Source organism: Tamandua tetradactyla, chromosome 26, assembly GCF_023851605.1.
Source record: "Tamandua tetradactyla isolate mTamTet1 chromosome 26, mTamTet1.pri, whole genome shotgun sequence".
Lineage (NCBI taxonomy): Eukaryota > Metazoa > Chordata > Mammalia > Pilosa > Myrmecophagidae > Tamandua > Tamandua tetradactyla.
In genome coordinates, this window is record NC_135352.1 from 18,948,086 (window position 1) to 19,236,443 (window position 288,358).

Consider the following 288,358-nt stretch of genomic DNA (forward strand, 5'->3'; position numbering starts at 1 on the left):
AAAAAATCACACATCATTGTAAAACTTCAGAACACTAAAAACAAAGAAAAATTCTTCTACTAAAGTGGAAGGAAACTATCTCAATAAAATAGCATTTGGATAAGGAGGTGATTTCTCATTGGCAACACTGGAAGCAAGAAGACAGTGAAATAATATTTTCAGTAGACTATGAGAAAATATTTGTTCATTGCATTGTAATCCACACAAAATATCTTTCAAAATGAGCAGTGAAATGAAAATATTGTAAGACTACCAAGAAAACTGATAGTTTGCCACCAGTCATTGGGAGAGTGATTCTCAAATGAAAGAAATCATGAAGCTAAAAATGTAGACATAAATCCAAATGTATTAAAAAATCACAGTAAACATAAATAAGCTAAAAAGGCAAGAAAAGACAAAATAGATTTATAAAATCTAGCTATATACTGTTATAAGAAGAAAATCTAAAACTTAAGTATATAAAGAAGCTACAAATAAAATGATGAAAGAAAAATGTTTCTGAAAATGTTAACACAACAAAGCTGGATAATGGTACAGTGCTATTAATTAAAGCTGTATAGCTATATTAAAAATAGACAAAATAAATTTTAAGATAGAAAACATTACTGAGATTAAGAGGGTTGATACATAATAATAAACACCTTAATCCATCAGGAAAATTTAACAGTTCTAAATTTATATGCATCTGATAAAATGGTCTCAAGCATATAAAGCAAAATTTGAGAGACCTAGAAGGAGAAATAAATATATCCACCATCCTAACAGGAAAATTTAACATATGTCTTTCATAACTGATAGATCAAACAGACAAAATAGTAAGTTTATGGAGATTTTTGTCACCAAGAAATTAAAAAATTCATATTTTTTTCAAGGAAGCTCAGAACATCTGTGAAAATGTTTTGCTTTTTTTTTTAAACAGACTTTTTACCGACATTAAATGAAGTCTCAACAAATTTCAAAGGACTGATACCATACAGATCAGGTTCTCTAGCGACAAAGTTCAGATAAAAGTATATAATGGAGCTAAAAGTACAATGTGTTTTAGCACACAAAGGGAGAAACAACCATATCTCCTTGGGACTAGGTATTGTCAATAAATAGCAGTTCTCTCCACAGAGAAACGCAGACGTGTTCCACACAAGTGGGTAGGCAGGATTACAAAGGAGTGAAAGGAAATGGCATGTCCAAAATGAAGGGAGTTTTTCACTTAAGTTGTGGTAGAATGTGTGTGTGTTTGTGTGTGTGTGCGTGTGCATGCTTGCTGAAAGGTAAGATGTGCTCATAGATAGCCTGGAAATGAGCAAGTTCTATACCATGTTGAGGAACATAGATTATAAAATAAGCAACAGGGAATCAACAAAGACTTTTAAGCAGGTGAATGACAAAACATCCCAATTTCATTCCAAAAGGAAAATCTGAAAACGTTGTGGAATGTTCATTGCCTGGAGAATAGACTAGAGAGAGTGAGGCCCAGCTGGAGAGAACAAGGAAATTGGCTGGCTCCTTAATAAGGAAGACTCTCCATTTGGAGAGCCATGAACAGATCTTGACTCCTAGAATCCCTCCTTCTTGCAAATCAGTTTCTGATAAGATTCTTCGCTTGTCCTTGCTGTACTCACCAGTCATCTTTAATTAGATTTTACCCACTCCCTATTCTACTTCAATGTAAGCATGTCTACACTACTTACTTTCATTAGCCCATAGTACAACCTCCACAGAACAATCAAGGCAAAATTATGATAGTTTATAAACTGTACTGAAAGATTAAGGATAACAAGATTAAAATAACTACAAAGACATTTAGTTACCAGCTGAGATTTACAGATAACCAACAATCAGTTTCCGTAGCTATGATTTGCATTTCAGAATTCAGACATCTTGGCCTATCTTCATTGAGATTCCATGTGGGATGCCTCTCCATCAAGTAAGCAGCTTTCTCCAAAGCTAGACCAGCTCAGGGAGACAGAGCTGTCAAATTCCCAGAAACAGATGACTTTTTTGACTGTTGGAAGTCTGATAAAACTGTCAGAAATAAAGGAACTCAGCTAACAAAATTATCTAACATGGTTCTGGACTCCAGATAATCTCAATACAGCAGAAAATAAAAATTTATCATTATTATCTGAATAATCTGTGGTTCCCTTTTCCCCAACTGAGCATTTTAGGTACGGTTTATCTGTGGCTACCATCAGATCTAGCTTCCAGAGACCGTCTTTCTTCCATTTTTCAGGAAGCCTGTAAGCATTTCTAGGAACCTCTAAATAATCTCTCCATCCAGCATCCAGCCCAACCTTGGTGCCCCAGTCTCTTAACCAACTTACTCTGAGATGGCTTCCTTGGGACTACAAAGGGCAATGTATAAAGTCCTTTCCAGCGATTCCAACCCTACTGCTAACCCTCCAGCCATAATTGCGACATTGCCAGGATCACTGCAAAAAATACCTATAAACTTCCTGGGATAAGACTATAGAACATTTGACAAAAATTCAGATTTGAGCAGATGAGGACCTGATGTAACGTTTTAACAAAAGAAGTGGGGGGAGGGAAACATAGAATTATAAAGTATGATGGGGTAACTGATCACTTGGAAGAGAAAGATGCTGAAAAGGCTTGAGTGAATGGATTACATGCTTGAGTGAATAGTGAAAACATTAGCCAAAATAGAAAACATTTGGAGAGGAGGAAATTTGAAAGGAAAAGAAGAATGCTCTCATTTTTTTTAGATTGAGGTGGCTCTAAAACGTCCAGATAAAGATCTCCAATAAATTGTTAAAAAATTGGGAGAGAGGAATGAGGCTCAAATAACAGGTGAGTATGGAAAACTGGGCATCATCACTTTGCAAGTAAAAGTAGAATCTGCATCAGTAATAAGATTGTAGATAGCTACATAATAGTACACATTAGTAAATAGGTACCTAATAATAGATAAGACCATCTAGGAAATATGTGTGTAGAAATGAACTAGAAACAGCCCAAGGACAAAATTCCAGGCACCAAAAACTTTAAAGAGTAAGCACACATAAAGGAACTATTAAAAGATTTTGAAAGCATAAGAGTAAATGTTGAGTTTCTTTATTGCATTCATATTGAAATTTTATAAAGCCAATTTTTTTCTTTTTCTTTTTTTGGCATGGGCAGGCTGCCAAAAAAATTGACTGTTGAGTGACCCTTGTACTGCCTAAAAGCCCATTTTTTTGGTAAAAGTTCAGAAATGTGTATAGCAAAGAGCTATAGGAATATATATACTAATAACACAGTGAATCACAGGTCTTATCAGGTAATTAGATATTGGACTATTTAAATCAAAGAGGATCGAATATAGTTAAGCCAATGTTCCTTTGGGTTGGGAATATGATGTTTATTTGATTTATTTTTCTGTTTATAAAGTCGTTCTTTCTCTTTCAATTACACTTTACACTACTGCTAACTTCCCCAAGTTTCAGTTGAAATTCTCTTCTTGTAATCTTTCTTCATCCATAATCCATTCTATTTATCAATAAAACAGATGGAAAATGAAATTTCAGTCTCTGGGATTTTCAGTGTATAGTGCATGTAGTAAAACACTAATGTAGAATTTTACAACTTGGAATGAGCACAGAGTTTACAAATAAGGTGAACAGTACATCTCACCAAGCATCAGAACACAAAGACAAAGAATGCAGAAAGTTACACAGTATGTACACAGATTATTTTTTTCAATTATGAAAGTTTATGAAGGTCAAAATAAAGTATACTTTAGCTATTTAATAATTTGAGATGGCATACTATCATATGAATATAAAAGTTTTAGTATGTTTTGAATTAAATATTTCCGAGTTTCTGAAATCCATTCAGATACGTTCAAATACAAAAAAGACATTTAAAAAAATGTTACAGGTTGCAAAGTTAAACACTTTAAAACAGTTGTTATTATTTATTCAATTATGATTATTTTAGGAAAAAATGAAACAAATATATATTAACAATATCTTAGTACTTACAAAATGAAAGCCTGTTTGTATTGTAATTGAACTCAGAAGCACATAAAAGACCCTCAATTGCATTGCCACATGCCAAAAACATACTGTTTCACCCAATCTAGCTGTATCTTTCTCATTGTATTACTACTAAATGCTCATAATTTCTTCCAGGAAATGTAAACCAAGTACCCCTTAAACTGTTGTAATAATGAGGACCTATATCATTATGACACAGGGCTTTGCATGAATCCACTCTTTGAACCATGAATCAAGCATGAACTTTAAGAAACAGTGAAAAGAAATAAAATATCGAAAGTTCAACTGCCTCTGCTGCCTAGAACGATCAATTTATCAAACCATTGATTTTAAAAGTGGATTTGAAGGCATTAAGCAAAATGCTGGTTAAGATGAGCTTATTTGTTTTAACTTTTCCTAAAATAATGCGGCTATTCCAACAAAAATAAATGACATTAGGAGTGCAGATTGAGAAATGAAAAGAATAAAAGGCAAATCTGTGAACAATAAAAAAAATAATAAGTAATTTAAGACAGTATCTAAGAAGAAGTATAAGTTCTGATAGCATTAAGTGCTAAATATCAGTCTCTTACTCTAGGAATGCAGTGGGTTCAATTTGTGACTAACAGGTTCACTAGTTATGCAACTGTTATGTGCAATGGAAGTCATGCCCACAGCGTGATAACTGGATACACACGGCATGGTAATTCACACTTCCTAAACTTTGTAGCCCTAACAAATTAAAGAAAACGCAGAGACAGTTTTAAGAGATGTCAAATATTAAGCATGCCTACATACCCACTGATACATGAAGAAAATAATTGAGTCTCTGTGAAAGGCTTTAATAATTTTGTAGGCATGCATTTATTTATAACCGCTCATTCCTTCAGAAAGTATTTAAGAATATGGGAGAAAACATGATGCCAGGATTTAGGCTATGGCACATGTATATTTGTTAGAGATGAGTCCCAAATATGCTCCCAAGCATTTTAGCAAAATAAAGTCAAAGGGGTCAATAAAATTGGTTTTGTGAGGAAAAAGATTCATAAAGTTAAATATCAACCAGTTGCTTAGGAGAAACACAATTATTCCTGGCTCTGAGATTGGAAGGAACTTCTCTCTCACGTCTCAGAATATAATTCAATAAATCTTTGGGTCAGCAATTTCTTTCCTTGAATTCATTACCTTCTTATTCTGCATTAGCTTTTTGAAACTCTCAAATACTCTGAGTAGATATAGACTTGTGGAATCACACTGATAGCAATAATTTCCTATTCCTGGCATTGATTTATTATATCATGTCTGAAAAACACTCTTGCTCATGACAGCTGAATTGGTTATTTTATCCAAGAAAGAATCAAAGGCTCTTTTATCTTAGGTAGATAATACATATTTTTCCAGTAATTCTAAAGAAATATGGGTGCTTAAAAACAAATATGAAAATAAGTTAGATAATCATAATGTATGGGTTAGTCATTGAAGCATTCCATGCCTGCAGGAAAGATGAATATAGTAGACTCTTGGCTCTCATAGATTCAAGGTTTGCATTTTTTAACTGTTTAGGAGTAACCCAGAATGTTCATGGCTTATAGGCATTAAAAATTCAACTAAGATGTTTGTAAGCTTGGCCCACACCTCCCAGGACCCAAAGCTTAAAACACTTTTATTATGTTCTCTTCTCCAAGTCACTTAAGCAGTTATTCTAGTGAAATTATTATTTTTTTTATTTTTGAGTAAAAGTCTCCAAAAGAATGGCAGCATCTAGTTCTGATGATGAAAAGAAAGCGATCTAAGAAAATGATGATTCTTAGGCAGAAAACATGTGTTATCAAAAAAATTAAATACCTTCCAGTTAAACCCATAAACGTTGGGACCTGCAATGTTAAGAGTTGCATGTTTTTATTTATGATTCCGAGAATATAAAAATTTGTAAAAAATCATAATAAAAATCACATCAAAGCCAGATTTATGTTGCAATCACTCCTTTAATTTCATAATTTTCAAAGACTGCATTGTAAACTTTAGTTTTATTACAGATTAAGTCTTTCGGTACATATTTCCAGATTTCTGCTATAGCATAAAACCTAAGTACGTAACAATTTTAATGTTAGTATAATCATACAGACTTATTTTTATATTTTAAGACTGAAACTATATGTCCATCAAGTTGAAATGTCAAATCCATGTTAGAGATTAAGTCCTAATTTACTGTCTTAACAATATCAAAATTATTCACAGTAACTTGAGAGGCAGGATAAGGAGAAAGACTAGCTCAGTTAGACAAATATATATAACCTAATAGAGTTTAAAAGATTGTTTCAAGGCTATGAAACTTGTTCCAGTGGCCTAAATTCACGATTTATTCTACCACTTTTGGTTAGCTTTTATTCATAAATATTAACCAACAGTAATCTGATCCGAAGTAAATGAATGACTATCTTAGTAAAAAATTCATAATGCAGAAAAAGTAAATACTATGTCTATAGCTTAAATACAACCGCTTTTGTTTGAAATTACAATATTAGAGAGATTCAGACAGAAACCCCTACCATAAACAGAAAACTCTACCATCAGACATTCTACAATAAGTAAGGAAGTAACCTTGAATTTTGACCTATATATAAGAGGACATAAATTTGAGCTCTTATTTCATTATTTATTAATCTTGTGACCCTGGACATTTTACTTGACTTTCTGTACCTCCATTTTGGTATCCATAAAATATGAATATAACTTCAGCAGATATACCTGAAGCCATGTTCCAATGAGGAAACAGTAAGTCAAACAAAAGAAGCACACTAACTTTATTTATCAAACTCAAAAGTAATTCTCTTGGAGCAGGGCAACAAAAACGTCACTCTGAAAAAAAGGTATTCAGAGATAGAGACTATCAGGCCTAGAAAACATTTAGAAATCAGTACTGCAGTTCTAAGCAGTAACACAGGGCTGGCTGCAGGGAGCAAGGGAGAACTGGACTGGGCAGGGCCTCCAACCCCTCTTAGATCAGAGCTGCTCCCCTTTTATAATTATTAGTTATTGGGGCTGTTTGCAAAATTTTATTTGAGCAAATTCTTCAAACTGCGGCTAAAAATGGTTGCAACAAAACCCTCTAATCAATTCTCACCTTGCAACACTACCACCACCCAAGAGAACTAAGGCAAAGAAGGATCAAGGAACATGCTCAACTGTGCTCAATGGTTGTTGGCAAAGTCAGAGTTTGAACAATGTTCTCTAAATTCAACTCCAACCAGATCACTCACAGCACACATGTTAACTCCCTGAAGGATACAGGCTATTAGATTTGGAGGGAGAGACTTTTGGGTGCCCTGACTCAACTGCTTCTAAATTCCATTTGGGTATGGGGTGGCTGTTCAATTAACATCTCAGGCTAAACCTTCACGCTGTGTTTCACTGACAGACACTGCCACAGAATTTACAGCCTTCTGCCCAGAAGGCTGATTTTAAAGATTTTGATATCAACTTGACTAACCCACTCTAGATAATCTATTCAATATCAAGAATGCAGTATAAATGTTCAAAAATCTGATGGGGGGTTACAACATTTTCTAAAGACAATTTACAGAATTATTGTATAGGAACATCAAAAAACCTCAAAAGGCACTTGGTGCAATTTGTAATATTTAGGAGACAAGGTTCTGATAATTCTCTTGGCAGGACATGCATCCTTAAATCTGTTCATTCCATGGCTGCTGTAGCATCTCTAGTCAGTTTCATGGTAGTATATTAAAACCTACATTTGTAGAAAATGAAGTGGCTCAAATTGAGTTTCCAAGAGTTTTAGAAGCTAAGGATTTTACGACAAATCAAGCACAATTCTCAATAATTAAACTTATAAACTCTAACTTTAAAATGTAAAAATCTACTTATTTATATAATTAGCGATTTGAACCCAGAAACTCAAAAATATCACTGATTTGAACAAAAGTAGATGGTAATGTTCCTTAATAATCTAAAGCCATAAACTATGCCCAATTGTATTTTAGCTGAAATTCCAATACAGCATTGAGAAACAACTCACTAAATATTATATAAAAAGAATGACCCAAAAGCCACATGCTGATTTATAATCTTACAGCATTAAGCCATCTTGTGTAGTTATGATTTGAGTCCATAAATCTTTAAATAATCTTTTTTTTTTTACTGGACCTTCAGAATTTGATGTATTCTCAATTGGTAAAGTCTAGAGATCAGCAAAGCTGTAACAGGTAGCACAGAGGGCGAAATATATGCTTTGTAAATGACAGCAGACCACTGAAGATTTCTAAAGCTTTTCACTCAACTTCCCTCACAGATACTATTCTTAATTCTTTCCACTCAGATCAAATATGCTCTCTCATCTATCCTAACTGTATAAAGGAAGAATCTTTCACTACTGTTACTTGCTGCTTGTTGCAAACTCAATTAAACAAGTAGGCTGTCAATACTTTTTTTTAAATCAAGGGTAATTGTTACTACATCTTTGACTTGTCTCTGCCATCAAAAGAAAACTGGAAGGAGAGAAGATGGAGAGAAGTCATAATTCCTTTGGATGGGAAGGAAGTCAAATAATTCAGTATTCACAAATATGTTTCCTTATTCTAAGCCAAGAAATGAATATATAAAGAAGGGTGCTAAAAATATGACATTTGTTAAAGAGTACTATTTTTCACTACGGAATGACTAACAAAAAAATTCCACCTACTTACACTCTTCATAAAGCCTCCTACACTGCAGCAAACCTGACTTTCCTGCGTTGAACGTCTAGTTGATGAAACAAAAAAATAAATAAATAAACCTATTTAGAAATCGTCTAAGCATCAAGTCTCTCAATTGACTGAAATTGTAGACGAATGTATTATGAGGCTCGAAGACCTCAGCATTTTTTATTCAATCACTTGTTTAAACACCTATGGTGTTTTGTTTCTCTTTTGTTTTGTTTTGGAGGGGGGCGAATTACCATTTATTGCCCATACAAAATTTTCTTTATGACCTAATTGCCTTGTTCAGGGAAGCTTTTCCTCACCTACCTAGGGCAAATTTAAAACTCTTGGTAGATGAAATGTTATTTAAATTAAGTAGATAAAATTGACACAACAGTGACTGGACTACATTAATTAACTCTTACAAATACTGTTAAATTTATTCAAGTTTTTTGTTTCAGGATTAAATATGTAGCTCATAAATTTTATATCTTACACAATGACAATTAAGAAGATATTCCAGAAGTATATTTCTTATGTTTTGCAAATAGTGGGAAAATTCCATTTTTAACTTCTAGCCAGTCATCCCATTGAAAGGAACAGCCCTGACCAAAAAATTGGGGTTGCATATCACTGAAAACATTGTATATTAAACTTGATGTGTTTTCTGTTTTGATCTCAAAGCAACTTACAATTATCCACACATATATTCATAACATCTCAAAGCATAATTTCTTTTTTAAAGCATAAATTGACTGCCAAAGTAACAGAATATTTCAAAATCTGAGTAAAATGACCAAAGTAACATGCATTTCTTAAGTCACACCATTTATTCTGCCCAATGTCTCTTATAAATAAACATTACACTAAGCAAATTTACAATTGTCAGCTCTAAAACATTAGTTCCAGTTCCAGTGCATAAGATCAGTTGTTTGAAAGAGGGCAATACAGAGCTAAATAAAAACTAAAATTCTTATTTTTGATATCAGCTCCAAAAAAGAACACAGTACTCTCTAATTCAGGAATATCCCAGGGTAGAAGGTACTTTCTTTAATAGCAATATTCATTAACACCCACACTTCCAAAGCAGCAACCCACATTTTGGGTTGTTTGATACTGGATATTTTAAAAAAACAAACACAGGGGCAAAACCCAGAGTAAAGTTTACACATTCATTAGCGAAAGAAACAGACATCAAAGAGAACAGAACAGATCAAAAGTCTCTGGATGATAAGTGTCTTCCTTTTCAAAACTGATCTATTTCAGCAGGAATATGTGTCCAGAATAGAGATGAAGCATGTTTGCCTTCATTAGCAAGTTTTACACACATAACTATATTTACTTCTCCGCCAATATATTTTAATATGCATATTGCATTTAGTTTTATGATAATCACAGCAATGGCTTAACATTTAATTACTGAGGTTCATCATTAGTTTAAAAACTTGCAGAAGACAACACTATTTACTGTAGAGCATATAAAAATCAATATTCACATACCTAGCACAGTAAAAAAAAAACATGTTTGTTAAAATCTCATAAAGCTGGAATAATTTGCCACAAACAAGACCAAAGAATTACCACAAGCTCTTTCTCAAAACCTAAAGTAAGCAGCATCACCTGATAAAGACACTGATCGCCTAAAAGTTAAATAGCATTCTTCTAATATTATGCATATTTTTTAATTTACTGAATTCTTGTGATTTTTTTTCACTTCATGTATTTAAAAGCCTCATGAAAACTAAAGTTTACAGTGTTGTGCCTCAATGTAAGCACAGTGGGATGATAGGAAGAAAACTTGACTTGGAAATAATGCCAAAAATAAGCTCCATGAGCTTTTTTCTCTTCTTCCCCCACTGGGGATGGGGGAGGGGGGGGGGTGTTTCAGAAAGAAGGCACCAGAGAATAACTTTAAAGAACCAGAATTGACTAGAAAACCCAAACAAATGGATTCTGCTGGTAAGAGGAAATCCAGTCAAGTGATTTCACATGCAGTACATCCATCTCTAAAAAGCAGAAATATTCCAAAATGTTAAGTATTTCAAATCATCAGTATTCCAGAAGTGTTGCCAAAACTGGCAAATACAAATGTCTTACCCAAACTGGAGCATCTCAAACATTTTGCAATAAGGTTTGACTAACATTTCCTCTATTGCCAGTTTTGACTCCTGTGTGAGTCCTTCATTTCTTCCCAATTATTGCCAACACACCCCTCACAGTTCTCTACCCTTTTCTGCCCATCCACAAAGTCTAGCCCACTCTGGCTGTGTGTGTAGTGGTTCTCTGAAATTAAACCGGGATCCTCTACTAAAAGTAAACTAGACAAGTTTCCATCACCCATTTGTGGAGTCTTCTGTTGACCTAACAGGTGAGTGGTGCCAGGGTTCATACAAAGATAGGGATAGGTTTGTAGGAAATTGATGGCACATCAACCGAATCATTTTTCCCTTCCATTTCGCAAAAGCTTTCCTTTGTGCATACCCTAGATACAGTTGACAGCGAAGTAAAACGTGAGTACTCCTCCTCACGGGGGAGGGGGAGAACACGTCACAAATGTAGTCCATGAGCTCTCAGTTGTATCTCAAATAAAACCTACCCCTTCTCCCAAGAGACTGGGTGCTTGGAAAAGGCAACAAGAAATGCTTTCAAACACAGAGGCAATTGGTCCTGCCTTAGGATAGGACAGATATAACAGGAGACTTCAGGTCCAGGCTGAGGTCCATTGACTGTGACCTTGGCCAATACACAGAAACTTCCTAATCGCCACCTTGAACTGGAGCATCAAATCTGCCTTCTCCCTACTTCGCTTCCTCCAACAAACCAAAGTCGGAGATGAAGTGTGCACGGTTTTCTAACCATCCTCCCTCCCACCCCACCTGCCTCCATCCACAGGAGGCAAAGCAGGTCCGTCCCACAAGGAGTCACTTGTCTATCCTTTCTCCTCCCAGGTAGTTTGGAGCGCCAGGAGAACTGGGGTTCCACCCAAGTAGAACCGGGGCAGAGGGCGGGCTGCAAAGGATTTTGCCCTTGACAGGGGCTTTCTCCAGCCCGCTCAGCTTGTCTGGTAAACCCATTTCCCTGATATTTCAGGGCAAACCTGTCCTAGTGAAGTTTCCCCAGCGGGTGGGGGTGTCCGAAAGGTCCTCACCCGAAGAAAGGGTCCATCTTGAGACTCTACTTGAGTCTCTGGTAAAATAATAATAATAATAATAATAACAATAACCCTCTGAAGGAAGTTCGAGTGTAGAAGACGCCTAGGGAGAAGGAAGAGAATAAAAAGAGAGGATGCTCCCAGCATCGCCCCCTTTCCCGCTTTTTCGTTTACAGAGAGCGGGACATTTGAATTATTTTTGTGGCTTGTTGATTTTTTTTTTTCTTTTTTTTGTAACGGGAACTGGAAGCCGCGGTGCCCACAGGCAAAAATCTCAAGCCTGGGCGCTCCGACCCGGCCACCCCCGGCGCCGAGTGGGTGCGGGCAGGGGAAGGCGCCGCGCGGCCCCCGCGAGCGCGGCGGGGGCGGCGGGGGTTGCGCGCGGGTCCGCGCGCCGCACGCGGTGGCGAGGGCGGAAGAGGGGTCCCGGAGCCTCCCCAGTCACCGCCTCCCGCGCTCCCCCAGCCCAGAGCGGCTCCCCAGCAGCGTGTGCCCGGGGGAGAAGCCACGTCCGCGGCGCGGGCGCCCCGGGTGAACACCCTCACTCAGCCCCCTTCACACGCGCGGCCGGGCACCCCCGGCAGGCCACGAGTTCGCGCCCCGCGCCAGTGCACCTGTGGTGAAATCGTGTCAGGGGTCGTGAGGGGAGGGGAGGGGAGGGGGGCTCGTGAAGTTCCGGCTGGAAAGGCGCCTCCTCGGCAGAAGCGTTGGTCCCCGGCGGCTCCGAGCGGAAGGAGGCTGCCCGCGGGCGCCGGGCGGGGGAAGAAGCCGGTTCCGAGCCGGAGGGAGGCGGGCAAAGTGACCGCGGAGCTCCCGCAACTTTGCTGGGAAACCCCGGGCGACCGGCGGGCGGGGACGGTGCCGGGGCCGCCTCTTCCCCCCCCCACCCCCACCCCCGGGCCATATTAACCGGCTCTCGGCGCCGGGTATTGTACCCAAAGTGCTGAGGTAACGGATGAGGAGGAGGAGGAGGAGCAGGCAGGGCGGGGAGCCGTGCCCGGGAGTGCAAAGGCGGGCTCCGGAAAGCCGCCCTCCGCGTCCTCGGCCCTGCGCCGGGGCGCGCTGCACCCCCAAATGCCCACCGCCGTCTCCCCCGGGCCACCAACTATTCTAGCGGCGGGAGGAAGAGGCAACGGGAAGGAAAAAAAAAAAAGGGAGAGGAGAGCGAGCGAGGGACCAAAACGCCGAGAAAGGAAAAGAACGACGCCCGGAGAGGATCACGTACCTTGAGCTCCTCAATGTCCAGGTTTGTAGCTCTGTCCATGGAGCGAAACTAAAGGAAGTGGAGAGGAACCGAGCAAGTTGTCCCCGAAACCAGTCTAGTCTTTTAGTTTCCAGCCTAAACTCAGCTTTATCCTCCTCCAAGCCCTGGCAGCTTCTCTCAGTCTCATTCTCCGTGATCACGCCGCCTCCACCGGTTAAAAATAATATAAATAAATAAATAATAATTAGAATTCACTTTGTTTTACTTCCCACAAAGATTTAGTGACAGGTTCTCTTTACCGCGGTGCAACACAAGCTCAGTCGAATCGAGTAGGGGGTTAAAAAAAGAAAGAAAGAAAAAAAACACTCTATTTAAGATGATTTCTTCTTCTGCAATAAGCTTAGAAACCAGCGAATTGCTGCATCCCAAGAAAAAAAGCTGCTTCCCTGGACAGCATCATGCGGCAAATTTCAAGCAAATGTGTTCAAACTGAAGAGAAGAGTGTGTGATAAAAGCCTTTCTCCGTCAGGCTTACTCCGGTAGCTAATTTAGCACACTGTTGAGTCCCAGGCGTTAGCAATGATCAATTTCTCTGGGAAGATAACCAAATCCCCGAAGTCCAGCATAGACTTAAAAAATGTCTTGCAGCCACGAGGTATTCTCTCAGTGGGGAAAAGAAGATAATAAAGTCTGAAGGGAATGTTCTGCTTTGAAGGTTATGCTAAAAGAGTTGAGAGAATAGGAGGTGGGGATCCTACAAAGGCGAGAAGGGGGGAGGGCGGGGAAGAGAGAGAGGGAGAGAAAAATTTTCCTCCAGCTTTGCTGTTTTACTGGCCTTCACCACCAGGTGACTGACTTCACTTCTCTCTTCCCACTGCCAGCACTAAAGGGATTTCTCTCATCTGTCAAAAAGCAACATTTCCTCTCCAGACAGATACTATCCCTGGGTCTTAAAGACGGCTCTCTGCCCAGAATCCACTAGGTGACATGCATTTTAATTCATTTCATAAGGTCTCTCATTTCGTTCGTATGGATCTGGGAGGAACATGCTTATCTGCATCATGTATTCACTTTAGATCTCTGCTGTTTCCGTTTCATTTTTTCTTAACTTAAGAAAGACTTTTAAAGAAAGTGACAAATGGAAATAATAAAGGAAATTTCTTGCAATGATATCTCTTACCATAAAGCAAACGTTTACTGGAAAACTGATCCTTAAACAGACCTTGACAGGTCAGTGGATTTCATTTGGATTTCACTTGTAGGGTGTATGTAGATTTGGGGAAAGTGCTTCATTTTCATTTAAATGTCTTGCATGACTTTTGAAGGAATTTAAGCAGTTTTATATTTTATTATGGAGCATAAACTACTGAGACATAAAGATGTTTTCTGATTCAGAATAAAAAGCTGTGTAACTAATTACTTTTATTTTTAAAAGACATCCATTTATTTGTTTGTTTTAGTATTTAGATGTGCACAGTCTGGTCTCCTGGCCGCCCTCTGTAACTTCATATTTGACCTTCTCACTCATGATGCTTCAGCCACTAGCTCTTCCTGCACTTAAAACCCCTGCTCTTGTCCCTCTACCAGGACAGCACTCTCTTGTCTTTGCATGTTTAACTACTTCGGATGCTTCAGATGACAGCTTAACTGTGACCTCCCCAGAGAAGATTTTTCTCTGGCGAATACCTAAGATATTCTCCTCCCCTTTTGAGAGGCCTCTCTCAAAAGCAGTCATCTCAATGTATCATTATTTAGTGTAAGTAGTGGTTATCTGTTTGCTTGTCTGACTCTTCCTGTAGACTGTAAGCTTTTGAGGGCAACTTCCATACTTTTCTTATTCACCAATATATACTGGGAGCCTAGCACATAAAAAGCACACAAATATGCGTGGAACAGGTAAATGTACCTGAAAAGAAAACTTCCCAGTTATTATTCTAGTGTTTAAAACCCTCCGTGACTGACTCCCCACCTTTCATACACCAGACCCCCATACACCAGTGCCATCCTGCCCCTCTCCTCCATCCTAGCTAAACCTATAAAGCTCAGCTTCAGCTTTAACATTAAGCATGCAGAGTTCTTTACCTTATGTCTGTTCTATTCCATACAATTGTCAAAGATCTTTTTTCTTTTAAACTATGAAAGCTTAACATAAAGTAACCAATAGTCAATAATCAGTGGGGCTGTAGAAGTTGGGCATAAACAAACACTAAATTCTCAAAGTAAATTTGATGTTTTCATTTTATATCATTATTTTATCAGACTATAGGCTGGAAATATGCTAATAAAACTGAAGGTTGAGAGTAGGTGAATTTACTCAAGATTTATACTAAAAAGAACAAAAAATAAAATTTATAACTCTAAAGAGAGCTTCTTTTCTAGAAAGTAGCAATAATTTAGCATGACTAATGAAACATAATTACATATGTTTTCTAAGTCAAGCCTTTCTGTATTAATCTCTTTTTTTTTGCATGGGCAGGTACCAGGAACTGAACCTGGGTCTCCAGCATGGCAGGAGAGAATTCTACCACAGAGCCACCGTTGCCCACCAGGTATATATTTTTATATTAAACAATCAGTGTTGAACTTAATTAAAATAATTTATGCCTCCCTTCAAACTAGATCTTGCTTCTAATCCAATTTTTCATCCAAGAAAAAGAAAAGAGAAATAGGAAAAGTACCTCAGGTGACAAGATAAAGCAAAAGATGAAAAGAAAAAGGTTGGCCCTCTTAAAGACAAAAAGAAACCAGAATGTAGAATTAAAAGTACAAAAAATAAAAATTAGGAACATCACTCCCATTTCTTTCCTTGTAGATTTAATGCAGAAAATATTGGCAAATGTATATTTGTAGGTAAAAATTATATTCAATTATTTAGCTACAAGTGATTTTAAAAGTATCTCAGTCATGAACATACATATGCTTCATATAATATAGAGTAGAGTGGTCTATAAAAAAATAACAGATGATCTTCCTTTGAGAATGTAAAGAGATGGTGGCTAATACTATCTTAGAAGCATCCTCCAAAATGTTATTTATAGCAGTTCAGAGCCAAGAGCACTGATAATATCATTGGAAGTTACAAAAACAAACCCACCCCAAAATATCAAACTTCCTGTTGAGTATAAAAAATAGAAACATAATAAATCTACAAAAAAGTAGCCTGATCAAAATACAAATTAAGGCTAGCAACAATTCATTGCAGTTGTCTTAGATTCCCAGCTGCTATGACAAATAATACCACACAGTTGGTTGGCTTCAGAACAGGAATTTATTGCATCAAAGTTTTAGATATTAGAAGCATTACTTTCTCTAGGGACTTGTGACATGCTGATCGGCTGACAATCCTTGGGTTCCTTGGCTTTCCCATTATGTGGTGTTGTCTTCTCCTTTCTCTTCCAGGTTCCATTGACTTCTAGGTTCTGGCTCCTTGCCATGGCCTTCGGTAATAGGATGTACCCTGATTCAGTTGAGTAATTTTGGACATGTTGTCTTAACCAAAAACAACATCTCCAAAATGTTCTATTACGATGGGTTCATACCCACAGAAATGTGGATTAAGATCAAGAACATGATTTTTTTCTGGGGTACGTAACTTAATCTACCATAGCAATTAATGGTGTAAACAAATAATAATTAAAACAAAAAAAGAAGCATGTCAGCACATATGTCAAAGAAGATCACATTCAATTATACAAGCACAAATAAATGGGAAAGAAATGCTGTCAAACATCTTCTGTCAAAAGCTAATGTTGATCCTCAATGCATCTTCCCATCAAAAATAATTAGCTATTTATTTACCCAGTAACTTTTAAAGGTCAGAAACAGTGAACCTTAAAACTATAACATATACCCAATAAAGTACAATGCCAAAGAAATTTTTATATTGCAACCTTCAACCTCAGACAATCTTTTTATTAAAATAAAGGAAAATTTTTGGTCATTGATATTGTTTGTATAAGTTGGTTCATTTATATTGGATATCAACTCAATCTTTAATCAAGTGAATGTCTATAAACAAGCCTAGTATAGAATTTTTAAACTAACATTTTGGTAGGAGAGTGCATTTTCTGGAAATATTTTTTAATTCAACAGAATCTAAGATTATTATGCTCTTCCCTATACACACAGAAGTGATAAACCAGCAACATTTAAAAACCTTTAGGAACTGTCAATCTTTCAAGGGTTCTACAAACATCACCCTTATAAGAAATAAGGCTATATGAGGAACTGGGCCACAAGAGGAGGACAGAGATGGATAAAATTGTAACTGAGTCTAAAGGAAGAGTCTAAATAGCCAGGAAGAACAGAAAGAAGCATTGGCCTTGGATTGGAGTACTTCTGGAGAAAAAAAAAAATGTTAGGAATTACTCAGTGTGATTAAATTCTGAAACAAGATCTCATCTTCAATTAACTTCCAGTTTGGAAACTTTCCTATCCTGAGAATGACAAAGAATAATACCATGAAATAGAAATATATCATTTTTCTGGTCTGTTCATTGGCGTTTGATTGTTATTTGAAGCTTGTTTTTAGGAAATTAACTAATATGAAATTCTTTCTTTTTTCCCCCACACCTACACGAAATAAAATAAATATATAAAGATTAAAAATGAATGAAATTATATTTAATAAACCAATCTCTCATAATGTATTTTAAGTATTGGCTTAGATATTAAATTGGATTCTGATGAATATGTTATACCTAAATAATAATAATGAACTTCAGATTGAGTTCCTTCTCAATCTTTTATTATTTTTGAGAGTGGGTAGAGGGTGGTGGGGTCCAAAGAACCTTCCAGTATTAAATTTTGCTAGCATCTATTGGCAATCAGTTCCCTATCATCATTAATGTGGATTACTGTCATGGATACTGAGTAACTTGAACAACTTTCTATAAGAAGAGAATTTTGTTTTTTTAGTCATTGTTAAAGACTCTTATTTTATATGAAGCTTTTCTAAGCACTCCAAAATCATAGAATAAAAATTCAACAAAAGGCTCAATACTGTGTCATTTAAAACTGTCATTTACTTGCCAAAAAATTAAAAGACAGTGGAAGGCAAAGTGGTGGCTTATGGAACTGTGTTTTAGTTGAAATCATTTATCGTCCATGACATACTCTGTTTACATCCAGTGGTCACACAGTGCTTAATCAGCCATGGCAACATTGCTTCCATGCAAGATGGTACCACCTGAGTTTATTTCATACTCTACCCATTTGTGGTTATTGAAAGGAAGACTAATGCCATATACCGGCATGACAAGCAGTTTCCTAAAAAGCCCAGGAATATATCTATCTTTATCCTAATTAAAACTAAGATTTCTTGTGTATTGATAATAACTTTTAGGTAGGAAGATGTTCCTTCCCAATGTAGGATCTTATAGTTTCTTTCCTAATTATTATTATTGAACTTTTCCTGCTCTGAATGCCATCAGCTCTATTGTCCTATGCTTTAAGATTTGCTTGTTTTCTGACACTCCTCAGAATGTATCTGTAATAAAAAAGATTGTAGACCCTCTGACTTTTCAAAGGGAATGTATCATGGAAAGTATATTCAGAGGGATGAAATTTCTTAAAAATATAATTGAATATGTGAATTTCTTTGATTTAGACAAGTTATCTGTGATTAAGTATTTTCATTTTAATTTGTAAAGCACATATGGATAAAGTACATGTTTATAAAATTCTGAACATTAGTAACAGAAACATCTTTATAGATATTTCTTTTAATAATCCATTTTAGAAGGAACCTCAGTATATAATAAACTGTAGATCATGTTATAAAATCACCTTCATAATTCTTTGTTTTTATACTGTTCTTTCTCACCTGGAAATATTGTAAACCTAATTTTCTGCCTATTTTTTTCTCATCAGAAAGCCAAATAGGAATTTTCTTTATTTTCATTAAAAACTAATTTCACGAAAATTCATTTTTCAAATATATTTTGTAAATATTTGTGTTCTGATTACTTATGAGACTGGGGAATTAAAATTTTCTTTATTTCTGCCTCTGTTAAACAGAGGACCTGAATCACAAATAGCAGCCACCTAATCCATTTTTATATGCAGGTCACCTTATCTGCTATGTATAATATAAAATCTTGACTAAAAAATAAAATGTCCATGTTTCTAGGATATAAAAGAATCACTTGATTTTTCTTTTTTGAAGAAAAAAAGAAAATGGCTTATTAACGTTATTCAACTTATTTAGACTTCTTTATTTTTAAGTTATAAGGTAAATTTTGACTTAAAATAGTGATATGCAGAATGTTAGCCCCTACGTGGGACATGACTTCCAGGAATGAGCCTGGCGTGGCATCGTGTGCTCCACAATGCCTCCTTGACCAAAAGGGAGAAGAGAAATGAAAGTTTTAGCAGCTAAGACATTTCAAATAGAGTCGAGAGGCTATTCTGGAGGTTCCTCTTATACAAGCTTCAGCTAGATATTGCTAATCGCCATGTTATGCCAAGCCCCAACCAATGGTATTCCTAAAAATCCTAAAGTATACCCAGGGATCTATCTGAGGCTCTATAAATGCTTCCTTCATAAAGTATATTTTTCAGAAACTTAAAACTTTCAGATTGTTCCTATGCCAGATAAACCCTGAAACCCAGAGATACCAGTCTCTCCAAGAACATCAACTAGTTGCATCCCCCTACCCCATAATGTTGATACCCCTTGTCAACATGAAGAAGTTAGAATGGTCATTGCCCAAATATCCCTGAAGATTGGGAGAGGGGTCAAATGAGAGGGAGGAGTTGTAATAGAGATAGGATTTAACAAATGATTGTGAGTACTGAATTATTATATTGATATTTCTTGTTAGTCTCCAGTATACTAGAACAGCTAGAAGGAAATACCTGAAAATGTGGAACTGTAACCCATCCCATACTTTAAAATTTGTTCGATAACAATTTGTTAAAATGTACTTTGAAATTTATCACTTTTCTGCATGTATGTTATATTTCATGATAAAAATGTTTTTAAAGTGAATGTTGGGCAGGCAATGGTGGCACAGTGGCAGAGTTCTCGCCTGCCGTGCCAGAGACCCAGGTTCAATTCCCAGTGCCTGCCAATGTGGAGAAAAAAAAAAATAGAATGTTAAGACCACTAATTGAACTGAATCCTATAACTATATAATTTAAGTTGACCAATAATAATTATTAAATGTCAATATACTTGAAACCATATAGATTTAAGAAGCAGTGAGGCCCTGAGTGTGTAGATTTTACAATACAATCAATACCAGATAATGCAAATGAAATGCAAAAATATATTCTACATAAACATAAAAGATATCTGGTGCTATAATCCAATTCTGTTTATGGTCAGAGCTTCACAAAAACTCCTGTTTGCATCAACCTCTGTCTTAGGATTTTAGGTATAAGAAAATGTGTTTATATATTTTTTACTTCCTCAAAACTTTTAATGTATGAAGCGATGGAAAGATAACTAAACAGGAAATCGGGAGAAATGGATTATAGCCTTACTCCTCTACTTGTTAATTTGGGATTTTATGACTAGTTGCTATGGTTAATTTCATACGTCAATTGGGGTAAGTTTTGGTGTCCATAATTTGGTCAAGCAAGCACTGGCCTAATTGTTACTGCAGAGGTACTTCATAGATGGTGTCATGGTCAGGTTCATGGGTCAACTTGGCCAGGTTGTGGCACCTGTTTGTCTGGTTGGGCAAGTGCTGGCCTGTTTGTTGCAATGAGGACATTTCATAGAATTAAATTATGATCATGTCGCTGCATCCGCAGCTGATTCCATTTGTAATCAGCCAAAGGGGAGTGTCTTCTGCAATGAGTGATGCTTAATCTAATCATGGGAAGCCTTTTAAGGAGGATTCAGAAGAGACAGGTCTGCCTGCTTCGGCTGGTGAGCCTCTTCTGTGGAGTTCATCTAGATCCTCCATCGGAATCGTTGGCTTCACAGCCTGCCCTACAGATTTTGGACTCTTCGTTCTTGCTGTCACGTGAGACACTTTTATAAATTTTACATTTGCGAATGTTCCCTCGATTCTGTTTCTCCAGAGAACCCTAACTAATACAGATGGGTTTGCAGTTGATTACATCTAAAGGTTGTTGCATCCACAATCCACAAAGGAGATGCCTCTCAGCCATGAACGAGTCTCTCATCCACTCTGTAGGAGGTCTTAACAGCTACAACTGAGGATTTAAAAAGTCAGAAGGAAGAATTTCTGCCTCTTCTTCAGCCAGCCAACTTCTCCTGGAGAATTCAACTTCACCTTAATCAGAGTTTGCAGTTTGCAGCCTGCCCTTTGGAATTTGGATTTACCAGCCCCTACTGGGGGTCTTATGAGCCAATTCCTGCAATAAATATCAGAAAGACAGATAATATATACATATATATATATGTATACATATACATATACATATACATATACATATACATATACATATACATATACATATACATATACAAGAAATAGATATCCGGTCAGGTCTGTTTCCCAGGAGAACCCTAATGAACTAGGCTTTTAACTTCTTCAGGCCTCAAGACTCTATAAAATAATGGGATTCTATTACAGGAGCTGTAACTAATTCACATCATACTGTTTTTAAGAGATTGAGTAAGGAAAATAACACATATAATGAGCATAAGCATAAAACCTGGCAAGCTATAGGTACTCAATAGATGTTAGTACATTTTACTTTGAAGTCTCTTCCAGTTTGAAACGTTCTGTGAGATACTTTCATTTTCTTCCAGGTGTTCACTAAGTGAAATAGTGAATAACTATTAAGAGTCACCACCTTTAGTGACAGGATTACTAGTGACTTTTATTTTCTAGATTTCCTACAACTTGCATATATTAAATAAGGGATGAAAAAATAATTGATTGAACACGAAAAACCATAAAGAAAAGATGCAAACCTGAAGAAGATATTTGTAGGACATAGAGCTAACAAATAATAACAATATATAGTGTCATAGACAGAAAAATGGAGAGATAGGTTACACAGATTACATAGAGAAACTAGATAGATAAGAAAAAGGCAAACAAAAGGAAAATAAATGGTTAAAAGATTTAAACAGGCATTTCATAGAAGAAGCTAACCAAAGAGTCACTAAAAGTATAATTATTCTCCTTAGTCCTCAGGAAAATTCAAATTAAATCCAGAATAGATATGAGTTGATTGCCAAAAATATTTAAATCTGACAACAGCAAGTGTTGGGAATAATATGGAACAACTGGAACTTTTAAATATACTCATGAGACCATAAATTGGTATAACCATATTGGAAAAATTTGCATTTTCTAATCAATTTGAACATATGCAAACCCTATAAGCCGGCAAAATCACTTATATTCCTGGATCAGCCAATGTAAATAATCCAAGTTATAGTAAACAACACCCAAATTTCAGTGGCTTAATACAACAAAGGTTTTTTTATCTTGCTCTCACATTGCATACTGATATGTGTCAATGTAGAGAGTTTTGCTCTACACAGTTACTCAATCTAGTGACTCTGCTGAATTCTTTCCATCCTCCCCTCAATTGCCTTCAACCAATCAGGATATGAGGGAAGAGAATCAGTAAGTAATAGTAGGTTTTGTGGGATTCCTCTGGAAGATGTATATATCCTATCCTTCAATATTCTGTTACCTAAACTCTGTCACATGATCTGACCTAACTATAGGGCCTGGGTTATGTGATACTGTTTTGTGGAAAGAAGGGAGAAAAGAACATGGATACTGATGAGAGCTAGCAATCTCTGTCACAGTTACTCCTCTTGGTCATGAACTATCTCTGTGTTCCATTCTTACCACACATAGAATACATCAACTTCTACTCAAGGAAGATTGACCCATCCAAAGACATCTTCAAGATGGATATGGTCAATCTTCTCTAGATGTGATTTCTCAAAATCAGCCACCTGTGAATTTAAAAGGCAAGCACATTTCCCCTAAACCTCCATGTACAAACATGCAACAAGGACAAGACAACCACAAAAAATACTTCTGGGCAGGCCATGGTGGCTCAGCAGGCAGAGTTCTCGCCTGCCATGCCAGAGACCCAGGTTCGAATCCTGGTGCCTGCTCATGCCAAAAAAAAAAAAATCCCTTCTGTTTATAAAGGAGAAGAAAAGGAGAAACCCAACATCCATTGGCCAATAGTAGTTATTGAATCAAGGACAGACATTAGATAGACCCCTTACCCTGGTCTAGGGAGAGGTCCTTATTAACCAGACCCTCATATTACTGGGAGGAATTCCCTGGTCCAGTGCTGTCCTATCCCTACACTCTAGAAGATTATTCTGTGTTCATCATCCTCTGGCCACATATGAAATGGGCATTGGGGGCCAGGGTCTGGGGAGTTTTGCCCTCCTTGGAGGCTACAACAATTGTGCAAGCCACTTCCTGCTGGCCTTTGGAAACCCACAAGTCTTTTACAGTTGAAACATCAGTATCAAAACTAGTTTCTTTGGCAATGAAATTCCCTCAAAACATTTGTAGGCTTATGATGTATTTGCTTCTATTCAATTTCAGGTGTCAATGACTACACCGAAATTATTTTCCTAGATAATATTCTCAGGTATACTTTACTTCCTTTCAATCCCACCTCTGTAATATTAATTGTTAACTACATGATGATACAGGGATAAGAGATGTGGGTGGAAAACTACCTTTAAACTGATGTTTTGCCACAAGCTTGAGGGCTTTATTAAACTGAAAGATTAAACTAGACATTTGTCATATGAAGCTTTTACCTCTTAATTTATGGAATCTAAAAGCAGTTGAACTTTCTACCCCTTGGTACCCAAACTTCTGGAGTGTCACCATTCCCTTTCCTGTTTGCTCATATCTCTTTCTTGTAATAACTTGCCAAAGGCAACTATTTGCAGCCAACACACAGTACAAACATTCTGTTTTCCTACTTTTTCTTCTTGAACTGAAAGCACAGTAGATGAATGATCTGCTTCCAAGTTATCACTAACAACAGTCTTACCAGATTTTTTTCCCATGACATAACATGGCTCTCCAGCCCTTTAGCTCCCTTGCCATGTTTTACCTGACTGCTAAGCTAATGCCAGAGATTTCAATATGGTAGCACATTGGTACTGACAGTTCTCATTTCTGTATTAGTTAGGTTAATTTGTTTGGGTAATGTTAGCTGTATCATATAACTCCCAAATCTCTGTACCTTAACATAAAACAAAGGTTGGTTTACTTGATGTTTGTTTCCCTCATTTATGTGTTCATGTCACAGTCTGATGTGAGTTGCTATGGGGGTAGGAAGAAAGCATATACATGCTCTATAGTCATTTAGGACAAACATTTCTTATATCTAGTCTATAAGAATCCATATTCTTCCATCCTTTAGCAACTTGGATTCCTCCACTATATCCTCTACATCCGGTTAGGAGATAAGAAAAAAGGACGAGCATGGACAAATTCAAAGGCAATTTCTGGGAATAAGCCAACAATTGGTATGCATCACTTTTGTCCCTGAAGAAAGTCACATGACCTCATCTAAATGCAAATAAACCTGGGAAATGCAGGATTGGGTATGGCTAGAAAGGAAAATAACATACATATGGGTGAGCACTTGCATTCTGTAGCACAACACCCCAGAGGAACTTTTGCACATTTGTTTATTGAAGAAAAAAACCCAAATGCACATTAACAGTATGTGCCAATTTGAAACTATTATGTACCCCAGTTTTAATCCTGACCCAATCTTGTTGGTCCAGACATATTGTTTAGGATAGGAAACTTTGATTGGATTGTTTCCATGAAGATGTGGCCACACCCAATTGTGGATATAGCCTTTTGATTAGCTGGAGATGTGACGCCACCTATTTAAGGTGAGTCTTGATTAGTTTTACTAATCAGTTACTAGAGTCTTTTAAAGGGGAAAACACTTTGGAGAAACCTCAGATAGATATTTGGAGATGCTTGGAGTGCTGACAGAGAAAGCAGATGCCTAAACATGAGCTGAGCCCAACAGAAGTTGCCGTGTGCCTTCCCATGAGATGCTAAGCAAATCAGAACCTGGAGATGGCCAAAGGAAGCCAACAGATGGAATCCCACCCCACAGAAGCCAAGTGAAGAATGCCTACAGGAAACAGAGGCTGAAAGCAAGAGAGCCCAGGAGCGAGGGACTAGTAGATGACAGTCACGTGCCTTCCCAGCTGACTGAGGAGTTCCAGATGGCATCAGCCATACTTGAATGAAGGTAAAACTTGTCAGTGCCTTAATTTGGACATTTTCAAAGCCTTAGAGCTGTAAACTTCTAACGTAAATAAATTCCCTTTATAAAAGCCACACTCTTTTTGGTATATTGTATTCTGACAGCTTTAGCAAACCAAAATACAGTAGACTAGACACACATTCTTGCACACATACATACATACATACAGAGCATACGATTCCGTATACTTAAGTTTAAAAATATGTAAAACTAAGTAAAATATTAATATAGTTAATATTTAACTATACAAATGTAAAAATTCAAAGATTTGGGAGATTCTATTTCTGGCACATTTATTCACTCCTGTGCTTATCACACTACATCATTCCATCCATCCATCAGTGTATTCATTTACAAATACTCTTTGGGCACCTCCTATATCTCGGGCCCTGTGTTCTTTATTGCACATGACCTAGTAAAAAGTCCTGCAACCATTAAGAAGAGCCAGCCCTTTGCCAAAATAAAAGCCTCTAATGAGAACATGTCCTCATAGTTAAATAACCCATTCGTTTAGAAATAGAATGATCATGACATGCAAAACAAATTGTTCCAGGCATTCATTTCCAGACAACTGTGTGTTCCAACAAATATTGGAGGAGTGTTCATAGTAAAGCACAAACAGAAAAATTACACCTTTGACTTTTACACATACCATCTTATGAAATTACAGTATTTTAAAACTGGGGGATACAATAGAGATAATATACAGACACCCCCATTTATAGAAAAAGAAACAGATGTACACAAATAAAGTTGGCTAATACAGTGCCAGAGCCAAGACTGTCCAGTGATAGAATAAAAGATATGGGGAGCTATCTCAAAAGATACCAAAGCATTTATAATAGCCACAAAAGCAAGAAAAAGAAATTATAGAATTAATAAGTTTGCTAAATACAATTATTTTATATAATCATGTATAGATCTTTTCAACAAACAGGAAATATACTTATATCCTCTATAGCTAAAGCAATACTCTTTTCATCTTCCTTTTTCCCTATTTGAAAATATAACTTTTGTTCAGAACATTCCTTATTTACTTTTCTTTTTGCATGGGCAGGCACTAGGAATAGAACCTGGGTCTCTGGCATGGCAAGCGAGAATTCTGCTGCTGAGCCACCTCGCACTGCCCCTTACTTACATTTTTTTTTGGCGGGGTGGGGGGGCGGTGCACATCCGGGAATCGAACCCCAGTCTCCTGCATGAATGGAGGGCATTCTAACCACTGAACTACCTTGTTTACTTTTAATTGCTATTATTTTCTTGCCCAACTATAGTTTAACATTTTTTATTATTTTACTTTTATTTTATTATTATTTTATAAAGAATAGAATTTATTATAAAAGTTTAGAACTGCTAATAGTTCATCATTGATAGATTTTCTATTCAATTTTTAAGGAAGTATGGTATTACTTTCCCCCATTTTGGAATAAATGGTGCTACCAAAAATTGCAGCACACCATTTTCAGCTATACTGGAATTAATATGCTCCTCTTCTAAACTCCTGAATCATTTTATTTGTATTCCTCTCTCTTCCAAGATTTCAAAATTTTAAACAGGTCCCTATGTTACTTGTTTAGCATAGTCCTCTGCATAGAGTAAGAGTTCTCAAATTATTTGTAGAGTAAGTGAATTTTTACATAAGCATCTCTCTCTCTTTCTCTGTTTCTCTCTCTGTCTCTTATGCTGACACACACTATCACAAGCTCTGCTTAGTGTCTGAAGACTGATTTAAAATCTCTCTATTTTCCTGTGTAAATATAGATGAAGTTGGAATTATCTTTTCGTGACAATTATGAGAAAACTCAGTTCTCCTTATATTATTCAAAAATTTATTAATGTGATATTTTGGGAGAAATTTTTATAAATTATATGTAACAGTTTAAAAGTAAACATTGTTATAAATTGGTCAAATGAAACTGAATTTTACGGAGTTAATATAGAAAGGTCAGATTGTAAAATTTACATGGTTTTTCATACTCCACTCTAAGCTTGGTGGGAGGAATGGGGGAAGTTGTCCCAAGAATGTCAGACTACCCTATCCTCAGTTTGTAAAATAAGGATGTTACTTATCTGATAAGGCTATGTTTTTTTTTTTTTTTTTTTTAGAAATAAATGGGATAATCCAGGTAAAATTATTAACAAGGTACTAGCGCATAGTAGATAAGTATACGTTATTATCACTGTCAGTATTGTTATGACAATAGCAATAAAATGATAATTTTAGCACTAGGGGTAACTAGTTTTGGTAGTATTAGTAGTAAAAGGTGGTTAAGAACATAGGTGTATTGAGAGAAAAAAGGAGGATGCAAGGCTTATAAATATGAAGGCTTTGCTTTCCTGGCCATCCCATCTGGGGACTAAAATGAGGATCTTAATATCAGTTGTGGCACAGTATTTCTCTGCTTCTGTTTTCTGCATATACTTTGCCTAAATCTTTTCTCGCATTGTTCCCCAGTGCCTCTGGGAGTACCATGGAGATGTCTGTTCTGTACAGATGCACTCCCTGATCATCATGTGGGATCTGCCATTTTCTCCTCTGTAGCATCCTGGAGAGTTTGTTGTGCCAGGATCAGGAGCTCTGGCTCTAGTGCCTCTGACAGAATCACCACTGAGCCTCCCCCAAAGTGCAACTACTGTTCCCACTCCCTGCCAATGCCAAGACTGCTCCTGCCAAAGCCTCCTAATGTCTGTACTGAGGCTGCAATGCCCACACTCAGGAGTGCTTATGTTTGCATCAAGGACACAGCCCAAAGTCACAGAGGAATAGAATGGGAACAGAGTTTGGTTCCTAATTTGGTCTAGCTTCCAACAAATATTTGGATTCCCGAAGTGCCTATTGAATGACTCTTATGCGTGAAGCATTTTTGTTGGCTCTATTTTACTACATCATGCCATAGTGGTGTGGTTTCTGTACTTCATAATTACCTACAGCCTGATGACTTAGATGGTTTTAAAAATGCATAGAATGTGACGATCCTCTCCATTCTCAAAGACAGTAATGATATAGTTATGTGTTGCTGTAGAGTAATTGCAAAGGAGAACAATTTTAGGAAAGACAATATTAAGAAATAAAGAGAATTTTTGAAAAGAGAGAAACTATAAAGGAGATAAAGGTGTGCAGTTTTAAATTTTCATTTATTGGTTTTCTTCAAGAAAAATAAATAAAATAACTCTATAAGTAGTTCTCTTGCCCAATGTGTATTATTTTAATAATAAAAAGGCAAATAAGACTCAGTCAAGGAAAGAATAGCTTCATTATTTCACAGATCTCCCCTTGGTCCCACTATTGTATTATGGGTCTCAGTGGTCCTTTTCAGTCCAATTTAAACAGTGAGCCCTTGACCATTGCTTCAATAATTGAAATTTGCTTAATGAGTTTTACTAAGCATTTATGCATTCTTGGCCAACAACAACACTTATAGTTCAATACCCTGCTTTTTAACTCCATCTACAAATTAATTTACCTCTACAACCACTGTTACCTCCTTTCTTCCCACGGCAGAGACCCAGTGTTCCCTTGCCATCTAGGGCTAATTAGTCCCTCCACCTGTATTCTGGTTCCTTTCCCTTTTTGGTGGTAATGCAAATTTATTGAGATATATTCACATACCATACAATCATCCAAAATGTACAATCAATGGTTCACAATATATCAAACAGTTGTGCATTCATCACTACAATCAATTTTGAACATTTTCATTGCTCAAAAAAATACATATAAGAATAAAAATGAAAAGGAAAAGGAACCCCCAAAATACCCCATGTCCCTTATCTTCCCTATTATTTGTTTATTGTCCTTATTTTTTTACTCATCTGTCCATACACTGGTTAAAGGGAGTGTCAGCCACAAACACACACTCATACTGTAAAAGATCTATAGTTATACAACCATTTTCAAGAATCAAGGCTACTGGAATAGAGTTCAACAGTTTCAGGTATTTCCTTCTAGCTACTACAATACAGTAAAGACTAGAAGCGATGTCTATATAAATGCCTAATAATAACTTCCAGAACAACTTCTCAACTCTATTTGAAATTTCTCAACCATAGATACTTAATTTTGTTTCATTTCTCTTTCCTCTTTTGTTCAAGAAGGCTTTCTTAATCCCACATTGCCAGGGCCAGGCTCATCCCAGGAGTCATGTCCCATGTTGCCAGGGAGATTTATACCCTGGGGAGTCATGTCCCATATAGGGAGGAGGGCAATGAGTTTACCTGCTGAGTTGACTTTGAGGGAGAGACCACATCTGAGCAACAAAAGAGCTTCTCTCTGAGTGATTCTTCGGCATAATTATAAATAGGCTTAGCTTCTCCTTTGCAGGAATAAGTTTCATAAGGGCCACTCCCAAGACCGAGGGCTGGGCCTATTAAGTAGTCCCCAATGCTTGCAAGAATATTAAGAATTCCCCAGGTGGGAAAATTTAATAATTCAACATTTTCCCCAGCCCCTCAAGGGGGCTTTGCAAGTGTTTTTTTGTTCTTTGCCCAAATTACTCTGGGGTGTATCAGGGCATCACACTAACCTGTACAAACCAAGATCTCACTCCCTATACAAGGTCCTTTTCCTTTCTTAAGAAAATAATTCTCTTATTCTCTTTTCCCATATTTTCAAACTCTTTCTCCATTGTTCATGTGAAGATGTTAAATCTTTGGTCTTTTGAACATATAGAAATTTCAAAATCCTACAATTTACCTATTTCTCTTCCAGGCAAGTTCTTAAAAATAATTTTATAAACTTACTGCCTCCACTTGCTCAGTTCCCATTCAGTATTCAATCCCTTACAATCAAGTCTTTGCTCTCCTAAGAGCAAAGACCATAAATCCTAAAATGACTACCAAATTCCTTGCTACTTAACATTTCTACAAACTTTAAATAATTTTAGCCCCATCATTAGTTGAATATCTCTCTTGCCCTGGCTTCCATAGCATTTCATTTGCCTTTTCAGTTTGCATAATACTTTTCATTACTTTGTAGATTCTCCTCTTCTATCCTTCCCTTAAAAGTTTTCTACCCCAGTCACTATCAGAGTTCTTTGTCTAAAATGCAAATTTAATGCATCTCTTTGTTTTAAATTTTGAATTTGCCTCTCATTTCCTACAAGACTTAATTTTTTAGCTTCATGTTCTACTCTGTGAAACCAATACTCCATTCTTCATGCAGTTTCTCAGTGTGCCACACTTTTTATGCCTCAGAACTTGTGCACATGAAGTTTCCTCTGCCTTAGTTTTGCCTGAGATAGGCCTAGCACATTTACTTTTGATCAACAACTATTTATTAAGCAAACGATATGTTAGAAAATTCTCTAAACTCCAGGGATGCAATGAGGACTAACATGCATTCCATCTTTCATACCAACTGTATCACAGCCATAGCAAGAGACATTATTTTTCCGACATCATATCTGAACTTATTAACCATATCCTCAAATTTTTTATGGGTTCCCATTATATTCCATTTCCAATACCTTTCATGAGGCTGTCATACATCATATAATCCCCCCTGCCTTTTCTGCTTTTACAGGCTCTCACTGCCCACCTGCCTCTAATACATGTAAAATAAAAGTCTAGAAATACCCTTTCTTCGCTTTGAGTCTACCAGTTGAATAGCTCCTTAAAACATATCCTTTCTTCAGTCTTCCTGTATTAAATAATAAGAACTCAATGATATTGCCATGAAGCAAAGAATACATAGGACTTTTATGATTGAACTTTCCAAACCACAAAATCAACTATTTATTACTCAATATCTTTGATCCCCAAATCATAGGCACACATACCTTTCAACAAAAGTGTCTTCTTGTTCTCTCTGTTATTTGTGTATGCCTCTGCAGTCTTTGTCAGTATTGCCTGCTGTTTTGAAATTCTCTGCTTCTTTGACATATCAGTGTTACTTTCTTCTGGTTTTCCTTTTACCTTTTCTGACTCGCCTCTCACTCTCCTTCACCAACCTTTTGATTCTTGTTTTCAGTATTCTTCCTTGGCTCATCTAGTTCCTCTTACTCTCTTCAGCTCTCAAAATCTCATCCGAAGCAAAACTTCAATTATCACCTAAGTAGTAATGAACCCTAGATTTACATCTGCACCTCAGCTCTTTCTCTTGTGCTTCAGATTTATACACTTATTTCATATCAACCCCTGACTGTATCACAGTAACTTAGATTCAACATATAAATAAATAAATCTATTCCTTTATTCTCTAAATTTATTTTCTTGCATTACTAACCTCAACTTAGCAATATTGTAATCATTTCATATCTGCTTCTCTTGCATGCTCCACCCCCCAATCAATTGCCAACACATCTGATTTTTCCTGTGAATATTTCTGCAAATTTTATCCTTGAACCATTTCCACTGCCATGGCTCTGGTTCAGAAAAGCATCATTTCTTGCCTCAACCCCTCCAGCTCACTTTCCATTCTACTACCAGTGTCATATTTCTCACTTTCTGTTCTATTTAGTGCAGGATCTGTGTTATTCATCATTATTTCTCCTAGTACAGTGTCTGGGGCCTAGAATTAGCACAGTATAAAGGCCTGGTCATTCATTCATGAGAGGAAAATGTAATGAACCCCTACTATTGCTCCATGTACTATTCTGGATGTTCTGGTACATCAGTAAACAAAAACTTAGAAAGATACCACCTTCCTGAAGCTTATATTCTAGCAGGGGCCAATAGGCAATAAATAAAGAAAATAAGTAAATTGCTAGCATGTTAGAAAATGATGTGATGCAGAAAAAAAGAAAAAGATCAGATTAAAGGGAAGGAGAGCCAGAAGGAAATACCTGAAAATGTTGTAATCCAGTAGCCCTGATCCTTGATAGTGATTGTATAACTAGATAGCTTCCATTGTGTGTCCATGTGATTGTAAAAACCTTGGCACTGGGTGGGCAATGGTGGCTCAGTGACAGAATTCTCATCTGCCATGCCGGAGACCTGGGTTCGATTCCCAGAGCCTGCCCGTGCCAAAAAAAAAAAAAAAACAACAACAAAAGCCCTGGGACTGTCACCCTCTTTATCTAATGTTTGGGTGAATGAGTAATACAATAAAGACATGCATGAAAAAAAATTTTTTAAAGAAAATAAAGGGAATGAGGAAAATCAGGGGAGGGCAAGTGGGAAATTAAATAAGGTGCTCAAGGCATTCCTTACTGAGATGACATTTAATAAAAACTTGAAGAATGTGAGAGAAGTACATGTAAATACATCAGGGAGAAAGCCCCAGGCAAAAGGAGCAACCAGTACAAAGGTCCTAAGATGAGAATATCCCCAGTTTGTGCAAAAAACACTAAGGAAGACATGGCTAGAGGGAAGTTATAGGTGGAACAGAAGTAACAGGTAAGATCAGAGAGCTGCTAGGCCTTGAGGGTCATCATGAGGACTTTGGCTTTTATTCTGTATGAAATTGCTGAAGGAAAAGTGAAAAAGCTTCTTAACAAAGAAGCAAAGCCTGGAGTTCTAAAGTTATAAGGAAAGGCAAATGAAGACTTCATAAGCGATCAGCTAGCTAGGTGTGTCTGGTAAAATATCCTCATTTAAAAGTATTGTTATGTATTTTTTGTTGTCTTCTTCAGATATGCCGTTTACATTTGAATCAATCAAATAAAATCAGAAACCTTTCTGACTACACAAGTATGAAGGATGGCCATGGGTATGTTTCTGAAATTGAAGCACACTAAGCACAGTTGTTTAAGCCTTCTTACACAAAAAGGGACTTGAAAATGTTCCCAAGTCTGTAAAGCAAAAGGAGCAGCAGAAACTCTCACCTCTTTAAGAAGCAGTAAGTCCAGCAGAAAACACTTTTAGAACTGCTTATTTAAATCACGTGTGAATGGAGACAGTTAATCCTTAAAAATGAAGTAACCATCAATGATCAATTAGTAACAACTGGAGCTTCATTTTCAAACCCACTTTTGAAGAATGATTTTGCTAGGAGAACCTGGAGCTCTATTTTTTACTACCCTGGTTTAAAAGAATTTTGATATTTCTTTGCAGGTGGAGGGAGTGATGTTTTCTTCTACAACCTCTTTTACAGGCCAGAAGAAGCAGTGATCTGGTACACTAAGAAAACATCCTTTTTGGAGATAGCAGTTTCATTTTCTCCACTGCCGTTGCAAGGCATCGTGAGACTTCCTTTGCTGTAAGTGGACATCTAACAAACTGGCTGCAGGACCACCTCAAAATCTATAGAGAGAGGGGAATCCAGAAAGACCCAGCTGAGATCTGCTTTAAGAGAATGCTGAAGCCATAAACTGGTAGGAACATTTAAATGACACTTTTTATGAATTGCTGACAGCTGATTTGGGCTAGCATGAGCGCAAGAAACTCCCAAGGCCTTCAGTAGTAGGAGGGCCCTCAAACTTTTGAGAATTTTGAGGTCCTCTACCAAGTTCTCAGGGTGAAGATCCAAGAAAATTCCCTTGCCCTTCCTGGCTCTGGCAGGGAAATGCGAAGGCTAATCATGGTGAAATCTAGGGTTTTCTCCATAAAAAAGATCTAGGAGAAAAGACTTTATGTTGAAGCCTTATCCCCACTGGGTTCCTCCCACTCCAGCCCTCTTCTGTAGCCCTAAAAGAGCATAAAATACTACACCACTGGGAAGACACTTGTCAGAGCTCAGAGACCCAGGACCACTAAAAGAATGTGATTTAATTGTAAGATTATAGAATACTTCCCCTCCTCACACCTTACCACCACACTAACAAGTCTCCAGTATAAAAACAGTGGGTTGAAGCTGAAAGAACTAAGACACAAACTTTCTCTGAGGAGGAATACTTAAAAGACCCCCAACTCAAAAACGGAAGATGAAAACTGGGACACCAGAGAAATTTGAAATCTCTGGCTTCTAAGACTACATAAAGTATTAAACGTGGGCCAACTCCTTTACAGATTTAACTTAAATCCTCACACTAAAGGCTTACTACCCTCAGTTCCTATTACTCATACAGCTTATTCACTTATCAAAAAAAAAAATCATTTTCTTTCTGCATGAAGAAATTTTACATTTCTTGTAACACAGATTTACTGGTTACATATTCTCTCAGCTTTTGTATGTCCGAGGAAATCTTTATACAACCTTCATTTTGGAATGACATTACCTTGGGTTATAGAATTCTAGTTTGAGAGTATTCTATTATTACTCTGTATTTTAGCTGAAAGTATAGGCTCTCTGTGCTGGAGAAGTCACAATACATGCACAACTGGCCATCTCCCAACCCTCACCTACCCCCTCCCCATTCCCACCCCACCTCCTCGTCTAGTATGTGCCCATGTTTCAGTCTGGGAGATGTTAGGTCCATTGAGAAGGCCTGATCAGACCTTGAGCCCTGAACTGGGAACAAGCAGCCTATCAAGACAGGAAATCTCAGTGGCGGGGTCCCCTATACCTGGGTCTTATAAATACCCCACCCTTGGCAGCACCAATTTTTCTCTCTGATGCAAAGTAGAGTGTAGGGAGCTGCAATCCGCAGACACTGACCTTAGCGGTTTGAACTCCCTGAAGGACTGGCACAGGCCATCTCATTTACTGTTCTGTGGGTAATGAAGCAGAAATTTGCTGGAAGTTTCTGAGCCTGTGTTCCCACAATGTATCATATAGAAACTTGCTCCACAGCCATCAGACCCAAACTAGGAGAAATATCACTGTGTTTATGTTTTCCTTTGAATACTTTAATATAGTTATGTTATCCATATAAAGATTCATTTCTGCTCACTTATCTATCTCATTTATGGGTATCTTTCTTTTGCCATATTTTTCTCCAGATTTTAAGTTGTTGAATGCCTGAATTTTTCATCTTCCTTTGAGTCTTTGTTCTGGAAGGGAGTTAAGTTATCTTTGGTTAGCTAAATCTTTTCAAGACTTACTCTTTAAATTTGTTAGGACTGTTCTAGAACGACGTTTACTCTAGGAACAGTTTAGCCCTACTACTAAGGCACAGCCCCTCTGGATTCTCTACTGGATGCCCCAAGTGATAAAAAAAAAAAAAAAAAAAAAATTCTCCCTCTATTCTGGTGGCTGGGACATGAACAATTTTCAACCTTGTGAGAGCTCCAGAAAACATTCAACTCACTAGACAGCTCTTTGGCTTTGCACAGTCTCACCTTATACGTGTCTGTCTTACAGTGTTCGGCTTGGGATCTAAGGAGCCCTAGGCAAATTTCTGTAACTCTTTACCTGTGTAGTTCCTTCCTCTTTGGAACTCTACACTCAACTTCGGCTTCCTCCCTGAACTCTGATCCCTTGTCTCTTCAACTCACCAAGAACATAATGTTTGTGATCTCCTACCCATCCTCATCCTCTTCTCTTCCCCACAGTTCTGTTCTAAATGTGTCTCCAGGCAGAAAGTCAGGGAAATCATAGGGCCCACCTACCTCATTTATTTCCATTCTCTCAGGGATTAGAGTTCTGTACTGCCTACTATCCAATGTCTGGAGATTGTTGTGCCATATATTTTGTCCCGTTTATGCTGTAATGGCCAAAGACAAAGACAGAAGTCAAAGCAACAAGAATTTTTAGAAGCAATTATAACACTCTTAAACATAACAAATAATTTATGGTTTTCAGTAATTTTAAGGGAGAAAAGTAATTCTGTGAGTATTAGGAAAAACATAAGGGAAAGTGGTATGACTTTTATAATAGAAAGCATATGAAAAACAAATCCCAGATAATGGTTGATTTCTCAAGAGTTCTCTATTGCTAATATTCTTTAAAAACAAATTTTGGTTAACTTTATACACCATTAATTTTTTAACATTTTATTATTGTGAAATATAACAAATACAAAAAAGCAGTAAATTTCAAAGTGCATTTTAACAAGTAGTTATGGAATACATTTCTGTGTATACTGTAGTTTAAAGTTCCAGTTCCAGGTGTTTCCTTCCAGCTGCTCCAAGACACTTAATATCATCAATTTTTATGTTAAATGATATTTCAGTTCTAAATATATATTTCCTTAGAATAAACCAACTGCCCATGTAAAAAAATTATCCCTGAAAGAAAACAATAAGTAATGATCTGTAACAAGATTTTCAGTTGCAAACAGTAGAAGCTGACTGTTGCTGATCAAGAGAAAAAGATTACTGGGGGTCATAGACGAGAGACCTAGAGAACCAGGTTATAAGGCTAAATTACCAAAATAATAATGCTGAAAAACTGTTACTGGCATGGCTATTAAGAAGCCCTAGGTATTGCAGTTTGTATTTTTGCCAGAAACACAACTCTACTGCAGTTGCTCCTGGTCTTAATAGGCGCTCACTCCTATACCATGACCCAAACCTAACATCTACTGCCCAAGCCACATATTCCTGCCATCATCCTCCCCACAATAATGAATTCTGCACTGAGCATCCTTCCTCAAGCTGCTTACTTCCAAACGAGATTTTTGTTGGTTGACACACGTGAGTGGTGAAGACAGGACTGCTTGTCTGGGCCTGATTTGCAAAGGAAATTGGGAAGCAAGTTTTCTGGCTTCTACCATGAGACAATGAGACTCGTAAGGGAGAAAATTTTCCAAATAGGCACGGTTATATTCAAAATTGGTAGGCAGCCAGAAAACGTGAAGTCAAAAGACTTTTACAATGTTTCAAAATATAGACAAGTGCCAGACATTATAAAACATTATGCTACCACTTAAAGGAAATGTAATACTCAATGTCCCTTCTTAAGTTTGCACAATGAAATAAATGAAGAATTATTTGTGTTTATACAAACCTCAGAGAGATTTCTGTCTACATAAAACTATCCTTAGATAGTCTTAACCAGCATAATGTATTTAAATAAAATTACAGCAGAGTAGATACTCTGAAACATTGCACCCATTTACCAAAATGCTAAAAACTACGAAATAATCCTTTGCCCAAGTTTCTAGCCCAAACTTTTCATTGTGTTTAAGTCTTATATGCATTGAAGCTATTACTTGCATAAAAGATTTTAAGAATCAATAAAGAACATAGTGAGAACAAATTATACTATCTACCTCATAAAAATAAGGGATACATTCTTAGTCACACAATCTAAAGTGCTATTTCTGTTTCTTAAATAGAAGCATATTGGTCTCAAAAATCCCATGCAGCTTTGAAAGGGGGTTACTTTAAAATCAGGGATTATCTTCTGGTTTGGGAGAATCTGTTTCAAAAATATAAAGCATCATAGATTGGTATGAAACGTAAGGTTAATTAAGCTATTTTTGTGTAAGTTGCTAACTGGATATAGAGCCTGAAACTTGAATAATAATACTGATATTTTCATGATGTCCTCATATAAATAACATCTAATAATCCCTCAGATCATTGCAATTTGTCACAATGCAACATATATTTTCTGATGAAAACATAACAGGAAACAAGGCATAAAGTGAGGACTTGGATGCATTCTAAATCAGTTGTTTCTTTAAAATATACATATGTTTAATGTGATATAAATTTTAATTTTCTATTTGCCTATCCCAACCATAGCTCCATAACCCAATGTTAGACTGTTTCTAACTTCATAAACCTAATTGGTGTGTATGTCAAGGTTAATAAAGATTTTCTGATACAAACTAGCCTGTTTTCCTCTAATCTATAAAATCATTCAAGTTTTTGGGGTCACAGAAGTGTTAGTTCTACCAAGCAGCATTCACAGTGCAGTTTATAACATACCTAAATCGACACTCCTCAAAACCTCCAAAAACGAGAACTTCTGTAATGAACTAGCTTGATATGTGGGCTGTAGGAAAAAATGGTTATGGAAATAAACCATAAAAAAAAGGAAAATAGGGTTTTCAGTTCTTGAAATAGTTGTTAAAATATTAACAAAGGGGCCTGTATTATGGTGTGCCAAATTCTCTAAGTACATTAAACAGTCTCTGGAAATAAATTAAGTGCTTTGGGAAGCCTTTGCACACAAGAGTCCTATTTGTTGCCAGGAGACATCGATATAGGATGGCTTGCCCAAACAAAAGTGCTAAGGGACACATTGATTTTTGCCATTAACCACTAACTTTACATTACAGCATTTCTCTAGAGCAGGTTTCCAATTTGCCATGTTGACAGTTTTTTCATGTGTTATATTTTGCCTGTTTCAGTAATAAATAATTTGGCTAAGACTTCAGAAAGTTCAGTGAAAGCCCTGTCGTGAACCAGAAAGACTTGAGATTGAAATGTAAGACAAAATGCTAAAGGACCTAGTTAATCATTCAAGAGATAAAAAAGTTGGAGGCAACTTTAAAACACTTCTAAAATATCAGAGGGTTGTAATGTATAGGTGATATTCTACATGAAAATAGAAATTAACCATTTTCTATCTCAATTGAGGATAGAAAAAGAAAAGAAAAAAATCTATCTTGACAGAAACATGAGAAGCTTGGTTTAAAAATAAGGGAAAATTTCCTTTAAATTTAATTTAAAAATTTGTTGTTTTCTTTTCATTACAAAAGCAACAGGTAGTCTATGTAGAGTTTTAAAAGTGCAAAAATTAAAATGAAGGACTGAAAATTGCTCATAATCCTATTACCCAAAGATAACTACTGATATATGCTGAAATGTATCCTTTCAGATATATTTATGTGTATATATGTAATACATTACTAATATTTTGGACATGATTTTTACATTGAATATATTTTCAAATCAGCAAAAATTGTTCTACAGAATGATTTTTAATTTAATCATTATATCTCAGGGAAGTGCCAACATTTATTTGTCACAAATCTCATATTTTGACTATTTAACATTTATCTGTTATAGTTAATATTATGAAAAATAATCTGGCAAAGTAATCTGTGTGTATATATTTAATTTTACCTTGGTATAAAGTCACAGAATATACAAGTTCAAGTGGTATAAACGTTTGGTATCTGTTGCAAAATTACCCTCCAGAATGATTGTTTCAATATAGCTCCTAACAGCAACTGTATGAGAACTGCTGGTCTACATAGGATTGTATTTTTTTCAACTTTTTGTTTTACTTTGTGTTATTTTCATTATTGATTTATTTCTCTTTCATGAACAATCTGCCTATTTGCCCATTTGGCTACATTGGTCTGAATCTTAGGATTTTGCAATTGTTTAAAACATCTAGTGTTTCCCAATTAAACATTTATCTTTTATATATTTATAGGTCATTTTTTATAAAAATATCTTTTATAGCTGCTTTCTATTTTCTAGTGATCTAAAAATTTTTCTACACCCATATTGTAATTGATATTCAACTATATATTTTTTAGGTAATTTTTTTTTTATGTTTGATTATCATTGTGTTGGGTGGCCTGAGTAACAATTCTAACTTATCCAAATACTTAATCAAATATATCCAATAATTGAATAACCCATATTTTTTTCTTCTCATCTTATGTGTAACTCCAGAATATCTCCTAAATACTTCCATGAACACAGCTCTTTTTTCTGAAAGTTTTATTTGTTCTATTCATTTGTCTCTTTTGTCAGTGCTACACTATTTAATGACTTGGTTTTGGATTAATTTTAATATCTAGTTGTTCAAGTGAGCCCCCTTTCCCTGTTATTTGTATTTTTCCAGAGTTATTTTCCTTGTATGTTCTTCAAGTGAACTATATATTTTTTTAAAAAAACAAAGTTCCTTTAGATTCTCATTGTATTGAACTAGGACTATGAATGTTTTAGTTGGCTAATGCTGCCAGAATGCAATATACTAGAAATGGAATGCCTATTATAAAGGGTATTTATTAAAGTACAAGTTTATACTTCTAAGGTGTAAAAAATGGCTTAACACATACAGATAAAGACACCTTGATTCTAAAGAAAGGCTAATGTCTGTTACATGGGAAGCCATGCAACTGGTGTCTGCTGGTCCTTGTTCCCGGTTCCATTGCCTTTAGCTTCTGATTCCAACAGCTTCCTCTCTAATCCTCTGTGCATCCTGACTTCTCCAAGACAAATATACTTCAGTTATGGCTTGTTAATATCTCGTGGGAAGGCACATGGCAATGTCTTCTGGGCTCCACATCTCCTGATGTCCATATCTAGGCATCTTCTCTCTCTGTTGGCACTCCACGTATCTTCAGTTGTCTGTGCGTCTATGTCGGCTCTGTTCCTATCTAGCCTCTGTTGGCTCTCTCAGCTCTTGGTGTCTCCTGGGACTTCTTCATTTCCAAACATCTATGTCTGCATCTGCCTCTGAGCTTTCCTCCAAAATGTTTCCTCTTTTGAAGGTCTCCAGTAAACTAATCAAGACCCACATGAATTGGAGGAGTCCCATCTCCATCTAATCAAAAGGCCACACCCACAACTGGGTGTGCCACATCTCCATGAAAGAAATTCAATCAAAAAGTCATGCTCAAGCTCTAAGTAAAAACCTAAAATTGTGTAGTTGTAACCCATGTCAAACTCTGAAATATGTTCTGCAGCTAATTGTGGTGCTGTGCTTTAAAATTTATAGCTTTTTTGTATATATGTTATTTTTCACAGAAAAAAAGAAAGAAAAAAGTTGATTGTGATGATAAAAAAATATTTAAGCCCTCTAGCCTCCTATATTCTGGAGCAGTTAGAAGGAAAAATCTGAGAGGATCATATGGTAGCCTATGACAAACTCTGGGATCTGTCCTATAACTACTTGTTGAAGAGTGCCTTGAAAACTATTGCTTTTTTATTTCTTTGCTTTATATATATGTTATACTATACAATAAAAAAAAGTTTTGAAAAATAGATTCTGAAAAGCTAGAATATACTTTTGGAGGGGGAGGGATATGTTCTCAGGCCTACTGCTGTACTTTAAGGCTGTCTTTATAAATGCTCAAAATATGCAAAAAGCCACCAGCACCTTGAAATATGCATTAATTTTCCTAAAACATTTACCTATCAATTATATTTTTATATTATTAAGCTAGTCCTTCTGTAGGATGATCCTGGTATATTAAACAAATGCTGCAACTTTGGTAGGTGAACTGGTTTTGGATTCATTCATTCTCCAAATATCTGTATACTAAGTGCCTTTGAGAGTTGACACTCTTTCAAATAACGAATCAGTCTATTAATTAACTCAGGTGCTCTTTCCTCCCTTCCAGTGTAGTGAGTCCCCAGAGTCAGTTGGCTGGGGCTATCACCTTGAGCAAATTTCTTACATTCTCTGTACCTCAGTTTTCTCCCTGAAAATTAGGGTTAATAATTGCACATACCTTATAGAATTAAATGAGTTGATAAATGCAAAGCACTTAGAATTAAAAAAAAAAAAATGTCATGCTCACAATTGAGTGGGTCAATCTTCATAGAAACAATCCAATCAAAGTTTTCCACTCTAAAGAATAGTCTGGCCCCACAAGATTGGATCAAGATTAAAACGCAGCTTTTCTGGGGAACATAACAGTTTCAAAGTAGCACAATGAATTAACCTGGAGTTTAGTGCATACTGCATCATATTTTCTCACACCATACATACAATAATGACAGTTACAATTTTAAAGGGTAACTGAAAAAAGAAGAAAATCTAAAGCTAAGTATTTCCTGGCCTCTGGACCAAAGCTCAGCTGCTTTTAATCAAAGGTAACCAAAATGCTCCACTTGAGATGAGGCCCTGAAGCCAGGAGCATAAATAAATTTTAAAAAGACAAAAAAGTGGAAGCCTTCTTGGTAATTTCTTATAGCTATGATTTTATAGAAAACTTTAGACTTAGGGAAGTTGGAACACAAAGACATGACCTACTGACCAGCAATGAACCAATCCGGCTGAGAGTTTGGTGACTAGAAATTTAATACACCCAGAGACACAAAACAGTGATTATATGATGTGATATGACCCTGAACTGAGATTTAGTGGGAGCAGGAAGCAGGTGAAGCACAAATAAAATTAAAAACAGCTATGTAGATAAGGGAGAAGGAGAATAGGAAATTAAAACTCAAAATAAGCCCAGAAATCAAAATTCCAAAGCATATTAATAATTAAAAGCTAATAAAGATAGATAACAGAATTTAAAAATCAGAACACAAAATAATTTCAACTGAAAATAATTCTATTGATCAGTGTGACAAAGATTTTAAAATAAGTAGGTACCTAAGGTATATACTGATATTATGTAACAAAAATAAAAATAAAAACTAAAATCCTTTGAAAATCAGCATGTAAAGAATAAACATACAAGATGGGTATTAAAAAATTATTAGAAATCTTGAAAATAAATAACATAGTCATTGAACTAGTACTACATAGGAATAAGCTCTAGACCAGAACCAACTAAAGAGAGAAGGAAAGTGGCAATGATATATGCAACCAGAAAACAATTCAAAGAAAGTAAAAATAAGAAAAATGCAGTTAAGATATATTCATACTGGTCAACTGACATTGCAGCAAAAGACCCTCCTGAGTGCTGTTCCCCCAGAGAATCTTGAGCAACTAGCAGAAATAGGCAGAACCATCTTCCTCAAAACTTCAGAAAACAGTTAAAAGGGGCGGGTCACTGTGGCTCAGCAAGCAGAGTTCCTGCCTGCCATGCCGGAGACCTGGTGCCTGCCCATGAAAAAAAAAAAAGAAAAGAAAAGAAAACAGTTAAAGGATTGCAGTAACTGAGCTAGTTATGAATCAAGAAATCACATCCTTAAAAGTAGTAGAAGGAGCTCATGACATACTTTCTGGCCTTTGCTCATTCCTTCCCTGAGGCAGTGTGGAGCCAGTCTGGCTCCTATCATCAGTCCCTAGCCCTGCTCTGATGGGAGCAGAGTAACCCCTATGTGAGTACTGAGAAGCTTAGTTGGCACAAATCAACTGGATGGCAGCCTGAAAGTGTGAACTAGTAAACTCATCTTAGTGTATACCCTTCCACAACTTTCCCTATAGACAGAAGTAGCTTGTAGACAACTAAAGCAGTGTAAGAAACAATTAAATCCAAGTAGCCAGAGGGAAAGAGTTATGTACTTTAATTCATTTAGTAGAGCACCCAGAAGGGGGAGAAAGTCTATTTTATAGACAGTACAGAGTAACTCCAAATTCCTGCATATAGGGGAACCTAAAGCAATGAGCAATTAGAACTCCAGGATGAGATTTAGAATCAGAAAAGACAGAGAGCCCTGCACTTCACATTCACTTCAGGCTGATCTTCTTGATAGGAAGGCTAAACTCTGAAGGAAAGCATCAGCCAATGCAGAACTGATTTGCAAAGACTCTGAAAGGTTTTGTTTGCATTGGTTTCTTTGTTTTTGGTAACCCACGGCACTCAAGGAAGTCTCTGTCATATCACTATCTGGATACAAACTTAAGGAACAAATAGCTCAGGGACTCAATCCCAGAGCTAACATTTTAAAATATTAAGATGTGAAGTGTATAACAAAACATTTAAAGACAAACAAAGAAACATAGAGTGATAGCCCAGGCAAAGGAACAGGATTAAAATCCAGAAACCATCAATGAAGAAGGCCAGACATTAAACATAGTGGACAAAGAATTAAAAAGAAAATGATCATATCATGTCAAATATGCTCAAGGAGATAAAGGAATACACAGAGAAAGAACTAAAGGATTTCAGGAAAACAATGAATGAACCATATAATAATCTCAATAAAAAGAGCCTAAGGGACCTGAGGGACACTATAAAGCATACCAATATATGCAGTATTGATGTCCAAAAAGAAGAAAAACAAGACAAAAGGGGAAAAGGGAATATTCAAAGAAATAATGGCAGAAAACCTCCTGAAATTAATGAAAGTCATGAATATGCACTTGCAAGAAGCTCAGTGTGGTGCCTTGAGGCTGTACCCCAGAAAAACATGTTCTTAAATTTAATTCATTTGTGTAGGTGTAAACCCATTGTAAGTAGAAGCTGTTGATGAAGCTACTTCAGTTAAAATGTGACCCACTTCATTGAAGATGGAATTTAATCCTATTACAGGAGTCTTTTATAAATGTAATGAATACAGAAAGAGAGAGGGAGATGGAGAGGGAGAGGGAGGAAGAGAGAGGGAGAGAGAGAATGCCATGGAAGCAAGAAACTGAAATCAATGAAACCTGGAAGAGAAGGGAAAGAATAGCAGATGCTACCATGTGCCTTGCCATGAGATAGAGGGGCCAGGGATTGCTGGAAGTCAACCTTTGGGAAGAAAGCATTGCCTTGATTTGAACATTTTCTTGGCCTCAAAACTGTAAGCTAATAAATTCCTATTGTTCAAGTCAAATCATTTAGTGGTACTTGTTTTCAGCGGTGTAGGAATCTAAAGTGGACATTGGTACCAGGAGTGGGATGGTAGCACTCTTTCTGAACAATGGGGTGGAAGGCCCACCCTGTCCAAGTACCACCGCATGTTCACCCTTTCCACACACATGGGTGCGCCCACTCTTTTGGCCCAAGATATCTTTGGTCTAGACCTCAGCTTCCATGGTTCTACCTTTGAAGTGATTTTTCCTTCACTCTGTCTCTTTTAGTCAAGACTGGCAGTGACATCATTCAAACAAATTTCACAAAAACCTTGTCATTTTGCATATAGTACATAGGGGTCCAAACCATCAGACAGTATGAATTTCAACATATCCTTCCTGGATAACTGGATTTTCAATCATAACTTGCACTGAAATGGCTCACTAGGTTCATGTTCAGTTAAACCCTCCCATGGAGTAATATTTTCTGGGGACTTGCTTTCCAGAAATTCAGGATTTTCCAAACCTTCAATTTCTGGTTTCTTTGTCCCCAGGAGTTCAGTCCTCAGTTTATTCCTTTCCTCTCACACTTTTCTAGAAGCCACAAGGAGAAACCTGGCTGTACTTTCCATACTTAGCTTGGAAATCTCCTCAGTTAAATATCCAAACTCATCACTTTCAAATTATACTTCCATCCAACATCAGAACTCAATTTCACCAAGTTCTCTACCACTTTAAAAGAAGGATCATCTTTCTCCCACTTTCCAACACATTCATCATTTCTGTCTAAGGCCTCATCAGAAGTAGGTTTAGCATCCATATTTCTACCAGCAGCCTCTTCAAAGAAATCTAAGCCTTTTCTATGAAGCACCCCACAATTCTTCCAGCCTCTATTCATTACCCAATTCCAAAACCATTTCCACATTTTTGGTACTTGCATTAGCAATACCTCACTTTACTGGTACCAAAATCTGTTTAGTTCCTCAGGCTGCTTAAAACACATAACATGAAATGATTTTGCTTGAATAATGGGAATTTATTAGCTTACCATTTTGAGGCTGAGAAAATGTCTAAATCAAGGCAACATCAAAGTGATGCTTTCTTCCCAAAGATGGGCTGCCCATGATCTTTCACCCAACAGTAATAGAATACACATTATTTCCTAATAAACATATTGTCATTCTTCAGGATACACCATATGTTAGATCACAAAACAAGTCTAAATAAATTCAAAAATATTGAAATCATACAATATATCTTTTCCAGCCACAATGGAATGAAGAGGGAGAACAAGAAAATTCACAAATATGTGGAAAATAACAAACTCCTCAACAACCAACAGGTCAAAGAAGAAATCACAAGAAAAACTAGGAAATAAATTGAGACAATTAAAATATAAATAAGACATACCAAAACTTATGGATGCAAGAGAGGCAGGGCTGAGAGAGATATTTATAACTTTAAATTAAAGCTTTCATTAAAAAGAATAAAGATCTCAAATCAGAGACCTAACCTTACAACTGGAGGATCTAGAAAAAGAAGAATAAACTAAATTCAAAGGAAATAACAAAGTTTAGAGTGGAGATAAATGAAATAGAGGATTAAAAAAAAAGAATAGAGACAATCAATGAGACTGAAAGTTGGTTCTTTGTAAAGATTAATAAATAGACAAATCTTTAGCAACATTGACAAATTTTAAAAGGGAAAAGAAACAACTAAAATAAAAAATGAAAGGAGGGGTCTTATTAGTGAACCCACAGAAAAATAGGATTATAAGAGGACACTATGACCAACTGTACAACAATAGTTGATGCCCTAGATGAAATAGGCAAATTCCTAGAAGCACACACATGACCTACAATGACTCCAGAAGAAACAGAAGATTTCTACAGACTAATAACTAGTAAAGAGATGGAATCAATAACCAAAACCCTCCCAACAAAGAAAAACCCAGGACCAGATGACTTCACTGGTGAATTTTATCAGACATTCCAAGAAGAATTAACATCAGCTCTGCCTACACTCAGTTGATGCATAAAAATAATTTGACAAAGACTAACCCTCCATCGTTGTTTAAAAGTCCAGAAAATTAGAAGGTTTAGAAGGAAACTTCCTCAATATGGTAAAGGGTATTCTTGAAGAACTCATTGCTACTATTGTATGTAATGATGAAAGACTGAAAGCTTTCCCCCTGAGTTCAGGAACAAGACATGATTCAACATCATCTTCCATCAGAGAAATGCAAATCAAAACCACAATGAGATACAATTTCACACCTACTGGAATGGCTACCACTAAAGAAACCAAAAATGGCAAGTGTTGGAGTGCAAGTGGAGGAATGAGAACACATTCATTGTTGGTGGAAATTTAAAATGGTCCAACTTCTGAAGAACACAGTTTGTCAGTTCCCCAGAAAGTTAAACAGAAATTCTATAAGACCAGACAATCCCATTTCTAGGTATATACTTCAAACAACTTGAAGCAGTGTCTTGATCAGATATTTGAACACAGATATTCATAATGGTGTTATTCACCATGCCAAAAAAATGGAAGCAGCCAAAGTGCCATCAACAGATAAATGAATAACCAAATCATACAATACATATATATATATATGTATACACACACACACACACACACACAATGAAATATTATTCAGCAGTGAAAAGGAATGAACTTCTGATATATGCAATAATATGAATAAACATCATGCTGAGTTAAGTCAAACACAAAAAGACAAATATTGTATAAACTAATTGCTATGAAATATCTAGATTAAGCAAATTCATAGAATCATAACTGGAATATAGGCTATTGGGCTGGTGTGAGGTTAGGGAATGGGGAGTTAATGTTTAATTGGTACAGAATTTCTGTTGGCATAATGAAAAATTTTGGAAATGGTTTGTAGTGATGGTACAGTGTTTTTATTGTGATTAACACCACTGAGTTGTGTATTTTTTGTGATGAAAAAATGGGACTTTTGCATTGTATATATGTTACTAGAAGAAATTTTTTCAAAAAATTCCTACTCTGCACAATACAAACAAGGAACCTAATGGAAACTATGGACTATAGTTAATAGTACAAATATAAAGATACTCTTTTGTCAGTTCTAGCAAAAAAAACTCACAAATGCAAAATGTTAATAATGGGGTGGGTAGAATAATATGGGAATTCTAATTTCTGTGTGATTTTTCTTAAACCTATAAGTTCTCTAAAAAAATTATAAAGAAAGATACATGGATAAAAGATAAAGTCTCCAATATATGTTCAGTTTCACAATGAGAGGCAAACAGGAATGGCAGAAAAGCTATACTTGAAAAGGTCATAGCTGAGAATTTGCTGGAATTTTAAAAATTATGACCTCTCAGATCAAATGCTTCCTCAAGTAACAGAGTGGCATATAAAAGTAAAGGCGGGAATAGGCACAATATTGCAAAATTGAAAATCATCCAAGATTAAAAAATCTTAAATTTTTCTAGAGGAAAAAGACAAATTATATATTCATATAAATTAGCCTGAAATGACTTCTCAACAGCAATGATAAAAACTAGAAAACAATAGAGCAACATCTTCAAAGTGCAAAAGGGAGAGAACCCAATGTTACATTCATCTAAATTTTGCCAAAGCTAGGGCAAAATAAAAACATGTCAAATATACAAAGACTAAGTAAAAGAGTTTACAGCCAAGAAGCCTCACTCAAATATTTATTTAATAATGTAAGCCCAGAGAGATGATATGAGACTGAAATATTATCAATAAGTGATCTACTGATAAATTATGTTGGAAAATTTAATTAACAGATGATAGTAAAACCAACATTAGACTTTTTAAATGATAAAACTAAAACTCTAGGCAAAATACATATAAAGATTTTAAATAGGAGGTGAAATTATCCTAAGTCCTTGTTATGTTCAGGAGGAGCTAGAAACACTGATTTATTACAGGTTGTACAAATAATTTGTACAGCTGACTTTTTTGAAAATAGAAACTATTACAGGAAAAGAAATGCAATCTATAATTTCAATTTCAACAGAAGAGGGAAATAATGAAACACAAGGAAGGAAGGTGAACAAAAGTAAGGGAAAAAATTGATAAGCAGAAAATAGAATATAAAGTGGAAGAAATAAATACAATTATATTGATACTCACAAAAAGGTAATTTAATTATTCTCACCTATTAAAAGCCTAAAATGACCAAATTGTATGAGAAAAATAAATCCAGTTTGTAATATTTTGCTTTCAGGAAGCCACCCTAAACGAAACCACTTAGGAGGTTAGATATAATTGAATGGAAAAGTAGTTCTACTATTTTTTATTTGAATCAAAAGAAATATAATAAAGAAATATAAGGTAAAAGTAGAAATATAGTGAGTAACAACATAGGAGTAGAGTGATATGATGGCTATGGGTATGACTACTTTAGATTGAGGAGTCAGAAAAGACTCACTGGAAAAGGAAAGGTGAGGTGATATTTAAGCTGTGACCCAGACAGTGAAAAGGGATCAGACATCTAACAGCCTGGGTGTTGATCATTCCAGGCAGAAGGGACAGATAATGCAGAGGTTTCAAAGAGGCAATGCGATCGGCATGTTGGAAGAGCCAATGGAAGGCAATGTGACAGAATCCGTGGGGAAAGAAGTATGGCTCATGATGAGGTCACAAGTAAACCGTGGACAGATCATTCTGGCCTTTGTAGGACATGGTAGAAAGTGTGGCTTTAAGTGGTGCAAGGGTAGTTTAGTGGTAGAATTCTGCCTGTCATGCAGGAGACCCGGGTTCGATTCTAGGCCCATGCACTTCCAAAGAAACAAGCAAAAGCAAACAAACAAACAAGCAGAAAAAAAAAATCAACAAATGGTGCTGCAATAACAGAATACTCATATGGAAAAAAGAATGAAATGTGACCCCACCATACAACATACAAAAGAAGAAAAATTATAGTGTGGCTTTAGTCCAAGGATCACAGAAGCCATTGGTGAATTTTAAGCTAGAAGGTGACATAATCTAATTTGTATTTTCCTAAAATATCACTGTATTATGGGGATGCATGCACAACTATATGATGATACTATGAGCCAGTGATTGTATACTTCAGATGGTATGTATGATATGTGAATATATGTCGATAAAACCATATTAAAAACAGACCATTCTAGCTGATATTTGGAAAATGATTTGGAAAATGAAGAGTTGAGGCAGAACAAATATTTAGGGAGTTAGTAATCTAGAAGAGATGGGATAATGGCTACATTTTCTCCTTCATTCCCCTAATGTCCACATTCACTTATGTTCTGATCTAGGCCCTCAGTTTTCTATTCTCTCCCCATATTATCTGTTTTAATTTCCTCTATGCTAAAACAAATACCCTACAGTGACTTGGCTTAGTAACAGGAATTTATTGACTCGGTGTCTAGATGGCTTGCTTCCTCCTGGGGGTTGGTACCTTCTGGCTATCTAGCATTCTTTGGGTGCCTTGATTTTTCTGTCATATGGCAATGTCCTCTTTCTCCTCCAGCTGCTCCCCATGGCTTCTCCCTCCTTCTGACTTTGACTCTGCTTACAAAGGACTCTAGTAATTTGGATTAAAGTCCAACCTGATTTAGTTGGTTTCACCTTAACTGAAATAACATCTTGAAAAGTTACTATTTACAATGGGTCCACACCCCCTAGAATGTGAACCAAGATCAAGAACATGCCCATTTGGGGGTGCACCATACTACTCATTTCCATAATTTAAATTACCAGCTTTGTTTGGATGAGTCCTGCATATTTATCTATAACCTTATCCTTTCCCAAGACAATTCCTTATTATCAACTCTTATTAGATATTTCCAACTAGATAATCTTTGAACATCTCAAACTCTAAAGCCCAGCTCAATAACTTCACCCAAACTAACCAGCATCCGCATCACTTGCCCTTTATTTGTTCCTCATATCCAATCAGGTTATTATCCCTACGTCATCTACATCTACAATGTTTCTTTCACTATCTGTTCCTCTACATTTCCATGACTACCACTTATTTAGACCCTTATTTCATTTCTGCGGTGGGCAGAAATTAGGACCCCATAATCTCTTTGTCCTGATATTGTATCTGTTACATTATGTGGCAAAATAAACTTTGCAAATAAGGTTTATTTTAGGTTGATAATCATCTGATCACAAAACAAGATTACCCTGGATTATCTGAGTGGGCCTGATATAATCATGTGGGCCAAAGCAGGAGAGGAAAACAGAGTCAAAAAGATGCAGAAGAAAAAGAAGCAGGAGAGCTTTGAATCTGAAGAAGAACTTGACCCATTGTTGCTGACTTTGAAAATGAAGAGGGCCATGAACCAGAACACGTAGCCTCTGAACCATCTGCAAGGAACCAAGGACCTCAATCCTATAACCAAAAGGACCTGCATTCTGCCAACAACCTGAATGACCCTGGAAACAAATATTCCCCCAGAGCCTGAAGACTGCCTCCAAGAAATGCCACTCTGCTCACACCTTGATTTTGATCTGTGGAACCCAGAGCAAAGGAATCAGCAGAGTCTATAGGAGTTCTGTCCTACCGAAACGTAAGATAAGAAATCCAAATTGCTTTAAACTGCTAAATTTGTGGCAATTTATTATATTAGTAATTTATTGTATTAGTAATTTATTAGTAATACAACCTCCCAACTATTTTCCTAATATGCACTTTCTTTTGCCTTCAAGCCTGTTTCCTTCACCATTCAAGATTTTAAAAAGAGGGATATCTTAAAATATCACAACCCTGCTAAAAATTTTCATTATTTTTAATGCCTAGAAAATTAATTCTCTTTTCTTAGCCACAATCAAATCTATCTGCAGCATGTTAGCAACCAACCACTCTTCTGCCTGCATCCAAAACTAGAGACCTCATTGTCTATCTTTGACTCAAGCCATCGTGCTATTTGGAAGTCTCCCTCTAATATTATTACTGAAAATATATTTAGGAATTCTTCAAGACCTAGAGAAAGTGCCAGATTCTTAATCAATCTTTATTTCTAATATTAGTCACCGAGGCAATATCTCCTTTGCTGATAATTTACATATGGCTTTCCCCTTCCTTTTCCCTTATCTCCGCGTATGCTGTACTTATTTAATTCCAACCTCCTTCTCCACCCACCCTATGATTATAATGTGAGCTTCTCCAGGGTAGAGAGTTCTATTTTGCTCATTTATTTCCTACATAACGCCCCACAATGAACTTTAAACACAGTAGCTGCATAATATAAGAAGTTGCGGAATTGCATGCACCACCCAGATACTTCTTGGTAGACGTGCCATTCCTACACTCTACTACAATGAACACAATTTATGATTGAAGGAAGTAAATTAGGTAGATGTCATCTCTAGGAGTGGGTTTGCAAAATGTAGTGGGTGTCCCAAAACGAGGTACGGAATGATGAACTAGCCCCTTGGTAAGATACACCAAAATGTGGTGGTGGTGGTGTGTGTGTGTGTGTGTGTGTGTGTGTAAGAGAGAGATGGAGAAAGATGGTGGAAAAGATAAAAATGTGCTTTTCCCATGTTCTCTGGGACTTATCTCAGATATCTCGACGATATAAAAATTACTTCCAAAATATGTGAATGAATTGCAAGTGAAAGAATATGAAAACAGCAGAAGTAGCTCCAAATGTAACAGCTTTACAGAATGCAGTTGGTGGCATGGAAAGTGTGGCAAAGCCCTTGTGCTCATTCCCCTCTTGCTTCATACTGTTTGATTCAGTCCGTTGCAGCTGTTTTCATGGGTTGTGTTTTAATCACTTCTTCGGCAAATCAGCCTGGTTCTGTGTAGAGCTGTGCAGATGTTAGGGACCAAAAGCAAGCAGCCGATGACACAGCAGGACCTGTATATATAATTTCAGAATAGCTCTGTGAAAGCAAAATAAACAATTAAATACTTATCATTTCACTGGAGATCAGCTAAACAAATAGTGACAAATCCATTAAATAGAAAACTATGTATCATGAATAAGAAAAGCCAGGGCTCTGTGTCTGATAGAAACACTTTCTAAAATAAAACGATAAGTGGAAAAACAGGGTAAAGAACATTATATTTCATAGTATACATACTTTGTGAAAAAATATTTTATATATGTTACTGTATATCAAATATTTTGAAGGCTTCAAAATAAACTCTTAATAATGACTACCCCTGTAGAATGGAAATTTGGCTTGGGGACAGTGAAAGTCTTTCACAGTCTACTCTTCCATACTGCTTTTTTAAATGATGAATATGCATTATTTTATTTTTACAAAAAGCTTAGTCACTTTACAGCTTTGCTTTATTATACTTGCCCTTCAATTTTCATTTTGTTCATTTATCCTGTATTTGACTAATTTGCCTGTCAAAAATTCCCACGTGAATTCCGTGGCAGTAAGGATGAAAACAAATTACTTAAACATAATCTTAATTCACCTATAAGTTGCCTATAATGGAAATAAAAGGTGTTACACATGTTAATACTTTACATTTAAGACTAAAATCTTTTAGACAGAAATCTTTATAATTTCCTTAAATAGGTCCTCTGTAAGCCATATGAAAGTGTTTTGACAGACAATTTTCTATTCACATTTAAAATCTACTCCAGTTTTGGAGTAAAAAAATTAACAGTTTTTCTCTGAAATTGCAGGAAATGTCACTAAAAAGTTCACCTCACATTTTCTTCTTGAATAAATTGAAAGAGTAATACTTTTTACAAACAAGACTCCAATTTTGAAGCTGGAATTATGGGTTTTTTCTATAGAATTAATAGACCAAAATGATCTTTGTTAAGAAGAGTCCCTCTGTATTTATAAATGCATGTCTTTGTTATTAAAAGTCATTTCCTAAAAAAAGTCAATGGATAGTTACAGATAGTTACTCCAAAATTTTATTTGAATCCATTGGTAGATTTCTGAGGTTGCTATTTGGTAAAAAATTCCTTTTTCATTATGGAAACAAATGTGTACAGTTTATTGGACACTGGACTAAGTGTTGGGCATTTAGAAGTAAACAACACAGAATTTTAGTAGGACAGGAGATAAATGATTAATTAAGGTACTAACTATTTCATGGTGATTGTGATAAGTGCTCTGAACAAAGAAGTACAGAGAGGTGGGTTAGAAATTAACAGGGAAATAAGACCCAATCTTGAAGATTAAGGAAAACTTCCCTGGGAAAGTGATGTTTTAGCTGAGCACTGCAAGACAAGAAGGAATTAAGAAGTGGACAAACCATTCCAGGTAAATGGAACATCCAGTCTGAATCCATTAACACAGATCAAGTAGGCCACTACTTGATTCTTAAAAACTTTGTGAAAATAAGAATGGCTGGATAAAAAAGTGTGTGCGCAGAAAGGGGTTAGAGGCTTAGGGATTACAGAATAATCAAGATGAGGCAAGCAGAGATCCAATCATATAAGAATCCTGCTGTAAAGTTTCCTATCTGTTGAAATAAGAGCAATAAATGTTTATTAAGCACCTAGTATGTGTCCCAGGGTGTTTTCTCTTATTTAATGTTTTTGTTAGAGAAGTTATAGGCTTACAGAAAAATTATGCATAAGGTACAGAGTTCTCATATACCACCCTATCCATAGTGTTGTTTTTTTTCATATGCTGTGTGATGAGGGTCACATTTCAGTCTTTTTCCATTGAATGTCCTGTTATTGCAGCATCATTTGTTGAATTTTTGTTTGTTTGTTTTTGGGAAGTGCATGGGCTGGGAATCAAACCCAGGTCTCCCACATGGCAGGCAAGAATTCTACCACTGAACTACCATTGCACCCCCCCTTCCATAGTGTTTTAAGCATTTACTATACTTTAAATTTCACAACAATCCTAGAAAGTAAATCCTGATAACATCCTAACTTCATAGCTAAACAAACAGAGGTACACAGAAAGGTAGGTGACTTACCCACGGTTATACAGCTAAGACATGAGCAAGCTAAGGTGATACAGGTGGTATTGTTTTAATACCTTTGCTCCTAACCCTTATGTTGAGCACTGAAAAACTGATGAAGGTTTTTGAACAGGACATGGCTATTCCCATTTACCCACTTTGTCAATTAGTATTCTTCCAAGAAGCTGATCCAACAGGATAATATGTATATGTACATGTACATGTACTATATATAAGTATATGAAGTATATGCCTGTATCTATACATATGGGGGGGAGAGAGAAATAAAAGTAATTTGGCGAGTCAGAATTACATCAGGTTTGTTAGAAACCAGAAATTCTAGGAGGAGTAACATTGAAGTCCTAAGTCTATAGGGAAGGTGGTCAGGGAGGAGTGGAAGATGTAGTTTTGAGACAGATATTCCTTCTGCTTCTTGAAACCCTCAGTTCTCTTTTCTGAGACCTCCACATTATTGGACGAGGTTGACCCACATTGTTGAGGGTAATCTGTTTTACTTAAAGTCAACTGATTTTAGATGTTAAAATTCCTACTATGAAATACTTCTATAGTAACAAGTAGGCCAGGGTTTGAGCTAACAACTAGACAACAAAACCTAGCTAAGTTAACACAAAAATTACCCACCACACCCAGCCTTGCACAGAGGTTTATGGAACCCTGTCAGTGAACATTTGTTGAATAAATGTGAGGTACACAGCATTATAATATATGCAATATACTACCTTTTCACCCATATTTACACATTCTTCTATCAGTACCAACCCTTCAAGAACCAACACAAATACCAGAATTGAAGGAACTTAATAAAGATACAATGTTGACATAGGGACAAACTATGATGAAGGAACCTTAATTAATGTGGTGGGGTTTGTTTTGTTTTTTGGGTGCATGGTCCAGGAATTGAATCTGGATCTCCAGCATGGAGGGCAAGCATTCTTACCACTGAACCACTCATACACCCACTGTGGTGTTTTGATAAGCATAAACTGGTATTGAATACGAAAAACTAATAATCATGATGATCATAAGAATAAACATTTTATAGTACCTCACAGTTTACTGAATTCTGTAATTCAATTGGATCTTCACCATATTTAGGTGATGTAGGCAGGGCAGGGATAAAACCCACTTGACAGCTAAGAGAACTGAAGCTCGAGAAGGATGAAACACCTTTGCTGAAACCACACATACCAATGATGAAGCTGGATTTCAAATACAAGTTTCCCTATACTGCTGGATGCCTGCTTTTATACAATGTTGTCTAAATACGAGGAAAAGCCTGTGGAGGACTATAAAAGGAAAATATTATCAAACATTTATACATTTTCCCGTAAACTAAGAGAAATTAAGAAGTAATAGCCATGTTACAATATTTAATTTCTCTTCTTGCAAAAAATCTGCTTAAAATGTCCTACTCACTATGGTTGTGGCTCTCTACTGCAATCTTGCCTTACTTTTTTTCCTTTAAAAATGCACTTTTTTATTGTGGTAAAATAACAAAAACATCATTTTTTTTCTTTTTTTGTGAAAAATAAGATATGTACAAAAAAGCTATAAAATTTCAAAACAATTAGTTGTAGAACAGATTTCAGAGTTTGGTATGGGTTACAAGTCCACAATTTTAGGTTTTTACTTCTAAGCTGCTCTAATACTGAAGACTACAACAAATATCAATATACTGATTCAGCAATCATACTCGTTTATTAAACCCTACTTTCTCTGTATAACTCCACCATTACCCTTGATCTTTCTCCCACTCTTTAGGGGTATTTGGGCTATGCCTAGTCTAGCTTTTTCATGTTGGAAGGGGCTATCAATAATATGGGATGGGGGATAGAACTAGCTGATGTTTTAGAGAGGCTGGGACCTCTGCATTTTAGGACTTATCTGGTCCAGGGACCTATCTGGAGGTTGTAGGTTTCTGGAAAGTTACCCTAGTGCATGGAACCTTTTAGAATCTTATATATTGTCCTAGGTGTTCTTTAGGATTGGCAGGAATGGTTTTGGTTTGGCAAGTTGTGATAGGTAATAATGTCTAACTGAAGTTTGCATGTGAGTGACTTCCAGAGCAGCATCTTGACTCTATTTGAATTCTCTCAGCCACTGGTACCTTATTTGTTACACTTCTTTTCCCCCTTTTGTTTTTTATATTTCCCTAACATATGCATCATTAGAAACTTATTAGGGTTTAACAGGAAAGCATGCTATTCTTTAAAGTTGACAGCCAAATAAATTGAGTTGGCAAAACTACTGCCACTGCTTTTTTAAATTTTATTTTCAGTATAGAAGTTATTAATTATTTGAGAGTATTAAGAGAGACTGTGTAGCTATCCAAATGCCTTTTTTATACCATGACTCATATTATAAAAGAAAAGGAGAGTCAGTCTTGAATTGTGACTTTGGGGCCAACATGCTAATAAAAGACAGGAAGTCGGTTGCTGCTAGATTAGGCCAATGTCACTGTCAAGAAATTACTTTGTGTGTTGAGTGTGTGAGCAAGAGACTTATTTTCCACCCGACTTTCTGGGGTAGAGAGTACCCACAATGACACCTCTGATGTGGGCTTGACAAATCCTAATTTTGGTTCCAAGTTCTGATATCTCCGGGTTATGACCCTTTGGAAGAAAATCAATTAAAGGATAAACATTTGTCTCTTTTGAATTATTGTTCATTCTGGCCCATCTTCTTTTCCTTCATTAGTCCTAGGCATAAAGCCAGCATGAGATTTATTTCTCACTCTTGGCCTCCTTTTTCCGGATTGTCTTTGTGTTATTTATGGACAGTAAAAATAATGCCTGAACAAATGCTGACTTCCACTTAATCCCTTACTCACCTGGGATAACTGATGATCAAGTTATCTGACAGCTTCGGCACACATTTCAAATTAAATTATGACAACTTATCTTCAATAATACCAATTTTTTGGAAATAATTCTTTGGAGTCATTTTACTTACCAAATACTTTTTAAAAAATAATTAGCATACTAGTTCTGTTTTATTCATAAGGATTTGAAATATTTTCTTGACACGTATTTCCAGAAGTGCTTGTTCTAATTGCTAGTATTCCAGTGCACTCAGTAAAAACCACACAAAGATAAAGAAATTTAGCAAGCACATAAGTTTGAAAAACTTTACATACCATATCCTTTTTTGAGGTTTATAACAAATACTATCATTTACTTTAATTTTATTTTTTAAATTAACTCAGGGTAAAAATTGACTTTTATGATGCACATTTCTATGAATTTTAACTAATGTATAGATTCATGTAAGTACCACCACAATAAATCAGGACACAGAACAGTTTCATCGCAACCCCCAAAACACATTGATCCATTTAAACTTCACAATCCTATGAAGTAAGTCCTGACATCCTCATTTTATAACTTCATAAATAGAGGTGTGCAGAGAAGGTTAGGTCACTTTCTCAAGGCAACACAGCTAAGAAGTAACCAAGTTAGGATTTGAACTAAGTGGTTTCGCTAATCCCTGTGCTTAAAAGCATACCCTTTACCCTCTACCCTAAACTCTGGCAATGACTGATCTGTTTCTTGTCACTACAATTTTGTATTTTTGAAAATATGGTTTAAATGGAATCATACAAGTATGCAAAATCTTTGAAGACTGGCTTTTTCATTCACCATAAAACCTTTGAAATTAGTCCAAGTTTTTGCATGTTATAAATAATTTGCTCTTTTTCTTGCTGAGTAGTAGTCCATTGCATGGGTGTATTACAATTTATCTGCTCACACATTGAGTGACATTTGAGTTGTTTCTAGGTTTGAAGATCATGTACAAAGCTGCCATAAACATTTATGAACAGACTTTTGTGTGAACATAAGTGTTCATTTCTCTGAGATAAATATCTAGGAGTTGGATTGCTGTGTGACAGAGTTAGTAAATGTTTAACCTTATAAGAAACTCAAAATGTTTTCCAGAGTAGCTGCATCACGTTGCATCTCCACCAGCAATGCATGAATTGAATGTTCCAGTTCCTCCACAGCCTTATCAGCTTTTGGTGTTGTCAGTCATTTTTATTTTAGCCATTCTAATAGATATGTAGTGAAATCTCATCATGGTTTTAATTTCCATCTGCCTAACATCTAATGATGTTGAACATCTTTTTCTATGCTTGTTTACCTTCCATTTATCCTCTCTGGTGAAATGACTGCTCAAGCCTTTGTCCATTAAACAAAATTAGATTACTTTAATACTTTTGAGCATTGAAACATCTTTATATATTCTGGATATAAATCCTTTGTTGTATACGTGAATCACAATATTTCTTCCCAGACTTTAGCATCTGCTTTTGTAGAGCAAAAGTATTTAATTTTGATGCCATCCAATTTATCAATATTTTATGTTTTGGATTGTGATTTGATGGCACGTTTAAGAACTTAAGAGATGTCTGAGATCTGACCTCAGGTCATGGAAATTTTCTCCCCCTCTATTCCTCTAAAAGTTGTATAGGTTTACATTTAGAACTATGATCCATTTTGAAATAATTTATTATATTGTAATAAGATGTGGGAAATGTGTCAAGGGTCATTTTTCTTTTTTTGCTTGCACATGTCCAATTGCTCTAGCATCATTTGATGAAAACATATTCTTTCTTCATTGAATTACCTTTACAAAGTCGTCAAAACTCAATTGGCCATGTTTGTGTGGGTTTATTGCTTGAATCTCCATTCTATTTCATTTTTCTATGTGTCAATCCCTTTGACAATACCTGAGTATTGATTATTTTATAACAAGTCTCAAAATCCATTAGTGTGATTGCTTCGACTTTATTCTCCTTTTTCAAAATTGTTTTGGCCATTCCTTTGCTTTTCCATGTACATTATGTAATAAGTTTAACCACATCTACAAAAAGTTATGTGGGAATTTTTATTGGAATTTCTATTAAAATATAGATCTATTTGGGGAAAATTGACAACTGTTCTATTTGGAGTCTTCTAATTCCTGACCAGATGATATCTCACCACTGATTAAAGTCTTTTTTGTTTCTTTTGTTCAGCAGTGTATTTGAGGTTTTAACATATGGATCATGTGCATGTTTTATTACATATATACCTAAAGATGTCATTTGGGGCAGTTTTTACAACTGGCATTGTTTCTCAAATTTGGTTTTCCAGTTGTTCACTACTATTACATAGAAATGCAATTGATTCAGTGTGTTTGTCTTGTATCCTTAGTAAACTCACTCATCAATTCTTGTAGTTTTTTTTTTCTTTCTATTTTTAGCAGAGTCCTTGGGATTTTCTGCATAGGAAATCATGTCATATGTGAATAAAGCAGTTATATTTCTTCCATTTCTGTCTGTATTTCTTTTCATTTTCCTTGCCTTATTGAGCTGGCTAGTACTTTTAATAATATGTTGAAAAGAATCATGTGAATTGACATCATTTCCTTGTTCCTAATATTAGCAGGAAATAAATCATTCTTTCACCATTAAATATGATGCTAGCTATGGGGTTTTTTGTTGATAACCTTTGTCAGGTTGAGAAAATGCCCTTCTATTTCTAGGATACTTAGAGTTTTTGACATAAATGAGTAATGAACTTGATCAAAATTCTTTTGTTATCAATTGATTTGATCATGTGTCTTTTTCCTCTTTACACCGTTAGAATTATGGATTACATTTTTAATTTTCAAATATTGAACCAGCATTGCATTCCCATAATAAATGTAACGTGGTTATGGTATACTAATAATTTTTATATGTTGAATTTGATTTGCTAAGATTTTGTTGAGGATTTCTGCATGTATGTTTAAGAGGGATATTGATCTTTAGTTAACTTGTTATAAGGGTAATGCTGGGCTTATAAAAAAATAAACTGTGTTCTCTCCTCTTCTATGTCCTGGAATAGTGTAGACAGAATGGGTATGATTTCTCTTTTAAATATTGGACGATTTTACCAGTGAGATCTTCTGGGCTGGAAGATTTCTTTTGGTGAAGTTATTTAGAGCTGTTAATAAACTTCTTTAATAGTAATAGGATTATTCAAGTTACTTTTTTTTGTCCTAGGTAAGTTTGGAGAATCAGTGGGTTTTGAGGAATTGCCCCATTTCATCCAAGTTGTCGAATTTGTATGTGTATTTGTAATATTCCCTTTTATTAAATATTAAATATTTCATTTAATTAAGTACCAAACATTTATTAATATTAAAACGATAGTATCCTTTTAATGTTGCATGATCTATAGTGATATTCCCTCTTTCATTTTGCTATTGGGATTTTATGTCTTCTTTTTTCTGTGTCAGCCATATCAGAGGTTTACCAATATTATTGATATTTTTTATTCATTTATTTTTTCTATTCAGTCTTTTTCTAGTTTTAATTGATTTTTGCACTTACTTTTTATCATTCATTTTGTTCAGCCACATCTGAATGTTTCCTTTTTTCTTTAATTACTTGCAGAGAAGATACAGATAATTGAGTAGAGACCTTTATTTCAATAAAAGCAATTAATGAAATAGCACAGATTTATATTATATACAAATTTTGTAGTGCTGTATTTTAATTTTCATTCAAAATATTGTCAAATTTTCCTTGAGATATCCTTTTTGGTCATATATTAATTGGTAGTGTGTATTTAATTGCCAAGTATTGGGATACTTCTATGATATCCTTCTATTGTTTATTTTATTGAATCCATTATGGAAAGAGAATATATGTTTTCAATTTTTAATTTTTTTATGTCCCAGGATATGGTATATCTTCTTGAATGCTCCAGTGTACTTGTAAAAAAAATTGTAATTCTGCTGTTTAGGGGTAGAATGTTCTATAATTGACAAATAGATGTAGTTGTTTGCTTGTTTTTCTTTGTATGCTGTATGGTGGGGTTCATATTTCATTGTTCTTCCATTTGAGTATTTATTGCAGAACCTTTTGCTGAATATTTGTTCGTTTGTTTGTTTTTTTGTTTGTTTTTTTGCTTGTTTGTTTGGGAAGTGCATGGGCTGGGAATCAAACCCAGGCCTTCTGCCTGGCAGGCATAAGAACCCTCTCAGGCTTGACTTTCTCCACACTGTAGAATGAAGGCAAAGGAAATTAGTTCTTTGGGGAAGAAATGAGAGCTCTTTGTTTTAGGACCACATTCTCTACCTGGAGATAGTACTGAGCTAGGACTCTGGAAGTTTGGGCGGGGGGTGGGGTGGGAGGGACAATAGTAAGCTTCTCTGAATGACATCCTAACTCATAGAGCTGCGTGCTCAGCATCAAGAGTGGGGAGCACTAATATGAGGTCCTCTAAGCTTGCGTTTCCTAGTATGAAATTACTGCTTCTTGAACTGGGTCTTGGGCAGTCATAGTCTTAGTATTATCAGCATGCCACACACAGGGTGGAGCCTCCATTCAATGAGTTGGGGTTGGCAGAAGTAGCCTTCACCTCTCAGCCATACTTGTCTGAGCCTCTGCAACACATAGCTGGGGGCAGATGAAAAATGCTGATGTCCTGCTCCTCTCTGGGACAAAGCTCTCCAACTGACATCTGGAAGGAGAGGGAATCATGTCCTTTTTTTTTGCAGCATTCTGGAGTAAAGTCTCTACTTGCTGAACTGGGACAGTCAAGGACGGAGTAGTCATGGCTCAAATACCATAGACTCTTATCTTTCATAACCAATTTTCATAGATTTACTTGAGTAGATTTTTTTTCATTTGCTTTTGCCCTTAAGTCCATGTTCAGTTTCTTTAAATGGTTGTGTATTTTTTTAAAAATAATTTTCACCAGTTTCACTGGAAAGTGGGTAAGCAGTGAAACTGGTGTCATACTGTTATGCTGGAGGTTAATTTCCTTAGGCCATTTATATTTAATGTAATTATTGATAGGTAAGGATTTCAGTCTTTATCATTTCATTGTTTGTTCTATGTTTTTTCCTTTTTATTCATCTTTCTCGCTTTTTACCCTCTTAAAATTTATCTATTGTGTTTTTACTATATTTCTTTGTATATCAGTTTTACTAATTGCTATAGGGATTACAATATACATACTGAAATTATCATGGTCTTTTATAAATGAATAATTTACCACTTCATATAGCATGTTGAAGTCTTATCACAAATAGATCCCTTTGCCTTCCTCCTCATTCCTAGGGGACCTTTTCGTGGTCTTCAAATCTAAAGTGGAGGTTCTCCTGGAATACTTTCTGTCCATACCAAAGTCCAGTTTTGGACTTTTTCAGATGCCATGTGTCCACACTAATAGACACTATTTGAGAAAAACAGTAAACTCACAGGTATTTCAGTGATACTTCCAATTCCGGTTTTCTTCCATAAGCTACCTGCTGTTATTTATTTTCTAAGGGTCCTCAGATAGATGCTTCGTGTATTCTGCCCAGGTTTTTTATGTATATTCAGTGAGGGAGACAGGGTAGAGTGAGTTTTCTCCTCCTTACCCAGAGCCAAGCACTCCCCCACATCAGCATTTGATAATTTCTGACATATCCTGCAAGTAACATGCTTAACTTTTTAAACCCATATTTCCTCAAAACATATTAATCTTCACCTATTGTTCACCTGATATTTACTAACATCTTGCAGAACCATTATCCCTCTTAAATACATTTTCAAAAACACTGTTCTGGAATAATACCATCAATTTTATAAAAGTCCTAAACTATACACATTATTTTTATCTAACTGCTGGAAAAATCAATACATGGAGATCAAGTAACATAATCAACATTTTAAAATTAAGTCTGTATTAAGCAAAATGTCTGACTTCATATAGAAGTTATATTTAAGCACCCCAATCATACATATAGATTGGGCTATGATACACTTAATATTGTCCTAATATTCTAACACTCCAAGTGTTTTTAGAGGACCGAATCACTTGATTTAGTCATCTATGATTCTACAGACTTAATGCACAATTTCTAGCTGACTCAACTTCTATGTATACAGGTGACAGACTCTGGGCAAAAATCTAATGAAATAAAGTAGAGTTACAGGAGCCTTCCTTGTGAGTGGATCTACTCAAGCTCTGTCCTGCAAACATACAAGCAGTGAATGCTCTATTTCAACATCTGTACCAAGCATAGGGACAGGTGGAAAGGACTTATTTTAGTTCCCTTTTATGAAGATACACATACAAAAGTAGAGAAATAGACATATTACAGAACAACTTATTTCCACTTAGGCTCCATGAATTATTAAATCACTTCTCTTGATATAGACATTTAAAATATTCCTTGCCTTGCTTTGACAAACCCTACAGATACCTGCACTATTGATTCTTTCCTCAGTGACCTCCCCAGAAGAATCTCAATTTGACTTAGATCAATTTGTGGTTATTAGTAATCAATCTAGGAAAGATGACTTTAAGCACTGCTTTATGTTGTATCATTTCAAAATAAAGCATGAAACAAAATTCCTCTTCTCGGCAACTAAGCATCTGTTAATAACAGATGGGCTCTCCAAGACACAGTGTAAGAGGCAATAGTAAATAGCAAGTAAGTGGTTTGGCAGGCCTTGGTCATTCTTCAGATATGGTGAATTTCAGAGCACTTTACTATAAAAGTATAAAAAAGAATTCTACTTTTGTTTTATTCTTGTGGTTTTTCTTTAGTTTTTGTTTGTGTTTTTGTGTCTTTAGGAAATACTAATTTCTCAATTTACCTGTCCCTCTTCTTTGAATTGTAACTATGTAAAACATACTTATTTGTAAATGTCTGTATTTATGTGTATGTGTAGTGTGTGTAAGAGAAAGAAAGAAGGCCCATTGTGCTGCAAAAACACTTTATTTAAAAATGTTCATATCAAGGTGGCATTTACTGATATTGTAAGAGAACTGGTTACATAGAAATGTTTCCTTGTTGGAAATAATATCTAAACATAGAGGTAAGCAAAGAAGAAGACGAGGACATGGCATGATATGACGAAGTACATCATACTCCATCAAATACTGCAGTATGATTGGGAAATATTCTCTGTGTGGTGACATACCTGTCTTCAGAGTTAGGCACAGCCATATTCAAATCTAGCCAGGCACTGACTTATCAGAGTTTTAGTTTTATTATGTTTAGTGAAGATAACAATACTTCCCTTACAAGTTTATTAGGATGTTAGAGATAATAAATGTGCAGAATTTGATAGGGTTAATAATTCATTAATATGGGGGAGGCCACGTTCTTGGAAAAGTGCCTGAGACAGAGTAGGCTCTAGGTAGTTAACTTTAAGCCCCTTTAGTATTATTCTTCAGCACGTGTTTAAACTGGAATTATTAATTATAAAAATGTTTACTCTTCAAGGGGGATTTAAAATTTTATCGTGGGTTTGTTATAATTCCATAGATCTTCTTTATCAATAATTCCTTAACAAAAATCTATCATTTACACTAGGCCCCTTTAACATTTTTCCCTATATTGACTTTTGTCAATTGTTTTTGAAAGGAAATTGAAATATTGGTTGTGATATTTTGCCAAATATTTCATTTTATCTCAATGAAATAATCCACGTGGGGCACATATTTCTCTTTAACAAGGATTCTAACCAATCAGTTATACTGAGATAGAACATATTTTGTTCTATCGCTTTAAGCTGTCAATAAATTCACAAAAAGTATTTTGAATTGAAGATTAGAAGTCTTTAGAGTCTGGAATAAAACTACATTCTATTGTGAATGATTGAAATTATGATTTTCCAGGCTTCAACATTATAGTAAGACAGTAGAATCAGATATTTTATTGAATAATTCTCAAAGGAAAGTCTGAATTCCTGTTATCTGCCCTCAAGGATTATAAATGAAGAGGATCTTATATTATATTCAAGTGGAACAATTACCCTAAATCTGTAATGAAGGAAACTGTGTGGAACTTTTTTTAATCAAAATTGCCTATTCATTCAATCAGGCAGAGAGTTACTTAATCCCAGCTATGTACCATGTACTATATTGGGGCTTAGGAGATAAAATAATGTACAATACATATCATCTGCTTTTAAGGAGTTTATAATTTAGCTTAGATGATAATGTGAATAAGTACTCTGGTGAATATCTTGTCTGGGAGGAGAGTTGGGGGTAGGGTTGGTGTGCATGGTCTCTGAGGTGCTTTAAGATTCTAACATGGTCCCTGTGGTGTGGGGCTACCAAACCATTTCAGTCCCAACCATTCGGAATCCCTGCCATGGTGAGTCATTGTTATGGACAGGATATTCGAATTACTGAGTTTGTTAGTGTTTTAGTTTGCTAAAGCTGCTGGAAGGCAATGCACCAGATATGGATGGCTCCTATAGAGGGGATTTATTTAGTTACAAATTTGCATTTCTTCAGAGGAAAGGCAGCTAGCTTTCTTCTGGATTTCCCTGTCACATGGGAAAGTACAGGGTGATGTCTGCTGGACTTCTCTCCTGCCTTCTGCATTCAAACGGCTTTCACTAGGGCATGTCCTTTCTGCATCTCCAAACTTCTGGGTCTAAGCTCCTTCACTCTCTTTTCTGACTCTTCCTTTTAAGTTTCCAGCTAGTTAAAGCAAATGTCACTCATTGTAGAAGGCACTCCCCTTAGTAGACCACAGATGTAATCAGACATAGATGAATTTCACATGCTGATGATTTAAGTCCATAGCAACAGAACAATGTGTGTCATCACCTGGCCAAGTTCACACCTGAACCTAACTAGTACAGTTAGTATTAAAAAAAATGAGTTGAAAACAAGAATGACAAAACTAGCTAGAATTCAAAGCAGGACGTAGTATTTGCCATTAGACAGTATCAAGACATGATTAAGGAATTTGAGTCAAGCATCATTTTGCAAATTAAGTCATCAAAGTTAAGGCATTAAACATGGCCTTTAAACATCACTCTAAAGCTTACATATCTTTGTCAGCTCCTGTTTACTGTTGCATTATTTTGCTTACTGGTTTCTCATACTTGCTTCCAATGAGTTATAATTAACTAAACACTCTCAGCTATAGTAATCTTCTGTTTAGAGATCCAGTCATTGACCATGAATTTACCATTTTCCCATCTGAATTAGAAGATCATCCAGCTTATCTGCTAGCACATTTCAGATTTATGCCTTGCCTTTATGTGGGAGGCAACTTTTTAAGGATAGGCAATAGTTTGGAAAGTCAAGAAGATTCAGAGAAGGATTCACGTTGAAGGATGATTTTTACACTTCAATGAATAGAGAGAATAAAATATACCATGTATAGGAAATAGTATGAGAAGTGAATAAATAAATAATCTTAAGAGATGAAGGGATATTCAGGATTTGATGAAGATTTGATGGAGAATACACTAAGAAGAATAATAGTAGGGAAAAAGTCTGGAAGGAAAATTTACTCATACTTTTAGTAGGATTAATATGAGTTAATTTAGTAGGAAATGGAGAGCCATTTAGCACTGCAGAATTAAAGATTAAATCTATGCTTTAGGAAGATTATTATGGAAGCAAGTCATAGTCAATTGAGATGGATACACATAATATATTATGAAGAGATGAGCATTTCAAAGACAATCCAAGAAGCAGTAAGCAAATCCAAGCTAGAGGAGCTAGCCATTAACAAAGAAAACATATCAGGGAAGACAGAATCCCGAGATAAAGGTGAAAGAATTTTGGATACGGAAATGTACTACTTATTGAGAAATGACTAGGAGTAATCAGGAAAAGAAAACAAAACAGAACAAAAGCACACAACTATTCAACTATTTCTCAAGGAGCTTGTGGCCTGAGTAGAAGGATGATGTTATAAATCAAAATTTCAAAACCAAGAGAACATATTAGTTTGGGAAAAATAGAATGAGTTCACTTTTATATCTGTTAAGATTAAGATACTGGTAAAATTTCAGCTACATATAGATATAAACTGATAGCTGTAAATGCTAGATAAGAATTTCAGAGATAAGTTTTAAAAGGTGAGACCTTGGGAGCAAACAAGATTGTGAACAGTAGAAAAGAGGAGATGATGATGAATGTAGCAAAAAAAACATTAGGCACGATGAAAACATGATATAGTGTTGAAAAAGTAAGGAAAGCAAGCAAAATAGAGAAAAACAAGTGGGGAGGGGAAATAGGTTGATGTCAGGGAAACAAGGAAAGCTGACAAAGGAAGGTGGAGGTGGTCACTAAGTGAAGAAATGAAGGAGGAGGAGAATTTGGAAAGGTGGAGTAGGATGGCTGGTTATGTAGTCATTAAAGTTGTGGGGTAAAAATTTAAATCACAACAGGTAGAGAAGCAACAAGGAAATGTAGGGAGCAAGTGTAGACTTCTTTATCAGATTGTGTGAAATGGAGGAGAGATGGAGAATGGCAACTTGAGGGGAAAATGTTTTAAGACAGAAAAGATCTAAAGGGGGTTGCAGAAAGAGGTTGGCAATGCATGTGGAAATTGAAAGGTATGACAGAAATTAGTTTTGGAAGGACAATTCATAAAACAAGGTAATAAGAAAACATAAGGGGATGGAGATATATATCTATAGGAGAGGTCCATTCAAAAAAAGAATTTCAAAACAATGAAAGGAGTATAATTTAAAGAGAATTTGAATAGAAGATGTGTAAAGTAAAAAGGGTTCAGAAAAAATATTGCCATTTTCTCAAAGAAATAGAAGTGATAACTTCTATTGAGAGTGAGAGGATAGATAACTTGAAATAGAGCTTAAAATTGTAAGACACATTTGTTAGAAAAAAAAAAGCTTGATTGGAAGGATTGTCAGTCAATAAGGGGTATATTTTTAAAATGCATCAGAATATAAAAGGCTACTATCTCAAATCTGTTAGCTGTATTTATAAACCATGAATCTGTAGTGGATGTTCCCAGATGTTTTTAAACTACAGCAGCAAAGTTCATCAGTTTAGGGTGAGGAAGAATGAGCCCAAGTGATAAAGATTATCCAGGGCTATGGATGCCAGGGCTGCACAAAGAAATTCAGGGAACTCAAGAATTCTATGATCCTGATAAACACATTGTTGGAGTGATAACCACACTAGGTAGGAAAGCAAAAAATTCCAGAAAAAGACATGACAGTCTTTGGTAACGGGGAAAAATGAAGGTTTTAAAAGTTATGGTGATGGTCGAAAATTCAGTTGGAATGATTGTGAGAATGAGTTTAAAGAGGATAGGTTCTGGTTAGAAACGGGATCTTCAGATTCCTGGGCATGCACCCAGGAAAAAGGATGTGATGGTATTAAATGATAGTGGAGAGAAGAGGTGACTCACTTCATCTTTTGCTGGCTGCATCCACTTCTGCATAATCACTGGAGTGACCAAAGACATGGTTCTATGCTACACATGTACATATTTACCCTAGATAATATCCCTGCCAAGGCTTCCCATATTATTTATTTTCTCATAACACTCAAAGTTGTTTATCTAGCTCTTTCATCACTTCTTAACTCCATATTTACATATTCAACAGCACATATGATATCTCCAGTTGAATTTCATTCCAAACTCAAACTTCTTAATCCTAAGATTACCCCAGGCTTTCCCACATTAGTAAACTGCACAACCATCACCAAGATACGTAACCCAAGACTCTAGAAAACAATTCTTGATACTACTTTCCACACCCATCACCATGTTTAATTTATCAGCAAGTCCTGTTGATTACTTTTAGTACATATATTGAAACTGAGCACACTTTCACCTCCACTCATTCCATTCATTCTTTTTTTTAATTTTTAACTTTTTTATTGTATAGTAGAGCATATATACAAAGCAAAGATATAAAAAAGCAATAGTTTTCAAAGCACTCTTCAACAAGTAGTTACAGGACAGACCCCAAAATTTGTCATGGGCTACAATGCTATCCTCTCAGATTCTTCCTTCTAGCTCCTCCAGAATATAGGAGGCTAGAGGGCTTAAATAATTTTTTTTATCGTCGCAATCAACCTTTTCCTTCTTTTTTTTGTGAAAAATAAGATATATACAAAAAAGCCATAAATTTCAAAGCACAGCACCACAATTAGTTGTTGAACGTATTTCAGACTTTGACATGGGTTACAGTTCCACAGTTTTAGGTTTTTACTTCTACCTGCTCTAAAATACTGGAGACTAAAACAAATATCAACGTAATGATTCAGCATTCAGTTTCATCTGTTAAGCTCTATCTTCTCTGTATAACTCCACCATCACCTTTGATCTTTCCATCCCTCTCTTTAGGGGTATTTGGACTATAGCCATTCTACATTTCTCATGTTGGAAGGGTCTGTCATTAATATGGGGTAGGGAGATGGAATTATCTGATGTTCTCGAGAGGCTTGGCTAGGTTTCAGGACTTACCTGGACCAGGGACCCATCTAGAGGTTGTAGATTTCTGGAAAGTTACTCTAGTGCATGGAACCCTTGTGGAATCTTATATATTGCCCTAGGTGTTCTTTAGTATTGGATGGAATGGTCCTGGTTGGGGGTTGGCAAGTTATGAGAGGTAGCAAGGTCTAACTGAAGCTTGCTGAAGAGCAACCTCCAGAGTTGCTTCTCAACTCTATTTGAGCTCTCTCAGCCACTGTTACTTTATCAATTACACTTCTTTCCCCCTTTTTGGTCAGGATGGAATTGTTGATCCCAATCCCAGGGCTGGATTCATCCCTGGGAGTCATCTCCCACGTCACCAGGTAGACATTCACCCCTGGAGGTCTTGTCAAATGTAAGGGGGAGGGCAATGATTTCACTTGCAGAGTTCAGCTTAGAGAGAGTGAGGCCACATTTGAGCAACAAAAGATGTCCTCCAGAAGTTACTCTTAGACATGCCTATAGACAGTCTAAGCTTCTCTGCTACCTACAGAAGCTTCACAAGAGTAAGCCTCGTGATTGAGGGCATGGCCTATTGATTTCAGTATCCCTAAAGTTTGACACAGTATCAGGGGATTCCCTGATGGTAAGGTTTAATAGTTCCATATTCTTTCTCTCATTGCTCAGGGCTTTGCCAATAACTTTTGATTATCTGCTTAATATACTCGAGGATGTATCCAGGCATCACTATAATCTATACAGGATTAAAGGACCTCTTCCTTATTCTGTGCTCCCTGCAATTGCTCAAATGAGCTATGTAGATAGGTTGAATTCGATTATGCACTATGTAAAATTTCAGTTCTAGACCCAATAAACCTTCCTTCCATTGGTCTCAAAGAGTATGTGTGGTTCTAAAATTTGGACTGTCTTCCTTCCCCCTATGTTCTGAATGATTTCAACCCCAGCTGGTTCAGCTTCATTCTTATTTCTACATATCAGGTTATATATATGTATATATATATATATATATATATAACAGCCTCTCAAAATCCAGAAATAATCACCTCTCCAGACTTAATGTCTGCTCTAAAAGCTTACAATCTTGGCTCTTGTTTTCTTATAAGCATTTTCTAAAGGTAAGCATACCATTCTCATTCTTTTTTTCTGGCTTATTTTGTCTCACCAAATGTCCCACAAGTTCATTCACATTGTTGCATACCTCCTGACTTTCTTCCTTTTGGTAGCAGCACAAACTTCATTCATAAGTATACACTATTGTTTGCCAATCTACTTCTCCGTCAGTGCACCCTTCAGCCACATGCATTAATTGGGCATCATGTAAAGTCCACAGTCCATCAACATTCTCAATTTTAGATAATTTCATTATTCTCAGGAGAAAGAAAACTAATAAACACTTCCTCGCCAAATAGGTAATCTAAACCTCCTCTTAACTCTTGTACCTCCCCCCATTATTTACCCCTGCTGTTGCTGTGGTAATGCTGATGGTTTTCTTTTGAACATAACTAACAGCATGCAGTAGCAGTTTTCCCCTATACCCTGGACACTCTTTGTACAAGAATCATATCTTTGAAGTAATTCTTACAAGAACGAATTTATGTTTCTAATGTTAATCAGTGGGACATGTGGGTCTACACAACCCCTTTTCAATCTTGTTCACCTTCGATATGGCAATATGGTCAAAACTTATAGACTGTATGCTGGGTCATAGGGCAAGTCGATATTTACTTTCCTAAGTACCTTCCAAGCAATCTTCCATAGTTACTGCACCATTATACATTCCCACCAACAGTGCATAAGTGTCCCACTTTCTCCACATCCTCTCCAACATTTATAGTTTCCTGTTTATTTAATCACAGCCATTCTTATACGTGTGAGTTGGTATCTCAGTGATATCAACTTTGCTATGCATTTTGCTTATAGCCAATGAAAATGAGCATCTCTTCATGTGCTTTTGAGCCATCTGTATTTGCTCTTCAGGAAAATGTCTATTCATATCTTTAGCCCATTTTATAGTCAGGTTGTTTGTACCTTTGTTGTTAAGTTGTATGATTTATTTGCATATACAGGAAATCAAACCATTGTCTGATACGTGATTTCCAAATATTTTCTTCCATTGAGTTTGCTGCCTATTCACGTTTTTGACAAAGTCTTTTGAGGTGCAGAAACATTTGATTTTGAAGAGTTTCCATTTATGTATTTTTTCTTTTGTTGCTTCTGTTTTGGGTGTAAAGTTTAGGAAACTACCTCCTATTACTAGGTCTTGAATATGTTTCCCTATGTTTTCTTCTAGAAGCTTTATGGTGCTAGTTCTTATATTTAGGTGTTTGATCCATTTTGAACTAATTTTTGCATAGGGTGTAAGATAGAGGTCCTCGTTCATTCTTTTGACTATTGATATCCAGTTCTTCCATGCCCAATTATCGAAAAGACTATTTTGTCTAGTTCAGAGGATTTGGTGGCCTTTTCAAAAATCGGTTGATCATAGAATTGGTGGTCTGTTTCTGCACTTTAGATTCTATTCCATTGGTCACTATTTCTGTCTTTGTGCCAGTACCATGCTGTTTTGACCACTGTGGCTTTATAATAGGTTTTAAAGTCAGAGAGTGTTAATCCTCCCACTTTGTTCTTTTTTTTTAGGATGCTTTTAGCTATTCAGGGTCTCTTTTCCTTCCAGATGAATTTGGTAGTTTGCTTTTCCGATCTTCAAAGTAGGTTGTTGGGATTTTGGAATTTTGATTGCTACTGTGTTGAATCTGTAGATCAATTTGGGGAGAATTGACATCTTAACTATATTTAGCCTTCCTATCCATGAGCAGGGAATGTCTTCCCACCTATTTAGATCTCCTTTGATTTCTTTTAGCAATGTTATGTAGTTTTCTGTGCACAAGTGCTTTACATCCCTAGTTAAGTTCAATCCTAAGTACTTGATTCTTTTAGTTGCTATTTTAAATGGAATTTTTTCCTTGACTGACTCCTCAGCTAGGTCATTACTTGTGTATAGAAATGTTACTGATTTTTGCCCATTAATTTTATATCCCACCACCTTGCTGAATTTGTTTATTAGCTCAAGTAACTTTGCTGTTGATTTCTCAGTATTATATCATCTGTAAATAATGAGAATTTTAATTCTTCCTTTCCAATTTGGATACATTTTATATTTTTGTCCTGCCTGATTGCTCTAGCTAGAACTTCTAGCACAATGTTGAATAACAGTTTTGACAATGGGCATCCTTGCCTTTTTCCTGATCTTAGGGGAAAACCTTTCAGTCTCTGTCCATTGAGTACGATGCTGACTATTGGTTTTTCATATATTCCCTTTATCATATTGAGGTAGTTACCTTTGTTTCCTATATTTTGGAGTGTTTTTATCAGAAAAAGGATGCTGAATTTTGTTGAATGATTTTTTAGCATCAATTGAGATGACCATGATTTTCCCCTTTCATTTTGTTAATGTGCTGTATTACATTAATTGATTTTCTTATATTGAACCATCCTTGCATTCCTGGTATAAACTGAGTTGATCATGGTGTATAATTCTTTTAATGTATTGTTGGATTCAATTTGCTAATTTTATTTATTTATTTATTATTTTATTTTTATTATGATCATTCCATTCTACATATATAATCAGCAATTCATAATATCATCACATAGTTGCATATTCATCATCATGATCATTTCTTAGAACATTTGCATCAATTCAGAAAAAGAAATAAAAAGAAAAACAGAAAAAAATTCATACATACCTACCCCTTACCTGTCCCTTTCATTGATCACTAGCATTTCAATCTAAATTTATTTTAACATTTGTTTCCCCTATTATTTATTTTTATTCCATTTGTTTTACTCATCTGTTGATAAGGTAGCTTAAAGGAGCATCAGACACAAGGTTTTCACAATCACACAATCACATTGTGCAAGCTATATCATTATACAATCATCTGCAAGAAACATGGCTACTGGAACACAGCTCTACATTTTCAGGCAGTTCCCTCCAGCCTCTCCATTACATCTTGACTAACAAGGTGATATCTATTTAATACGTAAGAATAACCTCCAGGATAACTTCTTGACTCTGTTTGGAATTTCTCAGCCATTGACACTTTATTTTGTCTCATTTCTCTCTTCTCCTTTTTGGTTGAGAAGTTTTTCTCAATCCCTTGATGCTGAGTCTCAGCTCATTTTAGGATTTCTGTCCTACATTGCTAGGAAGGTCCACACCCCTGGGAGTCATGTCCCATGTAGACAGGGGGAGGGCTGTGAGTTTGCTTGTTGTGTTGGCTGGAGAGAGAGGTCACATCTGAGTAACAAAAGAGGTTCTCTTAGGGGTGACTCTTAGGCCTAATTTTAAGTAGGCTTGAACAACCCCACTATCCTTTGTGGGGTTGTTTCATATGAACAAACCCCAAGATTGGGGGCTCAGACTATTGCTTCAGTTTTCCCCACTGGTTGTGAGACTATCAAGAATTCTCCACTTGGGGAACGTGAATTTTCCCCCTTTCTCACCATTCCCCTAAAGGGACTTTGCAAATACTTTTTTATTCACTGTTCTAATCATTCTGGGATTTATCAGGGCATCACTCTGGACAAACCAACAAAATCTCATGCCCTACTCCAGGTTCCATGTACTTATGGTGTTCAGTTAAACTGCCTACATAAATTATATTAGGAAATGCACTAGTCAAAATATAAATTTTGTACCAAATAAACATTTCTTGCTTTAGTCTCATACATAAGTTAAAGTTTTAAAATATTAATTACTATCTATTTTCAACACCCTCCAGTAATGACATTCTAAGTTTTCCCTCATGCAAAAACATTTTTTTTTATTTGTACATTTAGTCACTATCATTATACACTCTGGGCATTATATTTAGGAATTATAGATTATATCTAGGAATTCCTAGATTATTCCTAGATTATCCTGAGATAGTCTTTATCCTCTATCTTTCTTTCTGATTTCATTTGTGCCCCCAGCCCTCCTCCCTCTAACATTCTCACATTCAGCTTCATTCAGTGTTTTAACATAATTGTATTACAGTTAGGTAATATTGTGTTATCTATTTATGAGTTTTTGCATTTAGTCCTGTTGCACAATCTGTATCCTTTCAGCTCCAATTACCCAGTATCTTACCCTATTTCTATCTCCTGATGGTCTCTGTTACCAATGAAATTCTCCAAGGTTATTCACTAATGTCAGTTCATATCAGTGAGATTATACATATTTGTCCTTTTGTTTCTGGCTAATGTCACTCAGTATAATATCCTTAAGGTCCATCCATGTTGTTACATACTTCATAACTTTATTCTGTCTTACAGCTGCATAATATTCCATCATATGTGTATACCATGGTTCGTTTAGACACTCATCTGTTGATGGACATTTTGTCTGTTTCCATCTCTTGGAAATTGTAAATAGTGCTTCTATAAACATTGGTGTGCCCATGTGCATTTGTGTCTTTGCCCTCATGTCCTCTGAGTAGATACCTAACAATGGTATTTCTGGGTCATATGTCAATTCTATATTTAGCTTCCTGAGGAACTGCCAACCTGCCTTCCACAGTGGTTGTACCATTTGACATTCCCATCAACAATGGATAAGTGTGTCTCTTTCTCCACATCCTCTCCAGTACTTGTCATTTTCTGTTTTATTGATAATGGCCATTCTGGTGGGTGTGAGATGATATCTCATTGTGGTTTTGATTTGCATTTCCCTAATAGCCAGGGAAGATGAGCCTCTTTTCATGTGCCTTTTGGCCGTTTGCATTTCCTCTTCTGAGAAGTGTCTGTTCAAGTCTTTTGCCCATCTTGTAATTTGGTTGTCTGTCTTTTGTTGTTGAGTTGAACAATCTCTTTATATATTCTGGATCTTAGACCTTTATCTGATATATCGTGTCCAAATATTTTATCTGATTGTGTAGACTGTCTTTTTACTTTCTTGATGAAGTTTTTTGATGCACAAAAGTGTTTAATTTTGAGAAGTTCACATTTCTTTCTTTCTTTCTTTCTTTCTTTCTTTCTTTCTTCAATGCTCATGTTTTGGGTGTAAGGTCTAGGAAACTGCCTCCTATTATAAGATTTATAAGATATCTCCCTACATTTTCTTCTAACAGTTTTATGGTCTTAGAGCTAATGTTTAGATCTTTGATCCATTTTGAGTTAATTTTTGTATAGGGTCTGAGATATGGATCCTCTTTCATTCTTTTGCATATGGATATACAGTTCTCTAGGCACCATTTATTGAAGAGTCTGCTCTGTCCCAGGTGAGTTGGCTTGAAGGTCTTATCAAAGATCAATTGTCCACAGATGAGAGGGTCTATATCTGAACACTCTATTCTGTTCCGTTGGTCAGTATATCTATCTTTAAGCCAGTACCATATTGTTTTGACCACTGTAGCTTCATAATATGCCTTAAAGTCAGGTAGCGTGAGACATCCAATTTCATTTTTTTTCCTCAGGATACTTTTAGCTATTTGGGGCACCCTGCCCTTCCAAACAAATTTGGTTATTGGTTTTTCTAGTTCTGAGAAGTAAGTTTTTGGGATTTTAATTGGTATTGCATTGAATCTGTAAATCAATTTAGGTGGAACTGACATCTTAACTATTCTTAGTTCTCTAATCTATGAACACTGTATGCCCTTCCATTTATTTAGGTCTTCTGTGATTTCTTTTAACAATTTCATGTAGTTTTCTTTGTATAGGTCTTTTGTCTCTTTAGTTAAATTATTCCAAAATATTTTATTCTTTTGGTTGCGATTGTAAATAGAATTTTTTTCTTGATTTCCCCCTCATATTCTTCATTACTAGTGTATAGAAAAACTACAGATTTTTGAGTGTTGATCTTGTAGGCTTCCACTTTGCTGTACTCATTTATTAGCTCTAGCAGTTTTGCTGTGGATTTTTCAGGTTTTCGACATATAGTATCATATCATCTGCAAATAGTGAGAGTTTTACTTCTTCCTCTCCAATTCTGATGCCTTGTATTTCTTTTTCTTGTCTAATTGCTCAGGCTAGAACTTCCAATACAATGTTGAATAAAAGTGGTAATAGTGGACATCCTTGTTTTGTTCCTGATCTTAGGGGGAAAGTTTTCAGTTTTTCCCCATTGAGGATGATGTTAGCTGTGGGTTTTTCATATATTCCCTTTATCATGTTGAGAAGTTCCCTTCTATTCCTATCCTTTAAAGTGTTTTCAACAGGAAAGGATGTTGAAATTTGTAAAATGCCTTTCTGCATCAATCAAGATGATCATGTGCTTTTTCTGCTTTGATTTATTGATATGGTATATTACATTAATTGATTTTCTTATGTTGAACCATCCTTGCATACCTGGTCATGGTTTATAATTCTTTTAATGTGCTGCTGGATTCGATTTGCTAGAATTTTGTTGAGATTTTTGCATCTATATTCACTAGAAAGATTGGTCTGCAGTTTTCTTTTTTTGTAATATTTTTGTCTGGCTTTGGTATGAAGGTGACGTTGGCTTCGTAGAATGAGTTAGGTAGCTTTTCCTCATCTTCAATTTTTTGAAGAGTTTGAGCAGGATTGGTACTAATTCTTTCTTAAATGTTTGGTAGAATTCACATGTGAAGCCATCTGGTCCCGGACTTTTCTTTTGGTGGAGCTACTTAGTGACTGATTCAATTTCTTTACTTGTGATTGGTTTGTTGAGGTCATCTATTTCTTCTTGAGTCAATGTTGGTTGTTCATGCCTTTCTAAAAGTTGTCCATTTCATCTACATTGTTGATTTTATTAGCATAAACTTGTTCATAGTGTCCTCTCATTACTTCCTTTATTTCTGTGGGATCAGTGGATATGTCTCCTCTTCCATTTCTGATTTTATTTATTTGCATCCTCTCTTTTCTTTTTGTCAACCTCACTAAGGGTCCATCAATCTTATTGATTTTCTCATAGAACCAACTTCTGGTTTTGTTGATTTTCTCAATTGTTTTCATGTTCTCAATTTCATTTATTTCTGCTCTAATCTTCATTCTTTCTTTCTTTTTGCTTGCTTTAGGGTTAGTTTGCTGTTCTTTCTCTAGTTCTTCCAAGTGGACTGTTAATTCCTCAATTTTTCCCCTTCTTTTTCGATATAGGCATGAAGGGCAATAAATTTCCCTCTTAGTATTGCCTTTGCTGAATCCCATAAATTTTGATACATTGTGTTTTCATTTTCATTTGCCTCAAGATATTTACTGATTTCTCTTATTATTTCTTCCTTGACCCACTGGTTGTTTAAGAGTGTGTTATTGTGCCTCCACATATTTGTGAATCCTGGCACTCTGCTTATTATTGACTTCCAACTTCATACCTTTATGATCTGAGAAAGTGTTTTGTATGATTTCAATCTTTTTATATTTGTTGAGACTTGCTTGGTGACCCAGCATATGGTTTTTCCTTGAGAACAATCCATGAGCACTTGAGAAAAAGGTGTATCCTGCTGTTGTGGGGTGTAATGTTCTATAAATGTCTGTTAAATCTAGCTCATTTACTGTATTATTCAAATTCTCTGTTTCTTTATTAATCCTCTGTCTAGATGTTCTGTCCATTGATGACAGTGGGGGATTTAAGTCTCAACTATTATGGTAGATGTATCTATTTCTCTTTTCAGTGTTTTCAGTGTTTGCCTCATGTATTTTGGAGCATTCTGGCTCGGTGCATAAATATTTATGATTGTTATGTCTTCTTGTTGAATTGTTCCTTTTATAAATACATGGTGTCCTTCCTTGTCTCTTTTAACTGTTTTACATTTGATGTCTAATTTGTGGATATTAGTATAGCTGCTCCTGCTCTTTTCTGATTGTTATTTGCATGAAATATCTTTTCCCAAGCTTTCACTTTCAACCTATATTATCCCTGGGTCTAAGATGTGTTTCCTGTAGACAGCATATAGATGGGTCCTGTTTTTTAATCCATTCTGCCAGTCTATGTCTTTTGATTGGGGAGTTTAATCCATTAACATTTAGTGTTATTACTGTATGGGTAGTACTTTCTCCTACCATTTTGCCTTTTGGATTTTATATGTCATATTTAATTTTCCTTCTTTTTGCCTTTACTCATAGTCTTCATTTCTACACTCTTCTCCACACCTTTCTCTCCTGTCTTTTCAACCTGCCTCTAGTGCTCCCTTTAGTATTTCTTGCAGAGCTGATCTCTTGGTCACAAATTCTCTCAGTGATTGTTTTGTCTGAAAATGTTTTAATTTCTCCCTCATTTTTGAAGGACAACTTTGCTGGATATAGAATTCTTGGTTGGCAGTTTTTCTCTTTTATAATTTAAATATATTATCCCAGTGTCTTCTGCAAGCATCCATGGTTTCTGCTGAGAAATCTATGCATAGTCTTATTGGGCTTCCCTTGTATGTAATGGATTGCTTTCTCTTGCTGCTTTCAAGATTCTCTCTTTCTCTTTGACATCTGACATTCTGATTAGTAAGTGTCTTGGAGTACATCTATTTGGCTCTATTCTGTTTGGGGTATGCTGCACTTCTTGGATCTGTAATTTTAAGTCTTTCATAAGAGTTGGGAAATTTTCAGTGATAATTTCCTCCATTAGTTTTTCTCCTCCTTTTCCCTTCTCTTCTCCTTCTGGGACACCCACAACACATATATTCACGTGCTTCATGTTGTCATTCAATTCCCTGTGTCCCTGCTCCTTTTTTTCCATTCTGTTCCCTATAGTTTCTTTTGCTTGTTGAATTTCAGATGTTCCATTCTCCAGTTCACTAATCCTATCTTCTGCCTCTTGAAATTTGGCATTGTAGGTTTCCATTGTTTTTTTTTTCATCTCTTCTTCTGTGCCTTTCATTCCCATAAGTTCTGTGATTTGTTTTTACAGACTTTCAATTTCTTCTTTTTGTTCATTCATTGCCTTCTTTATATCCTCCCTCAATTCATTGACTTGATTTTTGATGAGGTTTTCCATGTCTGTTCAAACATTCTGAATTAATTGTTTCAACTCCTGTATCTCATTTGAATTGTTGGTTTTTTCCTTTGACTGGGCCATATCTTCAATTTTCGTAGTGTGATTCATTATTTTTTGCTGGCGTCTAGGCATTTAATTACCTTAATTAGTTTATTCTGGAGATTGTTTTCACTTATTTTACCTAGGATTTTCTTGCTGAATGACTTCCCACTTCCTCTTTTTAGCCTTTAAGTTACCCTTACTGGTACTCTTCGATTCTGTGCCCACCTCCAGACCTACCTTTCCTGTCTTTTTTTTTTTTTTTTTTTTTTGCAGCTGGTAGAACTCCCTTTCATATTTCCTGTAGGGCTGGTCTCTTATTGACATATTCTCTAAACTTTTTGTGAAAATTTTAATCTCTCCCACATTTTTAAAGAACAGTTTGGTTGGGTACAGAATTCTTGGCTGGAAGTCTTTCTTTTTCAGGATCTTAAATATATTATTCCACTGTCTTCTTGCCCCCATAGTGCCTCAACTCAGTCTTATGTGGTTTCCTTTGTATAGTACATTCTTTTTCTCTTGCCATTTACAGGATTTTATGATTCTCTTCAATATTTGACAGACTTATTAGTATGTGCTCAAGAAAGGCCTATTTGGGTTTATTCTATTTAGAGTTCATTGGGCTTCTTTGATTTGCATATTTATGTCTTTTGTAAAGGTTGGGAAGTTTTCCCCCATTATATCCTCAACTAATCTTCTTAGTCCTTTACTCTTCTCTTCTCCTTCTGGAATACTGATAATTCTTATATTTGTGCAGTTTGTTTTATCCATTATTTTCCTGAAATCCAATTCAAATTTTCCCATCATTTTTGTCATTTGCTCTTTTGTGTGTTTGAAATCAGTTGTCCTGTTCTTTAGTTCACTTATTCCTTCTTCTGCCTGTTAAAATCTTCTGTTGTGTGTCTCTAGTATATTTTTTATTTGGTCTACAGTATCTTTAATCTCTGTGATATCTGCTATTTTTCTGTTTATTCTTCAAATTCCTCTTTATGCTTTTCTAGTTTCTTCTTGATCTCCTTTATGTCCTTAGCCATCCCACTGATTTTATTTAGTAGAGTTACATAGACTTTTTTGCTTAGTTGTTCTAAAGTCTGTGTGTCATCCAGTGTTTTAATTTGGTCATTCAACTGGGTTATATCTGTCTGTATCTTTATATGGTTAGCGATCTTCTGTTGTCTTTGTGGCATGTAAATATCTTCATGGGGTTACTTTCTAAGTTGATTTCCTTCAGTAGTTTAAAGCTTGGTATTTGCGGGATAAGTGTCAAGCAGAATGCCAGGCATGGGGAGGGGCATAACTAGTGTGGTGATGGGTTGTGGCACAGATATATGCACGGTTCAGAGATGCTATGCTGGTGGCTGTGAGCGAGGGGTGTGGTTCATGGGGTAATAGAGGTGTGGTGCAGGGGCTGTGGGGGTAAGGTACAGCTGAGGCAGACCTTGGAGCACAGGAGCAGGGTATGGAATGGGGGACACAAAGGTAGGCCATGGCAGGAGGTGGATGGGGCTGCTGAACGGGTATTCTGGGGCTGGTACTTGAGCAGGATATGGGTGGGCACATGGAGTGTGTGGACCATGGGTATTAGGGTGAGGGTTACAGGGTACAGAAGTCGCAGCACAAGGAGGACAGTCAGGGGTATGTCCTTGTGCAGGGGGAGGGGTCCAGGGGTCCGGGACCTAGATGCGTGAGTGTGCAGGGGTGGGGCATAGGTCACGGATGTTGCAGGATGTGGGTCAGTGGTGGGTGATGTTGGGTGGGTGGGGCCCTGGCATGGGTGCACAGGAGCGGGGGGTGGGATAGGGGTGCATGTGTCTTCAGGGCAGGGGCTATGTGACACACATCCACAGGAGAGCACTGGCCTGGTATGGGAGAAGGGCATTTATGCCACGGATTGGGGCAAGGGTGTGCATGTGTGTGGAACAGGGGATTGAGGTACAGGGGTCAAGAGTTCAGTGCACAGATACATGGGTGCCTGCAGAGAGGATGTGGCTGTGCTCAGGCATGGGTCTAGGGAGTACGGCCTTAATGTGCATGGGTCTGAGGACAGGGCCCTGATGTGCAAGCATGCAGAGCTAAGAGGCAGGGGGCAGGATTGTGCCTGCATGGGTTGGAGGTGGGTGTGGCCCGGATGTGCAGTTCACCGCTTGCCCAGCCCTTGCTAGAAGCTGAGGGGATGTGGCATGGGTGGGTGCATGCACGGGTCCGGCGTGATGTACTAGTGTGCAGAGCTCATGGGGGCCTAGGTGGGTTTGGGGGACTGTATGGGCTAGTGCGGATGTGGCCTGGGTATGAAGGTGGGTGCCTGCAACCTGGATGCACAGGTCACCACCTGCAGGGGCTGGGAGGGGGTAGGTGGGGGGCCGTCAAGGACTGGACTCCCATGTGTGGGTTCCAGGAGGGGCGAGACTGTGAGCCGGCCCGGAGAGGTTTGTCGGGCTGGGACAGGCTTGCACCCATGCACAGGATGGTAGTGTGGGGTAGGAATGTGCAGCGAGGGGGTTTGGGGTGGCTGTGCTTGGAGCACGGTTGGGGGGGTGATGGCATTCAGGTGCATCGGGTGTTGGGGGAGTCATAGGACATGGGGCGGGGACGGAGTGAGGGAGGGTAGCGCGTTCAAGGAACGCAGATTGGCTTACTTCCTAGTCCCTGTCTCCCTGTCCTGCACTCCTGAGGGCTTTGGACTCCATTTGGAAAGGGGTGTTTTAGGCTGTTTGTACTAGCTGGATGGTCTCTGGTTCTCCGCATCTCAGCTTATCTGCTGTTTCAAACAACTCCTCCCACTGAGGGGTAGAAGACACTCCCAGGTCACTTACACCCTGGAATCACTCTCTCAGTCATTCTCCTGTGACCTCTCTAGCTGTTCTTTGGAGCAAGGGTGAACTCAACATATCCTATTCCACCATCTTCCTGGAATTGTTCCCTATTTCCATTTAAGGTAATAACTGAGAAGGAAAGATTTATTGCTGCCATTTAGCTATTTGTTTTTATGTATGCCTGACAAGTTTTTTTTCTTCCACAATTATTCCATTACTCCCATTTTTTTTTTAATATTTAGTTGCTTTTCTGTTATGTACCATCTTGATTCACTTCTTTCATTTACTCTATATTTGTCAGTTATTCTCTTAGTGGTTACCTTTGTAATTACATTTAAATTCTTAAAGTAATAACAACTTATTTTGACCAGTGCTAACCTTGTTGCAGTAGTATACACTCCACCCCATCTCCATCCTTCCCCCTTTATGTTGTTATTGTCTCTGATTATATCTTCATACATTGTATGCTCATTAACATAGATGGTATTTATTGTCTTACACATTTGAGTGTTAAGTCATATGAAGGGATAAAAGCAGTAACAAACCAAAGGTACAATAATACAGGATTTTATATTTCCCTATGTCATTACCTTTACCAATGTTCTTTATTTCTTACAAGCTTTGAGTTACTGTCTACGCCCTTTTATTTCAGCCTGAAGAATTCCCTTTAGCATTTCATGTAGGGCAGTTCTTCTGGTAATGAACACTTTCAGCTTTTGTTTACCTATAAATGTCTTAACACCTTCTTAACCTTTTGAAGGGTAATTTTGCAGGATATAGAATTCTTGGTTGACAGTGTTTTTTTTTTTTCTTTTAAGGGCTTATATATGTTATCCTACTGCCTTCTGATTTCAATGGTTTCTCATGAGAAATCTGCTGTTAATCTTATTGGGCATCTACTGTATATGACAATTTGCTTCCTTTTTGCTATATTCAAGATCCTTATTTTGCATCTCAACTATTGCATCAAGAGAGAACATACCATTTTCTTCCTAAATATCTTCTTCTAACAATGCAGCATGTGCACAAGCCTTATCCTTCAATAGTCTGTTATTCATCTTTGATCCATTCATTTACATTACTTTTGGAACTCTATAATATCTTGGTGTAAAGATTACTTACTTAGCGCAATGGCTCTCCACCTGGAAGGCACTCAATAAACATCTTAATACTAATGCTGACTACTCATTTTATAATGGTCACATTTATCTGTCCCCATCTTACCTCTGACTTCTCTACTGTTTTTTGAAAGGTAAGGATCTACAATTATTAATTAAATATATGTATTTTAGCTTCCTACCTGCTAAAACAAATACCATACAATGAATTGGCTTAAACATTGAGATATATTGACTCATGGTTTGGAGGCTAGGAGAAGTCCAAAATCAAGGCCTGCAAGGTCATCCTTTACCCCAGAAGACTATTGCTTTCCAGGGTTGGCTGCCAGTGATGCTCGATCCTTAGCTTTTCTGTCATATGGCAATGTGCAGTGTTGTATCTTATCCTTTCCCTTCCAGGCTCCGTTAACTTCCAGCTTCTGTCTATTCCTTGTGGCTGCCCTCTCCATTTGACTTCCCTCTCACTGTGTTTATGAAGCACTGCAGTAATTCAGATCAAATCCCATATTAATTTAGTTGGGCCACACCTTAACTGAAGTACATCTTGAAGAGATCTAATTTACAATGGGCCCATGACCCCCAGAGTGCAGACCAAAACCAAGACTTCATCTAAACTGGGGTACACAATTTAATCCACCACAGTATGGCATAAAGAAGCATGCATGGCATTTTTATTATTCACTCACTACTTCTTGAAAAATGCTTGAAGCCTAATCACCATTAGGCAATTTGAACATTCATTTTAGACTTACAATTAGTGGTGTGGCCATTATTATTCTATATATTTAAAGTAGGAAGAAAGGGGGGAAATTACAAGAGTTAGATGTAATCTTTTATAAGAAGAGAATTTTGTAGGATTGGGGAAAGCTTTGTCTCTCTACATTGGATGGTTTGGCCTTTTTCCTAAGCAACATCTGCTGCTTTTGAGGGCTCATGTAGAACAGAAGGCTCATAAATAAAGTGGTTGGATTGGAACCCTAAGTATTTAATTCAGTCAAAGGGACAAACAGTAGGAAATTTGATTTCATATTATTTGCTTTAGAAATTTATCTTTAAATCAACTTTTTCTTCTGAGGTTTTTCTTTTATGGAGGACATATTTTTACTTGCAATTGAAAAAATTGCCTCCATGCTCATATATAACATAGTGCTGAGAATAGCCTTGGGGGAATGTGAAATTAAATCAACTTATAACATGGTTACAATTCTCCAAATTATCTATTATTAAAATTTATGATCCTTATAATCTTCTTTGTATGCTTCATAGCAGGTAATACTTAACCTAAGAAATTCACAAGTATGTGCATCATTTAAACTTAAGCTATCTACCACGTAACTTTTGCTGTAATTGCAATCAAGTCACCAATGCAAGGTGAATGGCACATAGTACTGAGGATATCTCACAACATGCCATGATGTAGTCCAAATCGTGAAATCTTTTTAGAATTGAAAAAGTTGGTAATGACAATGATCTTGACATATCACACCATTTGTTTTGCTGAATATGTTCTGGCAATGTCCATGGGCCTGTTTTTTGCTAAAATGAAAGTGCAGGGTTATTATCTTGTCCAACGTCCATTGATCATCAGTATCTGAAGGGTGTTGTGTGTTTTGCTGGCCATTTTCACTAATAGCATGGTGGAAATTATGGTCAGTGGAATTAATTCCATCTCATTTGATAATTTTTACTCACTTTTCTTCACATGTGTAACAACTCAAAAACCATTTTCTTAATATAAAACGAAATTATTTTATACTTGGTTTTATCAGAAAGCCATGTGATGGGTGTTCAGGAACTCTTAATGCTAATGTTTCCCAACTAGAAAAATCCAAAATGGGTTAAATCTGCAAAGAGTGATAGTAACTGAGGATGTTTCTTAAGAAGGCACACACATGCCATGGTCAGAGAAACCTTAAATGAAACCCAAGAGTTTCCTCAGAAATATTCCGTGAAAAGAGATGACCGCATTTTTCCACCTAAACCATGCAAGTTGGCAAATGATTTAAAAACAGAGTCCTGAAGACTGTATCCTTTGAAAAGTAGGGATAATTTAGGTCTCAAAGAAATATTTCAACTCAGACCTAAACATTAAACTAAACAGTGTTCACATCCAAATTGAGAAACAACTTAACCCATAGGTAGAAAACATGCTCAACTGTGAATCAAGTAATATGGCTCTAGTGTTTATTCTGACCCTTCCTACTAACTGAAAATAGGGAAATAACTCAGTTTGGTAAAATATGCGAGCTCATTTTCAACAACATTTGTGGAGCACAGACAGTGAGGTAGTTATTCAAAGAGGCGAAAGAAATTGTCTAGAAAGTCCTTCCAACTCTAGCAGACTATACTTCCAAATAACTGCAGGTTAGTAAGTAAATATTAAATAATTTTATTTTTTCAACATTTGTGACGAAGTGGTTTTATTCATTTGCTCACTGGGACTTGGACCTCCTCAAAAGCAAAACAATCTGGTTCTTAAATTTTATATCACTTGAAATTTTAAAGACTTCATGTCTTTTATTTAAAAACATCGAAAGTATTGAATGTGGTCTGTTTTATTCCATACACTCTCTATTCCTTCCTCTGCTCCCCCACAATGCTTGCCCTGTACCAACACCTGTGATGGTGAAGCAGAGAAGAAAGAGAGATTTTGCCTTGTGAGAGGACCTATGGTGACCTTGTTATCTTCTCTTTTAACTCATGTTCATGGGCTTGGTGAGGAAGGGGTCAGTATTCAATGGGCCTAGCTGTCCAGTGACTCAATCCCAATCAGCTCTCCAAATACTGAGTGTCCTTTAAAAAAGACTCATCTACATTTTATAGCTAAGCCTTACTGGACAGTGCCGTGCTTCATTCTTTTGAGGCACCAGTGGTTTTGCTATCCCATGGCATTCCCAGGTAAGAGCCCAACCCCCAGTTCCATCACATTGGGGCCTGTGGTCACATGCAGACCTTTCTTCCACCTGTCTCAAAGGCTGGGAGCTCAAGGGGTGGCCCTTGTCCCTTCTCTGACTCAATATCCTATTAGGTTATCTCTTTACATTTATAGTATCTTAGCAACAGGGCAAACTAGCAGCCTTGGGTGATGCAGATTTCCAGCCAGGGAGGAAAATGCTAGCCTATCCTTCTTGGAGATATCACCAAACTTAGAATGATTCTTTTGGAGCCATACTCCCTTGGATTTAGGGTAGAAAATCAAGTATGTCCCTTCTTACCCCTCCAAGAAGAAAGGAGAGGAAATGCACTTTCCTTTTAAACTCTGTACTTCCTCCTGGCTCCCTGTTCTCCTCTTTTCCTCCAAATAATAAAGAGCTGCATTCCACTATTCTGCTATTCCAGAATAGCCTATTCCATTTCTGATGGGCAATCAGAGTATTGTGGCCACAAAGGGACCCGCTTTTAACTCAGTCCAAGAGAACTCGTTGACTTGGCTTTAAAAAAAGAAACCCTCTATTTGCACTGTTCAATAAAGCCTGGGGAAACCAAAGAATTCAAGCAGTACCTTCTGTTACGTTACAGTTCCTTGAAAATTTTCACTGAGTTAGTCATACTTTAATAGCTACACTTACCTTAAATAAGGGAGACATCCGTTTGTATTATTGGTATTTTACTGACAATAATATTAATAAAATTGTCTACATCACAGGCAATTAAAATTAAAGCCAAAAAGTAAAATTTGTCTTCAAATAATCTTAACTTTTATAAAATAGATTATTGACTTCAAATTTACATCATATCCTTGAATTTAAGAAGTCAAACTTAAAACATGTGATTATGTCTTTGGGAATTTCAAGGAACATCATTTAAGAATTATCTGAATGATTGCTGAATCATTAAATTGATATCATTTTTAGTCTCCAGTATTTTAGAGCAGCTAGAAGTAAAAACGTAAAATTGTGGAATCATAACCCATGTCAAACTCTGAAATATGTTCTACAACTAATGTGGTGCTATACTTTTAAATTTATCACTTTTTTTGTATATATGTTATTTTTCACAAAAAAAAAGAAAGAAAAAAAAGTTGATTGTGTGATAAAAAAATACTTAAGCCTTCTAGCCCCTATATTCTGGAACAGTTAGAAGGAAAAATATGAGAGGATCATATGGTAGCCCATGACAAACTCTGGGTTCTGTCCTGTAACTGCTTGTTGAAGAGTGCTTTGAAAACTATTGATTTTTTCTTTCTTTGCTTTGTATATATGTTATACTATACAATAAGAAAGTTAAAAAAAATTATCTGAAGTTATAGAGATTGCTGAATATCAAATATTTTCTATCAAAGCAGGAAACTAATGTTATCAACATGTTTCAAAGTTATTATTTTCTTTTTTAATTTGAAAGTACATAGAAGACATGGCATCTAAATAATTTCTCTAGTTTCTGCATTATTTAACTCTATTTGTTTATTTAATAGCTAATATTGAATGTATTCCTTTTCCATTTATTACAAAGGATATGTGGTTGTTAAAATTGTAGATTATTGTTTTTAAAAAGTTATTCTTTACCAAGCAAGAATAACTAGTTTATCAAATTTTAACTGTTCTGATAACAAAGTTAAAGAAAACAACACCAAATTATATTTTAAAAATCACTTCTTGTACATTTCAAAATGTTTTCCTCAGCAGGTAATAGTGGAAAGTGAAGCAAAGTTTTCATGCTCTAAACTCCAGTGCAGAACTAGGTAACCACTTAAAGTTTTACATGCACATATACATACATTCATAATTCTGTTACTGTAACATTTGAAATATGAGTGGTGATGTTATTTATAAACTGTTAAATTATTTATAAACTGTTTAAAGAGAACAGTATCTTCAAAAATAAAATGCCTTAAATAAACACGTTATTTCTTATATGCATCTACCCATTACAAATCTGGAGTTTGAGGCGGAAAACATTTCATACACCAGGAAAATTCTGTTCATCTGCAGGAGAAAGGGCAGAAAATTCAGATGCCACAATATTGAGGCTTCTAGAGTCACAAATCTCTTTTTGACACTTGAGGGAAATAACAGAAGCAGAACTTTTTGAGTGCTTAGCCCTGTACTTGCCAAACTCACTAGTAAAGATACCATGCAAGATAAACAAAAGCTAGCCACAATACGTAAGTAATTTAACAGCTTATCATTTAGATGAGACAACTGTAAGAACAAAATTTTTTATAATCTGAGTGTGGTTGGAAATTTTATTAATTTGAACATGAATACCATCATCTCTAGATTGTAAAAATTATGATTTCATTATACATTTTAAAAATAAATTTGTTAACAGATAACACAAATATTTCATTGTACTTTGTCAGAAGATAACACTACTAATAATAATATAAATCTTCATTTTATACAAGAACTCTTGGGAAACAGAATTGTCAGTATATGCTCTGTATACCTAAAGACTGGGATTGTATGATCAATTGCAATATTTTTCAAAATGATCAGGGAACATGTGGGAATATCTAAGGAGTGCATGATAAACATTTACAATAGAATAAATAATTTATTGAGTAAACAGAATGAGTGAGCAAATAAATAAGTGAAGATTCTGGTATGTTGAACATTAACTCTGCCTTTAGAAAGAAAATCAGTTATGGGACTTTGTGTTCATATGTCTCTCTAGGTTTACTTTTTGCCAAACATGTTTTTATTCCATTTCATCACCTATTTTATTCAGACTTCACTTCAAATGTCTTGTGGCCAATTCAAATGGTGAAAAAACATATGCACTGATAAATTTTCAAGGAATGTATTTCAGACCCTGAACACAGTTTCAAAGCAAGAGTTTTAAAATATTTTCAACAATGGCAATATGAATTTCCACTTTTAGATGGCAAATGAATATACACTGAAGTCTCCTTTCTCAGCTCACAACCCAAGAAATAATTGAAAAGATGCATTTAAAAAGAGTAGCTACATAGTTAAATTTCTGAGGACCAAAAATTATAAGGCATACCCACAAAACCAAAAGCAGAAGGGAACAAATTAAAGGGAAAAATAACAGCTCAGAATACAAGCAGGAGCCCAGAAAGTACAGCCAACAAAGACTGAAGTAACTCCATTGAGGACCAAGAAACCATGAATAAATGGGTAATGAGGCCTTGGAAGACAGTCTGGCAGTTTCTTACAAAGCTAAACATAGTCTTAACATATGAACCAGCAATCACACTGCTAGGTATTTACCCAAATGAACTGAAAACTTATGTCCATGAAAAACTTGTATACAAATGTTTACAGCAGTCTCATTCATAGGTGCCAAAACTTGGAAGCAATTAAGATGCCCTCCTAGGTAAGTGAACAAACCAACTGGTAATCCATACAATGGAATATGATTCAGCAATAAAAAGAAATGAGCTATCATACTACAAAAAGACATGGAAGAGACTTAAATGCACATTGCTAAGTGAAAGGAGTCAATCTAAAAAGGCTAAATATTGTATGATTCCAAGTGTATGGTGTGCTAATTTGAAACTGTTGGGTACCCCAGAAAAGCTGTGTTCTTTTTAATCCTAATCCAATTGTATGTGGGGAACCTACTGTTTGGATGAGACCTTTTGATTAGGTTTTTTCCGTGGAGGTGCGCCCTACCCAAAAATGGGTAGGACCTTTTGATTATGTTATTTCCATGGAGATATGCCCCCTCCCCCATGCAAGGTGGGGCTTAATTAGTTTACTGATGTCCTTATAAGAGCCAACACAGAGAGCAGAGAGATGAATCCAGACACAGACAATTGGAAATGCCACACCAAGAGATGAAATCCATAATTTGCTCCAGAGAGACTAAATGAGGACCCACAGATGTTAAGAGAGAAAGCCACAGGAATCAGAAGCTGAAAGAAATGAACCGGGAGCAAAGACTAGCAGATGCCAGCCATGTGACTTCCCAATTGACAAAGATGTTTCAGATGCTAGCAACCTTTCTTCAAAGTCAAGATATCTTTCTCTGGATGCCTTAATTTGGACTTTTTCATGGTCTTAGAACTGTTAAGTTGTAACCTATAAATCCCCATTCTAAAAGCCGATCCATAACAGTTTCATACCAGCACATCATATATTGCATTCCAGCAGCATTAGCAAACCAAAGCATACAACACTCTGTAAAAGGCAAAACTATAGAGACAGTAAAAAGATCAGTCGTTGCCAAGGGTTCAGGGACAGAGGAGAGGGATGAATGGGTGGAGCACTGCAGATTTGGGGGTGGGAGGACAGTAATACTATGGTATACGGTACTGTAATGGTAGATAATTGGAATTATGCATTTGTCAAAATCCATAGAACCATATAACAAAAGTGAACTCTAATGTACACTACTGACTTTATTAATAATAATGTACTGATATTGGTTTATTGATTATAACAAATGCAATACACTAACACAAGATATTAAAAAAAGATAGAAAACAGTGTGTAGTAGGTGTGGTAGAGGGAAAAAAAGAGGGGGATACAAAGAATTCTCTGTAATTTCAGGTCAATTTATCTGTAAATCAAAAACTGCTTTAAGACATGAAATATTTTTTTAAAGACAATAAATGGCAAGAAACACAGGGCTATGTCTCATGACTTCAGCAAGAACAACTTGGTCGTTCTAACCCTTCTCATCACCACTTTCTCAGCCAGCACAAGCAGCCACTGCATGGCTCTTTGTTTTGCTAAAGTGCTCTTACCTCAGAATGTAGAAAAGTGTCCCAGAAAATCTCTTGAGTGAATGGAAAAAGTAAAGCATCCTTAAATCAGAAAAAGAAAAGCATTTGAGCTTTCTGGTCATGTGAATTCCAGCCAAACAAATTTGTTTGTTACAGTTTATTTACTTATTTATTTGTATAGGGCACATTAGAGAAGTCCACACCTCTGACAAACTTTTCTACATCAAATTAACACAAAGCCAGGGGAACTTCTAGGGAAGATGGCTGGATAGGGAGCTTCAGGAATCAGATCTTCCACAAAAACAGCTATTAAACAGACAAGAACTGTCTGCAAAGACTGTTCTGGGACTCCAGAAGCCAGAAGAACACTGTGCAGTATCTAGGGAATAGTGAGTGGAAGAGGCTGATGAACTACTGTAAAGGACAGTGAAGAGTTCTCTCCAGATGGGGGCTGCTGGCACCCATCCCCTACTCTCCAGTGGGCCACCTTGGTTCCTGGCTAGCTCACTTGGGACAGAAAAGGACATAAAATTTCTCTTCCCCAAGAACAGGCTTGGACTTGGCAAACAATGATGACAATTTTTATTTAGTGAATTCAAATTACTGGCTCCCGGCTCTGAGCTAGTGTTTCAACTCCCCCTACCCCCCACAATGCTGCCCCAGACAGGGTAGGAGGCAGTGAAGATTTAAAGATCCTATATATATAGGGGGCAGGGCAATATGGCAGCATAGTGAGGTATGGAATTTAGTTAGTCCTCCAGGACAGCTAATAAATAGCCAAGAACTGTCTGGAATAGCTTCTTGCCAGAGTTCAGTGACCAGGCACACATCATACATCAGTTTGGAATGGGTGGAATGGCTGAGATCCCATACAGAACTTTAAGTCTCCCAAGCTGTGGAGGCTGGTGCCCCTCCCCTACTGGCATGGCAGGCTGTCTTGGAGTTGGTTCCCTGAGGGATAAAGAAGCCCTCTCTACTAGGAGCAAGGAAGGTAGCTCAGTGAAGCCCCAACTGCAGAATTGATTAACAAATTCAGACTGCTGAATACAAGCTCCAAGCACAGATAAATGTGAAGCAAAATGTGAAAGGAACTTGGAGATTTCACTCCAGCAGAGAGGGGGCAGGGCTGATGGAGGACAAAAACAGAGGTTGTTTTGAGTTGGATGAGTCAAAATACACAAAAACTGGCCCAGAGAGTTGGGTACCAACTCCCGACCATTGATTGGCATACCTGGGGGACTGGGATCAGCTCTGAAAAGGATTTTTTTCTCTCTCTCTTTTTTCTTTTACTTCCTAACAACCCATGAGATAGAATTGTTGGAATTCTCAAGTTTCAGCATTGCTTCAGGCAAGGGTGAAATTAACATATGTCTGACAGAAAAAGTTGTTAGATGAAGGAGCCATTTCCCTAAAGGGCATATCTTTAAGTAGTTTCTACTGGGGCAAGGGAAGGTAGCTCAGCCAAGCTCCAATTATGATTTTAGTCCAGGTAGAGAGGAGGTGGGACTGATAGTCAAAAGCTAACATGAAATAAAATAAAAGGAATAAAAATGGAGGATAGCCAAGCTCAGGGAACTGGGAAGGGGGGCACATAGAGTTAGGTACCAACTCTGGCTATTGACTGGCAAAACTCGGGGGCTGGGAAAAGGCTCTGACAAGGGATTTCTTTTTATTGTATTAAAAAAAAAACTATTCTAAGTAGCTCATTAGAGAAAGCCTTAGACATTTTGAGTTGTCAGCAGGACCCAGATAAGGGTAGGTCTGAGAGACTAAGTAATGAGTCAGAATTCTCTAAAGGGTACATCTTTCCCAGGAAAAGGGGATTGGGCCCAGCTCAAGGCAAACACCTTCCTTCAGGGAATTCAGGCCCCAGGGGCTGGAAAACAGAAGCAGCCTAAGCCTACCTTCTACACAATACCTGTTTCAAACATGTTGCTGGCAAGGAGTGTCTGCTGAGAATTAAAGGCACCACCTCACTTTACACCAGTGGAGATCAAAGCTGCATAGGAAAGTCTGACAACCTGTTGGGTCTCACCCTCAGGGAAACTTGATACTGATTACACCATTCTCCTGAGACCTGGGCCTATCTGGTCAGGGAAGATCTGATTGGCATCGATCGTATCTGGGGGGAGATCCTCCTCAAAAAAAAAAAAAAAAGCATACATATAGGCAGGCCAAGAACCAGAAAAACAAAAGCTGAAAAATTCTGATCAGTTAAACAGAAGCTATGCTAGAGGTCTAATTGAATTGACTGCAAAAGAACAGATAGAGAAAAAGCCAACCAACAAGAAAACCTTAGGAAAAAGAATGAAAACAACCTACAAAATGAACTAATCAAGGAAATCAGAAGCCTAGACACTTGCAAAAAATTACAAATCATGCTAGGAAAAATGAAGATATGGCCCAATCAAAGGAACAAACTAGGACTTCAGATGACATGCAGAAGTTGAAACAATTAATTAAAGATGTTCAAACAGACAGGCCAAATCTAATTAAAAATCAAAGCAAGGTGGGCCATGGTGGCTCAGTGGCAGAGTTCTCACCTGTCATACTGGAGACCTAGGTTCGATTACCAGTGCCTGGCCATGCAGAAAACAAACAAACAAACAAAAACACAAATCAAAGCAATAAGTTGAAGGGAGATATACAAAGGAGATGAAGGATGTATAGAAAACATTTGGCAACCATAAAGAAGAACTTGAAAGTTTGAAAAAACAAATGGAAGAACTTATGGAATGAAAGGCACAATAGAAAAAAACACAATGGAGACCAACAACAGAAGATTTGAAGAGGCAGAAGAAAGGATTAATGAACTAGAGGACAGGATATCTGAAATCTTACACACAAAAGAAAAGATAAGGAAAAGAATGGAAAAATATGAGCACAGTCTCAGGGAACTGAATGATAACATGAAGCACATGAATAAATATGTTATGGGTGTCCCAGAAGGAGAAAAGAAAGGATGGAGGGGCCAGAAGATTAATGGAGGAAATAATCACTGAAAATTTCACATCTCTCATGAAAGATAAAATTACAGATCCAAGAAGCACAACATATTCCAAACAGAATAGTTCTGAATAGACCTACTGCAAAACACTAATCAGACTGTCAATTGTCAAAGACAGAGAGAATTCCAAAAGCAACAAGAGAAAAGTGATCCATCACATACACGGAAAACTTGATAAGACTATGTGTGGATTTCTTAGCAGAAACCAGAGAGGTGAAAAGGGAGTGATATGATATATTTAAGATTCCGAAAGAGAAAAATTGTCAACCAAGAATTCTATACCCAGAAAAAAATTGTCCTGCAAAAATGAGGGAGAGTATAAAATATTTTCAGAGAAACAAACACTGAGAGAATTTATGAACAATAGATCTGCTCTATGTACAAGAAATACTAAAGGGAACATAACAGGAAAATAGCAAAAGACAAGAAAAAGAGGTTTGGAGAAGAGTGTAAAAATGAAGACTATCAGGAAGGTAAAAAGAGAGCGAGATAAAAAAATAAAATACCCCATATAAAATTCAAAAGACAAAATATTAGATGAAAGTACATTCATCTTTCATCTAATATTTTGTAATGTTTACATTCACAGTAAACATTAAATGTTAATGGAATAAACACCCAAATCAAAAGACACAGACTGGTAGAATGGATTACAAAACAGGACCCACTCATATGCTATCTACAAGAGACACATTTTAGACCTAAGGACAAAAATAGGTTGAAAGAGAAACACTGGAAAAAACTATTTCATGCAAATAACACCATAAAAGAGCAGGGGTAGCTGTACTAATATCAGACAAATTAGATTTCAAATGTAAAAGAATTAAAAGAGACTTGGAAGGACACAATGTATTAACAAAAGGGACAATTCATCAAGAAGACATAACAATCATAAATATGTATGCAGTGAGCCAGAGTGTCCCAAAATACATGAGGCACACTCTGACAACACTGAAGGGAGGAGTAGACACTTCCACAATTGTAGTTGGAGGCTTCAATACAACTCTCTCATCACTGAATAGAATATCTAGACAGAGGATCAATAAGGAAACAAAGCTCTTGAATAATACAATAAATGAACTAGACTGAACAGACATTTATAGAACATTACACGTCATAACAGCAGGATTCACATTTTTTCTCATGCTCATGGATCATTCTCCAGGATAGATCACATGCTGTGTCACAAAGCAAGGCTCAATAAATTTTAGAAGATGGAAATTAACCAAAACACTTTCTTAGATCATAATGGAATGGAATTGGAAATCCGTAACAGGCAGAAGACCAGAAAATTCACAAATATATGCAGACTACAGACACATTCTTAAATAATTAGTGGGACAGGGGAAAAATTACAGGAGAAATCAGTAAATATCTTGAGACAATGAAAACAGAATGTATCAAAACTTATGAGATGCAGCAAAGATGGTACAGAGAGAGAAATTTATTGCCATAAGTACTTATATGGAAAAAGAAGAAAGAGGAAAATTGAAGAATTAAGTGTTCACATGGAGGAACTGGAGAAAGAACAGCAAATTAAACCCAAGGCAAACAGGAGGAATGAAATAACAAAGATTAGAGCAGAAATAAATGAAGTTGAGAAAATGAAAACAATAGAAAGAATCAGCAGAACCAGAAGCTGGTTCTTTGAGAAAAACAATAAAATTGATGGACCTTTAGTTAGGCTGTCAAGAAAAAAAAAAGAAAGAGAGGATACAAATGAATAAAATCAGAAATGGAAGAGGGCACAAAACTACTGACCCCTCAGAAAGAAAGATAGTGACAGTATACTAAGAGCAACTATATGCCAAAAAAAACTAGACAACATAGAACAAATAGATAACTTCATAGTAAGCCATGAACAACAAAAGAAATATAAAACCTCAACAAATCTATCACATGCAGAGATTGAATCAGTCATCAAAAACCTCCCCAAAATGAAAAATCCAGCACCAGATGGCTTCACAAGTGAATTCTATCAAACATTCAAGAAAGAATTAGTACCAATCCTGTTCAAATGCTTCAAAAAACTGAAGAGAAGGGAAAACTACCTAACCCATTCTATGAAGCCAACATCACCCTAATACCTAAGCCAGACAAAGATATTACAAGAAAAAAAATTATAGAGCAAGCTCTTTAATGAATATAGACACGAAAATCAACAAAATACTTGCAAATTGAATCCAGAAGCATATTAAAAGAATTATACACCATGACCAAGTGGAATTTATTCCATGTATGCAAGGCTGGTTCAACACAAGAAAATCTATTAATGTAATATACCACATAAATAAATCAAAGCAGAAAAACACATGATCATCTCGATTGATGCAAAAAAGACACTTCACAAAATTCAACATTCTTTCTTGATGAAAACACTTCAACAGAAAGGAATTGAAGGGAACTTCCTCAACATAATAATGGGAATATATGATAAACCCAAAGCTAACATCATACTCAACGAGGAAATACTGAAATCTTTCCACTGAAATCAGGAACAAGACAAGGATGCCCACTGTCACCACTGTTATTCGACAGTGTGCTGGAAGTTTTAGCCAGAGCAAATTAGGTAAGAAAGGAAATAAAAGGAAAAAAGGAAAGGAAAAAAAAATCCAAATTGGAAAGGAAGAAGTAAAACTCTCACTATTTGCAGATGACGTGATACTTTATGTAGAAAATCTCAAAAAAAAACCATACAGTAAAGCTACTAGAGCAAATAAAGGAGTACAGCAAAGTGGCAGGATTCAAGACCAACACTCAAAAATCACTGGCATTTCTATACACTAGTAATGAACAGTCTGAGGAGGAAATCAAGAAAAAAGTTACATTCATGATAATCAAAAGAATTAAATATTTAAGAATAAATTTAACCAAGGCCACAAAAGACACGCAGAAAGTTTCTATACACAGAAAACTACAAGAAATTGCTGAAACAAATCAGAGACCTAATAAATGGAAGGATATACCATGCTCATGGATTGGAAGTCTAAATACAGTTAAGACATCAATTCTACCCAAACTGACTTATAAAGTCCATTAAATACCAACTAAAATTCCAAAAACTTACTTTGCAGAAATAGAAAAACCAATAACCAAATTTATTTGGTAGGGCAGCATGTCCTGAATAGCTGAAAATACCTTCAGAAAGAGGAATTACATTGGAGATCTCACATTACCTGATTTAAAATCGTACTAAAAAGCTACAGTGGTCAAAAGAGCATGGTACTGGCATAAAGATATTTATTCTGATCAATATAATCAAATTGAGTGTTCAGAAATAAACCCTCTCATCTATGGACAATTGGTCTTTGATAAGGAAGTCAAGCCAACTCAACTGGGACAGAGCAGTCTCTTCAATAAATAGTGTTTAGAGAACTAGATATTCATATTCAAAAGAATGACAAAGAACCGTATCTCACACTTATATAAAAATTAACTCAAAATGGATGAAAGACTTAAACATTAGAGCTAAGACCATTAAAAGTTTGGGAAGAATATGTAGGGAAATATCTTAAAAGATCTTATGATAGGAGGTGGTTTCCTGTACCTTACACTTAAAGCATGAGCAATGAGAGAAGAAATAGATAGATTGGATCTCCTAAAAATTAAACACTTGTATGCATCAGAGTACTTTGTCAAAAAAAAAAAAATTAAAAGGCAGCCTACTCAATGGGAGACAGTATTTGGAAACCACATTTAAGATAAGGTTTAATATCTAGCATATATAAAGAGATCCAACAACTCAACAACAAAAAGACAACCCAATTTTTAAAAATGGGCAAAATTGGACAGACACTTTTCAGAAGAGGAAATACAAATGGCTCAGAAATATATGAAAAGATGTTCAAGCAATTGGCTATTAGGGAAATACAAATCAAAACCACAATGAGATATTATTTCACACCTACTAGAATGTCCATTATAAAAAAAAACAGAAAATTACAAATTCTAGAGAGGATGTGGAGAAGGAGGCACCCATTAACTGTTGATGGGAATGTAGAATGCTGCAATTGCTCTGGAAGGCAGTTTGGCAGTTCATCAGGAAGCTAAGTATAGAATCGCCATATGATCCAGCAATCCAATGACTAGCTGTATATTAGAAGGAAGGCAGGGAGATAAATAGACATTTGCAGACTGATGCTTATAGCAGCATTATCCATGATTGCCAAGAGAGGGAAGCAGCTCAAATGTCCATCAATGCTTGAGTGGATCAACAAACTGTGATATATACATACAATGGAATATTATGCAGTGGTGAAACATAAAAAAGTCATGAAACATGCAACAATGTGGATAAATCTTGATATATGTTGAATGTAATTATCTAGAAACTAAAGAACAAGTACTATATGGTTGAACTAATATTAATGAGTTAACTTTGAGAGTTAAGGTTGAGAACACAGGTTTTCAGAAGTAGAGGGTAGAGATTGGGCATTTGATGCCGAAGGAGTTCAGATGTTAAACAGGATTGATTGTAAAGATACAGAAGTGGATAGTAAAATACAGTTGAATGGTAGCACAATATTGTAGGCATACTGAACACAGATGAGTGTGAGTATGGTTGAAAGAGGAAGGCTAGTGGCATAGTGAATGACTCCAGAAGGAAAAATAAAAGATAAAGATGGACTGTATAACTTAGCAAAATCTGGAGTGGTTGTTGATGGTGACAAAATGTACAAAGATAAGAATGCTCTCACATGAAGTAGAATAAATGAATGTCAACATTACAAGGTGCATGGGTAGTTCAGTAGTAGAATGCTTGCCCCTTCCATGTGGGAGACCTGGGTTTGATTCCCAGACCATGCATTCCCCCCCCAAGAAAAAAATTACAAGGTGCTGAAAATGGGATGGTGTGTAAAAAAAATAAAATCAAAGCAAGCTAGAGACTATAGTTAACAGTAACACTGTAATATGCTGCCAATAAATATAAGAAAGTCAATTTACCCAAGCTAAATGTCAATAGGATGGGGATATAAGGGATGGGTATGGTTTCTTGGTGTTGGTGTTTCTCCTTTTATTTTGCTTGTTAGTATTTTTTAATTTTATATCTTCAATTTTCTTTTTCGTCCTCTTTCCCTTTCTTTGCAGAAGAAATGGAAATGTTCTCATATAGATTATGGTGGTGAATGCATAACTAAATGATTATCCCAGGAACTGCTGATTGTTTACCTAGGGTAGATTATATAGCATGTGAACAAAACTTCCAAAAATAAACAGAAAGTTACAGTTGCTGGAGAAAATGTGGAGAGTGATATACTGTTCCCTATTCACTATTGGTACAGAAGTAGAATGGTGCAGCCTATCTGGAGGGCAGTATGGTGGTTCCACAGGAGGCTAAGTATATGATTGCTGTATGATCCAGCAACCCCATTATTAGGTATATTGCTGGAGGAACTGAAAGCAGGGACATGAATTGACATTAACACTCTGGTGTTTATGGTGGCAGTATTCATAATTTACAATGGATGGAGATGGCTTAATGGTACATCAACTGATGAACTGAAGGGCAAACTGTGGTCTATAGATACAGTGGAATATTGAGCAGCTGCAAGATGGAGTGGAGTTATGGAGTATGCAACTAGGAGAAAGGAACTTGAGGACAATATGTTCAGTTAATTAAGCCAGAAACAAAAAGACAAACATTATAATGCCACATTAATATGGACTAACTACAATGTACAAACTCTAAGATTTGACCCTGAAAGCACAGGTTATCAAGGGAAGGGTTATTGTAAAGGTTCCTAGATTGTAAGCTCTTACAGCAGTCATATCTATTCCTGGGTTTTAATGGTTATTTCTAAATTCTGAGATGCTGAGCTCTTTGTGTGTAACCTGGTAGGTCTCTGGAACTTTGAGTTTCTGTGTGACACCTGAGAATCAAAGCTAGAGCTCTGCAGCTCTGAAAGTCACCCAATACAAGAACTATTTAAAAAGCTGAAAAAGTGATCAGACTTCAATTAGAAATATAAATGAATCCGATCTGGTTAAGGACTCTGGTAAATCAAACTAAAGGTTAAAGGATGATACTGACCATGTTTTAAAACTTCAATTTCTGTGTGAGACCAAAGGAAGAGATGTTTATTTGGTGAAAAAGTTATATTTTCTATAGGACTATCTAATTAAACTTGTATGGTCATTTTTACTCAAACACCATAAATCCAGGGAAACTTGAAGACGGAGTGAGATCTTGTTGGTTTGTACAGGTTAGAGTGATGCCCTGATACATCCCAGTATAATTTAGGCAAAGAATAAAAGTGTATTTCTGAAGCCCCCTTGAGGACTGGGGGAAAATGTGGAAATATTGGACTTTCCCATTTGGCAAATTCCAGATATTTTAACAAGCATTGGGTACTACCAATTTAATAGGCCAAGCCCTCCTTCTTGGGGCTTGCCCTTCTTACAGAGGAGAATCTAAGCCTACTTATGATTATGCCTAAGAGTCACCACCACAGAGCCTCTTTTGTTGCTCAGATATGGCCCCTCTCTTGAAGCCAGCTTGGCAGAAAAACACATTGCCTTGCCTACTATGTGAGACATGACTCTTAGGGGTGGCAATGTGGGATATAACTCCTGGGGATTAGCCTGGCTGTGGTATCATAAGATTGAGAAAGATTTCTTGATCAAAAGGGGGAAGAGAAATGAAACAAAATAAAGTTTCAGTGGCTGAGAGATTTCAAATTGAGTTGAGAGGTCATTCTGGAGGTTATTCTTGTGCATTATATAAATATCCCTTTTTAGTTTTTAGTGGATTAGAATTGCTAGGATGAAATGTCCAAAACTGTTGAACTGTAATCCAGTAGCCTTGATTCTTGAAGACAATTGTACAACTATATAGCTTTTAGAGTGTGACCATGTGATTGTTAATGCCTTGTGGCTGACACTCCCTTTAACCAGTATATGGACAGATGAGTAAAAATATAAGGACAAAAATTAAATGAATAACAGGGAGGATAAGGGATATGGGGTGTTTTGGATGTTCTTTTTCATTTTTATTTTTATCTTATATGTATTTTTGAACTAATGGAAATGTTAAAAATTGATTGTAATGATTATTGCACAACTATATGATGATACTGTAAACCACTGATTGAACACTTTGGATAATTATAGGGTATATGAAAATATATCAATAAAATTGCATTAATAAAAGATCCTATATATGGAAAGTGTAAAAAACACAACAAAGCTACTAGAGCTAATAAACAAATTCAGCAAGTAGCGACATACAAGATCACATAAAAATGAATATTTAGAGATAAGAATGAAGTCAACAGGTTGGATTTAGAGTAATTCAGAACATAGGGGAAAAGAAGATAGTGTCTATATTTTAGAACTACACATACTCTTTGAGACCAGTGGAAGAAAGGTTTATTTGGTCTGGAACTGAAATTTTCTGTAGTTCATGATCTAATTCAACCTATCTCTATAGCTCATTTGAACAACTGAAACACAGGGAGCACAGAATAAGAGGTCTTTAATCCTGTATAGATTATTGTAATGCCTAGATATATCCTCGAGTATATTAAACAGATAATCAAAAAGCATTGGCAAAGTTCGCTGAGGGATAGGAGAAAAATATGGGAGCATTAAACCTTACCATCAGGGAATCCCCTGATACTATGTCAAACTTTAGGGACACCCAAATCAATAGGTCATGCCCTCGATCATGAGGCTTACTCTTGTGAAGCTTATGTAGATAGCAGAGAAGCTTGGACTACCTATAGGCATTCCTAAGAGTTACTTCTGGAGGACCTCTGTTGTTGTTCAGTTGTGGCCTCAGTCTCTCTAAGCCCAACTCTGCAAGTGAAATCATTGCCTTCCCCTTGCATGGGACATGACATCCGGGGTGAAAGTGTCCCTGGCAACGTGGGGGATAACTCCCAGGGATGAATGCAGCCCTGGCACTGTGCAATCAACAATTCCATCCTGACCAAAAGGGGGAAGAGAAGTGTAATTAATAAAGCATCAGTGGCTGAGAGAGTTCAAATAGAGTCAAGAAGCTACTCTGGATGTTGCTCTTACGCAAGCATCAGGTAGACCTTGCTACCTATCATAACCTGCCAACCCCCAACCAGGACCATTCCAGACAATTCTAAAGAATGCTTAGGGCAATATAGAAGATTCCACAAGGGCTCCAGGTACTAGAGTAACTTTCCAGAAACCTACAACCTCCAGATAGGTTCCTGCTCCAGATAAGTCCTGAAGCCCAGCCTAGCCTGTCCAGAACATCAGATAATTCCATCTCCCTACCCCATATTAGTGACAGAACCTTCCAATATGAAAAAGTTAGAATTGCCATAGCCCAAACACCCCTATAGAGAAGATAGGACTTAACAAATGAATATGAATGCTGAATCATTGAATTGATATCTCTTTCAGTCTCCAATATTTTAGAGCAGCTAGAAGTAAAAACCTAAAATTGTAAAATTGTAACCCACGTCAAACTCTGAAATATGTTCTACAACTAATTGAGGTGCTGTACTTTGAAATTTATCGCTTTTTTGTATATATGTTATTTTTCACAAAAAAGAAGGAAAAAAGGTTGATTGTGATGATAAAAAAAATATTAAAGACCTCTAGCCTCCTATATTCTGGAGAAGCTAGAAGGAAAAATCTGAGAGGATCATATGGTAGCCCATAACAAACTCAGATCTGTCCTGTAACCACTTGTTGAAGAATGCTTTGAAAACTATTGCTTTTTTATTTCTTTGCTTTGTATATAGTTATACTATACAATAAAAAAACTTAAAAGAAAAAATTAGTTGTGTTTTTATACACTAATTTTTAGCAACCTAAGGAGGAAATCAAGAAAAGATCCATTTACAATAGCAACTAAAAGAATCAAATAACTAAGAATGATTAAATCAAGGAGGTACAGACAGAAAATTACAAAATATTGCTAAAAGAAATCAAAGAAGGCCAAAATAAATGGAAGAGTGTTCTGTGTTCATGGATTGGAAGACTAAATATAATTAAGATGTCAATTCAACCCAAATTGATTTACAGATTCAGCACAGTTCCAATCAAAATTCCAACAGCCTACTTTACAGAAATGGAAAAGCCAATTATTAAATTTATTTGGATGGTTAAAGGACCCTAAATAGCCAAAAACATCTTGATAAAAAGCGAGGTTGGAGGACTCACATATCCTAACTGTAAAGGATATTATAAAGCTATAGTGGTCAAAACAGCATGGTACTGGCATAAAGATAGACATACTGACTAGTGGAATTGAATTTAAAGTTCAGAAGTAGACACAATAATTGCCAATTGATTTTTGAGAAGGCTGACAAAACCAGTCAACTGGGACAGAACAGTCTTTTTAACAAATTGTGCTGGGAGAATTGGATATCTATATCTACAAGAATGAAAGAGGACCTCTATCTCATACTTGTTACAAAAATTAACTCAAAATGGATCAGAGATGTAAATTTAGAGCAAGAACCACAAAATTCTTAGAAGAAAATGTAGAAGTGGGATGAGGTGGTTTCTGAGATTTTATACCTAAAGCACAAGCAATGAAAAAGAAATAGATAAATGGAACTTCCTAAAAATATAATACTTTTGAGCTTCAAAGGACTTTGTGAAGGAAGTGAAAAGGCAACCTACTCAATGGGAGAAAATATTTGGAAACCACATATCTGATAAGGGCTTAATATCTAGAATATTTAAAGAAGTCCTAGAACTGAATAATAAAAAGATAAGGCAGTTTGGCATTCCTCAAAAAGCTGAATATAGAATTGCCATATGACCCGGCAATACCATTGCTAGGTATCTACCTCAAAGAACATGAGGGCAAGGACACAAACGGACATTTGCACACCAGTGTTTATAGCAGCATTATTTACAATTGTGAAGGGATGGAAACAGCCAAAATGTCCATCAACAGACGAGTGGCTAAAAAAACTGTGGTATATACATATGATGGAATATTATGCAGCTATAAGACAGAATAAAGTTATGAAGTATGTAACAACATGGATGGACCTTGAGGACATTATGCTGAGTGAGATTAGCCAAAAACAAAAGGACAAATACTGTATAGTCTCACTGATATGAACTGACATTAGTGAATAAACTTGGAATATTTCGTTAGTAACAGAGAACATCAGGAGATAGAAATAGGGTAAGATATTGGGTAATTGGAGCTGAAGGGATACAGATGTGCAACAGGACCAAATATAAAAACTCAGAAATGGACAGCACAATACTACGTAACTGTAATGCAATTATGTTAAAACAATGAATGAAGCTGAATGTGAGAATTATAGAGGGAGGAGGGCTGGGGGGCATAAATGAAATCAGAAAGAAAGATAGAAGATTTAGATTGAGAAAAAAAAAGACAAACAACCCAATGAAAAATTGGTGAAAGACTTGAATAGACATTTTTCCAAAGAGGAAATTCAAATGGCTAAAAAAGCACCTAAAAAGATACTCAATATCATTAGCAATTAGGAAAATGCAAGTCAAAATCACAGTGAGATATCATTTCATACTTATTAGAATATTCACTATTTTAAAAAAATAGAAAGCTACAAGTGTTGGAAAGGATATGGAGAAATAGGAACACTCACTCACTGTTGGTGAGAATGTAAAATTGTGTAGCTGCTGGGAAAGACAGTTTGGCAGTTTCTCAGAAAGTTAAGTACAGAATTCACTTATGATCCAGCAAGTCCACTACCACGTATATACCAGAAGTATTTAAAGCAGGGACTTGAATAGATATTTGCACATCGAAGTTCATGGCAGCATTATCCACAATTGCCAAAAGATGACAGTGTCCATCTACTAATGAATGGATAAACAAAATGAGGTATGCATATACAATGGAATATTATTCAGCCATAAAAAGAAATGAAGTCCTGATGTGACAACTTGGATGAACCTTGAGGACATTATGTTGAATGAAATAAGCCAAACACAGAGGGTAAATATTGTATGATCTCACTGTTATGGGCTAATTATAATAAGCAAACTCAAAGAGATAGAATCTAGAATAATAGGCTACATAGAGGTAGATTGGAATTAGAGAGTGTAGAGTTGATGCTTAACTTCTACAGAGTTTCTGTTTAGTTTCATGGTAAAGGTATGGAAATGGATGGGGGTGATGGCAGCACACGGTGAATATAATCAATAGCACTGAACTATAGTGGTTAATGTAGTTGGAAGGGAAAATTTAGGATGTCTATATTACTAGAATAAAAATTGGAAGATTAAACACAGGACTGTACAACACAGTGAACCCTATGGTAGATGATGGACAGGAGTTAATAGCACGAGTATAAGAATATTCTTTTATGAATACAAATTAGTATTTTATAAATACTAATACAAGGTGTTAATTATAGGGTAATATGTGGGAAAAATATACCTAATGTAAAGTATCGTTGATAGATAATAGTGTGATTTTAATAATCTTTCATCAATGGTAATAAATGTAATATTGTTTAAAAATAGTATAATTATTTTTAAACTTTTTAATTGTACAGTATAACATATATACAAAGCAAAGAAATAAAAAAGCAACAGCACTCTTCAACAGGTAGTTATAAGACAGATCACAGATCTTGTCATGGGCTACCATATGATCCTCTGATTTTTCCTTCTAACTGCTCCAGAATATGGGAGGCCAGAGGCTTAAATATTTCTTTATCACCACAATCGACTTTCTTTCTTGTGAAAAATAACATATATATGAAAAAAATTTCAAAGCACAGCACACAATTAGTTGTAGAACACATTTCAGAGTTTGACATGGGTTATAATTTCACAATTTTAGGTTTTTACTTCTAGCTGCTCTAAGATACTAGAGACTAAAAGAGATATCAATTTAATGATTCAGCAATCATATTCATTTGTTAAATCCTGTCTTCTCTGTATAACTCCAACATCACCTTTGATTTTTCCATCCCTCTCTTTAGGGATATTTGGGCTATGGCTATTCTAGCTTTTTCGTGTTGGGAGTGTCTGTTACTAATGTGGGGTAGGGAGATGGAACTATCTGATGTTCTGGAGAGCTGGGCTAGGTTTCAGGACTTATCTGGTCCAAGGACCCATCTGGAGGTTGTAGATTTCTGGAAAGTTACTCTAGTGCATGGAACAATTGTGGAATCTTATATATTGCCCTAGGTGTTCTTTATGATTTGCTGGAATGGTTTTGGTTGGGGTTGTCAAGTTATGATAGGTACCAATGTCTAAGTGAAGCATGCTAAGAGTGACCTCCAGTCTAGCCTCTTGACTCTATCTGAACTCTCTCAGCCACTGATATCTTATTTGTTATACTTATTTGCCCCCTTTTGGCCAGGACAGCATTGTTGATCCCATAGTGACAGGGCCAGGCTCACCCCTGGGAGTCATCTCCCACGCCTTCAGGGAGACTTTCATCCCTGGATGTCATGTCCCATGTAGGAGGAAGGGTGATGATTTCACTTGCACAGTTTAGCTTAGAGAGAGAGAGGCCACCTCTGAACCACAAAAGAGGTCCTCCAGAAGTAACTCTTAGGCATACCTATAGGTAGGCTAAGCTTCTCCACTATCTACATAAGCTTCACAAAAGTAAGCCTCAAGATAAAGGGTATGGCCTATTGTTTTGAGTGTCCCTAACGTTTGACACAGTATCAGGGGATTTCCTGATGGTAAAGTTTAATAGTTCCATATTTTTTCTCCCATCCCTCAACATACTTTGCCAATACTTTTTGATTATCTGCTTAATATACTCTAGGATGGATCCAGGCAAAAAATAGTATAGTTATTTTTTTGAATGTTATCATCAATTGTAACAAATGTTCCACACCAAAACAAGGTGATGGGGCTGCGGTCGTCTATGGGAATCCTGTATTTTATGCATGATTGTTTTGTAAACCCACAACTTCTCTAACAAAAAAAAAATTATCATGGGCTTGCCAGCAGCTGCCCCCACCCCAACAATGTGAAAGCTGCTTATAGAGCCTCTTCCCTGTCACCTGCACCGAGGTGTCGAGTCTGATCGCACTGGTGATATCGCCTCGAATATACCTTTGCTTTTTGCCAAACTATGTTCAATCCCAAGATCTGTTATGGAAAGCATCACAACATCTGCTTGTATATCTTCCATAATGTTATAAGAATTATTAGCAATATAAAGAAATAAACTCTTAACAAAAGTGTTCTCACAGTGGTAAGAGTGGAAACCCTGGATTGAGACACCCAAGGGGCTCCACCGTACACTAGTTCTGCAACTTGGGCAAGACATGTGACTACCTTCTCCTCAGTCTTGTCATCTATGAAATGGAAAAAATAATCATGCTTACCATACAGGTTTGGATGAGGATGATATGAGCTACTACAGATAATGCTTTAAAAACAGTCTGTCACTTAATGTTTAATAAATGTAGCTATTATTGGTTAAAATGAATTACAATGAAAACAGAAAAAAACTTGCTAAGTAGTATTTCATCCACCCTACTCTGAGACTTAGAACAGACTCCTCTCCTTTCTTTTTTATTTTTCCTGTTTTCACTAATCTAGGCTGACTCCCTCAAAACTTAAGTTTATCTCCCATACGAGGAGCTGTCCAGCAGGACCACTAACCCAGTGAGGAACGCATCTGACTTCTAACTTCCATTACTTCTTTTCTAAAATAGGACTAGAAATATTATTTCCTGAAAATAAACAACTGGACCAGATAGTATTTTAAAGTCCCATTCATCTATACATTATTGGATGGTAGAAATGAGAAGGGAAAACAGCATCATAGAAATAAATTGAGAGAAAATCCTGTAAGTGGTATTTTCTTCCATGGGTTGCATGACCCATGTCTCCCATTTTTCCTTGTTGCTCCCAATTTCCAGAGCCCTTCAAAACAGATTGGCAATCGCACCAGGGGACTCATTCAAAAATAAGGGTAAATTGAATTATATAAATTGAGAGTATCCGTACAATTGCCTGAGGACGTATAAACAGTTTTTCTTTGCTGCTTCATTATTGGTTATTTTGTAGTTCTGCCTTAAATTCTTGCAGTGTTAAAAGAGCACAGTATCAGTATCACAGCTCATAGGAATTTTGTGAAAATTAATGAAATTATATAATTGTTTTAAAAAAATAGTAGTTGAAGGTCTTGGGAGAAAGGCAGTCAGCAAAACATTAAATCTGACATTCTAGGAAATGGAGAGTAAAGTCCCCTAAACCCTTCTTTTTTTCCCACATTCTTCACTGTTTGCGGGGGGGGGGGGTGTTACAGGAATTTAGGAATGCTTCTAAATTTTTCCTATAAAAATATTTGGGGCAGTTTTGTCTCAATTGTAGAATGAAAGTACAGTTGAAAATTATTGCAGAAATTCTGTGCAGTGGTCATTTTTGTAAATGAAAGAATCTTATAAGAACTGACAACTTGATGTGCAAAAGTACTTTAGGTCATTTAGTTTATCCACTAACAGCATGTAACTCTGATGCTACATTCTATTTCCAGGTCATTTACCCAGAATATTTGAATGGTTTTCTGGAATAAATATTTTCCAGCTCATCCTCATAGATTCCTATCTCCCAGCATATTTTGCTTCCCTATAGTTTAAACAAGATAACTATTTTCCCTCATTTAATCCTTTCGAGGCTCTTCTGAAGAGTTTCTTTTTGAGGATGGCACCACTCTGATATTTACAGACTATGCTTTATAAATATAAATTCAGTTTCCAGTGTTCTCAAATCACCTTAAATCTTAAGTGTTTTCTGAGAAAACAAATGCTATTCTGTGTCTGATGAGGAAAAATAAACAAAGCTTTTAAAGGCCTCTGATTTAGGCCTTTCCCCTCTCCTTCATATTATCAAGGTAGTTAGAATTAAACGAGGTGACTTTTATTTATTGTTCATTGTGAACTCTGTAGGATTTAATTGAAAATAATAGGGTTGACGCTGATAGCTGATATGAATAATGCAATCTTGGGTGCAGTCCCAAACAATAAGTAAATGAGCCCAGGAAATACTAACACTTATTTAAGTTAAAATACCTCTTGTAACTCTAAAAGCTCTTTTCACGAACTATTTGATGATCTCAACTTCACCTCATAATAACCTGAAAGCATTGGCTCTTTCTATGTCCAAAAGTGAGATTTCTACAACCACCAAACAACTGACTGTTTAAGAAGGAAAATATTTTTCCCCTGGGTAAAATCTAAGTAAAAATTCAATTTTCTAGAAATTTATTCACCATTTATTTGGATATGTACTTATCATTTTGACATTACTTTAACTCACTTCTAAAACAATGGTGATTGATTTTTATCATAAAATAATGCATATTTATGATTGGAATTTCTAAAAATACAAAAACCCATGGAAAAAAGTTTTTAAAATCACCTAAAATTCCAAATTAACATAATGTGTTTTCTGCTTGGATGTTTTAGTTTGTTAATGCTGCTGGTAATGGAATATACCAGAAATATGCTGGCTTTTATAAAGGGAATTTATTAAGTTACAAGTTTACAGTTCTAAGGCCATAAAAATGTCTAAACTAAGGCATCCAAGAAAGATACCTTGACTCAAGAAAGGGCTGATGACGTTCTGGGTTTTTCTGTCAGCTAGGAAGTCAGATGGCAATGTCTGCTAGCTTTCTCAGCTTCTAGTTTCAAATGGCTTCTCCAGGGGCATTTCCTTTCTGCATCTCCAAATGTCTCTGTCTGTGTCAGCTCTGAAGCTTTTTCCAACATAGTTCCCTCTTATAAGCTCTAGTGGGTGACCCACCTTCAGTGGTGGAGACGTCTCTCCATGAGACCACCTAATCAAAAGGTCCTACCCATAATCTGGTGGATCACATCTCCATGGGAACAACTTAATCAAAAAGATTCCACCTAACAATATTGAATGACAATTAAAGAACATGGATCTTCTCGGATACACAACAGTTTCAATCCAGCACACCTTATAATTCAAGACTTAAAAAAAATTGTTTCTATTTATATTTTTTCTGAAGTCTAGTGAGCCCTTCCAATCTAATTAAAGAAATTGTTCTTCCTTTATATTTATGATCATTTCTTTTCTGTTTATTCTGTTGTATTTTTCAGACACGTGAACTCTATAGGTGTTGGATCTAGATCTCTACCTCTCATATCGTTTTTCACTTTTTTAAAGCTATTCTTTTCATCTCATACAGTGTCATCATTGTATCTATATTGCTGATTTGATTTCTTTTATTAGGAGTGAAAATATATTCATAAAATAAAGTTGAAAAAAATACTTTTTCAGACATGCAAGAGATGAAAGTATTCCTTGCCAGAAGACTTCACTAAAAGAAATGCTAAAGGTGGTCCTTGAGGCAGAAGGAAAATGATAGATAAAAATGTGGATCTAGACAGAGTACTGTAAATAGTACAATTTCTTTGAAATGATACAAGAATATTCTTATTCCAAAAGTACTAGAAAACTGAGAAAAGTGTTATTTGAGAATTGACAAATTTTTGTGGGTTAGAAGCCTATGGAATGATACTAATTATCAAATCCAAAGAACATCATATCCTTCCATCCAGTACAGGTGAATAGAAGGCGTGTCAGTAGAATTCAGTTAATTCTGGATCAAAAGGAACTGAGGTTGAGAGTGGCAGTGGACCAAGTTGGTGGGTAAATTAATGAAAGGACTATAAGCTGCTATGATCAGAACTTTTGGATCCACATGACACTACAACTTTCTATCCTCTCTCCTAATTCACTTAATCTCAAATCTCAGACGTGCAATTTTCTTTTTCAGCAAGTCGCAGAAAAGGTGATTCTTTGAGATGCTCAGCCCAATTGTTATAAGCTATCAGTACACAATGGGCAACATTTTTTTAGCAAACCAAGAGACTCACAAATCAGTAGTAGTATAGCACAACACTGAATAGTGACTTGCTATTCTATGAAGTGGTATTTGGAAAATTGGGTTTAAGTGAATTCAGTAAATTTATATTTGATGATGTTCAGTGAGCACTGTTTCCCCTTCCTCTCTCTACCCTTAAATGTCAGCTTTCCTCACTATCCCATTCTAAGTCTGATACTTCACTCTAGGCCAGAATCCTAAACAGATACCCTAGGGCAGAGTTTGGCCCCAAAACAGCTTTACCAAATCAGCCTAGTGATTTAAAAAATTGAATGTGCTTGCTTTAGGAAGGGTATGCATAGTAAGTATCCAATTTGCCATAGTAACTATCACTCATTTTCTTGCATTGGACCGTTGCACATTTTTAAATTATTTGCCTGGGTTTTAAAGATGTTTTGGGTTGGTCATCCTCATCTCTTCTAATACAAACACATCTCATCTTTATGGATGACTGACCCTCAACATTACATCTCCTCTTATAATCTCTCTCCTGAACCAGCTGTCTATCTCTAGCTGCCATTGGATATTCCACATAAAACTCCCTATGTCCAACACTAGTTCCTCTTTCTCTCTCTCTCTTTCAAATAAATCCCCATGCTGTATACTCAAGGAATGTCACCAGTCTACTCAGTCTGCAGCCTTAGCACCACCATTATTTACTCCTAAACTCCCCATTGATGACTGCTTTAGTTTCCCAGGCTGCTAAAAGCAGATGCCATGAATGGGGTTGGATTAACAATGGGAATTTATCAGCTTACTGTTTTGAGACTGAGAAAAAGGTCCAAATCAAGGCATCAACAAGGCGATGCTTTTTTCCTGAAGACTGGCTGCCAGTGATCCTTGACTCTTCTGCCACATGACAAGGCACATGGTGGCATCTGCTGGTCTCTCCCTTTTCTTCTGGGTTTTGTTGCTTTCAGCTTCTTGCTTCCGTAGCTTTCTCTCTCTTTGTCTGAATTTCATTCTTTTATAAAGGACTCCAGTAAGAGGATTAAGACCCATTCAGATTGAGGTAAGTCACACCTTAACTGAAGCAGCCTCACCAATAGGTCCAATTTACAATGGATTCACACCTACAGGAATGGAATAACTTTAAGAGCACGCTTTTCTGAAGTACATACAGTTTCACACCATCACAATGACCACATATTTAATCAACTTAATCTCATAGATTTCTCTCTATCTGACTTCCTATCTTCATTGCTAATCCTTTCAGTTCAAGTCACCATAATATCTCAACCAGATTCCTGCAGTTGTCTGAAATTGATTTCCCTTCCTTTGGGGCTCTTCCCTAACCTACATCCAGTGTACACTTTTAAAATGCAAAATATGATTGCAGTACTCTTTGACTTTCAACCCCCTAAATGGTACCAAACTATTCTCAAAATAAAATGCAAACATTTAATTTTGTTACAAAAATGTCACTCAAGGTCTGCCATCTACTGAGCTGTGCTTAATTCATGATATTTTCTCACAATTACAAAGTAGCTTTAGAAATAGGTAGTTGTGATAAATGACTAGTTTCCCCTCTAAATCCATTCTGCCCTTCCTCTATAGAATCAAGTTTTATCTGGGTGCAAGGTCAGTCTGCTTGAGACTGCACATTCGAGTCTTCCTTGCAGCTAAGTCCATCCACGTGGCCATTTTTTACCAGTAGGAGATGAATGGAAGGATTTATGAAACTTCTGCCTTATTTCCGTAAAAGAAATTAATTTGCCACAATCTTCATTTCTCCCTTTCTTCCCTTAGACTAGAAAGTAGCCAAGGAATTAAATCAGATGAGAAGACAAACTTGGAAACAATAAGATGGAAGAACTTGGATCACCTGGGAGCAGGGTTGCTTTCTCACCTTAAACCACCATAAAAAACTAGACCATTATATGTCAGATAAATTAATATTTATCTGTTTAGACTACTGTCTTTTGGGGTTTTTTTTGTTGTTGTTCTTTTACTAGCTTAGCCTGCAGCACAGTAGCTGAAGAGAAAAGGCTCTTGCCCTTCCAGTATTCAAACTATATTAAGAAGAAATTGCAAATGCAGTTGCAAAGAAAGGAAAATGCATAAATAGTTTTGTTATGACCACTGTAGCACATCTGTACGAATTCCAGTTAGCTAAGAGATCCATGCAATCGCTCATTTCTGACCCTGTGCACACATGATTTCTTCTACCTAGAACACATTTCTAGGATTATTCTCCAATAAAACAAACATACAAACAAAAACCTTACTAATCTTTCAGGGTTTGCATAAATGTCACTCCATACAGGAAGTTTTTTTTCTGAGTTCCCTACCATGACCAAATGTGGGAACCCCTACTATTGTTTCTCAAATGCATGGATCCCCCTGCTTTATATTTCAAGGAAGATGTTTGGTTGCCTGTAACCCCACTAGACCTGTGCTCCATGAAGGCAGGATCAGTATCTATTATAGGTGATGCTATATGCCCAAAGCCTAGTCCAATGTTTGGTATATCGCAAGCTCTCAAAAAAATGCTTGTTGAATCTTTTTTTTTTTTTTTCACATGGGCAGGCACCGGGAATCGAACCTGGGTCCTCTGGCATGGCAGGCAAGCATTCTTGCCTGTTGAGCCACTGTGGTGCACCCTGTTTGTTGAATCTTAATGAACCCACTACTGTAACCACACATGCCAAGATGGTAACTTAACCAAGACCCAAGGCGCTGCCTTCATGCCCCCCTCACAGTCATAACTTCCCTACTCTCCATAGATACAGCCATCTTGAATTCTCTCACCACACATAAGCTCTGCTTGTGTTTCAACTTTAATAATTGAATCATTCAGTACATAAGATTATTGAATGAAGAAAGGAAGGGAAGAAAGGAAGAATTATCAATAATGATTTGAGTTTTTGAGTGAAAAGGAAATGTTATGATTATCTTCTAACTTTAAATAGTGCCTTACACTATTATAAAGTAGATAAATATAATAACACAAATAAGAAACAGGAGAAAGGTGAAGGAAAGAAAAACAGAGGGAGAGGGAGGGAAGGGGGAAAGGAAGGAAGGAAGGAAAGAAGGAGGGAAGGAAGGAAGGAAGGAAGGAAGGTGGGTAGTATGGAAGAAAGGAAAGAGAGGAAGGAGAGAGAGGGAAAAAAAGGGAAGAAAATTAAAAACTCCAAAAAATGATAGCTAAATGTCATAAATCTGGATAATCAAAGTTAGGAATTCACTTTTACATTGTATAGTTCATATGATGTTACTCTGCTCAATTATCTACTTTCATAATATATATTTTTTTAATAACTGGCTTCTGGATGATATTAAGAAAAATAAAGGAAAACAAAAATCTAGTTTTTGAGTTTTTAATTATAGTTTTAACAAATTGAATTAACCAGTCCTAAAAATTAAGTTCCCAGACCATGCATCCAGAAAGAAAAAGAAAAAAATTAAGGCATGCCAGTGTTCTCTCTTATAAAACTCTTTTAGTTACGCATGTTTTCTCAAATGATCATTTTCCACCATTGAAATCCAGTATTTGACATTCATAAACTGAGTAAATCTCAATTATTGTAAACTATATTCAACTTGTATGCAGCTCTATAAACTTTTTCCTTTTTCTCAACTTATTTGTCAGCATAAGAAGTGAATTGCACAGAGTGATTCCCTCACTTTTATCTCCCTCACTTTTATTTATTTAGAAATAGATTTCTTTTACCCCCTCAGTTCTTTTACTGACAAACTTAAGTAATATGGTCCACAGCCCTTCACTATTGAGATGTTTACATACCATTCCAGTTTCCCATTAGGATTATCATAGACATTATCTAAATGTTATCATCTTCATTGAACTATAAAAGATATCCATATTCCTTGAAATATGAAGAGAAAAAAAGATCTGGAAAACATTCCATTTTATGGATGGAATTTCTCTTCTGCCATCCTCATTAGCTCAGTGGGCAACCTTCAGTTGTTTATGTCTATCTATTGCTCAAGAATGGATATTATCTATTAACTCTGTATATTTCCTTGCCCGTGTTGTTTGACTTTAAAAGAATATAAATAGATTTGAAAATAGATTTTTTTCATAAATGATTGATTGGACATTTGAATTTTATATTATGCTATTTTCCTTCCATCTTTAAAATTTTGGATATGTACATGTAAAACACATATATTTTATATATATAAGTGCATAATATGTATAGTCATATACAGAGAGATAAAGATGTAGATGTGGTAGATATATATATATATATATGTCTAGATATAGATAAATATATTCTCATTTAGGTTCATTTTTAAGCCATTTCTAAACAGAATAAATGGACAAATCTGAATATTGAGGCATTAATATTTGGGAAATGATGGAATTTAAAATCCATATTGGTAACCTTAATTTTAAAGTATCAAAACTACTTTCATAAAAAATAATATATCTTGATGAACTGAACAGATTCAATATTATATTATACAACAATATTATATAGATGTGATTCACAGGAATGACAGGCATATTGAGAGACCATTTAATATGTCCTTGACCTTACTACACTTAACATCTGAAAATATATTAGCATAGAACTCATGATTTAAAAATTCTTATAGAGAAAATTATATAGACTTCCACTTATTATTTTATAATATAAGAAAATATAGTCCAATTCCCATTATCTGTTTAAGAGCAATCAAATCATTCCCTAGCCTTATCTTCTCCAGAAGAAGTCATCCCAATTTCCTTCTTCCTTTTACATTAGTAAAATTTTAATCACTTTTTGGCTCCTAAATGCAAAGCAATAAAAGTATAACCTCTGAGAAAATTAGAGTGGAAAAGATAAGAACTTAATCCAAACTCTATATGGATGAAATCCAAACCATAGCGAGCTTTTAATGATCCTTATTCATTGTGAAATTCAAGATGTAATAAAAAAGGTTACTTCATTGTATCTAAATTCAATATTACCATTTTACTATACCCGTTTTCATGCTGGTTCTCTTAATTGCAGAGCTGACTTATTCACTATAGTCTTTTGCTGCCCATTCTATGACTTCTAGGTTTTTTTGTTATATTTACACATTGTCAGATTTGCCCAGAATTACATTTATTTATTGTCTTTTTCCTTCTGAATTTTATAGTTCTGCATTTACTTGAATTTCCTTACTGACTATTTAGTACATTTTACTATGATTGGAAAAGTCTGATCAGGCCTTTAACTATGTTTGCATGGGCTTATTCTCTCCATGGGTAACTCATATTCTAACCATCTGTCAACTCACTGATAACTCGTTGCTATAAAAATGGCCAACTTAAACCACAAAGTTTAACGGATCAACACAGAAGCATCTCCCAGACCCAGTTACAATAAAGAGCCCAACAAAACTTAGTGAAAGCTGACAACGTTGGAAGACAATGTAAGACCAAGTTCCCACTTGTCAAATCCAGGAGTCAAACTCAGGATGCCTTGTTGCTATCCTTTCAAGGATTAATTTCAAGGCAGAAATTTTTTTCTGTAATTGTTCTATTTATTAATTCCACCAATACCCAGGAATATATCCTAAATAAAAATAAAATATCAAATTGGACTATCACTACTGGCTACAGCTTATGTATGAGTGCAATCCATGGACAGAATTTTCATGAATGTGCCACTAAGGACAGTGCTGTGAAAATGAGCAATAGAGGTGACATCTATAGACTCCTATTTCAAGCCTACTTAACAACTTATGGGCAAAATTCTAATCAGGACTTTCCCCACTGAACCCCAGGAAGACAAAATCAATCACAGCACAGAGCCATTAATAATCAATCAGAGGAAATAGATTTCATCTCCTAGAGACAGGTGGATAAATTTGATTTAGCAGGCATGCACAACAGATGCGAGATGTAGCTATAGAAAAACATAAGTATTTGTTGAATGACTATAATTTTTAAATAATTTTTGGAAGACATAGAAGCAGGCAATTTTGTTCTAGAGCAAAAATCCTTTACAAAAGCTTTATGATTATATATCTAAAGAGCCAAGATAATGTATCTAAAGGCCCATAAACATCTCAAATTTTATGCACCATTTTACATGAATGCACATACTTCTATTATGCTGAAGGGATAATCTATGGTTTTCTCATATTCTAAAAGTCATCTATGACCCACAAATGGCTAAAATGCACTATTCTAGAGCATTAGTTAAGCAAATACTTTACAGTGCTAACATACCATCTTAGGAACTACATGTGTAAAACTAATCATTTTCAACATAGTATAGGCTGATTATTAAAAGAACAGTGGTTCTGGTTGTAGTTTACAGACTCTCTCTCTCTCTCTCTCTCTCTCTCTCTCTCTATATATATATATATATATATATATATATATATATATATATATATATTTTTTTTTTTTTTTTTGCATGGGCAGGCACCAGAAATCGAATCTGGGTCTCCAGCATGGCAGGCGACAAACTCTGCCTGCTGAGACACTGTGGTGTGCCCCAAACCATATATTTTCAGAAATGATCAACATGGTAAGCCAATGGGACAATTGGGGCTCTCAGAAAGCTTGACATTTGCTTTCATGAAACATACACTGAAAACAATGCCTGTCTTGATAGTTCTTCTATCCCCAGAGCTTAACACACTGAAGGAAACAATACAGTTCAACTAAGCTGCACTGAATTAGTGATTGAATAAGGAATGAGTGCACGTTGATCAAGTCCTAATGTCATGGACTTAAAGAATGAATAGCTTTTTTATACAAGGTTAAAAGTGAGGAATTAGTTTTAAAATTAAATTTCTTAAAAGTGAATAAATATGGGGCAGACCACGGTAGTTGAGTAGCAGAGTTCTCACCCGCCATGCCCGAGACCCGGGTTGGATTCCCAGTGTCTGCCCATGTGGAAAAAAAAAAAAAAGAAAGAAGAAGTGAATAAATATGATATTTGTAAGCACAGGTAAAAATGCAAACAAGGGCTACAGTGACCAACTAGGAAACCAAAACTGAATTAACTTGTGTATAGCCATATAACATTTACACAAAGATATTTTAATACCAGGTAAAAAAACTCATGCTGTACAACAAAGATGCACACACCTCTCTAAAAAGAATACAAATTATATCATTTTACATAATGAATGACATCAACAAGTTAAAAAATATGTAGAAAATATGTGAAAAATGTTTAGGAGTTTAGATAGTGAATTTGGGTGATACATTTTTCAGTATTCTGTAAATTTTATAATGAGCTATTCTGTCTTCTTAAATAAGAAGATGAAATACAAGTGCCATTGATATGCCAAGGCCTTCCAAATTTATACTTCCAATTCAGACCCTTCTCCACACCTCCAGACACATATGCATCTGTTTAATCAGCATCTCCATTTGAATTTGTCTAATAAGCATCTCAAAATTCCTATTGCAAAAACTGAACTCTCCAAACATGCGTTACTCAACAACTTTATCTCAGGTAACAGCAATCCCTATGTCTGGTTACTCATTCGAAATCTTAGATTCATCCTCATCTCTCTCCCTCCATATCCAGTCTATCAGTGAAACCTGATCGTTTAACCTCGGAAAGAGATCCAAGCCTCAACTCTCACCTTTCACTGCTGTTTTCTTCTACAGGTATCTCTTTTGTCCATTTGCCCCATAGAGTCCATTCTCAGCAAAGCCACCTGAAAGATTCCTTTAAAGCATAATTCAGATCATGTTGTGTCTCTCCTTGAAACTCTATGGTGGTCCCCAAGACCTTCACATTGACTACGAAACCTTGCGTGATCGGCCCTCCCCACCATCATCTCCTATGGCTATGCCTCCTTATTAGGCTGTTTAGCTATTTTGGCCTCCTTGCTCTTTCCAGAATATGCTCTGAACTTTCTCTCAGGGCTTTTTTTTTTTTCTCTCAGGGTTTTCCACTATCTATTTCCTCTACCTAGAGGACTCTTACCGCAGGTGGCTGCTTAATTCATTTGGTCTTCTCCTTCAAGTTTTTCCGCGATATCATCTCAATGATACCACCCTAATTAACACCATCTACTCTTCTAATCACCCACAACTCCTCACCTACACTGCTGGCCTCCCTTACCCTAATAATTTTTTCTTATATCTAAAGTAATTAATTTCTAACATACCCAATAATTTAGATATTTATTATGTCTATTTTGTATCTGTCCTCGCTCCTCCCACCCCTAAATATAAGAACTGAGAGACCTTTTTCTGATTTGTTTATTGTTGTATCCCAAATTACTAGCACAGTGCCTGGGCCGTAGTTGGTGCTCAATAAATAATGATGAATGAAATCAAGCTTTTATTAAAAAGTCAAGACATGAATGGGTAGAAAATGGGAGGAAAAAATTCCTTTGTTCTACTACATTATTGGAAGTAGGAAGAAAAGGAAGGTAGGCAAGGCTAGTAAATTATTTAATGAAGGAAAAGGTAGGAAAGGATGAGATCAAAGGAGATTTGCCTCCCTTGCAAAATGACTGAATTATAGCTGCCTCTCCTAGCAGTGTCAACCTTTCAAACAGAACACACGACTATTTTCATTCCTCTCTCCATCTGTGACTTAGACATTGACATTTTTCTGATTATCAATGTTAGAGTCATAATAAATTACAGTAACATGACTATGTTGCGATAACCTCATTAACTTATTAATGTGGATGTGGATAAAGAAAATACTGCCAACCCTTGGGCTCAATACTCCCTTTCATTAATAGCATATGTATCAGATAGTTTATACGTCTCACACTTCACAGAAGCACAGATTCTCAGAGTTGGAACAAATGTTAGAAACCATCTAATCCAATTCCCCATGCTATTCTTAAATCCCTTCAATTCACTGTTTCTGGAAGCAGCCTATTCTGTTTTCAGGTATTTGTACTCTCTCTCTGTTGTTGAGACAATCCCTTGGCCATCCTTGTAGCTTAAAACAGGGGCCCTTATTCTGTCCTTGAGGAATTGCAAAGAAAGTATCTTCTGTGTTAACAGAGAGCAGCTCTTCTTGCATTTGAAGACAGCTCCCATTTCAGTTTTAAGTCTCTTTATATTTCCAGAGCGGTTTCTTCTGAATTTATGTAATTCAAAGACTCATCAGCTTTGTGAAAGACCACCTCTACAAGATTAATTTTTCAAAGTCCTTCCAAATTGCGACACACAAAACTTGACATACCACCTCAAGTATTGCTGAGCAGTGCACAACTTAGCAATGAGAACACCACCTCTCTTATTCTACATATTTTACTTCTTTTAATATATGCCAAAATTGCATTAGTAATGACAACATTTAGTCATTGAAGATAGTCTTCAGTAAAATACTTTAAAAGATATAACCATGAGAGGTATCCAAAATTTCAATACTATAACATGTTAAAGTAGATAAGAATGCTGTAGCTCTAAAAGGATATGATATGTAAGAAAAATAATCCAGGTTTCCATCAGATTCAGAGGTTTTTAGAATTAGACGGATGAATTAACATACAAAGAAACATAAAAGCCAATCCAATTACCAACTAGAATGGAAGCTGCCAGCTTTGAGAATAATGAAAAAATTAGATAATTTTTATCACTGGTAACTTCAGGCCCTGGGCTGCAAACACTTCATATCGTTATGGAATTATTGGTATAAAAACTACAAGCAGGATCTGTGTGTAGGTATCCATTATATTCACCAATATGAATCCAGCTAGTGTCCTGGCCCAAATTTCTGGTCTATGTGCTTTATCTGGTACGCTGAGAAGGTAACCCTCTGTATTGGTTTGAAGCTGTTATGTACCCCAGAAAAGGTCATGTTTCTTTAATACATTCCTGTGGGATGAAAGACAGAAAAAGCTGAGAGAGCTCAGAGAGACACACCCAGAGAAGGTTGTAGTGAGCTTAGAGAAACAGTTTCTGGAGGATGGAAGAGAAAAGCCCAGAGATGCTAAGAGAGGACCCACTAGAAGCTCAGAGAAGAGGCCACTGGAACCAAAAGCTGAAAGCAATGAAGCCTGGGAGCAAAGGACCAGCAGATGCCAGCCATGTGCCTTGCTATCTACAGAGGAACCCTGGATGCCAGCGGCCTTTCTTCAGAGAAGATATTGTCCTGTTGATGCCTTAACTGGGACATTTTTATGGTCTTAGAACTTCAAATTTTTAGTTAATAAATTCCCATTGTAAAAGCCGATCTGTTACTGATGCATTGCATTCTGGCAGCTCTAGCAAACTGAAACAGATTTGATGGTTCTTTAATTTTGTTGAGAAGGATTGCCCTGGTTGTCTGCGGTTCTAGGTTTTACACCCAACAGAAATCCCTGATCATATGTAATTTTGGTTAATTGAGAATCAAACTGTCATGTTAATATTTAATACCTAGGAATCTGTGCATATTTGATGATTTATGTATTTGAGAAAATTGGCCTAATAGAAGGGTAGCCTTGTAATTTCAATGTAATATATATAATTGAGTTATTAATCTATCCTTGTGATTTTTAAGAAGAAATCTTATACCTAGAATTAAAACAATTAAGCAAACTTTGGTTTTCATATGTTTAAAAGTTAATTGATTAGTTTTATAAGAATTATGTAAATGCTTAGGAAAATTTATCAGTCAAGGTAAAAAAAAAAAAAAAGTAAAGTATTTAACTTACAAATTCAGTTGTAAATGGGACCCAGCATAATTCAAAAGTTGCTGAAGTGCTCAGTAAAATTATAGGACTTATAAATAGAATAATAAAACTTGTAAGAAAGTCATATCTGAATATCTGCTATATGCCAGGTATGTACACATTATGCCTTTTAAGTGTATAGTCAAAATGGTAGTGCATTTCTGTAGTCAACTTATCTGTTCTCCACATGTGTATTGATAGATCCTTTTTCCCATCTCAGGCATTCGCAGTTAATATTTTGTACCTGAATATAAGTGTAAGCCTATTAAATTTTCCTTTAAATTAAATCCAGTTTAACTTTCTTTAACATACAACACACACACATGGCATACACATGTACACCCATAAAACTACTGGGTCTTTGCTGATTTTTATGAGTAACTTCTTCACTTGACGTTGGACCCCATGTCCTGTTTCCTATTCAAGTTCTTTGCCCTACAATTATGTTTTCCCTCTCTTGTAGCATTGATATCTTTCCTACTAGTGGATCATTCCACCAGCATACAAGCAAACATGTTGAAATATTTTTAGGATAAAAACATCTTTAGTCATATAACCCACTTCAGCAAGCACCCCATTTTTCTACTCTTCTTTTTAGTAAGACTTATTGGGAAAAAAAAAAACTCTACGTTGTCTATCTCCACATCCTCAATATCTTTTTTCTCACAAATCTACACAGATTAGGCTTTTCTTCCCACAACTCCAGGTTGAAGTTTGCCAATGACCATCAGGTTGCCACACTGAAGGATTACTTACGTGATCGTGTCTGGACATAATGTTATTAGGCTAGGCATTTGCGGTATAAGTAAAAGGAAGCCCTCTTCTGATTGCTTATAAAGAGAGACGGATGAAAATTGGAGAGAAGAGAAAGTGCAAAATAGTTGATTTAACAACGAGGAGGACTGAATGAACCAGGGAAATATAGGTAAGCCTGCTGAGACATGGCTTAGAGTCCATTTGAGGTTGGTTACCATTTTTATAAAGTTACTTTCTTCATTTCTTTGTTCTTTTTCAGATGCTTCGTTTACAACTGGTGTAATAGTTTACTACAGGACTCCAAGAGGTGTCAGGGGAAAAGATCTTCTGTTAAAATTGCAGAGTACCGAGCTGAGAAATAGACTTAACTCAGTCTGAATCAGCCTCAATTACATCTTTGTTCCTAATATAATGCATTCTGCAATCAAATGGTGCATTGGTAAATTCCAAAATTTGTGAGTTACTGATGGCCCAAATAAAGTGCCTAGGACCTATTCATACAAGATAGTGTGCATGAATACTTCAACTTCATGACCTTAAAATTTATGCCTCTGAGGCCATACCCAGAAGGAAAAAGTGATGCTGCCAGAAGATTTTATATAATTCTTATTCACTAACCTAGAGTTTCTCTCCACAAATCTGTGTTCCCTAATGAGATGGTTTTTGAGACAAGGTGCTTGCACTTCTTTCAATCCTGGATAGAATCCTGGATAGTTATTCTGATTTCTCAGCCATATGACTTGACTATAATACATTATAATTCTAAATACTTTAGATAAGTAAAATCTGGTTGAATTAGGATAGCATTGCCCATGTATAGTTTTCCCATTAATCAATAATTCTTTGATATACATCAATGTAATGTTCATGAAAATGTGTCTAAATTATAAAATTTCTATTTCTCCTTCACGTACACAAACAAAACGCACAGTCTCACCACCAATTATCTTTCTTATAGGAACATCACTTTTATAATCAGAAAAGAAATTATGGCATTTCTACTTTGAAAAAGAAAAACATATAAAATATTCCTTGTTTTTATTTTATTTGGTGTGGTAAGATTTCCAAGATTTTATACAATTATCGAAATTCTACCCATCATTTGAGGTTCATATCAAGATCAATCTCATCCACAAACCCTTCCATAATTCTTTTTTTGTGCAATTTTATTGAGCTATATTTACATATCATATAGTCATCCAAAGTATACAATCAATGGTTCACAGTCTCATCATATAGTTGTACATCCATCACCACAATCAATTTTGGGGATGGGGAGGTTGGGATGGGACTCGAACCAGGTCTCCTGCATGGAAGGTGAGCAGTCTACCACTGAACCACCCATACATCCCTCACAATGAATTCTTGAACATTTTCATTACTCCAAAAACAATAAAAATAAGAATAGAAATGAAAGTGAAAAAGAACATTCAAAATTTCCCATACCCCTTATCCCCCTATTATTTATTTTTTGTCTTTATTGTCATAAAATAAATGACATCTGTCCATGCACTGGATAAAGGAGTATCAGCCACAAGGTTTTCACCATCACATAGTCACACTAAAAAAAGCTATATAGTTATACAATCATTTTCCAGAATCAAGGCTACTAGATTACAGTTCAACAGTTTCAGGCATTTCCCTGTAGTTACTCCAATACTCCAAAAACTGAAAAGGGGGATCTACATAATGCATAAGAATAACCTCTAAAATGACCTCTCAACACTATTTGAAATCTCTCAGCCACCAAAACTTTATTTTGTTTCATTTCCCCTTTTGGTAAAGAATTCTTTCTCAACTCCATGATGGAAGCGCCAGGCTCCTCTCTGAAAGTCCTGTCCCACACTGCTAGGGAGATTTACACCTCTGGAAATTATGTCTCATGTAGTGGGGAGGGCAGTGGCTTCACCTGCTGAGTTGACTTAGAGAAAGAAACCACATGTGAGCAACAAAAGAGGTTCTCTGGGGGTGACTCTGAGGCATAATTATAAGCAGCTTCTCCTCTGCAGGAATGAGTTTCATAATGGATAGCCCCAAGATCAAGGGCTTGGCCAATTAAATTGGCAGTACTCACTGCTTACAAAAGTATCAGGTCATCCCCAGGTGGGGAAGTTTAATGTTTCCACATTTTTTCTCAGTCCTTCAAGAGGACTTTGCAAATACTTTATCCCTGATTAATTCTCACCTTCACTAATCTTTGAAGTCTCTGACCTTCCATATCATCACCATCACAATTATCACCACCATCTAATTAAAATTAACATTTAAAATGGCACCGTAAAGCGTCTAATCATTCAAAGGTACATAATAATAATAATCACAACAAAAATGATTTTAAATATTTACACTGCCAAAAGTTGTTAATTTTTTTCATACTTCTAAATGTGGTCTGATTCCAAATAAAATTTAAATTTCTATGAAAGAAGATTTCATTTTACATTTATTTTTAATGGATTATCACATTTTGACAATGCACTGTTTGCCTATACCAAACCTGAAATGATAACTCTGTCCAAGTCAGTTCACACATGGCTTGTTCTTTACAAATTGGAATTGGTGCGTATGCTTTAAAAAAACAATTATATATATTATATAGGAGCAATAAATACAATAGCTTTATATATACACATACATGTAATTGTATATGTCAAGGAAAATATATGATTGTATAAAATAGAGACACTAGAATCATCTTTTACTAAAGGTGTAATTATTTTAATTTTATTTCTTGACAGTTATATAGGAAACCTAGCAAAAATTCATGAAACTGATGTTCTAAGTTTAGCCTGCTGCAAATAATGTAAATCTAGACTATACTTCTTTATTTCCTGGGCAGTGACTTATCTGTTCATGTGTACTTGGTAAACTTTAAATGGCATTGCTCAGGCAATTAAGGCTAATTAGATCCTACCAAACAGTTAAATACAGTGATGGTTTCTTAAACCGCAGAATTTAGAGTTGGAAAGGTTTAGAGGTCATCTGTTTGAACCTTTCACACAATGACAGATCCTGTCTTCAAAATCTAAACACTTCAACATGGATTTTTAGCTTGAACTTATTTTTCTTTAATTTAAAATGTATGTTTAATTCTTCCATCTTCTCACAGCATATATAAAGCTAAAAAATAATTAACTGCCGTATATAAAAATAGCTCCTTTATATCTGTAGTAATGCAATTAGTATGACTTCTTCAAAGATCCATTTTTCCCATTGAAGAAAAAATAGTATAAAGAAGGCCTCTCTCTTTAGTATTTTTTTATTTAGGCTAAAAGAACTTGCTTTAAAAAAATAGAAAGAACTGTGGTTGATTCCCTTCATTTCCTCAAGTGATGACTGTTTTTGTTTTCGTTTTATGACTGTCCCAAGACTAGACCCAGAAATATTTTCCTCAACTCTTCCCTATTTATCAAACTACTCAGTTTATGCAACAACAAGATGTTCAAACCCATCTGAAGTATGTTTCTTGGTACAGATACTAAAAACATACTGAAAGGGTGATGACAGCTCTTTGTTGCTCTCATAATCAGACGTTCCCTCAACTAACTTATAAGAAATATTTTCTTAAATCAAGTTTAAACTAAGGACAAAGATTTTCCTTGCTTTTTGGTGTTTTTGCTGTGTTTGTTTCTAAACTCCATCCTTCATTCTAAGCCCATTCACAGATTAAATTTTCCGGCAATTGCTGGCCACTGAACACACTGGCTCTTATCCAGGGTCAAGTTATCTCATCATTTCTCAGACAGATACAGATATAGTGTCTTCTGTTCCATAGTTGTGTCTTCTTGAAACCAATATCTTGATTTTTTTTCTTCCTCAGACAGTTCTACCAACAGTGCTCTCAACCTGGATTTGTGACTATTTCTACTTCATTTTAAGAATCATAGAAGTCACACTCTAATGAATGAATTATGAAGTTAGTTTTAAAAATTAAGTTATATCTAAATTTAACTATTACAGGTATTTTACTTCTGTTCACACCTTATAAATAGAAGGACAATATTTCTTATATTTTAGGGGGTGTGAGAGTTAAATAGCAAGCAGATCAAGCAAGCCATTTCTTTAAACAAGAAATTCCAGGTCTTTGGGGAACCTAAAACATGGAGTGTAGTACGCCTATCAAATATGCATCTGTTATTTATTAATGGGGACCTTTGAAGGTCGAAAAGAAAACTGAATATCTTAAAATCCTTATCATTGTCTACAGCAGATATCCTTCTCTCATCCGTTCCCCTCTACACACATCCACAAACACATCCACCCACCTTCCTCCCTAAATTAGGAAAATAATCTCATCATCATAGCTTCTGAATCTGTATCCCACCCAAAGGCTAAGCCGTTGGCTTTCTATAAACATCACCCCAACTCCCATTACCTCTGATGAACCCTCTTGGGCCATTCAAATTGGCCATTTCCCCAATCTCCTGACCGCTCTTTCCTCACATGCATTGTAGAACTTGTTTATAGCCGAGAGAAATTTTTTTTACAGTTTTGAAGAATTTATTTCATTTTTATCCACCTCACCAATAAGTCATACGTCAATTCCATTTATTTCCATCCCAGATACTCAAGCTACCAAGAGTCCTGTTTGGTAAAGAAATTCTCTTTCCTCATCGTTTACTCAGCCTCTCAAAGAGGAGGTCAAACTGATAGAAGTACCAGTTTCTCCCTTTTATTTTTATTATCATACCATTGGAAATAAATTTCCCTACAGGTCTGAATGGTTTGAGATAAAACATCTCTGCATCTTTCCTCCATATTGAACAACTGATTTTAATTTTAAAAAACTGTAAATGTTGAAATTTTTTCTAAATCTAGTTGAAACCATTTTTAATTAAAAATACTTAAAGCTCAAAAGAACTAGTTATCTCATTTTCAAAATGTTTGGGTTGGAAATAATGATCATAATTATTAGTAAACTGTGCTTCTAATATATAAATGATTGCAATGCCGAGCTTTGTTCTTAATGCTATATCCTCCACATTCTCCATGTGACCTCAGTTCCAAATGAAATGTTTCATTATTTAAACATATCCTAAAGTATCCAACCTTGCTTTATTTCCCAAATTTTCATGATTACATTAAATAGCTTAAAAGTATGCTTCAGGTATCATACAAAGTTATTTTTTTCTTTGTACCTGTATAAGGAATGCTTAACCTTAGATAATTTTAATATGATTTTAAGCCTGAGATTTCATTATTTGTGAGCCTAAGCCTTCATATATGGTATGTAGTTAATTTTGCTCAGATACTAGAGTTATATATATGTGATCATATAATTTATTGTGCAAACTGTAAATACTTTTGTGAATGAGAGAATTCACTGTTAATAATTATGTAAAGACAGCTGGAGTAAACCAGACTTGTCCTGGGCAAACCAAAATGTCTAGTTACTTGGTCTGGAATAGGTCCTTTTTCTTAGAAGTGCTGTATCTCTTTGAATTAAATTGTGGAGACTTCTAGTGTGACCTATCCTGCTAGAAAGTAGAGCAAATGAATATTTCAAGAAATAAATTTTCTTGCTTCTCTCCCACATAATATGACTTAAATGCAAATATTGTATTGACTGGCATAATAGATGCATATGCTCTTGCAGTACTTTACTAAGAAAATATTTACTTAGGATTTCTAAGGACACTATTTGCAATTAAAATCATAGAGCAAATACATTATTACTTACTAGAAGGGCTTGCAAATAAGTGGAAATTTACTGTATGGCATTAATATTTTAGCAGATCCTACCCAGCTAAGCAATAGAGGCCATTCAAATAGGCAATGAGGGCATTTTTGCAAAACACATTTTTGAGGACAAAGTTGTCTTTAAAAAAAAATTGTTTCCAGTAAAGTATTAGTTTTAAAAGTTGCACCTTAGCAGGGCCATTTGCTATGTAATTATTCTGGAAAGAGGAATTTTTAAAATACTTATTTACATATACTTGCTAACCTCGTAAATAATGTGAGAGTAGGGAGTTAATGGTAAGATATAAATAAGCAGAGTGTGAAAAAGAATTAACAAGTATTACATGTCCATTTAATATTCCAGAGTTATGGAATTAGAAATCTGATCAAGACAGAGTTGATGTTAAAGAGGGATGTTTCTTCACCACTTCTGAAGTTTCCTCCATGGACAGAGAGATTCATGAGTGTAGTTCTTGGCCTCTCTCTGTCATTTTATATTACTCAATCCCAAGTATAATAGTCAACTCAATTTTGTCGGTAAGTTCTCCCCAACATAGAAAAGCTCTACCACATCAGTAATACCTGGGATCATTGGGGAAATTGTATAAAAATGGGATTCATAGTTTGAAAGTCTCTTGGTTCTACACCAAGTTAAAGCCTCCAACAAGTCTCAACCAATAATTAAGTTAATATGCTGATACCACTCCTTCTACCCCTGTGTTTCATTCTCAAGTCGTTACCTGACAAAGGCGGTGGATTCTTTGCCCAATACACTCAATGACCAATTCCTGAGACACCAGGGTTTCAAAGAGAGAAAGATTTTATTGCTAGGCATGAAGCAGGAGAGCAGATGGCCTATCAAACCAAAATCTGTCTCTCCAAACTGCAGTCTTTCTGATAGTTTTATAGTTGCACTCTTAGCTTTATGATATATCCCTAATGTATGATACTTTCAAAGGACAGATTCACAGGCTAAACAAACCATACACCACATTTGCCTACTTTTAAAGATGAGACAAAGTCAGTGAATATGTTTCAGGGTACTTTACAGTCATTCAAAATAGGACTGCAAAATTTGATCACCCAAGGAAGAACTGAAAGTTTCCTTAAGAACTTTTGTTGCTATCTCCACAGGCATAAACAGAAAAGTTCCTTAAATATTTTGCCATAAAAGGTCTTTTCTCTTCACATAAACTTTTCAACATATTTTGTCTCCTAAAAATGTCACTGCCAACATATATATATATATATATATATATATATATATATCCTAAACTATTTATGTGTGTGTATGTATACATATACATATATATATATATATATATATACACATACGTATAAAATAATTTCCTAGGAAATTAAGAAAATGTTCTAAACCAGCATCACTTTGTTCCTTAAATGCTTCTAGATTGTTTTCATTTCTATCAGTTGGTGGATGTCTGTGAAAATTACACAGTGCATGAAGAAAAGAGAGTAATTTGGCTGAAATAAATTGCATTTTGAAGTCAAGTAAATATTTGCTTGAATAAATAACTATTTGGGTTACCCAGGCTACTGTTTTATTCTCCATATGGTGAAACTCCATAAGGCAATGACTGTAATTAGCTCAAATATTATTGCTATGGGAATAAATGAGAGTAAATAAAAACATTATACATGGATGTGATTTTAAAAAATAATCCTGGGTTAAGTTCACCCCTGCTCCAAGTAACAGCTTAGAGAAGGGACGGAAAGGCAACTGAGATGATGATTCTAGGGTGTAAGTGAACTGTGAGGGTCCTCTACACCACATAGGGAGGCCCTGACTAGAAAAGCTGAAGAACTGAGATGCAGAGAATGGGAGACCATCCAGCTGGTACAGAAAGCCTAACATGCCTCTTTTCAAATGGAATCCTGGAGCACTTAGGAGTGCACAGACAGGGAGACCAGGACTAGGAACACTCTACCTCTGTGTTCCCCACACTGCAGCCTGCTCCTGGGCTCCAAGGTCTGCCTGAGCTATACCCAATATCCATGGCCCCTGCACCATACTTCTACAACACCGCAACCTACACCCCATGCTCAAAGGCACCAGCATAGTGCCCCAAGCCTGTACCTATCCCTGCACTGCAACGCATCACCATACTGTTGTGCCCTGCATTGCATCCCGTATCCTGCTCTACATCCATCCCACAAATGGAAAGCTTTAGACTACTGAAGGATATTAACTTGTAAAGTAAACTAATCAAAATATTTACATGCCATGAAGACAACAGAAGATCTCTAAGCACATCAAGATGCAGACAGATATAGCCCAGTCTAATGACCAAATTAAAACACCTTAGGAGACACAGACTTTGGAACAACTAATCAAAGATGTTCACATGATTCAATAAAATAAATGGGATGGCTAATGACATAAAAAAGATCAAGAAGACACTAGAAGAGCACAAAGAAGAATTTGAAAGAATAAATAAAAAATAGTAGATGTCACAGAGATTAAATATGCTGTAGATGTAATAAAAGTTACACTACAGACACACAACAGCAGATTTGAAGAGGTAGAAGAAAGAATAAGTGGACTAGAGGACAGGAAAAATGATTCTGAACTCTCAAAACAGTAAATGGCAAAAAAGATGGAAAAATTTGAATTGGATCTCAGGGAAATGATAGACAAAACAAAGCAAACAAATATAGGAATCATTGGTGTCCCAGAAGGGGAAGAGAAGCATAAAAGTCTAGGAAGAATAGTTGAAGATATAAGACATCTTCCACCTTTATAAAGGACAACCCTTATAAAGGACATAGACACACAAATCAAAGAAGTCCAGTGAATTCCAAATACAATAAATCCAAATAGTCCTTCCCCAAGACACATAATAATCAGTCTGTCAAATGTTGAAGAGAAGCAGAAAATCTGAAAGTGGCAAGAGAAAAACAATCCACTTCATACAAGGGAAAGCACATAAGACTGAGTTCAGACTACTCAACTGGCACTATGGAGGCAAGAAGGCAGTGGTATGATATATTTAAGATCCTGAAAGAGAAAGTCTTCCAGTCAAAAATTCTATATCCAGCCAAATTCTCCTTCAAAACTGAGGGAGACAAAGAAATCCTGAGAGAATATGTCAACAAGAGACTGGTCCTACAAGAAATACTAAAGGGAGTTCTGCCAGCTGAAAAAAAAGACAGGAGAGAGGGAGGTCTGGAGGAGGGCACAAACTTGAAGAATACCAGTAAGGGTAACTTAAAGGATAAAAAGAAATAGAGAGAAAAGAATATGTAGATCTGGCAAACAAAATCCGAACGATAAGATGGTGAATTCAAGAAACACCTTTTCAATAATAACTTTGAATGTTAATGGACTAGACTAAACTTACCAATTAAAAGATACAGATTGGCAGAATGGATTAAAAAATATAATCCAGACACATGCCGCTTACAAGAGACTTATCTTAGACAGAAGGATACAAATAGATTGAAAGTGAAAGAATGGAAAAAGATATTCCACACAAGTTGTAACCAAAAGAAAGCAGGGGTAGCTATACTAATATCAGACAAAGTAAACTTTAAATGTAAAGACATCATAAGAGACAATGAAGGACACTATATAATAATAAAAGGGACAATTAACCAAAAAGAAATAACAATAATAAATATGTATGCTCCCAATCAAGGGGCTCCAAAGTATATGAAACAGACATTGGCAAAACTGAGGGGAGCAATAGACATTTCAACAATAATAGTGGAAGACTTCAATATACCACCCTCCTCTATAGATAGAACAAACAGAGGATCAACAAGGAAATACAGAAGTTAAACTACTTGATAAATGAATTAGACCTGACAGACATATATAGGTCATTAAGCCCCAAAACACAAGGATACACATTTTTCTCTACTGCTCATGGATCATTCTCCAGGATAGATTATATGCTGGGGCACAAACAGTCCTTATAAATTTAAAAACATTGAAATTATTCAAAGCACCTTCACTGATCACAAGGAATGAAACTGGCTATCAATAACCAGCAAAGAATGAGAATATTCACAAATATATGGAGATTAAATAACATTCTCTTAAACAATCAATGGGTCAAAGAGGAAATTGCTAGAGAAATCAGTAGCAATCTGGAGACGAATGAAAATGAGAATAGAACACATCAGAAATTATGGGATACAGCAAAGGCTGTGCTGAGAGGGAAATTTATTGCCCTAAAAGCCTATATTTAAAAAAAAGAAAGAGCAAAAATGAAGGACTTAACTATTCACTTGGAGGAACCTGAGAAAGAACAGCGACTAAACCCAAAGCACACAGAAGAAGAGAAATAATAAAGATTAAAGCAGAGATAAATGAATGGGAGAACAAAAGAACAATAGAAAGAACCAACCAAAAGTTTGTTCTTTGAGAAAATCATAAAATCTATGGGCCACTAGCAAGACTGACAAAGAAAAAAAGAGAGAGGATGCAAATAAACAAAATCAGAATGAGAGAGGGGTCGTTATCATAGACCCTAAAGAGAGAAAAGAAATCATAAGATGATACTATGAACAACTATATGCCAACAAACAAGACAACTTAGATGAAATGGACAAATTTCTGGAAGCACACAAACTACACTGACTCAGGAAGAAATAGATCTCAAGAAACCAATCACAAGTAAAGAGATTCAATCAGTCATCAAAAATCTTCCAACAAAGGAAAGCCTAGGACCAGATGGCTACACAGGAGAATTTTATCAAACATTCCAAAAAGAACTAACACCAATCCTGCTCAATGTTTTCACAAAAAAATTGAGGAAAAAGGAAAACTGCCTAACTCATTTTATGAAGCTAACATCACTTTAATACCAAAACTGGGTAAAGATGCTGTAAGGAAAACTACAGGCCAATCTCCCTAATGAACATAGATGCCAAAATTCTCAGCAAAATACTAGCAAATTGAATCCAACAACATTAAAAGAATTAAATACCATGACCAAGTGGGGTTTATACCAAGAATGCAAGGATGATCCAACATAAGAAAATCAATTAATGTAATACTACACATTAACAAATTGAAAGGGAAAAAAATCACACGATTATCTTGATTGATGCGGAAAAAGCATTTGACAAAATTTGACATCAGTTTCTGATAAAAACAATTCAAAATATAGGAATCAAAGGTAACTTCCTCAATATGATAAAGGGCATATATGAAAAACCCATAGCCAAAACTGTACTATATAGAGAGAGATTAAAAGCTTTTCCCCTAAGATCAGGAATAAGACAAGTATGCCCTCTGTCACCACTATTATTCAACATTATACTAAAAATTCTAGCTAAAGCAATCAGGAAGGACAAAGAAATAAAAGGCGTCCAAATTAGAAAGGGAGAAGTAAAACTTTCATCATGCAGATGACATGATACTATACTTGAAAAATCCTGAGAAATCTACAGCAAAGTTTCTTGAGCTAATAAATTCAGCAAGGTGGTGGGACCAAAATTAAGGTTCAAAATTCAATAACATTTCTATACACAAGCAATGACCTAACTGAGAAGTCAGTTAAGGAAAAAGCTTCCATTCAAAACAGCAACTAAAAGAATCAAGTACCTAGGAATGAACTTAACTACAGACATAAAGGTCTTGTATACAGAAAACTACATAACATTGCCAGCAGAAATCAAAGAAGATCTAAATAGGTGGAAAAGCATTTCCTACTCATGGATAGATAGGTTAAAGATAGTTAAGATGTCAATTCTACCCAACTTGATCTACACATTCAATGCAGTATCAATCAAAATCCCAACAACCTACTTTGAAGACTTGGAATAGCTAGTTACCAAATTCATCTGGAAAGGAAAGAGACCCTGAATAGCTAAAAGCATCCTAAAAAAGAAGAATGAAGTGGGAGGATTAACACTTCCTGATTTTAAAACTTATAAAACACAGTGGTCAAAACAGCTTGGTACTGGCACAAAGATAGAAGTACTGACCAATGGAATCTAATTGAGAGTCCAGAAATAGACCACCAAATCTATAGTCAACTGATTTTTTACAAGACCCCCAAATCCACTGAACTGGGACAAAACAGCCTTTTCAATAAATGGGCATGGGAGAACTGGATATCAGTAGCCAAAAGAATGAAAGAGGACCTTTACCTCACATCCTATACAAAAATTAACTCAAAATGGGTCAAACACCTAAATATAAGAACTAGTACCACAAAGCTTCTAGAAGAAAATGTAGGGAAACATCTTCAAGACCTAGTAATGGGAGATAGCTTCTTAAACTTTACACCCAAAGCACAAGCAACAAAAGGAAAAATAGATAAATGGGAATCCTCAAAATGACATGCTTTTGCACCTCAAAAGATTTTGTCAAAAAGGTGAAGAGGCAGCCAAGTCAATGGGAGAAAATATTTGGAAACCACACATCAGACAAAGGTTTAATATCCTGTATATATAAAGAAATCATACAACTCAACAACAAAAGAACAAATAACCCAATTATAAAATGGGCTAAAGATATGAATAGGTGTTTTTCTGAAGAGCAAATACAGATGGCTCAAAAGCACATTTTCAATAGCTATAAGGGAAATGCAGATCAAGACTATAAAGAGATGCCACCTCACATCTATAAGAACAATCGCTATTAAACAAAATGGAAATTACAAATGTTGGAGAGGATGTGGAGAAATTGGGACACTGATCCACTGCTGGTGGGAATGTATATGGTGCAGCCACTATGGAAGACAGTTTGGTCATTCCTTAGGAAACTAAATATCAAGTAGCCCAGTGACCAAGCAATTGCACCTCTCAGTATAGACCCAGAAGAGCTGAAAGCAGTGACACAGACATTTGCACACTGATATTCATAGCAGCATTATTCACAATTGCCAAAAGATGGAAACTATCCAAATGCCCTTCAGCAGATGAGTGGATTAACACAATGTAGTATATACACATGATGGAATATTATTCGTCTTGCAGCAGTAAGACAAAATGACATCCTGAAGCACATGACAAGATGGATGAGCCTTGAGGACATAATGCTGAGTGAAATAAGCCAGACACAAAAGGATAGATACTATATGATTCCACTTTTGTGACCATGGTAAAGGAGATAGCGTATCGTGATGCAAAACAGAACACCAGAGTTGAAAAGGACTTCAGAGATTATCTAAATCCTTTATTATTCAAAGAAGGAGACTGATGAGCTGAGTGGTTAAATGGCAGGACAAAGAGCTGGAAGGGTGAAATTATACTTTAAGGCAGCAGCCAGAAGTTGTCTGAAGAGATTTTCATTGCTACTTGAATGAAATCACTTTCTTTTAAGTCCAAAAAATAAATAAATAAAATAATAATAATAATAATCCTGGTTAAATGATTATAGATAAGAAGTTTTAAAGAAAGATTTTCATTTCATTCACTTGTTTTTCTTATTTAAAACAACAAAAATATGATCAACAAACATGTTTTCTCTTCTTTTTGTAAAATTTTGTAAAAAGTGCATCATTGTAGAGCTGACAGAAAAGGAATCATTTTTTTAAATTTTGAGTATACGGCATTTATATTTTATATTTTGGGAATGGATTTTACTGAGGATAATAGAATTTGATACTAGAATAGTAATACCGGAGAGGGCATTAAAATCACCTCATTTATCTCTCACTTTAATTTGGTGTAGCTAATACTGCAAAACTTGGTGTTTCCTTCAGGTAACACATCTAAGTCAGAAGAAATTCTGGAGAAAGTTTCAGGTCATCTTTCCCCCACATTATGCTACATTACTTTATACATAGGTTTTCTATCCTTGCATTTCTCTTGTCACTTTAATAAACTTTAACTTGCATATCACAGTATAAAGGAAACTGAAACACAATATAAGTTAATTCAACTGTGTGGGGAGGCATACTTATCATAAATCAAGCTTTAATAACTGACTTAATATATCCAAATCTAAGCCTAAGTGGGGTACTATGTCATTTAACTGAATGCTGTCATGTTTTAGAATTTTCTTCTGTTCTCTAAGAAATGATAGAACACAGTAATTTTACCCCCAAGCCTGTCAATGCATCTAAAATCTGATTTGAAGACTTTAAAATAACAAATGAATTGAATTGTGAGTAGGTTTGAAATAATTTTCTTCTATTTGATTCCTCAGAATGTGCCTAGCAACCTATATGTAGCACAATAGCAAAGTAAATTCTGCTCAAACTAGTATCTTAGTTTGATCTTTCCATGTGCTTATATTATTTTCATCTATTTAGAGGATTTTAGATATTTCTGCCTGTTGAAGTGCACACAAGAATGATTTCAATAAAGTTTGTATAGCTCTATTTATATAAAGTTAGGTATTATCTATCCAAAAGTTTAATAAAATGGTCTTTCCTTCTTTAACAGGATACCTTATGCACACAGGATGTGGCACTAAATAAATAACTAAGTAAATAAATGCCTAACATAATTAGAAAATTAATGTAATTTTTCCTTTGAGCCTGAATAAAAAACTTTCCTTTAAATGACATATCACATACATGATCCAAAGCAGCACATGTAACATATCAAATTTTCTAATCATTATACTATCTAATCTCTTCCTGATTTCTTCTTGATCTCATAATAGGAAGGATAATGTTAGCTTTTCATGGGTAGCATTTCAAAAACCATCAAGTAGCCTCCAACTCTTCAGAACTCTTTAAAATACTGTTTCACTAGTGCTATCACCATATAGCACTGACTCACCTTTTATTGTTTCACTTATTAATTCATTTAACAACTATTTCTTGTATGGCTAAAAGATAAACTGATGCACTGAGTCATAAGCTCTTCCCTTTTAACAGTTATCATTAATCTAGGAAGGAAGAAAAATAAACTACTGTTTTACTAGTAACAGCAACAAACTGTAATTCTACCTAATGAGTTCATGTGCAATTCATATCAATGGGAAAAAATAAAGCTCCCTACTTCTTCATTCCACGTACAGGGTCATGGGTGGAATAAAGAAAGAAAAACCTGAAATATCAGAGCCTTAGCGTTGCTAACAAGGAAAATATGGAATGGTTGGCCTTTTATTTTAGTAGCAGACATTAATAATTTTAAGGCAAAGCAGAGTAAACTACAGCCAAGTAAGTGACAGAGATGAAAATTGCTTTGTATGAAAATGAGAGTAGAGCGGTGTCTTTGTTTCCAGGCTGCTGTGATAAACAGTAGATTTATTTAGACTAGGATAATTTATTTGCTCACAGTCCTGAAGCTAGGAGAAGTCCACAATCGAGTCATCAGCATGGTGGTCCTTTCTACCAAAAGAGAGGCTGACTGCTGGTAATCCTTGGGTTCCTTGGCCTTCCCATTTCATGACAACGCACATGGCAAAATACTCTCCTTTACCTGAGTTCCACTGACACGCAGCTTCTGGCTCCTTCCCATGGCACTTTTTTATAAGGCTTCCATTAATAAGATTAGGATCTATCCTGATTCAATTTGTCACACCTTAACTAAAAATAACCCTCTTCAGAAGTTCCTATTCACAAGGGGAACACAGCACAGGAATATATTAAGAACATTGTTTCCTAATATACATAACTCAGTCTGTCACAGGGAGTTTCATTTCAAACATTGGCAGAATAGGTGGTTCAGACCAATCTTTCTATAGAGTTAAACTACAGCAGCACAACAAACTATAAAAACTTGCATTTTAACAAATCAGGCAGGAGAAAAGACAATCCAAAGAAGTGAATCAGCATTTAGGGATGCTTTTCCTGCAGAAGTTTCCATCGTATCCAGAGCATGTGCTAAAAGACTGAGACACTAACCATAAATGTCAAGGATCATGGAAATATAAGGAGAAAAAACCAGACTTGGGCACCACTAATAAGGAGGAGGTTTTGATAAACCCAAGTTATAAATGTGAAGGAAGGCTCATCTGGAAATATACTAAACAAAGAGTGAAATCCAGTTTTGCATCGCCTGAATTTCTAATTGAATTAAGATTATTTGGGACTCAAATGTCACTGGAATAACAGCCAACCAGAAGAAATCATCCAGAGCCTCAAATTCTCTCTATTTTTTTTCTATCCTACATCTAATAATCAAATATTACAAGGCACATGAGAATATAAGATTATGCTAATGAAAATCCAAGCTGACAACAGGATATATAAAAACACAATCACAAAGGATCTAGGAAAAAGAGAATCACACAGACTTTAAATGACTTTGCTTAATATGCTCAAAGAATACAAATATAAGATTGAGATTTTTTTGGCAGAGTATTTAACGTGATAAAAGGAATCCAAGAGTAAGTTACAAACTGAAAATTATAAAAACTGAAGTTAAAAACTCATAGATGGTTTTAATAGAATACTAGATTTAACTGAAGAATTTTTAAACTGGAAGATTGATAAGATTAAAATGTCCAAAGTGAAGCACAGACAACAGAAATGATGCAACATACAAGAAGTGTTAAAAAGCCATATGGGATATGGTGAAAATGCCTAATGTGTACAACCGGAGACCCAGAATGAGAAAGATAAATAGTGGGATGGAAACATTATTTGAAGACAGTGGCTGAGAATGTTCCAAATCTGATAAAAGTCATTATATTATAATTTCAAGAATTACTGCTAATCTGAACTAGGAAAAACATACATACAAGAAAACACACTTATATTGTATTAGTTTTCAAGGGCTGCCATTAACAACTTACCACAAACCTGATGTCTTAAAATAGCAGAAATTCATTCTCTCACAGCTTTGGACCCTAGATGTTTGAATTCAAAGTGTGAGGTATTACAAAAGTAACACAATTCTAAATTTTGATGTGTAAAATGTTATGGTTTTAAAATATATAAAGCAAAAACTGACAGAACAAAAAGATTAAATAGTCAAATCAAACAGTAAACAAGGAAGAATTTTAAGATATCCATGTCTGTAACTGATATAAGAAGCAAAGGGAAAAACAGGAAATTTGAATAACACAATTAACAAAAATAACCTCACTGACATAGAGCACTGCTGCAACAATTGCAGTATGTATATATATATATATTTTTCACTTGAATTTAAAACATTTATAAGAATTGGTTATTGCCTGGTCCATTAAGTCTCAACAAATTTAAAGAATGGAAACATCCAGAGTATATACTTTTGCCACAGATGAATTAACCTAAAAATCAATACAAAAGGTAATATTAAATCATCAGCCATTTAGGCATTAAACAGTTTACTTATAAAGAACACATGTCAAAGGAGAAATTATAATGAAAATTATAAAACATTTGTGTTCAATGAGAATGCAAACATGGCATAGCAAACATTTTTGTGTACAGCTAAAAATTATACATAGAAGAAAATTTATAGCTTTAAAATAAATATATGATTACAGAAAACAGGTTAAAATCTATTCTGTAAGTTTAAAGAAGTTTAAAAAGCAGCAAATTAAAACAAGAAAGCAGAAAAGAGGGAAAAACAGATGTAAATCAGAAATGAATGTAAAGGAAAATAAATATAAAATAGAGAGGATAAACCCATCAAAAGTTGACTTTTTTAACAAGCTACTGAACTGAAAATTTTTAGTAAGACTTATCAAGAAAAAAGTTGAGGAGGCGACATCAGACTTCTGGTTTTCCAGTCCAACACATAAAAAGCTTAAGAGTCATCACTCCCATCCCCACAACAAGAAAAAAAAGCCAGAAAACTGAAAATCAATAACTCTTCTTATATTCATCACAGAAGTGAGAACACAGGAAGTCACCACCCAAAAACTCAGAGAGTCAAATAAGAGAATTATAGCTTATCTGAAAGAGAAAGCACCACTGGACCCAGCAAAGGTAAAAATAGTTAAAGAATACTTCACACAATTGCTGGAGATGAATTGGACTAGCTTGAGATATAGAAATTTCCTTAGGTTTCCAGCTCTTGGGTGGCTCTCCTACTTCATGAGTTTTACCGCCAGGACCCCCACAGTTTCCTACTCTGAAGATCAGAGAAATAATTCCCTTGAGCTTCCAACAAAGGAAGCGGAAAAGTAACCTTTTCAAATACACCCAGAGTATTCTATTCTCCTTAACAATGCTTACCCTCCTCAAGGGTGCACAAACTGAGTCTTACCAGAACTTCGAGCCTTTGATGTGGGGGAAGAGAAATGCCCAACTCCAGCTCCCTCTCGCCATCCTCTCACCTACTGAGTGAAACAGAAAACTTGAGAATCACTTGTAAATGTCATAACCCAAGGATATAGGCTCACTAAAACACTGAAAAAGTAGTATCAGTCAGTATCAGGAAAGAAAATATAGCATTACTTCAGGTACTACAGATATTTTTAAAATTATATGAGAACATTTTGAACAGCCAAGCATGGCTATGATTTTGAAAATTTTTGATGAAGTGGCAAATTTTATTAAAAACATAATTTACCAAAATTAACACAAGATGAAATTAAAACTCTGAATGGTCCAAATAAAGCAAATGAATCCATAATTGTAAAATGTCCCAGACCCAGATGGCTTAATCAGTGAATTTTTACAAATGCTTTTGAAAGATGTATAACACAATTTACAACAAATTCTTACAGAGAAAAGAAAGAGAAGCCACTTCACACCTTGTTTCATGAGGCCAGTATCGCATTGATACCAAAAACTGAAAAAGAACATTGCAAAGAAAGAAAATTACATACTAATTTCCTTCCAGAACATTGATTTTGAAACCCTTAACAAAAGATTAGTTTAAAATACCCAATAATACATAAAAGAAAGGATTATATATCATATTCAAGTTGGGTTTACTTCTGTAAAGCAAAGTTTAGTACACATTTCTAAAACAATCCTTTTTAATTGCTAAACTAACAAACCAGAAGAATGGAAAATCATATTATCATCCTGATAGCAAAAGAAGCTTTTGACTACTTAATGTTCATTCATGAGAAACACTCTTAGCAAATTAGGAATAGAAGGGAACTTCCTTATCCTGGCAAAAAACACCAAATGCAAATACGAAATATTGAAAGCTTTCCTTCTGTAGTGGAGAATGAAACCAGGCTTCCCACTTTCATCATTTCTATTGAATATTATGCTGAGATCTTAATGATTCAGTAAAGCAAGGAAAAGTATTACAGTTTATACTGATTAGAAAGCAAGAAATAAAGCTGGCACTATTCACAGACAGCACTATTTATACATAGAAAAGCCGAAAACATCTACTAGTGAATTTAGCAATGTCACAGGACATCAAGTTACTATATAAAATCAATACAATATTCTTATGCCAGCAACAAATTAAGTGAAAATTTAGAAATATACCAAAAATTTTAAATAGCCAAGAATAAATCCAGTAAAATATGTGATAGATTCTACAATGAGAACCACAAAACATCACTGAGAAATAAAGATCTGATAAATAGAGGAACTCATACATCATGGGTTGGATGACTCAAGGTTGTAAATACATCAATTCTCACCAAACTTATCTATATATTTGATGCAATTGCAAACTGTATTAGTTAGGGTTCTCTGGAGAAACAGAATCAACAGGGAACACTCACAAATATAAAATTTATAAAAAGTGTCTCATGCGACCACAGGAATGCAGAGTCCAAAATCCGCAGGGCAGGCTGTGAAGCCATGGATTCTGATGGAGGGTCTGGACGAACTCCACAGGAGAGGCTCACCAGCCAAAACAGGAAGAGCCTGTCTCTTCTGAATCCTACTTAAAAGGTTTCCAGTGATTAGATTAACCATCACTCATTGCAGAGGGCACTCCCCCTTTGGCTGATTACAAATGGAATCAGCTATGGATGCAGCTGATATGATCATGATCTAATTCTATGAAATGTCCTCATTGCAACAGACAGGCCAGCACTTGCCCAACCAGACAAACAGGTACCACAACTTGGTCAAGCTGACACATGAACCTGACCATGACACAAACAAAATCTAAATAGAATTGTTCCAAGAAGTTTTTACACTTATTTGTATAGAAATGCAAAGGCTAAGCACAATCAAGGGAATGAAGAAGAAAAGAAGTAAAGGCCTTACCCACCAGTTATCATGATCTATTATGAAGTTTTTTAAAGTTAAGACAGTGGCAGTATTGCTTTAAAACAGATATACTGATCAATGGAAGAGAATAAAGTGCTCAGAAACATATCCACACAAATATGGTGACCCAACAAAAGTGTCTCTGCAGTACATTCGGGAAAGGATTGTCTTTTTGGTATACGATTTTAGGTATTTGTAGCACCTTACCTCACAGAGTATGCAAGAATCTTTTAAGATGTATTTGCAGGTCTGCACATGAAATGTAGCATGACATATCTTTTATGGAAAGCACATTTGTGCTTAGAGAAGGCAAAGATTTCTTATACAGGACAAAAATGGCAATAACTAAAAGAAAAAAATGATAAATTAGACTATCTTACTTTAAGAGCTTCTCAACTAAAAGAAATTATCTGATTTAAAAATAAAACATATCCAAAATATCTGAAGAGCTTTTACAAGTAAATAAGAAAAGACAGACAACACAATGAAAAATCAGCAAACCACGTGAACAGATATTTGGCAAAGGAAGATATAAAAAAGTGCAATAAACAAATGACATGTTGCTCAACTTCATTAGTCATAAGAGACATGCAAAGTAAAACTGAAATTAGATACTACCACCTACCCAACAAAATGACTAAAACAAAATTCTGACAATGCCAAATGAACAGCCTCAGAAAACCTCATGCCATCGGTGAGAGTAAATTAGCACAGATCTTCAGCAGATGAACCCATTATAAGAGTAAAAGTAATGCACACCTGTATTCACCAAAGATATGTACTTGAATAGTCTTAGCATCACTGTTTGCAACAGGAAAAAACCTGGAACCTACCCAAATGACTATCAGTAGTTTTATAGATAAATGAATTCTAGTATAATCACACAATTGAATACTATGCATTGATGAGAATAAACAATCTACTGCTACTTTCAACAACACTGATGTATTCTATAGACTCAGACAAAAGAGTATGACCAGAAGAGTCCATTTACACAAAGAACAAAAACAGAAAAAATTAATCCATGCTGTTAGAAGTCAAGATAGTGGTTACCCCTGGAGGAAACATGTGAAGGAATGATGGAGTTCTGGTTATATTCTGTTCCTTTGTCTGTGTACTGGTTACTTGGTTGTGTTTCATAAGAACAAATTCAGCAAGTTGTAGAGATATGATTCGTATACTTTTCTATGTACATTTTACTTCAGTAATTTTTTAAAAGAATGTCATGGATAAAGATAAAGTATTTGCAACATATATAACTCTCAAAGTGGTAATGTTTAGAATACATAAAGAATATCTATAATTCAATGATAAAAACATAGATATACTGATAAAGGAAGGGTGAGAGATAAAAACAGGCACTTCACAGAAAAGGATCTACAAATCACTGACAAATATATGAAGAGGTACTCAAACTTATTAGTCACCAGGGATATGCAAATTAAAACCCCAAAGAGATACTACAACACACCCATCAGAATAAATAGATTGAGAGACATAGAAAAGTAGGAAATGTTGGAATAAATGCAGAGCAACTGGAATTCTCATAGTTTGATGGTGGAAGTAAACTTGTACAGCCACTTTGGAAAACTGTTTGCCATTAGTTAGTAAATATGAATCTACATGCATCATAGGCCCAGGAATCCCACTTGTGAATGTATACTTAACTGAAATGCATGCACATGTGCACCAAAAGACATGAAAATGGAAATATACCATTATTCTTAATAGCTCCAAAGCAGTAACTGCCAAATGTACATTAACTGTATAATGGATGAATTGTATTCAGAAATCCAAAAACATGGGATAATCTCATCAAAACTTGTTACTACAAAGGAACAAACCACAATAGAATACATAGTGATGATTTCGCTTATAATTTACACAACAGTGTATATTTTTTAAAAAAAAGCAGGCAAACCTGCTGCAGCATTAAGTCAACACAGCAGTTACCTCAGGGAAGGAAGAAGGATTAGGGATTTGAGGAAGGGCAGAGTATTATTCTATTTCTATTATTCTATTTATATTCTATTTTTTGATCAAGGTTAAGGTCACACAAGTGTGTTTATTTTATGATAATTCATACATAATTCACCTGTGAACTTTCCCACATGGGTCTCCACAAAACATGAAAAAATGAGGGGAAGTGCTTATAGGATTCAGCCTCAAGGTGTGGGGCCTGATTAAAAAGAAGGAGGAAGAGACCAGAGAAGGAAAAGTTATGAAAGGCAAAAAATCTATGCAAAAGTAAATTCCATTTAGCAGAAACTGTCAAAGAAATTTACCATTCAGTTTAAAGTAGATGAGGATCACTTATTCATAAGTTGGCTATACAATTTACAGAATTGCTTTGGGAGCATCGTTTTGCGAAAATCAAGGACAGGATAACCTCACTCGTCTGCCTCCGGCTTAGGGTAGAGGAAGTCCAGCTACGAGAAATGAGCATTTACGAGGAAGAGAATCCAGCATTAATAGGAAGCCAGAATAAAATGGGACCAGAAAAAAGCATAATGCCAATAAGACTCCTCAGAGTTACTGAAAGAATGCTGTTTCCAACTAACTGTGTGAGAAGGAATCAAAACATTTTCATTTAAGTGCAAAAGGAAAAATTATCTTTTTTAAGACTAGGACCTAAGGGCAACCAGGTGCCTAAAAACTGGGTTACATTTAGTCACATACAGAGGAAAATTTTCTAGTAATTTAAAATATATATTTTGAAGTGACAAGTGAGTAGTAGAGATAAGTAAGAAGGGGTGAGAAAGCTAGAGTAAACGTCATTAAATATTCAGACTTGGGTGACTAGAATGTCATATTGAATACGTACAGACAATGAATAAAGAAAAATAATCAGAACGTAGAATGCCATAAGGAAAAGGCCAAATTCAAATAGCCATAAAGAAGTCCTGAATATCTGAGAAAAAAAATTATAAATTTTTCAGGTGAAATGGAGAGTGACAAATGAAGAAACATAGGTATATCATATGCTTCCAAATCCTTGTGAAATATTTTACAATAATTATTAAATATTGTTTAGAGAACTTACATATTGTACTAACAATTTCTTCAGGGGATATATAAATAATGGTAGTTAATTTTGATATACTTATGTTTTAACATGGGCTATGGCTCTGTACATGATTTTTTTTTTAACTTTTTTATTGTATAGTATAACATATATACAAAACAAAGAAATTTAAATAAAAGGTTTTCAAAACACTCTTCAAAAAGTGGTTACAAGATAGATCCCAGAGTTTGCCATGGGCTACTATACGATCCTCTCATATTTTTCCTTCTAGCTGCTCCAGAATATAGGAGGCTAGAGGGCTTAAATACTTTTTTATCATCACAATCGACTTTTTTTGTGAACAATAATGTATGTACAGAAAAGCTATAAATTTCCAAGCACAGCACCACAACTACTTGTAGAACATATTTCAGACTCTGACAATTTTAGGTTTTTACTTTTAGCTGCTCTAAAATACTGGAGACTAAAAAAGATATCAATTTAATAATTCAGCATTCTTATTCATTTGTTAAGTCTTATCTTCTATGTATAATTTCACCATCACCTTTGATCTTTCCATACCTCTCACTGGGGTTGTTTGGGCTATGGCAATTCTAAATTTTTGATATTGGAAGGGTCTATCATATGGGGTAGGAAGATGGAACTATCTGATGTTCTGGAGAGACTGGGATAGATTGTCAGGACTTCTCTGGACTAGGGACCCATCTGGAGGTTGTAGGTTTCTGGAAAGATTCTCTAGTGCCTGGAACCCTTGTGGAATCTTCTATATTGCCCTAGATGTTCTTTAGGATTGGCTGGAATGGTACTGGTTGGGGGTTGGCAGGCTATGATAGGTAGCAAGGTCTCCCTGAAGTGTGTGTAAGAGCAACCTCCAGAGTAGCCTCTAGACTATTTGAACTCTCTCTGCCACTGATACTTTATTAATTACACTTCTTTTCCTCCATTTGGTCAGTTTGGAATTGTTGATCCCAAGGTGCCAGGTCTGGATTCATCCCTGGGAGTCATCTCCCACGTTCCCAGAGAGACTTTCATCCCTGGAGGTCATGTCTCACGTAGGGGGAGGGCAATGATTTCACTTGCAGAGTTGGGCTTAAAGAGACTTAGGCTACATCTGAGCAACAACAGAGGTCCTCCAGAAGTAACTCTTAGGCCTCCCTATAGGTAGACCAAGCTTCTCTGCTACCTACATAAGCTTCGCAGGAATAAGCCTTGTATCGAGGGCATAGCCTATTGATTTGGGTGTCCCTAAAGTTTGACATAGTATCAGGGGATTCCCTGGTGGTAAGGCTTGATAGTTCCATAGACTTTCTCCCCTCCCTCAGGGGACTTTGCCAATACTTTTTAATTATCTGGTTAATATACTCTAGGATGCATGACAATGATCTATACAGGATTAAAGGACCTCTTTCTCATTCTGTGCATTTCAGTTGTTCAAATGAGCTATACAAATAGATTGAATTAGATTATACACTACAGAAAATTTCAGTTTCAGATCAAATAAACCTTTCTTCCATTGGTCTCAAAGAGTATGTGTGTTTCTAAAATACAGACACTGTCTTCCTTACCCTATGTTCTAAATTACGTCAACCCCAACATGTTCGGCTTCATTCTTATCTCTAAATATCAGGTTATATATATAAAACAGCCTCTCATAATCCAGAAATAATAATCACCACTCCAGACTTAATGTGTCTCTCTAAAAGCTTACAATTTAGGCCCCTGTTTTCTTCTGTACATAATTTTTTAAAAGCTGAGGCTAGGTTTATGTTACTTATGTGTCAAACTGTTTCAAAATAAAGGGTTATGTTTTAAAAAATAAGAATAAATTGATTTTAAAGTTCATTATAATTAAAAGAAAGTGTTAGAACTGCACTAAATCAGTGTTTCTCAAACAGCATGCCATGGAAACCTATGGTTCCCAGAAAGCTCTCCTTGAAGCCCATAAGAGACAAAGAGACTCCCAATCCCAAATCTAACCAAAGACACAGTTTCTTTTAAATCAACTTTAAAAATTAGGTTTTAACATAAAACATAAGTTGGAAAAAATGTTAGAAGAATGACATTTTCAATATTTTAAGAAAATAATTACAATTTTCCCATAAGTGTGAAAATTAAATAATGTAGATTTCTCTTTGTGTAAAGGAGTTAGTGCTTCATTCACTTTATGAGTTATTTCCTTTTTAATTCGGGGATATTCAGGTCATCGAAGGCCTAGATTTACTGACTCCAGAGGGAATCCTAATAAAGAACTTGATGTACTTATGAAAGCATAGTTACAATAAATAACTATTTTTACATCCCTAAATGTAAATTTCTAAATAGCGTGGATTTTTAATCACATATAGAATGTAAAAAAAATCATTCGGTCTAACCTGTAAGTGTGATTATGGAGTTATTATGCACTAGATGCTTTGGGAACATATGTGAATGGTACTCAGCAAAGGTTTAACATCTTTCTGGAGAGAATACCATCAGAAAGGAAGACCACGATTTATCTAAGTACAGGAATATTATAAGGAAAGATGTTGCATGCAATGAATAGTAAGGGCAAACACAAAGTGGTATTTAATAGGAGCAACCAACATTTTGATTTTATAAAAGCATAACCTGAAAGGAATAACTGGGAAGAGAATTTGTTAGGAGCCATGTGGTGGAAGACATTCTATGCTATGCTTAGGGGCTTGGTCTTGATACCCAAAGGTTATATGAAATGAAGTGGCAGGTTCTGATTTTGCATCTTAAATAGAGTGTTCTATCTCCATTTTTAATGATTGGTTTGAGGGTAAAGACTGGAGTCAGATGGTCAACTAGGAAGCTATTGCATTACTGGAAGTGAAATAATACAAAAATCTAACTAGGTTAGTAGAGATAGGGATAAAAAGGACAATATGGAGTAATGATATATTTAGAAAGTTAAAATAAATAGAACGTAATTATCTGGATGTGAGGTGTGGTGGGAGAGGAACTTGGGATAACGCTCGAATTTCTACTGACTGGACTGATTATGGCATCTTTGAGCCTCAGTTTCTTGATCTGTGGGATTACATAATAATGTAGACACACCAAAGAATTAAATGAGACCTCATAGGTGCAAGGTTCTCCAAAGCAAAAACACTCAAACAGAGCTTCTTTCGTCCTATTTATTCTGGAGCAGCAATAGTCAGGCAGGCTGGGCCTGGAAACTGGCTTCAGCTGGATGGGGAAAGGAGGTCTGCTTCTATAGGATGATTGGCGGGAAGTAGGAAAAGGATGGCAATAGGTTTCCTTTGTCTAATTTGGCCGCGGGAAGTTGGCAGTTTTTTACTGGTTGACTTTGGAAGCAGGGCGCCAAATTGGGAGTTGGCAGCTTCTCGTTGGCGAGGTTTAAAATTTAAACACTGCGGTAGTCACGCAGGGTTGCAACTGCTGTCGGGTGAATGTTAGGTAAGGGGAGTTTATCTCAAGATTACAGCTGCCTGGGGGCTCTAACTGGTGGAGGGCAGATGTTGGATAAGGGCAGTTATAGCAGGAATGCAGCTGCCAGAGGGGGATGCAAAGACACATGCGACTGCCGCGTGGGCTGGGGCAGATTTGGTTTTGCAAGGGGCCCTCTGGAAGTTAGGAGTGGGAAATTTCTTGGATTATTTGCTAGGGGTCGGTCGCATTATGAGGGTAGGGCTTCTGCCTAACAATGGACAAATCCCATGGGCACATCCTGAGACATGCATAAGGTACAGTTTCCTTTCCTCTTTCAGTAGAGATATATGTAAAGGGACATTGACTCTTTTCATCTCTGATTTATGGAGTAAGGAAAGTGAGTACAAGGCTACTGCTGATTAGAGAAAGTACACAAAATGTATTGAATTTAATGAAAATGTCTCATTAACAAGTTGATACAAATACAGTCATTATCATTTCAAGTTTTTGTAAAAAAAATTTAATTTGGGAAGCATTCTTTTTAAATGCTAAAATATGCAGTTTTATGCTTGTGAGGGAAAAAGGAATTGAGCCAAATCACTTTCCAATGAGCCTACACAAGAATTCCCAAATGCATGCATAATGCATTTTGTTATATTCATGTACTTTGTTACCACTATGGTAAATGTGTTAGCATTTAACTGACAATTAGTTCATAAAATTTTTAACAGCTTTGTTCTGAGACTATTGTATTATATAGAAAAATAATATTTAAACATGCAATTTAGGGTGTAACTACATCTTGAAGAAATAAAATAATGAGATTATTGAGAGCTTGCAAGAAACAGAATCCTTTAAAACAAGGACATTATTTTAGCAATAACACAGCAATAACATGTCATTACTGAAGAAATATGAATGTTTATGTTACAATTTTTATTCATTTTATATATTAATGATATTTTGAATGTGTTTTGAAATCACATTGCATGTTGATGATGTGGTTATATTTTCCTATGATAAACTCTTGCAGTTTATACATAAATGTTCTTTTGGATGTCTCTAGTGTGAATTTATTATTGAGTAATAAACATATAGTGCTATAAAAATAAAAGATTAAATCTCATGCTTTAAAAATAAGCACTATTCTAACTTCCACTTATTTTACTCCATATAAAAAGGCCTGAATTTTGTCTTCATTTGTTGAAGATCTAAAGTTTCAATACACTTTAGCTTGCTCTCTGAAGGTTTTATTTTCTGTTGAAAAGGAGTTCCCAACCTCATAGAATTACATGTTTTCTGTTTATTTTATCCTTAAATTTTGGCCTGTAAGTAGAGAGGAGCACATTATAAACATTTATCTTTGCATCACCATAGAGCCTATATTACCTTCATGTGGCGAAGAATAAAAAACTGTTGAATGTAACCCAATCTGGACATGTCTCACTGAGAACCACTCAAAGGACTGTTTTGTTTTGTTTTCTTTTTTAAAAAAAAGGAAAACAGAAGTCCAATAAAAAAATAAGTATAGTATTTCAAAATAAAGGTTAATTAAAGTTTTCTTGATGTAAAAAATAACTTTGGTAACATTTAAAAGTCTTAGGATGATGAGCATAGACCTCTAAATTCTCTCATTTATTATTCTAAAACCCAAAAACATGATGCGTTTGAATTGGAGCCCAGGGTGTTGTACCCTCATGTGCCTTACATTTAGAGGAATTTCTGCTAGAAATAAATTGCAAATACTAATAAAAATTTGGTAGCTCACAGAGTTGAAGTCAGATGTACAACCCCATTTTATGCAAAGCTGATAAAAGTCCCTGAGGCATAATTATAGGAGATTCTGACCCAGATTAGTTTCAGGGACAGACTGAAGGTGATGGAGATGATGGTGCAGACATCCTTCTAGATTGCCTTTAGCCACAGCATCTCATCAAAATTCAAAAACAGGGTGGGTCGCGGTGGCTCAGCAGGCAAGAATGCTTCTCTGCCATGCCAGAGGACCCGGGTTTGATTCCCGGTGCCTGCTCATGTTAAAAAAAAAAAAAAATTCAAAAACAACCTTCTTGATGCTTAAGGTTTTATACATGTGCAGAAGCAGGAAACCAGTTTGGTGACAGTCTTCCCAAGGAACTGGAAAGACAATCACAGGTATCAGTGCTAGGAAAGAGTGCAGAGAAAGCCACATTTTATACTTGGAGTGTAGATCAGGTTCCTGTTGGGAAACAATTCTCCATGGATTTCTCACATTCCTGTACAGTCAGGGCCTTTCCAGCAAAGGACACGTTTAAATGGCAAACAACACTGGATGTTAGAGATAGTGTTTTCCTTCTCGAGAAACAAAGAGATGTGCTTCCCTGAGCTGCTCCAGAGAAACAAGATAAACCCTGTTTCCTTCCCTTCCAAGGGACATTTCTACCATATATAGACAGTGCTATAAACAGCCAACCTATCAGAATATGCCCATCTGTATCCCCACCACTGTTCCCACCTCCCTTTGTTTCCATCCTATAAGTCTCAGTTAGTTTTCTTAAAATCCAGCTGCCTTGGTACTGGATTCTGTTTGCATGGGGCAGTGAGCCCACTGTTGGGGAACACCAGTGCCCAGGGATGGCTCAAGGGGTCAGGGCCCAATGGAGCAGTGTCTGCACATGCTTGTCTGTGACCATTTGGCTACCTGTAAGACAAATTCATGAAAGAATTTTAATAATGGGAGAGGCAGGAATTCTAACAAGCAACAGGTTTTGGCCTGGATCTGCTTTTTATTTATAGGGCTCCTGGCTATTGCATCTATGGTTTCATTAGGAAAAATGTTTCAATGGAGGGAATAAAAATGCAAGACAAACAGAACAGTGCATGCATTCATGCAAAATTCTATAAAAAATGGACTTTGTGAGCAAGATATCATAAATCTGAGATGATATGACAAAAATTTGAAATAAAAAGATGACTAAAAGCCAAATAATTAAAAGAAAGATCTGCCAGGTAAAGGTAGAATGAAGGAAACGCACGGGGAGAATAAACATTGGTGAAAATTATAAAGGAAAGTGGATTATTACAGGTAAGATATTTTTCACAGAATGCAGAGGGAATGATAAAAAGGGGAAAAAAAGAGACAGGATGAGAAATAAGAAAACAGACAATAGCTATTTGACACATGGTAGTAGGTATTCTTTAGAAAGGTATAGAAACAATTGGAATAGAAGCAAAAATGATATTGTGTTAGTTAGATTCAGTTTTCAACTTGGCCAGGTGAGCATACCTAATCTTTTTGCTGCGGACATAAGCCAATGGTATGTGAACCTCATCTGTTGCTAATTACATCTGCAGTCGGCTAGGAGGCGTGTCTGCTGCAATGAGTGACGTTTGACTTAATTGGCTGGTGCTTAAATGAGAGATTGCAACGTAGCACAGCTAAGCAGCTCAGCATTCCTCATCTCAGCACTTGCAGCTCAGCCCAGGCCTTTGGAGATGCAGAAAGAAGTCACCCCGGGGAAAGTTGTTGGAACCCAGGGGCCTGGAGAGAAGACCAGCAGAGACCATCCTGTGCCTTCCACATAAGAAAGAACCTCAGTGGAAAGTTAGCTGCCTTTCCTCTGAAGAACCAACAAAATAAATCCCCTTTTATTAAAAGCCAAACCGTCTCTGGTGTGTTGCATTCCGGCAGCTAGCAAACTAAAGCAGATATAATAGATAAAGTCCTGATTTTACAGGTCAAAAGGAATCACTAAAAAGGACTAAAGGGGGTAGGAGAGCGAGGGGGCCATCCACGCTGGTACAGACAAATAAGGCTGTACATTATTTAATACAAATTTGAAAACAATACTGAAACTGACTAAATGTTGGTCTGCTCTTATTATTACTGTGCACCACAATTCTAAATGTTGTCAGTGAGAAAACACTTCTCTGAAAAAATCTTTTGCACAGACTCAGCCTCAAGCATTTGTTTCCAGAATGAGGGTACAAAGTTTCAAAATACAAGGCGCTCATTTAGGACACACTTTTGTCTCCAACCCCTCTCCCTCTGGTATTATATATCCTTATTTATCTGACATAAATAATGATAGCACAGTGATTGTAAAGGCAAAAGAGACAGAAATTGAATTCCTTCAATTCTATAGTTTTATGGGATCTATTGGAGAGTTCTTTGTTCTATTCTTTCTTTTTTGTTTTTTGGCGTGTAGTCTTAAAATTTAAAATTGCAAAATAGTGCCAATATAAGGTACAATCATTTTTTTGGTTTGGTAATTACACATTTTAGTTCAGACATTACATATTTTACAGAATTTGAAAATATTTGGTAATACACACTGAAGACTTGATGGTTTTTTGCTGTGGGCTCAATTTCCTTCTTCTCCACAGCTGCCCCTCTCCATAACTTTTGTTAAAAAAACAAATTGCAAATCAAATAAAAAAATAAAACAAAAATTAAAAATCACTGATTGACCAAGCAATGGCTACTAATATGCAAGAAAAATTCCTCCCTCTTTCAAAAAATCATCCTTGACGCAGCTGAACTTCGGTTGACCCCCTCTGAAAAACCATAATCCCCATGTTAGAATATTCCTTTGGCATCTGTTCATGCCTGTATTTTTGAGGTTAATACTAATGTTGATTGATTTTCCTTTCACAATATTTAAAATTGAAATTTCTTCTTTATTAATTATAAATTGTTCACTTTAAAACTAAAGAAAAAAATCAGTAAAATAAAATGTTACATCAGCTATACCATTTGCTAATTGCTTAAACAGTGCCTTTTTTCAGACATTTTTGTTTTATGAAAATTCACACGTAAATCTGCTACCAAGTAATCAAAGTTTAAACTATCAGAAATAAAAACTATTGAATAAATAGTTGGGTTTTGCTTTTGTTTTTGCCTTTTTGCTCCTGTAGTAATGGAGGTTTGTGATATTACTGTATAATGAGCAAGTAGCTTTTACTTACTCTGAACATATTTCATGGAAAAATTAGAAGTTGGGTACATGTACCAACATGAAGTAACACTAACCAGACCCAGTGGAGCTCAACAAAAAATATCTTTTAAAAGCAACAAAGGAGACAATTGAAGCAATGTAAGTGTATGGCCAGATCTACTTGTAGCACAATGTCTTCAACATTGCATATAGTTAACAAAAATTCTTAAGAAAGGCAATCTAGCATATGTATACTAGAAATGACACAGATTTAGACTGTAACTGAGAAATTAGGATTTAAGAGATGATTTTGATTACTCAAACATTATACAGACATTCCATTTCCTTTCTGATATATTGGAGTAGCTAGAGGGAAATACCAGACATCTCTAAATTGTAAGCCAGCTGCCTTGATCTCTGATAATGATTGTATAGACTTTTCTTCTGCCTGTGTGTCAGTTTGAAAAGATTATGGACCTAGAAAAGCCATGTTTTAATCCTGATCCATCTTGTGGAGGCAGCCATTTCTTTTAATGCTTATTCAGCACTTTAGGTTGGAAACTTGATTAGATTGTCTTTGTAGAGATGTGACACACCCAATTGTGGGTATTAACCTTTGCTTAGAGGGACATGTGACTCCACCCATTCCAGGTGGGTCTTGATTAGTTTATTGGAATCCTTTAAAAGAGGAAACATTTTTGGAGAGAGAGACAGAGCTGTGAGAACCAGGAGAGCTCATGCAGTCAGAGACTTTTGGAGATAAAGAAGAAAAACGCCCTGGGGGAGCTTCATGAAACAAGAAGCCTGGAGAGAAAGCTAGCAGACACTACCATGTTCACCACATGCCTTTTCCAGTTGAGAGAGAAACCCTGAACTTCATCGAACCTTCTTGAGTGAAGGTAACCTCTTGTTGGTGCCTTAATTTGGACATTTTTATAGACTTGCTTTAAATGAGATATTTTCACGGCCTTAGAACTGTGAACTTGCAACTTAATAAATTCCTGCTTTTAAAAGCTGTTCCATTTCTGGTATATCGCATTCCAGCAGCTAGCAAACTAGACACCCTGTGATTGTTAAACCCTTGTGACTAACCTTCATTTGTACCCAGTTATCTGGTTTTTCAAATTTAAAGTCTAGTGATCACTTAAGACAGCCCCTAATGTTTATTAATGAAGGGTCTTGGGTGAGCCCAGGACTAATTCACCCCAAGTCCAAAGTAATCTTGATAACTGAGACTGGATCTAACCAAAATGGGCTCCCCTCCCCCTGACATGTGCAGTAGCTTAGACTTGAACCTACAAGTCACCTATACCTCATTAGAATACTAAAAATTATGGCCATCATCATATTCAGACTGCCATTTTCTTATGTATGATCTGTGACTAAGCATGTAATCAATCTACGCATGCTTAATAATTAGATCACCTCTAATTATATCACCTGGGCCCACTGTCAATCTTTTAATTCTGTAAAACTATCAGAATTACTGTAGTTTGGGGAGGCAGATTTTGGGGTGATTCAATATCAATAGGATTTAAAAAAAATAATAATGAAGAAAATTTTCCTTAACTATTTTTATATCTGTTGCTCTATATACAAAAACTTCAAAATTAAAATTAGTAAGTATTCTTCAAACAACTAGGATAAGACAGATTGATAAAACTGACCTATCCTGTGTGTTGAATATAAATATTTAAAGAAGATAAGTTTTGACAAAGTCATTGACAAATTTGCAGAAGTCTCAAAAACAGAAATTGCAGTGCTAGTATTACTACTGCAGCAGACTAAAATGTGGGTATAAATTGCCCCTTTTTTACAAAAATGCAGTAATGTAATTTAAAAATATTTATCCTTACTTTCTCCTTTTTTGTCCTACAATATCCATTTTATTTTTTCACTTTGTAATTGCTGTTTTAAATCGACAGGCTATGAGAAAATTTTTACCATCTACAAACATATTATTTATGTCTCATTTCACCATTATTACTAAAAATAATTTTAACACATAGAAGAAGGATATGTTGCCATCTATTACTACATGTAAAATTACCCCAAAATATAGCTGCTTAAAAACAACAAACATTTCTCATCTCACAAGTTCTGGGGATCAGGAATCCAGGTACAGCTTGTTTGGATGTTCTGGTTCAGGATCTTTCATGAGGTTGCAGTGAAGCTATTGGCCAGAGCTTGCAAGTTCTCATGATGTCATGGGGCCTGGGGAATCTGCTGCCAAGCTCACTCCATGGCTATGTGCTGGGAGCTTCAGCTTCTCACCACGTGGACCTTTTTATAGGGCTGCTCACAGCAAGGCTTTCCCCAGAGCAGGTGATCTATGACAAAGCGACCAAAACAGAAGTCACAGATATTTGTTGTGTCATTTTTTAAACACCCAATGTTAGTAACATAACATCATTCTGTTGGTCCCAAGTATCAACCTTGGGAAGATATGGGAGGAGACTCTGCATGGGTGTGATACAAAGAGGCAGGGATCACTGGAGGTTATTTTAGAGGCTGCCAACCACAAGGCAGGTGTTAACAAACTATCTGCTCAGGGTATCAAATATGGTAGGTATGCTGCTGATTCCTATTGTCTGGAATGAATAATATAATTCTTGTTTTTTCTTCACTACCTATTCCACAATATATTTGTCTTTAGGCAGCATATCAGCCAGCTAGTGTATTTTTGCAAAGTGCCTCAAATCTATTTCTAAAAGACGTGAGATTTTGGTTAATTTGCTTGTGTGAGATTGTTATAATTTTCCATACCTTAAGCATAGCAAAATTAGAAAGTGACCAAGAAGGTCCACTGATCTAGATGGACTTCTCTCTTCTTTCTCATTATGTATAAGCAAACCTCTTTCTTCCTGCTAATCAAGATTATACTGTAACCCTCTTTATTATTCATTCAGTTGGTACATGAGGAGCATGAAACGGCATAGGGATCCAGCATCTAATTCACTGCATCAATTTTGTGCAGTGTGGTGAAATATTCCCTTCTCAGTAATAAGGACCTGTAAACCAGAACAGTGTGGGGTTTTAAGGAGAGGAAACAATGATTTCTTATAAAGTGAGAGATGCCATTCTCATTTATATCCCTCATAATTTGGTTTAGAACATATATATCCTCCTGTAGGACAGCTCCTCAACCTCACAAGATGTAGACTCATAGCTAGTGCCATAACTGAGTTGTCCAATACCCAGTCCACAACTCTCTGATTCTAGATGGTGAAGTATATACATTAAGATTAGCAAATATCATGGAATCAGCACTTGGTTGTGCATCCTTGGTATAAAATTTCATTCCCCTCATATAAAATTTATTCTGGTTCTTTGATCAACATCAATGTTAACTAGCACATTATAACAATGAGTAACATTCTCAGAGAGTCCACAGAGGATATTTCTAGCAGAAGTAAATCCAAGAAGGCAAATTCTAATCCAGGTAGATAGCTACGCCAGGAAGGACAAATGTGTCTCCTCCATGATAGAAGACTCTAGTGTAATCAACCTGCCACCAGGATGCTGGCTGACCCCCATAGTGTATTCTATTTCAGGGACACATCCTTGGTTTCTGCTATCGGACATTTAGGGACTCAGCACTGAGAGCAGACAGATGGGTTCATAGAGGTGAACCCATGTATAACCTCTATCCCTGTCCTCATGACCACTCTGTTTGTAAGCCCAGTGATCAGACACTTGAGTGGCTGGAGAAGTAAACTTAGTGATAACCATAGGGTGGTTTACCTCTTCTACTTGATCATTGAGGATTCTTTCCATAAATGGGGACTTTTCCCATTCATTCCCATGTAACACAAACATAATCACTCCTAGGCACATCATGAGAGGTTCATCCATACATCCCTTCACCAAACCTCTTTGTTAATAATCTTCTAATACTATATCATCCCAGTCTTTATTATTATTAGCAATTACACATGAATCAGTGGAGATCTGTGCCTCAAACTACCTCTTTTCTGATGTTCCAGATTAGAAGAGTTCTCTTTCCTAATGTCTTTTAAAATATCACTGCCCTCTACTATTTGTACATTTAATTAAGTTCAGAGACAACTTGATTATGAATTCAATCTTATTCAAATTTGTCTCAATGTAATGTAGGCCAGAAGCTAAGAAAATTGAAAAAATAATGACTGAAATGTTTAGCACTGGTTTCATTAAGAGCATTGTTAGGCCCAGGAAAATGGGGGAAATGTAAACTTTTGAAAGAGGAAAGGAATAAAATATTTATGACTTAAAGGGAGGGAGAAGGGGAACAGAAACACAGGGTGTCCTGTGGGATGTTGTGCCAATTTGAAACTATTGCGCACCCCAGAAAAGCCATGTTATTTAATCATCATTCAATATTGTTGGGTGGGATCTTTTGGATTAAGTTGTTCCATGGAGATGTGACCCACCCAAATGTCACTTTTTGACTTTTGATTAGGTGGTTTCCACAGAGTTGTGTCTCCACCCATTCAAGGTGGGTTGCTTACTACTGTCCTTTCAGAAGGAAGCATGTTGGGTAATGCTTCAGAGTTGACACAGATAGGAGATGTTTGCAGATGCAGAAAGAAAACTCTCCCAGGGAAGCCATTTTGAAATGAGAAGCCAGGAGAGAAAGCTAGCAGATGTCCTATATGCCTTTCTAGCTGACAGAGAAACCCCAAACATCATCAGCCCTTTCTTGAATCAAGGTATCTTTCTCTGAATTCCTTAGTTTGGACATTTTGATGACCTTAAAACTGTAAACTTGAAACTTAATAAAATCTTGTTTTTTTAAAAAACCATTCCATTTCTGGTATATTGCATTCTGGCAGCATTTAACAAATTAATGTCTTCACCATGTAAGGAATATCTACATGAAGCATCTTGAAAGTCTGAAAAGGGGTGGTGCACACTCAAAGCACTAGAATTAGCAGGGCAAGCCCTAGTTTTCTACTATTTTGTCCTCAGGGCATGAAGATTATCACCTAAATTCCTAAAAGCTGCTTGAATTATATTCAAAGTTATGGGGTGGCTTGTTGACTTTGTGTGAGCCACGGGTTGATGGCATATAGTTTAAAGAAGTGTGATAGGCCCGACCACCCACCACACTTTCAAAAGGTGGCTGAAGAAAAAACTTCAGTGTAACCCACTGAATAATAAAGAGAGCTACTAACTGGTAACAGTCAGTAGGAAAAAAAAAAAAAAAAAAAAATCTCCCAAACTCTCTAAAGTAAATACAGATGCAACCTATGGCTCAAAACAAAACCTGCTTTTTGCAGAAGTTATAATTAGTCTTCAATTTAGATACACATGCACAAAATGAATATGTGCCTCACACTGAAAAAATTATTCCCATGAATCAAATAGAAGTTAGGAATACTGACCCCAATTTCCATTACCATTTTTCTTAGGTTATTGAGGAAAAGTCAGCACAATATTATACATCCATTTCTTAATTCTCTCTATAATACAGCCTAGACTAAAGATTGATTTTCCCTGATCTGCCAATTTTCCTTCAATATATGAGAATAATTCTAGAAATATGGTGAAAGAGTAAAAAAGTATTCTAAAAGTATAACACCTCCAGAGTTAACTTTAAATAACTTCTTGGTTATCAGTAACTGATAGTCTTGATTTTCTAGTCTTGACTGATAGCGTGCCTTTTTCTTTTCCCTGGATTCTCAGTAACTGTGTGTTTAAAACTATTTTGTGATCCCCCCCTTCTTCTTTTCAGACCATTTTTTCTCATTACATGATCATTTCCTTTAAAAATGCACTGCATGCAAACATTACACTAAGATAATAACAATAGCTACAGGTTGATAAATGTTTTGATAAAATCAAATTTCAGTTTGATTTCATGGTTCCCCTATAAAAGATACACTAAATTTTCAAGGTTAAACCATCAATTAATTCTAGTTACAAAACATGAACTCACTAGCTACTTGTTCTTAGGGAATTTGGGCAAAGAGAAAAAGATTGTTACCTCTAACATCAGTTGACATAAATGTCCAGAAGACAGACAGCAGACTGCCTGCTCTCTTGAGCATAATTGCTCAAAAGTATTTGTCAACTAAACAAATTCTTTCATTAGTGAAATCACCCAGGTCCTGCTGAAAGTGAGTAACCACCCCTTGCCTGGAAACCTTTTAGAGTCTTAATCATTTGACAAATATGTTGAGACCTGGCAAATATCTTGAGAGCTACTTCCCAGCACCCCTTACTGAGTCCAAAAACGTAACTGATGTCAGGCCTCAGCATAATCTGAGTAGGAAAACACTAGCTATGTTCCATGATAAAATACTCATATAATGGAGGAAACAAAGGACTTGATTATATATAACAGCAGAAACTTTGGGAATTTGTGTGAGACGGTTTTGGATGGAATGGGTGTAAATGAAGGATGATTTATTGAAATAGCTCAGTGTTCAACATTCTGGCAACAATACCTGAAAGACAGCCTTATGGGTTGTTGATATGGCTTTGTGAAATAGCAAATGAGGTAAAAAATTAGAGAACTACTTTGTCAGGGTACTAAAAAAAAGGTCAAAATTCTCAGAGAAGAGGTGTTGTTGAATAGATTTATTTTGTGAGATTGGAGGACTCTATCCCTTCCCTGTCTGTGTTCCATGGGACTGCCTTGTGATCACTTAAGCAACAAAGGCTATAGTGGTGAAACAGGCACTTACATATTTGAGAAGTTTGGTGATGGTAGCCTTCTGTAGTTGCCAATAGGACATACTACCATGACACTGGTCTCCCTAATATCACTGGGAGGATGGCATTCCAGAGTGGCAGAACCAAGGGAAACCTAAAAGTCAAAGACATATATTTATATCATTTTTGTCCTGAAATAATTGTGGAGTTACAGAAAACTTGCAAAAAAAAAGAAAGAAAGAAAAGAGATTTGTTTTAATTTCCGAGGCTGCTTAAGCAAATATGATGAAATGGTTTACCTTAAACAATGGGAATCTATTTGCTCTTAATTTTAAGGCCAGGAAAATGTCCAAATCAAGGAATCATCAAAGCAATGCTTTCTCCCCAAAGACTGTGGCATTCCAGGGATGGCTGCTTGTTCCTTTGGTTCCTCTGTCATGTAACAAGGCACATAGTAGCATTTCCTGGTCTCCTTCTCTTTTTGGGTTCTGTTTCAGCTTGTTGATTCCTATGGCCTTCTCTCTCTGTCTGAATTTCATTCTTTTATAAAAGATTCCAGTAAGAACATTAAGACACATCTTACTGAATCAGCCTCATCAAAAGGTCCTACTTACAATGGGTTCATATCCACAGGAATAGGTGAAATTTAAGAACATGTTTTTCTAGGGGACAAACAGTTTCAAACCATGGCAAGATCTTTCCAACAAATGGTCTTGGAACAACTGTACATCCACATGCAAAAGAATGAATAGAGAACCCCTGTCTCACACTATAACAAAAATTAATTCAAAATGGACTTTTGATCTGAATGTAAGAGCTAAAATAATACAACTTTTAGAAGAAAACCCAGGAATAAATCTTCATGACCTTGGATTAGGCAGTAGTTTCTTAGATATAACATATGAAGTACAAGTGGGAGAAGAAAAAATATGTAAATGGACACCATCAAAATTAACAATGTCTGTGTTTCAAAAGACACCACAGATGAGTGAAAATACAACCTACAGAATGAGAGCAAATATTTGCAAATCATATATCAAATATGGAAATTGAGTCTAGAATATATAAGGAAATCTTACAACTCAACAATAAAAAAAAGCAAACCACCTATCTTAAAAATGAACAAAGGATTTGATAGATATTTCTCCAAAGAGGGCCAGTAAATATCAGTATCATTTATGATTAGAAAAATGTAAATCAAACGCACAGTAAGATTCTACTTTACATGCACAAAGACGATTAAGAAACACATGACAGGCAATAATAGTTGGGGAGATAATGGAGAAACTGGAACCTTCATACATTGCTGGTGGGATTATAAAATGGTGCAGGCACTTTAAGAAAAAGTTAGGTAGTTCTTCAATATGCTAAACATAGTATACAGTATGAAATGAAATTTTATTTGTGGACCTGTATACTGAAAGAAGGGAAATTATATTTTCACAAAAGCCTATACATGGAGGCTCACCGCAGCACTATTCATAATGCCAAAAATATAAACAACTCAAATGCCCATCAAATGATAAAAAGATAAACAAAATGTGATATATTCACACAATGTAATATTATTCAGTCATAAAAAGAAATAAAGCACTGATACATGTTAAAATATTGATGAGCCTTGTAAACATCTTACAAAATTAAAGAAGCCAGTCACTAAAAGTCACATATTGCATGAATTAACTTATGTGAAATGTACAGAATAGGAAAATTCATAGAGGTAAAAAGCCAATTAATGCTTACCAGAAAGTGCGTGATGGAAGGGGAGAGAATAGGGAGTATTTGTTCATGGATACGGGATCTCTTTTGGGGTGATGAAAATGTTCTGAAATTAAATATTGGTGATGGTTTCATAACTCTGAACTGTATACTCTAAAAGGGTGGATTTTATGGTATATGCAAATTGTATCTGAACAAAGCTGTCATTAAAAAATAAAAATGACACAGGATCTAATAGAAAATATGAAAACCCCTTTAACTGTCAAAGAAATTACAAGTAGTACCCAGAATTCACATATACCCTTCATTCAGCTTCCCTTATGTTTACAAATTACATAACCTTAGTACATTTACCAAAACCAGGAAAACATTGGTACAACACTATTGACTGATTCAAATTCTATCAGCCTGATTAAAATATCATCAGATTTGCCACTAATGTTCTTTTCTGTTCCAGGATCTAATAAGGCTGTGTGAAATATATCTAGAACCCAGGGCATAACGTAGGGCTTCTCTTCAATTCTTTAAAATATTTTCCACTCAGAGATTATGGATTATGAGATACTTTGAGATCATAAAGAATGCTGAGCCAGGAAATAAGGAAAGAAGGAAGGGGGGAGGAAGGGAAGGAGGGAGGGACATATCCACTCTGATGTATCTTTATCTATCATCTTTATAGCCCTGGAATTTTAGATGTGGCTGGGAGTTCCTGTGCATAGGATTCAGCTTTCCTCTATGCCAGTGTAAGACTGAAATCTTGGCACTATTCTCCAAAGCTTTCAAAGAAGAAAGGACAATCCCTACTTCTTGCAGCATGCACAAGGGGAAATCTCCTTAATTTCCAAGCTTCTCCTTTTTTGCTGCTGTAGTGCCTACAGTCATTTCCATCCTAATTTCTTCAGTGAGTTGAGGTTATAAAAGATAAGTTCTTTTAGCCCTGCAAAATACCCAAGGCAATGAATATGCGAAGGAACTAGTTTCTTACTGAGAGAAGGGAAATGAAGCAGAGGAAACACAAATCATACTAATAGATATAAAATTTATCCTATTCCGCAGACAAATAAATAGGCAATTCAAATAGAAGTAAACGCTGATTGAAAAATTACAAAATGTCATGGAAGGGCAATGCGAGATGGCTCAGTGGCAGATTCTCACCTGCCATGCCAAAGGCCCGTGTTCGATTCCTGGTGCCTGCCCATACACACACACACACACACACACACACACACACAAATTGTCATGGAAGAGGTGTCTGTTTAGCTCATATTTTAGTTCATCAGGGGAATTTCATGGAGGAATTAAGGGGCAAACTGAAACCAGGGAGATGAGGAGTTAGCTAGAGAAAGGGAGTGCAGTGGAATGATAGTGTGTAAAGTTGGCTAAGAAGACATGCAAATCATGTTTGAAACACTTGGACTAATTTGGTGAGTCTACTGATCATGCAGAAAGGTGGAGGAACTTGACTGATGAGTCAGGAAGTTATACATAAGCCAGATTAATGCAGATGCTTATAAGTCATGGCAAAGCATTTGAATTTTATTCTGTGAGCAACCAAAAGTCATTAAAATGTTTTAAGCCTACAAAAGACAAAATCAAAAATTTGTTCTAAAAAGACCATTTTAGATCCAATGTAAGTGATGGGTGGTGGAAGGTAGTTGTGGTGGCTAGTGAGCCATGCTAAAAGCAGGAAGTGCCCATTATGAGGCTCTTACAATAGTTCTCGGGAGTGATGACTTTGAGAAGGGGTAGAGGGAATGGAGAACATATTTCAAATTAAGCAGATGGTACAATCTACTAGATGTGACAATGTCATATATCATGGAATCTAAAATTCTGCTGATTTAAACAGCTATCCTTTTATATAATACTAGGGAAGAAAAACCTATCAATCAATAAATTATGACACTATTAATTGTTAAAAGCATCACAATTTCAGAGATGTGAAATGTGGGGGTTGGTGGGGAGGGCATCATAGGATCTATAAAGCACAGTAGATTGAATCTGGAAAGAAAGGAAGGACTCAAAGATGATACCCTTGCTGAGTGGGCAACTGAAATAGAAAAGTCAAGATTGGGTAGGAAAGGCATGAGAACTACTAATTCTCAATTAATATGTTGCATTTGAAGTGACTGTGCTATATCCAAGTGGAAATATCTAGTACAAAGCTTGTTACATGGGTCTGGAGTTTAAGTAGAGGTCTGAAGTAGAGATGAAGCAATATTGTATAAGTTGTCTGAAAATGTATAAAAAATGAAAAGGATATAAGGGATGAAAGAGTAGTCATCAATCTCAAATGGTGCTGAATCATTAAATAAAATAAGAACTTAGAAGCCCATTATTGAAACAAAATTAACAACTGGCAATTTAGACCTTTGCAGAAATGTCTCAGGGTTCAGTTCCCTGGACCTTGGCATCTCCTCCACAGTTATGTTGTGAGATTTGTCCCTGAGGGATGCACAAAGATGCCTGTGGCTCTGCCAAATCTTGCATAAGAAATGAGAGGTTACTATGAACAACTTTATGCTAATAAACTCAACAATGTAGATGAAATGGACAACTTTCTAGAAAGGCATGACCAACAAACACTGACTCGAGAAGAATTAGGTTACCCCAGCAAACCAATCACAAGTAAAGAAATTGAATCAGTCATTAAGTAGCTCCCCAAAAAGAAAAGTCCAGGATGAGATGGCCTGAATTCTACCAAGCATTCAAGAGAGAATTAGTACCAATCCTGCTCAAACACTTCAAAAATTTGAAGAGGAGGGAATACTACCTAACTCATTCTACAAAGCCAACATCACCCTCATATCAAAGCCAGACAAAGATATTACAAAAAAAGAAAACTATAGACCAATTTTTCTAATGAATATAGATGCAAAAATCCTCAACAAAATTCTTGCAAATAAAATCCAATAGCACATTAAAAGAATTATGCACCATGGCCAAGTAGGATTCATCCCAGGTATGCAAGGATGGTTCAACATAAGAAAATCAATTAATGTAATACACCATATCAACAAATCAAAGCAGAAAAACCATATGATCATCTCTATTGATGCAGAAAAGACATTTGACAAAATTCAACATCCTTTCCTGTTGAAACCACTTCAAAGGATAGGAATAGAAAGGGAACTTCCTCAACATGATAAAGGAATATATGAAAAACCCACAGCTAACATCATCCTCAATGGGGAAATACTGAAAACTTTCCCCCTAAGATTAGGAACAAGACAAGGATGTCCACTATCACCATTGTTATTCAACATTGTGTTGGAAGTTCTAGCCAAACCAATAAGACAAGAAAAAGAAATACAAGGCATCAAAGTTGGAAAGGAAAAAGTAAACTTTTCGCTGTTTGCAGATAATATGACACTATATGTTGAAAACCCAAAAAATTCCACAGCAAAACCACTAGAGCTAATAAATGAGTACAGCAAAGTGGCAGGTTACAAGATCAACACTCAAAAATCTGTAGTATTTCTATACACTAGTAATGAACAATCTGAGGGGAAAATCATGAAAAAACTTCCATTTACAATTACAACCAAAAGGATAAAACATTTAGGAATAAAATTAACTAAAGACACAAAAAGACCTATGCAGAAAACTATAAGAAATTGTTTAAAAAAAGTCACAGAAGACCTAAATAAATGGAAGCCCATATCGTGGTCATGGATTGGAAGACTAAATATACTTAAGATGTCAATTCTACCTGAATTGATTTACAGATTCAATGCAATGCCAATTAAAATCCCCAAAATTTACTTTTCAGAAATAGAAAACCAATAACCAAATTAATCTGGAAGGGCAGGGTGCCCCAAATAGCTAAAAGTATCCTGAAAAAGAAAAATGAAGTTAGAGGTCTCATGGTACCTGACTTTAAGGTGTATTATGAAGCTACAGTGGTCAAAACAGCTTGGTACTGGCATAAAGATAGATATACTGACCAATGGAATCAAATAGAGTTTTCAGATACAGACCCTCTCATCTATGGACAACTGATCTTTGATAAGGCAGTCAAGCCAACTCACCTGGGACAGAACAGTCTCTTCAATAAATGATGCTTAGAGAACTGGATATCCACATGAAAAAGAATGAAAGACGATCCATATCTCACACCCTATACAAAAATTAACTCAAAATGGATCAAACCTAAACATTAGACCTAAGACTATAAAACTGTTAGAAGAAAATGTAGGGAAATATCTTACAAATCTTATAATATGAAGCAATTTCCTAGACCTTACACCCAAAGCATGAGCATTGAAGAAAGAAAGAAAGAAATGGGAACTCCTCAAAATTAAACACTTTTGTGCATTAAAGAACTTCATCAAGAAAGTAAAAAGACAGCCCATACAATGGGAGACAATATTTGGAAGTGATATATCAGATAAAGGTCTAGTATCCAGAATATATAAAGAGATTGTTCAACTCAACAACAAAAAGACAGACAAACCAATTACAAAATGGGCAAAAGACATGAACAGACACTTCTCAGAAGAGGAAATACAAATGGCCAAATGGCACATGAAAAGATGCTCAACTTCCCTGGCTATTAGGAAAATGCAAATCAAAACCACAATGATATATCTTCTCACACCCACCAGAATGGCCATTATCAATAAAACAGAAAATGACAAGTGCTGGAGAGGATGTGGAGAAAGAGGCACACTTATCCACTATTGGTGGGAATGTCAAATGATACAACCACTGTGGAAGGTAGTTTGGTGGTTCCTCAGGAAGCTAAGTATAGAATTGCCATTTGACCCGGCAATACCATTGTTAGGTATCTACTCAGAGGACATGAGGGAAAAGACACAAATGGACATTTGCACACCAATGTTTATAGCAGCATTATTTACAATTTCCAAGAGATGGAAACAGCCAAAATATCCATCAATAGGAGAGTGGCTAAAAATGCTGTGGTATATACATATGATGGAATATTATATAGCTGCAAGATAGAATAAATTTATGTAGTATGTAATAACATGGATGGCTTTTAAGGACATTATGCTGAGTGACATTAGCCAGAATCAAAAGGACAAATACTGTATGGTCTCACTGATATGAATAACATTAATGAATGAACTTGGATGATCTCAGTTAAAAACAGAGGTCATCAAGAAATAGAAGTAGAGTAGATATTGGGTAATTGGAACTGAAGTGATACAGATTGTGCAATGGGACTGATTGTACAAATTCAGAAATGGATAGCACAATACTACCTAAATGTAATGCAATAATTTTAGAACACTGAATGAAGCTGAATGTGAGAATGATAGACGGAAGAAACCTGGGGGCACAAATGAAATCAGAAAGAAAGATGGACAATAAATGAGATGGTATAATCTAGGAATGCCTAGAGTGTATAATGATAATGACTAAATGTACAAATTTAAAAATGTTTGCATGAGGAAGAACAAAAGAATGTCAATAATGCAGGGTGTTGAAAATAGATGGTAATTAATATTTTAAAACTTTAATTTATATGTGAGACTAAAGCAAAAAAATATTTGTTTGGTACAAAATTTATATGTTGACTAGTGAATTTCCTAATATAACTTATGTGGACAGCTTAATTGAACACCATGAGTACATGGAACCTTGAGTAGGGCATGAGATTTTGTAGGTTTATCCAGAGTGATGCCTCGATAAATCCCAGAAGGATTTGATCAGTGAATAAAAAAATATTTGCAAAGTCCCCTTGGGGGAATGGTGAGAAAGGGGGAAAATTCAACTTCGCTGCAGTGGAGAATTCTTGATCTTCTCACAAGCAGTGGGAACAACCAAAGAAATAGGCTGAGCTCCCAATCTTGGGGTTCATTCATATGAAACTGTCCTGGAAAAGATAGGCTAAGCTTACTTAAAATTAGGCCTAAGAGTCACCCCCAGGAGAACCTCTTTTGTTGCTCAGATGTGGCCTTTCTCAGCCAACACGACAAACAAACTCACTGCCCTCCCCCTTTCTATGTGGGACATGACTCCCAGGGGTGTGGACCTTCCTGGCAACGTGGGACAGAAATCCTAGAATGAGTTGGGACTCAACACCAAGGGATTGAGAAAACCTTCCTGACCGAAAGAGGGTAGAGAGAAATGAGACAAAGTAAAGTATCAAGGGCTGAGAGATTCCAAACAGAGTAGAGAGGTTATCCTGGAAGTTATTTTTATGCATTAAATAGATATCACCTTTTTAGTTAAGGCATAACAGAGAGGCTGGAGGGAACTGCTTGAAAATGTAGTGCTGTGTTCTAGTAGCCATGTTCCTTGAAGATGATTGTATAATGATACAGGTTTTGCAATGTGACTGTGTGATTGTGAAAACCTTGTGTATGATGCTTCTTTTATGTACCTTATGGACAGATGAATAAAACATATGAATTAAAAGTAAATAAATAATTGGGGGAACAAATGTTAAAATAAGTTTAGTAGATTGAAATGCTAGTCATCAATGAAAGGGAGGGGTAAGGGGCATGGTATGTATGAATTTTTTTTCTGTTTTCTTTTTATTTCTTTTTCTGAGTTGATGCAAATGTTCTAAGAAATGATCATGATGATGAATATACAACTATGTGATGAAAAAAAAGAATGTGCATATTGTATGTTGATTGGTTTTATTAATAAATATTAAAAACAAAACAAAACAAACAAAAAATGTTAGCGCAAATAGCTTAAGAGATGCCTGGGACACCATCAAGCACAGCAATATACTCATTATAGGTGTCCCAGAAGAATAAGAAAGAGAGAAAGGAACATAAGGAATAGTCAAAGAAATGACAGAAAACTTCCAAAATTTAGCAAAAGAGGTGAATAAATACATCCAAAAAGCCCAGAGAGCACCAAACAGGATAAACTTGAACACATTCCCACATATATTAATCAAACTGTCAAATGCAGAGGACAAGGAAGAGTTCATGTGCAATCTTACTGAAAAATGCTTTAATAAATGTTTAGTATATTGTTGGGAAGCATAGTGCCATTTTATAAGTCATATTTTTATGAGAAGTAAGGCTAAATGAATGATGTAGCAATATTATGTATAGATTTGCTAAAAGTATATATCATCTATTATCTAGTAGGAGGATGAGTATTAAAGAACATTAGTATAGACAGAGAGTAAGGGGCAGGACAAGATGGCAGCACAGTAAGTTGTGGGATTTAGTTCATCTTTCATAGCAGCTAGTAAATAGCCATGAACGATCCAGAACAAATGCTTAGGGAACATCAGTGACCAGACACACTACATACAATAGTCTGGACCAGGTGGAACAGCTGAGATTCCACACAGAACTGTAAGACCCCCAAGCCCCAGATGCCAGTGCCCTCCCCCATAGGCACAGAAACCTGGTTCCCCAAAGGGAAAGGAAGTAGATTTTAATAGCAGCAAGGGCTTAGCTCAACCAGGCTCCAATTGCAGAATTAATTAACAAATTCTGACTACTGAAAACAGGTCCCCAGCATGATAAACCTGGAATCAGCACTAAAGAAACTAGGAGTTTTACCTTGGCAGAGAGGGGACAGGGCTGATGGAAAAAACAAGAAACAGAAGCTTTTTGAGTTGGACAGCACAAAATACTGGGAAAGGTCTGGACCCTAAGAAAAGGGGGCACATAGAGCCTGGAAATACATAAAGCCACGTACCAACGCAAGCTGTTGATTAACAAAACCAAGAAGTGGGGGTCTGGCCCTGAAAATACTTTTTTGCTTTTTATAAAATTTCTTAATAGCCCATTAGATAGAAGTAGAAGCACTCTCAGACTCCAGCACTGCCCCAGGCAAACATGGAACTAAAGCCTGTCTGAGAGACAAAGTAACTAGTTAGGCAAAAGGAGTTAATTCCCTAAAGGGTGTGTCTTTCCCAAGAAAAGGGGGACTGGGCCCAACTCAAGTGGAATCCCTCCTTAAAGGAATTCAGGCCCCAGGGCCTGGAAAACGAAACTAATCAAGGACATCCTACTACCTCACCTCTGTCTCAACCATACGCCTGGTTGGGAGAGTCTGCTGAAATTGAAGGCACTAGATCACTTTAAGCTGGTAGCAAGCTGCAGGCAGACATGTGCCACATGCTGGGCAGGATAGGAAAAGCACAGAATCTAAAGGCTTCATAGGAAACTCTGTCAACCTGCTGGGCCTCACCCTTAGGGAAAACTGATGCTGGTGACTCTTTCCCCCTGAGAAGATGCCAGTCTGGGGTGGGAAAATCTGACTGGGGTTTATAATTTCTGAGGACCCCCTCCTCAAAAACAAGACTAAACAAAACAAAAAAGGGCTCCATAATAGACAGGGCAAGAAAAAGAAAAACAAGAACTGAAAAACTCTGATCAATTAAATAAAACCTATGCTAGAGGTCTAGAATAAGTTAAACTGAAAGTCAAAGAACAGATAGAGAACAAAGCCATCCAGCAAGAAAATCCTAAGTTAAAGAGTGAAAACAACATCTAGAATAAACTAATTAAGGAAGTCAAATGTCTAGGTGCCAGCAAAACCTAAGAAGACATACTAGGAAAATTGAAGATATTGCCCAGTCAAAGGAACAATCCAACAATTCAAATGAGATACAGGAGGTGGAATAACTAATTTAGGATGTTCAAACAGACATGGAAAATGTCATCAAAAATCAGATCAATGAGTTGAGGAAGGATATTTTAAAAAAATGGGTGAACAAAAAGAAGAAATCAAAAGTTTGAAAAAACAAATCACAGAATTACGGGAATTAAAAGCAGATTAGAAGAAATGAAAAAAACAATGGAAGCCTTTATAGGCTTCAATAGACTTGAAGAGGCAGAAGAAAGCATTAATGAATTAGAGGACTGGACATCTGAAATCTGACACATGAAAGAAAATATAGGGAAAAGAATGGAAAAACAGAAGCAGGGTCTCAGAAAATTTAATGACAACATGAAGCACATGAATATACGTGTTATGGGTGTCCCAGAAGAAGAGAAGGGAAAAGGAAGAAAAAGATTAATGGAGGAAATATCCACTGAAAAGTTCTCATCACTTCTGAAAGACTTAAATTACAGATCTAAGAAGTGCAGGATACCCCAAACAGAATAGATCCAAATAGACATACTCCAAGACATTAACCAGTTCATCAGCCATTAAGGAAAAAGAGAGAATTTTGAAAGCAACAAGGGAAAAGCAGTCCATCACATACAAGGGGAACTCAATAAGACTATGTGTGGATTTCTCAGCAAAACCATAGAGATGAGAAGGTGGTGGTATGATATATTTAAGATTCTAAAAGAAAAAAACTGCCAACCAAAAAGTCTATATTCAGCAAAATTGTCCTTCAAAAATGAGGGAGAGGGCAGGCAATGGTGGCTCAGTGGCAGAGTTCTTGCCTGCTGTGCTGGAGACCTGTGTTCGATCCCCAGTGCCTCCCGTGCAAAAAAAAAAAAAAATGAGGGGGAAATTAAAATATTTTCAGACAAACAGTCACTGAGAGAATTTGTGACCAAGAGACAGGCTCTGCAAGAAATACTAAAGGTAACACAACAGGCAGATAGGAAAAGGCAGGAGAGAGAGCACCGAAGAAGAGTGTAGAAATGAAGACTATCAGTATAGCTAAAAGGAGAAAAAAACTAGATATGACATATAAAATCCAAAAGTCAAAATGGTAGAAGAAAGTATTGCCGTTCCTATAGTAACATTAAACATTAATAGATTAAACCCCCCAATCAAAAAACATAGACTGGCAGAATAGATTAAAAAACAGGACCTATCTATATGCTGTCTACAGGAGACTCATTTTAGAACAAAGGACAAAAACAGTTTGAAAATGAAAAGTTGGGAAGAGATATTTCATGCAAACAGCAATCAGAAAAGAGTAGCTATACTAATATCCAAAAAATTAGACTTCAAAAATAAGACAATTAAAAGAGACAAAGAAAGACACTATGTATTAATAAAATGAACAATTCAACAAGAAGACATAACAATAAAAAATATATATGCACTGGGCCAGAGTGTGCCAAAGTACATGAAACAAATACAACACTGAAGGGAGAAATGTACACCTCTACCATAACATTTGGAGACTTCAATTCCCTGCTTTCATCAATGAATAGAACATCTATACAGAGGATCAATAAAGAAACAGAGATCTTGAATATGATGATAAATGAACTAGACTTAACAGACATTACAGAACATTATACCCCACAACAGCAGGATACACATTTTTCTCAAGTGCTCATGGATCATTCTCAAGGATAGACCATATGCTGGGTCACAAAGCAAGCCTCAATAAATTCAAAAAGATTGTGATAATACAAAACACTTTCTCAGATCATAATGGAATGAGGTTGGAAATCAATAACAGGCAGAGGGCTAGAAAAGTCACAAATATATGGAGGTTAAAAACACACTCTTAACCAGTGGGTCAAGGAAGAAATTACAAGAAAAGTCAGTAAATATCTTGAGGCAAATGAAAATGAAAACACAACATATCAAACTTATGGGCTGTATCAAAACAGGGCTAAGAGGGAAATTTATTTCCTTAAATGCCTATATTAAAAAAGAAGAAAGAGCAAAAATCGAGGAATTAACTGTTCACTTGGAAGAGCTAGAGAAAGTGCAGCAAACTAACCCCAAAGCAAACAAAAGGAAAGAAATAATGAAGATTAGAGTAGAAATAAATGAAATTGAGACCATAAAAATAATCAAGGAAATCAACAAAACCAGAAGTTAGTTCTTGGAGAAAATCAGTAAAATTAATGGACCCCCTAACTAGCATGATGAGAGAGAGAGAGAGAGAAAGAGAGAGAAGATGCAAATAAACAAAATTGGAAAAGAAAGAGGAGACATAACACTGACATTGCAGAAATAAAGGAGCTGTATTAGTTAGGGTTCTCTAGAGAAACAGAATCAACAGGGAACACTTGCAAATATAAAATTTATAAAAGTGTCTCACGTGACCACAGGAACGAAGAGTCCAAAATCCACAGGGCAGGCTGCGAAGCCGACGACTCCAATGGATGGCCTGGATGAACTCCACAGGAGAGGCTCACCAGCCAAAGCAGGAATGGAACTTGTCTCCTCTGAGTCCTCCTTAAAAGGCTTCCCATGATTAGATTTAGCATCACTAATTGTAGAAGACACTCCCCTTTGGCAGATTACAAACAGAATCAGCTGTGGATGCAGCTGACATGATCATGACCTAATCCTATGAAATGTCCTCATTGCAACAGACAGGCCAGCGCCTGCCCAATCAGATAAACAGGTACCACAACTTGGCCAAGTTGACACGTGTCCCTAACCATGACAGGAGCTAATGAGAGGATACAATGAACAACTATATGCTAATAAACTAGACAACAAAGAGGAAATGGAAAATATCCTGGAAAGGCATGAAGAACCAACACTGACTTGAGAAGAAATAGATGACCTCAACAAACCAATCACAAGTAAAGAAATTGAATCAGTCATCAAGAAGTTCCCCAAAAAGAAAAGCTCAGGAATAGATGGCTTCACATGTGAATTCTACTAGCATTCAAGTAAGAATTAGTACCAATCCTGCTCAAACTGTTTAAAAAATCGAAGAGGAGGGAAAGCTACCTAACTCATTCTATGAAGCCAACATCACCCTCACACCAAGCCAGACAAAGATACTACAAGAAAAGAAAAGTACACACCAACCTCTTTAATGAATATAGGTGCAAAAATCCTCAGCAAAATACTTGCAAATCAAATTCAACTGTACATTAAAAGAATTATACCCAAGACCAAGTAGGATTTATTCCAGGTATGCAAGGATGGTTCAACATAAGAAAATCAATTAATGTAATGCACCATATCAGCAAATCAAAGCAGAAAAACCAAAGATCATCTCTATTGATGCAGAAAAGGCATTTGACAACATTTAACACCCTTTCCTGATGAAAACACTTCTAAGGATAGGAATAGAAGGGAACTTCCTCATATGATAAAAGGAATATATGAAAAACCCACAGCTAACATCATCCTCAATGGGGAAAGACTGAAAGCTTTCCCTCTAAGATTAAGAACAAGACTAGGATGCCCGCTGTCACAGCTGTTATTCAGCATTGTGCTGGAAGTTCTAGCCAGAATAATTAAACAAGACAAGGAAATAAAACATATCCAAATTGGAAAGCAAAAAGTAATACTTTCACTGTTTGCAGATGATATGACACTATATGCCGAAAATCCTGAAAAATCTACAGCAAAGTTATTAGAGCTAATAAATGAGTACACCAAAGTGGCAGGATACAATATCAAAACCCTAAAATCAGTAGTGTTTCTGTACACTAGTAATGAGCAATTTGAGGGGGAAATTAGGGAAAAAATTCCATTTACAAAGCAAGCATTCTAAGAGTCAGCTATTTAGGAATAAATTTAAGTAAGGATACAAAAGACCTATACAAAGAAAATTACAAGAAATTGCTGAAAGAAATCATGGAAGACCTAAATAAATGAAAAGGTATACCATGTTCATGAATTGGAACAATAAATATACTTAAGATGTCAATTCTACCCAAATTAATTTATAGATTCAATGCAGTACCAATTAAAATCCCAAAAACTTAATTTGCAGAAATAGAAAACTCAACAATCAAATTTATTTGGGAGGAAAGCATGCCCCAAATAGCTAAAGATATCTTGAGGAAGGAAAATGAAGTGGGAGGTGTTGCATTACCTGACTTTAAAGCATATTACGAAGCTACAGTGGTCAAAACAGCATGGTACTGGCATAAAGATAAATATATTGACCAATCAAATAGAAAAGAGTGTTCAGATATAGACCCTCTCATTTATGGACAACTGATCTTTGATAAGGCAGTCAAGCCAACCCTCCTGGGACAGAGCAGCCTCTTCAATAAATAGTGCTTGGAGAATGGGATAGCCATATGCAAAAGAATGAAAGAGGATCCATCAAAAAACTTTGTCAAGAATGTAAAACAGGCTGTGCAATGGGAGACAATATTTGGGAACTGTATATTAGATAAGGGTTTAGTATCTGGGATATACAACGATTCTTCAACTCAACAACAATAAGACAAATAACCCAATTTAAAAATTAGCAAAAGATATAAACAGACACTTCTCAGAAGAGGAAATACAAATGGCTAAAAGGTACGTGAAAAGATGCTCAACTTCACTGGCTTTAGGAAAATGCAAATCAAAATCACAATGAGATATCATCTGACATCCAGTAGATTAGCCATTATAACAAGAAAAGAAAACAAGTGCTGGGCAGGATGTAGAGAAAGAGGCACACTTGTCCAATTTTGGTGGGAATGTAAAATGGCACAACTGCTCTGGAAGGCAGTTTGGTGGAAGCTGAGTGTAAAATTGCCATATGATCCAGAAATCCCATTAATAGGTATATATTCAGAGGAACTGAAGGCAAGGACACAAACGGAGATTTGCACACCAATGTTTATAGCAGCATTATTTATGATTGCCAAGGGATGGAAACAGCCCAAATGTCCATCAATGGATGAGTGGCTGCACCAGCTGCAGTGCACTCATACATACAATGGAATATTACGCAGCCATAGGACAGAATAAAGTCATAAAGCATGTAACAGTGTGGATGAAACTTAAGAGCATTATGCTAAGTGAAGTTAGCCAGAAACAAAAGGGCAAATACTGTATGGTCTCACTAATGTGAACTGACATTAATATGTGAACTTGGAGAGTTGAAGTTAAGAACACCAGTAATCAGGGGATAGAATAGGGTAGAGATAGGGCATCTGGTGTTGAAGGAATAAATATTGTGCAACAGGACTGATTCAGAAATTCAGAAATGGATAGCACAATACTATGTGATTGTAGTACAGTAATATAAGTACACTGAAGCTGAATGTGGGTATGATTGAGGCAGAAAGGCTGAGAGCAAAACCAGAAAAAGATAGCAGATAAATACTGAGACAGTATAATTTAGGAATGCCTAGAGTGGACAAGGATGGTGATTAAATGTACAAATGGGGGGGGCCACGGTGGCTCAGCAGGCAAGAACACTTGCCTGCCGTGCCAGAGGACCCGGATTTGATTCCCGGTGCCTGCCCATGAAATAAAAAAAAAAGCTATTAAATGTACAAATGTAAAAATGTTTTTGCGTGAGTGAGAACAATTTAATGTCAAGATTGCAAAGTGTTAAAAATGCAGGAAAAAGTACAATCAATGCAAGCCAGGGTCTGCAGTCAACAATAACATTGTAATATGCTTCCAGTGTTTGTAACAAAGGCATTATGCCAATACTAAATGTCAACAGGCAGGGGCATGGTTGAGGGGTATGGATTCATTGTGGAAGAAAAGGAAATGACTTCAGATAGAGTATGGTGGCGAAGGCATGTCTATAAACTTAGGTTGGATTGTGTGATGTTCGAATACAACTATTTAAAAATGAACAATGCTAGCAAAAATGGAGAGAAAAGATGTACCTATTCACTGTGAGTAGGAAAGCTAAGAGGCGCAGCCCCTTGGAGGGCTGTGTGATTGCTCTACAGGAGGCTGAGAGTGGGGTTGCCATGTCATCCTGCAACCCCGTTGCTAGGTATTTCTGGAGGAACTGAGAGCAGGGACATAAACAGACATTTGCACAGTGGCAACTACTGAGCAGCTGCAAAAAGGAATGAATTGTTAGGCATGCAACTAGGTGAATGAAAATTTGAGGACTCTATGTTAAACGAAATGTCAGAAACAAAAAGACAAATATTATAATGCCTCACTCATATGGACTAACTGTAATGGGCAAACTCTGAGAATTGAGTTTGAGAACATAGGTTATCAGGTGAAGGTCTATTGTTAAGGTTCCTAGAGTATAAGCTCCTATCTATTCAGGAGTTGTAACTGTGTTATTTCTAAATTTTGAGATACCGAGCTGTTTGTATATAACTTGGTCATTCCCAGAAACTTCAGGTACTTGCGTGACACCTGAGACTCAGAGTTAGAGCTCTGAAGCTATGAAAGTCAGCAGCACCCCACTCAGAAACTTTTAAAAAGTTGAAAAAGAGGTCAGATTTCAACTAGAGATATGAATGAAACTGATCTGGATAGGACAACAGTAAATCAAAATACAAGGTAAAGGATGGTATGTTTCATATTTTAAAACTTCAATTTCTATGTGAGACCAAAGAGAGAGATGTTTATTTGGTGCAAAATTTATATTTTGGGCAGTCATTACCTATTTTAACTTGTATGGTCCGTTTAGTTGAACACCATAGGTACACGGGACCTTGAATGGGGCGGGAGATCTTGTTGGTTTGTCCGGGTTAGTGTGATGCCCTGATATATCCCAAAGTAATTTGGACTGAGAATAAGAAAGTATTTGCAAAGTCCTCTTGGGGGACTTGGGGAGAAAGGAGGAAATATTCAACTTTCCGATTTGGAGAATTCCTAATGCTCTCGCAAGTGGTGGGTACAACCAATTCAATAGGCTGAGCCCTCAATTTTGGGGTTCACTCCTATGAGGTGTATTCCTGCAAAGGAGAAGCTGAGCATTCTTATAATGACGCCTAAGAGTCACCCCAGTGAACCTCTATTTTTGTTCAGATGTGGCCTATCTCTCTAAGCCAACTTGGCAAGTGAACTCGCACTTAATGAACATGGCAATTTGTAAAATTAGGACATTGAATTTTTTCTTCAATAATATTTCTGCTGCATTTAAAACTTCAGTTTTGTAAATTGCGTAAGTAGATTATGGAGCAATAAGGGAGTAGAAAATCTTATCAAAGGAATTCAGTTTAGATATAATAGGGGAGCAACTTCACTGAACAGGAATAAGAAAATAAGCAAGAGGAGAAAGAAGGAAGGGTGGCAACTGGGAAGAAGGAAGAAAGAGAGGAAAAGAAGGGATGAAAGGAGGAAAGAAAGATGAATTGAAAGAAGGAAGGAAGGAAGGGAGGGAGGGAAGGAAGAAAATTAATGTTGCTAAATGTGTCATTCATAGATCACTGTAATGGCCAGACTTCACTAGCTCATTCCCCTTAGGTTAGAATTTAATATTTAATTAAAACTTGAGTTTCAAATGGTCTATTATGAGTTCCTTTTAAATAGCTTTTACTAATATTTTAAAGTATGGTGTGTAAGCCAAGAACATTTTAACTAGAATTATTTTAAGTAGAACATTCAGCTTACTACCTGGAATACTTAGCTTAAATATTACTAGACATACTTTTGGCAGAAAACTGGGATTACTTTCCACAGTATCAAAAGATGGCGATATATTTTTTTATGACTTTATAGGTATGAACTTTTCTTTCACTGGCAATTCTAAGACTATACTCTTTGGTATCTCATTGGGAATCTAACTAGTCTTGAAATGTGGGGATTGGTCTTCCTTGGCTCAGCATTTCTGGCTGGTATGACTAATAAACTCAAAAGCAGTTTCTGCCTTCCTTTCCCAAGTTTCAAGTCAATAAATTCCTCTATGAGTAAAAGCAAGTTGAGAAAATTCATTTGGAATTTATAAGACTATGATGCTACATTTAGAAACATGCATTTTGTATATGAAACACTTATAATAATTATAAGTGCATCAATTTTAAATGCATACACTGCTGATCAGCTATTCAGTTGCAAGGAATTCCTCTTATAGCATAAATATGAGCTTTTCACTTACAGCATAAATATGAAGCATTTACACTTGGATATCTCTCACATCTGAAATTTATGCCATCTCCATTCCAAATTTCCATATTATGAGTTATATAATGGTATGCTATTTTGACTATTACCTCTAATCCTTGACTTGAGACAGGGACCATTTTGGAAAGAAGTTTGTGAATATAAAGTAGACAGAATTTTGGGTTGTACCAGATACCATAGAAAATTTTAATTAAACCCTTTCCCTCCCCTAAACCACATGGGTGAAATCCTGAACAAAAATATTTATTCTACACATTGGAAAATTTTAAGGTTTTGCAATTTGAGATTTTATTCCTGCTTTAATACATGTAATGTAATGCACTGAAAGAGAATACTATCAGACATTCAGGGTTGACCCTACATTTCTTATTTCTGAGATTTGGAGAGTATGAGAGGGGTACCTGAGCTATAGAAAGCTTAAAATTACAAATTCATTGGATAGAACCTGATTACGGAAAGAATTTTTAAAGGGTATCAGAAGCTGATACCCACTCTCTAGAGTGGTCCCAGGGGCATCAACGCCCCTGCTTTTCTAGTTTATGCATGCAGAAGTTCTGGGCTCAGTGGGTTCAGGTGTCAAAGCTTGGCCAGGTGACGGTGCCTAGTTAAGCACTGGCCTAACCATTACTGCAAGAATATTACGTGGCTGACTGATAAACCAGAAGGCTGGTTTAAAAAAAAAATCAGTCAGTTGCAGCTATAACTGATTGTATCAGCTATCAATTAAAGGTGTGTCTTCCACAAATGAGAAGATCTAAATCAGTTGGGTTTGGGCCAATCAGTTGAAGACTTTTAAGGCAGAAGAGAGCGTTTTCACTGTTTCTTTAGCCAGTCAGCCTCTCCTCTGGATTCATTGAAACCCTTTATTAGAGTTTTCAGCTTCACAGCCTGCCCTATGGGTTTTGGACTTTTGTATCCCCACAGTTGCATGAGTCACTTTTATAAATCTCATATTTACAGATATCTCCTGTTGGTTCTGTTTCTCTAGAGAACCATGACTAATACAGGCAGGCTGCCATGGGCATTCCAAGCTGTGGCAGCAGAGAAGTCCCAAGGATGCATCAGGTTGTACCTGCATGAACTTGTGTAATACTGTTCTCCATGGTGTAAAAGTGTGGGGGGGGGGGGGGGCGATAAGAGAATTTAAGGTGCTACACAAGAGTTTGGTACTCTCTCCTTTCATCCCTCAAATCTACCTTTGCTGGCTATTAAGTCCAGCAAATGTAGATCTGACCGGTAAAGAAAGAGGAACTATTCCTGTGTCTAAAGAATTTTGTTCCATGTTGATCATTTCAATGTAGAATTCACCTTTCACATGGTGACCAGCCACAATAGCTGAAAGGACTTGAGATTATTCATGGAACAATGACCCTCTTGATTAGCTGGTCCCAAAGTCATAATTGATATTCATCATGTCCCTCCATCATGCACTCTCTCATTCCTTCATCCTAGCCCAATTCAGGATTCTTGCCTGCTACCTTGAACCAGACTTTCATTTCATAAGTGATCTGTATTTTGGCCCTCACTCGTTCATGGTCACTGTAACTGTCCATTCACGGTGACCTCTGGACACAGCAGCATGCCTTCTAGCCCCTGCCCTATATTTCCCTTATCTCTTCTCTCCCTTCATGTTGATGCCTAGCTACAAAATGAGTGATTTCTTTCTTCAAAAATTCCCTCGAGGTTATTTAGCCTGTGCCTAGAAATCTGCAGGGCCAAGAATCTCACTACCTAGTAAGATAGATTAACCTATCTTCCAAAACCTCTGGTTATTAGGAATTGCTTTCTTATAATACACCAAAATCTATTTTCCTATAACTTTAATCTATTACTACTTTGATTGACCTTGGGATACCTAAAATAAGTTGATCCTTCTTCATGACAACCCTTAAAAAAAACTCAAGAATAGAAGCCATGCCCCCCAATTCAAGCTAAACACATCTCACCTTTATACTATGATTTAATAGTTCCCAGTTCTCTCATGTCCCCGTTTGCTTTCCTTTAACTTAGGCCAATGTGTCTATAGCCCGCCTGCCCCTGTCCCCTTTTTTTTGCATAGGCAGGTACCAGGAATCAGATCTGTGTCTCTGGCATGGCAGATGAGAATTCTGCCACTGAGCCACCATCACACCGCCCTATAGCCCTTTTAAAGCATGTTATCTATCCTGAAGTGCATAGTCTGAGGGACTTTTCCTGTGTCTAAAGAGTTTTGCTTCACTCTAATCATCTCAACGTGAAATTCACCTTTGCCCTTTGATAATACCTTCTCCTCACTTATAAGTGTCCTTGACTTCCCTGTATCCTTCACAGATAAAAAATTTCTCTAAGAGTATCTCAGTCCATGTAAGTCACACCTGATAATGTTAACTCTGGCCATTTGGCTGAGGCATCCAAAACTCCTAGTGATAGTCTGAGATAGAACATCAATTGAAATGAATCTGAAAATTTGTAGCATATTCAAACTTTCCCCACCTGGGTACATAAAACTCCATATGCAAGAAAGTAACATTGCCTTGGGTCCCTCTGGTTGAATACTTATATTCAGAGGCTTTGGAGCCTATAGAAATAAATACTTCCATCCAGTATCACTGACCCAGTGAAGAAATGTTAATGACCCTATTTCTCACAGCCCCAGAGTCATAGACAAGCCCTCTTGCTCCATCAATTCCCCTCTCAGAATGGATATAGCTGACTACAAATGCAATTTTATCAACCACTTTCAACCACAATTTTACAAAGCTAGACTTTAATTTTGCTCCCAGTAAGCAGTAAATGTTCTGCCCTTTGCATTAAAGTGGAATTTTAAGTGGACTTCACCACTGCTGATCAAAGGTCTAAAAAAAATAGGTCAACATGCCACCTTGCTTTGATGAATAGATCCAGTGGGGGCAACATTCTTTGTATACTTCTCCTAAAAGTGAGAAGTACTCATGTTTTCAGATATTAAGAAAAAAAAAAGAAAAATATATTTATCTAGTAGAAAAATATATTATTTTTGCACTTCATGTGTTTTCCCCTAATATCCTATTTCTGTTCCAGAGTAACACTTTCAGTTATTACGTCTCCTTACGTTCTGGTTGGTTGTGATAGCTACACAGATTTTCCTTGGTTTTGATGACATTGGCAGTTATGAAGAAGACTCCTCAGGTGTTTTGTAGACTAGCCCTCAGAGGGAATTTTCTGGTATTTTCCTCATAATTAGGCTGGGGTTTTCAGTTTTGGGGAGGGAGACCACAGAGGTAAAGTCTCATTGTCATCCCATCATATCAAGGGTTGTGCTATCAAAATGACATCACTTTTGATGTTGACCTTGATCACTGGCTGAGGTTATGTTTGTGTGATTAACTGCTAAATTATTAGGAATTCTTCTGCATGGGATATTTGTCTGTTCTTCTCGATTTATTTATTCGATGATTCATTTATATCAGTATAGATTCATGGATATTTATTTTACACTCTGGGTTATAATCCAATACTACTTTATGTATTTTATTGCTTCATTTGGCTTGGCTTTGGCCATTGGGAGCTATTTCAGTTGGCTCCTATATCCCTTTGACTTATCCCCATCAGTGTATGAGTATGTGTATATATGTTCGTGTAACACTTTATTACTTCCTGGGACTGCAAGATGCTCCACATTCATCTTCTCTGTTCCCTTCCCCAGTCCTAGAATCAGTCATTTCTCCATGGAGTCCTGCTTCCTTTTATTGGAAAATAGTTTTAGAGTCCAAGATCTGAGTACTGGATATGTTCATAGCTACTGGGATGTTGTTGCTAGGCCCTTTCAGCTGACAGAGTAAGGAAAACACCAACTCATATATAAGCAAATATCTCTAAATACTTCTATACATTACCATCTGTATAGACACAAATACTATTAAATACTATATTTTTTAATTAATGAGATAAAACTTATTAGGTCAAATTATAAACTATAGCTATTTTGTACGTAAAAATGATCAGATTTCAGCAATTTTTCATGGCTTGACATGCATAAGAACGCAAAAAAAAACTAGATGTACAGTTTAACAGTTACAAAGTTAATATCCACGCAACACATATTCAGTTAAAAACAATGCCAACACTATCCCACCACCACTGACAACATGTTCTCCTATACCCTAGAAGTAACTACTCTCTAATGCTTGTAATGATCACTTTATTAGTTAATTTGGAGTTTTAATACCTAAGTTTGCATTTCCAAAACATAGAGGTTTTCTTCTTTTTAGTTTTCTTGTAAATGGAATCATACTGCATATAGCATTTTGTGTCTTATGGGATTCATCATGTGTTACATTCAGTTCATTTATTTTCATTGTTGTATAATTTATGGTATGAATGTACAACAATCTGTTTATCCATTTTACTGTTAATTGATATTTAGTAATATTGTTTTGGATAGAGAGTGAAGGGGCAATGTAATTACCTTTTGATTGATCTTCAGGTTTCTTAATATCATGAAACCTCAAATCCATTGCTATTTTAAAAGAATTAAAATCAGGAATACTTGGATTTAGACAATGTCATTAAAAACATAATCATCAAGAAACCCTCTGATTACAACTTGGCCTCTCAAGTAATTCTGCCTACTGAGAGAAAATTATATGGTCCAGCACAGGTATTCCAATTCCTGTGACAATTGGACTTATAGTGAATGAAACAAATCAGCATTATGTTTTCATACATCTGACCCAGGGGTTTGGTTAATGAGTCCATCTCAAAGAGATGGATCTCTTTTTGTATGTTGATAAAATCAGGTAATGAATTCCAACTCATGAGCTCTCTTGAGATGCAAGCAAGCAGCCCTCCACAGGCAGGCATCTACTCCTCTCTATCAACTCTGAATACCATCCAGCAAGAGCCTAATTTTCCTATTTAAACTTGTAAAATATATAACTTTTAGTCCCCTAAATGTGGGTAGACTGAGCAAGATACCTCAACCAAAATACTTCCAAAAGTTTATTAATCTTATTTATAAAAAATTTTTAAACATGTATCTTTCAGGTAATCTGTATTCTCCATACCTTATTCATTCTCTTTCATCTGTTCTAATTATGTATTATTGTCTACTACAGAGCTTACTTTTTAAGACCATAAAATTCAAACTATACCATTTTAAGAAAACTGCATTAAAGATTTCGCAGAAAAAATAGATAACTGTATTTCTAAAAGTGATGTATGCATTCAAAATACTTTTGGGGGTGGCATTTAATTCAGAGAAAAGTAGGTCAAACCTTCTAAGATCAATTTCTAATCAAATAGCTGCTCTGTATCCTTATAATATTTATTTTATAGCTCTTTCATTAATATCATTCTGCATTTTTCTCACAAACAAAATTACATGACTTTTATTTTAACCACCATTGCATTTTTATTTTCTTGTATGGATCTGTGCTCTTAGAACAAAAGCTCAACAGTGCACCTTTAAAATAAATAGCAGTATTGGATGGGAGGCTTTAATTTTAATCTTTACTAAGTGCACTTTGATTATCTTTATAGCAAACTTCGTGCAAGGAAAGAGTAGAAACCTATTTCCTTAATTTCCCCTTCTCATATTAGGCTCTTCAAATGCAGACATCTACAGATGTAAAAAACAAACAAAAAACTTTATGAACCCTATCAGATAAGTTCAAACTTAGTTTCTGGGATAATTTTATAGCCTTGTTAGAAAGCAATATAAATTGGATTGAAAGCTGGGAAATGGGATGACTTAGCTTGAGTGCGCTGTCACCCATCATTTATGGCCATCTGCTGGGAAGCTTGGGCACTGCAATTATGTTGAAGGCAAAAGAAAGAAGCAAGGTTTAAATTTAGAAATACAAAATTTATTAAATGAATTTAAATTAGAATACTTTTGTCAAAGTATTAAATATGATTTTGGGGGGAGTTGATCATAAAATTCTTTTTCTTTTTTAACTGTTTTTTTTATTGTGAAATATAACATATATACAAAAAGCAATAAATTTCCAAGTACACTTGAACAAATAGTTACACAGCAGATTGTAAACATGGATTACAGTTCCATGTTTTTTGTTTTTTCTTCTAGCTGCTTCAAGACACTGGAGACCAACAGAAATACCAATATAATGATTCAGCAGCCATACTTATTTGTTAAATCCTATCTTCTCTTATTATATTCCTCTTCTCTAAATAGCATATATACATAAAAGCAATAAATTTCAAAGCACATCACAACAATTAGTTGTAGAACAGATTTCAGAGTTTGCTATGGGTTACAATTTCACAATTTTAGGTTTTTACTTCTAGCTGCTCTAAAATACTGGAGACTAAAAGAAATATCAGTATAATTCAGTACTCGTACTCATTTGTTAAACCCAACTTTCTCTGTATAACTCCACCATCACCTTTGATCTCTCTCCCACTTTTTAGGGGTATTCGGGCTATGGCCATTCTAACTTTTTCTTGCTGGAAGGGACTGTGGATAATATGGGATAGGAGGATGGAACTAGCTGGTGTTCCGGAAGGACTGGCCCCTCTGCATTTCAAGACTTTTCTGGTCTAGCGACCCATCTGGTGGTTGTAGGTTTCTGGAAAGTTACTCTGGTGCATGAACCTTTGTAGGATCTTATATATTGCCCTAGGTGTTCTTTAGGATTGGCGGGAATGGTTTTGGTTGGGGTTTGGCAAGTTATGATAGGTAGCAATGTCTAACTGAAGCGTGCATAAGCGTGACCTCCAGGGTAGCCTCTCAACTCTATTTGAACTTTCAGCCACTGATACCTTATTTGTTACACTTCTTTTCCCCCTTTTGGTCAGGATGGTGTTCATCCCACAGTGCCAGGGCCAGGCTCATCCCTGGGAGTCATCTCCCACGTTGTCAGGGAAACTTTCACCCCTGGCTGTCATGTCTCCCATAGGGGGAGGGTAATGTTTTCAGTTGCAGAGTTGGGCTTAGAGAAAGAAAGGTCACATCTGAGCAACAAAAGAGGTCCTCCAGAAGTGACTCTCAGGCATACCTGTAGGTTAGGCTAAGCTTCTCCACTATATCCATAAGTTTCACAAGAGCAAGCGTCAAGATCAGGGGCTTGGTCTATTGATTTGGGCATCCCTAATGTTTGATACAGTATCCAGCATTTCCCAGGTGGTAAATTTTAATAGTTCCAAAACTTTTCTTCCGTCCCTCAAGGGACTTTGCCAATACTTTTTGATTATTCGCTCAATAAATATGTTTTTTAATTATTCTATTTCAATAGTCACATAAGGGGGAAAAAGATCATTGTACTTTCCATGCAGGCAGATACAGTTGCCAACTTTGCCTAGTTTTTAGTCACCTGACATAGTTCCCAGTAAATAGTATTCAAAAAGTAATTGTTTAGTGAATGAATGAATGAATGGTTTCCATCATATAGAAGTCATTTATGAATGCATTTCCTATATTATAAAGTGATATGTATAAGGTGTAATTTGAATTGTAAGCAATGACCAAATGAAAGTATTGTTAATTTCTACCGAAGAGGTCGATAGACTAATTTTGGAGCAAATCCATATAAAATATGTATCACCAGAAATTCAATGGGATTTCTCTATGAAATACTTAGAAATTATTATAAGATTTTTATGAAATAAAAATAATACAAATTTGTGAAATAACATGATTGACTGAAGTGTCCATTTAAATTATATCTATGCCCAGATATCTTTAGACAAATTGCCAATATTATTAATGACTCCTTTACAAATTTAGAAGTGTGGGACTGCTATAGATTAGGGCATAAACAGAATCCATCTATCCAATACATATTAGGAGGAGAAAAAAGAATAGTTTTGAAATTAGTACTTTAAATAAGAACCAGATCAGGAATCTTGTTGAAGCTCCACAATCTTTGTGACTCTGGCTCCTAATACAGATCCCAGTATACAGTGGACATTCAAATATTTATTGAGCTATTTGAATGTAATTTAGGTACCATACCTAATTATTAAATGTAAGCAATATTTGAAACACTATTGTGATGGTTAGGTTCTGGCCAAATGATTATGCCCAGTTGCCTGGTCAGGCAGCGCTGGCATGACCGTTGCTGCAGGATATTTTGTGGCTGATTGATAAAACAGAAGGCTAGTGTATTAAATCATCAGTCAGTTGATTGCATCTATGGCTAATTTATATCTGTGATCAACTAAGGTGCGTCTCCCACAAGTAGATAATCTGCTCAGCTGAAGGCTTTTAAGGAAGAAAAGCGACTCACTGCTTCTTCAGCCAGCCAGCTGCTCCTGTGGAGCTTCATTGGAGTTGCCAGCTTCACAGCCTGACCTACGGATTTTGGACTTTTCCATTCCCATGGTTGCATGTGATACCTTTATAAATCTCCTTACACATCTCTCCTGTGGGTTCTTTTTCTCTAGAAAACCCTGACTAAAACAGCTATATTTATGTGCCTTTCCCAACAATAAGATGTACAGGTTTATTGAGAGCAGAGAATATGTACATTTTCTTGTATCTCTAACAGCCTGTCTAGTTAGTGCCTTATAAAATAGTAGGTGCTTAATAAATGCATAAATTTCAGAGTTAAAACAGGGCAATTACAAAATACTTTAATAATAAATACCAAGTGCTGTTAGGATGGAGTAGGTGATGTAAGGAGCCTACTTTGGCATATAGAATACTACCATTCTTCTGTAAATGCATCAGTTTTCATATTGGTATGATAAAATGAAGAGTAAATCTTTGTTTGGTCAAGGTCATAAAACCAGGAAGTTTCAAAACTCAGGCTGCCCAGTTACTCCCTCCTTTACCATTCATCACTAGATCCAGTCCATCACAGTGGCCATACACAGCAGTTAAATGATTTTAGCCGAATGACAGAAGTTCTACTTCTCAACCCATTGCCTCTCGTTATCTTTTTAGCTCCTCCCCTTGGAAAATAGCTCTGAAACATTCAGGAGAGGTATTTTGCAGACACATCTTAATGGCAGTAACTCCCAATGGGCTTTTTCCTCTTGCTCTAGAAATGAAGAAACTCTTCTCTTCCTTTTAGGCAAGATGTTTGTAGGTGCTAGAGACACAGGGCATGCATTTCAAAGGGCATTCATTCACTTTCACACTTCAGCATGGCTTTGGTGGCATACCACAGAGCTAATGTGCTTAGGAGAGCCAACTGGTTTACTGGTCAGTTCAGATACCCAGGAAGGGGCTAATTTCAGCAGACTCTGTCGCCTTTTGTTACACAGGTGATGCAAAGTGTGCATCTGATGGTTGGTTGTTTTACTTTCATTGACTCTCTGGAAAGATACTTGTATGATTAGAATTCATTTCCATCATTTATACTTTTTTAAATATCTGAGAATAACTCATATTAATTTTGTTACAGCGTGCAATAAATGAAGCCCTTAAAGCCTCAGGAATGTTTTCACAAAGCTGTCATCTTCTGTGAGGTATCTGATAGTCGCATAAAATGTGCCTGTTAGTGATTTGTTGGTCTGTTTCTTGGCAACTGAATGACTTCTGGTGTGTCAAATGATTAGGAGCAAGAAAAGCAAGGCTTTGTTAAAATAGGATGAAAGCTGGACCTATATTATGGAAAGCATGCAATGATACTTCCTTCATCATTTAGAAGAACCGGATCAAGTTCTGCCAACCTAGCTCACGCCACCAACATTAAACTTGCCCTTTCCAGCACAGCATTTGAACCTCTAGGATCAAGTTAGGTATTTTATTAGTAATTTCCCCTACTGTTTTCTTCTCTGTTAATATGCTTGTGGTGATTTCCATATCTCTGGACACAGGTAAGGACTGTCTTCCCGTGTCCTCAACACCCTCCCACCAATATATATATAATGCTGTGCCCCCTGAAGGCATTTAACAAATATTGGAGGAATTAACATGATTAAAATATTCTGAAATTGAGCTTTGGTTACCTAGATAAGTGCTATGAATGTAAATAAAATGAACTGAGAAAATTAAGCAGCTTCCAAATAAAATGATGAAGAAGAAAGTATGGCAGGGAGTAGCCAGTGGGGAGTGTATTACCAGGGTTTATTATAGGTATGGCTCACGTGACTTGGTGGTGCATAAACCCTAATTCCATAGGGCAGGCCACAGGCTGGCAACCCTGCTGAAGGTTTTCAATGGATTCCCCAGGAGAAACTGGCTGGCTGAAGCAGAGATGGAAATTTTCCTTCTCTTTTGGGTTCTGCTGATTTTCAGCTAATGACTGCTCCCTTTGGCTCGCTCGCTCCCTCTCTTGCTCACACCCTCTCTCCCCCTCTCACTCTTGCCCTCTCTGTGGCTTTCCCTACAAAGACTTCAGTAATAGAGTTAAGACCAATCCTGATTCAGTCGCACCACATCTTAACTGAAGTAACCTCATCAAAAGGGTTCACACAGGAATGCATTAAATTCAAGAACGTGTTTTTCTGGGGTACGTAGCTCCCAGCCACCACAGGAAGGAATCAGCTGTCTAGGAAAAGTAGAGCCATGAGGCTTTACTTACCTAAACTGAAGTAACAAAATGTCTCCTTAGTTCCAATGAGTATACAAAGCTTAAAATTGTAAACACTTGTACTAGATTGATGAGTTTGAGTTTCTTTTTGGACCCTGATGGAAGTTGTTCATTTCTCCATGAGAATTGGTGTGAAGTGGATAAAGTATAATTACTCTCATTGGTTGGAAAAGGAATATGATTCATATGATCACAAGCAGTGTCATGGCCTTAACTGAGGGAAGGGAGATTGTTTCCAGCTTGGACCCCATGTAAAAACTAGTCTTTTCTATCACAAGGAGCTAAATAAAACCTCTTCCTTTGCAAGACAAACAAACCAGAATGAACAATGAACTACCAGTATGTAGTTGACAAGGTATAGAAGCAGAATTGAGCATGCAAATTAGAGAAAGGACTGCAGAGCCTGTTATTGTTAAGCCATTGTGAAGGTCAACCAGTAGAGCAGGCAGCAAACATTGTGCTAAGTGGTATGGAAGGGTAACTAGCTGGTTAGAACTCAGAACTAGTTCTCACTATATCACTACCAGTAGTAGTTATAATTCTAGAATATAACACAAAATATAATACAGAATACAACTAGGGGAACTTATTAATGGCATTATAAACCCAAATATCATTTGAACAGTGATGCTCTGTAGTGCTATTATATTTTTGTGCAAATTCTAACTCGAGGCACCTTTTGCCTTGTGACATATTTGTGTCTGTGTGTCTTTGTTAAATTGGGTATTCTCAGATGGAGAATTCCCTATGGTTGCCTCTCTGACTTACATTAGAATACTCTCTCTCTCTCTCTCTCTGGCACACCAATTGACAGCTAGCTGGCTTTTAATAATACCTCAATGAGAGTTCTATTGTATCCTTGCTTTTATGCTAACCACTCTTCTAGGAAATTGTTAAAAGTTCAGAAATGCCCGTGGTCAAGTTCTACCTTGGCATTTCCTCACAGCCAGGCTTTTCTTTCCCCTCCTGGGACACAGTGGAGCTGCCATGCTTCTGAAGCAAACCTCAGTGATGTGTGTCTTCCTTTTGAAGCAGTGCTTGTTCTGAGAATCTCTCTGATATTTGTCGCTGAAGTCAGAGTCCATTTTGCTTTTGATCTGCTAACAGTAGGGAGAGCTGCAGCAAGTCCTTTTCCAAGATGCCCTTTATTAAATCAGAGATGTGTGGTGAGTTCATTCTGTTTTGCCAATATCAGATCAATCATTTGTTCACCCAGTATCGGAGCGCTCACTATCTGCTAAACACCGCACTGAGACAAATACGAAAATGACACTGACTTCACCTAAAATTGAGAATTTAAAGGATGGTGCATGTAAAAACAAATGGAGAGAAGAGTGGTTATTCTGTCCAAGGGAGTCAGGCAATGCTAAACTGAGTGCTTGATTGTGTTTCTGGGTTTTAAAGGATGAAATAGATCTTTTTAAAGCCAATTCTGGCATTAAAGCTAATGAGGAGGTTGAACTGAGGTGACAGAGACACTGAGATCAGGGAGACACTAGGATTGTAGATATCAGTTGGAATTAGGTTCAGTTCTGAGTAACAGCCACCAGCAAACAATAGCAAAAAAGATTCTGCTCCTCAGGGACTAGAGTTTCTTTAAATGGATTCCATCACCAAGGTCACCTCATGATCCACGATGGATGTTTGGGATTCAGCCATATGTTCCCATTCCAGCCAGAAGAAGGAGAGGGGGCAATTTAAATATATGGCTAAGTGGTCTTTCCAAAAGCCTTACCTCTCACTTTCTTGAATTCCCTTTTCTGGTGGTCTAACACCCTCCATTATATTGTGGTATAACATCCTCCTTCTTATACACCCACTCACACTCTGATGGTCAAACTCAGGTCAATACTGGCACCTGCAGTCCCTCTATAATCTCAATAGCATCCCACTCACCAGACACCACTGCCTAACTTTCCCACATACTCCTTCTGGGGCATCGCCAATATTTTCAGTCCACAGATCTTACTAATTTTTGATGGAGCCTTAATTCGCTCAAGTCCCTAGTAATCTCCTTATTCGGGTCAACGTTCTGTGTGAAATATTATAATCATCCCTGCTATACCCACCCAACTCCTTACCTCTCTTTCAATTTGTCATAGTCCCTTTGCAAAGCCCCAGCTTTGGTTACATTCAAGTTTTTGCATTCTCTAATGCCTGTACCTGCTGAATAGAGTTGGAAAAAACATACAACAACTTATGATTTTGAATTAATGACAGACTGTATGCAGGTCCTTGTGAATCCCAACAGTATTACTGTCGTTCCCTAGTCCATTTACTCTCCTAATCTTTTTTAGAGGGCTAGTTACATCTTTTCCTTTGTCCTTAAACCTCCAACACTTTCTCCTGCATCTTCTCCCTCAGCTCATTCCTGGACCTCCCACCATCACATAGTCCCACCTGTCTGCATCGGCACCCATATATTCTACATTTCTGATTGTTACATGCACTTATCCAAAGTCAGTCCTTCCTCTCTTGGAGTAGACCCTGTCTGCTCCCTTCCTGGTGAGCAAGTCCACCCTCTCTCTCCTATGTTATCAGTGGTTCCTTCTTCCCTAGTTCATTTCCAAAAGTATTTTCTGACCCCAATTTCCCCATAAGCTTACTGATCTCATCTCCCAGCCACTCTATATTATTTACATTAACACCTGGCCTCTCTATAGTTACTGGAATTTAGTAGGGACAACTGTATATGGGCACTGGCTTTTGTTCTGTCTGGAATTCTCTTCCTCCAGATATCTTCATCCTAACACCCTCATAGCCTTCAAGACTTTGCTTAAATCACTCTCTCCATCGGGCCCACGTGGACTAGCCAATTTCAAATTGTTATCAGAATTCATTCCCAGATCTGCCCTTCCCAACTGCTTATCTCTCTATCTTGCTTAATTTTTTTTTCCATAGCACGTAGTAGCTTCTAAGATGCATTAGAATGGACTCATTTATAGTGATATTTTACTGGCTCTCTCTCCCAGCTAGAATGTCACTCCAAAAAGACAGTGTTTTTCTTTAATTGATCCCATGTGCCTGGAATAGTGTCTGGAACATATCTGACAACCAGTAAATATTTATTAAACACAATGAATTCACTTTCAATTTCCCAAGGCCTGGTATTCAGATCTAAGAATGTGCTTTTATCAGGCAGGCCTCTTTTTGGTTTCAGTGTTTGTGTACAGTCCTGTTCTTTTTATTTATTTTTATTCTAGTAACATATATACAACCTAAAATTTCCCCTTTTAACCACATTCAAATATATATTTCAGTATTGTTAATTACACTGACAATGTGCTGCCATCACCACCATCTCTCACCAAAACTTTTCCATCTTCCCAAATAGAAACTCTGCATAATTTAAGTATTAAATCCCTATTCTCTATACATCTCCAGCCCCTAGTAACTAGGTATTTCAATTTCTGACTCTATGAATTTGCTTATTCTAATTATTTCATATCAGTGAGATCATACAATATTTGTCCTTTTGTGTATGGCTTATTTCACTCAACATGATGCCTTCAGGGTTCATCCATGTTGTCACATGTATAAGCACCTCATTCCCTTTTTATAGCTGAGTAATAATCCATATATTTATATATCACATTTTTTTTATCTACTCATCATGTGATGGACACTTGGGTTGCTTCCATCTTTTGGAAATTGTGGATAATACTACACTATGAACTTGGGTATATGAATATCTGTTCAAGTCCCTGTTTTCAATTCTTTTGGGTATATACCCAAAGTAGGATTGCTGAGTCATATGGTAATTCTACAGTTTTCTTTCTGAGAAAATGCCAAACAGTCTTCCACAGTGGCTGCACTACTTTGCATTCCCACAATAATGAATGAGTGTTCCTATTTCTCTGCATCCTTTCCAATACTTGCAATTTTCCATTGTTTTAATAATAGCCACTCTAGTAGGTATGAAATGGTACCTCATTATGGTTTAGAGCTGCATTTCCTTAATGGCTAATAATATTGAGCATATATTTATGTGCTTTTTTCGGTCATTTTTATATCTTCTTTGAAAAAATGTCAAAGCCTTTTACCCATTTTTAACTGGGTTTGTTTGTCTTTCAGTTATTGGTTGTAGAATTTTAATATATATTCCGGATATTAAACCCTTATCAGATATGTGGTTTCAAGTATTTTCTCCCTTTGTGTAAGTTGTCATTTCACTTTTTGATAAAGTCCTTTGATGCACAAAAGTTTTTAATTTTGAGGTGGTCCCATTTTTGCTTTTGTTGCTTTTATTATGGGTGCAAGGTCTCAGAAACCATTGCTAACACAAGGTCTTCAAGATTCTTCCCTATGTTTTCTTCTAGCAGTTTTAGAGTTATCATTCTTATATTTAGGTCCTTGATCCATTTTTATTTCATTTTTTGTTTATGCTGTGAGGTAAGGGTCCACCTTCATTCATTCACATATGGAAATCCAGTTTGCCCAGCACCATTTTCTGAACAGACTCTTCTTTCCAAATTGAATGGAGTTGGCATCTTTGTCAAAAATCAGTTGGCCAATTCAGTTCCTTTGATTTACATGTCTTTCCTTTTGCCAACACTACACTGTTTTGTTTCCTGTGCCTTTATAGACAGGACTATTTTTTTCTTTCAAGTGACAGAAGCTTAACTCCAACCCGCTTGAGTAAGAATGGTTTGTGTGCTAGATTGATTCATGCCCCTCACAAAGACATGTTCAAAGCCCTAACCTCCAATCCTTTGGGTGTGAACTCATTTATAAGTGGGATTTTCAAAGATCCTATTAAGATTCAGACAAACTGAATCAGGATGAGCCTTAATCCAATATGATGAGAGTCTTTATAATGTGGGAAATTGGGACAAAGGAAGTCAGTAGAAGAAGCCACAGAAGGAGACAAAAAGAGACAGATTACCATGTGATGGAGACACAGATGGAGCACTGGCAAGCCACCACCAGAATATTACCAGACTTTGGTGAAGTAGGCATGGCCTGTTGACACCTTAATTTTGGACTCTTAGATTCCAAAACTGAGAGGCAATACATTCCTATTGTTGAAGCCAACCAGTCTGTGGTGTCTGTTATAGTAGCCCTGGAAAACTAGAACAGTTGCTTTGCTTGTTCTGGTTTTTGTTTGTTTATTTTGATTTGGTTTTCTTTGGGGGTTGGTTTGGTTCATATGACAAAATGGTCCTGGATTTGCACAAGGTTAGGCCTCAGTTGAATCTCGCTCCACAAAGAAGGCCAACAGGGATCAATATCTTTCTGTCACCTCTGATTTCTCTTTTCTTTGTTGCAATCTCCTGGAGGTTCTTTCTACCTGTGGGAGAAATGGGAACAAGCAGATTTAGGTTTACCTGATCTTTGGATCCCAGAAATCGCAAACAGCATCTCAGAAGTTCCAGGTGAGACACTGTCTGGCTAAATTCCTGAGCCAGTCTCATTTCTTCTCTCTGGTAAGGAGAGAGAAAGGAAAGTTCTCTCTTATGCCAGGCCTAGATTGCAGGCCCCTCCAACAGAGCTTGGGTGTGGGTGTGGGGCAGTTAGAGTAAACTCCCAGAGTCACCTGGACTGCACAGGCTCAAGCAGAGAGGGAAGAGGTCATTTCCCTGAAATGGAATCCTGGATAAACAAACTTACACCTATTTTAGTATTTAAGTTGAAATATTTAGTTTCTGTTTCTTTGTTATTTTTTTAATACGAAATTCAGCCCTTGGAAAATATAACATTAAAAAAAAAAGTATTGTCATTTGAGGAATACCATTTTCACATTGGCAACATGCTCCATTAGAAATGTCTCCAAAAGATTTTCAAAGAAATAAATAATATTTTGCAAATGCACTTTTTTTCCTTTCTGGAATTTCAGGAAGAGAGCTAAACATAGAAATATATTAAGCAAAAGACAGTTTTTTTGGGCAAAGCAAATTTACTTTAGCAAAATTGCTTCTACATTTTTAGTAAAATATTCTGCTATAAAAGTATAAAAAGTGATTAGGTTTACAGAGGACTTATTCTTGATAACAGGTCCTATATACTTCAGAGATATTTTTCAATTATATGTGTCTCAGCCTACACGTAAAGAGCTAAAATTTAGGTTAAGCATATTAATAAATAAGATAACGTTTTTAAAAGTTCAAAAAATAGTAATTAGTTTTAAAATTACTTTAAGGAATGTACCTGGCTTTCCACAGGTTTTAAAAATTATTTATTCTTTATATATAACCATTATATGGTATAAGCAAAACTATTATAATTTATTAAAATAGCATATCATCCAAAAAATTACAGTTTATTTTCTTATTAGGGATCATTAATGTGTATAAAGAATTCTTTACAGTTAATATCACATTATTAGCATACTTGGATCTACCAAAAACACCACTGCATTTGAAAGTGTTAATTTGCTTCTCTATACTTGAATATTTTATCTGTAAATAATCAAGGTATTTATTTAATACTTTAAATTATTTTCCCCCTAAATTATATAACCATGGTAATATAGTAAGGATTATAATTTAGACTGTATATGGTTATCCCATTAATTAAAAATTCTATCTGTGGCACAAAATAATCATAATTTTAAAATAATAAACTAAAGTTGGGCTCCTTAAAGGCAAAATATAAATTATAATTGAATATAAGTGAAATGATTATAGGAGAATATCTAATATTTTGTAGTTAATGCCTCACTTTAGGAACAAATACTTTTTGGAGACTAAACCATATTTAAAAGGACATGTAAGGTAAACTTATAATTGATGTCTTTATAAAATGATTTTTAAGTCTGCAATGCTCTTTTAAATTTAAGTCACTTTCATTTCTTCTCTTAAATTTTTTAATTTCCATAAATGACACATGTGAAGTGGTCTGCTCTCTACATCAGCAAACACACAGACTGGAACAGGGTCCACCAAGTTCAGAGACACCGGAAGAGGAATTAATCTGTTTAATCCCTGTCTGCTTTGTTTTTTTGTGGGGGTGGGGTGGGGTGGGGGGTGCATAGTCCATGAATCGAACCTGGGTCTCCCACATGGAAGGTGGGCATTCTACCACCGAACCACCCATGCACCCTGTTTGTTTTTAAGCTAATTTGTAGTATGTGTGACCTTTCTTAATATTTCTCCTATTTAAACATAAACTTTTCTTTAGGAATTTTTTAACGCAATTTTATTGAGATATATTATATATTCACATAGCATATAATCATCCAAATTGTATAATCAGTGATTCACAGTATTATCATTCTGCATTCATCATCAAGATAGAGTCATCATCAAGACAGATTTTTGAACATGTTTTTAAAAATAAGAATAGTGGTAAAAAAGAACACCCAAACACCCCATCTCCCATCCAACCCTATTTGCTTTTTTGTGTGTGTCTTTTTTATCTTCTTACTCATCTGTTCACCACTGGGCACAAGGAGTTTCAGTCACAAAGTTCTCACAATCACATGGTCACACTTTAAAAGCTCTATAGTTATTCAATCATCTTCAATAATCAAGGCTATTGGATTACAGTTCAGCAGTTTCAAGTATTTCCCTCTAGCTTCTCAATACGCCAAAAGCTGAAAAGGGATATCTATATACAGCCTAAAAACCTCCAGAATGATCTCTCAATTCTGAAATCTCTCAACCACTGAAACTTTATTTTGTTTCACTTCTCTTCCCCCATTGGTCAAGAAGGCTTTCTCACACCCATGTTGCCAGGGCCAGGCTGATCTCTGGGAGTCATTTCCCATGTTGCCAGGGACATGACTCAGCTGCAAGAAACTCATGTCCCATGTACAGAGGAGGTCAGTGAGTTCACTGGAAGAATTGGCATAGAAAGAGAGTCAAATCTGAACAAAAGAGGTTCTTTGGGAGTGACTTTTAGGCATAATTATACATAGGCTTAGCTTTTTCTCTGCAGAAATAAATTTCATAATGGCAAGTACCAAGATCAGTTGCCTGGCCCATCAAACTGGCAGTCCCCAATGATTGCAAGGTGGGGAAGTTTAATATTTCTACCTCTTTTTCCCCAAGTCCTTCAAGGGACTTTGCAAATGCTTTTTAATCTACTGCCCAGATTACTCTGCGATGTATCAGGGCATCACACCAACCTGCATAAACCAAGAAGATCTGGTTTCACTCGTGTACTTATAATATTGTGCTAGCACCAGATGGTATTGTGTTATCTATTTCAAGATCTTTACAATTTGTCCTGTTGTACATTCTGTAATCTTTCAACACTAAATGCCCAATCTGTACCCTCCTTTTATTTCCTGATAACTTGTGTTCTTAACATTAACTCTCAAAATTCACTCATTATCGTTAGTTCATATTAGTGAGAGCATACAGTACTTGTCCTTTTGTTTCTGGCTAATTTCATTCAGCATAGTGTCCTCAAGGTACATCCATATCATTACATCCTTCTTGACTTTATTCTGTTTTACAGCAGTGTAATATCACATCATATGCATATATCATAGTTTGTTTAGTGACTTATCTATTGATGGACATTTGGGCTGTTTCCATCTCCTGGCAATTGTGAAAAATGCCATTATAAACATAGTCTGTTTGTGTCATTGCTTTCAGTTCCTCCAAATAAATGTCTAGTAATAGGATTGCTGGATCATCCAGCAATTCTATACTTAGCTTCCTGAGGAACCACCAAACTGCCTTCCAAAATGGCTGTACCATTCTACATTCCCAGCAACAGAGAACAAGTCTGCCTCTTCTTCCACATCTTCTCCAACATTTTTTGATTTTTCTTTTTTTTTTTAATAATGGCAATTCTAGTAGGAATGAGATAATATCTTATTGTCATTTAGATTTGTATTTCCCTAATAGCCAGTAAGGTTGAACATCTTTTCATATGGCTTTGAACCATATGTATTTCCTCTTCACAGAAAATTTTTCATACAGAAAAATGTCTGTGCCTTTTTGCCCATTTTTAAATTGGTTTGTTTGTCTTTTGTTTAGTCGTAGAATCTCTTTATATATTCTGGATATTAGAATATCCTTATCTGATATATGGTTTCCAAATATTGTTTCCCATTGTGTACCTTTTTAGTTTCCTGATAAAGTTCTTTGATGCAAAAAAGTGTTAAAATTTTGAGGAGATTGGAATATCAAATCTCCTAAAAATTGACATCTTAACTATATTTAATATTCCAATCCATTTATTTTTCACTGCCTGTGTTTTCTGTGTAAAGTCTAGGAGACCAATTCCTATTACAAGATCTTTAAAATATTTCCCTATATTTTCCTCTAAAAGTTTTATGTTCTTAGCTCCAACATTTAGGTCTTTGATCCATTTTGAGTTAATTTTTGTACAAGATGTAAGATATTGGTCCTTTTTCATTCTTTTGAATATGGATATCCAGTTCTTTAAACACCATTTATTGATGAGGCTGTTCTATCCCAGTTGAGTCAGCTTTACCACCTTATCAAAGATCAATTGTCCATATATGAGAGGGTCTATTTCTGAACACTTAACTTGATTCCATTGGTCAGTATTTTATACCAGTACCATGCTGTTTTGACCATTATAACTTTGTAATGTGTTTTAAGTCAGGTAGTGTGAGATTTCTCAAATCAAATTCCTCCTTCTCAAGATATTTTTAGCTATTCATATATTATTGTACCCTTCCAAATAAATTTGGTTATTGTTTTTTTCTATTTCTGCAAAGTAAGTTGTTGAGATTTTAATTGACATTGCATTTGAAATTTATAAATAAATTTGGGTACAATCTGCATCTTACCTATATTTAACATTCCAACCCATGAACATATTATGTCCTTCTACTAATTTAGGGCTTTCAAGACTTCTTTTAGCAATTTCTTGTAGTTTTATGTGTATAGGTCTTTTCTGGCCTTTGTTAATTTATTTCTAAATATGTGCCTCTTTTGGTTGCTTTGTAAGTGGATTTAAAAAAAAAATCTCCTCCTCAGAATGCTCATTACTAGTTAATAGAATGCTACTGATTTTGGGGTGTTAATCTTGTACCCTGCCACTTTGCTGTATTCCTTTATCTGCCTTATTAGTTTTGCTATAGATTTTTCAGGATTTTCCATATATATTATCATATCTTCTGCAAATGGGAAAGTTTTACTGCTTCCTTTCCAATTTGGATGCATTTTATTTCTTTTTCTTGTCTAATTGCTCTAGCTGGCACTTTCAGCACAATGCTGAATAAAAATGGTGACAGTAGGCATCCTTGTCTTGTTCCTGATCTTAGTGGGAAAGCTTTCAGACTTTCCCCACTGAGTATGATCTTAGCTGTGGGTTTTTCATATATTCTCTTTATCATGAGGAAGTTCCCTACTATTCATATCCTTTGAAGTCTTTTCATTAAGAAAGGATGTTGAACTTTGCTTTTTCTGCATCAATCGAGATGATCATGTGATATTTTCCACTGTGATTTATTAATGTGGTGTATTATATTATGTGAGTTTCTTGTGTTGAACCACTTTGCATACCTGGAATAAATCCCACTTGATCATGGTATTGAATTCTTTTAATGTGCTGCTGGATTTGATTTGCAAGTACTTTTTTGAGGAGTTTTAGGCATCTATATTCCTTGAAGAGATTGGTCTGTAATTTTCTTTTAATGTATTATCTTCATCTGGTTTTGATATTAGGATGATGTTGGTTTCATAGAATGAGTTCAGTAGCTTTCCCTCCTCTTCAAATTTTTGAATTTTTTTGAAGCAGGACTGTTACTAATTCTTTCTTGGGTACTTGGTAGAATTCACTTATGAAGCCATCTCACTCTGGACTTTACTGTTGAGGGAGCTTCTTCATAACTGATTCAATCATGTGATTGGTTTGTTGAAGTCTTCCATTCTTTTTGAGTCAATGTTGGTTGTTTCTACTTTTGTAAGCAGTTGTCCATTTTGTCTCATTGTTTAGTGTATTAGCATATGTTTTCTCATAATATCCTCTCATTATCTCCTTGATTTCTGTATTGTCAGTATTTATGTCCCCTCTCCCATTTCTGATTTTTTTTTGCATCCTCTCTCTCCTTTTTGTCAGCCTAGTTTAATGTTCATTGATTTTATTAATTTTATCTAAGAACCAACTTCTTGTTTTGTTGATTTTTCTGTTGTTTTCATGCTCTCAATATCATTTATTTCTGCTCTATTCTTTGTTATTTCTTTCCTTGTATTTACTTGGGGTTAGTTTGCTATTCTTTCTCTAGTTCTTCCAAATGAACAGTTAATTCCTTGATTTTTGCTTTTTCTTATGTTTTAATATAGGCATTTAGGGTAATAAATTTCCCTGTCAGTACCACCTTGAGTGCATCCCAGAAGTTCTGAAATGTTGTTTTAAATTTTCATTTGCCTCAAGATATTTTCTGATTTTTCTTGTAATCTCTTCCTTGATGCACTGGTTGTTTAAGGGTGTGTTGTTTAAGAGTGTGTTGCTTAGTCTCCATATATTTGTTAATTTTCTGGACTTCTGCCTACTATTGATTTACAATTCCATTCCATTTTGATCTGAGAAAGTGCTTGGTGTAATTCCAATCTTTTTAAACTTCTTGAGACTTCTTTTGTTATGTTGTCTCTTTGAGAATGACCCATGAGCAGTTGAGAAAATGTGTGTCCAGCTATTGTGGGGTGTAATGGTCTCTAAATGTCTGTGAAGTCTAGTTCATTTATTGTATTGTTCAAAATCTCTGTTTCCTTATTAATCCTCTAGATATTCTATCCATTGATGAGAAGGGGAATTGAAGTCTCCAACTATTAATGTAGAGTTGTCTACTTCTTCCTTCAATGTCGTCAGTGTTTGCCTTATGTATTTTGGAGCACTCTGGTTCAGTGCATAAATATTTATAATTGTTATGTCTTCTTGTCGCATTGTTCCTTTCATTAATATATAGTGTTCTTCTTTGCCTTTTTTAATTATTTTACATTTGAAGCCTAATTTGTTGGCTATTTAATATAGTTATACTACTCTTTTCTGGTTGTTCTTTGTGTAAAATATCTTTTTCCAATCTTTCACTCTCTATCTGTTTTTGTCCTTGGGTCTAAAGTGAGTCTCTGGTAGACAGCATATAGATGAGTCCGGTTTTTAAATACATTCTACCAGTCTATGCCTTTTGATGTGGGAGTTTAATCCATTAACATTTAGTGTTATTACTGTAATGGCAGTACTTTCTTCTATCATTTTGTCTTTAGGATTCTATATGTCATTTCTTGTTTCTTTTTCTCTTTTTACCCTTACTGATAGTCTTCATTTTTACCATCTTCTCTAGACCTCTCTTTCCTGTCTTTTCCTGACTGTAATGCTCCCTTTAGTTTTTCGTGTAGTGCTGGTCTCTGTCACAAACTCTCTGAGTGTGTGTTTGTCTATGAATATTTTAAACACTCCCTCATTTTTGAAGGACAGTCTTGCTTGGTTGGCAGTTTTTCTCTCTCAGAACCTTATGTATATCATATCACTGCCAGATTGCTTCCATGGTTTCTACTGAGAAATCCACAAAACATCTTATCAGGCTTCCCTTCTATGTAACTGATTGCTTTTTGCTTGCTGTTTTCAGAATACTCCTTGTCTTTAACATTTGACAATCTGAATAGTAAGTGTCTTAGAGTAGGTCCATGCTGATCTATTCTGTTTGGGGTACACTGCATTTCTTGGATCTTTAATGTTATGTTTTTCATAAGATAAGGGACATTTTTGGTGACTATTTCCTCCATTATTCTTTCTGTCCCTTTCCCTTCTCTTCTCTTTGTGGAACACCCACATATGCATACTCATGTGATTCATGTTGTCATTTCATTCCCTGAGACCCTGCTTATTTTTTCCATTATTTTCCCTATCTGTTCTTTTGTGTGTAGGATTTCAAATGTCCTGTCCTCTAGTTCACTAATTCTTTCTTCTGCCTCTTCAACTCTGCTGTTGTAAGTCTCTGTTTTTTTTTTTATCTCTTCTATTGTGCCTTTCATTCCCATAAGTTCTGACATCTGTTTTTTCAAGTTTTTGAGTTCTTCTTTATGTTTGCCCAATGTCTCCTTAAATTCTTCATCTCTTTTGCCATAATTTACCTCAACTCATTGGTTTAATTTCTTATTTGATTTAGCATATATATAATGATGAGCATTAATTCATTGTTTCAGCTCATCTATTTCATTTAAGGTTTTATGTTCTTCCTTTTACTGGGACTTATTTTTGTTTTTCCTAGTATGACTTGTAATTTTTCATTGGTGTCTCAGCATCTAATTTCTTTGGTTAGTTTATCCTCACGGTCATTTTCACTCTTTCACCTAGAGTTTTCTTGTTGAGTGCCTCTGTTCTCTATCTGTTTTTGTTTGTTTGTTTGTTTCGGTGTTCAGTTCATCTTATTCTAGACCTTTAGCATAGCTTCTATTTAACTATTCAGAATTTTTCAGCTCTTATTTTTCTGGTTCTTGCCCTGCCTAAATGGAACCTTTTTTTAGGGTGGTGTCCCAAGATATCAGCTCCAGGCAGCTTTTTCCACACTAGATGAGCCCAGGTCTCAGAAGGAGGGTGTAATTAGTATCAAGTTTCTCTAGGAATGAGACTCTGCCATTTGTTAGCAATTCCAGTAAAGCCTCTAGAATCTATGCTTTTCTATTCTTCTTAGGAGGTGGTACTTGTCAGCCTATAGCTCTCCACTGGGATTAAGTGGTGTGGAGACTTTAATTCTCAGCAAATCCTGTAACTGCCAGGGGCATGGTTGAGAAAGAAGCTGAGGCAGGAGGTGGGTTTAGGGCTTAGCCCCTGGGTTCTGAATTCTCTGAGGGTTACCACTTGAGCTAGGCTCTGCCCTCACACTTTTCGTGGGGAAGATAAGCCCTTTAGGGAATTGTCTCCTTAACTAGATTTATTTCTTTGTCTCTCAGACCTATCTTAACCCCACCCTTGCCTGGATCAGGGCTGACAATTGAAAATGCCTGAGGCTTTTTCTAATGAACTACTTAAAATAGGTTAACAGAAAAAAAAAAAGAGTTTTAATTTTTTTTCAGAGCCAGTGCCCAGCCCCCAAGTTTTTCCTGTCAAGAGCCAGAGTTGTACCTGACTCTATGTGCCTTTGAACACAGCGCTTTTCCAGGATTCTGAGCTGGGCTGACTCCAAAAGTCTAGTTTTGTTTTGGTTTGTGTCAGTTGGGCTGACTCCAAAACGTCTCATTTTTTATTTTTATTTTTATGGGTTTTTTTTTTAGCTCCACCTCCTGTCTGCTGGAGAAACCTCAGGATTCCTTTCCTTCTCTCGGTGTATCTGTGCTTGGAGTCCAAATTCCTTAGTTAAAACTGCAGTTGGAGCTTGGCTGGGCTGTCTTCTCTTGCTCCCAGCCAAGAGTTCATTTTTTACCCCATGGGATATTGTTTCTAACTGAGCCTGCCATGCCACTGATTTGGGGGGCTTTATTCACAAGTCTGTGGGGTGATCTTGGCCCTTCCACCAGTTCCACACTGGTATACAATGTGTGTCTGGTCACAGATAACCCCAAACAGTTATTCCAGCCAGTTCCTGGTTATTTACTAGCTGTTCTGCAGGACAAACTAAATTCCACACCTCCCTACACTGCCATGTTGCACACCCGTCTTCAGGAATTCTTGGATTGAAGGTGTTTGCAAATGATTTGTGGAATTTTAAATAACAATGTAAATTTTAATGATTTCCAACTTTTTAATTCAGTTCATATAATTAATTGTGAAATACAGAATTCCTCATTAACACCCTCTTAACCTATTACCTGGGGGAGTGTTTTAGTTAGTAAGCTGCCAGAATGCAATATACTAGATATAGAACAGCTTTTAAAGAGGGGAATTTATTAAGTTACAAGTTTACAGTTCTAAGGCCATGAGAATGTCCAAATTAAGGCACCGACAAGAAGTTACCTTCACTCAAGAATGGCCGATGAAGTTCGGGGTTTTTTTCTCAGCTGAGAGGGAATATGGTGACATCTACAAGCTATTCTGCATTCTTGTTTCATGAAGCTCCCTGAGGGTGTTTTCCTTTTTCATCTCCAAAGATCTCCGGCTGCTTGGGCTCTGTTGGTTCTGGTTGCCTCTCTAGCTTTTTCAAAGATGGTTCCCTCGTAAAGAGCTCCAATAAGCAACCCTACTTGGAATGGGTGGAGATACATCTCCATGGAAACCATCTAGTTAAAAGGTACAGCCCCAACAGGGTGCATCACATCTCCATGGAAACAATCAGAAAGCTCTACCCAGCAATATTGAATGAGGATTAAAGGACACGGCCTTTCTGAGGTACATAATAGCTTTACACAGGCACAGGGAACATTTTCCAAATGTGTTCTGAAGAACACTAGTGCTACAAATGTAAATAGTTAAGGTAGAAAATAAAGATCCTGTGATCAATCAACTTAGAGAACACAGGATTAGATAAATATGAAAATATTTCTTTAGTCTAGAAATTTTAATATGCTAGTACATATTGTGAAACTCCAAAAATGGAATAAAGAGAATTTCTCAACTTTATTTGCCAAGAATTCCTCTCTTCATTTCTTTCCTTCCTTCCTTCTTGCTAAGGAAGCATTTGTGGACCTGTGTTTCTCAAAACAAACTTTGGGGAAAGGACTCTGGTCAACAGTGGCAACACCTTGGCCAAGGTTAGTCGGTAAAAGTACTCTGTAATACAAAGAAGGACAAGGAAGGAGTCCTGAGAAGGCCACTCCTGTCACTAGCCACACATAGAATGTTTTCCTGTAGTGCTTGATTTTGACACAAGGGCCATTTAACTATACATACAATTTGGAACCCTTAGTACTGCTCTACCTTTGGAATATCTTTTTTTTTCCTTACACTTGCACCCTTGGATCTACTGGTGCCTGAAACATGGGATGTCGTAAGGAAATATCTGTTTAATGAAAAACAGAGTTTAAGTCTCAGTTCATTCACTTACTACGTATGTGGCTTTGGACAATTTGATCTGTAAAAATATGAATTAGATTATTCATATGTAAAGTAGAAATAATAACAGTACCTATTTCATTGGGCTGTGATGAAGACAAAATTAAATAATAATTGTACAAGATTCACCACAGGGTCTGGAATTTAGCAAGAGCATTTTAATTAGTTAATTTTTATTTCTATTGGCCTGGCCTGTCTGCATTTGAAAATTAACATTCTAAGATTTTCAAATGAAACTCAAGTGTCTACAAAGATAAAATGACAAATTGCAGGAAAAATATGAGGAATGATATAATGTTGAACATAAATAGATTTTAGAAAATAAAAAGACATAAGCTTGCCAAATGTGGCAGTCCTGAATAATGGTGAAAATCACGTTAGCATTTACATTTTAACTACAGCATCTTCTTAAACAGAAATTTATAAAAAGGTGTAATTCTAAAACAGAAGTGAAAGTATAATTTATATACACGAATCATTCCTGTGGATAATTATTAGAATTTTATGTTCCTATTGAACCAAATTCTTCCAGTTTTCAATCTCATAGTACAAGCAATGGAAGCACCAAAGAAGAAAATAGGTCCAATTAACTGGAAATCAGAATCTTTTAAAAATAAGTACTAGATTTACTTTTGAAAAATTAAACACCATTTAAACATCATCTTAAGTGGCAAAGTATAAATACCAACTAATGAAGAGGAATTTTTTAAAGTATGAAAAGAAAATTAAAGTAGATCCAGTATCAAGAGATGAATAGTAGATAAGTATGAATTTAAGTTCTCAAACATTTTGCCTGAAAACATATTTAATTTGCCATTCCACTTGAGGCTACTTTACATTTTAATTTTGCCAACTTCAATTTTTGTTTATGTTTTCATGACTTCCAACTTCGCAACAACTGGGGAGTAGCTAACTTGTATAGGTACTCATTGTGTTCGTTTGCAAGCTGCCAGAATGCAATACACCAGAACTGGAATGGCTCCCAAAGAGGGGAATCTAGTAAGTTGCAAGTTTACAGTTCCAAAGAAATGAAAGAGTCCAACCTAAGGCACCAACAAGAGGTCACCGTAATTCAAGAAAGGCCGATGGGTCAGGAACACCTCTGCCAGCTGGGTAGTCACATGGCTGGCATCTGCTGGTCCATTGTTTCTGGGCTCTGTTGCTTTCAGCCTCTATTCCTGTGGGGGTTCCTCACTTTGCTTCTCCAGGGCTGGCTTTCATCTCTTGGCTTCCCTTGGCTCTCTCCGGGTTCTGGCTTGCTTAACACCTCATGGCCACGTCTGCAGGGCTCTGAGCATCTCCAAACATCTGTGTCTCTGCTCCCCAAGTATTGGCATGTGTATCAGCTCTGCTCTAAGATTTCTGTCAGCTCTGACTCACTCCAAAATGTTTCTTCCTCCAAAGGACTCCAGGAAACCAATCAAGACCCACCCAGAATGGGTAGCGCTACATTGCCATCCAATCAAAGGCCATACTCACCATTAGGCATGTCACATCTCCATGGAGACAATTAATCAAAAGATTCCAACCTACAGTATTGGGTTAGGAGCAACAGAAATGACTACTCCCACAAGATTGGATCAAGACTAAAATATGGCTTTTCTGCAGTTCATAATACCCTCAGACCTGCACAGTCAAGGGGGAAGAAATGTTTGGTACCAAGCCAAAACAGCCAGGCTAAACACAGGGCAAAGGGGTGGAGCCACCAACAAAACAGAGACTAATTAATTTTTAAATTATGTTTAAGGAACTATCATACCTATATTCAGGTGGATAACAAAAAATGTGTATACTTTTTTATTCAAATACAAACAATTATATACTGAAACTAACTAAACTTGTAAAGTTTAATTGTAAAGTTGCAATGTAAATTGCCCAGTGCCCATTTACATTAGGCTAACCAGGAATATTACATACAGTTTGTACCTCAAGGCTATACTTTCTTGCCATTTACATCAGAATTCTTGCAGTATGTGATTATCTTCTGGTTTCTGGCCACATGCCTTGGTCTTCTTTAATATTCTCTGGTCCTTGGGATCATCTGAGTTTTCCAGTCCTTTAAACTATTTATAGCTGGGTAATTCTTCCAGCCGAGGATGGCATGATCAAGGAGAACCAGTCACATCTTGGTAAAAGTTTAATAGCCAGCTCTTGGGGGCAGGCAGACCTGGTTTATAAAATTAGTTGATTTCTTTGATATATGCTGGCTGAGTTCCAGCTACCAATGTATCCTCAACTTGTTAGCTAGATTCTGGGAAATTTAACAATTTCCTCTTGCCAGCCAGCATGAGCTGGCTCCACCATTTCACCATCAGAGGGCAAAATTAGGTCTTCCCCAATTTCCCCAGCAGGAGTAATTGAAAAGCTAGATAGTTCTAGAAACTTAGAACTAGAAGGGTCTTTGAAGGTCACCAGTCGACCTCTTATTTTACAGGTGAAGAAACTGCTGTCTGGAGAGGTTAATCTTTACTTTTCCTTATACTGTATTTTTAAGACTGCTGCCTGTGTGCTGATGTGGCTTAAAAGACCAGCATGTACTGAAATGTTCTTTCTTCACAGCACTGGATTAAAGAACAGCCTTTGATTTGCAGCAACTGTCACTATTTGCTGAGCTTGTGCTGTTTATCAGATAAAATAATAAAATAATGAAATCTTTAATTTTGCCGTGGCTCCAGGAGTTATCCCCTGAACAATACTGTCTTTTCTACACCCTCTCAGGCATACCATCATCCATCTCTTATTTAAAGAACATCACCTTTTTTCATTATTGGCCAGCCCTAACTGAGTGAAAGTTCTTTTGAAATAAATGACAGGTAGTAATAACCCGATTTTACAAATGAGGTAGCAAAGGACAATCCAATAAGCTTCTGTCCAAAAGAAAGCTAGTAATGTAATTGGAATTAAAACCCTGGATATAAATTTTCAGCCACTAATCTTCCTCTTATACCACGTAATACCTCACTTATTCCTGCATATAACTTGGAGAGGGTAAGGCAGGGATTGTGTTATGTGAGTAGTTTCTACAAAATTGATAACTGAAAGTGCAGTGTAGTTGTCAATCCACACATATTTGTTTGATGGCTCTGATATGCAAAAATTTAACTAGGTGACATAACGTTTTCAAAGAAGGATAAAGTTCTTCTTTGAAAGAATTTTCAATCTAGTTAGAGAAATAACAAACGTATATGAGAAGCTAACCAATGGCAGAGACCGTAAATAATAAATGCCTCTGAATAATACAGATGAAAAATGTTATAGAAGTCAAAGGAAAACAATTATCTTGAGTTTACAGGATAACAAGAGTCTAACAGAGGTAGCATTCCAACCTAATTTCCCAGCATTGTTTTCCTTATTTCTCTACACAAATAACTCAAAGCAAACATCATATTGAACTTCATTTTTCTTCTTACTCTGTTTCTAACTCGAGTAATGCATTCCCTCCTCTTCTTCACTGTCACTAATCCAGCAATTTTCATACTTCAGGTCTAATTCTATATCCTGTTATTTAAAATCCTTCTATAATTGCACCAGGGGAAGTCATTTCCAAAGTCTTGATATGCTGTAGAACTTCTCCATGTCCTTTTTAGGAGAATTTTCTTTAAACAAACACATCAGTACTTGCAGATGCTGTTGTGTACTTTTCTTCAAAGTAAAACCTAGGGAGTGTGTACATATTTATCGCAATAAAGTTACTATTGCTTAAAACATTAAAAAAAATTCCACTTTGGAATTGCCTCAGAGCTAGTTTTAAAACCAAAAGAAATTACAAGTTATTATTTAACTGCTAATTGTCACTTGGTGGTTGTTTGTTTCCTAATTAGTCATTATTTATAATCTTATCATTCCTTCAGGACTACAATAGACCATACTTTTCCTGGATTTAATTTTATAATTTCAACCATGTATGAATGATACAGAGACTTTATGGCTCATATGATATGCACCTTTTTCTAAGGTAAAAAATTGAGTAGTAAATGCTGCAAGATTACTATCTAGAAGCAAATTACCTAGTGAATAAGTTAGTTTACCTAAGTGCCCAGCATCCATACCTGGATGGATCCATCCACACTCTATAAATGGAGACTCCTATGAAGTCATTCTTCTAAAATGATTCTCAAAGGAAAGCCAATTCTTTGTGCTGGGGTAACCAGAATATAGATCTTTGGATTTTTTTTTTTTTTCGAAAAGATTATATTGAAACTGATGGTCAATCAAATCAGTGACATGAAAGAGTTTACCATATACTTTTTATGGAAACAAATAAAAGAGATATGTGAAACCTAAAGTGAATGCTCCAGCCGGAACAATAATTACACAAGTGATAGGTAAAATGGGAAAAAATTTGTGTGTGAATATCTTAGACAGAAATATCATTCAACAGACTATCTGATATTAATTATTTAAACTATTTTAGATTCATATTTATAGACTCATTAAGGGTAAGAAGGGCCATTTTTAAATTTTCTGATGGAGGAAACTGCAGTAGTTTCCAACCTCTTTGGAGTTAAGAAAACTTTGGAGAACTGATGGAGTACTCAGCCAATAAAAATATTTCTAGATGCAACCAAATATTTGCTCATGAACCCCAAGTTAACTTTGCTTTATAATCTCTAATTGTGAGATTTTAATCAGAATAAAGAACAAATGCCTACAAAATATCAAAGATCTGCTGTATTTTGCATTTCCCATCATATGTAGCACAATGCTACACAGTAGTCTGTGTCCAGGAAAATTGTAAAAATTTTCAACAGCAACATCTTTGTGTCTAATTTACACATATCTATAGACTTTCCAGTAAATTTTATTCCTGATATCTAGCTAATCTACAAAGTATGAGCCTATTAAATTTGATCACTATTTAGATGAGTAACCCATTATTGCCTTCTCTTTCAAATGTTGATGGTCTCTAATTTGAATTCATGACTCTAAGATTAAGTCAGACCCCATAAGATATGATTAGCAGCATGTTATTGTATATTAAGTGGTCTCACCATTTTTTTATCTGCTTGACATGCAGTGACAAGACATCAAAGTTATTAAGATTAATGGCCTCATGATTAATGCTAGAGTACACATTTGTAATCAGTCTGTGAAGAAGATTGCAGTGAGGCATGTGGAATATATCTGGAACATAAATTCACTAGTGTCAGCATGTATCGTTAAGAGTATCTAGTTAATGTTCAAATGAGATAATGTATGTGCAACACAAAATAAAGGGTTCTTATCATCATTGCCTTCTCGTCACTTTAGGAATTTGTACTGAAATGCATAAGCAGCAAAAAGAAGTTTTAAAGAATTTAAAGAACTTATTCAAATATAAAACAGGACAGGTTCATTTGGAAGCTAACCTCAACAAACTTGTTCTCATAAAACAAAAAGATGTGTGATCTGGTTACAACCCAGTGAGGGTTTGGAGGCTTCATGGACCCTAGAAAATATTCTTCTTAAAAAGTTAATTCATACCTGTGGGTGTAGATCTTTTGGTGAGCAGAATCTTAAGATGTGACCTACTTCGTTCAGGGTGTGTCCTAATTCCTTTATAGAGTCCTTTATTCATGGATAAAATTCAGAAAAAGAGACAGAGAAAGATACAGAAGCTAAGAGAGAAGGCCACAGAAACAGAGAAGAAGTCACTGAAGCCAGTCGGAAGCAATGAAACTGGGAAGAGAAGGGACACCCCAGCAGATGCTGCCATGTGCCTTTCCATGTGTCAGAGGAGCCCAGAATCATGGACAGCTAAACTCTGGGAAGCAAGCATCGCCTGATTATGGCTTGATTTGGACATTTTCACAGCCTCAGAACCATAAGCTTATGTTAATAAATCCCCATTTGAAAGCCAACCCATTTCTACTAATTTCTTTCAAAGCAGCCTAGCATCCAAAGCAAACCCATGACCACAGACAGTAAACCTTGGGTCCTGATGAGCAGGTAGCTTTTTCCATTTTTCAGGTAAAAATGCCATTTGAGAATAAATATCTGACACTTGATGAGTTGGCAAATGTTTTTAGGAAGTCTCTACATCATTGATTCATAGAAATTCTTCAGATAGAAAATAAGTATAAAACTCACACTAAGAAAAACATGTGGTATATACATACAATAGAATATTACTCAGTTGTAAAAATGAATGAAGTCCTGATACATGTGACAACATGGATGAACTTTGTAGAAATCATGACAAGTACAATAAGCTAGACACAAAAGGACAAATATTGTCTGATCCCACTGTTTTGAAACAGCCAGAATAAGCAAACTCCTAGAGTCAGAGTATAGAATATAGGTTACCAGGGCATGAGGTGGGGAAAAGGAATGGAAAGCTAAGACTTAAAATGTACAAGGTTCCTATTTGGAATGATGAAAATGTTTCGGTAATGGATGGTGGTGATGGTAACACAACATTGTAAACATATTTAACAGCACTGAAATATGTATCTGAATGTGATTAAAAGGGAGAATGTTAGATTGTCTATATTGTAACAGAATTAAAAATCTTTTTAAAAAAATATGTGGAACTAAACTATATAAACAGTGAACTCTAATTTAAATCATGGACTTTAACAAATAGTACAATTATAAAAATGTGTTATAATAAACTGTAACAAATGTCCCATACTAATGTAAGGTGGTGGTGACGGGGTGATATATAGGAATCCTGTATTTATTCATGATTTTTCTATAAACCCACAGCTTCTCTAATAAAAAAAAAAAAACACAGTAACTTGTACTAACTACTGATCAGAGTGTTGGCCAGCATGTCCTGTGGTCATATGGAATAGCTGAAGTTATAACACCACCAAATATCCAGGTCAAAAAGCCCTAATGTGGAGTGAAATAAATTTGTAGACAAACTTTTGAAACATGGAGACCATGAAAAAGATGTACATTTCTCTCTAAATGGTCTGGAAAAGAATAACAGGAATTCACTAGAGAAGATTTTATCACTAGCACACTAAAGCACAAATGTATTTTACACTACAAATATTTCACCGTTTTATTAATACAGGAAGCTCCCTTCTGGGAGGTGGGGGAGAAACAAGGTAACACTGAAATGGCCATTCATACACAACTGCCTGCTTAAATGCTATAATCAGTAATTAGATTCTGGAAGTATTGTTTTTATCAGTTTCAATTTGTATAGGATAAGCTGCTTAATTCAGCATTGGGGGGAATATGATTTTTTTAAAAGAAGTTAAAACGGTAAGTATATTCTTATGTAAGTTCACTCTAAAAGACCTGTGCCTAGACAAGCCTCTCAGCCCTTTCTTTTATTTGAAATAGGAAATCATTTGAGGTTTATCCCTATAGGTTTGAGGACCACTTTTACCTTGAGTAACTCATCTAAACTCACAGAACTTTTGAAGACAGTTATTCACTTGCTGCTGCTGATAGAATTCAAAAGAAAAACAAGAATTTTAAGTTACCGACTTTCTATATGAAAACAAGACATGCCCCACCTCCAAAAATATTGCAGGCATATTCTTTATTAGTTTTCCACATTATCCTTATTTCAGCAATCAAAAGGAGATCAAAGGGTTACAAACTTCCAACGTTATAAATAACATTGCCCTCTGATAAACCCATGAACTGACCACTCTACAGTAATTGATGGTAATTCCAGTTTCTCATCCTGAAGAAGTGTCATGGCTAAGGGTTGAGGCCAACTCAAATGGCACATAAAACTCTCATCTGAGTTCCAGCTCAGTTGTTTTAAGAGTCTGGTTAAAGTCTTTATCCCATGGGTGCACAGGTGGTTCAGTGGTAGAATGCTCGCCTTCCATGTTGGAGACCCAGGTTCAATTTCCAGCCCATGCACCACCAAGAAACTTTTTTCATCTCCCTGAATATATCACTATCAACTCAGTATCGTTATTTGCAAAAGTAAATCCAGCTGCAACATTTATCTCCTCTTACCAATGCTTATTACAATGATCTAGGCATTACTTCACTGATAATCCCAACAGCCAACTAATTGTCCTCGCAATCTTTGGTCTCTACCTTCTCCAAACCACCAGTAAAATGGCTTGAGCTTTCTTGTTATTCATATGGTGAAATTACAGCCTACTGTAGCCACTAGTTCTTCTCCACACAGCTCACAACCACAGCTAAGCCTTGAACAACAAATTTGCTTTTTCTGTGCACATACTTACGAGGTGAAAGTATATGTGGGGTTGTTGTTCCCTTCCAGAACCATCTATCATTTGGTTGAAAATTTTGAGGGAAATCCTAAACTCCTCTTTCTCTCTTCCTTCCTCTTAAATCAGTCCCCAAGCACTTTCTCTAAAATGTCTCCCAGATTAAGCTCTACTGTCTCCATCGCTTTAGATCAAACCTTCCTCCTTTCTTTTCAAAGAATTGTAAGACTTCAGTCTTCTGTCCCAATCTAGACTCACCTCCAGCTTCTTCCAATTCATCCTCCACATTGCTAATAGAGTTGTTATTTGGAAATATATATGTAATTATATCATGCCCCTATGTAAGCCCCTTCAATGGCTCACTGTCACTTTTATCAGTTTCTCAAAGCATCGGGAGAAACTGGAGTGCTTGTAAAAAGCATAGAGTGTCGGATCCCTGTACTCTGTACTATTGACCCTGAATCACTGAAAGTAAATTAGTAATTTTACCAAGAATCTCACTGGCCTCCAAGTTAATGCCTAATTCCTGGGTTACCATGATCTTGTTCCTTCCAATTTTCCATCTTTATTTTTTCCGGTCCCTTCAACTTATATCCATATTGCAGCCTGTGAGAATTATCGGTGTCCCCTTAAAACTTCGTGTTCTTTCATACAACTAGAATTTCAAGCATGTTTCTTCTGTCTGGGTTACTCTTTGCCCATGTATGAATAATAAAAAACCAGTCATCCTTCAAGATAAACTGGAATCAACATCTCACCATAGAATCCTTTACTGCCTTCATCTCCCATCAGCCTCGATGACTCATATCGTACTTATCCTAGAGTCCCTATAGCACCATTTTGCCATTATTTGTTCATGTGCTTATTTCTTTTAGGGGGACATGAGCTTCTTAAGAACAGTTAATACATTTTACTCAAGTTTATATTTTAGTACTAAACACAGGGCTCAATAAACATTTGCTAAAGTGATGAATTGAGTAAATAGGCTAGGGAAGAAGAAATGAAAAAGAGAATGAGTAAATGAGTGAATTAACATTATTTGGGGACAGTGCCTTATCAAAATCTCCACTGCAAATTTAATTTTATGATATTTAAAGTGAACAGTAAATGTCCACTTAATTTGGGATGAACAAATACAATTCTTTTTTGATTCTCAATCCAGTTTCTTTTTTTCCCCATTCACCAGTCTGGTACAATTATAATTACTACCTAAGGGTAGTGAAAATTAATTGGCTTGTAAATAATGATAAATTAGTCTAGGTTTATAAAAGGCTTGCAAAATGAAAAGCACTCCATCACTTCCAAGCATTTTTATTTTTTAGAAAATAAGTTGATGCATTATTGATATCTAAACCACACCCATGATTAATGCCCTAAAAACAATTACACTTTGTCTCTAGTTCTAAAATTCAGTTCTGTCTTTATTCTGGTTTGTGGAACATGACATCACTGCCATTGTGGTGAAATGTGATAAAATTAGATATGATATACACAGCCTAAAAACAATGATGTGGGTTTTAGAATTTAGAGCAGTCATCTTACCCAGCTTCTTATTTTGGATATTAAATACTCTGGTTTAAATTTTACCTCAAATCTTGGAAGGCCAAGGGTTAGTTGGATTAGAGTAGAGTTCTGTGGAGGGTTAGACAAAGAACTATCTTGCCCAATGCTATAGGAGATAACCAAATCTGAGGGTCTTGGCAAAGCTGAAAACCATGCTAAGAAGCAAGTGAGGAGTCATGGAAAGCCCCCTAGCTGAAAGGGGCCAAGAGATGTTTCAAAAAAGACCACATACAAGGAATCCATGACTACATAAAGATAGGTATGTAAACATGAGAAAGATAGAAATACAGAGCTGTGTAAGTTTCCCACCCTTCTTTCATGGGAAGTACAGACCTATATTCTATGAGCTGGTATTAAAATGTGATTTTTCTCGTGAAATAGAGCCATAATAATTTCTCTTATTTGGGTATTCTTTCTTGCTCAATGCCCCCCACCCCACCATTTCTTTTATTTTTATTTTAGGATTCAGTAAATCTAAAGATCTTGGTAAACAATACAATATCTAATTTAATCTTAACTTTTATTATGTCCATTTAACAAATGAGGAAATGGAGCCTTGATAGGTTTTAAAAAATTGTCTAATTACATGCAGATCAAAACCACTATGATATGCTTCCTTTATGAAAAGCAAAAACAAAAGACCAGGCACATTAAATAGGTTCAATGTCAAGATCAAGGAGAAGAGAGATTAATATTACAAGTTGCACTCATTTTCTTAGTTCGGAATGAAGAGATAGCAATAAAAGATACTGAACATATGGACTCTGTAGAAGCAGGCTAGCATTGGTAACCAGCTTTCATAATACCAGAGATGACATCCTCTGTATGGGTCAGGCGCCCTAGCAGATCACAGCCAGAGGCAGCAAAGGAGACACCTTTGGTGGGCACCAGTGGAAGCAATGATGTGTTGAGGACACCTGCAGAGGCAGTTCAGGCATTGTTTCAAAGCCACCATTTTGGGCTCCAGGATGAGACAGCAGGACAGTAAGAAATGCCTGAGTAAGAAAAGGTAGAAGCAAGAGGACTTTTTCACAAAACGCAAGTGAATATTCCTGAAGAAACCCAAAAATTATTTGAGCAGAATATGTTTGGAGACTGATGTTCTCATGAGATGAGCCATGTCAGATGTAGAAAAAATAATTTCTGAGGGTTATATTTTAACTCATTTATGATAATTCTTTTAGTTTGTATTATTATTTTCAAGTTTTTTTCCATATCTAACATTCTATATATCTTATTCTATTTTATTAGTGCCTTCCACTCAAAACATTCAAATTAAGTTAGAATCACCAAGGAGGCAAAATGTTCAAAATATGAATGAACCATCACATCTGAATTTTCTTTAAGTAGTGATGCTAAACTGTAAAATGAAAATATGAGGTACCAATAGTTTTATTTTTTCCTGAAAAATTGAGAAACTTTAGAACGATCAGTCTCTCCCTATCAAAGTGACAGAATTTCATGTCTGGAATCTTTCTACAAGAAGTCACACTGAGAGAATCAAGAATAAGTATAGAAACCATTTTCTGACACAATCAGCCTATGGTTTTATCAATTTCCTTTCAAGAAGTATGATATATGCAGTATCTGTGTGTGGCCTTCTAGAGAATGCCTCTCCTTGAGTTGTTATCCATGCTGACCCTATGCCTTTAAACCACTCCAGCCCATCTAATATTAGCTGGTAGCCAAAATTAAATGTTGTCATCACAGTTCCATGTATATATGGCAGCTCTCTTAGACTTTATAGTTTAGCTTTCATCCCTGCTCAATTCCTGTATCAACCCATTTTTGTAGGACAGATTTCTCAGGAAAAAGTCTCTAAGACAAAGACTTACATGAAGAGGGTTTATTAGAGAGAACTCTTGGGAGCAAGATTTATAAGGGAAAAAAGGAAGCAGGCTAGGATAGAGGGTTGAACTACAACACTGTGTGACAGAGTTCTTCCCCCACCCCCACTTCCCAAGCCCTATGGGGTTCTCTGGAATTAGGATGACCCTTTGAAGTTGTCCTGAATCAAAGTAGGGAGGTTAGGGCCTTGTACCCTGCATTAACCAGTCATTGGCTCCAAGTTGTCCCCTGCGTCTTCCCTGAGCAACCAACACTCCTGGCAGCTGGAGAAGTGAGTGGGCAGGTCCTGAATGGGATTGTCCAGTACAACCTGACTCTTGAACTTCTTGCCTTTATGTCCAATGTCCTAACCTGCTCCTTCTTGTTTTTCTTGTTTTCACTCTATATAAGCTTTGGGACACTGATTTGGGCCCATCCTCTAGCTCTTACTTCTTTGTTTGTTATTCTATATTGCAAGATGTATTTACTATCTGCAAGCAGGGCTAGAGCAATATGACCAGTATATTAGTCAGGGTTCCCTCAAGCAATGGAACCAATAGAGAGATCTGTAAATATGAGCTTTATAAAAGCATCTCAGGCAGCCATAGGAACACAAGGGTAAAAATCTGTAGGGCAGGCTGTGAAGCTGGAAACTCCAATGAAATTCTCAAAGAGCTCCACAGGAGAGGCTTGCTGGCTGAAGTAGCAGTAAAAATTCTCTCTTCTCCCTTAAAAGCCTTCAACTGACTGGATCAAATCCAAATGATTGGATTATTTCATTTGTAGGAGACGCTTCCTTAGTTGATGGTAGATGTAATCAGCCACAGCTGCAACTGATGATTTAATAAACCAGTCATGAAATATCCTTGCAGCAACACTTAAGGTCAGTACTTGCCTGATCAGACAACTGGACACCATCACCTGGCCAGGTTGACACTAGAACCTAACCATCAAGGCCAGGATGAAGACAAATAAGAATTAAGGCCAAATTGCCAATCCTCCCGTAAGGTAATTCCTTTGCATTCTACTTCAAGAAGGAGTAAACATAATTAAATAGAGGGAATGTGGCTTTCCTGTCCCTGTATATCTGCCCTTCTATTTCCCTTCACTTTTCTCTCTATTGCATGAAAATCAGCATTTCACCTTCTTCGTCCTTCCAGGAGGTCTCTCATGATGCAATCTGTGCTGGTTTTAAGCTATTATGGACCCCAGAAAATCTCTGTCCTTTAATCCTCATTCACTATTGCTGGGTGATATCTTTTTGTGTGTTTCCATGGAGATATGACCATGGAAACAGTTGTGGGTCGTAACTTTTGATTAGATAATTTCCATGGAGATGTGTCTCTGCCCATTCAAGGTGGAGTTGCTTACTGGAGCCCTTTGAGAGGGAATCATTTGGGAAAAAGCTTGAGAGCCAGCAGAACTGACAGAGCCAATAGAACAGACAGAGCCTTGGGGAAGCCACTGAAGCAGTCTGGAGAGAAAGCTAACAGATGTTACCATGTACCTTTCCAGCTGAGAGAGAAATTCTGAACATTACTGGCCTGCTTGAATGAAGGCATCTTTCCCTGGATGCCTTAATTTAGACATTTTATAGACTTACCTTAATTTGGACATTTTCATGGCCTTAGAACTACACACTTGCAACTTAATAAGTTCCCCTTTTTAAAAGCTGTACTTTTTCTGGTATTTGGCATTCCAGAAGCTTACAAACTAGGACACTCTCCTTCTCCAATACTTATATCTCAGCCTAAGGCCACCCTTGAACTCTGCCTCAACTTAAATCTTTCTCTAAATTTCTTGCCCACTCAGACCTTCTTAGCACACAATGTCTCTCACTTAGTGGACTTTTGCCTTTGTGTTTTTTATGCTAATTAACATTTTATGCTAATCATGTTAATAGCCATGCGTTTCTTTACATCTTTTTTGAAATGTTCAATGCCTAACCCAGTGTATTAGTTTCCCCCCAGGGCTGCAATAAAAAATTACTTTAAACTTGGTGGCTTAAAATAAGAGAAATGGGGGCAGCGCTATAGTGACTCAGTAATAGAATTCTTGCTTGCCATGCTGGAGACCTGGGTTCGATTCTCGGTGCCTGCCTATGCAAAAAACAATAATGAATAGTAAGAGAAATGTATTCTTTTACAATTCTGGAGGTCATGCATCTAAATCAAGGGGTCCTTAGGTATGTTCCCTTTGAAGGCTCTGAGTAGGTATCCATTCCATACCTCTCTCCTGGCTTCTGGTGGCAGTCAGCAATCCTTAGTGTTCTTGGGCTTGGGACTGAATAACTTCAATCTCTGCTTCCCTCTTCACATGGACTTCTCTCTGTGTTCTCTTTTCCTGTCTCTTACAAGGACAGTCTCATTGGACTGAGAGCCCACCCTAATCCAATATGATCTCATCTTGAGATTTTTACCTTAATTACATCTGCAAAGATATGTATTCCAAATAAAGTCTGATTCCAAGGATGCAGATGGACATATCTTTTGAGGGGCACAACTTAACCCACTACACATGGTATCTTACCTATTGTACGTTTTCATGTGTGCTGCTCATCCCTCGCTTCATTTAAATTATTTGATCTTCATTTTAGGTTTTGTCCAAATTTCACCTTCCTTAAAGAGACCTTCCCTGACCACCTGTGATGTTCTGAAGCTTTATGTATCCCAGAAAAGATCGTGTTCTTAAAGCTAATCCATTTGCATGGGTGTGGACTCATTGTAAGTAGGATCTTTGGGTGAGTAGGATTTTAAGTTGAGATGTGGCACTTCATTTAGAATATGTCTTAATACTCCTACTGGAGTCCTTTTTAAAAGGTAAAAGACAGAGAGAAGATACAAGAAAAAGCCCCCAGAGAAGCTGAGAGAAAATATCCAGAAGCTGAAGGCAATGAAATCCAGTAGAGAAAGACATATGTCCGATTTGCTGAGGATGGACAGTAGCTAGTCTTTGAGAAGAAAGCTCTGCCTTCTGATGCCTTGATTTGGACATTTTCATGGCCTCAGAACTCTAGCTTATAAGTTAGTAAAACCTCATCATAAAAGTCAACTCTTTTAGGTATGGTATGTATTAGTTTTTTTCTTTTTATTTCTTTTTCTGGAGAGATGAAAATGTTCTAGAAAATGAACATGGTGATGAATACACAACTATGTGATGATATTGTGAGCCATTGATTGTATACCTTGTAGGAAATGTTTGTACGTTAAGAATATGTGTGTTTGTATGTTGTTGGGTTTTTAAAATTTTTTTATTGTATAATATAACATATTGTATGCTGTTTTAGCAATAAAAATATTTTTAAAAAGTCAACTCTTTTGCAAACTGAAACACCACCCCATCCAACATAAATCCAAACACACTCACACTCTCTATTCCCTTATTTTGATGCACTTTTCTTCACAGCCCTTATTACTACCTGAGATTATATTTTACATCTACGTACTTATTATCCATCTGCCCCAGTAGAGAACTCCAAATGTCAAGAATATACGAAATATATAAGTACAATAAATAGTTATTGAATGAATGAAGTGACTCATACAACAAATATTTATCAAACAACACCTCTGTGCCTTTCATGGTATCGGTTGCTGGGCAGATAGTGGTTAGTACAATCAATAAGAAGGGCACCTACCCTCTTGTAGCATATAGAGTAGTAATTGAAGCAAACATTAATAAAAAAAAAATCACACACATAAATATATAAATCCAAAACCTTGTCGCTGATGTGGCGACTGGCATTTAGATGATGCTTCACTGCACCTGGCCACTAGCATAAGAGTCATTCAGGTTCTCAACAGTAAACAGAATCCAACTTAAATTTTTCCAAAGACTTTACAGAAAGGAGTACTTTCAGAAGCATCATGAGTGTTTCAGGAATGGGAAAAAGACAGCATCAGCAGCAGGAAGCGACAGTCACCCTTAGGATGGAAGGGGAAAGAGGAAGAAACCGAGTTTGGGATGCATTGAGAACTGGGTCATGGACAGGGGCCACACAACAGGAGCCATGAACAAGAAGAGATGACAGCCACTGAGAGAAACGCAGCTAGAGGAGGGCTGGGCTTAGGAAGATGTACCCCATTATCTCTGTCTTCCTTTCCTCTGATCTCCTGCCAGTGCGTCCCACTGGACACATCCATCATGACCCAAGTGTCAAGAGGGTGTAAGTGGTGACATTTCTGGATCTCAACCTTCTGGGTCACAGAGCAGGAAAGAGAAAGGTGGAGACTGGACTTTGAGTGTGTATGTGTTGGGGGGCAGGTGGAATCTGAAAAGGGAAATGGTCAGGATGAGCCAGTGGCCTTGAACAATATGAGATTGACTTCCTTCCCAATCCATTCGGTCCCACAGGAATATGGCACTAGCACCAGGACAGCTACCCAATGAAGGAAGAAGATGACACTTTTGCTTTACACGGTTTTAAAGCTTAATTTTACAGTTCTTATTCTTAGAATGTAAACATTTGTTCAGAATCCTGAAATGTTCTGTTGACAATCATTTTCTGACCAGGAAAACAAAAAGCTGTTTTTTAAATACCAGAAACTTCTCTTCCCCAGAGTATTTCAAGGTGAGAGCATTTACTAATTATGATTCTGTAGAAAGAGCAATAAACTAGTCCCCAAATAATCGTTGTATGGGTTATTCTGTTTGAAAGTCAGCTAATAAAAAGATCATATTACTACCAGATTAGCATTTAAATAAGGGTTACTGCGTGACATATGTTACACATATTTTGCCAAATATTATGGGCAGTTTGTTGTTATAGGAGGCTTCGTTCTCCCTTTAACCCCTCGGAGTGGGTGAGGGCTCTGTTGGAGGGAGCACACAGCCACATGTTAGCTGTGGATGCAGGGCACCCAGGCCATAGCTGCTTCATGAGGGTGCAATGAGAGTTGGGAGGCACTGGAGGTGGGGGGACATAGTTACAGACTTACCCTCAGTGGAGGGGACCTTGGCTTTGGGGAAGGATTCAGCCTCGTTATCGATTAAGGGACTTTCCACCCCATGACTGTTTAACTTAATTTTCAGTATTTTTTGTTACCTTTAATAAAACTCTTTAAATATGTTAAATTTATCATTAAATTATATCTAAATATATTTATTTTTCCAACCCTGGCAATGGTAAATTATATTTAAATATATAAATTATATACATATATATGTATATAAAATATATATATTTATATATGTTATAACTCAGCCCCAAATCCCTCCCCTCTACACTCTGCTCTGTAATACTGGGCCTGGGATGCTTCAAACTGCATTTTTCCTTTTTCAGCTCTTAGTTTCTGCCAATGGAATGAAGATGAGAAGGCAGGGAGAGGGAGAGGGGACCTGCTCCTTCCTCTTTGCTTCCTGTTCCTATCAGCATTGCCCCAGCAGCATAGCTGGTTCCAGTAGCCATTGGGTCCAGTTTCTGACCTTTTATCTCACTCCCAGCACCTGCCACATTGTCACCCCCTGAGGCACCTGCCCTAGGTGAGCAGCACACCCTTCCTGGAGATCTGAGCCCCACCCACACAGAGCACCCCCTCCAAGCTTCTAAATCCTGGTAACCCAACCTCTTCACTTTTTCCCAACCTGGCAATGGTAGCTGCCACCCATGTTTACTTTCTCTATGGTGCCTCAATGTCCCCTTTTTATTTTTTCAGCAGCCTGATACCTATAGGTATCTCTGCCTGTCATCAGGGGAAGCTGAATTTTACAGATGTGAGTAAAAATAAAACCTATACAAAATGCAAGGCCATCTATATCCAGTTGTATGTGACATTTTGGAAAAAGAAGGGACTGAATTAGAATTCCCTAGTGAAATAGGACTTCATAGGGGATGTGGGACTTGATCTGAGAGTCTCAAAGGATAGGAAGAAGGTGCTCAAAAAATTAGAAAACCAGAGGACATTGTAAGCAGAACAGTTTGAGACAAAATATGGATGCCATAATTGTGGGGTTTTTCCAATTGTTCACTCCATTCATTTACTTCCAAACATATTTTTTAAACACCTCTATGGCAGACCCTCTGAAATGCAATGGAATTCCCTGAGATCTACCGGTGTACAAAAACAGACACATCCCTGCCCTAACAGGAGAAACAGAATTAATCAAAGAATAGCATCCCACAAATTAATAATCATCATTGGGCTGCATCCTACAAAGAGAAGTTCCCAGGGCTATGAAAAGATACAACGGAGTTAACTAAGCAAAGAGTGCCGGGCAACCAACGTGTGCAACAATCTGTGGGATGAAGGAGAGAGGTGGATGTAAGTTCCTGAAAGAAGGTCTTTGTGGCTGGATATGAGGAAGGAGCTTGGAAGCATGGCGTCTAGGGGATGTCAATGCTGCCATCTTTCCAGGCTCATAAATAGAAGCAGTGGAAACACATAGATACAGGGAACAACAAGAAACAAGGCAACTGCTAGAGCTACCTTCTACTTACAGAAACCAGCAGGCCATGCTCAGGGTTTCAGCCCCAGGAAACAGCATTCCAGAACACAAGCTGAGAGAATTGAAAAGGTATCTCCTTACCCCGTTGAGCTATGGAAGAGTCTTGCTCACTAATGATTCCGCAGGGAAGAAAGAAAGAGGAGCAGTGTCTGATGTGGGAACGACAGACTAGCTGTCTTGAGCAGGGCATTTTAATCTCACATGTACAGGGTAAAATAAAGCCTTGCCAGGATCCTTTGCTAACACATCCTGTTGGTCTCCAAAAAAGCATGAATTTATTAGGAGAACAGATGACTTGGTTCTAGAAAACAGTTTCAGTATTTGGCGTAATGAATGTAAATATTGCATGCAATAGAAAAGTAATCTAACACCTTCTTTATTTAAAACAGGTTTAATTAATGTCAAGTGCTGTAACACGAGTGGCAATCTCCTCCTGTTTGCCTCCTACCTCTCTCTGTCTGGAAATGCTCCCTGCTGCCTTGTTTACCTGCAGACTTTAGTCTAAATGCACAGGAGGGAGTTGGCGCTTAATTTCTAAAGCTGTCTCTTTTTTTCCCTTTCAGAGACAGTTTCTTTCTTTCTTTCTGTTCAAGAAACTATTCCCAAAGTCCTCTTGCAAATTCTTTTCTTGTCAAGTACTCTGTCTTGCACTCCTTGCAGTGACCTACACAGCCCCTTTCCAGGTTGATGGGCCTGACAGCTGCAAGCAGAAATGTGGGTCACCTTTCTTGGCCACTGCCTAACAACGGGACTCCTTTCTCGTCTCATTCTGCCTTTGGATTGACTCTGTGGGGAGGCTAACGAGACAAGGAACAGGCTGGGGTGTCAAAAGCAAATGTCAGAAAAACACAGAGAATTGTATTAGGCTTACAAAATAGTCAGGCGGGATTCTTCTGGTGAGCTGCCCTCCCGATAACTGAAATAGCATTCCTGCTTAGCATCAGCGGTTTAACATTAGCAAAGGGGCTGAAGTTACTAAGGGACATGTCCCTCTGTTTATTAAGCATTTACATCATACTTTATCATTTCTAAAGAGAGATATATTAATTTTCTATTGCTCCTTATAAGAGGGATATGTTGCAATTTCCTTAGACTGATACCATTGAAGAGGGTAGATTGTCCAATAGAATTTCTTTTATCTCTTGGTTAATGATTGAATACTACCTTAGAAGAAGTATTCAGTGTCATTTTCCAGTTTCTTGTAGCATTCAGGAAAATATTTAAGGAGGTTACTAGATAACGGGACACCAACAGGATAAAATGATTGAGAGGCAAAGGACCTGTTTCTCGAGATAGCTATTCCAAGGATTTAGACAAGTCTTATCTGCCTAAGGTTTACAAATTGCAGATTCTCTATCAAGCTTAACATTATTTTGTTTCAAGCTACATTTTCCACAAATCAAAGCGAACCGGCCAAACACTAAAATCTCTTTAGGTGAGTCAGAGACTTTCAATTCCAGAGTCCTTAATCTCGAGATTATTTCTTAGCCCTGTGAACCTGAAATGACTGGATGCTTTCTTTGTCAAGCAGTGCTAGCATTTCAAGAGTTACCTGCTGTTCCAAAGATCTAGTTTTCCTTCATATTTAAACATGAAGAGAAACACTGGCATCCAAATGTACTTTTCTTACAGTGAAATTTCATGTCGGTATAAATGTACTTAGATTTTCTTAAAAGTCACTAAAAAATTCTGCTTCCGAATACATTTATAGATGATTTTTAAATTAAAAACTGAAGCTAGTCCTGATTTACCCTGAATATTTAATTGAGGACATTCAGAATGTAAAGTATGTATTTGTGGTTGTGAAACTTGCTTGCTATTTTTGTCAAGGACTGGAGCGTCTGATTTAAAACCAAAATATTGCGAAGGAGTGAATCAAAGCTGAAGATGTTTTTAATTGCTTCTGTGAAAAGCTCCTTGGGCTCTGTAAAAAAAAAAAAGTGTCCATATATTTTCTGTAATGTAAACACTTTCACAAATGAAGCAGGTATCCAGAAATATTTGCCTTGCCAGGGCTTCTGGGAAGCATATGGGGGAAGTAAATGATTCTTGTAATGGACACCCCTATTCTCCCACTAAGGAGCAGCCATAAGAAACTGGCAAATTTGTTCTCCCACATCTTCTCATTCTCCCTTTAGGTTTTTGACATCTTTCTGGTGATTAACCTCCTTTTCTCCCTTGAGGCTCCCAAACTGCTTCTTTTCATTTTCACAGAGAGTCTTCCCACAAGACATCTACTTCGCATTGGCTGAAACCTCCCTCCACCAGCTTCTATTCCCTCTGTGCTCTACGCCTTGCTACTAGAACAGGCGTAAATACTTACACAGTTAACGCGATGCCCGTGCTCCTCTCTCGTGTTAGATCTCCCACTTACCAACTAGAATTCGGCACCTCTCAATCAAACGTTAAGAAGCAACTCTAACGATAAATTTCAGGCCCTTTAACAGACCACAGCTGCCTCTCCAGCTCTGTGGAATGCTTTTCCTCCCTTTTATTCACACTCCCTCCACACCGCCCCCCCCCCCAATAAAGCTGCAGAGATTTTCCTCCATGGGTTTATGGCAAGCAATTTTCTGATGAAAAGGCCAAGAATCAGTTAATCAGCAAGTTAGCACCAGTATGTTCCGTGCAACATACTAGGCACCTTGGGGATATTAAAAAAGAAAACCAAGCTTACAAAACCCTTGTAAAGCAAGAATCCTAATCCCCAGCCATCATTAGAGAGCAAGTTAAGACAGCAGGGTCTCCTGGCACAACTTATAATAAATGCTGAAGTAGAGAAAAGGAGCAATCTGTAGAGGCTACAGTGCTTGAAAGAATGTAGGAGGAGGTGGACCTTGCTCAAAAACACAAAAGACAAAATTATTTGCATGGATAGTGGCGCCTAATGAAAGGGTGCCCAGAGATTAAATGGGTAGGTTTGTTAAGCCAGAGAAGCAGCCCAAAATGTCCCAGTATAAATAGGGTCAGTCAATCAGCCTGGAATCTCTGGAGTTGGCAATCTGTCAGGAGGACAGGTGCACAGTGAACAGCTCCAATAGTCCTGGGAGGATGTACATTTTGAGAATTTTTTAGAACTATGCAATGCCTAGAGAGTTGGTTACAAAAGAGGAATTTTAAATGGTGGTTCCGGCTCTGAAGGGCTGTAGACACAGATATCATACCCAAAACAACTCTCCTGTGGCTAGCCCAGCCCTAGGAAGCAGCTACGGATCTAACTTGAAACATGCCAATAATTCAGGCATCCTCAAATAAGCCTAATGATGGGAAATCCTCCTTCCGGAAGGAATCATATAAAGGCAGCAGCCAGAGCAGAGAAGTGACTTTAACTGCTGTACTTCAGACATGAATTTTGGAGATAGGTGTGTGGTGTGGGGCTTATTCATATCACTATAGCTTCCGTCATCTCCTGTGATAGGGACGATCAAGTGTGATTAGTGATCTAATGGCCATGTCCCAGATCAGCTGCATCTGCTCAATCAGAATCAGCCCAGTCTTCCCTGCCCCCTGCATTTGAAGTGGCCAAGATCCTGAAAAGTGTTTATACAAGGGCTCTGGTCACTTTGGCTTAGAACCACCTCCCAAAGATTAGCTACTGTAGCATGGCAGATTGTTTTAGCAGGCCAGATTTTCATTTGTCCCTAGATCTCTTCCCCTGAGTTTAGATTCTAACTCTGGACTTGGCCAAGTCACTTGCTTTGGCCACTGGAAGGGTCGCAAATTTGATTCAAGCATAGGCTTGCAAAAGCACTTTGCACATTTCTGCTCTTTCATTCTCCACCTCACACCTCTGCCTCTGCTTTGAGACCATGCCAACACACCCAGGCTAGATTGCTGGAGGAGGAGACAGGATAAACAAAGCCTGGTCAGTCGTCCCAGGTGAGACAAATGAGAGAGCCCAGGCAATATCAGCAAAGCCACTCCACCAATACCCAGCCAACAATGGACACATGAGTAAGCTTTGCCTCAGTTCAGCAGAAGCAGCTAACCCATCAACTTGAGAGAAATAATAAATTGCAGCTTTAATCTACCTAGTTTGCAAGTTTTGTTATGTAGCATTCTTGTGGTAATAGATAACTGATATGTGCCACTTCAACACCATGACTTCCACCGCATATTCCACAGAATATGCTCAGCATCCATGCTCCAAATAAGACATAACATTTTGGTGCAAGTGCTCATAATAGGAAGAGAGAAATAGGAGTGAGGATAGACTGCATTTCTGCATTTCTTCTAGAGATCAGATCTTTTTCCTATCACACCAGCCCCTCGCCCAGTGTCTGGAACAAATGAGGTTCTTAATAAATATTTCTGAATAAATGAATCAATGGTTTGTCCCTGAAACATTTCATAGGGAAATGGAAACAACAAAATGGCAATTGTGATGCCTTATATTTCTTATGTTTCCAATTTTTGCAATTATACTGCTGACTCTGTAGTAAGAACTCAATAAATAGCATTTACTGCTCTATTAATTGATTGATGGGACTCAGCCACTATCAATTACCCTTGAGGAATAAACTAAGAATCAGAATTCAACTTCGTTAAGAAGGATTTCATCTGGCCCATAAGCAGACTTCTGTGACCCTCAGGGATTGTGTATTATTTAAACACAAGAGAGGGCTATGTATTGCTTCTCTAGAGCACTGAAGCCCGACATGCCTTGCAGAGAGCACTTTTTAAATATGGGATGTATAATAAAATCCACAGACATGAAATAGTCTAAATTATTGCTCATCTTCCTTTCCCTTTTTTTGATTCAACTTTTACCTGTCAACTTCAAGATCTTATATGACACCAAAGGCACTCCAAATTATATGCTATTTTATTTAATAAATCTTTTAATAAAAGTATCCCAGCTATAAGGGAGTAATATTTTGTGAAATAATACTGAAGCAAGAACATTGTCAAGAGCCATTCACTCATTAAATGTAGATGGAATCTCTACAATATGCAGGCACTAACAATATATAAGTGCTTGGGGCTGGTCTAGCAAAGAAGTATCAGCTCAATTTCCACCTTGACAAGGGCAAACAGGCAAGTAACCAATTAGAACTGGGTGATGTTATAAAGACACTGTATGTGGTGTGGGGTTTGAGAGCTATATGTACCCCCCAGAAAAACAGATTTATAAACTTAATCCATTCCAGGGGGTGTGAACCCATTGTAATTAGGGCTTTTTGATGAGGTTACTTCAATTAAGATATGGAGCAATTCAATCTGGATAAGTCTTAATTCTACTACAGAAGTCCTTTATAAGCAGAATGAAATTCAAACTGGGAGAGAGCCACAGAAAGCAAGAAGTTGAAATTCAACAGAACCCGGAAGAGAGCTGAGAGACTGCCATGCGCATTGCCATGTGACAGAGGAGCTCACTAACCTCAGAAGCCAGTCTTCAAGAAGAAAGCATAGTCTTGATGATGCCTTAATTCGGACTTTCTCCTGGCCTCAAAACCGTGACCCATTAAATTCCCATTGTATAATCCCTCCAATTGCACGATATTTGCTTAACAGTCCAGGAAAATGAAATCACGTGGTAACAGAAAAGAGGGAGGGATGAACTCCGCATGCAGGGAAAGGGAAGACTTCACAGTGGAATCAATATTTGAGCTGAAAATGAACGGGAAATTCATGAGGTAGGAAAAGGAGAGGAAGAACATGGAGGCAAAGGTTGCGGTGAAAAGTCCCAGCGAGTAGCTCATCTGATGATGCCTGAACTAAATGAGGTCAGGCGCCGGGAGGGAAGGCTAGCGCACAGACTTGGGTCCTGACTTACAAAAATCAATGTAAGTCCAGCAGAGCATCGTGTCGTGGCCGGCCGCTGAAGGATCTGTGTTTGATCTGGACTTTAAAATGCTTACCGAAGGGGACAATATAAAGGGTGAGTTGCACAATATAAAGAGTGAGTCGCTTACACATTCACGTGTGAAAATGGAGAGCAGCCATGATCAGCGGGCTATGCTCCAGGTTTTGAAAGAGATGGTATGCTCAGCTGGTAAGATATTTGGTGGGCCATCCAGCTGTAATATATCCCAGTTAATGTTCCTGATTAGTGTTGGCTTATGGTTAAGTTGCTGTGCTGCTAAATGAGACTGTGGACTTTCTCTTGCACTCTCAGTATGGAGCTATCTTAATTAAATTGGGGGAAAGGCGCAAGGTGTAGGAGCCTGCAGATATTAATGAGCTGTGGGAGAGTTTTTAGCAACATTGCTGAAGCAATTATGGAAACTGTATAAACCCGGGAGACTGTGGCATTTTATAACATTTGAAAACAAAAGGTTTCCAGGTGTCTGTGCCATTAGACATTAAGAAATTCATGTGCAGTAAAAATGGGAGAAAAAATGTACCATTTCATGTTGAAAAGAAAATATCAGTAACAAGTAATTGCAGTAACTATCAGCTAGGCAATGACAGTCACTGAGCACCGACTATGAAATCCATCCTTAAATGTGCTTTGTGGCTCCAGTTCAGCCCCTGTGGTAACTTATTGGTAACATCCACATAGCTTGTCCCTCCTGTTAAAAAGGCAGGACTTATTTTTATCCATTCATGCTGAGGAATGTTAACGAAAACTGCTTTTCAATATGCATCTTCCAACATAGGTTATGCAGTTTTCCAAACCAAATTATTTTCATCTGCTTGAAGCCCTCCAAATTTTAGGTCTTTACAAGTATTTACTTCAAGCCGTAGTTCTCAAACTACTGCTGTGTGTGAAGCGTTTATTTTACAAAGCTGTCAGTAATTCCACAGGGCTGTCAAGAAACACTATTAATAGACAGGAAAAGGGGAAAGATTGGGAGTTGAAAGATCTCATGTCAGAAAATTTGAAAAATAATAAAATCGGCATCAAAGGCAATGAGGGAAAAATGTGAAGTAGGGAAACTTGTTACTGTGTACGACGGCTGCAAAATCACTAAAGCTAAGAGCTCAGCACTGTCCGTGGCAGTACTTAAAACTAAGAACTAAAGTTTAAAGTTATCTTGCAGCTAAATTTCATCTGGGCATCATACGACAAAACGCTGCAACATTTTCTTCCACTGATCCCTTTGTTTGCTCTTGGTAAGGAAGTCCCTTTTGTTCAGTCCCAGTGAACAAAGGGACAGAAGAAAACTGTGAAAAAGGAGAGAAGGTCTTCTGTTCCTTGTTAAAAGATTTAACATAAAGAGATTTAAAATACTTTCAATGATTGTCAAGTGTTACAGTGTTTTAATTATAATAGAGAGTGAAACAGCTAATAGGGAGGATTGAGCCGTTGCAGTATCTTAGCTGTTGTGTAACTTTTGATCCACGATGACTAAGAGTTTGAGTTTTCTATATCTTGTCACTGAAGGCAGTTATCTGATTTTTTTAGGTTTTGCTTTAAGGAGGAGATAGAAATCATAACATTTTGAGTATTTTGTAATGTTTATTCATAAATTTAGCAAGTATTTGTTGAACATATATGGTACCACATTTTGTGTGGCAAGCAAGTGAAATAGAAATACAGTTTGTCTTCTCCAGAGAGTTTTCAGTCTTGGGGTAGATGTAGATGAGAGAATGCAGTCAGTGAAGGCAGTAAACTAATGTCAGCATAAATGTCAAAGGTGTTTGTGCCATACATTTGGAGTTAATAGAGTATTAGAAAGAAGACTGGAGTATCTATGCAACCTGGAGTAAATTGTATAAACCAAGCATCAATTTCTTCATGTGTCTACGTATTTAATATTAAATATTTCTCTTTGTGAAATATTTCCTTTTTTTTTTTGAAAAGTACACTGGAAGAAAAGATCTTTAAATACAATGCATCATTCATAAATTGAGAACATTTGTTTTTTTCAGAGTATTCTTGTACTATAAACCCATATCCTCACATTTCCCAGAGTGTTGCATATCCGATTAAAATCAGGTGAAAGTCAATAAATTTCAAAGAATACATTCAAGATCTATACTTTAAGTTTTAATTTTTTCAAACAACAATTAAAAATAGCTGTTGATAACATGTAATCAATTAGGATAATGTGATATTGCACAAGATAACATTTTAACCAGGCTTATACATGTTCAGAATGCAAAGAAATGAAAAGCCCAGATGCTGAATTAAAAGCAGTGAAAGTAGGAAATGAATAGCAGATCTGACCCTGAAGAAAATTATTTAATACAGGTAAAGACAAATCACACAATTGTCCTAGAACAGAGGGAAGGATGAAGATCAAGGCCAGAAAACAATAATAAAATCTGCATCATATCCTGTGGATAAAAATCTCTAGAAGAGAGAATTAAATTATTGGAACCAAGAAAATAGGGGAAAAAAAGAAAATATTCTTAATCTGAAGGTTTCAGTAGAGTTTACCACTTTCATAAACGATGGCATTGTGACCAAACTGCATATATTTTATCTCCCCTCCATGTAGCAATAACAGGAGCAAAATCCTAAAGAACAAACAAGATGTTCCAGTTTCCTCACCTTGAACACGTAATAGCCAGAACCGCTTCCTTGGGCTAGGTACGCACCCTTCGGAGAAGTAGAGTTATCACCATAGAGGAGATCCGGGGAGGGTAAGTTGTGAATTCTACATGACTTCATTGGGTGAGAAAGGACCACTTAACATAGGTGTCCAGAGCACTCTATTTGCATATTTTAATTGTGAGTTGGTAAAACTGGAAACATTGGTGATTTTGGAGGGCGGGTCTTGGTGATCAGGTTAGCCTGGTATAACTGCTATTCTTTTACAAGCGTAATTTCCTACTGCAGACATTTCCAGTCATGAGAATAAGGCCAGTAGAGAATTGTGTGAGTAAACAGTAGAGAATAATAAAATTTTTTTGCTCTGGTCCATGGGACCAGACTCTTGAACTTCATGCACTCAGCCCCACTTTGAATTTACATGAAGACATCTATTTCCCAAGGCTTTCCCACAGCACCCTAGGGATGGGTTTTCTAAACAATGTGCACAGTCTACTTGTAGAACCATCTCTCTTGCTTTCTACATCATTTATTACCCAACTATAGAAGTTTCTCCCTCTCTCAGTCCAAAGGTCTTCCCTTAATTTCTGTCCTAGGATAATGGCAATTCTTTCAAAGGATAATTTCACCTTGCAACATACTCATCTGCCTTTCTCAATCCTGAAGCATTCTTTTATTTTTCTATATATTGTATTTCATTCCAAGTGAATATAGCATTAAGGAATATGTAATAGATATTTCACGCTTTAAATTATACAAATGCTGTCATTACATATATATTTTTCTGCAACTTGTATGGTTTTTTTTTCTTTCTAAAAACTATATTTGTGAGGTTCATATTGGATATTGGAAAGTTGAATGTACTCATTTTTCAGTGCTTCATAATATTTCATTATGTGAACATTTATCTGTTCTCCTTTTGATGGAATTCTAGATTGTTTCCAATTTTATCCTATTAAAATAATTAGATAAGATACTATCTGTTTCTGTTAAGCTGTGTCCACATGTCCATGTGTAACAGTTTTTCTAGGAACTAGCTAAGAAGACAATTGCTGAGTCAGATAATCATATTCAATTTTCCTCATATAGCCAAATTAATGTCCAAAATTGTTGCAACAATTTACACACCCAGTGTACAAGCAATCCTTTTGTTTCTCATATTTGGCAGTAGTTGGTAAGGTTGTATTTCATATTTTGCTTCCAGTCTAACAGATATAAGATAATTCCTTACTGAATTTTAATTTGTACTTCCCTATTAGTGAGTTTTACATATTTCATACTTTATAAGCCAACTGTATATTCCATATTTGGATTTTTTCTGTTAGTTTTCTCTAATTGATTTGTGGAGGTATTTTATAAATTCTAAAGGTAAATTGGGTCAGACATACAGATTGCCAATAGTTCTTCCAATAAGTATTGCTGTTTTGACTGTTAATATTGTCTTTTGATGAATAGAGGTCTAAATTTTAATGAGGCACAAACATAAATGAAAATCTATTACATTGTGGACTTTCTTCTTAATTAACAATTTGCGTTACTGTAGTACCTTTGTCACAATTGTGGATAGAATATTATAATTATACTATTACCTATAATGCTTCATTTACAGTAAGGTTTACTATGTTGCTCAGTTTTATGTTTTATCTTTTAATTTTCACATGTAGGTTTCTTTATATATGCTAGATATTTGACCATTATCAGATATATGGTTTCCAAATATTTCCTCCCATTGAATAGGTTGTATTTTCATTTTCTTGGCAAAGCCCTTTGATGGACTGAAGTTTTTAATTTGGATGAGATCTCATGGATCTATTGTTGTTTTGTTTCTTGTGCTCTGGGTGGAAAGTCTAAGAAATCATTGCCTACCATAAGATCTTGAAGATTCTTCTGTACGTTTTCATCTAGGAGTTTTATAGTCTTCGTTCTTACATTTAGGTCTTTAATTATTTTCAATTAACTTTTTTATAAGGTGAGATAAAGATCTACTCTCTTCCTTTGGATATGGATATCCAATTCTGCCAGCACCATTTATTGAAGAAACTAGTATTTCCCAATTGAAGGGACTTAACAGCCTCGTCAAGAATCAATCAGCCATAGATGAGAGGGTCTATTTCTGAACCCTCAATTCTATGCCGTTGGTCTATATATCTATCCTTGTAACACAAGCTGTTGCTTTGTGTTAAGTTTTAAAGTCAGGATGTATGAGTCCTCCAACTTCTTTCTTCTTTTCAAGATTGGTTTTGCTATTCGGGGTCGCTTACCCTTCTAAATAAATTTGATGATTGTCTATTCCATTTCTGCAAAGTGGACTGTTAGAACTTTGAATGGGATTGCATTGAATCTGTAAATCATTTTGTATAGAATTGACATCTTAACAGTATTTAGTCTTCCAGTCCATAAGCATGGAATATCCTTCTATTTTAGATCTTCTTTGATATCTTTTAGCAACGTTTTGTAGTGTTCTATAAATAAGTTCTTTATATCCTTGATTAGATTTATACTTAGATATTTTATTCTTTTAGTTGCTATTGTAAATGGATTTTTTTCTTGATTTCTTCCTCAGATTTCTCATTACTAGTGTAAAGAAACACTACTGATTTTTGTGAGTTGCATTTGTTGAATTTGTTTATTAACTCTAGTAGCTTTCTTACAGATTTTTAGGGACTTTCTGTATATAGGATCATGTCATTTGCAAATAGTGAAAGTTTTACTTCTCCTTTTCCAACTTGAATGCCTCTTATTTCTTATTCCTGACTAACTGCTCTGGCTAGAACTTCCAGTGTAATGCTGAATAGCAGTGGTGAAGGTGAGCATCTTCTCTTCTTGATCTTAAAGAGAAAGCTTTCAATCTTTCATCCACCATTGAGTATGACATTGGCTGTGGGTATTTCATATATATCCTTTATCATTTTGAGGATTTTTTTCCTATTCCAGTTTTTCTAAGTTCCATGTTTCACCTAGAAAGGATGCTGGATTTTGTCAAATGCTTTATTCTGCATCAACTGAGATGACCATGTGTTTTTCCCCTTCAATTTGTTAATGTGTGTATTACAGTAATTGATTTCCTTACATTGAACAACTCTTGCATACATAGGATAAAACCCACTTGATCATGGTACATAATTCTTTGAATGTGCTGTTGGATTTGATTTGCAAATGTTTTGTTGAAGATTTTTGCATCTCTATTCATATGAGAAATTGACCTGGAATTTTCTTTTCTTGTAGCATCTTTATCTGGCTTTGTATTAGGGTGAGGTTGGCCTCATACAATGATTAAGTAGTGTTCCTACTGTTCAATTACTTGGAAGAATTTGAGCAAGATTGGTATTAATTCTTCTTGGAATGTTTGGTAGAATTCACCTGTGAAGCCATCTGGTGCTGGATTTTTCTTTGTTGGGAGGTTATTGGTGACTGATTTGCTATTTCATTTATTTCTGCTCTAGTCTTTGTTATTTCTTTCTTTCTGTTCCCTTTTGGTTTAGTTTGCTGGTACTTTTTCTAGTTCTTCTAGATGCAGTTAGGTCTTTGATTTTAGCTCTTCTGTTTTATGTAAACATTTTGGGCTATAAATGTCCCTTACAGCAGTCCCTTTGCTGCATCCCATAAGTTTTGATGTGTTGTGTTCTCATTTTAATTAATCTCAAGATCTTTTCCCTCATGATTTCTTCTTTGATCCACTGATTGATTAAGAGTGTGTTATTTAACTTCCACATACTTGTGAATTTTCCAGTTCTGTGTTATTGCTTTCCAGTTTCATTACATTGTGGTGAACGAAGATGCTTTGTATTACTGCAATTTTTAAAAATTCATTGAGGCTTGTTTTGTAATCCAACTTGTGTTTTGTCCTAAAGAATGATCCATGTGTACTAGAGAAGAATGTACCCCCAAAAGGGTAAATGAAAAACTCAATGCTACTTATTCTTCAATATACAACTCAGCTGTTTAATTACTATAAGACCCTGAATACAACTGAACACTAAAAAGGCATATTTCTTGATACTGGACATGCAAAATATAAAGAGGTAATGTGGGACATAAACAATATCAATAATGGAAACAGAGGGTTATGGGAGCAGAGCACATGTATGCTATTGAAACTAAACTGATATCTTTTCAAATTAGTAGGTTATAGGCATAGGTTATATAATATAAACCCTAGGGTAATCACAGAAATCGTATTAAAAATATACAGAAACAGATGAGAAAGGGATCAGACACATGAAAAAAAAAAAGCCAACCATATAGAAAAGAACCTTAGAATAAAGGAAAAGAGAGACAAAGAAGATATGACATATAAAACCCAAAAGACAAAAATGGTTGAAGTAAGTACTGTGTTTACAGAAATAACTCTAAATGTTAATGGATTATATGCCCCAATCAAAAGACACAGATTTGCAGAATGTGTATCCTGCTTCTGTGGGGTGAAATTATCTGCATTGTCTGTTAGGACCGTGTTTATAATATTATTCAAATTCTGTTTCCTTATTAATCTTCATTCTGCAAATCTGTGTCTTTTGATTGGGGCATATAATCCATTAACATTTAAAGTTATTTCTGTAAATACAGTACTTACTTCAACCATTTTTGTCTTTTGGGTTTTATATGTCATATCTTCTTTGTCTCTCTTTTCCTTTATTCTAAGGTTCTTTTCTATATGGTTGGCTTTTTTTTTTCATGTGTCTGATCCCTTTCTCATCTGTTTCTGTATATTTTTAATACGATTTCTGTGATTACCCTAGGGTTTATATTAAATAACCTATGCCTATAACCTACCAATTTGAAAAGATAATCAGTTTAGTTTCAATAGCATACATGTGCTCTGCTCCCATAACCCTCTGTTTCCATTATTGATATTGTTTATGTCCCACATTACCTCTTTATATTTTGCATGTCCAGTATCAAGAAATATGCCTTTTTAGTGTTCAGTTGTATTCAGGGTCTTATAGTAATTAAACAGCCGAGTTGTATATTGAAGAACAAGTAGTATTGAGTTTTTCATTTACCCTTTTGGTCACCTTTATCAAAGATCTTCATTTCTTTACACTACTCCAAGTCTCTCTCTCCTGTCTTTCCCTTTTACCCTTCAGAACTCCATTTAGTAATTCTTGGAAGGAAGATCTTTTGTTGATGAACTCTCAATTTCTGTTTATCTGTGAATATTTTAAACTCTCCCTTATTTTTGAAGGCCCTAAGCATTCTTGAAGAAAAACTATCAATTAATTGTGAAGTTGCCAATACTGGGTTATGACTAGCCCTCTTGTTTTATTGGAGCAGTTCAATTTCAATGCACTGGCCCTATTGTATCTGTTCACAAGACTATAGGGTAGTGAAAGGGAGATTCTTAACTTGCCCTTCAACTGTCTGTTGGCTTCCATCTCAATGAAAATGCAAATTTTACCTTTCAGCCATAGGGGTTATCCTGGGGATTCTTCCAGGGCATCTTTCTTCTTTTCAGAAAAGTCATATTTTGTGTTTCTGGGAAGATAATTATACAATAGTCTTCAGTTTTGCTCTTCAAAATGGTCCCATCAGTAATTACATTTAGCAGAACTATTTCTGATTTCTCGTGCGTACATGATACTCATTCCCTGTTTAATTACTAAGCAATATTTTACCTGTTTATAAATTGTCTGTCTGTTTTGCTTAGAATACTACGTTCCTTTATTGACGCCATTGTCTTCCCAACAAATCTAGATTTTTTAAGTATTTTTTATTTGTATAAGATAAAGTTACAGTCTTCTTTTATGGAAGTAGAGCATTGTTATATTCTAAATAAGAATATTGTAGAAAGACATTGTGGATTATAGGCCCTAAGTGAGAGCTAGGTTTGTAGTGAATTAAATATCATGCTCTGAAAAAAAAGCAGAAAGATAAAAAAGAGAAGAAAAATCATTCACATTGATTGATTAAATCTGTAAGAACTCTAACGGGTCCAGGAATTTGGTGAGGCATAGAGCCAAAGCCATGGGACCACTTACTGATTTTGGTGGATGAATTTACCTTATTAGGAATTTCTTCCACTGTAAACAAAATAGGGGTATTACTGAGGTCCAAACAAGAAAAGCCTTTACTGTTTCTGGACTAATATTAGTAGCTTCCATTGAAAATGGGAGGTGAAAGTAAAATAATATAGCACAAAGAACTATAACCAAAAGGAGTAGGAATTAGAGAATCACCTCAGCCCTATAGGGCAGTGTTTCAGTTTTCTAAAGTTGCCAGAAAGCAATATACCAGAAATGGGTTGGCTTTTGCAAAGGGGATTTATTAAGTTACAAGTTTATAGTTCTAAGTCCATAAATATGTTCAAATTAAGTCATCAACAAAAGGATACATCCACTCAAGAAAGGTCCATCCCATTTGGGGTTTTCTCTGTCATATGGGAAGGCACATGGTGACATATGCTGGCCCTTTGCTCCCAGGTTTCATAGCCCTCAGCTCCTGGTTTCAGTGGCCCCCTCTGTGAGCTTCTGTCTGTCTCCTAGCACCTCCAAATGTCTGTTTCTGCTCTCTGTTTCAGATCTCAACTCTTTTGTTTTCCATGAGCTCCTTTAGGACTCCAGTAAATTGATTAAGACCCACCTTGAAAGGGCAGGGTCACAACTCCATGGAAATAATTTAATCAAAAAGTCACACCCATATTTAGGTGGGTCACAGCTCCCTGGAAACACCCTAATCAAAAGATCCAACCCAGGCTGGCCATGGTGACTCAGTAGGCATAATTCTTGCCTGCCATGCCGGAGACCTGGGTTCAATTCCCAGTGCCTGCCCATGCCAAAAAAAAAGATACCACCCTACAATAGATGTGCTCCCACAAGTCTGGATTAGGATTAAAAGAACATGGCTTTCCTGGGATACATAACAGTTTAGACCAGCACAGGTGGTATTTATAATTTACAGCAATTGATTCTGATTAGAATGGGTGGACTCCAATTCCCTCACATCATGGTTTCAGATCAAGTGGTTGATAGTGATTCCAAGGCACAGACAAATTATTGTGAAAGAAGATCAGTAGAGAAAAGTGCTAACACATGTACTTTTAATAAATGATTTTCCTATTTAGCACTGTTGAATGACAGCCCATAAGAATGAAAGCCAAATAGAATGCATCCTGATGTCCATCAATTATTGTTGACCACCCTTAAAGAACCCTACCAATGTTAGCTTTTAATCATTTCTCCATAGATTTTATTTCTTTTAAATCAAATTCATGGCTCTTTTCTGAATCCCTTCCAAATATCCCAAGCTCTTGAACTGTGTAACCAGGACTGTACACACATCCTGGTGTTTGTCCTTTATTGCATATAACGGGAAGATTACTTCTCAAATGTCAAAATAGCAATGAAATAGAGAGTGAAGTCATGAATTAAAGATGCTAATTCCTTCACACTAAAGGAAATTAGTCTTGTGTAGGCGAGAACCACAGAAACAATATTCAGTTATCAATGGACCCAGTGGTAGTTGGAAGGTGAACGGACTGCAGAAAATTATGTTCTTAACATTAATCCATTCCTGTGAGTTGAACTTATTGTAGGTGGAACTTCTTGTTTTGGTTATTCCAGTTGCTGCATAGCTCAGGGTAATTCTTAATCCTCTTACTGGAGACCTTTATAAACAGGATGAATATGGAGAAAAAGACATAGAAGCTGAGAGAGAGTAAGCCAAGAAATAGAGAGGGAGCCACTGAAGCCAGGAGCTGGAAGCAATGAAACCTGGAAGAAAAGGGAGAAAACAGTAGACACCATGTGCCTTGCCATCTGACAGAGGAATCCAGGATAGCTGGCAGCCTGTCTTCAGGAAGAAGGTATCGTCTTGATGATGCTTTTATTTGAACATTTTCATGGCCTCAGAATGGTAAGCGTGTAAATTAATAAATTCCCATTGTTAAAAGTCAGCCCATTTCTGGTATATTGCATTTTGGCAGCCTAGCAAACTAAAACAGACATCTTAGTGACAAATTAAGAATGGAACATTTGAAAATCTTATAGTTACTTTTCATCACCACAGGGAGAAGTACATTGCTGTGGAGGAAAACCAGAAAAAAGAGAAAACAGTGAATTAAAGGAGAATGACATTTTTAAATAGAATACAATGTTCGCAAAACTTTTATTTTCATTCACTACTCAGACAAACACAAAAGAATACTTAAGAAATATCCTTTTAGTATCTGAGTTAAGAGACTGAAAATCTCTTAATTCAAGTGTTAAGGACAAAGAATGTTTTTAGATTCTTAATTATGCATGTACTATTGAGGTTTAGTTTTAAAATAAGCTGAGGAACATTTTTTATTTTATATAAGCTTTTCTCCTACATTGTACATACCCCTTTGAATCTAGAGTTAGGTTTTGACAATTTTGACATATCAGGATAACTTACATGTTTCTAAAGTATAGAAAGTCATACAAATGCTTTGAGTATTAAGATTCTGTACAATATTATAAAACCTATCTCAGTTCCAAGGAAATTCACTAGAGAAAAGTCATTTTTAAGTGATTTCTTCACAGAGTAAAAAGTTCTTTTGATGTATTAGAATTATTCTGAAGAAATAGCCTGCTATAGTTAGAAAATGTACTACCTTTAAGAGAAAAACCCTATGAAGATGTATTTTTCAAAATAATAGTGATTTCATTGCATTTTGGTAGTAAAGTTAATGGAACACTATTTGGCTGTATTAATAACGTGCTAATTTTTCTAGGAAAAAAAAGGTGAATATACTAGTATACAAACTAAAAGATCCCCAGACCAAAAAATTTGAATCTGTGTTTTTATTAAGTAACTTTAATGAGGATTCTCTTGAGAGGTGTGCTATATACCAAAACATTAGAAGTCACTTGGGTTAAATTCATTTCAACATTTATTCAGTGTTCCCTGAGTTTCCTATTCTAAACTAGGGCCACTGAGTGGATTGTAATTGAAAATGAGCAAACGCTTATTTACCTTGAAGACACCTAAATCTATGGCAGATCTAAGAGAAAACCAACAAACTGAGCTGAATATATCCATGGTGAAACCTAGAAAGCATTTATATAAATGATTTAAGAAAATTGGACACTTATGCAAAGAAGTTACTAATTCATAAAGTACCTTTCTATTTTTTTCTTTAATTCTCATATGTTATGGGTCATTTTAAGCAAGTTCTTCATGAAAGATGTTTGCAGATGAAAGGTCTACCTGAACTTCACTGCCTAATCTGAAAAATAAGCCTTTCATAAATCAATATTTGAAATAGTAAATGCTGTTTTATATAGCAAATCATTTTTTCTTTTTTATTAATTTATAATTTTTTTAAAAATATAACAATAAACACCAGCATTCTTAACATGTGATCATTCCGTTCTACATATATAATCAGTAATTCACAATATTATCACATAGTTGCATATTCATCATCATAATCATTTCTTAGAACATTTGGATCAGATCAAGAAAAAGAAATAAAAAGACAACAGAAAAAAATTCACACATCCCATACCCCCTACCCCTCCCTTTCATTGTTCACTAGCATTTCAACCTACTAAATTTATTTCAACATTTGTTCCCCCTATTATCTATTTTTATTCCATTTGTTTTATTCGTCTGTTGATAAGGTGGATAAAAGGAGCATCAGACACAAGGTTTTCACAATCACACAGTCACATTGTGAAAGCTTTATCATTATACAATCATCTTCAAGAAACATGGCTACTGGAACACAGCGCTACATTTTCAGGCAGTTCCCTCCAGCCTCTCAATTACATCTTGATTAACAAGGTGATATCTATTTAATGCGTAAGAATAATCTCCAGGATAACCTTTCGACTCTATTTGGAATCTCTCAGCCATTGACACTTTATTTTGTCTCATTTCACTCTTCCCCCTTTTGGTCAAGAAGGTTTTCTCAATGCCTTGATGCTGAGTCCTAGCTCAGTCTAGGATTTCTGTCCGACGTTGCCAGGAAGGTCCACATCCCTGGGAGTCATGTCCCACATAGACAGGGGGAAGGCAGTGAGTTTGCTTGTTGTGTTTGGCTGGAGAGAGAGGCCACATCTGAGCAACAAAAGAGGTTCTCTTGGGGGTGACTCTTAGGCCTAATTTTAAGTAGGCTTAGCCTATCCTTTGCAGGGTTAAGTTTCATATGAACAAACCCCAAGATGGGGGCTCAGCCTATTGCTTTGATTGTCCCCACTGCTTGTGAGAATATCAACAATTCTCCACTTGGGGAAGTTGAATCTTCCCCCTTTCTTACCATTACCCCAAGGGATGACTGTTCAAATCACTCTGGGATTTAATGGGGCATCACTCTGGACAAACCTACAAAATCTTATGTCCTACTCAAGGTTCCATGTATTTATGGTGTTCAGTTAAGCTGTCCACATAAGTCATATAAGGAACTGCACTAGTCAAATATAAATTTTGTACCAAATAAACATTTTTTGCATTAGTCTCACACATAAGTTAAAATTTTAAAATATTATAACCATCTGTTTTCAACACCCTGCAGTATTGACATTCCTTTGGTATTCCTTGTGCAAAAGCATTTTTAAATTTGTACATTTAGTCACTATCATTATATACTGTAGGCATTCCTAGATTATACCATCTCAGTCTTTATCATCTATCTTTCTTTCTGATTTCATTTGTGCCCCCAGGCCTCCTCCCTCTATCATTCTCACATTCAGCTTCATTCAGTGTTCTAACATTATTGTATTACAGTTAGGTAGTATTGTGCCATCCATTTCTGAATTTTTACAATCAGTCCTGCTGCACAATCTGTATCCCTTCAGCTCCAATTACCAATATCCGTTAAAGTCTAGCTCATTTATTGTATTATTCAAATTCTGTTTCATTATTGATCCTCTGTCTAGTTGTTCTGTCCATTGATGAGAGTGGGGAATTGAAGTTTCCAACCATTATGGTAGATGTGTCTATTTCTCTTTTCAGTGTTTGCCTCATGTATTTTGGAGTATTCTGGCTTGGTGCATAAATATTTATGATTGTTATGTCTTCTTGTTGAATTGTTCCTTTTATTGATACATAGTGTCCTTCTTTGTCTCTTTTAATTGTTTTACATTTGAAGTCTAATTTTTTGGATATTAGTATAGCTACTCCTGCTCTTTTCTGATTGTTATTTGCATGAAATATCTTTTCCCAGCCTTTCACTTTCAGCCTATGTTTATCCTTGGGTCTAAGATGTGTTTCCTGTAGGCACCATATAAATGGATCCTGTTTTTTAATCCATTCTGCCCATCTGTATCTTTTGATTGGGGAGTTTAATCCTTTAACATTTAGTGTTATCACTGTATGGGTAGTACTTTCTTCTACCATTTTGCCTTTTGGAGTTCATATGTCATATCTAATTTTTCTTCTTTTTACCTTTACTGATAGTCTTCATTTCTACACTCTTCTCCACAGCTCTCTCTCTTGACTTTTCATATCTGTCTTTAGTGCTCCCTTTAGTTTTTCTTGCAGAGCCAGTTTCTTGGTCACAAATTCTCTCAGTGATTTTTTTGTCTGAAAATGTTTTAATTTCTCCCTCAGCTTTGAAGGACAATTTTGCTGGATATAGAATTCTTGATCAGCAGTTTTTCTCTTTTAGTCATTTAAATATATCATCCCAGTGTCTTCTTGCCTCCATGGTTTCTGCTGAGAAATCTACATATAGTCTTATTGGGCCTTTCTTGTAGTTTTATATGACAAGTCTTTGATCATAGTTTATTGAACCAAAGGTGTAATTTTTTAACATTTTAATGCTTATCACTTAAATCAGTTTGTATTTTACAACTAATGGTGTCTTTCAATCATTGTTGACATAGACTGAGGCCATTTTAAGTTAAAATTTTCCATGATTTTTTGGACAACATTGGTGGTGCAAATTCATAACATAAACCTGTTTGTGGTTCACATTCACAGAGGAGATATATTTTTTCCCTCCTTCTATCAAATGCCAAGATTAAGACATGCAAGTCTCCTTGTGGTCTCTTTATACCCTTACACTGAGAGTGTAGTTCTTAGTATCCCAATTTTATGAGGGAGTCTCTCCACTTTGGGCATTTTTGCTTTCATTGTGCTACTATAAAATAATGATGCATCTGAAAATGGAATATTTCTTAGATTCAGTGTAAAACAGAAATTTGTCTTAGAAGTCTTCATGGATTCCTGGTGATAACAATCAGAACCAAGTTTTGGACAAAGAAAGAAGAGTCATTACGTGTATCATGAAGATGTCATCTTTGAGGGATAAAAACCTGGTCACCATGATTGCAAATCCATTTGCTTGATAGATCATTGTAAGAAATTATGAAGGCATAAAGGCTTTTTCAAATCAGTTTCAAATGTCTGAAATGCCTAAAATAATGAAGTAGTCCAAATTTTTATATGAAGGATAAAAAGCCTAGACATAATCACTTTACATAATATATATAAACACATCTGTTTTTTGCTGGCCAAAGTGGAAAGCAAAGAGTCATTTGGAAACAAAGCACCTTCATAAAGCATTTTTGTTGTGGTTTATTTCTTTTACAGTGGTTGTTATGAAGTTGTTTAACTGGTCAAAGAACTTATTAAAGCCCCCACCCCACTTCCATATTACTTTTATGTCTTGGTTTTCCAAATCTCTATTGTGGAATTTTCCTTTCTAAATATTGTGAAAGAACAAATCACCATGTTGTGAGAAAGGTTCATGTCATCCCTATAAACATGTATGTAAGCTATTTTTCCCGTTAATAAAAGTTTAGAACTCTGTTATACATTTACTTTGGTTCAGCAGAAAGGTTCTACATCTTCAATTGAAAAAGTAAAGCTGATTATAAAAAAGGTAAATTAAACTTTATTAATTAAAAATATATTAATATATTAAAATATATACTATAATATATTTAAATACTGAATGACTTCACTGTAACACATGTTTGTTTCATACTACAAATAGGATACTAGATAGAAAGCAACATGAAAACGATACTTTTTATCCGTTCTGTTTACTGCTAAGCCCAGATTTAGAACATGCTTGGCATGTAATGGGCATTCAGGAAAGATTTGTTGAAGAATAATTGAATTAATGGGAAAAATCACATCTACTAATATATAGCTATTTTTTATTTGTTTCTTATGGTCCCTCCTGAATTTCAGGTCCCTGAGGCTTGGATCCATGCTGGTTTCATTCCCAGAACAATTTAATAATTACAATACAACAATGGGTGCCATTTCCACTCCATGTCTACCTGTTGAGATATACACTGATTAAATAAACTCCAGGCCTTATCTGGGAAAATCAGCTCTCATGGTAATCAGAAGCCCATATTGACCAATTTTCCATGTTTCAGTCGACTGGACATATGCCTGGATTAACTTTTTTGAGTCTTGGAAATCTGGTGGAATCTTGCCAAATAACATCTTACAGAAACTTCAGGGAAACTTTTCCACAAGTTCAGTAGTCTCTTCATCTGCAAAGTTGTAGAGTTTTGTGGGAAGGAAATAACAAGTATGATTCTGAAAAGATGTAATGTCATAGCAAACACTGGGCTGTTCAGAAATGAGTATAAACCACTTTACTATAGCAGTGTAATTATCATGTTTTTAGGGAAGCTATGAACTGATAACCATCTTTGGCACAGAAAGTAAGCCAAGCTATGTGATTTTCCCCTTTATATTCTCTTCAGTGCTGGTGAATGGAAAAAATAACTTAATGGTGCTTTGCAGCACTAATTATTTGGTAATAATCAAAAGGCTTCATGATCTGAAAAACTTGTTTCAGTACAGCTCATTAAACAATATAAAGAGCTATTATTCCATCCTACTACCTTTCTGCCACTCAGGTGTTCATTTTCCAGATGCTTTCTAATTAAGAGCGTATAAAAATGAGAATAACATGAATTGTACAATCAGGCAAGTTTATTCAGTCCAATTTTGGTGAATATTATATTTTCTTATGATTCTGAGCTCGATACAATTATTTTCTTAATATTCATATTGAGATTATTCTATGCCACTGGAAAATTCTTCTCTGGTCCCAGTTTATGATCTGAATCATAGAGATTAATGACCTCTCTAACTCTATACTAGTTAAGATAAAAGCATCTTTTTAAAAAAAATCTTATGAATATATATATATAAAGTTATTTAAAATCAATGAAACATTTTATTTCATAATTACTCATTTGCAAAACTTGCAATTTGATGGATCAGAACAGGAGTCTCCTAAGTGGTAAATAGAGGGGGTGGGAAAGAAAGGAGAGTTGGAGGGAGGGAAAGAAGGGAGAGAGAGTGGAATAGAAGGAAGGGAGGGAGGAAGGAAAAGGTAATTGAAGCTATCAACCAAAACTATTTTTATTCTCTCTTTACTATCCCCTTATTATTGAGAAATTAGTTTGGAATTTGTTCCATGCTTGCTAGAAAAAAGTAAATTCTTTTACTCTTGTCTTCTTTGACTTGGGGAGTTGATGACTCAGAACTATTGTTAAGAGGACCATGTCCTTTCTGCTCATTGTTGGATTGTACTTCTGAAGCCAGAGTTTTAACAGCTTTGTACAGGTGCAAAGCTAAGTTGTCAGTCAGGGAAACTGATATCAGTACCACCATGTGCCAGTAAGATAGACTGACTCATAAAAATTAAATGCCTCCAAAGCAGCTTTTTGCTATGTCTATACAAAAAAACCAAACAAACAAAATCTCAGTTTAAATGTAGTGTTCACTTTCATCCAAAATAGTGCAGCTTCATTAGGCAGAGGTATTTAGATTCTTCTGGAGAAATGTCTTCCTGAATTCTGAAAGTGAGCTTGATACCACAAGAGAGGTAACTTCAAGAGGCAGTCATCGTGTGCAGGTTATGATCCAGTTGGCATAAGTTCAAATCTTCACTCTGACATCAAGGCAATCTACTCTCTGTGTCTAACTTTCTTCACCTGTAAAATAGAAATAATGGTTACTGTTCCCATAAAATTGTGAGGATTAAATGAATTAATAGGTATAAAGTGCTCAGAACAGAGCCTGGCATATAATATGTAGGAAATAAGTTATTATTATGAAGCTTGGGCCAGGTTTTCCTAATAACTTAAAAAGCCATTGAATGTTTCTCTCTGACTGCTAAACACTTTTCTGCTACCAAAGAATCATTGATATTTCATAACATGCAGTAGTGTTAAAATGTAACTTGCTCAGAAGAAAGTAAAGGGAAAAAAAATAAACTTATGGTCAATGATTTGATGCCTGCTCCATTGCTCTTGGCCAACACCAAGAGTTAGCCATGCTTCGGCCATCCACATTCTACCTTCATGACTTATTTAATAATCTCTATTAGTATTCTAGATAAATCTGTATCTTATATTATTGTCTATAACCTGATAATAGTAACCTAGGCTGCCATTTAAAAAGTACCACAAACTTGGTAGCTTAAAACAACAGAAATTTATTCTTTCACAGTTCCAGAGGCTTCATTCTGAAATGAAGTTGTCAGCAGTGCCGTGTTCTCTCTAAAGACTCTAAGGAAGGGTCTGTTCTTGTCTCTTCTTAGCATCTGGAGGCTGCTGGTAATCCTTGGCATCCCATGGCTTGTAGCGGCTATGCAACCATCTCTGCCTCCATCGTCCATGGTGTCCTCCCTGTGTGTGTTTGTCCTCTGTTTTCTCTTCTTGTAGGGAGACCAATCAATGGATTAGGACCCACCCACCCTCTTCCTGTGTGACCTCCTCTTGACTTAATTAATTACATCTGCAAAGGCCAGCTATCCAAATAAATTCATATTCACAGATACCAGGAGTTAGGGCTTCAACACAGGTGACAGGAGTTAGGACTTTCCACACAATTAAACCTACAACAGCCTACCATCTGGGCCCCCTAAATTCATGCCCTTTCCACATGCAAAATACATTCACCCCATCCCAACGTCCCCAGAAATCTTAACTTATTCCAGCATTAACTGTAAGCCTAAAATCTCATCTAAATACCAACTCGTAAAGTCCTAAATCTGGGGCAGTGCCACAGTGGTGCAGTGGCAGAATTTTCACCTCCTGCCATGCCAGAGACATGGGTTCGATTTCGGGAGCCTGTCCATGTGAAAAAAAAAAAAGATAACCTCCTAAATCTCATTATCTAAATTACTTCAATCATGGGTGAGAGTCTGGGTAAACCTATCCTGGGGCAACACTCCTCTCCACCTACAGAAAAAGTAGTTATCTGCTTCCAGGATACAATGGTACAGCATTGAGGGTAGACATTCCCATTCTTAAGGGGAAGATCGGGTCATGTTTGAAGCTTATAGACCCTAGAAGATCATGTTCTTAAGACTAATCCATTCCTGTGGGTATACATCTATTGTGAGTGAGACCATTTGATTAAAGTTATTTCAGATGAGACGTGACCCAGGTGAGTCTTATTCTCTTATTGGCATCCTCTATAAGAGAAGGAAATCAGAGAAGGTGAGAGAAAGCTACAGAAGTGGAGAATAAAAGCCCCAGGTAGAGCAGCCAGAAGCTGAAAGCAAAGAAACCCAGGAGAAAAGGGGGAGACCAACGGGTGCTGCCCGGTGCCTTGTCACGTGACAGAAGAGTCCAAGATTACCTGTAGCCCGTCTTCAGGAAGAAAGCATCACCTATCGATGCCTTGATTTGGACATTTTTGTGACCTCAGAACTGTAAGTTTGTAAATTAATAAATCCTCATTGTAAAAACTAACCCATTTCTGGTATATTGCATTTCAGCAGCTTTAGCAAACGAAAACAGAAGGGAAAAGGGGTGGGGGTGGGGGTGAGTCACAGTCCCAAGCAAGTTAAAGCACAGCAGGACCAACTCATTAGGTGTCAAGACTTGAGAATAATCCTGTGTGACTCCATGTTCTGTCCTCTAGTCCTGCTAAGTAGCAACTCCAACCTTTCAGACCGTGGTCTGGTCCTCTCAGCCTAAGATGGCACTACACCCTCTCTGGCTTCTAAGGTAGCAGCTCTGTGCAAATGCTAACTAACATTAATTCAGGTTAGGCTAGGAGTTAGTTGGATAGCTGAAAGCTAAACATGGTAATTATAATTCTGATGAAACTTTTATCATGTCAGGGACATTTCCATAAATAGAAGGCTTTTTGAAATCTAGAAAGCATGAAATTAAATGGTGAGGTGATGAAGGTAGATACTGTAGCTTCTAAGGAATTATCAGGTCTAGAACTTTTGGAGAGCTCAAAATAAAAGGGGGTTAACTACCTCATAACAGGTTTGTAATCAACGTGGACCTGGTGTATTTGATGAAAAGATTTACAGTAGAATTTATATTAGGAAGGACAATAAAAGCCTGATTTTAAAGCTTTCCAGACTCACAAGTTCAAACCTCTTTTACTCTCTATGGGCTATGCAAGTACTGCATTTAGAATAGCCTTTCAGAATGTAACCTACTCAGAAATAAAGAAACTTGCATACAACTGCAAGGCTGATGTCTACGATGCTTTTTCAATCTAATTTAGAAGGAACTGGCCTTTTATCCTTTTAAAGCTAAACTCCTGATTCTTCTCTACTGAAAACTAGTTTTCAGTCCCAAGTCACAGATATTTGAATTCTGTTGATAATTAGTTCTTTTATTTTGAAAAGTTGGAAGGGGGTTTACACAGTCTAATTTTATTTAATTGGACTACAGGTGCAAGAATTGGTTTATAGATTAATCAATCATATAGGATACACTCATCATTGACCCTTGCATGCCTGTTTTCAAGTGGCTATTTTAAATAATGAAATAAGCACCTGTGAGCTCATTAGCCCAAACAAAAGTAAGGACATTGATGCTTGGCCTATATTTTGCCATATGATTTCAACCCCATTCCATCCCTCTGATTACTCCCTCTAGAGATTATCATCCTTAATCCCAAATTCACCTATTCCATTAATATCCTATTTAAATAGTTTTGATGCATCTAGATGTATGCCTTGAAAGTTGTTAAATATTAAGGTTGTTTTTAACTTCTTTAAAAATGTTTCATGCTGCATGTCATCATTTGGAACTTTTGATTTACTCAATATTGTATTGCTAAGAGTCATCCATAGTTTGCATGCTGTAAATGATTCCATTTTGTGAATATACTCCAGCTTATTCACTCACTTTCCGATGGATGGGTTTTTGAAATGTTTTCAAGTTTTTGCTGTTGGGAACAAACTTGCTGTGAACATTTCTTTACATTTATGTTGTTGCATATGTGTAAAAATTCATTTGGTTACATACCCATAGGAGTGAAGTTTTGGCTCATAGTTTATGTAAATTTTAAACTTTAGGACATAATGCTAAACTGGTTTCTAGAAGTTCTAATTTTAAATTTCAACCAGCTATTTGTAAATGATCCTATGAATTCATACATTCCCCAGCACTTAATATTGCAAGACTTTTTCATTGTTGTTGGTAGATATATTGCTAATCTCTTCCTAATACATTTTAGAATATTGCATTCTGCTAACTTTATGTTCTTGGTCCATCATTTCTCATGTCTCTGCTTTATTGAAAATGTTGTCTAGTATGCTTTTTCTCCCTTTTTAAATATTATGGAAGCCAACTCTGCCTACTTGGCTTCAAGAATTGGTCAGTCAAGTTCAATTGCTCCTTGTATAAATTATATATTATGGTTACATAATACATGCATAATAAGGGCTCTATCCAATTTGAACCAATAATTGGTTGATACTTACAAAGTAAGAACACTAAAAGTAGAAAATGAACAGCTACCAGATGAAAGATCTCTTCTTGATAATGGACAGAATTGAGACAAGTAGCTAGTTGGAAGCTAGTTGAAACACCAATACCCGATAGAAAACCTGGAATTCCTTTAGATAAATATAATCTATATATGATCTCTAGTTCCCACATCAGGAATAGTAGGCATCCTTTTCCTGAGAACTACTTGTCTGTATAATTTTATTAAGTCTCAAGAGATTACCCCTAAGTAACTATCCTATGAATATACTTAAGCCCCATTTGTCTACTACTTGGTTATTCAGGAATTCCATGCATTTATGCATATATTGAAAAATTACAGCTACTGAAACCACGACAGGATGGGGAAAGGACGAGATTTGTTAAATACTTCATAGCAGTTGGATCAAGCAATTTGCACAAGTTGACAAGAGTCAAAAGTATGATAGAAAACTCCCACTTTTTCTTGAAAAATGCTGACAGGCAAGGCAATGAGGATCTGCTTGCTGTTTAAATGGGGCCATAAAAGGAGCAGGCAATGTCATTTAGATTACATTGAAATGAATATTGAATAAATATATACACTTAATCAATTTACTTTTTAATAATTAGGGAAGAAAAATCTATTGTTCTCATGGGTTTGGAGCATTATTAAAATTTGAAATAATGATAGGTAATCATAGCCACACTAATGTGAAATCATGTGGCTAGACATTTGTCAGAAATGTCCAAATTGGCATTTTGTCCAAATTGGATTTTGAGCGATCACTTGAGTCAGTTATGTGTTAGGCTTTACCAAAAGCAAAATGGACAGACCTATGACTAGATAATAAAACCATTGGCTTATGTATATATTACATTCTATTCTAGATACTGACTCTGGTGACAATAGTGCAGCATACTCTAGCGCTATTACTTGAAAAGGAGCAGTGCTAATACATATCACCTCTTCTTAGGTTTTTGGAAAGTTTTAGAATTTAAATAGGTATCTACAGCTGGTAAACTGTTAATAGATGGGGATAATTGTCCACATACACTTGATTAAAGATATTGGTAATCAGTTGCTCTTTGCCTTCATTAATGGTTCTTTTAAAAGCAAATTTATGAGCTATCCAGGTTTCTGTTTGAACTTTACAAATGCGGTGTTTAAACTAAGAGCTAAAAACATTAAACACGTTTGGAAAGAGAGAGAAGTGTGAAGGAAGTCAGCAAAGGATATGATAAATGTTTTCTTTTTGGAAACAAAACCTGACACTTTGCCCTGCTGCCTCTGTGAGTAAGCACGCAAAGCATAGTTCCACAGTATAGGGGGAAAAGCAAAAAGTTTACATTCTAAGATAAACTAAAACAAACAAACAAAAATCCCCAGGGTCATCTTGAGCAATCTAGGATGGAGAAGCTACATGAGAGCAAAATGATATATTTTCTTCCCAACTTTTCTATTACTGGTATGAAAAATACAAGATTATGTGTGTACACACACATGCGCGCGCGCACACACTTCCTCTGGCTCACGACAGAGTTATATCCCGCTCATATGAGAGGCAACCGGGTCTCAAAGTTGAGTGTGAGCTCTGGAACCCAGATTTCCTGGATTAAATTCCTTGTCATAATTTTATAGCTCAATAACTCGATAGCTCTGCTCAACTGCCTTAACTTCTATGTGATTTGATTTCATGTGCTATAAAATACGGATAAGGAATGATAATTAGGGTGGGCCATGGTGGCTCAGCGGCAGAGTTCCCGCCTGCCATGCCAGAGACACGGGTTCGGTTCCCGGTCCCTGCCTGCCCATGGGGGAAAAAAAAAGAAATTACTTGATATGTTTGGTAGAAATGAAATGTAATGTTATAGTTAAAATGCTTTTGCAAGTGTTTTTTAAAAACTTTTTATTGTTAAATATAACATAGATACAAAGAAAAAGCAATGATTTCCAAAGTGCATAGAAGTGTTTTTTACACACATAGCAAGCTCACAATGACATCATGGTTAAATTCACATACTACACAGTTATAGTTACTTTCCATCTGTGTCTCCGTGGCTACGGGGGGCATGTAGAAGCTGGAGGAAGTCGGGCAGTGAGGATGGTGATAAGTGCTTTCATATTTTACTCTGAATACTATTGTGTGGACATCTGCACTCTTTTGGCCGCCCATTACCTGGATGCACCTCACTCTATGAAAGCTGCAAATGCCACATGCTTGCTTCTCCAGCCTCTCTTTGCAGCTAGGACGTGAGCTCGTCTTCCAGTATCATCACCTGGATTTCCAATCAAGCACAAGTGATGTCTGGAGAAAGGGTGTGTGGAGAATGTTCTCTTGCAGCTGCAGCTCTTTGTCAGGAGGGGTCATGGTGCTAGTATGGTGTGGGGTCACCGCCCACCCAGCTGGGCCAACAAGCCAAGCTGCCCTGTCCAGAACTTGGTGTTGGCAAACCGTGTCCTAGCCATGGGGTCTTTCCAGTGCTGCTTTTGGTGGTGGAGGCTCTGAAGTTGTTTTCCCAGTCTCCTAGAGGGTCTATGAACTACCCAGTTTCCTTTAATAAGTTTCTTTTCTGCTTTAAACAGTGGGCCAGAGTCCATTTTTGTTGCTCACGGTTAAGATCTCTTGTACGATGTCTGTATTATTGAAACTCTCTCTGCAGCAATGAATTGTTTGTGCACTTTAAAAAGAGCATCCCTTAAGTGGGGAAAAAAAAAGTCAGTCCTGAACTCTCAGTTCACCCAAGAAAGCCTATATCAAATATAGGAAAGCAGCAGCTATCTAAATGATCTTTTAACATTTTTTATTATGAAATTTAACATATATACAGAAAAGTGATAAATGTCAAAGTACAGTTTAACAAGTAGTCGAGCAAATTTCAAAGGATAGCATGGGATACAGTGGCACCATTTCAGGTTTTTCCTTCTAGCTGTTTTAATATACTGCAGACTAATAAGAAATATCAATATAGTGATTCAGTAATCACAATCTCTTGTTAAATCCTATCTTCACTGCTACTATTCCTCCCTCTCATTTGATCTTCTTCCAATCTTTAGGAATATTTGAGCAATGACTATTCTAAGTTTTTCAGGTTGAATAGGGGTGTCAGTATTATGGGGTAGGGGGATGCAGTGAGTTGATGCTCTTGGAGAGACTGATGCCTCTGGATTTCAGGGCTTATCTAGCATAGGAATGATCTGGCAATTTTAAATTTCTGAAAAATAAATTTAGTGAGTGAAATTTTATAGAGCCTCAGATAAAGCCCTGGTATTCTTCAGGATTTTCAGGGATACTGCTGGTTGGGGCTTGGCATAGCATGACAGTTAGCAGTATCTTGCTGAAGCTTGCATGAAAGTAACCTCCAGAATAACCTCCTGACTCTACTTGAAATCTCTTAGCCACTAATACCTTATTTTGTGCATTTCTTTTCCCCTTTTTGGTGAGGAAGGCATTGTCAGTTCCCGTGGCCAGAGCCAGGCTCATCCTAGGGAGTTATGTGCCACATTGCCAGGGAGACTTATACACCTGGATGTCATGTCCCATATAGCGGGTTGGGTAATGATTGTACTTGCAGAGTTGGGCTTAGAGAGAGAGAAGCCACATCTGAGCAACAAAAGAGGTCCTCTGGAGATAACTGTTAGGCAAAATTATGGGTAGGCTTAGGTTCCCCATTACAAACATAAGTTCATAAAAGCAAACCTCAAGATTGAGGGCTTGGCCTGTTAACTTGGAAGTCCCTAATACTTGAGAGAGTATCAAGAATTTCCAAGGTAGGGAAACTTAATAGTAACATATTTTTTTCTCCAGTCCCTCAGGGGGCTTTGGCAGTACTTTTTAATTATCTACCAAACATACTCTGGAATATATCAGGGTATTACATTAAGCTATACAGACTTAGAAGATCTCATTCCCTATTCTAGGCTCCATGTGTTTAAGGTTGTATAAATGAACTGACCCAGACAGGTTAAGTTAGATTCTGTGCTACAGAAAATTTAAGTTTTGGACCAAGTAAACATCTCTGCCTTTAGTCTCAAACAGAAGATGAAGTTTTTAAGTATAGACAATATCATCCTTTGCCTTTTATTCTGATTTACCTTAATCCCAACCAGATCAGCTTCGCTGATGTCTCAACTGAAGTCTGATCTCTTTTTTTGACATCTTTAACAGTTGCTGTGTGGAGTAATGTTAACTTTCAGAGCTGCAGAATTCCAACTCTGAGTCTTAGGTGTCACAAAGGCACCCAAAGTTTCAGGGAAATATTAGATTATACACATAGAATACAGCATCTCAGAATTCAGAAATAATGTGTAAAGCTCAGGAATAAATGTCTTCTGTAAGAGCTTACAATCTGGGCCCTAATTTTCATATAAATTCTAAATGATCTTTTTTTAATTAAAAAAAATTTATTTTAAATACCAAAAAACACCAAACAAATGTAAACATTCTTAACTTTTGTTCGTTCCGTTCTACATATATAGTCAGTAATTCACAATATCATCACATAGTTGCATATTCATCATCGTGATAATTTCTTGGAACATTTACATCTATTCAGAAAAAGAAAGAAAAAGAAAACAGAAAAAAATTTATACATACCATACCCCTTACCCCTCCCTTTCATTGATCACTAGCATTTCAAACTAAATTTATTTTAACATTTGTTCCCCCTATTATTTATCTAAATGATCTTTTAATGATACTTATATTTAAGCTCATTATGCAAGTAAAACCTGTTCCTTGTTAAAAAAACAAAAATATAGAATAGGGATAAATGCAGACACACACACATGGACTTTCAAATTCCATAACCCAGAGATTACTAATGTTAAGACTTGTACATTTCCAGTTTTTCTATATGAGTGTGTGTATATATACAAACATTTCAGCACTACTTTTTTCCTTTCTTTTTACAGTATATGATAAACATCTTTCCTTTTCATTTAAAATATATAAAAAAATATTTAAGAGTTGCATAATAGTCTACATGTGAGGTACAGTGTTTAACCAACCTTGTAATATTAAGCAATACATTATTTCTAATACCTCAATAATGCAAATAAAACTGTAATAAACACTTCTTTATATAAATTATCTCACCTTCTCTACTATTTTCTTTGACTAGCAGAAAATATGAAAAAACGTATCTCATCTCTGAAACATGAAAAGTCCCCAAAAGTAATTACATTTTATCAATGTAACTTTACCTTTAGACCCCCACTGTGTAATAGAATTTATTGCCATGATGGAAATGTTCTATATTGTTCTATGCAACATAATAGTCTCAAGCCACACATGACTGATCATTTGAAAAGTGGCTAGCATGACGGAGGAACTGAACCTTTCATTTTATTTAATTTGAATTTGAATATCCACAGGTAGCTGGTGGCTTCCATATTGGACAATGCAACTCTGTATCCTTTATGATGCTTCTTATTTTGAATTATACTTTGTCTTATTAAACATCATGATGTGTCTCTGTTTTCATATGTTCTCACATGATAGCTGTTGCCCTTTCTTTTACTTTGCAATTATTTTCTGGCATTTTCTTTCAGATGCACTTGCTTTTCTGTACATAGATGGAGATGACTTCCCCAAATAAGAGAACTGAAAATAATTGAAGTGACATAATTACTTTTATGTTTTTCAAAAAGTAATCATTAGCCTATATTTCTCACACGTTGCTATTAAGTGTCAAAAGTGACAGAGAATCTTTGTGTCAAATCTATTTTAAATGAGGCCTTTAGTACATTTTTCTTTTTTTCATTGCTCCTTAGTCACTGACTTCTCACTGCTTAAGAGTTTTGATTTAGAAATATTATATTACATCTAAAGTTTCTTCCTGGGAAACTTTTTAACAATTGGTTTTGGTTTTTATAATGAAATACCTAACAGTAATTTAAACTTAGTTCTTTCGTCTCCATTAATGTCACATCTGCTTCATTTTTATGCTTCATTTATTTTTAACTTTTGGCCTTGTTTTTCTGTCAGCTAAAATACAACTTCGGGAAGTTTTGCCCTAAATTATGCATGGCTGGATTTTCTCAAAATTCTTTGTGTTTTTTAAAATAACTTTTTTTTGTTCCCTTCATATTCCAGAAGAACTAACAGGCATATAAAATAAATGAGTTATAGTGTTTTACCTTCAAAACTCCTTAGATCTTACTTCACTGTCTTCTAGATTTCACAGTTGCATCCTTTAAGTTATGCTAGTTGTTCTGGGTATTATGTTTTTATTTTTATTTTTGTTTTTTGAAACCTGCTTTGATCTTGAAATTTTTTTTAATGCCTTATTTTGAACTCAAATGTAGGAACATCTATTGTACCTATGAACATTCTTTTTTATTATTAGAGAAGTTGTGCATTTACAGAACAATCATGAATGAAACACAGGATTCTCATATACCACACCACAATCAATACCTTGCATTGGTGTGGAATATTTGTTACAGTTGATGATAGGACATTTTTATAATTGTACTATTATTTAAAGTCTGTGGTTTAACTTAGTTCAATGTGTGTGTAGTATTGATCCATGGGGTTGTTTGTTTGTTTGTTTGTTTTTGGTGCATGGTCCAGGAATTGAACCTGGGTCTCCCACATGGAAGGCAGGCGACCCATGGGTTTTTAAAAATTTATTGTTACCATATATACAACCTAACATTTCCCCCTTTTAATAATATTCAGATATATATATTTCAGCCCTGTAAATGGTATTTACCATGTTGTGCTACCATCATCACCAGCCGTTACCAAAACATTCGTCACCTAATCTCATTACCTTAATCTCATTTTTCCTCTGCATTTGGGAAGAAGTGTTGAAATTACTCTCCACATTACTATCTGATTTTCCTTTAGGTGCATTTCCATTATTTAGTACCAGTTTGAATTTTCATTTTGCTACCGTTTTACTTACTTGAAATCCTTAGTTCACATAGCTCCCTGTATGTCCCATTACGTTACCTACTATTTATTCTATTCCATTTGCTTGTGGGTTTATTTAGCCACAATGACCCTCTGATTCTCCTTCAAAGAGGCATATCTTCATTCTGTAGAGCATTCTTAACATTTCTTTGAAATTTTCTTCCAAATCCTATAATAGATCACCTTTAGAGTTTTGTTCTTCCCCAGCAAATTCAAATAATTATTTGAATATCCTACCCTTGGTTTCTCTTCTTATCTCACAGACGAGATCTATCCAGATACAGGGTGGTTTAATTGTCTCGTTCCTGTTCTCTGCCCACTTCTGTGAAGGTCTCTTTCAGATCTGCCGTTGGAGAGCAGTTGATGTCCAAAGTTTCCAGTCAAATTTCTAGTTTCTAACAAGCACTTCTCTTAGTTAAACTGCTTCTTTTCTTCACTGCTTTATTTAAAGCCTAAACTGACATAGTATCTTTGCTTTCTAAGACAAATAACACATAGTGGGTTGATTTAATAAACCAAGCATTTATTTATTGGCTTACAGTTTTGAGACATATAGTAGTTTGGAGTTCTGTGCCCCAGTAAAACATGTTCTTAAACTAAATCCATTCCTGGGGGTGTGGACCCATTTTAAGTATGACCGTTAGGTAAGTTCTGGTCCTCCTCATTCGTGATGGGTCTTTATCCTATTGCTGGAGTCCTGCATGAGCAGAATGAAATTCCAACAGACAGGAAGCCATGGGAAGCAAGAAAATGAAATTCAGTGAAAGCCGAGAGTGAAGAGAGAGGCCAGGAGAGGCCACCATGTATGCTTCCATGTGACAGAGGAGCCAAGGGCCAAGGATCACCAGCAGTCAGCCCCCAAAACACCACAGTCTTCCGGAGGAAAGGATTGCCTTGAGGACAGCCTTGATTTTGAATTACTCCTGGCCTTAAAACCATGAGCTAATTAATTCCCATTGTTTAAGACAACCTGTTGCATGGCATTTGCTTTTTTTTTTTTTGGATTAAAAAACAGGACCCATCTATATGCTGTATGGCATTTGCTTTTGCAGCCAAGGAAACTAAAGCAAGGTTAGAAAAAGTCCAAAATCAAGATATTGTCAAGGCTTTCTTTCTTCCAGAAAGACTGTAACATTCTGGGACTGGCTGCTGGCAATTTTGGGGGTTTCTTGGCTTATATCTATGCCCCCTATCACACGGCAGTGTCTTCTCCTTTCTGGTTCTCTGACTTTCAAGTTCTCTTTATAAGAACTCCAATGATAAGGATCAAGATCCTCTCTCATTCCGTTGACCACAACCTAACTGAAAATAACATCTTCAAAAGGCCCACACCTACAGGGATTCAGATGAAGATTCAAAGAATGTATTTGTTCGAGTATATAATTCAAACTACCACCCAAAGCATGGAGAGTATTGAATTTTCTAGAATGTATCTTTAATGGATTTGAAGTACCCAGAAAGCACAGTCCCTCCTATTTCCTTTCTAGTAGTTTTCTGGGATGTTTACAGTTCTCCACAGATGAAGAAAAATAATAGATGGGGATAGTAAGGAAAAGAAAAATACTATCTCACTAGATAGCATTTTAAGGGTATAGAAAAACATTTATCTTTCTAGTTAAAATAAATCCTAAATTTCTGAGTTTGAGAACAGTGTTCGTGGAGGTGTGAAGCTTCTTTTTACTCTTCAGGTGGTCTATTTTGTGAAGCAAAGTTGCAATGAGTCATATGCTGCAAACCGAATAAATTGTGAGTATATGCATGTGTGTTTAATGGCATCAGTTAATCGCATACTAATTGCACAATTTCTTCTGGATTCCATCATCAGGCTACTTATCAGCCTTACTCTTTGATACAGTGTATATTTGTCCTTACTATGTTTTCATGGGTATTTTAATAAGAAAGTAAACAGAAAATCCACTGATAACAGATAATCAGGTATCCTTTCTCATCAGAACTTTACTAATTTTATTAGAAAGCAAAAATGATCGCAGTCAGTGTCATATTTCTTTCCTGAGGATTTAAAATAAAAAGAAAGGAATGGCAATTAGAATTTAGGATTACATTCAAAATTTTACATTGGCTCTTCTAATAACTTACCCTCTTTTTCTGTATTTTACTCTTCCCTCTGATTCATCAGATAGGCAAATGAATCATTTACCTTTTAATGATTTGTATGATTACTCTAACACAAAAATTTATGTAGCTTAAAACTATAAATGAAATAGAGTGTAACAATTTATATAGATAGGAAATTGACAATCATATATACATGTATGCATAGGTTTTTATATGAAATCTTCCTCAAATATATATATTTGGTAAAAAGAAAAAGGGAAACAAGAATAGAGGGGGAAAATAAATACATGAAAGAGTTAACCATCCACACCATAATAGTTCAATGACAGTTTTAGTATAATTTTTTTCTAGAAACTGTTACAAAAATGGAAACCTGGCCAGTTATATGATTCAAGTGCCAAGACAAAACAAGCCATTTTCTCAAGTGCGAAAGATCTATTTTTGGTAATTAGACTAGATGGGAATTTCTTGGGATCTGATAACAGGTCATTGCAATAGTGATAAGATTCATCCCTACAGTTGGTAGCTATTAACATCGTTTGATTGCTCTAATAGAACAATTTGGAGCAGTTCTTAGAGAGGCACAATCAACAAGCTCTAAATCATCCCACCAGCAGAGTCCTCTAACATGAACTACACATGGTACTTCATGGAAGCTTCCTTTACTGCTTCAATATAAGAATCTGTAATCCCAGAAGAAGTTTTGTCTCAAGCACATCTATGTCCAAGGACTCAAGGAGTGTTATTAGAAAGTGTTCCATCACCATCTCTTAGCATTGCTTTCTTCTTTGGATCTATTCTCAAGCAAGCACTCTACTTGTGGGAGCAGTTGCCAGCATCTCCAGCTTACAGCTGGTATTTATCAGTATCTCAACCCAAAGTTATCTTGCTCTTCCCATTCCATCCCTGCAAAATCCCCAGAATTGGGAATCATTGCTTTCCTTGGCCAGGCCTGGGTCACATAGACATACCCAGAGCTACAGTGTATCCACCCAGATATAGAGCAAGGAAGATATCATTTTGTAAGGAAAAATAGATGTCTGTCCTAGGGACATACACACTCAAATGCACAAATTAGCAGGTACATGAAAATATGTTCTTTGTAGTGTTGTTTGAAACAGGAAAAAAATGCAAGCACTCAATAAAGAAATGGGTAAATAGCATTCCATTCTATAAGACTCTATGCCTCAGTATCTTCAATGGAATTCTAACTGGTTTCTCTGAACTACCTCTGGCCCCTCTAGGCACATTCTCCACACTGCACCCTCAGTGATACTTGTTAAAATGAAAATTCAGTCATGTCATTCCCGGCTAAAGTATTTCAGTGTCTTCCTATTGCTCTGGAGGAAAAAATACCAAAATCTTCCACAGAGCTTTTCAGGGCACTGTTTGGTCTCTCTTCTGACCTTGTCCTTGGCCCACCTCCCATCCTCACCTTCCTTTTCTCTGTGCCCCTCTCACATAGGCCTTGTTTTATGGAATGTGCCATGCTTCCCATGGCCACAGGGTCTTTGCACATATTGTTCCCACTGTATAACTATTAAATATATACTGTGGACTGATGCATTCCTGAGCTGTGGGTCATAGTATAGTCAGGACACCGTCTCTCTTTCTGGGTTCAGCTAACCCTTCCTGCTGTTGCTAGCTCTGAGGTACTACCCTCTCACTTGGGGTTTCCTCTCATACTGACCATGTCGTTGCAAATAGCACCTTTATTCAACTCTCTCCAAATGACCCAAATTGAATGTGCCATGTACTTCCTGCCAGGACCCTAACTGCCATATTCAATTTTATCATTTTAGAAATGGGGATAATAACATCTTCCCTGCCCGAACTCTTGGGAGTGTCAGGGAAAAAAAAAATCACATCATGTTTTTTAATGCAATTTGGGAATATGATGCTCGAAACTAAAGTCAAGGGCTGTTATTCTACAGAACATCATGCCTCACACATAATCAGAATTCATCTTGCTGGTTACGAAGGTAAAGCATCTTCATTTATCTAAGGTGGGCTTGTGAATACCTTCTGTTAAATTCCTAAAATCCTCACCAGAAATAATAACCTCCAATTACTAAATTACCAGGACTGTGCCAGATGCTGTGCTCTCGCTTCCCGTGCAGTATCTGTCACCCACACTCAACCATTTCACAGAGGATGAAACTGATATTCAGAAAAAATAAACCATTTGCTCATTAGGGTTTGAGAGTTTAAAACAAAGTCTGCCTGGTTCCAAAGCCATTATTCTGTCTACTTCTCATACCACCATTTTGGCAGAACTTTTTAAAGTTGCAGTTATCCTATTATCTGAATAGCATACATTCATTTTCTGCAGAGTGGAATGTAGCATTCAGAAGTGTTTTCTTCTGTCCTGGGTTTTTGAGGATGTGACTGTGGGAGCAAATAGGAAGCTAGAGATATGGATATCAGTTTCCAAAAGGAAACGGGTGGTCTGGCTTTTGGGGTTGCCCAAAGGGCATGGCTAGAGGGCTGCAGAGACAACCATTGCACAACCTTTGCCGTTTTCTCTTATCTCAAAGCCAATCCTGCTTTAGCTATAGCTATACATGTCCCTTTTAATATCTAGGTAGAGTTTTAGATCTTAACATAAGATAATCGTGCTAATGTACTTCATCTGTGTTATATTTTCTTAATGCTTTCAGAATCCTAAAACGGTGCAAGAGAATGTTAAATACCCTTATCATAGTTGCATCCTTCAAACTCAAACCAAATAGTTCAGCTCTAAGCATTTATTATAGCCACAGAATAAAATCATGAATCCCTTTCAGGATGACATTAGCCATGAAAGTAAAGAAATATTCCAGATACATTAGGTAAAATAAAAGCTGCTTAGAAATGTAGTGAAGAGCAGCATGTACTGACCAGAATAAACAGCCTCAAGCTTTCATTCTCTTTTGCTTTTAGCTGATGAAATGTAGTACATATCAAATGTTAGAAAAGTTTTGCCCTTTAGGCTTTGCAATGATTGACTTGTCTTTATTTACGTTATATAATTAATACAACTCACACAGTTCTGATGATTAGTACAATGTTTTAAGTCAAACAGAACTTTTTTGAACTCTGCAATTTAGGAGATACTTTAATATCTTTAAGCTGTTAAGTAATGGCAAGTATATTGATTAAACTTTGCCCATTCTTCTGAGTTTTTTTCATCAGTGTTTTGAGAACAGTTTGGAAATATCAAATTCATCTTTGCTTAATAGAGAGAGATTGCTCCGAATTAACAACAGGATGTAAAATAACATTAAGAAAAATATATTGGCTTAGAAGTCAAAAGACCTTGGTTATACTTCAGGCTGTGTTTCTCTCTAGTCTGGAATGTATCTTCACTTTTTAGTTTCTTTATTTCATCTGTAAGATGCTTTTGTAGTTATAAAGGAAGTGAGTAACATGCAAACTGTGAAACACAAATATAATTCATTTTTATTAGAAAATATTTGTTTTTACAATTTTTTTTATATGTTATTACTCATTCAGTGTTCATCACACAGTCAGGAATGGAACCAGAATTTGAACTTACCTTTAACCTAAATCATCATGCTCTATCTTGATGCTTGTAGGAAGAACTCAAAATATTGACTTCTCTTATCCTTGGTTTCCTTCGCATAAAATGGAGAAAATAATATCTAGTTCATAGTATTTTAACTGCTAAATGAGTTAGCTTAAACGAAACAGTGAAGATAAGTCCTGGGACATGGCAGGCGCTCTGTTGGTCAAATCTAAAAATTCAGAACTGTGACAGATTGTATTTAACAAAGATGACCACACCAGTATGTGTCCCATCCCATACACTTTCTTTACAACCTAATGTTGGGCATAATTCCATCCAACAGGATAGAGTCTATGTCCCCTTGCCTTGAATCTGGGCAATTTTTAACTGTCTCAACCAGCAATGTGTGGCACAGAAGTGGCCTGTTTGTCTTCTGAGACTGGGTCACTATAGGTATTGTGGCCTCTGCCTGATTCACTCTCTCAGACCATTCACTTGGGGAGGTCAGCTGCTTCCATGTGGTGAGGACAACCAAGCCACCCTGCAGAGAGGAACTGAGGCCGTTTGGCCAAAGCCAGCACAATTAACCAACCGTGTTGACTGCATTATCTTGGAAGTGGATTCTCCAGCCTCAGTCGAGCCTTCAGATGATTGCAGTTCTGGTGGATTTATTATTGCAGTTGCAATGAGAGACCCTGCATGAGAGAGAAATCCCCAGCCAAAGCTTCTCAAAAATTCTAACCATCAGAAACTATGTGAAAAATTAATCATTAAAATCAATAAGGGGCGCGGCGCCCACGCCCCGCAGCAGCCGAGCCGCCCGTCCTCCTTCTCCCCTCTCTTTCTCCGCCGGCCCGCCGCGCGGCGCCCACGCCCCGCAGCAGCCGAGCCGCCCGCCCTCCTTCTCCCCTCTCTTTCTCCGCCGGCCCGCCGCGCGGCGCCCACGCCCCGCAGCAGCCGAGCCGCCCGCCCTCCTTCTCCCCTCTCTTTCTCCGCCGGCCCGCCGCGCGGCGCCCACGCCCCGCAGCAGCCGAGCCGCCCGCCCTCCTTCTCCCCTCTCCTCCACCTCCTGCTCCGGCTGCTCTCCAACCACCACGGTGCCCTCTTCCCCCGCCTTCACCGTGCTCCTCCGCTACCAGCCTCGACAGCCTTGCCGCCCTCACCTTTCCTCCTCCAGAACAGCTACTGGGGGAGTGGAGATAATACAGAGCAGCTCCCGGAACCACGAGGGAGATCAAAGGGACAGCGTACCCCATCCTGGAACGGCTGACTATCTGGGAGAACCAGCTCCGGTGAGATCACCAAGGGGCACGGGCTTTCCTGGGTGGGACGGCAAGCGACCGGAGTCCCTCCCTTCCACCTTCCTGGGCCAGCTGGTAGAATTGGACAGGCGGTCCCCTTAGGGCGCGGCGGCTGGTGCCCCCACCACACGAGGCCCCCCGGAACAACTGAGATAGTTGGGTCGGAAATCCCAGACTGCGGAGAACAGTGACCGGGGGATCCCTTCCAAACACGTGACTCCCCCATTGGCTAGGAACAGTGTACTCTCCCGGGCTGCGACAGCTGGCGCCCTCCTGCCACGCTTGGTGCCCCGGGCCGACTGGCTAATTTGGCCGGACGCTCTCCTGTGCTGCGACGGCCGGCGACCCTCCCCGTGTTTGGAACCCCGGGCCGGCTGGCATTCTTCCAAGACGCTTCGGTTGCCGAACCTCCCCTACGGCGAGAGTTTTCCAGAGTTGAGGGACCCACAGCAACTTTCGCTGGTGGAACCCACAGACAGGCGTGTGCCACGAGCGCCACCTACTGGGCAGGATAGGAAGAACAGAACCCAGAGATTGCACAGAAAAATCTTTCAACCTGTGGGGTCGAACACCCGGGGAAATCTGACTAAATGCCCAGACACCAGCAGAAGATAATGGATCACGCTCAGAAAATTGAACATATGGCCCAGTCAAACGAAGAAACCAATAGTTCAAATGAGATACAGGAGCTGAAACAACTAATGCTGAATATACGAACAGAAATGGAAAACCTCTTCAAAAACGAAATCGATAAATTGAGGGAGGACATGAAGAAGACATGGGCTGAATATAAAGAAGAACTAGAAAAACTGAAAAAACAAATCACAGAACTTATGGAAGTGAAAGATAAAGTAGAAAAGATGGAAAAAACAATGGATACCTACAATGACAGATTTAAAGAAACAGAAGATAGAATTAGTGATTTGGAGGATGAAACATCTGAATTCCAAAAAGAAACAGAAACTATCCGGAAAAGAATGGAAAAATTTGAACAAGGTATCAGGGAACTCAAGGACAATGTGAACCGTACAAATATACGTGTAGTGGGTATCCCAGAAGGAGAAGAGAAGGGAAAAGGAGGAGAAAAACTAATGGAAGAAATTATCACTGAAAATTTCCCAACTCTTATGAAAGACCTAAAATTACAGATCCAAGAAATGCAGCACACCCCAAAGAGATTAGACACAAATAGGCGTTCCCCAAGACACTTACTAGTTAGAATGTCAGAGGTCAAAGAGAAAGAGAGGATCTTGAAGGCAGCGAGAGAAAAACAATCCGTCACATACAAGGGAAACCCAATAAGACTATGTGTAGATTTCTCAGCAGAAACCATGGAAGCTAGAAGACAGTGGGATGATATATTTAAGTTACTAAAAGAGAAAAACTGCCAGCCAAGACTCCTATATCCAGCAAAATTGTCCTTCAAAAATGAGGGAGAAATTAAAACATTCTCAGACAAAAAGTCACTGAGAGAATTTGTGACCAAGAGACCAGCTCTGCAAGAAATACTAAAGGAAGCACTAGAGTCAGATACAAAAAGACAGAAGAGAGAGACATGGAGAAAAGTGTAGAAAGAAGGAAAGTCAGACATGATATATATAATACAAAAGGCAAAATGGTAGAAAAAAAAAATAATCCAAACAGTAATAACTCTAAATGTCAATGGACTGAATTCCCCAATTAAAAGACATAGACTGGCAGAATGGATTAAAAAACAGGATCCTTCTATATGCTGTCTACAGGAAACACATCTTAGACCCAAAGATAAATATAGGTTGAAAGTGAAAGGTTGGGAAAAGATATTTCATGCAAACAACAACCAGAAAAGAGCAGGAGTGGCTATACTAATATCCAACAAATTAGACTTCAAATGTAAAACAGTTAAAAGAGACAAAGAAGGACACTATATACTATTAAAAGGAACAATTAAGCAAGAAGACATAACAATCATAAATATTTACGCACCGAACCAGAATGCCCCAAAATACGTGAGGAATACACTGCAAACACTGAAGAGGGAAATAGACACATATACCATAATAGTTGGAGACTTCAATTCACCACTCTCATCAATGGACAGAACATCTACACAGAGGATCAATAAAGAAATAGAGAACCTGAATATTACTATAAATGAACTTGACTTAACAGACATTTATAGGACATTACATCCCACAACAGCAGGATACACCTTTTTTTCAAGTGCTCATGGATCATTCTCAAAGATAGACCATATGCTGGGTCACAAAGCAAGTCTTAACAAATTTAAAAATATTGAAATCATACACAACACTTTCTCGGATCATAAAGGAATGAAGTTGGAAATCAATAATAGGCGGAGGGCCAGAAAATTCATAAATACATGGAGGCTCAACAACACACTCTTAAATAACAAGTGGGTCAAAGAAGAAATTGCAAGAGAAATTAGTAAATACCTAGAGGCAAATGAAAATGAAGACACAACATATCAAAACTTATGGGACGCAGCAAAGGCAGTGCTAAGAGGGAAATTTATTGCCCTAAATACCTTTATCAGAAAAGAAGAAAAGGCAAAAATGCAGGAATTAACTGTCCACTTGGAAGAACTGGAGAAAGAACAGCAAACTAATCCCAAAGCAAGCAAAAGGAAAGAAATAACAAAGATTAGAGCAGAAATAAATGAAATTGAAAACATGAAAACAATAGAGAAAATCAATAAGACCAGAAGTTGGTTCTATGAGAAAATCAACAAGATTGATGGGCCCTTAGCAAGATTGACAAAAAGAAGAAGAGAGAGGATGCAAATAAATAAGATTAGAAATGAAAGAGGAGACAAAACTACTGACCTCACAGAAATAAAGGAGGTAATAACAGGATACTATGAACAACTTTACGCTAATAAATACAACAATTTAGAAGAAATGGACAGGTTCCTGGAAAGACATGAACAACCAACTTTGACTCAAGAAGAAATAGACGACCTCAACAAACCAATCACAAGTAAAGAGATTGAATTAGTTATTCAAAAGCTCCCTAAAAAGAAAAGTCCAGGACCAGACGGCTTCACATGTGAATTCTATCAAACATTCCAGAAAGAATTAGTACCTACTCTCCTCAAACTCTTCAACATAATCGAAGTGGAGGGAAAACTACCTAATTCATTCTATGAAGCCAACATCACCCTCATACCAAAACCAGGCAAAGATATTACAAAAAAAGAAAACTACAGACCAATCTCTCTAATGAATACAGATGCAAAAATCCTCAATAAAATTCTAGCAAATCGTATCCAACAACACATTAAAAGAATTATTCATCATGACCAAGTAGGATTCATCCCAGGTATGCAAGGATGGTTCAACATAAGAAAATCAATTAATGTAATACACCATATCAACAAATCAAAGCAGAAAAATCACATGATCATCTCAATTGATGCAGAGAAGGCATTTGACAAGATTCAACATCCTTTCCTGTTGAAAACACTTCAAAAGATAGGAATACAAGGGAACTTCCTTAAAATGATAGAGGGAATATATGAAAAACCCACAGCTAATATCATCCTCAATGGGGAAAAATTGAAAACTTTCCCCCTAAGATCAGGAACAAGACAAGGATGTCCACTATCAACACTATTATTCAACATTGTGTTGGAAGTTCTAGCCAGAGCAATTAGGCAAGAAAAAGAAATACAAGGCATCAAAATTGGAAAGGAAGAAGTAAAACTATCACTGTTTGCAGACGATATGATACTATACGTTGAAAACCCGGAAAAATCCACAACAAAATTACTAGAGCTAATAAATGAGTACAGCAAAGTAGCAGGCTACAAGATCAACATTCAAAAACCTGTAGCTTTTCTATACACTAGTAATGAACAAGCTGAGGCGGAAATCAAGAAACGAATCCCATTTACAATCGCAACTAAAAGAATAAAATACCTAGGAATAAATTTAACCAAAGAGACAAAAAACCTATATAAAGAAAACTACAAAAAACTGTTAAAAGAAATCACAGAAGACCTAAATAGATGGAAGGGCATACCGTGTTCATGGATTGGAAGACTAAATATAGTTAAGATGTCAATCCTACCTAAATTGATTTACAGATTCAATGCAATACCAATCAAAATCCCAACAACTTATTTTTCAGAAATAGAAAAACCAATAAGCAAATTTATCTGGAAGGGCAGGGTGCCCCGAATTGCTAAAAACATCTTGAGGAAAAAAAACGAAGCTGGAGGTCTCGCGCTGCCTGACTTTAAGGCATATTATGAAGCACAGTGGTCAAAACAGCATGGTATTGGCATAAAGATAGATATATCGACCAATGGAATCGAATAGAGTGCTCAGATATAGACCCTCTCATCTATGGACATTTGATCTTTGATAAGGCAGTCAAGCCAACTCACCTGGGACAGAGCAGTCTCTTCAATAAATGGTGCCTAGAGAACTGGATATCCATATGCAAAAGAATGAAAAAAGACCCATCTCTCACCCCCTATACAAAATTAACTCAAAATGGATCAAAGATCTAAACATTAGGTCTAAGACCATAAAACAGATAGAGGAAAATGTTGGGAGATATCTTATGGATCTTACAACTGGAGGCGGTTTTATGGACCTTAAACCTAAAGCAAGAACACTGAAGAAGGAAATAAATAAATGGGAGCTCCTCAAAATTAAACACTTTTGTGCATCAGAGAACTTCATCAAGAAAGTAGAAAGACAGCCTACACAATGGGAGACAATATTTGGAAACGACATATCAGATAAAGGTCTAGTATCCAGAATTTATAAAGAGATTATTCAACTCAACAACAAAAAGACAGCCAACCCAATTACAAAATGGGAAAAAGACTTAAACAGACACCTACCAGAAGAAGAAATACGGATGGCCAAGAGGCACATGAAGAGATGCTCAATGTCCCTGGCCATTAGAGAAATGCAAATCAAAACCACAATGAGATATCATCTCACACCCACCAGAATGGCCATTATCAACAAAACAGAAAATGACAAGTGCTGGAGAGGATGCGGAGAAAGAGGCACACTTATCCACTGTTGGTGGGAATGTCAAAGGGTGCAACCACTGTGGAAGGCAGTTTGGCGGTTCCTCAAAAAGCTGAATATAGAATTGCCATACGACCCAGCAATACCATTGCTAGGTATCTACTCAAAGGACTTAAGGGCAAAGACACAAACGGACATTTGCACACCAATGTTTATAGCAGCATTATTTACAATTGCAAAGAGATGGAAACAGCCAAAATCTCCATCAACAGAAGAGTGGCTAAACAAACTGTGGTATATACATACGATGGAATATTATGCAGCTTTAAGACAAGATAAACTTATGAACCATGTAATAACATGGATGGACCTAGAGAATATTATGCTGAGTGAATCCAGCCAAAAACTAAAGGACAAATACTGTATGGTCCCACTGATGTGAACGGACATTCGAGAATAAACTTGAAATATGTCATTGGTAACAGAGTTCAGCAGGAGTTAGAAACAGGGTAAGACAATGGGTAATTGAAGCTGAAGGGATACAGACTGTGCAACAGGACTAGATACAAAAACTCAAAAATGGACAGCACAATAATACCTAATTGTAAAGTAATCATGTTAAAATACTGAATGAAGCTGCATCTGAGCTATAGGGTTTTTTTTGTTTTTGTTTGCTTGTTGGTTTGTTTGTTGTTGTTGTTTTTTACTATTACTACTACTTTTATTTCTTTTCTTTATATTAACATTTTATATCTTTTTCTGTTGTGTTGCTAGTTCCTCTAAACCGATGCAAATGTACTAAGAAACAATGATCATGCATCTATGTGATGATGTTAAGAATTACTGAGTGCATATGTAGAATGGTATGATTTCTAAATGTTGTGTTAATTTCTTTTTTTTTTCTTTCCGTTAATAAAAAAAATAAAAATAAAAAAAAATAAAAAAATAAAAAAAAACTGACTGAAGAGATAGAGAGATTTGTACCCAATAAATAAACATTACTTTAAAAAAAAAAAAAATCAATAAGGGGCGGGCCACGGTGGCTCAGCAGGCAGAGTTCTCTCCTGCCATTCCAGAGACCCAGGTTTACTTCCTGATGCCTGCCCATGTGAAGAAAAAAAAATCAGTAAGTTTGGGGGTGGGCTGTTGTACTGCAATAGATAACAAATACATACGTCATTGCTCAATTTGGAGACTTAAACTGTATGTGAAAATTGCAAAGTTTTGCCTTTGTTATAAAAAGGCTACAGTCCAAAAGCAATATGGGATCATTTAAAGCTCTTAAAATCCAGAGTCTTACTTTATATGCCCAAATATGAAGTAAGGTTTTACCCCTTTGCATCAAACCTCTAAAAAGAGGGAGTCAATGTATATATAAGTGCTTATTAGTCCCTCATACTTTTTAGGCACTAGATGCCTGTAAAAAGTTTCAATAAAATTGTTTGATAACATAAAAAATGGGAAAAAGTCCAATGTTTCTCCATTAGTATCTTATTTCATATAATATGCTATTTGAAACAGTCAAGTAAAATAAAAATTAATAAAATATTGTATGTAGACATTTGATAATTTCATAAATATTCCAAAAGTTCAAATATTCAAATTATCAAAAAATTTAGATATCTTTTTATTGGGATATGAAAAATGGTTTTGTAGGTTGAGCATTGTGGTAGTTAGGTTCAGTTGTCAACTTGGCCAGGTCAAGGCACCTAGTTCTGTTGCTGTGGACTTGAGCCAATGATAGGTGACCTTCATCTGTTGCTGATTACATTTGCAGTCGGTTAGGAGGCGTGCCTGCTGCCATGAATGACATTTGACTTAGTTGGCTGGTGCTTAAATGAGAGAGCGCAACGTAGCACAGCCTAGCAGCTCGGCATTCCTCATCTCAGCACTCGCAGCTCAGCCCAGGCCTCTGGAAATGCAGAAAGAAGTCACCCCGGGGAAAGTTGTTGGAACCCAGGGGCCTGGAGAGAAGGCCAGCAGAGACCATCCTGTGCCTTCCCACGTAAGAAAGAACCTCAGTGGAAAGTTAGCTGCCTTTCCTCTGAAGAACTAGCAAAATGAATCCCCTTTTATTAAAAGCCAATCCGTCTCTGGTGTGTTGCATTCCAGCAGCTAGCAAACTAGAACAAGCATACAGACAGTATTTTACATCAGTGAATAAATTCCTTAATCCCATTTAAACCGATTTAATCTTTAAAAGACATCATTAAGAAGACAAAAGGGAAGTCACAATTTGAAATAATTTGAGAAAATCCAGTTAATAATTATAAGAAAATATTCACAACATATCTGGCGAAGGGCTTGTATCCAGAATATATTCTTAACACTTAAAACCCAAACAAAGAAAAGACAACTAACCGATTAAAAATAGTCAAAACTTTAAACAAAGACTTTAACAATAAAAGGTGTACAAATGGCCAGTAAACATGTGAAAAGATAGTCATATAATTAGTAATCATGTAATGCAAAATAAAACCAAAATGGGATACATTATACACCCAATAAAATATCTATAATTAAAAAGACTGTTAGTGCAAAGGGTTCACAAAGACATGGAATAACTGGAACTCTTGCCCATTGCTATTGAGAGTAGGGAATGAATCAACCACTTTGGAGAACTTTTGGCAGTTTCTCATAAAGTTAAATTCACACTTAGCATATGACACAGTGATTCCATTCCTTGTTATTACCCAAGAGAATTAAAAAGGAATATATATAAAAAGACTTGTATAAAATGTTCATAGTAACTTTATTTCTAATAGCCCCAAACTGCAATGAAAGGAACAGCCAACTTAAACACGCATGAATGAATCTCAAAAACACTTTTCTGAATAAAAGTCAGAAAAAAGATGGTATATACTTTATAATTCTATTTGATGAAATTCTAGGTACAGCAAAATTAATCTTCACAGACGTTAGAGTAGAGGGTTTTCTGGGTCTGGCTGTGTGTGGAGGGGTGGGGTGGGGGGTGAAGAGAATGAATGCAAAGAAGTATTAAGAGAAAATGTTTGAGTGATAGAAATATTCTATAGTTTGATTGTTGTGATGGTTCCTCAATGGTGTACATTTTCATAACTCACTGAACTATGAAATTAAAATGACTATATTCTATTCTATATTAATTATACATCAAAAAAGTTGTCAATTTTTTTAAATAAAAAATAGTGTTGGTAGCTGTTGATACCAAACATGACTTTGTGAGTTTCATCTCAGTTGGCCATGTTCCAATCTACACATCAGCTAAGTTGTTTTTCAGGTTATATGGGAATAAATTTACGAAATGGAATACAAGTTTTATCTAGATTGAAATAAGCTATTCCAAACCAAAGTATCATCTTATTTTTCAATTTATCATAAAAGTGTGAAGCTATAAAAATATAAAAAGGACCAATAACATGCCAACATCTTGTTAGCAAATTCAAAGCTAGAGTAAAATTTATTTATCTGGAGATTGGCTCATGACACTTGATTGCAAGTCAACTTCTTCCAAGTCTCTAGAATTGGATGTATTTTTGGAACATTTAATATGTGTAGGCGTTATGCAGACATCTCATTTAATCCCGTAATTTCAACACACCAAATTAGATATGTATCTTGACTGTTCCCATTTTATATCAGGAGTAATCAAGATTCAGCAAACTAAGGAAATCTATTTGAGTAATGCTAGGAAATAACATAGTTAGGGTTGGGATTTGGATTTTCTAACTCTTAAGGCATTCTCTTTCCACCACATTATATTGCCTCTCAGTGTAATTTTATCTATCATTTTCTGAGAAATGGATATAAAATGATTTACATGAAATTTGCTAATATAAAATTTGCTATTGCATTTTCTGGCTATTTGCAAACTGAAAAACACCATGTTGATAGAGTATATTACTGTTCTTGGAAGAAATTTTCTGTGTCTTATTACTATTAAAATTTTTCTTCACCTGTGAGATCAAATATCTCAAATTAACTAATTTTTAAATAGATAAGCGGCAATTCACATAAAAGACTTCGCGAATCATGGTGTTATAAATTTATAACTGAATTTCGTTCCAGTTCCACTGATTTAAGGTCATAATTGAATAATATAATCATGAGTTTCAGAATATCCTCTGGCTATGAGCGCAAGGAAAAAAGGATTTAAAGCAGGTTACATTATTCAACAAGGTAGCATTAGAGCAAACAAATTTTCAAAATTTTCAATGACCTGAGTGAAATATATGTAATAATTCTTACATCAGAGAAAAATTTTTATGTATTTCTAATAGAAATAAATGGGAGGAATTTTCCAAGTTAAAATTAGTCTGTTTCAAATATCATATGAAGAAAGCAAAGTATAGGTCTCTGATGAATAAAACTCAATATCCTGATTTGCTTTTCTATGGTGAGCTTCCAAAGTGTCTCCCTCAAAAGTCTCTATAATTTAAAATCCTACTAGCTGGTGAAAGATTTTTCAGACCAAGTATAGTTGGCCACAAAAATGAACATAAATTGCTAAAACTTTTCCATCTACCAGGCTGAACTAAAGGTTCCACAACATACTTAAGTCAATTTATGATATCTCTATGAATAAATCATTTTGCAAGTGAATTTTGAAGTTTTGAATTTGGGTTTTGTCTGGCCAGTCTTTCCATTAGGGGCAAAACTATATTCACAGTAGCCAGAACTTATCTTTGTCATCGTTATTTCCTTCTCAGGTGTTCACCATGCCCAAGCTCTTAATACAGAATGACACTTCAAAGGAAATTTTTCTTCTGAAACAAAGCTCTGTTCAGTTATATCCAGGATGGCATTGAGGACCTGTTCAAGAAAGTAGTATGCCTAGGGGCTCTCTCATTTAAACTGGAAGTGAAGTTAGTTTTAAATTTTTTACTTCATATGGTGTCAGTTATTCACATTCCTATCTCTAATAAACAAGGTCAAATCTGTTAAGCTGTAAAAGTCTGTTCATAGAATTTTATGTAATGAAATGGTAAATGCTTTAGAGAGACAGGCAGTACACATATTTGGGATAGAATATATACAAGCAAGTAGCTTATGTTTTATAAAGTTGTTCCTGAAATTGTACATGAATCCTGTTTCCTATACCTAAAGCAAAAGCTGAAATAACTTACTGCATTTTTACCTCCATATTATTTACCTAAAGTGCCTGACACAGCCACGGTATAATTCCATCTGTCTGAATGATAGACTGGTGGAAAGAATGCTGCCTTTGGAATCAGACAAAACTGAATATTAATCACAGCTGTGAGCCTCACTAACTGTGTGAGCTTGAATATATCACATTATTTGAACCTCTATTTATGGTGAGAAATAATTTTATTCATTCTATAAATTTTTGAAATACAAATTGTTTTCCATAACCCAACATTATCGAGCCTTTTGACCATGACACCAATCAACAGTTGACTATAGTTTGCTGTCTTAGTTTCCCAAGCTGCTAAGACAAATAGCACGCGGGGTGTTGACTTAATGACAGGGATTGGCTTGCGGTTACAGAGGCTAGGGATTTGCTTCCTCCAGAGTTCATACAGTTGTGGCTAGCAGACAATCCTTGGGTTCCTTTCTTATCATACAGAGCTGTCCTCTCTTTCTCTTCTGGGTTCTGTTCACTTCCCAATTCCATGGACTTCCATCTTCCAGTTCTTTCTCATGACTTTCTTTCTAAGGCTGCCAGTAATGGGATCCAGACCCACCCTGATTCAGTTGGCGACACCTTAATTTAGAATGAAATCTTCAATAATACTTTCAATGGGTTCACAGCACAGGAATGGGATTAAGATTCAGGATTGTTTTTTTCTGAGGGTATGGATTTCAGTCTACTACATTTGCTTTCAGAAGTATATGCCCAGATATATCTATCAGACAGGGATTTTTTTAAAAAGCCAATCCAGTCTAGCCTAAACTTACAAAGGGAGAGAGCAAACAGATACTTTTATTGTCTTAATAAGCAGATGTTTTGAAGGCACAGAAAGGAAAGAACTATGAACTGAATATATATTGGTTTCTTAGAGAATGTCAAGAAAAGGTAAGAGTATTGGAAGTTTTTTTTGCCCTATATTATTCAAAACCCACTCTCATATTATTTGTTCCTAATACAGTATAAATGACACTCAGTGGATTCAAATGTTACCCTTGCCAGGTATATATATGTTAACAAAGGTTGAACATGGTATTATTTTGAGGTTGAGCTAATGAATTTTGTTATATGGCACCCTCTCTATATATTTGGAATATCACTGTAATTGTCCAAAACATTGGCTGCTGCTAGAGAAAGTATCAATATTGAATTTCTGCCACATCATTTTTTTAAAGGTTTACGTGCTATGTTATAACATCCTATATGGATTGATGTAAGACTCCAATTTCTTGTTTATTTTATTTTTTGTTATGCATTACTAGTTGTTCCAACACAATTTCTTTATCCCAGTGAATTGTAATGTCCACTCCATGATATTTAAAATTTCTGTACATGCATAAGCATGCTTGGGAGATCTCTATTCTGTTACACTGATAATATGTCTATCCCTGAGCCAATACCTCATTGTCCTATTATTATAGCTTTGTGTTATGTCTTGATATCTCTTAGGTTAGTCCCCAACTACATTCATCAAGACTGTCATGCCTAGTCATGTACAATTACTCTACCATATAGCCTTTAAAATTAGATTGTAAATTTGAAATTTCCTTTGGATTATTTTTAGGAATTGTATTGAGTCTATAGACAAATCTAGAGAGAATAGGTTCTTTTAGTATATGGGAGAAGTTCAACATTGGTTGTAACTCTAAAGATAACCAAGCTTACCCTGTTGAACAGTGATATATTAGATGTTCTGATGTGTAGAAGAGAATCCAATAAAAGTAGGGGTGAATCTCCTTATATTTATGATGAGCCTATTAATTAATAATCAGGGAAGAGCAAATTTAGACCACAGTGAAAACTATTTTATACCTATTTGATGGCTAACATTAGAAGTCTGATAATATCAAGGGTAACTGAGAATATGATCTAGCAGGAACTTTTATGCAACACTAGTGGCAATATAAGTTATTACAAACCTTTTGGAAAATAATTGGGCACTGTCTTATAAAATTGAACATCTGGATGCCCTACAAACCAACAATTCCAATGCTAGTGTATATAGCCTGAAGAAACTTTTACACGTGGATGCGGAAATGGAACACAGAAGAATATTCAAAGCTTCACAGTTTTAAAGAAGCCAAAACTGGAATTAAATCAAATATTCATCAGCATGAAAATAGAGAAATAAAGTGGTAGTATATTTACTCATTGAATTATTATACAGTATTGAAAATGAATAGACTGCAGTTCCAGGTAATGATATGGATGTACATTAGAAAAAATATTACAATAAATATAAAAAGTGATTCACAAAAAACTGCCTGTACTATGATAACATTTTATAGAAATTGAAAATAACACCAAAGCAGTATAATGTTTAGGGATATATGTATATAATAATACCACTTTTTAAAAGTAAGATATTGACAAACAGTATAATAATCACGATATTTATCTCTAGGAAAGAGGCAGGAAGATGGGATCAGGAAGGCACACACAAACACATCAATAGTATAATTAATGAATTTTACTTTTCTCAATTGGGTTGATTAGTTATAGGTGTATATATCATTAACACGCTCCATAACTTATGTATACATTGTCTATTTCTTTTCTCTTTATTAGCTATTAGAATTTTTTTTAAATAAGGACAGGATAAGTGTATGCTGGTGCAGAGTGCCTTTTTGGTTTCTTACTTTCTAAGACCACCCACTTACAACTTTGGAATTTTTAAAAACTTTTAGTTTATTTAGTTTTTAATTTATATTGAGTAAAATTCACTCTTTTTAGTGTACCATTCTATTAGTTTGACAATGAATACCATTGAACAATCACACCAAAATCAAGATGCAGAAGAGTTCATCACCCAAAAAGAATTCCCTTCTGCCCTTTTAAAGTTAGTCTCTAACCCCACCCACCCCCAACCCTTGGCAGTCCTCCATCTCTATAGTTTTCTTTCTCCCAAAAGTCATAGAAATGGCATCTTAAAGTATAAAGCCTTTTGCATTTGACCTTTCATTTAGCATAACACATTTGAAATTCATTAATGTGTATTCCTTTTTATTGCTGAATAATAAGTTCATTGTATGGATATATATAGTAAGTTTTCAATTCATGGTGTGTGTGTCTTCCAACTGGTTCTTTTTCAAAATTATTTAGATTATTTTGGTTAATTTTACTATCCATGTAAATTTTAGGATTATCTTGTCAATGTCTATAAAAATATCTTGCTTAAGTTTTTATTGAAATAACATTGAATCTCTAGATCAGTTTGGTATAAATAGAGATATTAACAAAATTGTGTCTTCCATTCCATGAGCATAGTATATTCCCTCCATATACTTAACTATCTTTCAGTTCTTTATTCAGTGTTTTATAGTCTTTTACATACATACTTTGCACATATATTGTCATATTTAAAGGTATATATTTCATGTTTTTGTGTTATAAAAAGTATTTTAATTTTTATTTCTTACTATTTCTAGCATATAGAAATACAGTATTTTGTATATTGATTTTGTTTCCTTTGACCTTACTAAACTCACCAATTAGTTCTAAGACTTTTATTGAATCCTTGGAATTTTCTATGTAGATAATCATGCTATCTATGATAATGATAACGTAGTTTTTATTTCCAATCTGTTTGCCATTTATTGGCTTTCCTAACACAATGTACTCTCTAAAACTTCCAATACATTTAGAACAAAAATGGAGTGAATGTAGATCCTTTTTCACAATGTTAAAGGGAAAAGCACTCAGTCTTTCATCAACAGGGATGATGTAAGGTTAAAAAAAAAAGAAAGAAAAAAAAAATAAAGCTTCCATCCAATGCTAGTTTCCTGAGAGTTTTCATCATGTCTAGATGTTGAATTTTGTTGACCATATGTTTCCTCTTAAATCTGTATGTGGTGAATTGATCACAGATTTTTCAAGTGTTAAAGCAGTCTCGCATTCTTGGAATAAACCCCACTTTTACATAATGTTACTATTCTTTTTATATATTCATGGATTTGAATTGCTAATATTTTGTTGAGACTTCTTTGCCTCTATGTTCATGAGGGATATTGGCTTTAGTTTTCTTATAATGTGATTTTCTGGATTTGGTATGAGGGTTATGCTGGCTTCATATAGTGAACTGGGTAATTTCCCTCCTCTTCTATTTCTGTAAAATATTGTGTAGAATAGATATTGTTTTTCCTCAAATATTTGGTAGTAGAATTCCCATGGGCCTAGAATTGTTTTGTTGGGAAATGTTTAATTAAAAATTCAGTATCTTATATAGATATAGGACTGTTCATGTCATTTATTTCTTCTTGAGTGAGCATTGGCAGTTGGTGTCTTTCAAAGAATTTCCCCATTCATCAAAGTTGTCAAATGTATGGGCATAACGTTGTTTTCTTATTATCCTTTTAAAGTCTGTTAAATCTACAGTAATATCCCCTCTTTCAGTCCTGACATTAGTAATTTGTCTTCTATTTTTTTCTTTGTCAGTACTGCTAGAGTTCATCAATTTTATAGGTCATTTTAGAGAACCAGCTGTGGATTCATTATATTCTCTGTTTTCAATTGCATTTTTTTTTTCACTTTTATCTTTACTAGTTTATTTTGTTTGGTTGGTTTCAAAAAATATGTTCTTCTGTTTTTTAGTTTTCTTAAGCTGGAAACCAAGATTATTCCTTTAATAATTTTCTTCTTTTCTAATATGTGTAATTAACAATATCAATTTCTCTGTAATTACTATTTTAGCTTCATCTCACTAATTTCGATATGTTGCATTTTGGCTTTGGTTACTAAAAATATTTTTTAATTTCCCTAGTAATTTCTTCTTATTCCATGGATCATTTAGAAGTATGCTTTTAATGACTAAATTTTGGGGGATTTTCCAGTTATCTTTCTGTTATCAACTTCTCTTTAATTCCATTGTGATCAGAAAATATACTGAACTATACTGCATACAATTTCATGTCTTTTAAAATTAGTTTCATTTCATGATTCAGAATATGGTCTGTCTTAGAGTTTGTTCTATGGGCACTTAAAAGAATGTATGCTTTTGTTGGGTGGAGAATTTTATAAAAGTTATTTAGGTGAGGTTGTTTGACAGTAATTTGGGTGTTCTATGTCCTTACTGATTTTTGTTTCAAGAAAAATTACACACACATGCACACATCTCACCTTGCAGGGGCATCCTTTGGCCATAAGAAATTAGTCTTTTTTTTTGAGTATTTGCTCTACATGGGGCTATTGCACATACAGTTCTGCAAATAGGGCCACCAGCAGATCAGAGTTAGAAGAGGAAAGTGGAATAAGAAACAAAACAAGAAACAAATTTCATGCCATTTGCTTCTTTAGGTTTTAATTGTCCTCTAGGCATGTCTGCTTTTGTTTACTTTTCAGAGTCCTTAGGTCGTTGCTTTAAAAAATAATAATTCCAGACTTTTGGCTGCGATCATTTTTTTGAGAGATGGATTGTAGTGGGCTTATCCTATCTCAGTCCAGATTTCTTATTTGTAGGCAACAAAATTTGTTTGACAGATTCTAACAGAAGATTATTGCTTAGAAATTTAAGTGTCTCATAGGAATTACTTGAGGCAAGGAAGGCTGAAAAAAAAAAGCATTGCAAACAATTTTGGAGAGGTTGCATCTAAAACTATGACGGGTCTGTGGTTATACTGCTTTAAAGCTTACAAGTTGCCTGGCATGGTCTTATGTAAATATATTAATAGAACTCAAGACTCCCATGTCAGAGAAACAGAAGATTTATTACACACAGCAAAAAAAAAACAGCAGCCAGAACAGTAGTTTGCACCAGTTCTTCCCACATCCACAGGACAACCCAAAGAGAGCCAGACGTTTACTTGTGCATACAGTGGATTGCACTACAGGAGAGGAGCTCCAAGTTTTGAGGGATTCTGAACTTTTCTAGATTGTTAACACCTCTGCCCACCTTATTCTACAGAAAGAGAGACAGATTAGTCATTAACCCGGAATGTAAGCAAAAAGTCTCCCAGAGAGGAAAAGAAAATTTTCTGTCCTGGAGTGTCTTAAGGGCCTCTACTTTTAGGAAACAGAATCCCTAACTTCCAAGGTGTGTTTCATATTCTATCATGTGCTTTGTTTAGAAGGCCCAGACCATGAAGGAATACGAGAGATAAATCCATGGAGAATTGTCTCCCACAGGGAGGGAGAGGAAGAAGAAGGGAGGGAGATAAAAACAGGCTAGAAAAATGGACAGGTCCAGGAGGAATTTGACATTTACCAGAATCACGGCCCAAACCATGTCCTAATACCATTGCAGTGAGGTTAATAAAATGACACCAATAAACCCTGAGTTTCTATCATTTCTCCCATTGATTCTGGATGCCATCGCTACAACACTGGGTGTATTGAAATCACTGGAATGTCTAGTCCTGGATATCTGATATTGCTGCCATCTCTGCCACCATTTACCCCAGGAATGATTCTCTGCTAGCTCTGCATCTTTGCACCAAAAATTCTGCACTCAAAGTTTAGGGTGGGTATATCTAAAGATCCTGGATTATGTGTCCATGCCAGTTTCAGAAGACTCTGAAAAAGGACTTCTGGCATGCTCAGATTCTTTAGACAGAATAGGGTTCTACATTATACCAAAGAATTAAGGTGCATGAATTAGGAAAATCTCCATAAGAAGTGCATTTTCAAAAGGCCAAATATCTACTTAAAATGTTTACTCAGTAATTTAATCTGTTTAAACATAGGTTAAAACCAAAATATTCCTATCAAATGACCAACGTAGAATGTTAAAAATAACTGTTTGGGCAGATGGGGTACATGATTAGAGAGCAGAAAACATTTATAGTCATAACCAAAGCAAATTAAGAGTTAAACTTTACTTGATGTTATATATTTTGACGTACCCATGGCTAATGACAGAAAGATAAAATGTTAGTGAAATTTTACGTTTTATTGTCAGGGCTGCTCTCCAGAGAAATCTGGTATACTTCTAGGTTTTGAGTCCTTAGATCAGAATAAAAAATAAATGAATGATGTTGTAGGAAGATGGCAAAGGTCTGAGAGCTTTACAATGTCATTTGGTAAGAAATACAAGATAAAATGAGAAAATGGAGAGAAGAAAACTCTCAAAATAACAAGCAAATTGTGGAAGTTGGAGAGGAGTTGATTAATGAATATGCTTCTAAACTTGGACATGACATTTGGGTCATATATGAACAGGTGATGATTGCAGCCCTAAACTATGGTCAAGATGACTTGGTATTGTTTTGTCTTCAGGAGTTGAAAAGACAGTTCCCTGGCCATCACAGAGTAAAGCAACTAACTGGCATGAGATTTGAAGCCATGGAAAGATATGACGATGCTATACAGCTATATGACCAAAATTTTCAAGAAGATCCAACTAACACTGCTGCAAGAAAGCATAAGATTGCTATTCAGAAAGCCCAGGGGGAAAATGTGGAGGCCGTTCAGGATCTGAATAAGGATCTGGAACAATTTGTTGGAGACCAAGAAGCCTGGCGTGAACTTGTAGAACCTTATATCAATGAATATGACTATGCAAAAGCAGCATTTTCTTTAGAGGAGCGTATGATGACTAATAACCACTTATACTGCCAGCAGTCTGCTGAAGATAAATATACCCAGGGTGGATTTGAAAACCTTGGAGTTTCAAGCAAGTATTTCGCACAGGCATTGAAACTGAACAACAGAATATGAGAGCTTTGTTTGGGCTTTACATGTCTGCAAGTCATATTGCCTCGAATCCAAAAGCAAGTGCAAAAATGAAAAAGGACAACATGAAATATGCTAGTTAGGCAGCTAGTCAAATAAACAGAGCTTATCAGTTTGCAGGTCGAAGTAAGAAGGAAACCAAATACTCTCTTAAGGCAGTCGAAGACATGTTGGAAACATTGCAGATCGCCCAGACTTAAGGTTTCGAAAATTCTACACATTAGATTTCACAGCTGTACAATTGAACTTATTGGCCTGTGACTTTTTTTACTACATGCTCAGCGCCTTAGCGCTGTTTATATACTAATTTTCTGTTAATAAAGCAGTTGTAAGAATGTTGTTTATATAAACCTAAAAATGCCTTTTTTTTAGGCAGGAAGATGGGGACAATCCATGGAAGAGAGATTTAAAAAGACTCTTTTGACTGTACATCAGTCTCTTCATATCATACACACATATATATAGTAACTGCTTTTAAACCACAATCTGACGTAGAAATAACCTTGCTAAATAAACTGTGATTATTTATTAAACTTGCAAAAAAAATAAGTAAATGAACATACAAGAAACATAATAGGCTGCTTTGGGCAGTGGCTTGTTTCAAAAATTATCAATTATCCAGAAAATAAATAAATTTATGATATTTCTTTATACATATATATATAGCAAGTAAATTCCACTTGCTCCTAAGCAGGTCAATAAGAAATCTTAAAAATATTTCTAATTTAAAAACTCCCCTTGAGTTGAAGCTAAGGACAAAACTTTAAAAAGGCTTTCCATCCCTCCTACTCCAGAAGAGTTTTCTTTTAATTATCTGAGTAATTTTCTTAAGGCTATGGATGCCAAATATTAATACTTAATATTAATAAATTATCTGTTAATCTTTCAGAGAGGGTGAGGAGGGAGAGACAAAGGAGAGAGAAAAAACCTTTGTCAAAAATATGAGCTAAGTGAAAAGATAAATGTGTAAGTATAGTACTTACAAATTCTAACCTGGAGAAAAATAGAGGTTCACATTTTATAGTCCATATTTTATTGAATCTAAGTTCTGCAATGCCTTCATATCACATTTCCCTCAGAAATTCTGTATTTTACATATTTCAGTGTGTTTACATTATATTTCAGTGTGTTTACATTATATGTATGTATTTACATTTTCAAAATGATAACAGGAGCTAATATATAATTACAAATAATTACTATCTGTGAGTAAGTTCACAATTAAATATTTTTAAATATTTATAATAAGAAATAAACACAGCTATGAAAGCTCTAATTTTCCGGAGTAAGATTTTGCTTTTGTTTCATTGTTTTTTCATTTTTCTTTATTCTTTATCGGAGTAGAGTAGATAGCCATGTAATATCACTAAAAAATTTTACTATCTCACTTTACAGGAACAAAAGGCAGGAAACAGTTTCAAACTAGTCATTTAGAGGTGGAGGTTGTACAGATAAGTTGGGAGAGGTTATTCTGATGAAAGTAATAATGTGTTACAATATGTACTTAGAAAAAAAAAAACCAATGTGAGAACCCCTCATACAGAGGTCTAAGGAAAAGAGCTAACAATAAGTCACTGAACATACATAAGACAGTATATGTGAAACACCTCAAAATCATCTCAATATCTCTATGTAAGGAAGTTAATACCATTTGCTATTCTACAGAGAAGTGAACAGAGCCTCTGTGAGGTTAGGCCTCTTGTCCAAGGTTATCTAGCCTAGAATTACAATTCAAATCCATGGCAATATGGAGAGGAGGAAAAGTCCAGGGTCTTTGCAATAGTTGCTGCTTTCTTGAAGTTGAATGAAAAGCTTCTGAATTGTGAGTCTGTATTTCTCAACCTTTTACTTTCCCCTAGTAAGGCCTAACACAATAGGTACTCAGGAAATGCATATTTACTCACCTTGAGTTAGCATTCATTTTCAACATGGTGAATCATTAATATCATATTTGGAAGATGTGGCATTTGCATGATTTCTAGCATAACCTGTAACTACTTGATTAAAACATATGGTGATTTGGGGTGGGGGTGGGGGGGCAACCTTTGCTGTTGACCAGTGTGTAACAAAAGTAATTTCTGCTCAACTGATCAGAAAGGAAATGTTCCATCCACTACCTTCTCCTTGTTAGTAGGAAAATGTCACTTTTACATGGAAGAAAAAAAAAAGGCTTGCTTCATTCAAGTTTGCCCTTCAATGGATGTCTTGTTGATGCTGTCATTTAAAGCACTGGTTTGGCGATGTGGATTTATAGAGTAAGTGGAAACCTCCAGTTTTACTCAGCAAAGTGAGTGATTTCATTGTCGTAGTCACTGAATCTCACCAGAAGTAGCAAATGGAAGAGATACAGAAAAAGCTGCATGCATCCACAAATCCTGGGATTTAATTTCATTATTGAAATCATTCAGAGAAGATGGTACGTAATTTCGCAACTGGGGAGTTGGGATGATTTTTTTGGGCGATTTTTTTTATTCACATACCATACAGTCTTCCAGTTTTTATAATCAGTGATTCATAGTGTCAGCACATGGAGGTGTGCTTGTACCACAATTGATTTTTGAACATTTTCATTACTTGAAAAAAATAAAAATAAAAGTAAAAATAGAACACCCAAAACATCTCATACCTGCCTCTCCCCTATTATTTATTTTTTTGTCTTTCTTTTTTCTTACTCATCTTTCCATACGCTAGAGAATGGGAGTGTCAGTCATAAGATTATCACAATCACAAGATCAGACCTTCAAAGCGTTACATTCAATCATCTTCAAGAATCAAAGCTATTGGATTATAGGTCAACAGTTTCAGGTACTTCCTTCTAGCTATTCTAATATGCTAGAAACTAAAAGGGAATATCTATATAATGCATAAGACTAGCCTCCAGAATGACTTCTTGACTATTTAAAATTTCTCAGCCTTGAAACTTGATTTTGTTTTGTTTCTCTTCCTCTTTTTGGTCAAGAAAGTTTCTCAATTCTATGATGCTAGGGCCACGCTCATCCCTGGGAGTCATGTCTCAGATTGTGGGGAGGGCAGTGAGTTCACCTGCAGAGTTGGCTCAGAGAGAGGCCACATCTGAGCAACAAAAGAGATTCTCTAGGGGTGACTCTTAGGCATAATCATAAGCAGACTTAGCTTCTCCTTTGCAGGAATAAGTTTCACAAGAGCAAGCCCCAAGACTGAGGGTCTAGCTCATCACATTGGTAGTCCCAATAATTGTGAGAATATCAAGTCTTCCCCCAAGTGGGAAAGTTTATTATTTCCAAGGGGATGATATTTTTAATCAAGTAAATAAGTGCATCTGTTTCACCATATTATAAAAACTTATTTTTTGTATACTGTATGCTGGGGTCACATTTCATTATTTTTCCATGTGAGTATCCCTTTATTGCAGCAACATTTATTGATTTTTTTGTTTGTTTGGCTTGTTGTTTTTTGGGAAGTGCATGGACTGAGAATTGAGGCCGAGTTTCCCACATGGTTGGAAAGAATTCTACCACTGAACTACCCTTGCAACCCCCCAAAATTAATTTTGATTAATGAAGGAAATAAGAGAATACATCCCACACCAACCCTGACCATTTCTACTATCCTACAACAGCCATCATCATCATAGTATTTAAATTACTCTGCTAATACAGGAATTTTTCATCTGTTATTAAGTCACCACCCTTCTGTGATACCTGGTGATAGAGAGGTACATTTACTTTATTTTGCTATTAGCTACTTAAATGTTTTGACAATCATCAATTGTTACAACCCAGCCACTGCATTTATATCATGTCCACTTTGTACATAATTTGCTGCTACATGATAACAATAACATTTTATTGAACAATTATTACATTGTCAGGCACTGTGCTAAATCCTGTAGGCTTAAATTATCAAATCTAATCTTCGTAACAATACTACGATGCACATATGATTTTATATCTATTTTATATATGAGCCTAGAGATATTAAACTCACATGAGGTCTACAGATCCAGTAAGGGGTGGAGTTAAGAACAAAATCTTAACAAAATTTTTTTATTATTTAATAAAGTTAGAGTTACTACTCTGCAGTTTTCCTATACCCTTTGAATGGTGCTATACAATTAAGCCAGCATTTGAGATAAGTTTTAAGTAGTATCATCATGGATTCAGTTAATTAGCACCAATATTATTCTTCCCATCTGTTAGTTTTCTGTTTATCTCCCAACCTCTTAGCCAAATCCCAAAAGCGATTTTTACATTCCCCTAGATAAACTTGGAGCTCAGAATCCGTTTCACCCTATACAGATATTTTCATTTTTAAGGACTCAAAAGCAAAGGTATGAACAAACTGGAAAACTGTTTTTGGAATATTTGGGAATACATACTATGACAATAGCTAATTTTTTAAAAAATAAGCTAATTATTTAGATTTATATGAAGATTATTGGCTTATGTATGTTTTTGCCTTAGTTGAAATTGTGCATGGAAACATAAACGCAGAATTTAAAGGAAAGTAATTTGCATTTTATAAATGTAATTAGCATCAATAGTATGTATGCATTAGGAAAGTCTAAATGATATAGATGCATTAATTCTCTTTTCCTGGTAGATTTAAATGACTCCAGAATATATTCCTTTCTAATTAAATTGTTTTAACGAGGATAACTCAGTTTGATGAACATTGAGAGCTCAATATACTAGGACCTCAGCAATTTGAACACTTAATGGTACTTTTTTCGCTTTCTGTACGTCAAGTTTTCAGACATCTAAAAAATTATTCCTACAATACTTGTTTGCTCCTACTTAGAAATTTCTTTCTGAATAAAGTAAAAAAATTTTAACACCCCTGAGTACAACGTGTACCCAAGAAATGACTGAGTAATTGTGTGATTTTCAAATGGGTTTTATGCTCTTATATAAGAAAAGAATCCATTGAAAAAATAAAAAAGTAGTTATTCAGTAATATTTAATTCAATATGAACGCTGAGGAAAGTACAATAAAAAAAAAAATCCTACAGTAATTGCTAGGAAACACATTTACTCATCCGAAATATGTGTCCTATTTCTTCCTGTATTTTGTTCCTTTGTGTTATATTACACCTTATCCTTTTTGTATAGTTTAGGAGTTTGGAGAATGTGCTGACTTTAAAACACTATGGTCTTTTTCTTTATTAATTAAAGTAATTTTTTTCCAAAGGAACTCGGTAGCTATATCAGCAAAGCTAGTAAATCTTCTGATTTTAAGTTCTAAGATGGAACCCACTTATATTTCGTAAAATATCATTTACAAAGAAATATGTTTTATATTATGTTTTCAAAGATTGGAAATTTCCAGCTGTACTGGCCAGAGGGCAAATGTACCTCCACCTAGCTGTCTATGAAACTGTACCTTCAAACACACACACAGACACACACCGCTTTCTAGATGAAGACTCAAGAAACTTTGCCTACAATCTAACTTCAAAACATTCATTATAGAGATAATTTAGTTCTGCAAATAATTACTTGCACTCAATTAACTAACTTGGAGAATTGACCCTACTCTCTCACGTTGGATAGCTTACAAGAAATAAAAATAGCGAGACATATATTTGCATATACACATGTGGTGTTTTCATACAAATTCTCAAAGAATTTTAGAATTATAAACCAGAAGATATTGGCTAAATTGTCTCCTGGTTTCTTGCTTTATTTATTTATTTATTTTTGTTATTTTTCTCTTCTTTGTCTGTCTGCCAGTTATTCTCCACAGTGCTAAAAAAAAAAAAATCAGGAAAATATTCACAGAAACTTTCATACATAGTTTGATTGCTATACTTGAAAATCCCGTGTTTCTGCCAAATAATCCACTTTTCCTCACTCCAGTACCCCTCCCTAGGAGGAGATGTCACATTATATACCCTTGGCTTATGGGTCTCAGGATGGCTATGTGTCCTTCTTCAGCTAATGAAATATAAGCAGAATTTTAAAAGGCCAGTTTATGGCTCATATGATCTTTTTTTTTTCCCCCAGGAAATGTTATAAGGGCTTGTTCATCAGCCTGGGTCTTAGGGTAAAAACAAACAGCCAACCCCAGCCTACCTTCAACATGGGCAAAAACATTCAGTCTTTGTTAATATAAGCCTTTGGGATTTAGGGGATCATATACTTAGTGCTTATCTTGACTAATACAGATTTATAGTCTCTGATGTGCTTAAATCCTTCCCAATACTTTATACCCTAAAGGTAAAAATTGAGTACCTGCTCCCCCATTGTATTGTTTACCTGGTTTTGAATGCAAGAAATTTAATTAGATTATTGTTCAATGAAATGGGTATGTGAAATTTTATGAGTTACCTATTTCATTTTAAACCCAGGAATCTTAAGCATTCATCCTCATTCTCCAAGACATTAAAGAAATCAAGTTGCAGTTTCTATTGGTAGTTTCATTATTTAAATTTAATATAATTAAGAAAAAAATTGAATAGCAGCGCACCACACATTATTCCTCTAATCATGTGCTCGAACCACTGTATTACATTCAAATCTATTTGTAAAATTGCCCTTCAATTATATGAGATGTACATATACTCATTGAAATGTAATGTAATCATTGAAATGATGTTTAAAGAGCTTATAATGATATAGAAAATGAATGTTATCATAGGAGAAGTAATGATTTAAAAATTATATAGAATAATAATAAATCTGCATGTATAGAAATTCCTGTGAATTGGGGGGAAAAAGGTGGAAAAAATCCAGCAAACATACCACAATATTAATAGCAGAGTCTTTGAATAATGTAATGAGTAGTTTTTCTCCTTTTTCAAATTTCTCATTGTATACACGGAGTACATACTGCTTTTTTTTTTTTTTTAGTAACAGCTTTTAGAAAATTAGACTACCTTTTTGAAAGGCAGAAATTCAAGTCATAAAGGAAAAACATAACAAGTCATTCAAAACACTCACAGATTTAAAACCACCTTGAAGCTATGTTGAACATTATACAAAAGTTTTCTCCATCTGGACAAGCTAAATGAGGTAGAAGAAAGGAACGATTTGAGAAGAATGTGTTAATGCTATATCTCCTATTTTTAAGTTGCATCCTGTTAAATTTTATTCTTAATTGTATTTCAAGAAAGCAAAAGTAGAGGGAAACAATATAATTCTAAAGTTCAGATAATGTTCTCATTCATGAGTTAATAGCTACTGAAAATATATTTCAGAGGTTAGGAAGAGGAAACTGTTCTGAGTTTTAACTAATTGTTGATTGACCTCTACTGAAGAAATGAGGTGATTATCATTACTATACGTTCTTCTCCCCTCACCCTACTTCCTATCATGCATTTCGTATTATTTCTATTTAAATGAGG

General features: G+C 36.2%; 1 long non-coding RNA gene and 1 pseudogene across 5 annotated transcripts; both read left to right on the forward strand.

Moving 5' to 3' along the window:
- Positions 1 to 12,290: 12,290 nt before the first annotated feature.
- On the forward strand, positions 12,291 to 218,792 carry LOC143669668 (uncharacterized). 5 transcript variants are annotated; one of them, XR_013168961.1, is made up of 5 exons: positions 12,291 to 13,071; positions 15,506 to 15,578; positions 32,820 to 32,896; positions 33,281 to 33,500; positions 218,541 to 218,792. It is a non-coding gene; the product is annotated as an uncharacterized LOC143669668 (long non-coding RNA). The 5 variants fall into 5 exon arrangements; XR_013168963.1 differs by lacking the exon at positions 218,541 to 218,792 and adding an exon at positions 14,148 to 14,259 and having other exon boundaries at positions 32,820 to 33,025; positions 33,281 to 34,192; XR_013168962.1 differs by lacking the exon at positions 218,541 to 218,792 and having other exon boundaries at positions 32,820 to 33,025; positions 33,281 to 34,192.
- Positions 218,793 to 280,347: 61,555 nt separating this feature from the next.
- LOC143669850 (ER membrane protein complex subunit 2 pseudogene) lies at positions 280,348 to 281,234 on the forward strand (annotated as a pseudogene).
- The last annotated feature ends 7,124 nt before the right edge of the window (positions 281,235 to 288,358 follow it).